The 281,944-nt window shown below is 47.2% G+C and overlaps 4 protein-coding genes, 2 long non-coding RNA genes and 3 other non-coding genes across 14 annotated transcripts; 6 read left to right on the top strand and 3 right to left on the bottom strand.

Moving 5' to 3' along the window:
- The first annotated feature begins 6,488 nt into the window (after nucleotides 1–6,488).
- Nucleotides 6,489–37,276, top strand: STAU1 (staufen double-stranded RNA binding protein 1). 5 transcript variants are annotated; one of them, XM_065645627.1, is made up of 16 exons: nucleotides 6,489–6,643; nucleotides 12,103–12,169; nucleotides 16,713–16,989; nucleotides 17,784–17,908; nucleotides 19,930–20,086; nucleotides 21,708–21,846; nucleotides 22,580–22,745; nucleotides 28,262–28,360; nucleotides 29,699–29,911; nucleotides 30,456–30,599; nucleotides 31,446–31,592; nucleotides 32,403–32,475; nucleotides 32,853–33,172; nucleotides 33,903–34,025; nucleotides 35,550–35,635; nucleotides 36,290–37,276. In XM_065645627.1, exons 3-16 carry the CDS (start codon nucleotides 16,797–16,799, stop codon nucleotides 36,375–36,377), a joined length of 2,073 nt encoding a protein of 690 aa, XP_065501699.1. In that variant the 5' UTR covers nucleotides 6,489–6,643; nucleotides 12,103–12,169; nucleotides 16,713–16,796; the 3' UTR covers nucleotides 36,378–37,276. The 5 variants fall into 5 exon arrangements, with proteins under 5 accessions (XP_065501699.1, XP_065501700.1, XP_065501697.1 ...); XM_065645628.1 differs by having other exon boundaries at nucleotides 29,681–29,911; nucleotides 36,304–37,276; XM_065645625.1 differs by having other exon boundaries at nucleotides 29,681–29,911.
- Nucleotides 37,277–43,973: 6,697 nt separating this feature from the next.
- Nucleotides 43,974–48,612, top strand: LOC135994898 (uncharacterized). Of its 2 annotated transcripts, none has more exons than XR_010607052.1 (4): nucleotides 43,974–44,011; nucleotides 45,442–45,571; nucleotides 46,435–46,562; nucleotides 48,033–48,612. It is a non-coding gene; the product is annotated as an uncharacterized LOC135994898 (long non-coding RNA). The 2 variants fall into 2 exon arrangements; XR_010607051.1 differs by lacking the exon at nucleotides 43,974–44,011 and adding an exon at nucleotides 44,416–44,504.
- LOC135995044 (small nucleolar SNORD12/SNORD106) lies at nucleotides 45,280–45,370 on the top strand. The gene has a single exon (XR_010607065.1). It is a non-coding gene; the product is annotated as a small nucleolar SNORD12/SNORD106 (small nucleolar RNA).
- LOC135995043 (small nucleolar SNORD12/SNORD106) lies at nucleotides 46,273–46,363 on the top strand. The gene has a single exon (XR_010607064.1). It is a non-coding gene; the product is annotated as a small nucleolar SNORD12/SNORD106 (small nucleolar RNA).
- On the top strand, nucleotides 46,884–46,975 carry LOC135995045 (small nucleolar SNORD12/SNORD106). Its single transcript, XR_010607066.1, has one exon. It is a non-coding gene; the product is annotated as a small nucleolar SNORD12/SNORD106 (small nucleolar RNA).
- Nucleotides 48,613–63,760: 15,148 nt separating the features above from the next.
- On the top strand, nucleotides 63,761–74,192 carry LOC135994670 (somatomedin-B and thrombospondin type-1 domain-containing protein-like). The gene is made up of 5 exons (XM_065645424.1): nucleotides 63,761–64,061; nucleotides 66,858–67,052; nucleotides 67,884–67,962; nucleotides 69,722–69,898; nucleotides 73,249–74,192. The coding sequence occupies exons 1-5, from the start codon at nucleotides 63,761–63,763 to the stop codon at nucleotides 73,364–73,366; spliced, it is 870 nt and encodes a 289-aa protein (XP_065501496.1). The 3' UTR covers nucleotides 73,367–74,192.
- Nucleotides 74,193–101,636: 27,444 nt separating this feature from the next.
- Nucleotides 101,637–215,519, bottom strand: KCNB1 (potassium voltage-gated channel subfamily B member 1). Its single transcript, XM_065645529.1, has 3 exons — nucleotides 215,230–215,519; nucleotides 213,440–214,104; nucleotides 101,637–104,442 (listed from the first exon to the last, which is right to left on the bottom strand). Exons 2-3 carry the CDS (start codon nucleotides 214,004–214,006, stop codon nucleotides 102,421–102,423), a joined length of 2,589 nt encoding a protein of 862 aa, XP_065501601.1. The 5' UTR covers nucleotides 214,007–214,104; nucleotides 215,230–215,519; the 3' UTR covers nucleotides 101,637–102,420.
- A 7,698-nt stretch (nucleotides 215,520–223,217) lies between these two features.
- Nucleotides 223,218–237,721, bottom strand: LOC135994989 (uncharacterized). The gene is made up of 3 exons (XR_010607061.1): nucleotides 237,564–237,721; nucleotides 225,661–225,793; nucleotides 223,218–223,544 (listed from the first exon to the last, which is right to left on the bottom strand). It is a non-coding gene; the product is annotated as an uncharacterized LOC135994989 (long non-coding RNA).
- A 634-nt stretch (nucleotides 237,722–238,355) lies between these two features.
- B4GALT5 (beta-1,4-galactosyltransferase 5) lies at nucleotides 238,356–250,161 on the bottom strand. The gene is made up of 8 exons (XM_065645574.1): nucleotides 250,032–250,161; nucleotides 247,381–247,494; nucleotides 246,494–246,618; nucleotides 245,745–245,861; nucleotides 244,735–244,922; nucleotides 243,773–243,895; nucleotides 243,184–243,285; nucleotides 238,356–241,287 (listed from the first exon to the last, which is right to left on the bottom strand). Exons 1-8 carry the CDS (start codon nucleotides 250,147–250,149, stop codon nucleotides 241,140–241,142), a joined length of 1,035 nt encoding a protein of 344 aa, XP_065501646.1. The 5' UTR covers nucleotides 250,150–250,161; the 3' UTR covers nucleotides 238,356–241,139.
- Nucleotides 250,162–281,944: the final 31,783 nt, after the last annotated feature.

The following is a 281,944-nucleotide window of genomic DNA, read 5'->3' as shown; positions in this document are numbered from 1 at the left end:
TTAAATGCCGGAGCCGTCCTGCGTTCAGACTGCTGGGCTGAAACCCAGAGCACTGGTGCTGCGGGCATAGAAATACGTCTGATTATAGAGACTGACACACTCCTGAATAAGAGTGAAGTCTCAGACTAATGCGATACTAAGCAATGTAATAGATGACTGATTTTTTTTTTTGTTACTTGTTGACAGAATTTCTGCAGATCACTTGAATCAGGACTGTTTGTTGTATAATAGTTAGAATGCCTCAGGAAGCTGGGCCTTGTACCAGGAAAGTTACAGAATTTACTGAGGGGGAAACATGGGGCAGAATCAGCTCCCTCTTGGTTCTTCAGTATCTGGGGCTGCCATGTGAGAGTGCATGCTGGCCATATCTTTGAATACAATAACAAAAGAGTTGCTGGTTAGACAATGGATTTAAACTACTAAGTGCCTAAAAATGTATTAAATGAGTCAGCATCAAGAGGTTTTCTTGCATCTGGTCTGCCATCCAGTGTCAGACCCTCTTTGTTCACAGGTATGAAGTGAAAGCAGTTCTCAAGAGTGAAATAATACAGTGGTGATCATGAAAAGCATCTGCCTTAATGCTGATGAGAGAGACCGTGATGTGTGTTATGAGTTTGCCAAAGCGCCTTGCGGAAGGAATTTCAATAGACAGGCTGAAGCCACATGGGAGATGTGTGACGTTTGCAAGGAACCGAATGCCTACCTCGAATGTCAATGTTAATTGAGCTGTGGTCATTCAAAACCTGCAAGCCAAAAGGATACTCCGAGCTCTGTCTGCTCTGCAGCTTTGTCTTTTTCCTTGGATAATTAGGAGAACAATTCTACAGAGAACTTGCAGACTCTTTTTTTTTTTCCTGTCAGCCTCAAATGAAAATTAAATTGGCACTGGTGGTCGTGTAGCAGTAGCTCGCCGTGCTGCCTTCGCATCTCTCCAGGCAGACAGCCTGTGCACGTACACTAGAAAACCTTGTGCTGAGGTGGGTTCTTCAGCACTGGGCAATATTAATGGGCTCGTTGTGTTAGACCATCTTAGTTCTGCACTTCTAAGCAAGATTTCTTTAGCGAACAGGTTGCTGTGATATATGTCAGTGAACAGGTGTTTCCATCTTACCAGTACCAACCATAGATGGAACTGGTCAGAATTTACAGCAACAAGCCAGAACTTTTTTGAGAGGGAGCCAAAGAAAAATTGGCTCTTCTGAATGGAAAATTATTGGTGAATCTTAATGTTCACTATCTTGCACTTCCTGCAACGTGTGACTTCTTGTTGGACAGACAGTCCGTGTGAGTAAGTGCCTAAGTGACTTCAACAAATGCGCGTGGCGTACTTGTCCTTGAGTTCACTCAGAGTTGAGTAACTCCGTCTTCGTAGACACGGCTGCGGCACCGTTAGTGACGTGGTGCTGAGTCCTGCCGTTCTGTGCAGATTTCATGCGGCATGCAAGCGGTTATGTAGAGCACTTAATCCTTTCAGGGAAACGAACGTTTCGCGTGCGGTGCAGGCAGCAGACGCGTCTGCGGAGCACGGGCAGCGTCCTGGCGCCCTCGCCTTCCTGCAGTGGAGACCTCGCTGCCGCTGCCCCCCCGCTCAAGGCTCGAGAGGCAACACAATGTTCCAACTGAATTTAGCTGTTATTTTTAGTGGAAACTGATGCAAGCAATGTCATAACCGTTTTTGCAAGATTGTTTAACTTCTGCAGGCTGACCTCTGGTGTATTCCTTGTTAAACAGTGAGGCAAATACCGGTTTCTTTAGAGAGCTCAGGCTGGCAATGCCGGTATCAATGCATCTCCTGGGGACTTGGGAGCATCTAATTCTGTTAGACAACTAACTCCTGCCCATCACCTGGGATCGTCTTCTAAAACACTTCTGAAAAGAAGTAGCCCATTTCCCCTGCAACTGATCATGGTAGCAGATTATTCAAATTCTCTCACACTCCTTTTTGAGTATGAAATGGGCAAAGGGACACCTGTTTTGGGATGTGTTGACACCATAGAGCTCTAGTCTGCTGGTTTCTGGAGCCCACTGACTGACTTGTGGTTGTCATCTTCTAAATAATGTTCTAAGGCTTTTGTAGCAGAAGAAATAATACCTTATTGTTGGTTTAAGAAAACAAAACAGAAACACCAAAAAAAAAACCCCACCACGACCAAAAATAAGTACATGTACTTGTTTTCTGGGGCTGTGAATGGGCCACAATACTAACAGCGTTCCTGCGCTGTTGGCAGCACATAGTAAAGCAAAGTTCTGTTTCTCTATTTCTTCCTGTAAATACGGGCTAAGATAAGAGTCATCCTCTCAGTGAGCCAGACATTTCATTCTAAAAATTCTCTGAGGCCAGAGCACATTTTTTCTCTCAGCTGACTTCTGCTTTCAGAAAACTGGGTTTTCTTTAGGCTCTCAGTAGCTCGCTTGAACGTGCCTTCCATCAGGCTGCATTTCTTTGATTATTGCACGTACTTGTGTACTCGTTTCAGACCTTTCTGTGAGAACAGGCTTCCCGAGAGCCAGAATACTGTCAAGAAGGGGCAGGACGGATGAAAGCTGTCAGAGCGCGTCTTTGTGCTGTCCCCAGCACGAGCTGACGTAGGGCATGGGGAGTCCAGCTCAAAGCTGGGCACAATGCTTGCTTACACTTCTTCACCCTTCCCTGGAGTTCACTCATTCTCGTACAGAAAAGGTTTATCATTCAGTGAGCTTCCCTGTGTCAGTTCCAAGGCTGAATGCTTCAAGCTGTCAAAAACACTAAAACGCTGGCGAATCACTTGGAAAACATTTTGACAAAGCTTTGGAAGAAATTTGCAGCGCAGCGTTTGCACACCTGCACTAGCTTGGCCGTGGCGTGTGGAGGCTGAGGCATCGTGCTGTGTTTGGAGTAAGCTGTCTGCCCCGACAAGCAGAACTGCCTCTGCCCAGGCGCCCGCCGGGGCTCTGGATACAGCGACGCCCCCGGGCTCCAGCCTGGCTTGGCCCTTTCCTTCTCCCAAAGCTCACGTCAAACCTCAATTTTTGTCTTAAAACAGCCTAATCCTTTCTTCATAGAAAGAACAGTATTTCTCAACACCTGTTACCTGTTTTGTGGATTCTGAGATGGAGTCGTGCACGTTCAGCAGAAGTATTACAAAAGTATTTTCTCCTGTCTTAGGCATTTGCTTTTAAAATCGTGCAGTTGTTACGTGACAAAGACATGTTCCAGGCGTGACTTCTTGGTGGAAATTTACATCTATCTGTAAGTCTGCCCAGCTATCAGAAATTAGGATAAATGCTGTATTTTCCCCTTAGCTTTCTACCCTTACTTATAGAAATGAAGTTATTATTGCCTTTAATGTAATCTAGAGGAAGTTTGAGGGGGAATGTGGGCTGGAATAGTAGGTACCAGCTGGTACGTGCAGAGCCAGGGACTCCTGACAGCCGGGGGCAAAGTGACCACAGGCTTAAAGATGTTCCCTCAAAGTAATAATCTTGTAATTCATGTGAGGTCAAAGCTTATGCTGGATTTACGGTATTGTATTCAAGATGAGAATAGAAGAAAATAATAAAGTAATAAGTCTTAATAGAAAGTAAAAGATATTTTGTTACAAATTAGTAATGTGCCAGGAAAGCAGGATAAAGGGGTTTTAGCACAGCTAGTTCATATATTTAGCTTCATAGTAAAAAGTTTTCATTTGCAAAAGCTGTGGTGAGAAATTCACACTCCGTTTTTGTGACTGATATAAGGGGTATTTTGAAGTATTTAACACAGAAGATATATTAATAACAAATATCAGATTTCTCTGTGAACATCTGAAAATACAGTAACGACAGTGCTGTTTCCTTCAGGGAAGAAAATGAAAGTTTCAAATATTTTACAAGTTATTAGCTAGAAATAAATCTCTGTCCGTGTTTAAGCTGCTGCATAAAGAAGAGTGGAAAAGTCTTTTGTAACATTTTTGAATAATTAATAATAGACATACTAGAGGAGTAAATATCCTTCAAACAAGAGCACAAACGTGCTGGATATTTGAGGTGGTGAACAAAGCATTCTTCAGACTTCTGAATTACATATATATTTAATTCAATTACATTCAACTTCATAATCTGGCTGCAGGTACTTTTTGTCCCAGTCATGCAGATTTTACACTTATCCAGACATTCACAGTTTTCTGGAAAAAGAGAACATAATACTGAAGATTTAATGTAACTCAATGTGGAGAAAAAACCAAACCAAACCAAACAGCTTTGTAATTCCCTGTCTCCACCGAACAAAAAACCAGCACAAATGTTGTTTCTGTTACAGACAACTCTAAGCCTTGCAGTAACCATTACACAACCGCTGAAATTTCATTTCCTTCTGAAATACAACTGTTGCTGGCTTGGAATAATTAAAGCGTCTAACAGCACATATTATTATGCAACAGACCACAACAACATATGAATAGGTGTTTAAATGTGATATACATATATATATATATCTATAAACTCATATACTGGAGAATGTCTTTTGAATGCTATATTGTCCATTGATTTTAAGTGTATGATGTATTTTCTTTATGGTATCTTTGGAATCTGTATCAGTATGTAATATAGAAACAGACATGAAGCTTTAGGTATTTTGGGTTTTATTTCTAATTTGTTTTTGCTGAAATGTTGTAGTTGTGATTTTCCCAAATAAATATGAAGGCTTTTGCGTTTCCTGTAGAATTAAGTTACATGTATTCGGTTAGTAAATGCTGTGGGCTGGATGCCACTTTTTTTTTTTTTTGAACAATGGCAGAAATTACTGACTTGCAATTTAATGATGCCATAGGGTTTAAATGCAACCTTGTAACTTAAAATGTATTTTTACCTATTAAGAAAGATAAAATATTTCTAAAACAAAAAGTTCTCTTAGTATCTTTTTCTAACAGGATGGATTGGCCTATTCTAGCTCTAGCACAACTGGGGGCTGCTTAATGTCATATTGTAATTTTTGCCAGCTGCTTTGCTAGTGCAGATTTGTTGTAAAAAGCGGTTGTATTGCTTGAAGAAATCATACAGGTTAGGAAAAGTGTTGTCTTTAGAATATTTAATGATACTTAAATAAATGCTACCATTAATTTTTTTTAAGTTAAATTTTGATTACTACAGGGACCACCGAGGAAGGGGAAACTGCTACTGCGTCAGACATTCAGTGGACAGTGTGCTACTGTTAATGGAGTTTCACTCTTCTTTCAAGATCTACGGTATCCAAAGCGATACAACAGTATTTAAAGGCTTAATTACGAGAAATTCTAGGCGTCAGTAGTGGTGTGCTGGAATTTGTCTTAATGCAAAATAGATAGATTCCTATCTTGGACTGGGTTTAACTGACGTACACGGATTCACTCCAGGTTGCAATTTCAAGAGGCAGCAGAAACAACCAAGTACCCGAAAGCCACAGCAAAGGTCGGGCAGGGAATTATTGACTGTCGGAGGCGGGGGAGCTTTGGTAAATGCGAGTTTGATGCAAAGAAAGCAAATTCCAGCTGCGCGTGGGTTCAGCTCACGCGACTCACGCCCGCTCCTCAGGCGCGCTGGCAGAGCTCGAGCCCCGTGTCCGTTGCACGCGCCGTGTCCGTGTCCGTTACACGCGCCATGTCCGTTACATGCGCCATGTCTGTGTCCGTTACATGCGCCGTGTCTGTGTCCGTTACACGCGCCGTGTCCATTACACGCGCCGTGTCCGTTACGCGCGGGCTGGTCCCGCTCTGTGCCTCCTCACCCTCACCGGGATTCTCCTTCCCACCTGCGTGTGTTTTGAAATCTGAGAAGTTTGTAACAGCTTTCCTAGGAGCGCTGGCTGACGTTCGCTATTTACTCGTTATTCACAAACCACTGACCCGCGCCCAGCCCCGTTTCTTTCGTGTCGGATTTTTCTTTCCCCAGAAGCGCCGCGGCGGGCGCTAACGCGGCAGGCCTGCGGCGGCCCCTTTGCTCGTCCCTCAGCAGGGCCGCAGCAGCCGGCCCGCACCCGCGGCCCCGGCCTCCCGCCTCGGACGTGCCCGCGCTCGCCTCGGCGGCCCGGCCCCGGCCCCGGCCCCGGCTCCGCTCCGGCCGTGCGTGCGGGCGGTGACGCCCCCCGCGCCGGGCCCTGCGATCGCCCCGGCTCCGCTCCGCTCCGGCCGTGCGTGCGGGCGGTGACGCCCCCCGCGCCGGGCCCTGCGATCGCCCCCGCCCGCTGAGCGACCGCGGCGGCCGGGCCCGGGGCGGGAGGGGGCGGGCGGCCCGGCCCCGCCGCCATCTTGGCCGGGCACCACGGCCGCGGCGCGGGGCATGCCGGGAGCTGTAGTCCCGGCGCAGGCGCGCTGCGGCGCTCCCGCGGGGCACGCTGGGACTTGTAGTCCTGGCGCAGGAGGCGGTGCTCCCAGCCGGCCCTCTCGCCCATTAGCTGAGAGCGCGGAGGAGGGCGGGGCACGGCTGGGCTCGGCCGCTCTCGATTGGCTTCCTGGCTGCCCCGCCTCCCGGCGCGCTGCCGTCACTTCCTCCCCGGCCGGAGCTGGCCCCGCTCATTCTCTTTAGTGTTTGCCCTGTGCCCGCCGCCTCCCTCCGCTGCCGCCCCCCGGCCCCCCGGGACCCGGCCCATGGACTGAGCCGCCCGCTGGCCCGCACCACCAGCCGGCCCGGGAGCCGCAGCCCAGGCAGCCAGGTGAGGGGGGAGGCGGCCCGGGCTCCCCCCGGCGCCGAGGCAGCGGGGCGGGGGGTGGCGGCGGGGCCTAGCGGGAGGGGACAGCCCCGCGGCGGGAGGGCCCGGCCCCCCGCCTCCCACTGCTGCTCCCCCCGTATCGCTTCACCCCCGCACGGGCTGCGCCGGCCCCGGGGGCGGCGGGCGGGTGTGCAGCCCCCGGCCCGGTCCCCATGGCCCGGCGCGGGGGAGCGGGGCCGGGCGCGGCGGGGGAGCCGGGGGCCGTGCCCGCTGAGCCGCGATGGGGCCGCTGGCGGGGCCAGCGCGGGCCCTGCCCGCCCTCCCGGGCCGCGGGGAGAGCGGCGGGGGCGGCAGGTGAGCTGTCCCCGGCAGGGCAGCGACAGCGGCGGGGGCTGCGCGCCCGGGCCGCGGGGCCGGCGGCAGCCCCGGGCACCGCGGGGCTCCAGGTGACGCTGGCGGTCCTGCCCGCGGCCCCGGCTCAGCTCCGAGGGTGACAGCGCTGGCTCTGGGCCCCCGCAGCCGCTTCAGGCTCTCTGACCCCCCCGGGGAAGTGGCCGCAGCCACCCGGCTCCTCCCGGTTGCCCAGAGCGGCGACAACAGTCCCCGACTCCTGCAAAGTCTCGGGCACACGATCTCGGTAGCAAAACTCCAGAGCCTGAACCGGGCACGTCTGGCTGTTGTGATTAAAGGTGTAGATGTGGCGCCAACAGCAGCAGACGCCCCCAGCCCTCCCGTGGTCCAAACACCGACACAGCCGGTGCTGGCGGCACCCGCTCGCTCCGAACACCCGCACCAGTGCTTGCTCCTCGGTGCCCACTGGGTCTGGCAGCCATCGCTGCACCAGCCTCACTTTTCACAGGTTTTAGATCACGACACTTCAGTTTTTCAGGATATGTAACAGCAACAAGTTCCTTTTAAATCTTAGTGCTGCCGCTGCCTGTCCTAGAGGTGGCACAGGGTTTGATTCCTTTTGGTTGTCCATCGGGCTGATACTACGGCTGATAATGCTGACAGCCATTTTTCTGGTTTATTCTTCTGTTGGGTATTTTTGTCCTCGTTTTTCTGGCAGGTTTAAGGCAGACCTGGGAGGAACATTATTTGGATTGTAAATGAAGGCTAGGTGTATATATAGCAATGAAATAAAATATCTCAATGAAGCCCTTTGTCTACTTTTGGAATAGTATATTTACAAAATCTTCTTTTAACCAGGAACAAACAAGTGTGCTACATAGTTTCCTTGCTCAAACTGGCAGGGATGTATTTCTTCTTAAATACTAACGAACATCAAAATTTGAGTTTTAATGATGCAGCTATAGCTATGGTGCAATACAGTGATCTCTGATTTGTCTGTTGATCATCTCAATTGTGCAACAAATTGCTACATTCAAACTTTTACAGAGATATTCTCTGGATGTCTGTCACATCTTGATGAATGTTTAAAGAGAAGATGGGTTGGATTTTGTACTATATTTTCTGTTTTCTGATGTTGGATCAGAATCTCATTTCAAAAGTCTCCTTAAAGGACGTATGCAAGACACAATTCTTTTAACGATTATTATTTTAAGCAGCTACTATTTCTTTGTTTGAAATTTTTCTATAACATTTATCATTAATAATTTGTTCACTATCAGTACCAGTCAGTCAAAGTATTAGGTATTTTGCAGCCAAACTAAAGTATTCATTGGTTGAAATAAATTTGGGGTGATGCAACTGTACAAAGTCAGAGCAAAATTGAAAGCTGCTCTGTTCCTTTCAGATCTTACTGAAAAACAGTAGCTTTATTCCAAGAACATACAAACTTTCAAAAAAAATTTTTCATTGCTTTGTCTGGGATCGTTGCTGAGGGGTTGATTATTTTATTATTTTAATAGAGTTCTTGAAGGTGCACTGGAACAGCAGGAGATCTGTGCACTGGTTACCAGGTTAACTGTAATCGGTATCAGTGGGCTGCTTTGCCCTGTTCTACTGCAGGAAAAATATCATTACATATTTGTCACAATACTAATTCAGCTAGAAGTTAGCATTTAAGCATTTATCTTTATTAATGATTGCCTTATCACTTTCTGGTTTATTATTTTGTGTTATGTTTGGAACTGTCTGCTTTATGTGTACATCTGCTAGTTCCCTCATTTCCTTCAGATTTCACTTTCAAATTTTAGCTTTTCATCACCTGTTCTCTTATTAATAACCCATGTCTTAGCTTCTGAGTTAATTTGCTTAATATTTGGTGTATCCGCCCCTGAAAATTCATCTTGACAGTTCTCACAAAGAGCATTATCCTTTTCTACAGTGGATGCTGCCTTTGAGGTATTCCTTGTCTTGCCCAAACAATAGAAAGATTTCTCTAAGAAGAAAACATTGTTCAGCTAGTGTTTTACAGTTGTGTAAATAGTCTTAAGTCTGTACGAAGTCTGCAAATGTGTAAGGTTTTTTTAATATTGATTGGTAGTGAATATTTATTTAGAGTTTTCAAGTGTAAATATCTAGATGTTGTTCTTAAACACTGTTGCAACAGTCAGACACTCTAGAATTTTATGCTATATATTACAAACCTACCACTGTTGGTGGGTTTTCAAAAGTATAGTAAGAAATGAAGCATCTCAACAAACCTCCTAGAATTTGTTGAAATTTGTTCTTCACACTCCAAAATGGTTGAGAATGGGACAAAAGAGACTCGGCCACCATGTTTGAGTTATTTAAAAAAACCCACCTTTTAAAAAAGGGAGGAGAGAGGGAATCTTTCTAATCAATATTTTGTCGGGGTAATGAATGCCCTGTAATACTCCCCGGGCGTTGCTGGCAGCGGGGCTGCGGCCGTCAGCGCTGCGGCCGGGCCCAGGTCGGCAGTGCCGGGCGGGTTGACTTGGAGTGACACCCGCAGAGACTGTGCGGGAGAGCTCGGCCGGTAAATGCTGTGCATCCACAGCTGCTGTAGTTGTTTCAGTTCTGCCACCCCCGCCTCGGGTACCACGTCCTTTGGCAGGGGCGGGACTTGGGGTTTGTGTTCTTGTTGCTCATCTGTGAAATAGGGGTGAATGAACTTTCCTGCTTCGAGAACGGAGTTTGTTGTTGATAAGGAACAATTAATCTTCCTTCCTAAGTGACTGACGGGTCGGTAACTGTTCAGGTGCACTGTGTAATGACGCATCTGCTTTTCAGGAAGAAATTAATGCTTGATTTAAAACCTCATTTCCTGTAGCTAAAACTTTTTCTGGGATATTGTTTATGACATGGTTTTTAGTTGGTGATGTCAGGAAGTCCTCGTAAGTTGAATCTTGACAGATTTGTCTGGTGTCGGTTCTGCTTCTCATTCTGCTCTGTCCTTGTTCCATACCAGCCCTGCCTGCCCGGTGCTGCTGGGTTGGGGTGGAGGCACAGAGTTGCCATGGGGTGCACATGCGAGTTCCTAACAAGTAGGATAATGAGAATGTCGTAACTTCTGGCCCTCTGATTGTTCACATCCTAAGGAACAGGACACTTTTCCATATTCTGGTCCTGACAATGAATAAATTTTTTTTTTTTTTTTGAGGGTTTAGTCTCTCCTGTATTTTCAAGTGGTTCATCAGAGCTCAGAGCAAGTCTATGGTAGGACTCGCATAAGATCCCCCTTTTTGCCCAACCTGTTGTTTACCAACAAGGCCATTGTCTTCCCCTGATAAGAGATGGAAATGTGCTGTTATGGCCAGGGGGACAACGGTGTGTTTGCAGTCCTGGAGATCCCGGCTGGGACGGAGGGCGATCGTCAGTCCCTCTGCGGTGGCAGGTATGCCGGCCTCTCTATAAATGGGATATTTATCAATTGCTTTCCTAAAGTCACCCAAACCAGTATAGTTCACTGCAATCATTACTATCAGAAAGCATTTTCTTGATGCACTTTTAAGCCTCTTTCCTCTAGTTCTATCACTTTAGGCATGAAGAACGGATTATTCGTTTTCACTCCAAAAACCTTTTATGTGCTCGAAACTTGCTGGTTGTCAGGCCCCAGCCAGCCTTCTGCTTTTCAGCATATACAAGCCCAAATCCTTTAGTGTTTTTCTTATAGGTTATATTTTTCTAAAGGTGAGTGTTTCGTGCTTTTCCTACTCTGTTTTTGCTGCCTGGGTCTGCATGTGTCCCAAAGCCCGGTACCCTGCGTGGAGCTGGGCTCCAGCTGAGGGCTCAGTAACCCTGGGTGCAGAGTGGAACGGCTGCTCCAGGTCTCTCTCAGGCTGTCTTTCCATTTCTGCATCTCAATATGATGACTGTTTTTTCTAAAAGAGCCTGTCAGTCTGGGCTTGTGCTCGGTAATGATGTTCTGTTGGCTGTAACTCTGCTCCCACTCTGCTGGTGTCAGCTGGTGGGTTTTCTGCCCCGTGTTTGATCAACAGACAGGCCCTGCCCAGGACCTTGCACTTGTTCCTCCTGAGACCAAGTGATTCGTTTTTGAGCCTGGTTCGACCCCCAGAGATGGCTGGAGAAAATGCCCTTGTCTTTACACAACTTAGTTTTGGTCCTGGCTGGGAGCATTATCCATTTCCTTGTTTTCCAGGTGCTTAATTAAGCCTTCAGAAAAACTTCTGGAGGCAAAGTTGAACTGATAGGACGGTAATCCTCTCGTCTTCCTTCTTCACTCTCCAGTTAAAAAAATAGGCACGATGTCTGCCTTTTTCAGGCTTTGTGTCCTCCTCTGTTCTGCAGGACTCCAAGACAGCTGGTTGCAGCGCTGAGGTTCATTGCAGGATGTTGAAATGGCCGTCTGAAGTAAATGCAAGAGCTTGTTTATCTATGTCCTCTTCTAACCTTAATCAAGTTTGAGATCTTGCCCATTTTGTTGCTGGTACTGACGTTGCTTGTGTCTGCGCACAGTTGGCTTTAGTCATGGAAGAGAAGGATTAAACCCTTTGTGCTATATCTGTAAGCAGAATAAAATATGTTTTGATTTCCATTTAGTGACAGGTTTCATATTCAGTATTGAAACTATTTTATTCTAAAATGGTTTTAGTTAGGTTGATTTTTATATGCCTATTTATGAGTGAAATCATTAGACTGGATATGTAGCCAAAAGGTTTTGGCTCTCAGGTTAGTGGCTTGCTTCTGGTTTGGCTTTGTGAATTAAGGACTCGGTCTAATTTCAGTAGCTGAAGCAGGTTAATTTCTACGGAACTGAAAGCTGTACTACAGAAAGAAAACTTGCAAGTGACTCTTAATCCTGCAAAGAGCACTTTTGTGAAATTCCACTGTATAAGAAAAATCACTTGGTTTGGGGAAGGAGCAAGGAAAGAAGATTCTTAGATTGGGTTGGAATTTCTGCTTCGAAGAACACAGCTCCATTCAGCAGTCTGTCCGTGAGAATTTAGTGGTAATGCACATTCTTGTCGTCCAAACAGCTGAGGCGAACTCCATGTAGTGGTGAGACACTTCCTACAGAAGATCCTTTTGTAGCTTTAGGAAGCAAAATGCTAACTCTCTATTTTCCCTTTTAGGCATTCTCCATCATAAATATCCTATTCAGAACTAAATCCAAATCTCCACTCTCTGGATCTCCTAAAGGTACAGGAAACTTACTTAAAACTTTAAAGTTTCTTACCTTTTCTTTGCATGATATTAAAGAAACCACAAGTTGTGGTAAAACGTCATTATCCACGGGAAGTGTCTGTTTTTTGTTTGATCCTCTGGCTCCTGTCTGCAACACCTTTGACAATTATCACACAAAAAAGGCCCCAAGAGAACTTTTATATGAAAATGCTACATTCTTTCTTTTATATAGGAAGATTTTAATTTATCTTTGGCTGAGTAGACTATGTTCACATCTTTGTGCAGTTCTTTGTTTGCATTTTGGTTACCTTAGTGACTTCTGAACTTTGCATTTTGATGTATTCAGGATTTCTGGGAATATTCCAGTTGTTAGTGTGCCAAAAAACCCACAAAACTCTAAAATCTGGAGTGGGCGACAGTGCTCTGTCATCTGGAAATCCATCTCTAAGTTTATTATTGTCCATAGGTCATTGTGTTGTTTGATGACAGCCTTTACCATCGTGAGGATAATATTCTAGTGCAACGCTGTCTCAATAAAATTTAAAATGCGAACGTCCAAGTTAGCGAAAAGTAAGCATGGAGGAGTGGGAAAGGAGCAAGTTATGTGATTAGCTGCTGAGATGGTATGAGTAAAACATTTGTTCATTCACGTATCTTCCAATGTTACGTTCTAGCAATGCCTCGAGTATCGTATTGGGCTCAGTTATCTGTACTGGTATTTGTCTTGAGAAGTTTGAAGTAGTTCACCCCTGCTTACGGGGAGAAATCACCTGAAATACTGGCATCTTTGTTTCTCTATCCACTGAAACAGCCTTTATAAGTTGTCAGCCTCAACTTTCTAGATCATGGTGCTTTTTCTTGGGTAGCTGGGATTCTATAAGCCTGTTATAGGGTAGAGGGCATATTTGTGAAAGCACTATAAACCCTTTAATAATCCCCAAATAACCTATAATTAAATGCGCGGTGATGAACAGTAAGTTCTTATACCCTAGTGAAATAGTTCACACAAATCAACTACACTATCGTAAGCTTCACAGCTAGCTGAAAAAATACAAAATTCCAGTTTTCTTGTTATACTGTTCTTTGAAGTTGCTTGCCAACGTATGAGCTAAATGTTTTTAAAAAGAAAACATAATATATGTTTGTATATATGAACTTGTAAGGTATAATCTTGCAAGTCGCTACCTGGTGTCTAGAATTGTTGGAAATTTGTAAAGTGGAATTTTAACAGTTCACAAGATGTTTTTAATGCCTACTTTGCTTTGGTTCTGCCTGAATTCAGTCTAATGAACTCTGAAATAGTTCTGAATTGGTGATAACTTGCAGGATGTGGATGCAACTTTTGATCTGGTCTGTTGGTGAAGAAGAGAGAAACATGATTATGATGTAGCAATTTATGTAGAAATGATATAGCAATTTATGTAGAAACAAGCATTATATTCACTTAGATGAAAAATGATGCATTCATTGGAAAAGTGTTATTTTCATTGCAATTCAGATCTCTCCTTGATAATGAATTTCTGTTCAGCTGTGGCAAAAGACTGGCAAGCTCAGCTACTTGAGTGTCCTGGGGACAAACCCTGAAGAACAGCGCATTCCGCAGGTTTCACATTTTTCTTTTAAGTAAGGATTTAGCTTATTGATTCCTTAACATTTCTTTTCTATCAGGCATTGCAGCTTTTCCTTCTTCCACCTTTAGAAACAGTCACGGAAAGGCGCACTCACTTGAGTCTGTTAAATACATCTTTTCTTTCTTGCTAAATTAATGTCTCCAGAGGCCAGGTATTTTTATGGTAATTCTCATCATCAAATTATGGCTATGCTTGTCATTGCAAAGGGTTTTGCAAAGGAGGGTGGGTGGGTTTATTACCATCTTACTGATGCAGAAAGTGAGCTGTGCTCTAACTCTGCACTTGGTTTGTTGCGAGTTTGAAAGTCGTTTGGATTGTACACAAAGGCTGAACTCTCCCAGGTTGTTGAAAGGCTGGGGAGGGTGGGTGGCCAACTCCAGCAAGATGTGCCTCAAACACCATCCTAGGTCCTTACCAGCCCGGTTAGATGTGTCTGAGCAGCCAGGATTGGTCTCCGTGCTGGGAAAAAGCAGGTTATGAGCCACGGACGTGTCCGCAGCAGGTTTTTTTGTCTGGTCATGGAACGTGGCCAGCTGAAATCTATTCGAAATTGGATCAGTTTCCAAAACCTTATTGTTTCAAGCACTAGGATGTGACCTCAAGTCTCCACGGATTTGTGCGAGTAACAGCTGAATTGTCTGTCCTGAATATTCTTCTATCCAAAGGTGTTGGAAGAAGAGCTTTTTCAAGCTGAACACTGGTGGCTGTAACTGGGCAGAGCGGTCTGAGCTCCCCGCTCTGAGGTTCTGCGGTGCTCTGCAGTAAATATAGAAAGTGAACTAATAATATCCTTGTCAGGGACTTCCCTTCTTGGGAAGAAAAATTACTAGGGTTCGGTATACTGTTCTTCTCTGCATTGTGTGGTAGTTGACTAGAAAACCACTTTAATGTACGTATTTCGGAGCTGAAATTCCATGTTCCCTAAACCAGGTGATGGCAAATAAATGGTGGGTAGTGCCTTGCTTTAAAAGCAAAGAGCTTGTAGGCAGTTTTGTGAGAAGAATTTCAGACTTCCTTTCCAGCAGGATCTGAAAGATCCTGATGGTTTTTGACTTCAAAATGAAACATTTTGGTGCTGTCTTCTCAAAATGTGTGGATTAGAAACTGTTTAACTTAGATTACTTTGAAGGGCATTGCACTTCAGCAGGAAAGGGGAATTAGATTTTTTTTATTATACTGCTTTTTCCAGGCAATTATTATTGTTGAAAGTTTTGAAAGTTTTCAGCGTTTCTATTGATACTCCTGGGAATGAAACTTGGTGATTATAAAATTATTACCATGGAGTCTTATTCTACATCTCGTCCTTGTCTTACAACTTCTTGGAGTTCCTTTAGATAGGCTCCCTAATACCATCTTCGCAGTTACGATGCACCCAATGTGTAACTTCTGCAAAGGCACTAATCAAATATAGGATTTGATTTGAGTATAATCTACATGTGGGTCTTGTGAAGTAATGAGATCTGAGCTAATTTCACTCTCTAGTAAAAAACAAAGTTATCCAACTGGTAGTATGATAAGCCTGACATGTTTTTGATGTTTTTTCAAAGTAAAAATATTCCAGATGATAGATTTGTTGGTGTATCTGTTGTTTCCCAGTAGCTTCTTCCCTCTTAATAAATAAATAAATATTTGTATCCATTAATGTATTAACGTAGGTTCTCCTTTTAGACTTGTTTTGTCAGTAACTGGCTAAAAACCTCCCTCTGACTCATTGCTGCCCCTCACGCACTTGGAAGTCCATTCACAGGTTCAGAAATGGAAGCTCACAGAGCACTAGTGGGGTTGTATTGCTACTAATAGCTCCCTGGTGGTATCTGGAGCACCGGTTTCTCTTCTCCTTTTTGTCTAAAAATAATGAAAGAATAAACCTTTGTTTGCTGCCCTAACAGAAGCTATGGGTGACCAACGTATGTGTGCATATGTGTGTGTAAAATGTATTTACTTGGCTGTAAAGTTGATTTTTAATAAATAAATGGATACGTGGATCGTAAGTGGATATGGGCAGCTGAGCTCTGGCAGCAGCGATAGCCTTCGAACGGCAACCCGCTCGTGTATATTTAGGTTTAACTGAAAATAGTGTTGCATCCATGTGTAAGAGAAATCCAATACTAATTTGTCGGCGGAGGAAAGACCTGTCACACACTTCAGGGTGACCGGTGCATGTTCATCACCTGGAGGTGTCTTTTCTGAAATGAACAGAGATGCCTGTGAGCGCTTTCAACACTTGTTTACAGTGTGGCAAGGCCAAGTAGCTCTGAAGCTGATGCTTGAACTGTGACTGAGACACATTCTGTCTTAAATAGAAGTAACCTTTAAAGCACACGTAGCTTATGGAGTTTATGAACTTACACCTTCCCTTTTCCCAGTCGTTGCTACTTTGGCATTTTCTGCTGGACACCAGTTGTGTTCTCCTCGGAAGAGCTCAGGCATTCTTAGTGATCCTGGGGGAAAAAGTATATGATTATAATAAAGGGTGCATGCTCTAAATAGTTGTTGTATAAAGACCGCATTTATTGCTTGCCCTTCCAAGTTAAAAACTTTAAATGGCAGAATGCATGAACTGTAATCTGGTGATGAAAGTTGCTCTTTGTTTAGGATAGAAGCATGGCTATTGGTTTGAGTAACTGGATTTGCATTGTAAGCAGATTCATTGATGGGGAAAACAGATGGGTAGTTGATCTTAAATGAGCAAGCGTAAACAAAGCTTCTATACCACTTCTCTTTTGTAAATGAAATAAACGTGAAACTTAAATGGTAGGGCATATAGATTGAAATACGCTGGGTGGCTTATTGCGTACAAAATGGAAACAATGGGTGTTTCATTGAATGCTTTTTCCACTTTCCTTCTTTTTGCTAATGGAGAAATGATTTCAATAGACAGAGAATGCTAAATATTTAGTATAATCTTTTTTATCTTTGCATTTTAGGTTAGCAATTTGGCTTCATCGCACTGAGTTTGCCTGCCTTCAAAGCTGTTTACCTACAGTAATTTGCTCTGGTTGGAAGTGAACATGTCTCAAGTTCAAATTCAGAATCCTTCTGCTGCCCTTGCAGGGAGCCAAATATTGAATAAAAGCCCGTCTCTCTCACAGCCTTTGAGTATTCCTTCTACCACGAGTTCTTTGCCCTCTGAAAACGCAGGCAGACCCATCCAAAACTCTGCCTTACCCTCCGCGTCAGTGACATCCACCAATGCAGCCGCAGGTCAGACTCAGTGTCTGCTCATGAGTGTGTATATTCTTAGTGTTTATGGTTGGCATGATGCATTCCTGATGTCTCACACCTACAAATACTTTAAAAGTAATATTTCTCCAACTACAGTAGCTTGTAATGCCTTCTCCCTGTTGAATGAATCTGTTTGAGACAGACAGAAGCGTACTTTTTCACAACGTTCTAGTAATTAGTTGAAATGTTCATAATAGTAAAGAATACAAGTATACAACATTGAATTTTTAAAACAGTGCTATTCATCTTTTCTACAAGTAGCGTGTTTTAAATATAAAAATGTTTGAAATAGTTTTAGTTCTATTATCTTTAGTTCTTTTATGACCATTTAATGATAAATATATTGTGCTAATAAAATATGATAGACTGAATAAAAGGTAATAAATAAAAATAGATAATAGGGAAAATAGGAGAAGGAAAAACACATTAACTGACTTTTTTGAAATGATGAATACTTAGAAGATTTGCTCCTTAAAATGTATTACATAAGATGCAAGCTAAATGCGGGAGTCTCCTAACCGCATAGTTCTGGCTTGCGTTAAAACATGAAAAGTGACGATGCTCTCTTTTGGGCATTTATTGCTTGGAAATCCCAAAATTTGGTCGATCGTCACCGCTTTGGCTACTGAGCAGCCGTTTATTCCAGCCAAACTTCTCTGAGAAGTGGTGTATTGCAGACAAATAAATGCTAAGCCAATTAGGTTTTTTTTTTATTAAGGATTGTAGTAGAGTTCATTGGTACTTGTTCATTTGGATTTTCTGTAATATTTCAGCTCCTTCAAACATGGCAAACCCCAAAGAGAAAACCCCAATGTGTCTTGTGAATGAGTTAGCCCGTTTCAACAAGATTCAGCCTGAGTATAAACTTCTGAGCGAGCAAGGTCCAGCTCATTCGAAGGTAAGTATTCATAAAAGTGTTTTACTGCTCTTGTTCGTGCTGTTTCATAAGTGGAAAGGCAAAGTATATGCTTTTGGTGTGAGATAATACAGAATCATAGAGGGGAACGGGAAGCTCAGCAAAGTACCAGTGGCAGGGAAGTGTGAAGCTGTTAGATGTGTGCTAAAAAGTTATTTTCCCAAAATATGTAAAGTTTGAACTAACCTGTTACCTAAAACTACTTAGTTTATTTTGAGGATTATTTATGTGAGCTCCAGTATGAGATATTTGGCTTTGACTTCCATGTAATAAAGCAAAGTTTGTCCCTTGCAGTCTTTGCTAAAAATTTGTGTATTAAATGCGGATGATCTTTATACAATCACTTTCTAGTATGATACTAAACTTTTGTTATGCAAATTTTCAGTGTTCTTCATGTGGTGCACTTTAATATTTTGAGATAAATCCCACCAACCTGAAAATATGAAAATAGTTTCTCAGTCCAAATTATCCTGTGAGATGCAGGAGGATTTATGGCAATTATGTTTCTTTAGGAAAAATACTACATAAGGAGTTGCAGTGCTTTTGCGTTTATGTAGTTGGTGAGGTACAAATCTGTATTTGTTGATGTGCTCAGAATAAGTTTTACTACTTAATTTTAAGAGTTATTTTCCCTTGCACACATCATTACTGAATGTTGCTTTGCTGTTGCTCTCTTTTAGTTGTAAAAAAGTGAACCTTTCTGTCCTAATTGCCCGATACTTGGAAAAAAAGGATCTTGGTGTATATTCTTTAACGCCTGACGTGCAGTGTGGTGGAACAGCACTGAACAATCTTGTGTTCTGCAACAGTTACTTTAGCAAAAGGATCTTTAGTTCTTCACAGGGGGAATATAGGAATGCCTGGGGTAGCCCAGCATGTGCTGTGCTTCCCAGGTTGTGGCATGTCTCTTATATTATGTCAAAATCTCAGTTATATACAATTCCTTTGGTGGTGTTTCTTTGCAGAGAGATAGTTTTTCAGGAATATGGCCAATATACAAGAAGTTTGTGTTACTTCAAAGAACACTGAAGAAGGGTGTTTAATATTAAACTTTTAAACCCTCTTTGAAGATCTCTATTGTATGAGAACTGAGGTCAAGGCACACAAAGAAAATTAGTCTGGGATGTGTCTATTTAATTGGACATCTTCTGAAGGTGTTTCCTGGAACAGTGTTTGTTGTATGTTAGAGGAATTGCCTTGGAATTGAATAATATTAAGAACTAAAATCTGTTGTCCAAAATATGTGTAATGTCAGTTTCAATGTGCAAAGGAGGCAAGGTTTGCATTTACAAAAAGTATTGGAATAACATTCAGGGCATCTGTTCACTTGTGTTTTCATTCTGATTGAAATTAAAAATCATTTAATTACCAGGGAAACCTTGGCTTGCTGTTGTCTGATTAATTTGTGAAAATTGAGGGCAGTATATATCCTTCCTTATCCCACGTATTTAAAAAGAAGTGCCACAGAGCTTTGCTCTATAATCGAATAGGCTCGTGCGTACCTGTGGGTGTGTAGAAGCTTTTATGGTGTAACATGAACTTATCTTTCTTCAAAGTGCTGAAAAATACTGATTTAAAAAAAAAAGACAAAAAAAAAAGACAAAAGAAAACCAAAACCACGAACAGTATAAAACCAAGATTGAGTTATGTAGAAATCTGTATTTCAGGGCTGCTGTTGAGGGTGATGTTGGCACAGCAGCCGTCCATGCAGCTGTCACCTCCATACACGTTGTGTCTTGGTTTTTAGCCTCCGTGGTCATGCAGGATGCAGGACCATCGCGAGCTACAACTCTTGTGAAATTCTTAGTTCAGTAATCAGGGAAATCCCGTTGATGTTCAAAGTGTTTAAAATCTGGAGATGACATGGTAGTTGAGAAAAGCTTCGGTTGCTGTATTCTCAACTTTTGCATCACTAAAAGACTCATTGTTTTTGTAAGAGGGTCTAATAAATTACGTGAATTCTGAAGCAGCTTGTAACAAACGTCACGTTTTCTGGGTTTGAGGTGTTTACAGTGCAGCTGACTCTCGGGGACCAGCACTGGGAAGCTGAAGGAACTAGTATTAAAAAAGCGCAACACGCGGCAGCTGCCAAAGCTTTGGAAGGGACAAAATTCCCTAAGCCTACGGCTCGTCCATCTCGCAGTGAAGGCAAGAATCCAGGTATATGCCACAACAAACTGATTTTTAAAAATTATATATATGTATATATAATACAACTTTCTGGTTTTGGTATGTATTTTAAAGTTGCATAAGGATGAATAAAAACAGTGATTCTGCATATTTAACAGCGGCAATTGTCAGGTTTTGTGAGAACATCATCTTGATTTAATCTTTGATCGTTGTAGGCAATGTGGTAAAAGTCATCATATTAACAAGTTACAAGTATAGGGTTTTTCCATCAAATCATTCAAGCTTGAAGGACCCGCTGCTTAACTTACTGCTTTGTGTTGTAACACTTGGTGGAATCCTGGAAAAGATGTTTATCCTAATCCTAAAGAAAAAGAAAACTAAGTAAAAAAATCCAAACAAAAAAGAAAAAAAGAAAAGAAAAAGAAAAAAAGTTGGGTTGCAGCAAAGAATAATCTTTTGTGGGGGCCAATTAATGTGTTTGGTAATTCTGATAGGATAACTCAGACGCTTGACAATAAAGATTTCTTTGGAAATGTAAGTAAAAAAAAAACCCACAACCAAACTAAAACTGTTGGATTAGATCAAAACTTTGGAATTAGCATCATTTATAATTTAAAGAGAAATAGATGTTGATCTGTATCAAAGCATTAAGTTGGAGCTAGCTATGGTTAGGGAACTTCTTAACTAAGATTGCTTTTTAAGATGTATTTAAAATTAAATTAAAATGTAAAATTAAGTATGAGCTAGCTTCACATCTCTGCATGTGTGATTTGTTTTGCATGTACTCTCTGCATGTGAATTCAAAATTATTAGGATAGCATTAGTATGTTCAGCACAGCTTTAAACCTACCTTTTGTGCCAGCTGTATTCTGACATCACCTAAATTCATTCTTTTTTTGTACAGTCAACAGTGAAAATATTAGAAGCTAGCAATTATATTGTCTGTGAGTCTGTTCCATAATTTCATTTCCTTTTGGCAATTGCCTTATAACAAAACACTGTTTTACTAGCGTATACACTGATTTTTGAGCCAGTGAGGCCTGTGTTAAAATATTGACCATTTATATGACTGTTCTTTCTCAGATGAGAATAGTCAGTGAGTCAATTCTTCATCCACACAATCTATTGAGAGAAATGTTTATAGCCCTTAGTAGCAATATACCTTCCTTCCGAAAAAGGCCAGTTGCAATTGGAAAGTGAAGAGTCATAAAAACCCATCTTAAGTCATTAAATACAAAGAGAAATGTTTGCTCACTCTCAGCAAACAGCTGTCGAAGGTATGCAGCGTGTCTGTTAATTTAATTTAAAAGTATTTTTTTGGGAAGAGAAACTTCTGTTCTGCAGATCACATTGTTAGATACGCTGTAAAAATAAATAAATTGGTAGCTTCACAAGTTTAAAGCAACATTTTTTTAAAAAGCCCTCAGTAAATCACTTTTTTGTAACAGGATTTGTCACAACTGTACTAGGCTGCTAATTTAGACCTGTGTTCTTTGTGTTCATTAGCACTCCTGTTCAGAATTCATTCAAGATACTGCATACGGCGAAACTCGAGCTCATTTTTTCCCTGCTTTGAGGCAGCAAAAGAGCTGAGATTGTTTCAGCCCTGTGTGGTGGTTGGACAGCTGACTTTATATTCCTTTTTATTTAGACAGTGTAACCCCCACAGTGGAGTTAAATGCACTTTGCATGAAGTTGGGAAAGAAACCTATGTACAAACCTATTGATCCTTATACGGGGATGAGATCCACTTACAACTATACTATGAGAGGTGGTACTTATCCTCCACGGTACGTATCGTTTAATTTTTTGGTTTTACAGTCTCATAGCTTTGAACTTCCGCTCTCTTCATCCCAGTGCTTTGATGCTCTCTTCTGAAAACCAGCTAAAAATACAATGTCCCTTAAAGGGATATTCAGCTGGAAACATAGCCAGCCTGTGATGCAAAAGGTTTTGATAAGTACATCCCATCAATATCTGTAATTTGTCTTATTTAAGTTTTGTTTTTTCTTTGCGGGGTGTGGAAGGGGAAGAAAAAAGGAACTGAACCAGATGATGAAGTGTTTTTGAGGGCATTCGGATATAGCCAGCTTCATGAATTGAATAGCTAAATATTTCTTTCATTTCCTCTCTGTGTAAAGCCAAAGTGAAGAAAAGTTTGGTGCTTTTTCTACAACAATTTAAATTACACCTTCAGTTTAAAGAATATTATATGAGCATAGGAACTGAGAGTTCAAAACTGACTGGCCTGCCAAGTGTATAAAAGCATAGTTACATTGTCTTTCTCTGTTCTAGTTGGTCAGAACCCTGTTTGTACTGTAAAACATGAAATGTTGATACTCAGTTTCAAAGGGCTCTCCCTAAAATCTTTTAGACTTTAAATCAAGATTTGGCTTTTTAGTAGTAGTGCCTCAGTGCTGACTTGTGGTTACTGATATCCAAGAGATTCATCCATGTGTAACTTACACTGCTGTTCACTTTGTAGGCCAAACTATTTGCTTATTTAAATCTCTCTCTCTGCAGGTACTTTTACCCATTTCCTGTTGGGCCCTTACTTTACCAAGTTGAGCTTTCAATTGGAGGGCAGCAGTTTCATGGGAAAGGAAGAACAAGACAAGCTGCTAAGCACGATGCCGCTGCTAAAGCACTGAAAGTTCTGCAGAACGAGCCCTTGCCTGAGAAACCAGAGGTGGGAATCAGTCTTGGTGCTGTAAGCATAAATTGCTAAGATAAACTGAGATATTGTTATAGAATTTTTTTCTCCTTGAGAGGAAGATGCGAGTTGCAAAATTTAATTCTGTGTAGTAGTGTTGACCTACTCGTATCAGTAGAAACACTTATTTAAAAGCATAGATTTCTATGGAACTAGAGTTTTCCCAAATGAAGTTATATTAATTCTTTTGCTGTCATATTTTTCCACAGCAATGCTATAGACCTCTGTCAGATATGAGCACTGGAAGCATAGATAGGAACTAATATCTTATCAGGTACAGATCATATACAAACTTCTGAAGAAGCGTGTAAATGGGGTACTTGATTCTACTATGGGCAATGTAGAAACCAGACATGGGTTTGCTTCCTGGGTAAAATTCCTACATGATTTTGGAAAGAACCTTGGAAGCTCTAGAAGAGGAGGAAGTGCATGGAAGTAGTAAACTCACACACATTATGATATGAATCTAAGAAGCAAATTTTTATCTTTCCATATATTTATGGCCGCCCAGCGCTTTCCATTCCAAGACCCTATTATTGCTTTTTTTTTTTTTCATGCTTTTTTGTTGCCTGGGCAGAAGGTCTCGTTGTGTGCACACGAGTTACTCATAGCTCCTGGGGCTGGCTGACTGCGTGCTCGCTCTCAGTGTGTGCTGGCTGGCTGCTTTGGCCAAAGGCTGCTACGAAGAGTGCATTTAGTCTTTCCTGTATGGGCTCATTATACTTGTCTGAGTTATGAGAGCTTGATGTTAGAACTAAGAGCAAGAGATCTGTTGCTGTACTCCATGCTGGCATCTGTATCGCCTGTAGGAGGAAGCCATGCAATACAAACCCTGAAGCAAGAGAGACAAGGATGTTGCCAGAGAGGTGGGGAACAGAAAGTGGAGCTTAGACTGATAATTTACAACCTGAGGAGCATGAGAACTTGCTGGATGCTGAGTCTGGCTATGTCCTGAGAAAGAAGGAAAATGAAGGATTGGGCGAGAAGGTAACAAAGGGTCTCAGACCGGGGAACAAAAATAGTTGGGAACTACCAGGAATGGCAGAGCAAGAGGACTGAGGAAATGTGGTGTGAAGCCAAGGGACGTTGAGTTACAACTTGTGAGTGTGTTTGTAGGGGAGAGCATTGCCCAGATGATTGGGCAAAAACACTGGATCTGATGGTTCAGGGAAGAGGCCTCGGAGGCACTGATGGTAGTGGTTTGGGTAACAGAAAGCCCTCCTGGAGGAATGCAGATTATGGAGGGATGGAGGCTGCTGAGAGTCAAGGGGTTACAAGTGCTGTTGGGGAGAAGAGAGCGGTGCTGGGAAAAGAAGCTGAAGGACTGGAGATGAGTTCTGCACTGAAATCTGCAACTGGTGACAGGCACAGTGTGGTCGGGGACAAGCTGGAGAGGTCAAGTCTGAGGGGGACGTTCCCCTTCAGTGCAGGGGACCCCCAAATCCCTGGGGGTTGTCGTTCTGTGTCACTAATGCATAACATCCTCTTTGCACTCCCCCTCCTACAAGGTGACCTACTGTCATCAGCTGTTTTTCCACTTCAGGTAGCAAAGTTCTGTGCACTGGACCCAGGGAGTCCAGCTCTGCAGAAAACAATAGGATCACGTGTAACTGAATTGTTTTATGTTCACTGTTTTAGAAATGCTTTTGTACAAGTGACTTGCTGAATATTTGTAGAGTTCTGTTTAAAGCTGAGTAATGTGAGGTCTTCAGAACAAACACTGCAATAATCTTTATGTGACCATGTGTCCCTTTCTATAGGATGTCTCATTCAGTGCAGGGGTGTAAATGGGAGGAAAAGGAAGTAAACAAGTAAACCTACAGAGTGTGGTTTGTTGTTTTTTTTTTTTTAAGGGCATGATAAGGGAAATACTACTGTGAATGATGCAAGAGATTGCAAGAAGGGAGGATTACTTTATGACTAAAACAGTTGCAGTCTCACTGGGAGCTAGCTGAATGCTGTCTTGACCCTGCTATACATACGCAGGGGAAGTCACTCAAACTTTCACGAGATGCATTTGTCATTTTATTTTTCTACTTATGTTTAACTTATCTACAAAACAAACAGTAAGAAATGCAGCTATGCTTAAGGAGAGCAATTCTTCCAGCAGAGAGTACTGTTTTATAATAAGCACTCAGATAAATCAGATCTTAATTTAAAGTTTAGTACTTAAATGCTAAGCTCATTAATATTTGTTGCTTTCGAATATTGTAGTTTTAGGAATGTCTGAGGGAATTGCTCGTTTTGTAACAGCATTTTGCACTAGACAAGACGAAGATAAAATGAGGAGGATTTTACCACACAGTGAGCACTGTTCGTTCTCGCATTCAGTGAGGCAAGGCCCTTGAAGGGTACGGTAGCGTAAGATCATAAGAGATGCTGTTACAGTGCGTGTGTGTGCAATGGAGGCAAACTAAGATTTTGCAGGCAGACATAATCCTGATACTTCCTACCTGTCATTTGATGTTGCCAGTAATTTTCCTTTTAAATGTAGTTACTTTTGTGTATCCCATTTGCGTGTGTGTGTATAAACAGAATATGCTTAAGTTTGAACTCTTGTATTTCTGGTTGGTGGGGTTTTTTTATTATTTTGTATATTTTAAAATTATTTATTTCACACATTTTTGTATTTTCAAGATTTTAATCTTGTATTTTTAAATTAGAAAATATTCAGTGCTTAAGAAGAAATAATTGAATAAAATCATTAGACTTTTAAGGGTAAGAATGACCATTTCCCACACCTTCTCAGCCTGCAAATCTAGAAGAAAGTGGCAGGAGAAAAAGTAAATGACATTAGCTCTCAAGTGGACAAAGGCCTGTGTGAACAACCCCAGTGCATTTGAAAGTCTGCTCTGCTTTGAGTGAGAGGCTGTAATAGGAGACCTCCAAAGGACCCTTCCAACCCAAATTCGTCTGATTGGAGTTGAGTCATACTGACAAAGTTGCAGTACAGGGTTACTTTGCATATTCAAATCCAGAGACGATAAAGCATCGATTCAAAGCTTACAAAACCCAGAAAGCTGTGCTTTCCAGCACAACCATTAGACAGAAGTTCTAACTTTTGCCCGAACATACTAAAACCAGAATTGCTCCTGTTTTTTGCCACTTAGTTGGTAAATATCAGCTGCTCTTTATACCCTTATCAGGGAAGACAACAGCCAGACTGGTAACTGTGCTGAAATCAGTATCCTCCTAACCAGCAGCTCCGCTGGTTTTCATCGCTTGCTTACGAGCAGCTTTGAGGAAGCACGTGTTGAAGGAGTTCCTAAGAGACAGATTCCCTCTAAAGGAGTGTAGTACTTTTGCAATTTGCTTGGCAGTTTTTTAATCTATTGCCATTTTTCCTTTTGTGACTGTTTTTCTCACTTGTTAGAGATGGATTTGAACAATTTGATGAAACCTAAGAGTAGCAAATGCTTATGTTAGTGGTTTCATTCTGATTTAGAGGCATAGATTCCTTGGAGAGCTTAGTCTACGCATACATGTAAACTACTTTAAAAGCAGCCTTTATAAATCATCTGCCTTGGGGTGTGCAGGGAAAGAGGGAGAACATATTTATTACTATTTTTGGTTTATAAAATAAACTGATTCAGAACTCAAGACAAAGTAATCAGTAAAACAGCTATAGTCTGTTAATTATTCTTTTTCTATTAATTTACTCTTTTTAGATAAAGATACTGAGGAAAGGTACCTGTGTTTTACACCGTGTGACCAGACTTGGAATATGTCAAGGATGTACACTGTAGTATAGCAAATTTATATTTATTATATACTATTTGTGTGTATTCTCTTGAAAGGATATTAAATGGGAAAAATCTAATCCAATAAAGAGAAGTCCTGGTCATTTTCACAAGGAAAAATGTCAGAATTTGAAAAATAAGACTATATCTGAAATTACAAGGAAGGGAAAATATTTGTAATTAAAGTGATCATGCTGATGTTTTGACAGTAAAGGTAGTGACAGATCATTCCTGGAGATGCTGGCATTAAACTTGCTTCAACACCTAGACCGTAATAAAATAAGACTTCAGTAGAACACATGTTTGTTCTGGGTGTATGATGCTATTCCTTTTAAACTTAGCAATTGCATTTGAAATAGGCTTTAGAATACGATGATCGAGACTTTTGGCTCGTGTATTCAGTCTGGGTTTCGCGGATTTGGAGCCGCGCTGTGCCTCCCGCCGAGGCCCGGTGGGCTCCTCCGTGCGGCTGCAGCGCGTGGGCTGGCTCGGGGCCGCGGCTCCAGCCCGCGCGCCGCTCCGCGCTCCTCCGGCTGAGCCTGGAGACGGGCTGCAGCGGTGGGGTCAGAAGTATCAGTGTTACCACTGCAAAAGGATGTCGGGCCGTATGTGCTCCTCGGAAATATTTGCAGCTGAAACCTGAACTACAGGGTCGGCCCATGAGAACAGTGTGAAATCTGATGGGACAGTGGGAGGAGTGAAAACCACAGATTAATTTTACTCATGTTTTGTTCTGGGATGGGAAGAAGCTGCTTTAAGTGGTAGGAAAAAAATCCTCATATTTTAATCTACCTTGTTAGTAACAGACATTTGGGATACTTGCTACTGTCAAAACTAGTTCGAATCAATGAGAGCTCTCTGGCATATTTCTGCTGCTCCAATAAAATATTTAAATCATTTTTGTTACCTGGTTGCATAACTAGTATTGTGGCATGATATAATTGGTGAAATTGTTGCTATTCATCTTTATTGTAATCTTTCCAATATCACTGCTGGGCACTTAGTCTTAAAATTTCTCTGTTGCTGTTACCATGCCTCTTAGTTCATGTTGGTCTCAACATCAGTGAAGACATTTTTGGAATCACAATGAAAATTTTACCTGGAGATACGTAGAAGTGCCTGTAGGTAAGCTTCACCTGGCACTGCTGTCCTGCTAGCAGGTGTAAGTTCTCAGACCTGTACACTGCTTGATTTAAGGCAAGTTCCTGATAGTATGTTCTTCAGATGAGGAAAAAAATCTGTAGATGGCGCACGTGCAAGGAAGCATGTTGAAAGACAGGACTAGGCCAGGGACTCATTAGCCGTCCTTTTTCACATTGGTCCCATTCTCAGAATCTTTGTTTTTCCTGCCCTTTCTCTTATCTGATACTGTCTTAGTGCTTTTGGTATGAATGTCCAATCAGCAGATGAAAACTGTATTTCATAAAGGTACTTCCATTTGGAAACCAGTTAATTTAACACTTCAGCTTGTTTTTCTATAAATAGATTTTTAAACTTATTGGCCCTTATTCCATTTGTTTTTACTTATGATGAGCACATGAAAATATGAAGGTTTGCTAGCTTTTACACATACACCTTAAATGAGCTTCTTAAATTTCAGTTCTGTAGTAATTGTGCTGCATTTCTACACATTCACGTACAATGCCAGTAAAGGTTAGACTACTTAAAATATTGAGAGTTCAGTAGACTGGTTGGATGGATACAATTCAATTTAATAGGATCTTTATTTTAAATAGAGTATGCTTCTTTTAGGTTAACGGAAAAGAACCAGATGATGAAAATCTCAATAAATCTGAAATAAGCCAAGTTTTTGAGATTGCACTTAAAAGGAACTTGCCTGTGAATTTTGAGGTATGTTTATTTTACAAGCTCAAGATTTGTTTTTATTAGAACATTAAGGGTACACATTAAGTCGAGTCTTTTCTAGATAACCCAGACAACTGACTTTTAACGTATCTTGTTAGTTGTGAATACACTTTTACCTTTGACAGTCACCCTGATTGTCTTGGAGTTTATATGGTAAAGTGAAGGAAAAAAGCAAAATCTACCTGTTCACAAATTCATGCACTAAAATCATAACATGAGTGAACAGGCACGCTATGGTTGTCTGTGCAATCTTTTTTACAAGCTTTTTGAAAAATCAGTATTGCAGTGAAGAAACAAAACACAACCCCACATTAACAGTTAGAACATTCACGTGCAGAGTCGAGGCAAAAGAGTAGAGCTCACTCTGAAAGACTTTTATGGAAGTATTTGCTTAACTAAGCACTGATGTGGACTCCCCGCAAGTTGCAGAATCTCACCAGTAGGTTTCTTTTCTTGCCGTGAGCTGACCTCATGTGCATCTTACTTTCCTTTCCCTTTGGCCTGGCTGCTCGCTGCCTCTTCGCCCCTCCTCGATCAGTTAGTTGCCTTCGATCAATGGCTTCCGTAGGAGCATCTCTGTTTCACTAAAATATTAATTTGTCATGCTGCTTTCCTGAGCTGGCAGAGTAACGTTTAGGTCAACTATCTGAGTGATTATAGTAAGAAAACGCAATTGTGTGTAACTAAATTGCTTCTAAAACTGTTTTAAGAAATTTTACATGAAGCTTTTGATTATTGCAGATTAGCCTGAGCATCACTGGTAAAAATATACACAAAGCCAGCTGTGGGTGGAAGTTTTTAATTCATACTTACTTTTTAACTTTGTAGGTATTTTGAAGTGTGATGTGTTATGAATGGAGTTAAAAGACTAAATCTGTAGCAGGCAGCTATCTCTCAGATGTCTACAGAATTCTTGATTTGTGAACTAAAATACTGGATCCTAAAGAATTGCTTTCTCTGTAATGTTCTACTACCGTAACATGATGTATTTAATGAGGGGATGTTAACTGTGTGGAAGTACACACTGACGAAGTAGAACAGTCATATTTTAATATTGAAGGAGTAAATCAGTAAATTAAGTAAGATGGGTTAATGACTTACATGTAAATACTGTTTACTGCATCTGATATTTTTAGAGTATGTATTTATTTGGGTGGGATTTATGTGTTTAGAGTATGTTTTACATCTCTACTTTCTGGATTGTATGAGAATCTAAAATCTCCTTATCCGTAGTTTTTGAGAGAAGTTTATTATAAACAATGTGCTCTACCATTTTTAATAAGTGTTTATCACGCTTTCACTCAGTTTTTCCCTCTGAAACAGGTGACCAAGGAAAGTGGTCCTCCCCATATGAAGAGCTTTGTAACCAAGGTGTCCGTTGGAGAATTCATGGGTGAAGGTGAAGGAAAGAGCAAGAAGATCTCAAAGAAAAATGCTGCGATAGCAGTCCTAGAAGAACTGAAAAAATTGCCACCCCTTCCTACAGTTGAGAAAATGAAGCCACGAATCAAAAAGAAAACGAAATCAATAGTGAAGGTAAGAGACAAACAGATTGGAAATCTGACTGTTACAAATAATCATCAGATGAGAGACATTTCTGAGTTAAACACTCTTCAACTGCTCGGCATTTATCAGCAGCCTGGTGCTACACAGGAAATGATATTTTGCTCCCACTCTACATGGGGTTCTGACACCACTTTTACAACAGTTATCAGTAAATTCAAAATGAAAGAGAAACCTTATAAAAGAATTACTGGCACATAAAAATCAAGCTCTGACTTTCAAGCCTTAGACTTTACGGCTTTGGGTTTTGCATGATTTTGCTTGTGCAAAATCTCCTCTAAGCCTGTCCTGCCTAATATAGCAGGATTAGAACTCGTAAAACTGTTACCAGTAGTAGGTTAAATGTGGTCAACTGTGAGAGCCGGCGGAATAAATTGAGTGTTTCTCTTTGGTTGTGACAGTGTTTCATTAAGAGACTTTTATTTCGGTGTTTTTAACTCAGTTGCAGGCTGCATTTTGTCAAATAAACCAAATATTCACAAATTTTGGCTTATTTCCTAAACATTGTTCTACATAGCTGCAAACAAGTCCCGAGTATGGTCAAGGAATGAATCCCATTAGCAGACTTGCCCAGATCCAGCAGGCCAAGAAAGAGAAGGAGCCAGAGTACATGCTCATCACAGAACGGGGCCTTCCCAGGCGCAGGGAGTTCGTTATGCAGGTTTGTGTGTTAATTTGAGAAATGTAGTTGCATGACTCTGATTTTTTTTTTTTTTCCACTTACTGTAATCAGGTTGTCATGATGAGTCAAACAGAAAGTCAACAGGATTGCAGCCAAATTTCCATGAAATTTAGGAAGAAAATATCTAGTGGGCTATGTTCAAGGAAGAAAAAGGTTCAAGAAAAGTGATCTGAATCATGGTTAAAAAAAATTGCATAGGGCACCAGAAGTCTATGTTGTAACTGCTTAATATTTCCATTAACAGGAATATTAATATTCTGTTAAGAGATACTGAGCTTCCTGTATTTTGTAATGTAGGATTCATTAACATGAACATGGGTATCCTTCATTTCCTGCTTCCCCTGAATATTTTTGTGTTGCCTCAGAGTGCAGCCCTTTCTGCACTCTGCATTGCAAATCCCAATAGCATCATTGTATTTTTAATACTGAGTATCTACTAGCCTCTCATAATTAAGTGTAATCTCCAGACCTCTCTCCTCTTCTGGCCAAGACAGAGAAGTTAGTTGTTTTCTTTCCGTTACATTAGTAAATCTGCCAAACCTGTGACTTCAGCTTGGAAAATTTATGTCTGCTGTGATACCAGTTTTGAGCATTTAGGCTGTTGCCAAGGTGAGATGATGAAATATAGTCGCTTGCGTGACTTCTGTTTGGAATTTTTGTGCTTGGAGGCCAATGATCATTGATAATCAATGACAACTTGCTTAGAATAATGATCACTTGAACTATTTTGTGACTCACAGCATGCTTAAGACACAGATCACTAATAAGGGAATCCTCATACTACTGTTTAAGAATGTACTTGTTTTTTCTTCCTCTTTTGTCCAGGTGAAAGTTGGTGTACACACAGCTGAAGGAATGGGCACGAACAAAAAAGTTGCTAAACGCAATGCAGCTGAAAACATGTTGGAAATTTTAGGTTTCAAAATCCCTCAACCTCAACCTCCAAAGCCAGCATTAAAGACGGAAGAGAAGGTAAGAGCCTGTAAGAATCAACTGCTGCTTGATACTACAGCAAAAGCAGAGTTGAAACAATCGCAGCTTTGCAAGGCAGAAACAGTGTGGTAAATTCAAGCTTTCTGCTCTGGCTGGGAAGCCGTTGTACTGAGGTGACTGTTCTCTAAATGACTGCATTTTGGATACATTAAGGCTTCAGTTTTGCAAGTAAATCCAAGTATCATCAGAAGGCTAAATGAATGTATTTCTTCTTTATGGAATGGCTCAGAACTGGTGAAAAATGATGTATGGGGTCTTAGGAGCTTGCAGACATGTAGGTTATAGGGCTCTGTGGTAGGAATAGTTTTACACAGCCTTACCGCCAACTGCAGTCGAAAGTTCGTAACAGTTCTTTGGTGGGTCCCTTAGCAGGGAACGAGCCTCGCATTCTCCTCTTGATACAGCAGATGTTACCAGGGAGTTAAAATGGCAAGTTGGTTTTAAGTTTCTCCTTTTTCATGCATATGCCCATATGTGTGCAGCACATTGTCCTCAGCAATGCTAAGTAATGTTGGTTTAACTGGCTTTATTATGGTATCTAGCTCTCAATAGCTGTGTTGTTAATACCCCTCTACTACTCTGTAGATAGTTTTAGTCATTCAGTGAATAAAAATCACTGAACTTGCCTTTTCTTTATAGCTATTTAATAATTGAGGTTTTTGAATAATAAATTCTTCAGTAAAGTTTGAGTAGTCAGATCGCCTACATCCTGAAAACTTTAAAACTTGGGGGAAAAGAAATTTTTAAAGGAATATTGTGGGTTTGGCTTCTTTTCCTTGTATTTTTAAGACACCAGTGAAGAAACCAGGTGATGGCAGAAAAGTAACCTTCTTTGAGCCGGGCTCTGAGGAGACTTCAACTAGTAAGTAACTACTGAAAGAAGCATGGCCCTCTTGGCATGTGTGTGCATGTGAGAGACGTTTCTCAGTCGCTTTGATAGTGTCACGACACCGCAAAGAGCAGAGCTGTGCAGCTGCTGGCCTGCAGAATAAATCTACCCCTTGGGAGGGTTTTGGTCACTGAATCTTTTACTCAACAAGCAAACTCAGTCTTGATGGTGCTGGATCTCTGACCCAGCAAAAGCAAATCAAGCTCACTAAGTTTGTTAGTGTTTCAGAAGTCATTTGAAACAAATGACCTTTTTCAAAAGTGGCTTTTGATGCCTGTAGATGCCTTCATGTGGCTGCAGGAGGCCTCACAGAAGTAGCGTCTGTTCAGCATGTGCCTCTCTCTTCTCAGGTAATAAAGAAGATGAGTTTAGGATGCCTTATCTTAGCCATCAGCAGCTTCCTGCTGGAATTCTTCCCATGGTCCCTGAGGTTGCACAAGCTGTAGGAGCCAATCAAGGACACCACACCAAAGAGTTCAGTAGGGCGGCCCCAAACCCTGCCAAGGCGACAGTAACAGCCATGATTGCCAGAGAGCTGCTGTATGGTGGCACTTCTCCTACCGCTGAGACCATTTTAAAGAGCAACAACTCATCAGGCCACGTACCCCACGGACCACTTACTAGGCCCTCTGAGCAGCTGGACTATCTTTCCAATGTTCAAGGAATCCAGGTAAATGTTCAGCTTTGCAAGGTTTCTTCCAAAGCCGTCCAAACTGGTCCAACCTGTTGGTTGTTCTAAAGCTTTTTAGTTCTGCTGGCAGCCGATGTCTTCTGAGGCTGCTCATTAAGCTGAAATTTGTGTAAATGTTTCTACTGTACCTACAAAATGTACTGAATTTTACAGCTTTTTTATTTAGTTTTCAAATGCGGATTTCTGTACTGCATTGTCAGCCTAAATTCAGTGCTACTCTGGAGTCCTGGAAGAATAAAATTGAAAGGAGCATTTTCTGAAAATTGTCGTGATGTAGGAACATAGTATGAACTTGAACTTGGCTGATCTGAAATCAGGTTCTTTGAATAATCTTTCATACGTTAACATTGGCTGTAAGCTGTACATTTTCTTGTGTTTGGTCCCTTTAATCAGAATTGCATGCAAGTTCCTATATTAATATATTAAAGGAGCTCAGTGGATTAAAAAGTATAATAGGGAAAGTTTTAAATGTAGATAGCAATGATCAGGATAAAGGTCTCAGCAACGATCATTATTAAATAGCCACTTTTATTCAGAAGGCTTGCAGAGCTCTCACGATTACTAAAAAAATATTACAAGTGAAGTCAGACTTCAAAGTAAATGGTTCTACTGGCTGACAGAATGATTTAAAGACAGGATAATTTTAAATTGTGATATATTTCCTGTACTCGGTTAACTAAAAAGAACTAAATCCTTCTCTTTTCTTCAGGTTGAATATAAAGACTTTCCAAAAAATAACAAGAACGAGTTTGTATCTCTTATAAACTGTTCCTCTCAGCCACCACTGATCAGCCATGGAATTGGAAAGGATGTAGAATCTTGCCACGATATGGTACGATGAATGTTGCTGAAGTGCTTTCTGTCTGGCCTGCAGTGAGCCAAGGGACGCAGCAGATAGAACAAGGTTTCATATTGCTGCTGGATAGCAACGAATTAAATGCTGTACAATTCCCTGGCCATTTTTTGTCTAATATTTCACAGGTTGCTGAAATAATTGATTAATAATATCACAATCTAATGTAAATAACCTTTAAAATGCTTAATATATGCTCACAATTTTGGTCTACAAAAAATGCGTTTGCTTTATCTTGATACGATTTGCATGAGCCCATATTAAATAAAATGTATGAAAAGGAACTTTTAAAACATAAGAGCATATCAGCTTATTTTCTGTAACAGAATGGGCTGATATTTCATTGGGAGCTGTAATACTTGGCTGCACGTTACCAGACTTTCTGCTGGAACGGAATCCAAAATGGAAGAAATGCAAATTCACCATTAGAGAGCAGGAGGCACTCTAAATCTGTTAAGCTCCCTTTATAAGCAAGATCTTTGAAATATTTCTTTGTGAAAGAATCAGTCTTCTAGGTTGTAAACTGTGAGGGACTAGAGAAGACATTATATATTGCTAACAATATGTTCACAGTTTGCTATAATTTGAAAAGAGTTTTGTTCTGTTGGTGTCCAGTGGTGACCTGGGTACTGACCGCAGACTAAAGGAATAGTTTGCACTATGTAAATACACTTAGGAAAACTTGATTGTGCTGATTTTTATACTAAAAATTCTTGCAGTAATTTTCTAATGGCTCTAATTTGATACAGATGTCTTTGATCTTTGTCACTTAGTTTTGACATTTTCACACCCATCTTCCATCCTGCTGTAAAGGGCTCCTGTAACACTAAGCACACAAGTCAGGGCAGTAGGTAAAAGGGAGAAGGAACAGCCAGTTCGGAGCTTAAACATCATGATGGGGCCAACATGAGAACCTTCCTCCGTTCAGACTTTCATCTTTATCTAACGCATGTGCCATAACCCATCAGGGACGTTCTGAAAAGGTGCCCCTGAAATTGATCTGAATAAAGTTGAAAAAAATGTTCAGCTCTCCACGAAGGTGACTGACTTCTGCATCAGCCATGCCTCACTGACTCTTCCTTTAAACACTCACACATGCCCTATCTGTGTTGTGGGTTTGATTCTTGTGTAACTTTTCTTTTTCTGCAAAGGACTTTTTGGTTCTCTGTATATTAGTGTCCTTTATCTTAAGCTCTGTACAGTTTGAGCCACTACTAATCTAGTGTCTTTTCCCTTGATATTAATAGTACTGCTGAATTAATTTTCCCCTATTGCTAAAGCAAATGCAATGGGAATCCCCTAGCCACAGCACCGTTCTATTGTGTAATGTAGCAGGATTAAATTCTGCATCATTGCATTTTTTCCACCGTAATTATGCACCTTAAAAAATATATTACCAAGATTAGAACATGTACTCTGTTTCAAGTGAGCCCCGGTCCTGCTTTCACTGAATTAATGAAATGGACTCCGGTTGAATTGCTGAATGTTCTCTCTTTTCTTTAGGCTGCATTGAATATTTTAAAGTTGCTGTCTGAGTTGGACCAACAAACCACAGAGATGCCAAGAACGGGAAATGGACCAATGTCTGTGTGAGTGTGACCATTGACTTTCCCTTGCATTAATGGAACCTCTAACCCGATGATGTACTATAAACAAATAAAATGTGAGGGTTTTTTTCTTTGCCAGAAAAGTTAAAATGCCAAGGGCTGTTGTCTTCTTCAGGAGGATGAGAGGGTAGGTTTTATCATCAAGCTTGTAACTTTGATTTGTCAAATGCAAAATACTAAGCAGGAGCAAGTGGATAAAATGTAATGGCTGTGATACATAGCAATTCTGACTGTGATCGCTCTGCTTAAACTATTTGTTTACATGTATTCGTAAACACTGTGACTTTTCAGTGTGTTTTAAGTGGTACAGCTGCTCCTCTTTCTAGAAATCTGCTGTCTGTAAAATGTAAACAAATACAGGTTTCACAGCTTGCTTTTGGCAGAAACATGGAGGGGTTGCACATTACTCCCTTTGAGCCACAGGGGAGGGAACACAACAAAAACACCTACTTTAGCCTCTCATTTAGATAATAAGCTGCCAAAATGGTGGAATTAACAAAGTGCTAATTGATTAAAAATTGAGGCCAGTTACATGGAAACAAATTGTTTGTATGCACCTTACATTCTTTGTATCAGATGCAGAAGCTCACGGCAATCGTGTTTTATCCTAAGTAACAGGTGTTTTCTCATTTGTAGATGTGTGAAACAAGAAATGGAAAGTGACCCTCTTCTCAAACCGGCTAACTCAAACACTTTGGGACAAACACTGGACAGCACTGCCTGAAAAAAGGCTTTTGACTGGACCCAAACCTGAAAGCACCAGAGAAAATCAAATGCTTCCTATTAATGTAACCTAACTGTTTTAGAGTGCTACAGTCTTTACAACCTACTGTAGTGTCTAAATCATAACCGTTGCTTTTTCTTCAAACAGTGATAAATTTTTAGTTTCATTATGTTGTTTTGATTGAAATGACACTATAAATTTTTCATTTAAAAGTTTCTTAATTGTATCTAGAACAATAGCACAGTTTAGAAACTTTGTCTTCTGAGACTGACATGTTGTCTGTGAACTAACTTGGGAAGATCATATCCATGTATGTGGTTATTTTGTTTTTATTGAAATAGTAAAGTTTCACTGGAAACAAATTGTGTGCCCACCATTTTAAGAAGTCCAGTATTTTCGCAAACCTAGCTTAATTATCCAACGGTTGAATGAATTAAAATACTTTAGGAATTTTAAACTTTGATCATTTTTCGTTAACTTCTAGTTTTCTTGAGCGGGGGGTAGGGGAACTCGAATGCAACGTGACTTTAAATGATCTCTGATCTATGTTTTAAGGATTGTGTGTATAGATGGCACACAGCTCACTACAGGATATGATCTCAATGTAGTGCATATAAAACCGCAGATTGATTTTCCTTGAGTGCTTTATACTGTTTAATTACATCTCCATGTAGGGCTGAAAAAAATTACCTATGTTTATATATAAACTGTGTTGCTTTTGATGTTGTGTTATTGCGCACTGAACTGTGCGCAATAAAGTTTTTGCATATGGTCCAGGTAAAGCACGATAGCCTTGCAAGTTAAGTACTGCTTCAGTTCATTGTTTACGCTGGAATTTTTTCTCCCCATGGAATGTAAGTAAAACGTAGTGTTTGTCACCAATAAATGGTAATACTAAATTTTTTTGGTTAATTTATTCTTGTATGCCACTACAGGGGCTGCTTTTTTATAGGATTTGTAATGCTTGTGATATAGTACGGGCAGTATTGTAAAGCTATGGAGTAACTGTACAATGGTTATCAATTACATATAAATAACTACTATTTAGTAATGTGGAGGATGTGAAAAACTGGCAAGGTCAAGGAAATTCAAAAGTAATGTGGGTACATTTTGTTATTTGTGCCACAGTGTGTTAGTGCAACTGTATTAATGGAGCTTAAACTAAAGTTATGATTATGACAAGAAACCTGGCACAACAGGTTGGTATGATTTCAAAGTTTAAGTCTCTACTTTTAAGTTTCCTTGTTTGCTTGTAATTTGAGTCATAACCTTGCCTTGCACTTAGTGATTTTTGGGGGGTAGTACATTGAAAACAAAACTTTCCCTCCAGCAACAAGAACTGGCACCGTAGACTGACACATGACAGCGTATCATTTGGATGTGACCTACGTTCAGTGTGTGCTTTCCCGGTGATCTGTAGCAGCACTTCCTAAACACCTATGTGCAGTGCGTGCGGTAACGCAGAAAGCAGGTACTGCATACGCCGTGTCTCCAAGCTAAGTGTCTTGGCCGTTTTATTTGCATTATCAAAAGCAATTGGGCCACATTAACTGCATACCAAATTTTATTGAATCAAGTTGGTTTTGATCATTATAAACGCAAAAAAAATTGTAAAGTTTTTTGGGTTTTTTTAAATTATTTTGGTTTTTTGTTTGTTTGGTTTTTGGGGTGTTTTTTTTGTTTTTTTACATTTGTAGAACTAAAATGCTGTACATTTAAAAATTAAAAGAAACTTGCTAGGCTGAGGCTTTGTATTGCAAATTCTTACAACTTAGACACTGCTTACCAAGCAATTTATATTGCAAAACAGATACCACATTGATAGTGGTGTAAATCGTCTCCCTATGGTTATTGGCTGCTACTTAGGAGTTTTCTCTTTGGATGGGACTAGAGCTTATTCCAACTATTTTGCAGCATTCATTTGTTGATAATCCTATGTTTCCTATGAACCTTAATCTAGGTACTTTGCCATAGATACCTCTGTTTCAATACTCTTAAACGCATCTGTCATCTCGGAGGTGCTATGTCAGAGAAGGTGCTTTTGTCAAAGTGGCAGCCTCATGATGGAAGACTTCGGGTCACTGTGTGGGTTCTAGGTAAGCCAAAGTGAGTTCCAGAAAGAAGAGTGTTTTTCTAGAGCACTACAATCACTTGCTCTTTGTGTTGTCTCCTCTTTATATGACACAGATACTAAAATGTTCTACAAAGTTTTGGGAGAGACATGGGAGAGAACATGGGAGAGAACTGAGGTGAGGGTGAAATTCTCTGACTGCAGTAGCCTGGCAGGCTAGGCCTGGAATAAATAATACATTTGTGAGTATGAGCAAAGTGCTGTCTGCAAGACACCACCTTTTTGGATTCTTTCTTTGAACTTTTTACTTTGTTTTTGATCTTAAGAAACCTTTTGACTGCAAGTGAATGAGCTGGAGCTTCTGTATATGAGCGTCAGTGTACATTAGCTTGGGTTTCATGCCACATATTATAGAAAATTTATGTATAGGGTCTATTCCAAAATTACTTTCTCATATTCAGATCTTAATCGATTAGAGTTTTTCTCCCACAAGCAGATTTTACCAAGCATCTTTCTCCCCATTATCTTATTTGACTCTGCTTAAATTACCACAAACATTTTAGTAAATTAATGCATTTTTTCCTATGTTTCTACAAAAGTATTTAGCAATATGGCAGTACTAATCTGAGCGTTCCAGAATCTGCTCTACATTTAGTAAACTGTGGAATTTTGTACTTGAAATATTCAGTTCAACTAGAGAACTTCCCATTAATCATTTTCAAATGGGAGTAAGGAAATCAAAGTATTTAGTCTGATCTATTAGGCTTAAAACTACCATGCTAACACAACTGAGACAGTGACCTTGCGTCTTTTCCGAGTTCACCACAGTGTTATCCCAGCCTCCGAAATCACACAGCCAGTGTTCTGCAAGTAGGGCTGCCCTGAGGAAGGAGGTCTGATCGCCAGGGGCTTCCACCCTGATGGAGTAACTTGTAACCAAGGGTGATTCCCGAGGAGGCAGCTCACTGGGGGACGAGATGTGAGGTGGCAGAACAAGTCACTGAATTTCAGTGCATTTCAGTCTTGCTTATTTGGACCTTTTTCAGTGCCTGCCCATCCTACTTCTAAATGCAGAACATGCAGGCTCAAAGGAAGTAGCTGAAGAGTTTGGAAACGAGATTCTGGAAATATTTATGTTCATTTTCTAGTAGTTCAGCTTGTAAATAAGATCAGCTGCCTATCTCGACACCTCCTGATTGCCAAGAAGCCATGAGCAAGGCTTGTGGTGCCTTCCTGACTGGACCCAATAATACACTGTTCAGATGAACTAAACTACTGCTGATCTGTTGAAAGCATTTGCATCTGAGTTAAACTGAAAAGTCTTGTAATGCATTTGAGTTCCTGCACATCGTCTTACAACATTGCAGTTGAAAAGCTTGTCCCATGTAAATGGCCTAAACCCACTTATTTTCACAAGATGAGGAAGGATATAAACATTTCTAAAGTCATTTCTAAGTTAACGCCATTTTGGTCTACAATTTCCTTTGTCTTTTTGCTCCATCACTTTCTGACAGAGCAGTGTCTTTCATCAATGCCTATGTAAAATTCATTTGCTAATAATCAGAGACAGTAATTTGTAAGCCATCAAAGCTCCCTTCTCCCTCCAAAATGTTTTCTGTCGAGCCTAGCAAATATTTTTGCAAAACTTCACTGATGTCATGCAGCATCAGAAATTGCTGTATCCTCAGTGCAAAGCTGTTAACAAGGCAGTTGCTCATCTAACAGGCATTTACTGTTTCTGCTTTTTAAATGGCTATCTAAGCTTGAAAAAACTGTTAAAATGCTTTGATCAATTTTAAGGCTAAACCTGAACAGATGCATAAAATGCGAAGGACCCAGTCCAGCAAGGTGGAATGCGCTGGCTCACCCTAGGGCTTGCTGCAGTGGTCATACCCTAAAGAACAGGGTCTTGAGGGAAGCAGCATCTCAAAGGAAGATCTGCGTTCGCCAGAAAATAAATGCTGGGATCTCTCTGTAATGAGAGTGCTTTGTGTCCCTGGTGTTCTGCAGCTACTGACCTCTAAACCTGCTGCTGCAATCAGGCCTGAAGTTCCTGCTAATGTCACAATGTAGCTGTGATCCAGTTCTATCATTTTTGGAAGAAAACCCTTGACTGTCTGTAGGAAGAAAAAAAAAAAAACCAAACCCCACACTATTTCATTTATGTGCAAATAAATAGGCCTATTAAACTGGTAAATCTGAATACATCTCCCTGGTGGGTCTCTTTTGCTGAAACTCAGCTGGGTCATTCACAGTCTTCGTTTCTAGTTTTAGCTGCAGGCTAGAAAAAATCTGGCTCCACAACTAACTATAGCAGTTTCTTTCTTAGTGCCCTTCAATCCATTCTGTGAATTTCATCTTTGGAATTTTTCATATTCCAAAAGACCAGTGTGTATGATTTGGCAGATGCCTACAAAGATATTTTTCAATACCCTGTCAGTGTGCTGTTTATCATAGTGCTCCACAGTGAAGTTGCTGACCCAACTGTTCAGAGAGATCTTTTCATTGCTTTCTTAATGAACACCTTTCTTTTTTTTAAATTCTATTACAAAATCTTATGCTGGAAAATTACAATCTGTATTAGAAATTTCCTGAATATTGGAGGCATCTGGTGCTGGGTTTTTCATTTAGGTTATTATGTTGGGAGATCAGAGATTGCATCCCAATTAAAGTCTGGGTTTCTTCATATTCAGTTCTAATTTAAAAAAAAAAAAAAAACAACCTGAACATAACAATGTAGCAGTTGGATGCTGGCATGTGAAATATTTAATCATCCCATGACATTAACAAGGTCTTGTTTAGCAATTCAGAAGCATTTCTTCTTTCATCAAGTTTCCTTGGGCAGTAAAGAATTATTCTGTGCTAGCACTCAGTGTTGGCATTTGGAAGAAGCTAAAAACCTGTCCCTGTGGAGACTGGCATATAATACAAAAAGCATTCTTCAGAAGTTGTGGTACTGTTAAAAAATTGCATGTGACTAACTCCCTTTTAACCTTTAGCCACCCTTGCAAGGTCACACAGAGTAACTGCTCCTGCATGGCTCACAGCAGAGCAAACACGGACTAAGATGGGCGAGCCCAGCCCAGCGAACTGCTGCCACCAGCCGCCACCCTGTGCCACCGAGGTGCGCAGCTGTCCTGTGTGAGATGCCGAAGTCCTGCTCAGCAGCTGGGAAGCGAAGCTTGCACAGGCTGGCTGCTCTGGACAGCAGTGCCCCATGGAAGAGGTTCCCCCTACAAGTGAGAAACAAGGAGAACTTGGACTTGAGTATGTTCTGACTTTTGCTGCCTCCTGAGGAACTTCCCGAGGTCAATGAGTCTTGCTACAGTGAGCCCTGACTGAGTTGAAGAACTCGTCTAGCTAAAGAGATTTTCAACATCGTTCTGCCAAGGAGAATAAACCCCAGTGAAATAAATTTGATACTAAGCTGCACTGCAGCTGTTTTAACATCCCAGACCTTCACATTTTTCCTTCCCTGCCAAGCCTGGCAACACAAATGACATTTACAGTTCCTGTAGCACTTGTACATGTGACATGGGTTTGCAGTGTAACAAGATTAGTTTTCCCTGTAATCCTCTTAAAATATCCTTCCTTTGATTTTTCATCTTTTGGTGTTCTGGACCTTGGATTAATGGGATAGAGATTTATTCCACAAGTCCTGTTCGATAAGCTGCTTTCATCAAGAATCAGTCACCTACAAACACATTTAATTTGGAAAACACATTTTAATGGTAGCTGAATTATGCAGTGTTACAACAAACATGCTATAAGGCCTATATATGTACTTGCAGTATGTATGTCTGTAGATACTACTATACAAGGAGGTGAATAAAACAAGATGGGCTCATGCATTTCAGAGTGCCTAAAATATCTCATGTGGCTTCTCTAGATTTGCAGAGTGTTGGCTGTATGTTTGCAAACTAATCAACAAATGGACTATGTGCCTTTTCTTGTTCTCATGACATTTCACGCACCATCGTTGAACTGCCCCTTCCACTGGTCCCACGGGATGTTTTCACCTTGCAATGAGCTCGATCTGGTTCCCTTGTCACTGGATCCCTGTTTAGTTAGTAGATGCTTGATACCAAAGTAACCGTGGTTTGCTGCAGCGCTGGTATGACACGCTAACACTCCACACGACTCAGCGAGCCACTCAACAGCTGTGCCTCGTGCCTTGGTACAACCAGCGTGTATTTTACAAGCAGATAATCCCAAAACGTGGAGCAATTACATAATTTTGAGCTAGTCTAGACCAGAGCTGCCTACTGCAGAACCTGGGGTTGTTCAGCTCCTGTATTTGGCCCACAGGACCACCCTGCCGATGCAGAACTAGCTTACGGCTTTGTGCCTTCCCCACCTGTCCCCCGACCTCTTACACTTCGACTGCATTTCAACCCCATCTCTGTAGTCGGTCTTGCTCTAGCCACCAAAGTTCCTGCCATCCCCAGGAGGTGCTGGGAGGGGGTCGCGGCTGCATAACATCCTGAATCATGCGGCGGCACCTCCTGCTACACAGCGACCACCGGGAAGGGATGAAACGCTGTGCCTGGCTGACCCTCCTGAGAACGAGCAGATGCACGCACTCCGTGCTGGAAATACCTTAAACATGTACTGCAGGGTGCCCTGTAGCGGGTCTCCACTATCTATGGCTGAGTGGGCTGCAGCCGCGGGGCCCGTCTCGGCGTGGGGGCGAACTGTCTGCACCGCCCGCGGGGCTGGAGCACCCGGGCTCACCGGGGAGCCCGGCACGGCCGCCATGAGCCGAGCGGGCCCGCGAGCGCGCCGAGCGCCCGGCCCGGCCTGCTCTGCTCTGCCCAGCCTGCCCTGCCCTGCCCGGCCTGCTGTGCTCTGCCCGGCCCGGCCTGCTCTGCTCTGCCCAGCCTGCCCTGCCCTGCCCGGCCTGCTCTGCTCTGCCCGGCCTGCTGTGCTCTGCCCGGCCCGGCCTGCTCTGCTCTGCCCAGCCTGCCCTGCCCTGCCCGGCCTGCTCTGCCCTGCCCGGCCTGCTCTGCTCTGCCCGGCCTGCTGTGCTCTGCCCGGCCTGCCCTGCCCGGCCTGCTGTGCTCTGCCCGGCCTGCCCTGCCCGGCCTGCTGTGCCCTGCCCGGCCTGCTGTGCTCTGCCCGGCCTGCCCGGCCCGGCCTGCTCTGCCCAGCCTGCCCTGCTCTGCCCTGCCCAGCCTGCTGTGCTCTGCCCGGCCCGGCCTGCTCTGCTCTGCCCGCTCTGCCCGGCCCTGCCTGCTGTGCTCTGCCCGGCCCTGCCTGCCCTGCCGGCCCCGCGCCGCGAAATGGCGGCCGCGGCCGCGCCTCACGCCAGCCGCGCCTTCACAGGCCCCGAGCCCGCTGGAGCGGACACTCGACCCCCCGCCTCCCCGGGAGCGAGGGCCCGTCTGCGCGGAACGGAAGGACAAGGCGGGGCGCAGGGCGGCTCCCGCGGGCAGCCCGCGGCACCGCCCGGCATGGCGCCCGGGCCCGCCCTCCGCTCAGCGCGGGCGGGACGGGGCGGGCCCGCGGCCCCTATAAAGTGCCGCGCCGGGGCCATCTCGCCCTCTTGCTGCGGCGTGGTGAGGTGCGCGGGGGCCGGGGGCTGGGCTCGGGAGGCGGGGGGGCCCGGGCGTTACCTCCCTGCGGGCGCTGCCAGCGCGGCCTCCCCTGCTCGGCCTCGGGGCCGCGGCCCCAGATGCCCTTCCCGGGCTCCTGCCGTGTTCTCCCAGCGGGCGGCCGCCCTTGCGGAGGGTCTCACTCGAGCCCCGGGCCCGCCGCGGGGGTGGCGGCCGCGCAGCCGCGGGGCGCCCGGCGCTCGCTGGTGGAGGCGATGGCAGATTTTTGCCCGCCAGAGCGGCGCGGCCGGTTTCTCGCCGTTCAAGCCAGGCCGTGTCTGGCGCCGCCGCGGGAGGCGCTGCCCCCGCTCTCCGGTTCGCCGCAGGGCGGCTGCGCGGCCGGTGCGGAGCGGGCGGGGCGGTGAGCGCTTACAGCCACCCGGTGTGCCACCGGGTTAGAAATCCATGTGTGTTTCTTTACTTCGAAAGAGTTCTGGAGTTGCTGCTGCGGCGCTTTGCCAGGTTGGTGTCCCTGGAGGCTGGGGTCTGACCACGAGTCTGGGTGCCGCGGAGCCGGTAGCCGGGCGGTTTCCTCCTGCAGGAGCCGCGCAGGCAGGCCCGCGGTGCCCCGTCTGCTGTGCACGACGGCAGGCCAGCGGCGTCAGGGCTCCGCAGCGGGGGGGCAGAGCCTTCACAGCTCGGGGGCCGGGCAGAGCGGAGCCGGGCCGGGCAGAGCGGAGCCGGGCTGGGCCGGGCAGAGCCGGGCCGGGCCGGGCAGAGCCGGGCTGGGCCGGGCAGAGCTGGGCCGGGCAGAGCAGAGCCGGGCTGGGCCGGGCAGAGCCGGGCCGGGCAGAGCCGGGCCGGGCAGAGCCGGGCAAGCCGCGGCCGGTGCCTTCGTGCCCTGCCCGTTGCTGGCGGGCGTGCGGCGGTGTTCGCGGGGCGGTCCGCACGCTGCTCACGGCTGAGCCGTTCCATCTGGGGTCTGACATCTGTGTGGCGTTTACTGCTGCGCGTGTTACCTGCTGACTTAACACTGAGAAGGTGGAAGTATTGCTAGGCCTGGAAAAACAAAACAAAATCAAACAAAAAGCCCTCTTCTGTCTCCTCCTTCTGTTATATCTGGCTTAGCCGTGCCGCATACATAGGTGTTTCCCCTGTGCCTGCTGAGTATGCCAACCAGGCAGCTCTTTTTGGGGAAGGGTTTGCATTAATTCACTCGTAGCCCATGGGTCTGCGGGGGGAGTGGAAATGTGGCACGGCTGCTGCGGGCGTGCAACCACGTAACTCCTGGGGACTTGCTGGTGTAAGTGATGACTGAATTTTTTCCCCATCAGAGCGACAGTGTTGATTTCTTGCTGTTCAAGCCAGACCATGTCTGATGCACCAGCAGGGAAGTGCTGCTGCATCCTGCACCCTGGCAGGGCCTGGTGCTGACTGTTCCCTTTGGTTTTACTTGTAGGGTGCTGCAAAAGCAGAGGAGATGTTGGGCCTCTGGGAGACCTGATGTGATGGCTGTAGCTGACAGATAAAGTATGTGATAAGGGTGGCTAATGGTTTGCTCCACCATGCCTGAACCTCAAGTAAGAATGGTAAGTCCTTAAAGTAACTGTTCACCACTGGTTTAAAATAAATTAAAAAAGTGGGGGGACACACAACACCTTTCTGCAAGGGTGTTGCTTCCAAGAGTATTTGTCGTTTGAGATTTGACTGACTTGTAGATTTGAGCATTAGCCTAGATATTGTAAAGGTAAAAACATGGAGGCTTCCCTCATGTGGAAGCATTGCAACAAGGCCCTTTGTGCCTCTTGTTTCTCCTGTTCCAGCATGTCCTAAGTGGCTAGTGTGGCAAGGGAACAGGAACCAACAGGGTAAGGAATCTGCAGGCTGTGCCAATGAGGCCTGAGCTGGAGCAGGATGGTGGTTTACAGCTGTGCCCTGTTCGTTTCCCTGATGCGTTGTGTTCAGAGATCTGTTTTAAGGACACCCTGTATGGAGACATGTGGGTGATAGTTGCTCAGAGCAGCTGCTCCAGTAAGGGACAGAAACCATCCTGGCTGCAGTGTGTTCCTTTGGAAGAAAGATTTGGTTGAATCTTATCTGCCCTGCCCCTTGCTGGCCAACTTGAGGAAGTGTAGAGGGATTGAGGTCCTACGAGTGTTCAGTGGTGGCTGCTGCGCGTGGCTTTGCTGTTTCCTCTGCTGTCAGTTCACTTGGTCCCTGGGGATCTGCGGGGAGGTGGAAATGTGGCACGGCTGCTGCGGGCGTGCAACCACGTAACTCCTGGGGACTTGCTGGTGTAAGTGATGACTGAATTTTTTCCCCATCAGAGCGACAGTGTTGATTTCTTGCTGTTCAAGCCAGACCATGTCTGATGCACCAGCAGGGAAGTGCTGCTGCGTCCTGCACCCCGGCAGGGCCTGGTGCTGACTGTTCCCTTTGGTTTTACTTGTAGGGTGCTGCAAAAGCAGAGGAGATGTTGGGCCTCTGGGAGACCTGATGTGATGGCTCTGACCAGTTGTGTGATGAGAGCAGTTGCCTGGTTTGCTCCACAATAATTTGCCCCTCTGGCAAGGGAGAACGGTAAGTCTTGATCCCGCTATATTCACTGGTTTACATCAAAAAAAAAAAAGAGGGGAGTAGGAGGGAAGAATCAGACTCCTTTCTGCAAGGCAGTTGCTTCTGCAATGCTTTAAAAGGTTACTGTCCTTGGAGACTTGACAGGCAAATAGGTTTGAGCATTGAAGCAGGGACCCTTTCAAGTGTTGGACCTGCGTATCAACACCTGTTGAAGTACTCCAGCTTGCTTTTACCATCTTTCCTGCAGGGAAACACCTTGTCAGTTGTTATGGACATGGAGATTTTTCAAATGTAATTGATTGCCTTTTAATGTTCAGCTGAAGAGCATCTGTCATGATGATTTCAGACTTTTTTCCCCAACAGACTGGCAATGCTGATGCAAACTTCTGTTTTAGCCAGACTGATTCCACAGATGCAAAATACTTCCATTCCTTATGTGGCTGTAGACTGAGGGTACCTGCCCTTGCACCGCCATTGCAGGGAAACCACATTGCTGCTGCCACTTTGAGGGCGGGCAGAACTGGAGAGCGTTTGCGCATACAGTAACACTGTATAACACTATCTGACATGAGTGAAAGACTTGAGGATCAAAAGTGAAAGAATTTTTGCTTTCAAAAGATCTCAAGTAAATTGCAGAGAGCTCTGATGGGTTTCCATTTAAGGGCATGAACATAGCTTTTTTTGTTTTAGCCACATAAACAGCATTAAAATGGGGTACTTCTTACAGTCAGGGAGCTTTTGTTCTTGATTTTTTTTTTTGTGTGTGGTGGTGGGTTTTGTTTTGGTTTTGTGTTGGGGGTTCCCACCCGTTACCCCTCTGAATGGGAAGTTCTCAATGCCTTTGGAGAAACGTTGATCAAAGCTTCCAGCAATGTGTCTGTTTGCAAGAGAGGGATTGCTTTTGGTGTTCTTTTTCTTTGTTTTTCTACAAAAGATTAATGATGTGCTGTCTTCTGAGAACTTGGCTGTTTGATTTCACTAGTGCTCTAGAAAATGTGTTTAACAGAACTTCATTAGATAAACAGCTATTGTCCCTGGCTGTGTTCAGTTACAGCCTTGTGTTGCTGTTCAGGTGCCTGTTGTGCAGCTCTTGTATCTCCAAGGAGGCTGAAGTCTCCTTGGTAGCCTGTATGGATGAAGAGCATCAGTGTGACCTTTCTGTATGGCATTCCTGACTTCAAAAGGAATATGAGTTGTCTCTGTCAGACGGTAGAGCTGACCAAATGTGTTACCCTGGCACTCGCTGCTCAGTCAGCTCCCCCAGGTTTTTATCAAGTACTACTCTAAAAGCTCCCACAATGCAGTTTTAAGAGTCCATCCTATTTGGAGTGTCTGGCAGTGAAGAAGTTTTTGCTGTTTGCAGAGCAACCCTTGCTGTTTGAAAGGTTTTTTGGGGGGGTGATTTTAAAGCTGTATATTTGCTATTTGCAGTAGGGTGGACTGACAAAATGTTGGCTGTTGTTTTCTTGACAGGTTGAGATTTGTCAGAAGTTGTCCTGGGACCTGCTGTGATTTCAGTGTACTAGCAGAAAGCTGTCTTCTGTTAATGATGTCCCTCTCCATGCTGCTACCTGTGATCCCTTGTCCAAGCTACAGCACTTACATCACCCTGCAACAGCTCTGGTCTTTTCTCAGAGCTAGCAGGAGTGATGAACTGGTGTCCTGCCAACTTAGAGATGGAGGGTGTTATTTTTCTTTCCCTTGGTATGAGGATTGTAATGGATTCTGGAACTTGCTGCATGTTGAATGTAATTGGATGCTTTTGTCTGCAAGGGCTGTGTCCACTGCCTGACAGCTAATGTTATCGTCCCACAAGCCTTAAAAGTGAGGCAGCCTCTCCTTTGAGAGCAATTGTCAAGTATGGGAGGATGGCCTTATGTGTAAGGTGGAGGAGGATTCCAGTCTGGGCTCCCCTTTGTCATCTAGAAATCTTTAGTAATGTATCATTGGCAGCCTGTGAAGTGGGGACGGCCCATCTTGGATGCTGCAGCACAATGTGTGTTTCTGTACTGTTTGGGACCTATTTTTAATAAAATCTTGAGTACTGGGTGAATTCGGTTGGTGACTGAAATTCTCTTTAAATGTGTTTAACAGCCAATTTCCGAATCTTCTGCTGGTTTTTGGGAGTTGGATGGCAACGGTGTTTCTGTGTAGTGATTGTTTACATGGGGCTGCCTGCTGCCTTCAAGCTGGGAGAAATGGGTGTGATCTCATGGCGATACAGCTTCACATACCCTGGTCTGAAATGCTTTGCTGAGACTTCTGGCTACTGCTGTGCTGCAGCAAGTATCACTAGGACACAGTTCTCTGTACGTAACAGCTGAGTGCCGAGGGTCCGAGGGTCGACAACAGGTCTGTCTTCTGGACCGAAGGCAGAGGCGTGGTCTGCACTTTGCCTCTGGACAAGGGTTCTCCCTCAGCTTCTCTCTTAGATCCTGCATGGGGAGCAGCTGGTGTAAAACATGATTCAGTGGGGATTTTAGCTGGCCTGGAAAAGGTGTAGGTCAGCATGTTCTGAGGAAAGTCACTGGCTTTGCAAATTCTTCCATACATGAGTTTTGCAGAGAAGTGACAGCAGTCTAGGAAGGAAGGGAAGCTGATGTCAGCCTTTGAGGATTTGGACATTTCCCCTGTGCAGTGTGTTCAGATAGCAGGAATGACTGTGCTTCTGGCTAGAGAGACTTAGTGACAGGTGTTTGTTCAGATCCTGCATCCTTCCCCTGGATGCTGTTGAGCAAACTTCCAGGTTTGCAGTGCAGGAGAATGAAATACAAATGGTACATACGTGCTGAAGTATGGAACCACTAAACAAGAGGAAGCTAGAGGCTTTTCCAATACTCAATTTCCCAATACCAGAGAGGCAGTAAAGAGCCCTAAGATGGATTGCTTCCTGTACCTCGGACTTCCATATCCCAGATCGATTGACTGCACGCTTGGCCTCAGCAGGGGTGGAAAAAAAATCTGTCAAAGTGCCTGTGCTGAGTGATGTCTGCACACATTGGAGGGGCTGAAGGGTGGTGAGTCTGCTCTGCAGGGAGGGAGAAGGCATTCTCTATCTGCCATGGCCATTAGCCTGGCGGTCAGGAGTGGTGTCTGCATGATGTGCAAACAGGCTGTGGCAGATGTCTTATGCAGGTCCTGGTCTGGTAGCACTTGGACACCCCGCTGGCAATGCAAATGAAGTAAATAGCCCCTTAAGACCAAGCTGATGTGAAGAACTGCAATACGTATTAATCTGCAAGTGTCTCAGACAGCAGGTTCTAATTCAAACCCCAGGCTTAATGACGGAAGTAGCTGTTCCCCACGTGCTGCTATTGGGAAGTCACGCATCAGGTATGTGCGTTAGGGATGGGGTTGAAAACCTGTCCCCCTGCAGCCTCCTTACCTTCCTGGAGGAGCAGGGCCACCTGGCAGCTGTTAAAGGTTCCTGTGTTGCTAGTTCTGGGCCTGTGAAAGCTGCTGATGGGTTATACATGCCAAATACCAGCTGAGAGGCTACTGCCTGAGAGCAGCTGGGCGCACATGCGGGGCTGCAGTGAGCTGGCTGACCCAACAGTGACAATTCAGCTTGAAGTAGCTGAAGGGCAAAAGGGAGGCATGGATAACAGCCTGAGGAAATGTTTAAGGAATTATTTCCTGTGGCATTTGAAGTATTGCTTTGTTATTTTTGCTGCCTAATAGCAACAGCCTAATTAATACTCTAATGAATTGGAAGTTATTTGCAGCAGCTGCAAGTTCAGAGGTTATTTCTGCTACTTGAAAGCATAAATAACGGTTTCAGTGATTATGGGAGGGGATTTGGTATCTGAGCTGATAGCGGCCTTGATGTGTATGTTTAGCTGGAAACAGCAATGGTGGTGAATCAGCTGTTAATCAGCGTTCAAAGCAGTCTTCCATTAAACTGGGTAGAGATTTTTTTTTTCCTCAATGTAAGCAGCATAATCTCTTGAAACAACATATTGGCAGCAGTTTTGATCCCTCATCAATATGATTACTTCCATAATATAATGAGCACACCTACCAGCAAGCAGACTTCAGGGAGTTGAGAGTGCTGGTTGTGGGAACTGTTAAGGGCAGACATAGCTGGAACATGTTCTTAGTGTTTTATTACCTCCAAGAAAAGTTGTTCAGGTCAGGATTCAAGCACTGCTGCTAGTGCACAAAGGAGTAGCGATGGATGACGAAACTGAAAATAACTCATCTACGGCAGGCAACCCTTGAATGGTCTCTGGTCTGTATGCGGGGGCTCATTAGATGGAGGAGCCGAACTGCACGCCCTGAGCTGAGCCTGGAGATCTCTGGCTTGGCAGCTGCAGAGGGTGCTGTGTGCATTCATTGCCCAAAGCTTAGTAAGGGCCAGATGGGGTTTCTGCACCAAGCTGTCCATTTATTGGGGTTGTTTGGTGTGCATATAGCCAGGATGCTTTCACTCGGTCCTTATTGCAGTGTGCTGTAATAAATAAACCTCTAGACCAGTGGTCATTAGTTTATCTATAAGAACAAGAAGTATGATGAAGTGGAGATGAACCCGAAAAGTAATATGCAAGTAAACTAGTGAACTAGTCAGAGGCTGTTATTTAGAGGGGTAGATGTAGAGGAGGTCTTCTGTACTGGTACACTTTTGCCTCACAGCTTTCCTCTGCTGGAGTTTCTCACAAACAGCTGGGCACCCAGTTGCCCACATACACCCACAAACAGCTGGGCACCATAGGGATGACTTCATTTTACATCTGCCTCTTGTTTTTTTCTGGAACTAGTTTGTGTCTAGGGAGCATCCCCTGATACTCCTTCCACACCTTTCCTCCAAATTCCCATGCACCAGCTCAAAAATGTGAGCATTTACCAAAAGTCTGTCTGGGTAGAGTTTCAGGAAAATGTGGATATGCAGTAGGCCCAGCTGTTAAACACTGGCTGGGGATCGTGTTCTCCAGTACCATAACTTTTTTTTTTTCCTCCTGTTAACGTGGGATATTCTACCTTCTGCTGCTTCTCAAAACACCTTTGATAATGGAGAGCTGGCTGAACTGGCCAGCTATGGGCTCTCAGCAATGTGATATGCTACCAGCTTAGGTAATATTCCTGTGTGTAACTATAAGCTATTCAAAAATGTGAACTGCAATGGACTTGCTAGTACAACCACGTTACAGCCAAGTAATGAGGTAAGCCTCCCAGTTAATGAGAAACCATCAAACTATTGTCTTTACCAACCATGAGGTAAGATCCCATTTGTGAAAAATCTCTTAATATAGCCCTTTGATAAAAGATGGGGGGGGCAGGGATTAACGCTGAATTTAAAGCACTTTGCAGCTCTCCTCCTCAGAGCTGTCCTTGGCATTTGTTGGCCCATTACCTGCCTGACTTCTGCAGGCACTGGTCAATTCCTGAGCGTGTCTGCTGGGCATTTTGAATGAGGTTACGAAGGCAGGGAGGTATGTTCTGGACAAAGGCTTACAGCTTTTCCTCTGCACAGAGAGCTCCTTGTTAGGGCTCAGGGGGCGGCAAAGGATAATCACAGCGTGTCCAGAGCTTGTATTCTGCTGCTGTGAAGTGGCTGAACAGGGCAATGAGGACGAGGACAGAATTGTCAGTTCCATTAGTCACAGCAGGAACAGCGAATGCTGTATGTATTTCTGTAACTTTGTAAAACTGAAATCTGGAGTCACTCACTACGCTGGCATGTTTAAGCAAATGTTTACTTTTCTCAAACAGCTCTGTTTCTTGGTGCCATGAACATTTGAGGGGAAAATAGCATATTTTATTTCGCTGTCTGATGTTGCTTTTAATAGACATGTTTTCATACACAGTGAGAGGTTTAACATTTATATTCCCAAAGTCACAGGCATCTTTTTGACTGCATGGTGATTATTATATTCTTTTTAGACCCTTCTGTTTGTGGCTGCACTAGCTTATGAGATGGCAACAGTCCATTTACTCATTGCTGCTTCTACTCTTTGCATTGTTTCCTCTGCTTCCATCTCCGCTCAGTGGTAGATTAAGTTATCTAACACATCAGCTGTGTTGACAGGCTAGATGTTATCACAGACAGCAATGAAGCAAAACTTCGTATTGTGATTACTCTAGGAAGATCCAGATTTGAGGGAACTTGGGCGGTAAGGAGAAGACTCTTTTTTGTTTTTTTTTCCCAGCAGTTTCTTTCTCCTACAGCATCCAGTGTTTTTAAATAGATGTTCTGCAGCTATAGGCTCTTCTGTCCTTGTTGCCAGACCTGTTGCAGCGGTGGGATGGCACCCAGTGTCTTGGTTCAGCCCGTTTCTTGGCACTGTGGGAACTGCTGGTTTGTGTCCTAGCACCGAGGGTTCCCAGGCCTTTTCCCATCCAAGCATTGGGCACAGGGTGCAGATAGGGCTGAGCCCCTTTGGCACTGCTCTAGTTGTCTTCTGGCAGCCTTCACCTTGCAGAAAACTGCAGTTTACGTCCCTCTGCTCCCTTCTGTGATTTTCTTGCTTGTTCCACCCGTCTGATGCTCAGGTTCAGCTCGCTGTGTCAAGGGAGGGCTGGTGCTCTCTCACCAGAGTGAACAGAGGGGATGGTGAGAGCTCTGGCTTTCTGCACAGGTTCCCAGCACACACCACCAAAATCTCCCCTTTGCCCTGTGATACCTACCAGAGACTGGTGCTAAAGCATTCTAGATTGTTGCACAAGAAATTAAACTCTGGAGAAAAATTCTGGAGATGGTTCTCTTCATGTTTACAGAAACAGGTACTCTGGGGTCCGAAGAAATTTTCTACATATGTTTCTCTCCTCAGCGCCAATGTGGGGCTAGCAGGGACTAGATGGAGCCCCTGCCACAGGCCTTCTGGTGATGGAAATGGGCTCAAGTTTTTTATAAGGTGGGTGTGAAACATCTGGCAGTTTGCAGGTCATAACAGAATTGTCTTTGTGATGGGTAAAAATGGTCTTTTTGCCAGACCATATTCATAGTGTAAATTGAAGTAATTCCGTTATATTCCATAGGATCATTTTGGGTTCATGGAAACAGGTTCAGGACCATTTCTGTCTGTGTTACCTGACAATCTGCCTGATCTCTTTAGTGTTATATTTAGAAAAAATGTCTACTGGATAGTCTGCACTTCACTGTTCTCTGTTCAGTTTTGAATGTTGTGGCTGGGTCACCTTCGAGTCTTCCCTCTAGTGCTGAGAATAGGCTTGACTTCCTTAGTCTTTTCTCCAAGCAAACATTAAAGCCAGCGGCTGTCCTCATTTCCGTACTTGGCACTGACTCCCTCGGGTTCATGTGACCGTCCTCAGCAAGGACGTCCAGGCCCAGAGAGACGCGGTCTCACCACTGGCTGCATGAAGGAGCAAGGCAGACTTTCTGTCCCCGGCAGGGTGGCCGATGTCCCTCCGGTGGGCTGGGGGCTCAGCTGCTGCAGGAGGGTGGGAGGTGAGCAGATGCAGCCCCACGCTGTGCTGCTTGCCGAGGTGGATTCCCCGAAGCCCGTTCTTGAAAGCCGCTCTCTGAGGGTGAGGTGGTAGGTCAGCGCCCAGAGCAGCACACACGCTTTCAGCTCCACACATGCTCATTTTTCCTGCTGTGGGTGGCCCTGATGTCTTCAACAACCTTCTGGTTCACCGCTGCTCTGCAACTGGAAGGGTGAGGCTTGTGCTTTTGATCCTCCCACAGACGCTGGGATGCTTGCACATCAGTCCAGGGCCTGGCCTGTAGGCAGCAGCTACCTTCTGGATGCCATTTCTCAGTGGGAGGAAATACTAAGCTCTACCTCTGCCCTTGTTCAGCAGATTGGAGTATGAGCACTTTGTGTTGCACACCTGCAGCAACTGTAGACATTGCCTTACCCACCCAGTTTTCCCAAATCCAGCTGGAGAATTTAATGGCCTGCTGATGAAGAAAGGTGGCTGCGATCTCATGCAAATGGTTGTAAAACACTCACGAGAATGTTGCCATAATTGTTACGTGTTACACTGGCTTAGTTTCCATTCATATTTGCAAGAATTTTGTCTAGGAAAAAGAGATAAAAACTTATTTTTCCTCTGAGATAAAGCACTCACAGGGGAAGATCTGTCCTGAGAGTGAATCCATTTTTCAGTGGTGTGGATCAGGCCCTTGACACCAGCAGTTCAAAGCAGACTTTTCCTCTGAGTATTTGCTGTCACTTTTTTACAGCAGGATATTTATAGGTGCAATTTTCTTAGAAATCTACAGAGGGAGGACTGGAAGTGCCTTGAAAAGTTTTGTTAGTCAGCAATTTATGTCGCCGTGGAGACACCTCAGTAGGGCTTGGGAAAACTGCCTGGCGAAAAAGGTGCTTGCCAAAGGTGCAAACAGCAACGTGCATGTGGTGGTGGTTCTTAGCTTACCTCAACCTGTATGCCAGGCACATGCTTCACAGCAGCTGCTCTTGTGTCCTGAGGGTGCCACGTTCTGTGCCGCTGCTCACGGTTTCCCTCTGTAAACCCGCCCTGTCACTCGTCTGGACTATGGCACGAGCTCCCTGCCAGTCTCCCTCTGATCCTGGATGATATGCTGGCTGCCGAAGTGGTGCTGAAGTTCTTGTGCGGAGGTTGCTACCTGCAGCAAGTAGTGACATCATGATTAATCTCACTTGTCAAAAATTGCTAGTGATCTCCACACCATAGAAAATACGTAGGGACTCATGGCCCAGATCCTACAGGCAATAGACTAAAGATCCTAGAGAAGACCTGGAGAGATGGACCTGGTATTCTGCCTGTGTAAATTTGTGACGTCCCAGAATACAAGCAGTTCAGAAAAAACAGGTGAAGGTGCAGTTAACCCTTTCTCCTCAAATCTTAGCATCCTCTGCTTCTATCACTGTTAAAACTTCCATGGTGACTTACTATGATTTTCGTCAACAAAGGAATGCTCCTTCCAATATAAGAATAATGGGAAACGCCTGTTTTCATGCAATTATCCTTATGGATAAGAAATAAAGGATTCCTGCACTGCAGTCATGCTATCTGGAAACCTCGCCATCTGCTGAATTGTTTCAGATCAAACTTTTTCCATCCCGTATCTTTCCACAAGCCACTACAGGGTCTTTAATATGCCACTTCCTACAGTTACTGTAGGAAAAACACAGCAAGTTTCTTAGCAATGAAAACTGAATTCTGTTCTAAATGCCTTGGTGGAGTTTTACAGCTTGTTTATATACACCAACACTTTAATAGTGAAGAGAAAAAAAAATGTTTTCCTAACACTGAATTTCTTTATCTTCTGTTTACAATATTTTTATCCATGTTGTAGTTTGTGGCATAATTTTTCATGGATCTGGGTGTTGAAAGGAAGAATGTGCTTTCAGGAAGAAAAGTAAGTTTCTCCCAGGGTTCTATAATTCAAACCTGGCTATTGCTGAAATAGTGTTGAAATAGTAAAAAAGTTAATTTCTAGAGGAAATGAAAAAAATCAGTGCATCCTGAGTAAAATAAAGCAAAATTCTTTTTTCTCTGCATTTACTAAATTGCAAAGTGCAGAGTCTCCTATACCTTGGTTTTGCCCAAGGAACATGAATTCTTGACTGGTGAGTGCCTTCCCATGCCCGCAACAGCTGCTGCTCTCCTTTTAGAAAATAAATGTGATTGTTTCTGTCACATAATTTGTATCAATTGGCTAAAACTGTTAAATAGGTGAGCTAGAGTTACAGGTTCTGTTTATTTTCATCCCTGCTATTACTGCCTGCTGCTTCCCAGTTGCTCTCAAAAACGCCGGTCGCAAAAGGGACCCTTTGTGCTGAGAGTTGACTTCTGCGAGTTCGGGTCACTGCCTGGGTTTTCAGCTCTGTTTAGCATCATAATTTTGTGCTGCTTCTTAATGTTCTGTGAAGTGTTTAGCTATTGTCTGCAGAAAGTGAACTTGTGCAGACGGGTGTTTTTGACTGTCCTGGAAACTTGTTCATTTTAGATAAGGCCTCTGGTTTCATCACCTAAGTGGTACCTTATTGCAAATAAACATCTGCCTCTTTGTAGATTAGCTGTAACTTTATTAATTTACAAGGGTTGTTTTACTACCTTTTCCGTGTTACAACCAGGGGAAATGAGGACATTTCAAGAGGCAATGTAGGTCCAAGGCTGAGGAAAGGCCCAGAAACTAGGACTCATTTGTTCTGGGTCTAGTCCTACAAATGCTTAGAATCAGAGAATGTCCTGAGCTGGAAGGGACCCACAAGGATCATTGAGTCCAACTCCTGTCCCTGCACGTGGCCACCCCACAGTTCACACCATACGTCTTGGTCAAATGAAAAGACCCAGTGGTGACAGATTTGGTAAATAGGACCCCACAGGATCAGGCTTTGCGTACACTGCAGGAACAGGACTTTCCATGCCACTTGGTAGGCAGATCGCACCAGATGTGTCTGACCCATTGCATCCAGGAGTTGCCATGCACTTGGATTATCTCTGTCAGGCAGAGGTGTGGATCAGAGCACGAGTCTTTCCTTCTGTGGACTCTAGGAACTCTGCAGAGCAGAGGTTAAACTAGGGTCTGTTCTCTGACCTCTTTGGCTTCTCAACAATTTGACATGCATAAAATGAAGTTGGTGTGACCGTGCGATCCAGGCAGCACCCGGGCCGCAGAGATCCCAACAGTGTAATCAGAAATCAGTTGCTCCACTGGAATGCAAGCCTGTTCAAGACTTTTCTTCTGCTTAGGGGAAGGAATATGGCTTACCTTGTTCATAGGGCCACCTCTCATGACTCAGACTCTCACAAATTGTTCCTTTATTTTCTCTTAGGAAACAAAGAAGAAAACTGGTCCAAACACCAGGTCCAGAAAAGTTGGCTGGTTTTCTTTCTTTTTCCTTTGGGAAAGCAAAAGACCCAGAGAGAAAACCACTAAAAGCTTTTTATTAAAGTATTTATCTTTCCTATTTTCTAAATAAGACTTCTGGCCACTTTGAACCTTCTCCAGCTTTCATTAAAGATAATAGCGTTTTAATGACAGCGAGTTTGTTTCCTTTCTGCCCTGGGCTGAGTCATAGCCCTGGTCTCTATGGAGAGGCAGCCTGTGATGGGGTTGTGTAGTGGCTTTTTGGCAGAAGAGAGGAGAGGGCTGACACCGGTGTCCTCTGTGCCCATGGCCGCACCTGAATGAGATGAGTGAGACTTCCCTGCTTCTCTTCTAGCCTGACTTTGCCCCGTGGTCTTATAAAGCAGCATTATAGATGAGAGGAGAAGGCAGAATAAGCAGATCATACTTCCTATGAGTTGGCGTCTGCTGGAGACACTGGCTTTGCTATGTTGAGATGAAGCCTTTATCAAGGGTGAATGCTTTTGGGGTTTAAATCCAAGAAGGTGTTTTCTCAGCCATAACTGCTCTGCCATGGTGTGGATTCTCCCTGCAGTACCACAAGAATCTGCATTTTGGAGACAAAACCGAAAACCAGCAGATGCTTTGGACCTAGCTGGCCATACTGTTGGGCTCTGGAGAAGACTCTTGGTCTCGATGCACTCCATCTGGGAAGATGATTTTTCTTCAGGAAGATTTCTGAATCTTGCTTGGTATCAACACTCTCTCATGTCTCTGTGTGCTAAAAACTAGCAGATGTGTATAGAAGGGGAGTGCTGTTTAAAGGTCTTTTCACTTCTATTCTAAGATCTCAAAGGACACCGCAAAGGAGAGAATCAGGGTGCTGAGACTGAAACTCTTCCAAGTTAAGCTGTGTTAGGATCCCTGCAGATGTATTCTTTGCTTACTGGTCTTGATAAAAGAAATTTGCACCCGAATCTTTTCTCAAATAAGCCTTTTTTTAAAGACTTAATGCTCAGCCCTCTTCCCTTTCCTGACTCCCCAACACTTTTTTAGTTACGGCTTTCTGCACAGGGTGCCTGTGGTAAGCAGGCACAGACATTTTAAGAAAGCAGGAGCAGGTGTGAAAGTGAAACAGCCAGCTGCTCTAGTTCTTGCTATTGTTATGTTGAGTTTGTCAAAAGAAAGAAAAAAAAAAATTATTGCATAAGGATATTTTCACACATGAGACTCTTCCCTTTCTCTCAGCACTAAGAGCTTGTTATCTGCCTGTGTGAATTTGTCTTCATCTTGGCCTTAAGTGCATGAATTCATACTGTGAGTGGGGTGTGTGGAAAAGGAAAACCACATTCCCAGCAGCGATTTTGCTTGTTGTCAAAGGTCAGCTAACCTAAAGAAGGACTCAAGAGAGGCAGGACCTGTGAGGTGAGTGAGGAATTGGATGTTAGAAATGCAGCTGTGGCAGAGAAATCAACAGAGGAGCTGCTGAGACAGAGTCGGGGATGGTGGCACCTCTCCCTGAGTCCAGCCGCTGGCCAGGCAGCCCCTCCTGGCAGGGTGTTCTTCAGCCTGCAAGAGACATGGGTTAAGGGACAATTCAGTGGAGACCTACAAAATCCTGAGTGGCCTTGAGAAAGTAAATGAGAATTGATTGTTCCATGTCTCTTCCAATACAAGAACTAGGGATTCAAATTAAATTAGCTGGTAGTATGTTCAAAACAACTTTGTACACTGTGTAGCACGGCGTACTGCTATGAGAGACTCTGGCTGCTGCAACTTTACATGGACTTAAAATGAGATGGGAGAGAATCTGTGTAAGACACGGACTGAGGCATAGGCACCGCCTATTAGGAGATCCTGGAGGTGAAATTAGCAGAAGTGTGAGAGCACTCTGGGGAAATACTATACATTCAACCTATCATATTCTCTGCTGGGCATTCTGCTGTTAGCCACTGCTGAAGATGGATGCTAGGGGAGATAGGTCTTTGTTTTGATCCAATGCAGCTTTTCTAGTGGATGAATAAATATTTAGCTGCTTATCAGCAGCAGTTTGAGCTCAAATCCCAGTCCCTGCTCTCTGGTATGGTTAGGTCAGCTCTGAGAAGGGGTAAGAGGACACTTTGCACCAGCCTGTGGAAAGGAGGTCTTTGACCTGTCCTAGGAAGGAGCTGTGTGCACTGAGCTCATTTGTTGAGAGCTGGGGCTGGCAGAACTGGGACAGCAGCATCCTCGGGGCCTAGGATGGGATGAAGGGCTGAAATGCTTCAACGATTTCCTGCCACCAGGGCACGGGGAAGGGAGTTAATGAAATGAATGAATGAAACACACTTGAATGAAATAAACAATAAAACCTCAGGTGAATGGCTTCAACAGAATAGCTAGGCAGGGTAAATCCTTAGAGACAGCCAGGTGTTTCTTGCATGTGTTCCCTGCTTTTCCTGAGCTGGAGGCTTTTTTTCCTGTCTGCTGCACAGCAGGAAGGATCTGGGACAGGAAAACATTCAGCAAATTACAGAGTCAGAGAAGTGCTGTGAGCATAAAACCACAGCAGTGGCTTTGGCCTTGACGTCAGGCCAGCTTGCCCCTATTCTGCCTGATCACTCAGGCACAAGCATAATGGACAGTTTGAAAGGGAGAGTCAGTTAAGAATAGCGTGGGGCAGTTTGAATTCGTGTTGGTGGTCCTCTCCTCTGCTGCACTTTGTCTCCAGTTCAGGCAGGCAGGGTGCGAGAGCAAATGCTGCCAGAGCAGCAGCCTCAGAGGAGCAAGTGGAAATCTATGGCTTGTGTCTGACTATAAATACGGTTAAAAATTAAACAGCCTGTTTCAGACGGTGCTGAAGCATCATTTAATGAAGGTCGATATCCCCAGACATGTGATGATGGGATAGGAAGAAAAGGGTTGGAAGGTTTTTACATAATTGCAAGTTGGGAGCTCAGCTTCCAAAGGCTGGAGGGCTGATGAGAGCTGAGATTCAGTTTTGATTTGTACAAGTGCTGCCTGTGGTTAGAGCAAAGTCCCTGGTTATCAGCTATCCCAAAAAGTCTCAGCCTCTTGCTATATTTCCTGGTTTTGGAGTTTTGCTGCTTCTGTTGGAATAGTTAGTTGTAGGAAGCTTGATCATTTGTCCCAGCTTTTCTTTGAAATAAATGTTTCTGAGGGTTTCTCTGTTTCCCTGCTGATACTTAAAAGCTGAGAATGAAGTTGCTGTGTGCAACTGGAATTCCTCCTGGGCTCCTCTATGCCCAGCAGGACATAGCCTGTTTAGGACCACGTGTGCTAAAATTCTCACCAGCAAAGCCTGGAAAAGTGTGCCCTTGGATGCTCTGGGCATGAGATAGGAAAGGCAGGAGACCACGGGACAGACTCTGCTGCAGAAATTAATTTACGAGTTGGTACCTGTTCCCAGCAGCAAAATTGTAGGGGGAAATACTGATCTTTGCCTTCTTTTGGACAAGCATTGTTGCCATTGCTGTTTATTTGCATCATGTTCTGGAAAGCTTGTGTGGACTCATGGTGCTTCTTGCTGAAATACAATGAACAAGCAGAGCATCCTTTGTGACAGCCTTGAAGAAGGGTTTGAATGAGCTGGCAGCCAGCAGTCCTGTGGCCTTCACATAGCTCTAGAAATCAGCTCCAAGAAATCAGATCACTTGGTTAGCTACTTTCCTTCTGTGCTTTTACAGACTTGGTTGTGACAATGGAATGTAAAATCAGACACTCTAGCCAGATTTTTTTTTTTTTTTTTGGTCCTGCATATTGATGGCTCTGCTACTTTCCTTATTGCAGAAAGCACAGGAATCCAAGTTCTGCACAAGGGACACAAAGTGCAAGGGGCTGTATAAAGGCAGAACAAAGAAAATAGTGCTGTCTTAATGCATTTGCAATGATATATAAATTAGCAGGTGATGGATGGCTAGAGGCAAAGGGGCAAACACTTTGGAATAAGGTAAATCCTATTTAAAAGCCTGGTAAATCCTATACAGGCTACTTCTTTTGCAGGGATGTGGGGAAAGTTATGGCAAAATAAAATTTAAGAAGGGGCTGGTAAGCTGGTATTGGACAGTGTTCCCCATTGCACAGATGGGTGGATCAGCCTGTGGGCCAAGCAGGGACACTGATTAACTACCCGGAGTGAAAGTGAGAGTAAGCTTCCCTTTGTCCCTTTGAAGGGACTTTCCATCTGTGACATCCTCCCACCCCTCAGAGTTAATGAAGGGGTCAGGAGGGCCTCTGGGAACTGGGTCAGTGGCCGCTCCAGCACAGTGCCGCTTAATCAAGTAAAGGAAAATGAGCGCGAGAGCAAGAACGCAGCGTGGCCAGCCAGGGAAGCAGCTGGGTTTGAACAAGCAGATAAAGCTGCGTTTCCACCTGCCCTAGTGAGCTGCCTTTTGATGTTCCCCGTAGGTTGGAATACACGATCTCCACTGCCAAGGACAGCCCTGCAAACTGTTCTGCTGCTGAACCTCTCCTTGTAAGAGGGACCAGCCACATTTCCTTTCTGTAAAGCACACCTGCTTGTCTCCAATATTCCTTATAGGGCCAGAAGTCCCACTTTTAGACTCGGCAGTTGTCTTGCAAGAAATCTGTTGCTGGGCTGATGTGGTCCAGCATGGCTTGGTCAATGTTTTCCTTGGCTTCCTTGACATTACCATCTTTGGAGCCTGTCAGGGGAAAAAAACCCAAACTCTAAAAAAATCCCTTAGGATTATGTCGAACTAGAACAAGGGAGAACAACTGCTTTCGGACTGGGCATGGGAGATGAGCAACAAAGTTTGCTCCCGAGAACTTTAGGTGGGGGTGGCTTGAATATAAACCCTACTGAGATCTCTGGACCAAAGTCCAGCTTTCCTAACAGCACAGAGTCATTCAAAATTGCAGTCTTTATGTGGATGCATTGCTTTCTAAAACTGACTTTCATTCAGTCAGTTTTCTGTGTCTCAGAATAATAAGTCTCATAATGAATGTGTTCCTCCTACCCCAACAATGGTTGGCAGGAGGACTTGGAGCATCTGTGCTGGAAACAGAAACACCTGGGAAGCGTTCTCTGTTACCGCCCCTCGGTTAGTTGCGCAAGAGTTGCATGGGCCTCTGGTTTGCGTTGACTAATTAGCTGAGTAATGCAATCTCCTTTTGAATGTTCTTCCTGTTCTAGATCAAGAATGAGACATACGTTGAGTAAATGACTTACCCGTGGTGGTCACAGTGAGTGACTCATTGGCAGAGGCTGAAATTAACACCTGGTATCGTTAAATTTCTGCTTCCTAGAGCCCATGGCCTCCTAGTGCTCTTTGCTTTCCTCTCCTGGCCTTTTTGCCTCTTGCCCGCTGCAGGATTTGTTACTTGTGTGATTTCCAATGTGACAGTATCTGACCACTGCCAAGAAAATGAGACCTCTGTCTTTTGCTACAGACATCTATGGACCTACAAAGAAGCTAAAGTTCTTATTTCTTATCTTTTTAGAACGTGTTACCATGCTATGCCTGAGCTGGTGTGGTACCGGGTCCACTCTGCTCCCATGCCTCCAACATTGCACACAATGGTGTCAGCCTGTCCTCTAACATCATTTTCTGTTTTTCTAGAGGCATCCTTGCTGCAGTCTCCCTGAAGTAGGAATGCTCTGCCCATAGCCACTGTTAGTACAATGGCATAATCAGTCGCAAAAAATCAGTGGGTGGGTTTTATAAATCCCACTTTGGTATTCAGCAAGGTATAACATCTGTTGTGATCAATATTTTAGAGCAAGTCTGTTTGATAAAAAGTTACAGTAAAGCCTTTAGCTTCCTACTGAATAGCTCAATAATTCACAGGAGCGGCTCTAATCACTTAAAGCTTTCTTGCATTTGGAAGTAAGAAAACTCAGAGTAATTCTGTAGAGAGGCAGTACAGCCAGCTGGATCCCGTTCCTTACAAGCTGCTGTACTGGGAATGAAGTACTTGCAGGATTTTAATGGTTCCTGAGGTATGCTGGGGTCCAATCTGGCAAAACCCCAGTCTCTTTTACCATTCGTTTTTGATAATAATCTTTATGCTAATTTGGCTGGCAAGTGCTAGCAGGAATTATACCCTTTAGTTTTAAAAGTCTGCAGAAATACAACTGTCGGATGCACGGGCATCGTGAGGTGCCACGAGAGTTAAGGCAAAAAGCCCGTTATGGTAGGGTGAGGAGAAGAGGGTATTTGTGTGAAGAACAGCCTGCTGTTGGTCCGCTGCGGGGCAGCGGCCGTGGCTGCCAGCCCGGGGCGAGCAGCGGCTGCCGCGCACCGCCCTGTGCGGGAGCGGGGTCCCGCCGGCCGCCCTGCGGCTCACCCCGCCGGGCTGGCGGCTCCGCCCGGCCCGCCCCGTGCAGCGGCGGGGCCCGGGGGAGGCGGGCCGGCTCCTTCCCGCTTATCGCCCGCTCCCGGCGCCGTGCAGCCGGGCCGGGCTGCGGGGAGCGCAGCGGGGCAGGCGCTGTGCCGCCATGGCGGGCTGTGCCGCCGTGCTGGCGCTGCCGGTGCTGCCGGTGCTGCCGGTGCTGCCGGTGCTGCCGGTGCTGCTGGCGCTGCCCGCGCTGCCGGTGCTGCTGGCGCTGCCCGCGCCGCCCGCGCTGCCCCGCCGCGCTGCCGCCGGCTGTGCCGCCCGCGGGCTGTGCTGCCCGGGCCGCGACCCGGCCTGTCTGAGCCACGGCCGGCGGCCCGACGGCTCCCGCGGGCCCTGCTACTGCGACCAGGCGTGTGCCCGCACCCTCGACTGCTGCCACGACTACGCCGAGACCTGCCCAGGTGAGTGGCCGGCGGGGCTGCGGCCGCTCCCCGGGCTTGTCCCTGCTGCCCCCCGAGCTGAGCGGCACCTGCCTGCCCTCGGGGCTCCGGCTGCCTGACCGCGCCGCCGCGCTCTGCTTGGTGGGAAAGGCGAGAGGCTGCAGGCGGGGAGGAGCGTGGCCGAAGGAGGGATGCTGCACACACTTGGCTGCACACCTGGGTTGTGGTTCTCAAAGGTGCTGAGGTCTCCCGCGCCACCCTGGGGCAGGTGGCGTCAGGATGCTGCGTGTTTGTACAAGACGGAAATGTGAAACGGGTTGTTTCCTGACTGAGAATCCCTCGATCCCTTTGGCTCTTGCGGATTGAATTACTGTGGGTGAGATCAAATCTGTTGCTCACGTTAATCTGCACATCTGTGCAAAAGGCATCGAGAGCTGCAGCGTGTGACTGCAGCTCCAGCATTCGGTCTGGCGAGAGCCTTGACCACAGTGCTTGTGCTGCCGAGCGGCAGATGTGAATTAAGGAGATAAGTCATTTTAGAGTAGCGCAGTCTTATATTCCCCTCCCTCAAACAGCATCCTCAAGGTGTCTTATTCTCTCACATAATGCCTTTTTTTTTTTTTTTTAAGCCTGTATAGCTGCGCCTTAGCAGAGTTTTGCTCTAGGCAGATGGGCAGACCTACCCGTGATTTAATTGTGCTTTTCCTTTCAAGAGAGAGCTGGAAAATGGGCAGGAAATAAATGCATTCCAAAGTGATTTAAACAAGCTTGTGTCTGTGAATGAGAACAGGCTGATTGGTCTGGAGACCAACAGCTCCCGAGTGCAGCAGAGAGCAGCAGGCATCAAAGTGCCATCCACGGGATCCCATAAACCTGCCTCCCATAAACCATCCACCCAGGTCTGCAGGGGGGTGCAGCTTGGCTGTCCTGGTGTCGGGGTGTCAGGACAAGGTGTTGGTGCTGGGTGCCGCAGCGCCTTTGATGTCTGACCAGGGTTGGGCTGTTGGGTGTTCCTCAGCACCACTGCCCCAGAATCCTGCTCGTCTGGGACGACTGGGATAGACAGGAAATCCTCGTGTCTATTCTTCATAGTACAGAAGAATAATAATAAATGTGTTTGCAGGCTCTTGTTCCGCAGGGTGAGGGGAGGCAGGGGGCAGTCACTGCTCCCCGTCCGAGCTGGGTGCCTTGCAGCGGTACCACTGCCACCGCTGTCACCGCAGCTGCCAGCCCAGCCGGGAGCTCTCCCAGCCCGCTGTGGCTCACCGGGGCACTGACAGCGTCCTGCTTACGGAGGTCTGCTGAGAAAGCTGGTTTTCTGCAGGATGAGAGATTTCTGCATTATTGCTTGTGATTAATTTGTGCTGGATGTAAGGGACTCATTTCTACTTTGATTTGCATTGCCTTTGTCACTTGGCCTTTTTTTTCAGTAGTTTTCTTTCTCCCACCACTAAAGAGCTAATTTATCAAACTGACTCGTAAAACAAAATATTAAGGCAAAGGCATTCATGTCTGATGCTAAATGAAACTGAAAAGAGCAGAAGATTCCAAATAAATGAGATGCACAAAAGGATTATACTGTTGGGTAGCCTGCAACCCAACGCAGAGTCTTTTTTGTGTGTTGCATTACTGCATATATGAAATGTCTCAATTACTTAGGTAATTGATTTACTTCCTAATCTTTGAATAGGTTTAAAAAGCTGTTTGTGGTGACTCTAGACAAAGAAGAAAAGCAATAGCTTTTGAAAGCTCTTCCTAAAGTTTCTAAAGACGGGCATTTTCAAAGGAAATTAATGCAGTAATTAGGGGTTATCTGTGTTGCATGGGAGAACAAATTGAGGTATCGAGCTCGAGCTGCTCAGGAAGGCTGGGATTCACAACAGCGTTTAGCAGCTTAACCCCCAATCAAATCAGTGGGACTCAGGCTTTTGGATGCCTTTGTAAATTGGAGCGCGAATATCTGTTACTGCAAGATACTGAGCATAGTGGCTCTTAGCGGATTTGAATGGGCTCATTTGCATGTTTAAATTGAGCAGTAGATTACTAGTGGGGCTGAATTCAGAACGCTGAGGAATTCCTCGTGTCTGAGCTCAGTCATGGGCCAAATTTCTCCATCCTTGTGTAGTTTGCCTCTTGCATACTCGCAGGGACTTTGGTGGAAGCTAGCGCAGTGGATACTGTGTGAGAGCAGGAAGGGATGCTCAATGATGTGAAGATTTTTGAAGCATTACTTAGTGCAGGTTCTCTAAATTTAAAGTGATGAGTCACATCCACAAAACATTTTGGGATTGGTTCCAACACGTACAGAGTGGAAGTCATTACATTGTATTTTGCTTCTTGAACTCAGCTCCAGCCTGCCATGCGAGGGTCCAAACTCCATGGCTGGTTATCATTTGCCATGTGACATCTGGCAAGAGAAGTCACTAATATTTTAGGCTTTATCTGCATGAAGGATCTACAACACACTCTCTTTCCTCCTGCTCCTTATCTTCCTCTTCTCTTACTGCTCGGTTTGACTCTGTCTAATTTTAAATCTTTTCTTAGTTACCCGGTGTGAATCCCAGTTTGCGCGCGAGGCTTGCAGCGGTGTAGCTAAAGGGAGGTGACTGGCCCCGTGTAGACAGTCCTAGATGGCCGGAGCTTCTGGCCAGGTGGTGTGGGAGCAGAGCTACTGGGAGCTGCCCGACCCACTGGGCGAAGGTGTGAAATAAGGAAGGTTGTATTGTACCGTGTCAGAAAGCGTCTTTTCTGGAAAAGGCACATCACTTTTGTCTTTTCTGTAAGCTTCCACATCCCCCTTTGTTAATCTTCTTCCAGTTGTCCCCTGTGTGGTATCTCAGTGGAGTGTCTGGAGTGGCTGCGCAGAGCCTTGCAAGACAACGTACCGTGTTCGCAGGAGGCACGTCCTCCAGGAGCCCAGGAACGGGGGAGAGGCATGTCCTGCGCTGGAGGAGAGGGCTGGCTGCGTGGAGTACCGCACCCTGCAAGGAACAGAGTGCAAACAGTCCCTGAGTAAGTCCCCTGGAAAAGTAAGTGTCTGGGTGATCGGGAGGACTCTTTCCTGGGCCAGCAGAGCTGATCTTCCTTTACTGTATTTGAAGACAGTTGTTTTCAGACACCAGCATGTTTGCCCTGGGCCTGTCTGGTGTAATTGAGAACTGAGCTTTTCACACAGGGATAGAGAGAGAGGAAAAAAAAATCCTTCCTGGGGCATATTTAAAAGTAGTACCTGCCATTTGCTGTGATCTGGTGTGTTTAGAAAGTGAAATATTACAGGCTTGTTGTGATCTCACTTATGCAAGTGTAAATCCCTGGCAATAGAGTTGGTAGATTCATGCCTGTTTAAAACTTCTGTAAGTAGGTGTTGAGCACACTTTTTTCTTCTTTTTTTATATATGTATATATATTTTTTTAATGAGTCATCTGCAAAAAGTAATGAAGGAGCAATGTCCATCAAAAGCAAGGTATGACTTCTCTGTACTGGAGCAGGGTACAGGCAGCGGAGACCTCCAGCTGGTTTCTGCAGAAAAAGCCTGATTTCGTTTCGTTCAAATCTGTTGGAAGTTGGTATTGAGTATTGCCTCTCCCTCTGTCTTTTGGGTGTGCCTGATAAGTAGGCTCACTCTGCTCAGGCAAAAATCTGGCAAAAATACAGATTCTTTTTTAGTGAAATGGTTGATGGTCACCAGTAATATGAAAATACAAAGTTAGAATTTTTTCATCCCCTGCTGAAGATAAAGCTGTATGACATTAAAGGCCCGTCTTTACAGTTTTGCAGATGTAAACAGCCTTAATACAGTATTGCCACTTACGCTATGTACTCTTTCTCTTTGATATACGCAGTCCCAGCATTAATAACGACAGGAGGGTTTGGAAAAGCGAGGAAAAAAAGAGCTGCAGCTGATGGCAATGAAAGAACAGGGTAAGTTGGAGGCTCAGTCATACTCTGCCTTTGATGATTCTCTGGTTGCAGTTTTGGGTCCAGCTTTTTGCTGATCGGAGTTGACATTTCCCAGCAGACGGGTGGCACTTCACTAGAGCAGGGTGCTGCTCTGCCCGCAGCGACAGCCGTATCTGCAGTGCATCGGAAGGTTGTGGGTCTGCCTTGATGTAAGGCCAGTACAAGACGGAAATTCAGGTCTTCATTCATGGCATTGCTGCTCTTTAAGGTTGTGTGATCAAAAAGCCAACCACCATTCACTTCAGCTCTTCCCAATGTGGAATCTGGTGCAGTTTCCACTTTTTTTCATAAATGGGGTAAATTCTCAGGGGGCAGAGTTTGCTATCTTGTTGTAAGGGAAGAACGTTCCCCTCCCATTTCAGCCTCTCTTGGCTATAATGCTGCCTGTTTTCCACCGTTGCACAGCTCAGGTACACACAGGGTTGTGCAGAAAGCTCTGTTGTGTTTTACCTTCTGAGACACAGCCGCTCCTGTGTGTGCTGCTCTGCCGCCGGGCTGGTGCCTCAAACACAGAGGAGCTGGCATCAGCCTTCCCAGTCCTCTTCTTTCCCAGGCGCGGTCATCGCTAGCAGCAGCAGCGCCGATGGGAAGAGTTTTCTTTCACCTTGTAGTCCCTTGTACACAGCTTTGCAAGCTAGTTTTTCTCCAGGGGATCTTGTTGCAGTCCCTGGTGGTTTCCCTGTTTCTTGTTGAGAGCTGCCGTTCCAGTAAATGCTGTGTGGATTTTCCCAGAGCTGCTCTTGCAGCATTAAGTGTCCATGCACCTGTTGATTTATTTCCCCACATGCTGTTGTGTGTATAAGTATTTCCATAGTGTATGGGTGCATCCATCGCCCTCACTTAAGTTTCTGAAGGAAAGAGTGTCTCTTCGCTCTGAGCCTCCCTTGAACTGCTCATTAGTTGAGCCTTCTCCCTTTTAAATTCAAAAACGTGAGCATAGCTCCATTGCACACATATTTATCCTTGCTCTTTCCCTCAGATAAGACAAGGAAGCAAACTGCTCACATGGTTCGGCGAGCTGCTTGAAGGTGTTTGGAAATCTCCATGACTGATATACAACTAGTCTAGATTAGAACCCGATTCTCTGTGTTTATAGACGATTACTGAACTTCCTTGGTTTTCCTCTCCAAACAAGACCAGTTCTTTGGGGCTTTCCTCTCAGGTTTGGTTAAAAGCAGAAGTGCGGAGGACAGAAGTGCTGTGTCAATCTGGTGGTTCTCCCACCAACATGTGACAACCTCATTTAGGAGGGAGATCGTCACCAGGAAAACCTTTACAGACCGAATCTTAGCTCCTGTTGCAAGTTTAGCTGCAAAACCTATTATAAGTAACTGAGAGCAGGCGATGGAGAAAGTGTGGTTCAGAAAATGGTTACCAGACCTGGAACCAGGAGACCTGTCTGTTGGTTGTTTTTTTGGCTTTAGTCAAATGCTTGACCAATCTGTGTCTCTATTTGAAAAACAGATGCCAGTAATAACTGCTATTATTTGATATGTGAGTTGAAAACACCAGCAGAGTAGCTTTATTTCCCATTTAGCCTTGTCAAAATCCAGGTATACCACATGCTCTCGTTTTTATGACCTTGAATGTGTGTGTGGGTTTTGTGTTTTTTTTGTCTTAATGAGTGATGTATGTTCACCCAGTTTAGTCTGGCTCTTCCAGTCCCGTGGCGGGCTCTGTCTGGTTATTGGGCTAAGCTACTCGGTTATTTTGGTTGCAGGTACTGTGTTGAATTCCAGCTCGTGGCCATCACGCCGGGCTGCCTGCACAGCCACCACTCGTACACCCACTGGATGCAGTACCTCAGGGAGGGCCACACGGTCTGCGTGGAGTGTCAGCACCCGGCTTTAGACTCCACAAGTCTGCATTGTTACGGGGATGGCAGTGGAAGCAAAAAGTAAGAGTTTTTGCTTTTGTTTTCATGTTGAATTTTTCATTCTTCTCCCTTGATCTGCTGGTGCCAGTTTCATAGTGCGCTACACACAGCTCTCTGGAGCACTGTACATACATTAATTAGTCTTTGTTGCATACCATGAGTTTCTTGCAGAAATGAAATGATCTGGTGAAGCTCATGTATTAAACCAGTGGCAGAGCCAGGACTGAAGTGTGGGAGTCCTCGCGCCTAGTCTGCTAAATCTCACTGGCTTTTAAGTGGCACAGGTGTGGAGGTTTTTTGTTTTAAAGACACCCCAGTCATGCTTCTAAGGTTAACATCCTGACAGATGTCAAGTAAAACCAAAACTGTTTCCGATTTTTGAGCACTGGGGATTTTATTTGTACAAGTGACCCTTCTGGTGAGTGACATCTGGCTTAGGGACTTGGGGTGTGTGCTGGCACCTGAGGCTGGATAGAAGTCCTGTTAGATCTTTGCACTCTCAGCATCCTTTCCCTGGAAAGCTGAAGAAGCTTTGGGGTGATTGATGGGGACCACCCAGATTGTATGAATTGGGCAGACTCCAGCAAAGATGAAGGGAATGGCTTGAAGCTGCAAAACACATCTGTGGCAGAGCCAGCAGCAGAGGAGTCCTGGCTCACGAGGCTCTGATGTGGTCACTGGAGGAGCAGTTCCTGCATTGCTTTTATCCTGATACTTTTAACCCCATTGTTAGTTTATTGAAGGCATCCTATGAAACTGGCAAATCATTGCCTGTCAGTGCTGGGCAGGGGTATTTTTGCAATTTCTATAAATGTTGAAATAAGCATGTTCATCTGAATTAGCAACTCTAAACTAAGATTATCAGGCCTCCAGCACACACTGTGTTGCACTACCAGAACTACAAATAACGACATTTTGAGTCAGGGTTTATCTCAGGCTTTTAGTAAGAGGAAGTCATGTTACAGCCTTTTCCTTCCCTGCCTCAGCTTGTTATGTACAGAGGTTCCAAAAGCTTTTAGATATAGAAGAAAAAAAAATCTTAACTGGTGTGGCCAGGAGTAGCTCTTACCTGCATTCGACACGTAAATGATTATAAAAGCTTACAATAATGTTATTTTACTGAAACCCTGGAGCCAGACAGTAACATCAGATTAAGTGAAATAAAAAATATATTCAGGAATTCATTTCCTCATTTGGCTGCAAAAAGAGGGGGACATTTTCATTCACCTGATCTGGTGAACAGCACTGTGTGTGGAATGGAAGCACAAAGAAAATGGGACTATGTCCCTTAGGAATGATGATCTGATCATCAGGTGTTGGCAGCTCGAAGGCTGGAGAGGGGCAGCGGTAATGGATTCGAGGTCAATGGTGATTAACTCGGTTTTGAATTTTTGCTTGCATAACTCTGCTGGTTGCCCTGCCAGGGAGATGTGGACAGTTTGTGGGCAACCTCAGAGCGGTGGTGATGCCGCGGACCTGTGGTCCTGCCGGCCCGTGGCCCTGGGGGTGCTGGCTGAGGCTGTGCATCCACAGCTGCTGTCGTCCCACCCACGCTGTGCCTGCGCTTTGCTGCTCACCCTGTCAGTTCGGCAGCTTGTGCCAGTGTTTAGTTCCCCGAGATATTGTTCCAAGAGTGACTCTCAGGAAGGAAAACATCTGACAGAGTTTAAAATAAACTCAGCAATGCTGGTATATTTTGATGAGTATTTCCTAATTATCTTCTTGTGTCTAAGTGGAGTCTGGCTTATAAATGCTTCAAGTTAAAGAGAGATGCTTGTTAATCTGTGCCTTCCACCTGTCTCCCACTCTGTAGAAGGTGCTAGTTCGTTTTAACCCCTTTTATGCAAGCTCAGGAGTTTTCCCCAAAGTCGCTGATTTAAGACCAGATCTGTGGCCATCAGGTGAGGATAGCTGGGATAATTCAAGAGCTTGCACTGGCTTCTTTTTTCAAGAAGGTTGTGAGATGAACAAGGCAGAGCATCGAGCTGTGAAACTGATCTGTTAATTTTGGATCATCTTCTGAAAGATCTACAAATAAAGCACAGACTTGACACTTGTGAAATTGTTACTCAGCCTGTGTCTAGGAGGATCAGCTGCTCTTCATCACCTGGAGCAAGATGTGGCCTTTGTAGTACATAAATGTCCAGACTGCAGCACTTTATGCCCATGCTTGTGGGGCAGAGGGAGGGAGAGGATTGATGGACTTGATTTATAGCAAAGTCAGCCTTTCCCACCAGCAAGATGAGAGTAAGCAAGTTTATCTTCTGTATTTAAGGAGTAAAGCCTTTTAAAGGTAAGGCTGCAGCCCAGAATTTTGAAGTGAATGGGACTGCTCTGTGCGCAGCCTGCTTTATCTGAGATCTTAATCCTCCCTGTGCAGATTCTGGTATTTTGAAATGACCTCAAGCCAAAAGAGAAATACAGTGAGCCTTTTCCAACCATGCATGATGCATAAAACCCTGCTCTGGAGCATGACATCTCATTAAACCAAGGGCAGGGTTATTTTTGTGGAGCTGGAGCAATAATTCCAGTTTCCACAGAACTATAAACCAAGCAGAAGTTAAGGGTCTGTTGGGCTATTCTGCGGGCAGCTCTCTACATAGGGCAAGAGCTGATCCAGTTGTGGTGTTTGCGCTTCTCCAAAGGTCAGGGCTGGGACGCACGGATGTGAAGAATTCCCTTAAACCACTCCATGTTAAGTCTGGAAAGGGGCCCAGTGCTATAGCAAAATTTCAGTTTCTGTGGCTGTTAGGCCAGCATTGCTTGTGCAGCCACTGCTTGTGAAAAACGGCCTGTGGATCTGCTTGGTTGTTTAAATAGGAGATTTCTCTGTTCGGTTCTGGTCAATGTACTGATGGACTGCCCGAGACAAAAGATGGGGGTTTTTTTGTCTTCTACTTAACACACCTGTGAGCACCCTCACAGGGGAGCATGATGTTATAAACAAAAATGGAGAAAGAGGTGTTTTGCCCACTTTGCAACCAGTCAGGCGTTTCAGTACAGGAGTCGGGGGATGCCTGTGTGCTTTGTGAGTCATTGCAGGCAATGATGGGCACCTCGAGGGGATGTTTCTGTCAATCCTTTCGGACTTAACACCTACAGTATGTGCTGCTCTGGGTTCTTCCAGTCCTGTGTTCCTACGAGGACTGATTGTGGCTTTACTTCACACTATTATAATCCTATGGGGATCACTGTGGTTGCTTTTTCTTTACAGCGGTAGAAAGGCAGAATTGGGTTCGTGGAGTGAAAATCGATATTTTTTGCAAACTAAATGGTATTTACTGGGTGATTTAAGCCCTCATTGTACAAGTGACTGCCCTGCAGCAGAGGTGCAGCACATTAACTTTCTCCCTCTTCTGACTGTGTTTCAGGAATCAGCTATTGCACTGGCAGGCGGTAGGGAACCCTCGATGCAAGGGAACCTGGAGGAGAATTCGCCAGCTGGACACTTGCTCCTGTCCTTCTGTTCACAGCTTCTTGTTCATCTAACTTCTCCTGACAGTCCCAGCAAGTGAGTGCCGTGATGGCTTGTCTGGCACCAACGTGTGGCAGCGGTAGGAACCACAACAAAAACAATGACTTCTCCATGTCGGAAGCTGTACCACTTACTTTCAGGTGGTTGCTGTCTGTACTGGGGCATCCTGAATCCTCTCTGTCCCTGTGTATTCCTTGATTTCCAAAGAAATCAGACTGGCTGTGAGGTGCTGATCTCTTTCTGCCCATCCATCCCTCAGAGACGCCTATGTGACCCTGGTGACTTCTTGCAAATTCCCCCTTTCTTGAGAGGAACGAGAATTCACCAAATAAGAAATCGGACAAAAAAGGCCATATGAACCAAGGTTTAATTATTATTTTTGTAAAGTCTCAGTGAAAAATCAACAATGCAAAATAAATTAAGTGCCTTCTTTTCATGGCAATGACACTTCTTCGTGGATACTTCCTGCTCGTGCTTATGCATCTCTTCCTTTTGTTTTTGCCTTCCCTGGTCTCATCATTTCATATTGATCCTCAGTCTTACAGAGGGTTGATCTCGTGCTGCTGAGATAATGGCAAAACTTAGAGATGAGCCTGTTCAAATCTGTGAGAATAGAAGGTACCAGGGCTAAATGGGCCCTTGGACTTCAGGTTACAAGTTGTATTTCCGAGTTGCCCCAAAATGCAGTGCAGTCCTGGGGCTCTAAATAGGAAGACATCCCAGCTATACCAGGAGGGCTAGCTATAGCCTTGTGTTTTCGACTGGAAAATATTTGAAATATTTTCTTTATATTCTGCTGATTTATATTCATACTTTTCTATAAATGATAATAAAGGAGACTGGAGACATTCTCCCAGTGTTTATCTGTTTGATTAATCTGTGCAGTGCCATCTCTTTAGTGCCTGAACCTGCCTAATTTGTTCCAGCCAATCTTGTCGCTGACTCTTCTGCTCCAGCAGGTAAGACGGGAGGAAAAGTCACTGCTGTCCAGTTCCAGAACTACTCAGGATTTACAGGTCAAAATCCAGCACCATGACCTACCACTATGCAGGAGGGGATGTGATGTTTCTTTTAACATACACATATTTCTGAATCTGCTTAAACAAAATTACAGAAAGGACTTGTGCTTTGTGGCAGAGCGCTGCACTGGTGGGCATCTAGGTAATTAAATTTGTCAAAACCCAGGTGAGTGGCTGGGAGTGGTTCCAAAAGAGAGTTTTAGTGCTCAAATTTGCCTCTAGATTTGGATCATGAAACATATCTGGTGACCATGTGGAGGGTCTTTCATGGAAATATTAAAGGGCCCTGCGGATACATTCTTGAGATGCTTAGAGGCACATGTAGTACGTGATGAGAGGTCTGAAAGTACCTTGGCCTGGTCAGTAGGGATTTGAGAGCCAGGCTCTGCTTTTCATTTTATGTTACAAGGGGATTAATGACTCACGGTGGGGTGATCTCATCCCAGAGGAGCAAGATTTTAAGAAAAACCAAAAAGGCTCATGCTTTACTATCTGACGTAATCTGTACCTAACTTGTGGCCTGCTCAGGAATACTCGCTGGCTTGTGAGCAGAGGGATGTGATCCTCTGAGAGATGGCTTGGGAATAAGTAACTAGAGCACAACATTTCGGTTTTTGCCATGAGGAATTTCTATCAAGCTGGATTTTCTTGGTGGAGATATGTAATCATAGTAGCATTTAGTCCTTAGAAGGTTTTCTTTGTCTGGCAAAAGCCCCATATTGGGCCAAAGGACCATAAAGAGGTGACCGGTCATTTCAGGAGCAGAATGGAGCCAGCTATTGGAAACATATTTCGTTTTCAAAATCTACCCAAACTTTTGAGAACATGAAGTCCCGCTCTTACCAGGTGTTTTCGGAATTGAATACTGAAGCTATAACAGTTGCAATTTTTGCTTAATAATGCTTAAAACCTGAGTTTCCCACAAGTTGTATTCACCCCCGTGCCCTTCTCCTACAACATCAGAGCCAGTTGGGTAGGAAGAGGCTGTATTGCAAAGGTATAAATGCTAGCGGCAAGTGGGAAAAGCCTGAATTGTCATCAGTGAAACACTGTGGCATCTTAAAGCACCTTAATTGCAATCCCTTCAATTTACTGAGTTCTTATGTGTTAGCTGTACTGTATTTGTGCGTAAGGCTTTTATTAAATTGTCATAGTACTCGTTGTAAAATATTTAGTCCTGACATTAATCCTGTTTGTGAACCTTTCAGGGTAGAAGACTGCCCTCCAGCTTCAGCGTCTTGAGAATAAGTGAGCCTTAAGAGCGGTTCTTTTGACAGTACTTTGTCCTATTCTGGCAGAAACTGCAGGAAACTCCGGCCAGTTTCAATATAAATTTGGTGTGTAAGAAGTTTGCAGAATTGGTCTCTTAAGTGAGTGAAGGTAGCTGTGGAGAGTTGGGAAGTTTGAGAATAGTCTGCTCAGAAATAGTATTCTGGGTCAGATCACTACAGAATCTGAGTTTGATTATATTTTTTTGAAGGCTCACAGTAAGTTTGCTAAAATGCATTTTAGGTTGACCAAAACTGCTGGTGAATTCATGCCATGTTTGATGATTCGTTCTCATAGATGGACACAGAGGAAAGAGGGGGATATAGAGGTGGTGAATGTTTTCATACCTCCTAAGTGAAGTGTTTTTATCTTTGATTTTGGAATTTTATTTCACAATTGAAACAATCTGAGTCAAACAAAATATTCAATGCCCTCATTGTTTTCAAGTTTCAGTTTCAGGGGAAAAAGTGGAGAAAAAACCCCTAATTTTGAATTGACCAAAATGAGTTATTTAGCAATAGTGTTCTCTTATGGGATCTGCTTGTGAGACAGCAGTGGTACTATATTAGGAAGCACAAACCAGGCTGTTCCTATGGCAAACAACTTGTTGGTCAGGGTTTTCTTTGCTGCTGCCTCAGCCCGGAGAGCTGATAACATGAGGTCCTAACAGGAGCTGCTGCTGGTGGCAATAGTAGGACTTTGAGTCGTTTGTTCTGTCACCGTAGACTGGGGATGCAGGAATATGAAAGAATCAGCCCCCGAGGGCCCCTCACAGCAGCTGTATTTCTGCACAGGCTGTGTCACTCGACAAAACAAGACATTGCAAATGTCTCCGCACATCAGCACGCCCTGGAAAGCGCTGTGCAGTGCTCTGGCTTCACCTTCACACCTTGGGTCACTGTCCGAACAAATCCTGTTGGTAAATTCCTGGAGGAAAAAATGAGAGATGCAAGTGTGTGTGAGAGAGAGAGAAAAAGAGCAAGAGGGAGCCTTTTAAGCAGAAGATAATGAAGCTGTCAGATCACTTTCCCTGCAAATGAAGATTAACTCATGTTGCAGACACTTACTGCATCCTGCCTCTTTCCCTCTAGGGGCTTTATCGCTGTCCATCTTCATAACCTACATAATTTCTACAGCCTGGATTTGGGGAAAGATAACACTGTTGGAAATCCAAGGCAAAATGCTGCTGAAAAAAGTGGCTTTGTACAGTAAACAAGCACGGCAGCCTCACATTGAGGAGAGGCTGTTCCCTGAAGATGACAGCCGTTCCCATGACAACGCTAAAAACCTTTCACCATTGGGTATCAACAGGAGAGCATCTCCCACGGCAAGTACATGAAGCCAGGAGCTTAGTCCTCATCTCCCATAAATCATCCTGTTGAGCATGATGACGAGGAGCTGCTGGTTGTGCCCGCGCAGCTCCACCTTCTGGGCACCAGCCTGGCTCCAGATGGAAAGAAGAGCAAATAAAGCCAAAGCACCAGCGAGCTGGATTTATGTAAAAGGAAAATTAAGCTCGAGTGATGTTCCTACATTTCCCTCTGGTCTCCAGCTGGGGATCACGTTTTTTGATGATGGAAAGCCAAGCAAAACTGCGGGCCACTTTACAAACCACTGAAAACAAGTGCTGAGGGAAGCATGTGATTTCCCCTGTTGTAGAGAAATCTTTCCTCGTCATGGGATGGAGAGAGAGGGAGGCTCTGAGAGAATTCTGCATTTCTTCACCCTAACCCTGTAGTGTCCAGCCTGCTATTCAACCAGTTTTCCTCTGCATTCAAAACAGAAGCTGGTAAAAGACCATTTTTCGCCATGGAATCTTCTTTGGGCCCATCAGCTCCCTGAGCGTCAGGATATGTGGGTCTCGGCTTCTGCAGCCACCTGAATGTACGAGGCACTGCTGCCTTTTTCAGGGAAAAAGCCCTTATGCATTTGGAAAAAAGACATGTGCCCTGACAGCTCAGAAGCCAAAGGTAAAGACAAAGAACAAGAAAACCCCCATAATTTTCTTAAAATAGCCTCGTTGCTCTAAAGACAAACTTTTTTCTTTTGCTCCGTGGCCAGAGGAGTTGAGCACAGTCTGTTTGAATAGTAGGATTTAGCAATACTTCTCCACATATAAGACTGCTCTGTTATCTTTAGCTTTTCAAACCTATTTTTTTTTAATCCTTCATTTTAGGTATTTTAACTATTTAAATATAAAGATCACTGCCTTTTTTTTTTTAACTGAAGTTTTTTCTGAAGTCCTTTCCAGTTATAAAATTAGTTGCTTGGTGATAGTCATGATACTGCGTGTGGAGGTGTAGAGGTGAGAAAGGAAAGGAGAGTCTGAACCAGCAGAGATTATTCTGTTCTCTAAATATGTCTCTTGCAGCTTAAAACCACAAAAGAAAGCATTATCCAGAGATTTTTTTTTTGGTCTTTTTTTGAACACTGTGGTTCTCCCATTCTCAAGCTGGGCGGAATACATTCCTTTGTAAAGGCTGTTCTATGTGTTCTATGTTTGCATGCAGGGGCTCTGCAGGGTCTCCAGGCTGCTGCTCTGTGGTCCCCAGTGCAGTTGCTCTCATCCCGTGACACGTGCAGCCAACTCGCTGTGACACCAGCGAGACCCAGACACGCATTCAGGGCAGGATGTGCTTGGCTGCATCTTGTAGACATCTTAAATTGGTCCTGGAGAGGAAGAAAGTTGGAACCATGGTGCAGTTTATATCGCAATATTACCCTTTTTTCATGAGTTCAGGCGCAGCCATGAGTTCCACAGCCTGGTCCATGCTGGACAACAGGTGCAAGGTTTCCTTGTATCACCCTTCCCTGATGCAGAGGTCAGCATCGCTCTGGTTGTGTGCACTGGTTTTTTGCTGTTACTCGCTGTGCTCATGCGTGTTTTACTGGACTTCTGTTGTGACCGTTCCATACTACTGATTGTGTGCTTCTGAATTACTGGAAGGGTGTTGTAGGGTGATGCCAGCACTAATGGGCTTTCGCCTTCCGCCACTTTCATAACAGCCCTCAGACCAATTAACCAGTTCTTGATTTATTCCTCGCACTGTATTTCAGTCATTAACAGGTGGAGCAGAGGGTGTCTGAAAAGTGGGAGTTGCTTGGCCCGTTCTGCTGGCGGTGTAAGCCGATGCTGCTGTGGCTTGCCTAGTCCTGTGCCTTTCTGTTGTTAAGCCTGATCTGTGAATGCTCGGGGCTCCTGTCTGAGAGCACAGAGTGCAGCTGGACAGTTTCCCCTTCTGAATGCAAGTGCATCTACATCTGTGGTGGGATCCCCTGAAGCCGCACCCGTGACCCAATTCTGCATCCTGGGACAAATGATGGGACGTAGGAGAGCCTCTCCAGAAAACAGTCGATGCTTGTGTGAGGATAGTAGCTGGAGAAACCAGGTTTCTTCGATGCGACCACGGGATACTGTTATTTTTCCTCTCTTTGTTTTAACTCTGTCTAGCAGCTGGAGGCGATATGGAAGCAGATGCCTGAAATGCTTGAAGAGAGAGGGTGGCTTAAAGTCCAATTGTGACACAAGGGGATAAACGAGCGCGTCAGCTCACCCCGCTCTCCGCTCAGCTCCCTGCTGGGCATCGGCCGTGCTGGCGCGGGCACAGCGGAGCGAGAGCAGCCCGTGCTCGCCGCTGGAAAGAGCCCGTCACGTGCAGTCGTGAAATCCCACGGCGGCGGAGCTTGCGTTCTGCCTGGCTTTTCCTCCTCCGTTTGTCTGTGAATCCTGACAGGTCCATGGGTTCGTGTGCTCGAGCTCCTCTGCGTGCTGCACTCTGAATGTTAATGTCATCCACCCAACTTAGGAACAAAGTCATAAGTCACTCGTTTTTCTAAGGCAGGAAAAAAATATTTCCAAGAAAAGAACCACTGTTTATTATGCTGGCTAGGCTGGCAAATGCTCCCCTGGGTTGATGCTGTTCCTTGTTAGACATGGTCCTAGCTGTGTAAAATCATGAACACCTCCCCATTAAACCTTGAACGCAGGGTTATAGGGTGTGTGGTGATTTCTGTAGCATACTAGCGGTGTGGCTTAATTTCTGTGTTAAAACTCAAAGAGACTGATGGCAGATGGGAGCTTTGGGTTTGAGCATTCATTCATTTCCATTAAGTGGTGTTTTGGTGTGTTGTTTTTTTCTTTTTCTTTTTATTTTTTTCCCCACTTAGAATTGCAATATTAATGGTGAGTAACAGAGGTTTCCTGGAGATGACAACTGAAAAACAAATGGATGTGGTTGTGGTTGTCAGAGAGAGGGGAGTGTTTACCATAACTGAAACCAGTAATTGGTGTTACCAGTGTAAAGATGATGGCACGTTGACATTGCGCGATGCATTACAGCTGCCCTGAGTTTGGTGCCATCGCAGCAGAACTGTGTGTCACCTGCAGCCTCGGAGGAGATGAGAGGAGAGGAGGGGAAAGGAGAGGAGAGAGAGGAGAGGAGAGAGAGAGAGGTGGAACAGGGCAGCGCATCTGCTGACTGCCTGGAACAACCTGGAGCAACAGGTATATTTAAGGGTTCCTCACCACACAACTGCCGTGTGAGCCCTGAGCCTCACTGAGCAGCACCGAGTCATAAGTAGTCATGGGAATAAGTTCATTCAGTAAGTGCTAAGTGTCACAGGAGCAATGGGCCGTGTCCCCTGCCTGCTGGGCACGGCGGAGGAGGGACCCGGGCTGGAGCGGGCAGCGGGGAAAGGGCAGGAGCAGGAGGAACTGCTCTGCTAACAGAAGTGCTCTGTAATGTTATATATCCCCAAATGTGCTCCTGTCTGGCATTTCAAGCACCCAGAAACGGCTTCCAAAGCAACAATACAGGAGTGGCTGCTCCATTTACGTATTTGGAATGGTTTATTAAACAGCTGTAATTGTGCAAATGCAATGGCAAATATGTTTGCTTTATGGTAGTACATTTCAGTCAAAATGGCTTAATGACTGTATTGAAGTAATTTATTGGGAAATGTGGAAGCTGTGCAATTAAGCAAACGCATTTTCCAGGATTATGATCATCCAGTGTTCTATATATCCCCTATGCCTGCAATGGATTTGTTCAGTCCTATGCACCTTTGGTAGGAAGTGGGTAGATGTAGCATAAATACAGAGTTTTCATTCTAGCTCATGGATATGCAAAAGCAGTTTTCTCCCTTTTTGGTCTAGAAAGTAACCTCAATTTCATGGAAGAGTGTGTGGCAGGCTGAGGTGTCTTTAAAACCAGCCAGTTCCTTTAAACCTCTCCACAAAGGCACGGCCTTGGGCCAAACTTGGATCAGATACATGGGAAAATGTCCCTCCTTCCTCCGTCTCTCAGGCTGTCTTCTCACTTGCTGTGTGCAGGATTTGATTAAAAACCCTGTCACTTCGGTGTGTTTGGGGTCTCGGAGAGGAGCTTGAGACGATTAGGAGCAGCAGTCCTCTTTAACGATCTGTATTCTGCTCGGTGTTCCCGTCTTACGCCAAACCCACCATTCTCAGAAGAATCTCAGGTGTTAGGTCAGAGGCGTTCCACGGAACGTGGTGGGAGGGGGTTTTCCGAAGGCGCTGCGGCAAGGCAGGTCAGGCTGGGCGCGTGGCTGCCGTCCGTGCCGTGGGCGCCGGCGGAACGCGGTGCGGGTCGGCGGTGTCCCAGGCGCCGCGGGGGGGCACGTGGTGGGGCCAGTAGCGTCCAGCCTGCACTCACAAGGGGTCTGGAAGGGTGTAGATCCACAAAAGGCTTCAGGTGCATAGAATAAGAGAGAAATGGCAATTATGGAAGGTTTTTGTCAGTGTGACTCCATCACCTGTTGATCAAAGGTGAGAGAGGAGGGAGGTCAGAGGTGATTTAAGATCCCAAACTACAGTTGCACCTGGTGCTCTCAGATCTCTGTCCTTCGAGCATAAACAGAGGGAAATCGAAGCCGGTCCTCAAACCAGCTCATGTTCAGTCCCTTCTCGACCTCTGTCACAGGGCGGAGATGGTAAAGCTTAATAAGGAAATTCATTTTACACAAGATCCTGGGCCTGTAGATAGCTATGTTATAATTGACCGTGTTAATTTGTGTGCCTATTTTGCTCCTTCTTTTTAATCTTTGCATCTATTAATTATTGCAGAACAGTTCTTACTGATAACTCCCCAGCATTTTGCGCTGCTGTTCTGAAATTATGAAATGATATAGTTGGCAGAATGGGTACAGGCATGTACAGTTAATTGGGTTTTTGCAGAAGGAAATTACATCGTATAATAATATGCCCAGGGTGCCAGGGGAAGTGCAATTTCTTATTGCTTTAGTAAATAGGATGGGGAGAATCTGAGCTCTGGATTATGAATTGCCTCAGAATTTATCCCAAAGCTGCGGAGGTTTCAAATCCCTGTCACTGAGCTCTGGCATCAGAAACTCGTTGCTGTGGGGGCCCCTGTTGTGGTTCCGTTTGTTTTGGTTCGCTTGGTTTGGGGTTTTTTGTGTTGTTTTCGTTTTTTTCCCCAGCTCCTTCATTTAGGTAACAGGTTTAGCTGCAGCCCCAGGCACCGATCCAGTTGGGTGCTCTCTGCCTAAAGTCACAGGAATCCCAGAGCTGTAAAACAAGTGGTGGGTCACAGTGGCTAACGAGAGGTGAGCTGTGGAAACTGGGAGCTTTGCTGGGACTGAACAGAGCATTCATGCTTCCCACCTCATTTTTTAGGAAGCAGGATTGGATAGAAGCCACTGAGGATGTTTTTCTAAGTGAGAAATTAGTGTTCTTAATTTCCTGCTAAATGCAAGTCTCAAAACCAAGACAACTTTTTATTTATTTATTTATTTATTTATTTTTCAAACTGTTTTTCCTCAGCCTGAATGCTCAGTCTTGGGTCAACTTGAAAGTTGTTACAAACTGGGTAGCTTTGGTGTCTGTGAAGACTTAAACAAAAGCATGTACAACTTGAAGGAGATTTGAGGGATAAATGGAGATTGAAAGGTTTTTTCCTAGTAAGAAGCCATTTCATTTGAAAAAAACAACTCCTTTCCCAAAAAGTTTGAGTAGCAAATCTTGGTTATTCCTGCCTGCTGCCTTAGCTGGGAATGTCGATAATTGAGATCAGCCTCAGCGCTTTGATGCCTCTCTAGTGCTGCCAGACCTGGACCCTGATTCCTGGCTCATCTCCCGGGACCGGAGCTCTTCTCCGCTTCATCTCCTCAGCTGGCAGAGCGGGGTGTGAACTTCACCGTTTTTGTGAAGGGCTCGGAGTCCCTCGGCGGTGCTCTGGATGCAGGCAGCCTGCTCGTTTCTTCCTGCGGATGGTGTGCAATCTCCTCCAGCCGTATCCACTAAGCTCATTAAAACTCTGTTTTTACGAGTTGGGGATTTGTAATTTTTTTTTTGGTGGTTGTTGCTGCTACTGCTGGTTTTCTGCATCACCGCTCATTCTTATAATTAAAGTGACAGCTCTTGAACTAGTATGTCAAAACACCACAGTTGAGGCAGAAAAGTACTGGGAAGATCATCTTTAATCAGACAACAGTGATTCATGTTTAACTGGGTGGATGGTAAGGCCTGGGTCTAGCTGGCTCGCAGTGCAGTTTCCCCAAGGACGGGGGGTGTTGAGAGTTTTGCACAACTGTCTGGGCCCCGCCACTCGGGGGTTTTGGCGGGAACTATTTAATATGCAGTTTCTGTCATTGTGTCAGAGCTGCAGCTGGGGAGCTCTGAACCCTAGTGAATCTTTTCAGACTTATTTTCTAGAAACTGTGCAAAAAAAGCAATACAAAGGGAGATGGTTTTTGTTTGAGGATCAGCTGGGCCCTCCAGTTTGGCTGGAAATTCTTAGTTTTCAGGAGTCCCAGCTCTTTGTTCCCCAGTCTCTCCGCATCCCACAGCCAGGCACGCTGATCCTGGGGTGTCTCGGTGGAGAAACCCCCAGCGCAGGTGAGGTTTGCGGTAACGCGAGCTGCGCGCCTCCGCTGCGGTGCGTGGGCGGGGCCGGAGGGACGCGGGGCCAGAGGGACGCGGGGCCGGAGGGACGCGGGGCCGGAGGGTCGCGGGGCCGGAGGGATGGCCGGAGGGACGGCCGGAGGGACGCGGGGCCGGAGGGATGGCTGGAGGGACGGCCGGAGGGACGCGGGGCCGTGCGAGCGTCCCGGGAGCTCCCGCGTCCCCGATGGCTCCTGCTCCCCACCTTAGTGCTCGATCTCATTCTCACTCTTCCTCCCGCTTTCCCTGCTCTGTGCTCATCTAGCATTGGCCCACAATGGCTGTAGGTATCACAGTGTACATATATATGTGTATTTATGTGGACCATGTATAAACCAGTCTTGCATTCCTTTGAAGGCCCTACTGCCGGGTGTAGCTGCTTTCCTAGAAGGGTTTGTTTGTCCTCCACGTGCCCGTTGCAGGGCTATTCAACCTGCTGTAACCAGGCAGCTGCAGTCCTTGATATTTCAATATATTCCACCTCCAAACCAGCTGGCATCAACCAGCCAACAAGGAGTTATTTTGCCTGTTGTACACGTAGGCTGCTGTCCCCATGGTCAGGGAGGTGCTGCCGGAGCCGGGGTGGCTGGGGACACCAGGGTTATGCAAAGCTGTCTCGAGGGCTCGTACGGCCTTTGGGAACGCTGGGGCTGAGGAAAGGGGCTCAGCCTTTGGGCTGACGCAGGGAAGACCCTGATCAGCTCTTGCCCTTTAGGGTTATTATGTCTCTCCAGGTTAATAATGCTTCATTGTTAGAGATTTGCACCTGCAACTCTCCTCCTCCTTTGAATTTCTCAGTCTTTCTGCAAAGGCTTCATGAATACATATGGAAAACAACCTCCTGCCCTGTGTTCAGCTGGGCCTGATTAACTGGGGTCTTTGAGGTAGATCCATGGGAATTAGGAGTATGTTCATTGCTCATTTAAGATGCCCAGCGACTCTGCAAAGACTATCATGGCAGCCTGCATGTGGGGAGGCCTTTAAATTTATCCTGCTTACAATGGCTGCTCTCCAGCATCCCGTGTTTTGTAGGGCACAAGAACCCTGGATTAATAGCAATATTTTTATATTGCCTTAAATAAACTTTCATTCTTGACCAGAGATTTGTACGTCACTACATTGGTATGTTAAATGCAGTACTTATTTGCAGTGCCATGCAGTCTTACAATAATAACGTTTGATGGTGCTTAAGATTGAAAGGCTCGGGTTTCAAGAACAGGAAGGGTTTCTAGCTGGAAGGCATCAGCCCTCCAGTGCTCAGCTATCATATAACACTAACAGTTCGTTTTCCAATAACATTTTTAGCACTGAAGCTACAGGCCTTTGTGAGAAGACAACCGGAGCTGCTGTTCCTCTGGTGTGGCAGCTTTTGTGTTCCTGCAGTACTTTATTTCTCAGGCAAGATCCTCTCTGTCTCCATACATATGAAATCTTTGATTTCAACTCTAGTGATTGGTAAATACATATACTTTTAGTGAAAAAGAAGGGTGAGTAGGTGGGATGCTGCTGTTCTTTACACATGTGCTGCCTTCTGAAGGTGACTGGAACTGGAGTTTGGTCCTCAAGTGCAACCGCTGCAGTAGTGCAGTGGCTACAGGAGGATGCTTTGGGCAATGCAAGTGCTGTGAGGATCTCTGCCAGAATGGAGATGAATATACCTGACACACTTGTGAATTGCTCAGAGAAATTGGTGTGTGGGAGGGGAAAGAGAAGGGGGGCGGTGGGGCAGGCTTTTTCTCCTGCTACAGTGGAAGGCTGGTGACTGGGAGCTATTGAGATGCTTATAATTGTATCATTATGGACAGAAAATGTAATTAAAAGGGACAGCAATTCAAAACACTGCAGTCTGTCTTTGAAAGCAATTTTGACTATTAGCACAGGTGGTAATGTGCCAGCAATTGAACCCAATCTAATTTCAGTGTCGAAGCGCTAAGGAGAAAAAATGAGTTCCCTTTGGGATGCCACCTGACACAGCTGCTGCATCCGAAGGGAGAAACGGGAGCAGGGAACAGTGCGCAGAGCTGGGGTGGGAGCAGGGGGGACAGGCAGCCCGAATGAGGGGGCGCTTGAGCGGGTGGGTGGGCGCCCACCAAAGAAGAGCATCTGCCCTGGGGTGGAGATGGGCACACAAAGCAGCACGCAATGCCATCCGCTGGCAGCGTCGAGTGTGTTGTGTTTGCTGGAGATGAGCGGTTCAGCCAAGTGTTCTCCAGGACAATAAGCGAGTCACTCACATCTTCGTCTTGTTTCGCTCAGGTGTTAAAGCAACTCTGTGTCCTGTGAGAAAGGATGCTCCCTGAATTCATCAGCAAAGCTGAGATGTGTATGAGAGGCAGGCGGGTGAAAATGTGCTGTCTTTGTTGGACTCCGTGCGGCTGTTTCTCTCTCTTGCTCGGGCTGGGATGGCTTCAGCCGGCTGCGTCCCTCTGTGCAGAACGAGGGATGTTCGTGCAGACTTGCAGCCGGCAGCCCGGGGAGGTGCCGAGTTAGCCCAGCACGGAGCTCTCTGGTGCTCTTCAGGACTTTCAGAAAGACCTCCAGTTCTTCAGAGCCCTGAAACTGCAAGAAATTTCATTTTGCATTCCTCAGGCGTTATGAGGTTGAACAGAACATCTTCAGTGGGGTAACCAGTAGGACTTGACTTCAACCCTCAATGTGTTTTCTTTGAAAGAAAATCTACAAACTCCCCTCGCTCCCTCTATCGTTCATTCACCTCTGTTTCTTTTCTCCTGGGATCAAAAGCAGAGGAGCTGAAGTGCAGAGGGGAAATAATCTTCCTTGGTCTTCCTCACCCAAGAAAAATGGAGTTGTTAGAGTTACTGCAGGTAAGAGAAGTCCCTCTGCCTCGGTCCCCAGTGGGTTAGTGCTAGGCTATGTGCTAGGGGGCTCTGGTTTGGCTTTAGCAGAATAGCCTGGCTGACCCAACCAGCCTTTTTGTATTCAGACACTGAGATGTGGTGGGGCCACCACTGAAAGCTGCCGACTGCTCCCCTGTTAGGTGTGGACTGACAGGCTGACCCTGCTCAGAAAAGCCTTTGCACTGCGGGAACTAGTGGAAGGTACCACTTATGGTACCTGGGCAAGGGCCATCTGAAATGTGTCTCTGTGGTCTTTGTCTTCAAGATTTCTGATCCCAACTTTGCAGCCTGGAAAGGAGAGGGTGCTGGAGAAGAAGGAAATCGAAAGGAAGGAATCAAGAAGAAAAGTAAAATAGCTATTTTTTTGTTTCATCTCCTGAGATAGGAAAGAAGATTTTTGCAGCTAATGAATTATTTCTGAAAACAGTAGTATTAGCTGCAGGCAACATTAACTTCAAGTTTCCCAATGAGCAAGCATCACTTATGTACTGATTTGAAATTATAATGTATTTTCATTTGCAGTAGCTCAACTCTAACATGACTGGGGGTCTGGAAAGAGGCCAGAAGAAAGAGCCGTGTTTCCGACAGCTTAGTAATCTCCTTAGATGCAGCAGTGGAAAACAGTGGCCGGATCCTACTGAAGCCTGGGGCAACCAATTATCTCAGCAGAGAGGCTCCAGAACCCTTCATTAGCACTGGGCAAGTGGGGGGTTTCTGCTCGCTGCAAGAGCAGCAGAGATTTCAAGCTAAGAATAAAAATCACTCGTGTCAGAGGTTAAACAGCTCTGCTGCTATTTAAAAACGCAGGGTGGGACCCTGGCCCTGCTGAGAGCAATGGGAATTCTGCTCTGGACTTCAGCATCACTGAGGTTTCTGCATCCTTTTCAAAGAAACCCTACCACCAAGCTGGAGCTAAAACCCAGCCAGGAACGCGGGCTGGAGACCATCAGTCCAGCGGTGTCGGATCCCCTCGCTGTCCCCAGGCGGGCACGTGGTGACCTGGAATCCCACCTCACCTGCAGCTGAGGCTGGTGGACATGGGGCAGGGGGAGGCGCTGGCCGAGGCCCCAGGGCTGGGCTGGCATCCCAGTGTCACTGCTGAGTGACTGGGGGATGTGTCATCCGAGACAAAAAGAGAAGCAGATGGTAGAGGGAGTTACAGTGGGAGGAAAACCCAATTAGAAGTCCCGGCATGGTTTGTGATAGGGATATGGATCTTATACCTTGAGTAACAGCCAGGAAAGGAGAGGCACCCAGCTTTTTCACCCGTGGTGGATAGAATTCTGGTTTCAGGGAGAGAATGACCTTGAAAAAAAGTTTTGCAAAGCTTTTGAGATTCTCTTCTCTGAAGGGAGAGAAAATAGGGGTTATACAGTAGAGAGGTAGACTTAATGCATCCAGAATGCACGCTCACTATTCCAGTATAGGGTTTTTTAGGTTTCTGCTCCTGCAAGGATGCTTAATATTTAAGACAGCAGCCTGGGAGTTGGAAGTCTGTAATCGCATCCCTGGGAATGCCCCCAGCCCCTCCTGGCACGAGCACCCCGTGTCTTTGGGGTCACTCACAGCCCAGCTTTGGCTGTTCAGAAGTTAGTTTTCAGAAGCAGTGAGCATTAGCATGAGCTGAAGTGAGACATTATTTGCTGTAAAACCCCTCATCTGTGAACCAGTTTGTAACTTTTCAGCATGCACAGGGCTGGGCAGCAGCTGGGAGGGGCGGGATGCCGAGAGTTGTGGTGTGACCCGGGGGAGCAGCGCACCCGGTGCGGCAGAGCTGAGCTCCGCTCGCTCCCCGTGGGAACGCCAGACCGTGTTGCTGCTGCGCAGGGTAACGCTCCTCCCTGCCGAGGTGGCAAAGCAAATGCACAGTCTCTCAGAGTCCAGAGACCGTGAAAAGGCTGAAGAAAGCACATTGCCTGCTCTCAGCAAGTGCTGGGGGATGCCGGACGCAAAACCAGCCGGGCCAGTGACTGTGGAAGGGAATCTGTTCTTGAACAGGTGCTCATGGGCACCAACGTGTGACCAGAGTGGGGGACAACCTCCCATCCCATCCCATCCCATCCCTAATTTGTGCATCTGGGTGTTATTTAACCTGCCAAGTACAAACCTTGAGTCTCAGAAAATATCTCACCTGTGTTTTTCTGTGCAATTCTTGCAGCGTCACCCCTCTGCTCACGCACCGTGCTGCAGCACGGCGGCCGCTGGAAGAGCAGACAAAGGCACCGCTGCTGTGCTGGTGCTTTCTGGCTTCCACACGCTTGATCTGCTGTCAGAGCAATCTTTCCTTCCCATGCAGCTCCGCGGTCGGCAGCGGCGTTGCTTTGCAGGTGAACTGCACAGTGTGTACTGAAGCATACTATTTATAGGAGGGCAAGGTGTCTGTTTAAGGAATGGGGTACATGTTCTGGGAGCAGCATGAGAAAGAGTGATTGAGCAAGGAAAAGAGAGAGATTTCTGATTTTATTCCCTGACAAAAGGGCTTGGGAATAAAATCAGAAAAATAATGCCTGAATAACATAAGATATAGCAAAATTAACCTATTTATGTTTACTCTTTCTCACTGTAAGCATTTTTTTTTTTCCATGAGCCTATATTACCACCTGGTGCTGCACTCTTAATTATGTTGCTGAATATAGTATATAGTTCTTAGATCACCAACTAATGTTAATAAATGACTCTCATGAAATAAACGTGTTTCCTCCCCATTGAGGGGTGCTCAGGAAAAAAAGCTTGGAGTTAAATATAGGACAAGAGCTCAAGCATTCTCGGGCCTCACCATTATGCTAAGGCCATCAAGGCATCCTAGAAGCTCATAATAGCGACACCAGTGGAAATGACTGGCCAACCTTAAGGCTTTTTGCTTTACATTAAAAAGTCAAAAAAAATGCTGTTCTGCAAGTTTCTTCTGGAATTCTATGAGAGTATCAATTGCACAAACTATTCATGGTGTAGGCAGATGTTAAGAAAACCGCAACACAGTATGTGATGCTTGGTGTCCTGGCTCTTTACATACCCCAGTATGTCTATAAAATCTTCCTGCAGCTCTGGGTATGGTCTAGTCAGCAGAGTATCCAGTCTCAGCTTCCATTAATCCAAGAGCATTTAGTCAGGAAATAGGCATTTGCAAACCCCTTCCTTCACTTTCTCTTAATTTTTGTTATATAAATTCTATATTTCCTGGAATAGGGGCTCTGAACTGCTGAACTCGGTCTGAAGTCAACCCAGCTAACAAGCTCATTAATAGGAAATCAGCTGTTCCTTTTTGCTGGATTCCCAGTGGAGCAGCTGCTGGTCTGCTTTTTCCATGCAGCCATCCTATTCCATACTGAAATGCCTCAAAAATATTTGTTTGCTAGAAAATGTTAGCGAAAATCAATATTGATGTGAAAAACAAACAAATACAGAAAACCATGATTCTTCCAGTCAATTAAACCTTCAGAAAGTGGTCAAATTTTTGTATATTGTTAGATAGCACTTAATAGCTTCCAACAACCTCATGGCTTTTAAAGACTAATCATTAAAAAAACCCCTTCCAAACAGAACAAAACAGAGTTGGAACTATGGTCACGTTATTTGCCTTGAGCTTGTGTTTAGGAGATTGGCTGTAGTCACTCTAACATATCAGACTAAGATTTCCTTTCCTGACCTAACCCAGCCGGTCAGCACCAGCTCTTTGGGGAAGATGTATAAGAACAGCTACACAGGACAAATTATGGGCTAATCTGTGGAGGAGAATTAATAATTTTTGCCTTGTACCAATAGCCGAAGTGTTTATATACTTTCTAATCTATTGATTCTTTGTCCTTTACTGCGATTTGCTTTTCCGTTTAGTCACCATTTAGAGCGTGACGGGGTCCAGCAGTGAAAGGCGGCAGTTTTGGCACAGCCACCCAAGCGCTAAGAGGTACCAGAGGCTTGGAAGGTAAGTGCACACTTGTGCAGCATTGTAGGTATTTGACAAGCTCGGCCTCAGACACCTGCACTTTGGGGATCTAATTTTTAAAGCTTTTTCGGCTTTGCCAGTCTCTCATGATTCAGAAAATAATGTCTCCAATTTATTGTGCCATCTGGCTATTAAATCTGCCTGTAAAGAGGAGTAAAACTAGACCATGAACATCTATGGGAATTCATTTTTGTTAAATAATTTAAATTTACACATTCTCATGTCTGGATCAATCTTCGTCTGAAGGTTGCGTAGTGTTCGCCTCTCCACCGTTCAGGAGAGTACTAGAAGCTGCATCACTGTGCAGTTCATTTTAAGACTAGTTATCATCAAGACGTGAAAACAGCATTTTCTATTATGTATTATTTTCTGTTCGGCACGTAGACCAATTCTTTTTAGCTTCAATTATTGTTAACAACATGTCTGCCAACATCATAAAAATGGCACTGAGTATAGCAGAACATAAGCCTACCTTCAGATTAGAGATATGGACTCAAAGTTTAATTATATAGGGCTTAAATTGCATGATGCAATGTTGTGCAAGTTTGCTCTTATTTTCCAAAGCTCAGGTTAATGCTCAGGACTTGTGTGTCTAACCAGAAACCACAAACTTTCATTGCTGTGACACATTAGTCTCATCTTCTGCTTGGGTGGTTGCAGATGATACTCCAGGGCAAAGTTACCTCTAATTGCTCTTGCCAGCTGAATAATAATGATGTCACATCTCTTAGTAGCTCAACTTCCTTACAGAAAGGGGGAAGGAAGGTAAGCAAGTAGAAAGAGACAGTATGGAAGAATCTAATCCATATTTTATAAGCAGAGATTTTCCTAAAAAAAAAAAAAGTTGTAAATTATTAAAATTTGTACTGACTCTTCTGAACTGAACAAAATATATTGAAAAGCTGAACCTTTCACCTGTGCTGAAATGACTAAATATCCCCCTTGGTTTTGGTGCAACAATAGGATGTTACATAGGAGCAGAAACACCCCGGAGGAGGCAGGGGTGTCTCTAGGAGCGAGGGCCTTCCGGCCCCGCAGACCAAGGTACACTCTGCAAAAACTCCACTGGGTTTAGAATCACAGAATCACAGAATGTCCTGAGCTGGCAGGACCCACAGGACCACGGAGCCCAGCTCCTGTCCCTGCCCAGCACACCCCACGGGTCACCCGCGTGTCTGAGGACGGTGTCCGGTCTCTCCTTGAACACGGTCAGCTTGGGCCGCGACACCTCCCTGGGGAGCCTGTCCAGGGTCCAGCACCTCTGGGGGAAGAACCTTTTCCTCATGTCCAACCGACCCTCCCTGGCACATCTTCTGCCGATCCCTCGGTTTCTGTTGTTGATGGCCAGAGACTTATTAAAGAGAGAAGTAAACATAGTACAATGAGGTGCCTGTGGGCAAACGGAGCACAGTACTTGCTTGACAGATCGTTCCCTAGTGCGTATTTAACATTTGTGTTTAATTGTGTGACGTGAAGTGCCGCGGAGGCAGCTGGTGCAGACACAGCAAGGGGCACCCGTCACCGGCCAGGGCTGTCCCCGCGCCGCGCGCTGTGTCCCGTCCTGCCCTTCTTGGTCCCCCTGCCCCGCGGGGCGATGGGGAAGAGCTCACCGAGCCCCACCAGTGCTGGGGGGCCACTGGGGCCCTCGTGCCCTGACTCGGGGTGTGCGCTCCCTCGCCAGATGGTTTTGTTTGATTAACCTTTGGGATTATTGGCTGTTGCCTGGTTCGGTGAGGGATGGACATTGGCTTGCTCTGGGTGTTTGGAAAACAGATACGGTGATTTCGTAGGAGGTTTAGAGGATAACAAAGAAAGAAACAAAGAGGTGCCTACTTTAGCCTGAATAAGACAAATCAGAGGAAAATCCATCCAGGTGGGAGGGAAGACATAGTGAGGTTATTGCTGAGGACGTGGGCTGGAGGAGACGGAGGAGACCAGAAATGTGAAAAAGCTGCTGCGTTTCATTAGTTCGTGTAAAGTCTGGAAAATGCTTTATGGTGTTGGTAGAACAGTAAGTCTACTGATGTTGGCCCTGGTACTGTTTGGCAGCTGATTCAGTGCCTGAAGTTGAGCTGGGGCTGGTGCTGAACTGGTAGCGACTGTTCTGCAGCCACCGGCACCTGGGCTGGGACGGACCCTGCGTCTGCTTCTGCCTCCGCGGTTGGTTTAACCTGCCAGTGCCTGGGCTTGGCTTAAAGCACACGCAAGTAACAGGGCTGAGGGCATGTGGGGATGGAGGGTCTAGGCAAAGCCAAGCAAAGTTTCTGTAGTATATTTTAACTAGGAGAAAAAATATTTAATGTCTGTAGATTCAGCACACAGTAATGAATCACAGTGCCTCAGGAGACAGGCATTATTTTAATTGACTTGATAAAGGAAATCAATTCATAGAGAAAACCTCCTCGGACGGTATCATTACAGATGCTGGGTTATAACTCAGGAGCTTGCGTGCTCAGGCTGGCAGGCAAACAACAAGAAAAATCATTAGCAGAAAGTGGAAGAGGAAGACATATGTTATAGGAATTCATCCGCTTTCCAGTGCGTTTGTAAACTTCCCTTCAAGTTCAGTGCTTTAATCTTATTAGATGTCATTGTCACTGCTTGTTATGAAACACTCAGCTGATCATTTAGATTTTTCTTAAAAAGATCTTACTAAAATGGAAATGAACACAAGTAAATGCAGAAACATGCCATTAAAATGCTATGCAGAACTTCTGTGATATTTGTCTGCTTGTGCATTTAAATCGCTAGGTTCCCTTTGCAAATGTTGTGGCTGTATAAAATAAAATGTAGAACTGTCCATTTAATCTTTTTCATTTGATTTGTATGTGCAGGAACCTGTAAGGGTGTGTGGGGTGCAGAACCACATAAACGGTTGCTCTGCATAGAAACGTGTGCTTATTTGTTCTTTTTACACTTTTAAATGGCCATAAATTAACATCTCCATAAATCAGGGGGTTCAGATTAAAGCTTTGAAGACTCTTACAGAAACTGCATGCCAGTATAAAAAAAAAAAAATGATGTAATCAACTAAAAGAAGATATTCCTGAGTAGTTCAAATTACCTTTGCTCTGATAACTTGCATAATTTAACCAACCCACTGCTAAATCTAATGGGGAAGAAAACCACAGTGGCTCTAGCAGAAAGTCCAAGTTTTTGCCTCAAGTAGCAGCAAAACCAGCCTGTTTGTCTAGTTTTTACACCCAAAGCTCTTTGTCTCCAAACCTCAGCTGTTGTCCTGTCTGCATCTGGTTCTGTATCTGCACAATCGCGTGACCGAGATGTGGATTTCCAGGCGTGTGTGACGGGGACGTCCCCGTGTGCCGGGCGTCCCTCAGCCCGGTCGTGGCTCTGGGAGACGCGGGTGGATTTTCTCCATGGAGGGTGAGGACTGAAGCCCCAAGGTTTGTGCAGACTTAACCCAGGGGGTGTGAAGCTCAGCACTGCTTTCCTGAGTCATGGCCTTATCTGCGAGCAAATAACATATGTCTAAATCTGCTGTCAACTGCGATGAGCTAAAGCAGAACTTACTGCCGGCCGACGGTAATTATGTTTTTGGCCAGTATATATGACCATGAAACAGAGCAAATAAAGGCTTTGGTTTTATCCATACCTTTTTATTTATTTCTGTAGTCTGTAGTAAGGGACCATTGCTTTAAAATCCTTAGACATTTGGACATATTTTACAAGACAGTACAGTTTCTGAATGTCACACATTGATCACAGTTTCATAGTACTACATGCATATAAAGACACTGATTTTTTTTTTTTTTAATCATTTGTTTACGGAAACAACTGGAGAGGTCAATAAACTTCAACAAAGAATGACTAAATCAAAGTTACAAAAAAATGTAAGACTCTAAGTACACTAGTTTATGGCTAATGTTGCTGTAATCACCCCCAAGTGCCAGGGTATTGAAACATTGCTTAAATGGGGAGAAGACACCTGCTGACACGTTGCACCTTGGATCGGTCCAAAAGAACCCAAAGAAGAGCTTGTGCAGGATCTGCTGCGCTGTCGGGCAGAGGCTGAAGCGCTGCCCTTCGTTACAGACACGCTGGACCGGATTCTCCGTTACTTCCCCATTGCACAGCTTAAAAACTGACTGACGTGCCAGGCAACGGAGAAACCTGTCACGTTCTGCCTTTCTCGAGCTGGGGCACAGTTGGCTTCTGTTTCCAGATACAAAAGAAGTCTGACCCACATGTGCTAGCAGAGCCACAGGAAGCATACTTTTCCAGTTTTTATTTGTTATCAAATATAACATTTTTCTTTTAAAGGGAGCCCCACAGCTTGCTTATCCTTCAATGACTATGGACACCCATCGATGCCGTTTGGAGATGTCTCTGGGAAGCCCTTGCGTGGGGCTCACAGGCCACTCTGGAGGTCCAGCAGCCGTCTGTGCTTCTGGAGAAGGAAGACTGGGGCTGTTCCCCAGCCCTGCGAAACACTGAGCAGCCGCGACGTTCAGCACAGCGCCCGCCCCGGTGTCCTCCCGTGGGCATGGGCTCATTCAACAGCACACACAACGGCGCCTCATTAAGAGTTTTCTCCCCATTCAGGAACTGCTTCACTGGCCTGATTAAAAAGCAGGAATCTGCTGCAGTAAGTTGGGTTTGTTTTTTTTTTTTTAATGTCAATCTAGTTTGAAAGCGGGTTTGGTTGGTAGCTGTGGCTGGCCTTTCTGATCGCAGTATCATGGCTTCAGAGTTCAAAGTAACATGGAGATGCCGCCCCTCTACCCCTCCAAACACACCAGTGGGCAATGTTTCAATGCAAAAGCAATTTTCTGCACCCACCACCAAAAAGCCAGAAAGAACGGGGGGAAAAAAATGTTTTCCATCTTTGTCACAAGCCAACAAAACTGATATAAACAAATTAAATCCCAGTAGTCACATGAGCTAATGTGTGGCTAACGGTGCTTAGGGGCAGTGAAATATAAAAGGAAGAAAAAACGTAACGGGCAGAGCTCCTAAATGGAATACAGAGAGTAGAAAAGAATTGATAAATCCTAGAATGGTCGTAAATGTAGACAGCCAATAAGACCAGAGGCTGTGACACAATCAAGGTGACCATCTGCCGGTACAGTCCCCCCAGCATTAGTAAGTCCCTGGACTGAGGGCTGAGAGTGTTGAACCACGTGGCCGAGCTTGTGGTCCTTCTGTAGGGACAGTCATTGCGCCTTTGGAAGGCCAGTTGTGGCGTCAAGCCCACGAAGGGTGAGCTGACACGGAGGGATGCTCAGTCAAGATTGGAATGACGTGATTATCGTCTTCTTGCCTGAAGGATTCCCTCCTTTCCCTGGATTTCACGAACCTGTCTCTGCTTCCCCTTCCCTCACCCCGCTGGTTTCTTCGTAGGTGCTGTGCACAGACACCTCCATCCCTGAGGTCATACAGAGCCTTTCGTTTTCCTTTATCTTCTAGAGATATGGTTCCAAATTCTTTACTGGATTAAATGGGGCACAGCTCCATTGACATCAATGGGCTTTTACTTACAGCAGCAAAGAATTTGACATTTCATGCAAATTTGGCTGCCTGGCTCCCACAAAGCTCTAGTTTGGGTGGGTCTTCGCACTGAGCCCAGCCTGATCATTGTTATTTTAAAGGTATTGTGACTACAGTCTTGAAAAGACCCCTTTAAAAAAATGTCAAAGGTTAATCCTTGTTCAGTCCTACAGAATATCAGTATTATTTCTAACTGAAAAAAAAAATGAAGCTTTCTCTTCTAAGCCTCTACTGAAGACTTCTTGTGCGATGAAGCCAGAATCAAGCAAAGCAAAATTCTGAGTAGTATTTACAGATAGGAACACTTGTGGCACCCTACCATTGGTGTCAAAGGACACTTAGTTGTGGCTTAGCTAACACCAGCAACAAAGGGGATACGCACCCTGAACGCAGACTTTCAGTTTTCCTAAGGATTGCTTTGTCCAGCCAAGACAAAGTTTCAGTGCAAGAGCCTAAATCTGATCAGCACAGGGTGAAAAACACATGCTGGAATAGAAACACCTCTTCTTTGAAGGGCTGGTTGGTATTTGGGACGTTTCTGTCGTGGTGTGGGAGGGGGCTACCTATGGGGCTGAATTAAAGACTAATCCCATTGGAAGCTTTCTGTGGTTTGTTGACCAGGCTCAAGCAAACTTATTGGTATGGAAGGTGCCTTTTGAAGGGATTTATGTGATCTTTGATGTTAGATATGGTGGGCTATTGATTGCTTCCATAAAAAAGAAAAATCCCACCCGGTTTTGCTAACCTCATGTGGAAATGGTCTTGCTGATATATAATCACACACATAACAGAGTCTGCTGGTTATTCCGTTCATTTGGGTGGTATCTGGACTTTCTGAAACACATATGTTCCCAAATTAATTCTGTTTCCAGTTTATTGACTAGTGTGGTGGGCATATAAGAAAATCACACAAGCAGACAAAAGGAAATGGGGCCAAAATTCCATCTTTGGAAAAATCGTGGTCACTGAACAGCCTGCTGTGCAGACTCAAGAGGAAATGTTTATGCAGAGCTCCAGAACTAGCCCAAAGCTCTTTGTCGTGCCAAGCTTCAATGGGCCATGAGATAGCTTCAGGATGCACATTTATCTCATGGACTTTTTACTCAATTTGTGTGACAGTACAGCTATAAAGGAGTGAGGAAGATTTTTTTTTTTCTTAATTCCCCCATAATTTTTTCTCATTTCCTGATTTTGTCTGGGACTGAAAGTAGAAATTCCAAAACCCTGTGGGAGATGAAATTCTCGACCCTTCTCTTTTAACCCAGGAAAAACTCCCTTGAAAATGGGAGCTTTGCCTGAGCATCGTCAGGTCACTGCCTTAAAATAAGAGCCTGAATTGTGATGCTTGTCCCAACTTCATCATAATTATTAGGGCAGTCAGATTCAAATCCTGTCTCTTCTTTATACTCTCAGCTTAATCAGTGAAAATCTGGAAAAGCTCCACTGAAGTCCAGGCTGTGGCTTACGCTGGAGCCAGCGGCGTTCGCGGACATTTATGCTGCCATGACCGAGGGCAGGGTCTGGCCCCCTTTTGTGTTTCTCAGAAGGAATTTCTTTGTTTCTATAACCAGTCCCTTGTTATTTTTAAGTACCACAAACAGGAAAATACAAAAACATGACAACATCAGACAAACTCAGTGACCTTTCGCAGACGCACTTCCAGGAGGGATGCTGCAGGTGGTTTGGTTTTGTTTTTGTTTTTCAGAACGAAAGAAAATAACGACAACGAAACAGGGGAATCAGCTATGTAAATGAACACCAAGAAAGCTTCTAATATATTATTCTGTAATACAAAAAGAAGAAATCTGACTTGATTGCCCTATTAGAAATTTGCTAAAAATACAGATATATATTTATATTTTTATATATATATATATAATTTCTTTTAATCTGAACAGAAAAATAGACTACTCTGGAATGCATGAAAGTCACATGACTTTTCCATACATCAGGTACTTATAAAGCCAACACAATGGCAAACAGAAGGTACAGAGGTAACTAGAACATCTGTACTTTATTCAAGAACTATTTAAAGCCATATTCTCCCCAGGTGGGTGGTCCTAAAGCAACCTAAGGTAACACTTGTTCAGCCTGATTGCCGTAAGCCGAAGTGACTGACCAAACGAGAAGCTGGAGCTAATCAGGAGCGGCGGGGAAGCGACGTCCCCACCCCGCGCCGCGCGGGAGGGCAGCGCTGCCGCGCGGCTCCATCGCTTGGCTGCTTTATTCAGTAATTCTATTATTTGCTTTAAAATGAGGCGTTAAAAACTATTGGAGATCATGTTAGGTGGAGCTTACTGACAGAGAGAGAACTTGGCTTTAGAAACCTTGTCTTTGCGATGAGTTTTAAATACCCTTGTTATTTACTGTAAACTGTACCAGTCATAATTCTGTCAAGACATAAATATACAATAGGTACAAATATTAACAATACATTACAATTTTACAGAAGAGAGTACTGTTTTCCTTAGAAATGTGTATCATATTAGCTGCAAGGGAAGAAAAGGCTACAGTTTATCACAGCCATAGTTGCCAAAGAAACCGCTCTCCTCGGATGTGTTTCTGCGTGACTTGCACAGACAGATATTCAGATATTCCCCGGCATTTGACACACGGCGTGCTCAGGAAGGGAATGTGCGTTCCGCGGGTTTTCTTTTCCTCTCTCTTTTTTTTTTTTTTTGTTTCCCTTCTTCTACCTTTATTGATTCTCGAACCTTTCAGAAAAATGTGGATTTCACAGGAGACTTTGTTTCGTTTTTTTTTTTTTCTTTCCATAAGTGTGCTTAGGTGAAGTTTCTAAGAAAAGGCACTGAGAAATCTACTGCAATGTGACTGCTGTTTTCCTCTTTTCGAGGCTAAAACTCAAAGGATATTTGCCTCCTGGTTAAGAAAGCTGCACCCATTCCTTCCGCATATATATTATATATATATATTTTTAATATATATGTATTAAAAATGATGTTGATGGCGTAAGATACAAGCAAGCGCAGACATCACACGCACATACTCCTTTCAGATCTGATGTCTTCTGCAGCAGCAGGTGAAATTCTGTCAGCTTGCTTGATACATGATGCACAGTAAATTCACAGACCTGAATGCCAAATACCAGTGATTAAACTGCATGCTTTAGCTCGATGCACGAGATATTGCATATATTCCCCGACTTTAACGACCTTTGGGAAACATGTATCAAACAAACTATAAAATGAAATTGTCTTTCTAGTGTCTACAGGATTTGGTGAGCACTATGTTTTCAAAGCACTGCCTTTCCTTTTGTAATGAGTACAGAGTTAGTCTACCGTAGCTTTATGTTAGAGTAGATTTCCCAGTGCTTACATTATATATATGTGTATTACGTACACACACACATATATAGATACATACTTCATATTCAGACTTTATTTCATTAAAATAAATTAAACATACTTTCTTTTTAACTGGGCACAAAATGAGAGCTACATCTTCGTACACAAACAAGAAAGAAATGCTCTTCAAGCATATTATATGCTTAATTTTAAATTATTTGCTTTCTATAAGAAATCTATCGGACTTTGGCTATTCAGACTTAAAAGGTAGATTTTTAATGATACTTTTGAATTTGGCTTTCAAAAGTGACTCAATAAAATGCTACTTTAAAGGTAGGACTAAATAGATGAGATAAGGTGTGTGTCGTGAGTGATCACACAAGGCAGACAGAGGGCCTTTGGTTACAAGGAGAGTTGCACCAGTTGATTATCAGTTAAAAAATGATAGAATCGTTGATCTATACATTTTTGTCAGTGCCATCTATAAACCAAATACATCAATTTGGATGAGAGTGTGGTAAATACTACACTATATGGCTATATTTAAATATGTTCACTTTTGTGATATGTAAAATATGACTTCTTTTCCACATGAAAGCATCAGCTCTAAAAATATTTAACTTGGAAATCACTATTACTTACTTTATCAAAAAAATTTTCCCTGATTTTTCTTCTTTTTACAGTTGTGCTGATGGCAGACATGAATGATCACTGAAACATAGAGATCGTGTTAAGACTGTTCTCTTTAAAATTTCTCGTTGCCACTCTACGGCCTCAGAAAGCCACAGAACAAATCAGTATTTAAAGCTTATCTGCTGGAAAGTCACTTTACCTTTTTGTGACGGCTCAATCTTAACTAGTATCTCAGCAATACATCGGTTCCTCTAAGTACACTTGTATTTACTATGGCCAAATCCTAAAGTCCTTCACCAGGCAAAGGGCCGGCTCAGAGGAGCGGTGGTTTTGGCTGAGTGAAGGCAGAGCAAAAGCAAACGAGCCCCAGGAACTGGCCCTGCCTAAATACTCCGCAGAGTATCCTGTGCACGTGCGGACGCCTTGAACTTGTTTTGAGGATCTCCTGTGCCACTCTTTGCACGGCACGAGGTCTGTCCCGCTGCCGGCGGGCTGATTCGTGCGGCGGCAGCTCAGCCCTTCCTCGTGCCTTGCCCAGGGTCTCGCCTTGCTGGGGCACGAGGGTGACACCTGGGCGGGTGCCTGGGCCCCCCACCCCGGGATGGGAGCGGCTGAGCAGAGCAGAGTTCACTCCAACGCGTGTACAGTTTTGTGCCAAGGAGAGAGCTAACAAAGCTATCACCGTAACCCATAATAGTTCCTAAAACATATATGTGCTTATTGCTTTTGTCCGTACATGCTGCACTCACTATTACGGCTTACAGACAGAAGTACTGTACAGCTTGGACGGACAGACGTTTACATTCAGGACTAACCAACGGCTTTTTTTTTTTTTTTTAACAACAGGAAGGAACGAAAGCAGCGGACTCAGGGTCCCCTCCCGCCCGGCGCCCCGTGTCCCAGCACGACCCCGGACCTGCGCCGTGCAGACCCTCACACGCCCCGGCAGGTACTCAGAAATGGGTCAGGAAACGCTCATCGACAGAGTTATTTACAATTGTGGCTTACAGTAGAAACAGAGAACAACATAAAAGATTACCATCACAGTTATCACAGGACAGGTTGTGACTTGCTACAGGCGTGTAACAAATCACGGTCACGACAGGAGGCACAAATTAAAATAGTGCTTGGTTAAAGTGCTTGATTGTTACACTCTGCTATCCTACTCCAGCATCGCAACAACAACAACAACAAAAAGTCAACGTAAAGTGCTTTTCCCCCCCCCGAGATTAAAAACCAAAGACAAATTATTTCCTACACAATTTGACATAACTTTATTGAAACAATGATATTTTAAAAACCTAGGCTGGTGGCTGCTAGTTCTGTTCGTTTAAAATGGTCAGATCATTTTTTTTTTCTTTTTTCTTTTTTTTTTCGTTTAAAAATGACTGGATGTTACTAAAACATCAGGCCTGATTCTCCTGTCTCTCGCCGCTGCTCCGTGCCGCAGCCCCGCGGGAGCTGCTCCTGCCCGACCTCCTCGCGAGAGAGAGCACAGCCAGGCCGGGGCGGGTCGCTAACGAATCCCTCTTTTTGCATATTTATGTAACGCTTGCATATCTTTCACTGCACCGCTCGGGTGCAAAAAGCTTCAGACCGACCGGGTTCCTCTCCTGCGCCAAGGGCGAGACTTTGGCTGGCGCCTCGGCTGGGCGGGACGGGGCGGCCCGGGGAGCCGTCCCGGTACCCCCGGCACGTCCCGGCGGCAGGGCAGCCGGCGCCCGCCTTCCGCGGAGGGCCGGGCGGGAGCCGAGCTCTCCGTCCGGCCCTACGCTCCCCGGCGCGGGGAAGGGGGTCTGGCTGCGATGCCTCCGGCGATTCCTGCTTCTGCATGGCTCCTTCGGCCTCCCCAGCTGTGGGTCCCCCGAGGGCCGCGCGCTGGCCCGGGGGCAGGTGCCGGTTTTTAGCGGAGGGTAAGTGCGAGTTTCACTATGTCCTAGGGGATGTTTGGAATTAAGATACAAGTGGTGCAACTCACCCTGCTGATATTTCAAAAGAAAGCATCAGGTCCTACAGGATATCGTATTATTAAACACATACAGAGCATTTTAATAATTGGTTTCTCTAGACGGTTATTTGTTTTAAATGGTTTTTTTCACTTGGATTTTCTAATAATGCAAGTGTTCCCTGTTACCTTTAGACATATTATCCATCAGAGAAAGCTGTAGACCGGGAACAGCTGCCCTGAAGCAGTGAGCATTGTGGTTTTGATAGCTTTATACCAACCCCAGCAATTTATTCCAGAGTTCAAATCTGGCTGCCTTGGCATCCTTTATGGAACTAACGCAAATCAGATATTAATATTTCCAAAAGGAGCTCTAGCGTTCAAGGGGAATGGATGGATATTTGGTCACATTGGCTTCACTGGACAACATGAAAGGAGATCAATGTGTGATCATGATTTGCAATCCTTATTTTTGACTGATGTGGGCAATGTCTTTAGAGTTGTTTCAGAGAAGGACATTTTCACAAACCCACACTGGACCTCCCCCAGACTTTTAGAAACAGGTGGCTTGTTTCAGCCAAGTTCATGCCATGCAGAAGCTCTTTTTTTTTGTGTTGACTGTAAGGACATTCCTTTAAACTTTCAGTAAGTTCTTTTGGAGCCCACCTCAGATGCTTTGATCATGTGTGTTAGCATGTCCTCCGCTGCCTGGTAACACATGGACTTCTGGGGAAATGTGATTTTCTAGTCTGACAGTCTCCTGATTGCCCTGGGTTCTTCCAGTGATACCTTCCATGGAGTAAATGCAGTTTTGCCCTATTAGCTTAGGGGAGGTGGGTAAAGCAGCAGCTTCTAGATGGTTCTTCTCTGTTCTATAAACATTGTCCTTTTGCTTTAGATAGCCACTGTTTGTAACATTGTACTTGGGACTCACATTTCCAGGCGGGCTCGAATCGTAGAGCAGCTGACCTTCATCGTCAGTGTCAGCATCTATGTATTTGTGTATACCAGCATCATGGAAGTTGAAAGCTATGGCTGTCTGCGTCTCTGGTGACTTTGGCGGTGTTCTTGCACTCGCAGTTGTGTAGATGGAGGTTTCTGGGCTCATGAGAGATCTGTCAGAGAGTAAGGAAGTATCTGTGCCAGCAGAGGCAGCTCCCCTGCCCTTGAGAGGCTCTGGATATATTCTCAGTACATTTGATGCTGGTACTAATGTGCTGGTGTCCTCTTCCATGAAGTTGACTTTCAGAGATCTTAGTTTTAAAGGGTTACTGGCCTTTATGGAGCTTTTAGGACTTTCTATGAAAAAAGCAGAACGGTGGCTGCCTTCAGAACTTGGGTTCATCTCCACAAATCTGGCACCGCTCCCCTCTGGCCTGCTCTGCTCCTGGATCACGTTGATGCCACCTTTGCAGGGAAGGGTAGCGAGTGGGCTGTGGGAAAACCTCCCGGAGTCGGGGAACTCCGCTGCACAACTGATGAAGCTGTCGATGCTGGACATGCTCCTCATGTCAATGATCCCATCAGCACGAGTCGTCAGCAAGGGCACCATAGGGCCAGGGAGGGTTTCCATTTCTAGCTCTTCCTTTTGCTTTCCAGGCTGACTTGACTCTTTAGTATTAAGGTTTGGCTGGGACTGAGTCTTTGCCATTTTGTTGTACATGTCCTCCAGCTGTTGGACGTTCAGGTGCTGGGGACTTGAAGATGACCTGGCTTTTTCTGGAGAGCCTTGTTCCTTAGTTTCAAAGGATTTACTAGAGCTAGTTTCAGAGAGAGTTCTCTTGGTCCATTTCCATTTGCTGGGAGATAAGTGATTGTCCTGAACTTTATCCTTCTTAGCTATGCTTTCTCCGTTCTTTTCAACCACAATGTCCATGAGTTCTATACTACGGGCAAATGCATCCTTCATGTTCATGGAAACAATACTGCCATTCCGTTTCGCTCTTTCAAGAGCTTCCCTGCGCTTAATGGCTTTCTCCTGCCTCTTCTGCTCTTTGTAGAACTCAGAGAAGTTATTGACAATAATTGGGATGGGAAGAGCAATCACCAGCACTCCAGCAATGCAGCACAGTCCTCCTACTATTTTACCTAAAAGTGTCTTGGGGTAGATGTCTCCATAGCCTACTGTTGTCATGGTGATTGTTGCCCACCAGAAAGAAGCTGGGATGCTCTTGAATTTCGTATCATCCTCATCTTTTTCTGCAAAGAACACTAAACTGGAAAAGATCATAATGCCCATGGCCAAAAACAAGATGAGTAATCCAAGCTCATTGTAACTCCTCCTCAGTGTAAACCCCAAGGACTGTAAACCTGTTGAGTGCCGGGCGAGCTTTAGAATCCGGAGTATCCTCATAATCCGAAATATTTGGACCACTCGTCGTACATTTTGGAACTGAAGTACACTTTTATTGGATTCTGTGAGGAAGATAGTGACATAGTACGGTAAGATAGCTAGCAAATCAATAGCATTCAGCGGGCCTTTGAAAAACTTCCATTTCTTAGGCGAGGATAGGAACCGCAAGAGGTATTCCATTGTAAACCATGCAATGCACACTGCTTCCACGTGGGCAAGTTGGGGATTATCTGTGGTCTGCCCAAATTCATCCACGCCTTGTAGTTCAGGAAGTGTGTTAAGGGACAAGGCAATTGTAGATAGTACAATAAACATGATGGAAATGATTGCCAAAATCTGGAAAGGAAAGAGAAAACAGTGAGTTCATCTCAGAACATATTACTCTATCATTGCCGTTAATGCGTGGCTGTGTTTCCACTTACGCATTTCAAGACTAATTTTGCCCTAAGTACACAGAAGTCAGGTAACCAATGGATCATGAGGTGATTTTATTTTGGAAGCTGCTTTAGCTATGTCAGATGTATAAAGGAGATGAAGCATCTACTTCAACTCCTGTGCCTTCATCTCTGTGTAGTCAAGGAACACGTACCAAGCAGCTAGGATGCCAGGAGGGCTGCGAAGCAGTGCACAGCAGGAGCTTTTGATTAACTACTAATTAGGTGCCCAACAAAGCCCATCTGGACAGCAGGCTCTGAAATCTAAGTGAGAAGGAATGCAATTGTGAATGCAAGATTCGATCAGAGTGATGTCCTCCATTTAATGCACGATTACAACTGTAATTTTGGGTGCCTATGGCTAATTACAGAGACGTGTGTACAATTCTACTACATATAAGCATACAAGTAATACACTGTATTTTAATGACTCATCTCTAATTTGAAACTTGACGGTTGTGAAATACATGAAAACTTTACCAAGCTTTCTAAAACATTTTGAGCTCTGAACTTCTCTGCACATGACGGACTGGCCATCCTGGCTCCTCATCGCAACCAGGGGAAGGAGGGAACTCGTCCAGGCAAACCAAACCGCACAACACTGAGACAGTCGAGGCAGGGTAGGTCCGACCACTGGAGAGCTCGTCCGTTATCAGAAACCAGCTCTGGGGCTGAAGAGTGCAATGAGAAGAGAAGGGTCTACAGTGAGCAGCCTCTCTAAAAATCCACATAAATCTGATAAGATCATCTGTGCAGAGCCGGAAAGCGTGACGTGCTCGATTAGTGTATTTGCAGCTTTCAGCTGCCATAGACGGTCTGTCCTTCCATACCTGTTTTATATAGGCATTAATACTATACTTTCCACTTTCCCTAATTACATTTTCTTTCAAAGTCATTTTAGGGAGGTTTTAGAGCTGACAGATAATTTCAGGAGTGGCTTTTTTTTTCTGCTGGTGAATTCTTTCTCTAGTTTGTTAATTGGGTAGGAACATATCTAGTTTCTTAGGTTACTGCCAAAATACAGCAATGATTTCCAAACACACGTATATGTGACTAATGTTTTATGTATTCATTTCGGTGTAAGCTGGTCCCTTATGCTCGCTTTTCTCCTGCTTGATAGAAAAGCAGCATGAAATCAGTTGCAACGTATGTGCACAATGACTAGATACACAATATTAAGCCATGAATTATAGAATGTGTGACAATAGTTTTGCATCATGAATTGCAAATCTGACACACTCCTCTCTTGCCCATATAACTAGATTTTAGGTTTCCTCACAGTGACCTTTCTCAGCCAGCCTCACCGTACCAGAATAGCCACAGTTACCACCCGGGGCACTGGCGAAAGAAATTCTTGCAGGATTTCTCCTCAGGCAAGCCCAGCAAGACACCTTACAGTCAGATTTCTGAACATTTATCCCGAAACTGACCGTCACTAGAGTGGAACAAGTCTTGCTGCTGTAGGAGGACCATGCAGATCCAACATAGTTCAGAAGCACTGTGGTCTTCTCTAGAAGAGCCTCACCTCTTCTCCAGAGATGAAAGGTAGGAATGGTCTACAAAGGTTGGAAGCTTCACGTGAATTAAACTCGTACAGCAAGCTAAGCTATGGCTTTTAGAGAAAAGCCCATATACCTTAAAAAAATACAAATTTAAGGCAAGACTTTCCATTTTGAAGTTTTGATTTCAACAAGCGTTTTAAAATCCACTTGCTATTAAGCAAATCCCTTCCAAATCAATGTAATTACATCATTTACCTTTTAACTCACTAAAAGGTACTATATACCTTTGATTTGTACATGACACTGCAGACCTAGCAATTTAATCTGAAGAATGAGATTTGACTAGAAACAAAAATTAGCTCCATTAAACACTCTGGTTTTATTGTCTAAATTGGATTAAATGGAAGAAGTGAATGGAGTAAATGGCCTCCTATGCAATGCTCTAGTACTGGGAATTTTAGAATAGCTTCGTTTTCAGTTACTAAATTGCTACCAGGAAAAACGCTGGAAAGATTCCTTCCCCTTTTTAAACAAGTTGCCTAAACGAGTGTTTGTTGTTAGCTGTGCTGTGCACCCTCACGGTGCTAGTGAACATCTCGCCTCTTTCTCGCCACCTTCCTCTTCCACAAATTTGCTGCTCAAATACAAACAACCCCCAAAAGCTTGTGAAATAGGGGGTTTGCTCTGTCAAGAGATTTCTCAGGTCAGTGAGCCAAAGGAGCTGTAGGAAAGACTTGGGGGGTGCAAAAAAATAGGAAGAACCATGGGATGAAGAGAAGCAGGGAGGGATGCAGGGAAGAGTGCTTGAACTGATGGATTTAAACTCAAGAGAATAAAATGTAAGTTGAGTGTCTCAGGGTGAAGTGGGGAGAAATTTAGATGATAACTACTTCTGCATGGTTGGTTCTTTCACAAGACCATCTTCTCCTGAAGCCCAGATAATACCCCCAAGAAGCAGGGAGCCAGATCAGCTTTCCTAGAAGGTTCTTTTAGCGGTTTTGCTGTCATTTCTTTGTTTACAACGCAACATTTCTGAAGGTGTTTGGGATGTTTTCAATGGCAATTTTGATTTTTTTCTTGGTTTTATCTCGGGCCACTATACACAGAAGGGCTTATTTGTCGACTTAGCTGTGCCTAGTGTGTTTTATCTCCCTCACTTTCAGTGTAAATATTAACAATCCATCTTTATTCAGTGGATGGCATCCCGCAGCAGTAATTGGTGTCAAACCTTCTGTTTTCTTTGATATACCTTCCTGCTTTGAAGATCAAGGAAATACCAGATAAACATAAATTTGAAAACTAGGAGATCTGAGGGTAAAATTTGTTTTTGGTTTAGCCGATTTAGCCATGGAGCTAAGACATAAACAGAGAGAAGCATTCATCACTTCTCCTGCAAGTTGCAGCAAGATGGTACCTGCACACTTACGATACAGATTTTCCTCCTAATTGATCTGCTGCAATCATACATCTTTGTGAATCATGTCAGGCTAAGAAAAACTTCTAAATGCGAGTTCACTGTCCTCAGGTATCCAAAGCACTTTTCAGTTGGAAAGTACAAACAATTGAGAGGTGAAGTATCTCCGGTGGGGTTTAGAGGATCCTTCTCTAAAGCATGCCTCGTCCTGGTAGCACCCAGCAGCCAACAAAAACCACCCAAGGAGCGGTTACCACAGAAAACTGGATCCAGCTGCTGCTGCCGCTGCTCTATCCCAACGTATTTACAGTCCGGGATTTCAGATTTTAGAAATCACAGTCTAATGAGGTGTCCTATCTTGCGCATACTGAACCTCTAACTTGGCAGCTCTTATTTTCCACTGTCAGTAATGAGAGACAGAAAGCTGAAGGAAAGACGTTTACAGCCCCAAGAACGCCTCCAGAGATGCTTTGTGTAGCAGGCAGCCTTTCCATTCGATTGCTGGCCTTTCCGCCTTCCCTTCCTCTTCCAGGTTCGCTTCTCTTTCACAAGAAAAGCCGATGGGACAGATTCACGCTTGAGCAGGAACGATTCCTCTGGAGCCAATGAGGCTCCAGCTGGTCACTGGAAAAAAGTGCCCGTTGGCTCTGTACCACAGCACTGACCCAAAGCCTGGCTGCCGCACCAGCTGCTAACTGCTGCAAAAATGAAACAAGCACGGGGAGAGGGCCTCCTGCTGCAGCACTAGTTTTCATGAGTCCTTAAACAGCACGCAACATGGCCTTGTGCTGGTGAAAACTGTTGGACTGGCAACCAAAGAGCTGAGGTTTAACAGGCTCGTGTGCAGAAAGGTCCTTAGAGTGCAGGCTTGGACCTGCAGAAGGAACAGGGGCAGGAAAGTTCAGACATTGCCTCCGATAGGTTGCATGAGAAAAGCTGTGTATTTCCCTTCTTCGTTTCTGTATTTACTCTTGCATTTCACCTGTAGCAACACACCATAAATTGTGAAATACCCCATCAGGTACTTTTCTGGTTGTCTTGCAGAGGACATTGGATGGGCTCCTAATGACAACACTGGCTTGCAGTGCAAGTCTCAGTAGGCAGGGGCAGGGTTCCAGAAAAAACTTCTCCTCTGCTAAATTGACTGCTTTGCAAAGATTTTTATTGAGCGAATCTCTGGGTTGCTGCTATTATTCCTTTGTGGAAGCTAAACAACCCAAGGACTGGCAGGGCAAGGTTTTGAATTAATTTAAAGCAGTTGCCTCTAAGTGATTAACACGGTTGTACATGCGTGCCGGCTATTACCCACGCAAATGAGACAAGCGAGCTGATTATGTAAGTGTAGCCAGTTCATGTGCAACTGTTGCTTCCCGAGGCAGGGCGGATGTGCCGCGCTGCCAGCTGTTAGCCCCCCAAACCCGGGCAGGCAGCCCCGGCGCCCACCTTTAGGAGACAGCCCTGCGCTGGGCCTGATCCCGCCGGCCCCAGGGGGTCGCGCTCTGTGTTGGCAAGGTCTGCGCTCACCCCCCGCGGGAAAAGGGCTCCCACGAAGAAGCCGGTCTGTTCAGAAATTTCCCATCTCTCTCCCTCAGGCTCGTGGTAGCAGAAGTTTGTGGGCAGCGAAGTTGTGCATGCCACCCCCAGACGGCGCAGAGCGGGTTTTAGGCAGCAGGGACTAACCCAGCGTTCAGGTTTGGGGTTATTTATTGCTTGATGATCTGTTCTTTGCACTGCTAAAGGCGCTAACTAAGGGCAAGGCATAAGATCACAGACTTTCAAGGCCATTAAAATGAAAGAGAATTGGCCGTCCAAATCCCATAGAGGGCTCTAAAATCTCAGTGTAAGCATCGGAGATCTATCCGCTCATGGCAACATGCCCTATGCTTTTTCTGTCTTCATACTCAGTGATGAAGCTGATATAGCAAAGAGAAGGGGTGGTGTGTGGGAGAGAGTAGGAGGGTATTTGAATATAGATTCAATATTCTTGGAAATACGATGAGGAAATTGTTATGTAATCAAGAAGTTCAATAATGGTTTTGTCTAATGCGCTTTTTTAGCTCCATCAAGGCCTGCAGAATAAACTTGGCATCAGGACCAGGTTTCATTCATATGCTCCGTTTACTGAGGGATTTTTCCTGCAGCCCCCCTAGTTGCCCAAGGAAACAGCATCCTTCGAGTCGGAGGGCCCAGCTCCATCCTGCCGTGTCTATGCCAGCCCGTCTCCCCAGGCTCTGAGAAGCAGGGAGCACGGTGTATTTTGAGCATTATCCCACGTGCTGCAGGGTGCGGAAACAGATGGAGAGTTCCTTAATCTCCTCCTCGCTTCATTCTGCATGGGAATAACGTCTCCTGCTCATGTCTGTGGTATTTCTTGACAGGGACTTGTTTTAGGAAACATCTCTTCACTAGAAAATGCCTGTTTATTCATTAACTGAAAGAGTTTGCAGAACATGGTCACTTCTGACGTCATGATTCTGACCACTGGGCTTGCAGGAAGCTTTTTTCTAGAAAACACTGAGGCCATAGATAAAGGTAACACTTTCTTCTTGGGTCAGGACAAGGAGTTGATGCCAAACTTAGGGATAGGGTCACAAGGGAAACAGAGATAACCTTTAATCTACTTTTTCATGTGGAAAGATGTTAAGATGTAATGTGAGACCTTGAATCTCCAAAACCCTTAGGTCCCACTGATTTCTGTGGGAAACTCACGTTTAAGAGTTTTGCTTGCTCTGGCCCTTTCCATACAAGTTCTGCACACTTTCCATGGGGTCCTTGAGACCCCTTTGCACCAGGAGGTCTGCCCTCTGCAGGGACAGGACCCTGAATGTCCCCGCGGGTCCCCAGTGACTGTGTCCGCAGGCTGTGAGGGTGCAAACTCCTCTGCTCTTCTGTAACCATTACTGAGTAGCAAAAATCCATAAAAACAAAACCAAGAAAAAACTATTTATATTTTGCTTTGGAAATAGCTGAGATCTTAATTTTGACATTGCCCGGAAGAGCCCGGATTGAATAATGGTTAATTACTTGATTTCAGTTATAGTTGTAATAATTTTATCTGTTGAGAGAGTAAGTATTTGGTTTAAAAGGGGATACAGTACTTCTGCTGATTACTTATCAATGCTCCATTCGCCTACAGGCACCCAGGGAGCTGCATCTACAACTGCTGCTGACTAAGCTGAAGTGGGCAGAAAAGCAGCCTTCAGGCATGGCTGCCTGCGAATTCCTTAACACTGTTAAGAACGTGTTTAGTTGTCAGTCCCATTAAATGATAAATGGCGTCAGTCTTCCTTCTGAGCAAAGCCCAGATGCAAATGGCGTGCTGGAGGAGAAAATAATAAACGAATGAAACTACTGAAAAGACAACCTTCAAAGGCATACGCTGCCTTTCGACAGTGCAGTGATAGTGCCCAAGAGAGGATGAGAGGGGAGCATCTCTCCTGTATCTGCTGCTGCCGGCATGGGGAAAATCAACAAAGAAAACAAACACCGACCATCCTACCATTGCCCTTCCCAGCCCTCTTGCCCGACCCACTACATCTTCATCTTACTCGTGTGTTCCCACCCTTTGTGCCACGCAAAATGCTGCTCCTGGAGCAGAGAAGTGGGGGCTGTCCGTGCGGTGCTGCACAGCATGGTCTTTCCCTGAAAGGCAACTGCAGAGGCAGACCCTACTGGTGAAACCCCCACCACAACGCACGGACCATCTCACCTGCTCTTCAGCTCCACAGCAAGTCGTCAGCTGTCAGGACCACCCGCCCAGACAAAACCATCCCTCCAGCTTGGTGCTCCCCTTTGACATACAGCTCCCATTCACGCTATCAGTCTTGCATTCAAGTAGACAATGGTTTGCATTCAGAAAAATTTAAAAAAAATAATAAATTAATGCCTTAACCCTCAGCAGCCTGGGAACTGCTCTTCAAAACGCTTTTGTGATTTTACCCTGCACCAGGGATGCTGGTGCATCATAGTGCTTGTGACCAATTTCCACCGTCCCAAGCAGCCTGCTCAGCCTCAGACACCATTTACAGGGGTTACTGAGCTTAAAGTGTTGGTATTTGCTGGAGTAGTGGGAGGGTTTTTTTTTTTAATGGTTAAATTCGGTCAGGAATGTGCCAAGATAGTATAAAATCAACTAAATGTAATTAAGCAAAAACTATTAGCTTGATTGCTGAACCAGTCTTCCTCTCATGAATATGCATGAGAATAATAGATATTAATTCTTTACAAATCTGAGGCGCATTAGTCCTGCACATTATAGTGTGGAATTTTTTGGAAGTCTAAACCAGTTCCACTGCTGCTTTCTTACCAAAAAGTAGAATTAGTTTTGCTGCAGGGAGACTTACCTAGTCACTGATAACATACTGGGTTGCCACACAGCGAGGAAATTAGAACAGAGCTCAAGTGATGTTGTGTCTGCAAAAACGGTGACCTGTTTAACATTTTCTTTTCCAGAAATGTGTTAGAAGTGGCAAATCCGGTTACCAGCATCAGCCACACTAATGATATTATGAATAGGCAGGGGAGCCTGTAGGAGCAGTAAATCCCTATAGACAGAAAGGCCGTGGCAACATCCTCTACCTGTTAAATGTGTTTGATGCCAGCATGGCCCTGTTACCCGAGTGCCTGAGCATCTCAGGTGCCTGCTCCTGAGGGCTGACTTCAGCTTATCGGTACTGATGCACCTGGGCTCCTTCTGGCTTTTTGGTTTTGGTTTTGGTTTTTTTTCATTCATGCTTGGAACAAGAGCACAAAGAATTACAGCTGTTAATTGTTTACTCCTTGCAAGTAGCCTGCAAAGAAATTGAATATCAGCACCCCTCTTTTTGCAAAAGAGACACACGAAGCCCAGAGGTGGTGGAAAACATCTCTGCAGGATCCCTCCAAGGTCTCAGCACCTTCCTACTTCTTAGTTATTTATTCTGATAAAATCTCTTGTTTTCCTGGTCAGCTTCTCTGCTCTCCATCATGCCCACGCTTATCTTCATGTCCGGCACTCAGACCTCGTATCAGACAGAAGGGCTTTGGTGCAGGGACACATCCCAAGTCTGGGTTCCCAAGGGCTTTTTCTAACTACAGCAGAGCGTGGAGCCCTTGGTGAGGGCTTTGGCACAAAGTGGATGAAGTGTTTTAATCTCAAACACAGATGGTTCTTCCCTTCGTAAGCACTAAACACTGGATTAGATATCACATATTTAATAAATAGCAACAACTGTATACAAACTGTGTACAAAAGCAGCTAAAAGCTAATCCTTGGCAATTAATCATGTTAGTATGAGGCCTTTTCAAGTGGTAAGTAGAGATAGTAGATACAGAATCTGTTGGAACACAAAAGGCAGCTATACATCAGCATTTCAACAGGAGAGTTTGATCTCAGCTGAGTAAGGCAATTTTGATGCATTCTAGCTGTAAATATAGAAAATGAAACTGAAGTGTGGAGGTGTATATTTGGTTCTTTGGGGGTTTTTTTGGTATTGGGAGTTTTTTGTTTGTTTTGTTTTTTAAGTCTCTCTTGAGCTCAGAAAAAGCTCAAACTCTTTGAAGTATCGGCTGGCAACCTGGGAAAACTCATTTCCCGTGCTCACTGCCTGCTGGACATTGATACAACAGCACGCCTTTCCAAAGCACAAGGAATAAACACCTCCTCCAGACAGCCCTTGGCTTCCCGGCAGTGTTGAAATCCCTTCTGGTAGCCTCTCCTGTGTTGCTGCATCCCAGCGCGCTCCCGACAGACGCTGCCCGGGCGGCCAGCAGCGAGACACGCCGCCTCCCGCAGCGCAGCCCTTGCTGCTCTCCCCCCTCCCAGCACAGACCTGCGAGGTCCCCCCGCGGCCACCCCCCTCTGCGCAGGCTGCTCACCAGCAGCAGAGACTCGTTTGTGCCACTGTGCTACCTGAGAAGCACATTTACAGCAAGGACTTCTCCTTTGCCGTGCCTTTTGCAACGCCCAGGGGACCGCACAAAACCAGAGCTGAACAGAAAAAACCAAACAGACGAAAAGCAAAACAAAAAAACCCAAACCAAGCAAAACCAGACACATACACAACCCCCCCCCCAAAACAACAACAAAACCCAAAAAACAAAACAAACCGAAAAAAGAAAAAAGAAAAAAAAAGGAAAAAAATGCACACACAAACCTGAAAAAAACAATAAAACCCCAAAACAACCACAAAAGCAAAAATAGTCACTCTATTTGGATAGGGAGCAGATCAGGTTTTTACACTGTTTCTTGGGGTTTCTTGGTGGTTTGGCTTTTCTAGTGGCTGTTTTACTGATCTTTTTTTGCTCTTTACCCTAATAAAAGTCACCTGAAACAGTTCAAAAAAATGCAGGAGTGCTGCGATTTAGTAAATGCTTATTGAAGAGAGGGGAGGGGAGGAGGCAAGGCTTCCTGTAAATGGCAGCTGAACGGTGCCAGGTGGTACATCATATTTTAATCCATGTGCGAAGACCAGCATTGAAGATTAAGGGAAATGATACACTTCACTGGGTTTTAGTGCATTTTTCGGTTGCCTTTATTTTTGGTTTGGGGTTTCTGTGTTAATGTAGGATGATACCACACTATATACTGGCTGGCAGAAATTAATCTTGTCACAAATGTACTTCTTTGAAAGGCTGAGCCTTCCTGAGCTCTTAATTTGAGCTGATTTGACTGTCTCATTATCATGCTGCAGATTTTGGAACAGCAAAGTTGAACCTTACTTGAACTTGCTGGCTACATTAGCACTGTTTTTCTTTCTCCTCCCCACCTCCATCCATGAATAATAATACCCAGTATCACTATTTTTTAAAATCCTGTGGAGGCCTCCTAGTAACTGTTTGCTAAACAAACACGCGCTAACGTGGCACGTTGGGGGAGAAGCATATTAAAGAGCCTGAGTTTTGTTTGCCAAAGATAGAGCTTGTCATTCCAGGGAAACGCGCAGCTTGATGTTCTGGGAAACTGGGGATTTTCTGTCAGGCACATGGTCCCGTTATCTGGCACATCGAGCAGACTGCGAGCATGACAACTTCGGGGTTTGCAAAACACATACCGCACGTGGAGTGGGGCCAGGTCACTTATTTTTTGTGTTTATGTTCTGAAATGTCATTGCAGATCAGCTGAGCAGCCCTCGCCCGGGCCCACTGTTTTCCTCGCAGAGCCCGGCTCCGCTTGACTCACCCGCCGCGGCTCCCGAGTCACCGCGGGGACGCAGCTCCGCGCGGTTTGGACGTTTCTGCTTGGCCAGCAGAACGGGACCCGTCCCTCTGAACGCACACGGGCGGTGACAGCGTGACTGCCGCGCGCCACGGTCCCCACGGCACAGCCGTCCGTCCCTTCCCTTCCCTCCGCAATAACTTTCTTCAGACGGGGAGAGCGGGGCCGCGCTGCAGGGAGACGTGCAATCCAGTGCAAGGTCAGACGAAAGCCACCCCGCGGGTTCCGTGAGCCGCTGGGTAAAGCTCTGTCTCCGATCAGGTTGCATTATCCCTAATGAACTCTGGCAGACGCTTCAGCTCTCTGCTCTTCCATCAAGACAAACTGGTAAGACCCACCTTCCCGAGGGCAGCGCTTAACCCTTTCCACGTTCGCGCACTCGCCCGCGGGGAAGCCCAGATGTTCACTGGGTCCTGAAGGAGGCACCCAAATCGCTCACGCTGCTGCAAAATGCTGATTGCTAAACTGGGGGACCTGAGCCGCTGCCTCCCTGCCAGGAGAGGCGACGCCGGGGTCTCCTGGCGCTCTGCATGTCCGCACGTGTGTGCACCTATTTCTGTGCTGCCGTCTGGCCTCAGTGTGAGCCGAAAATCCCTAATAGGGCAAGATTTGCAAAAGACCCCAGCTCCTCTCTAGGTATTCAAATGAAGCAACTGGCTTTTTAGCACATGCAATATCCAGCATCTCTCATTGACAACACTTGTGACAGTTGCCTGCTGCCTGATGCTGAGACCTGGTCTGGTGAGCAGTTCCTCAGCACATTTGGAAAGGAGACACAGAGGAAGCCCCGGCACAGGGAGAAACCCACTGCTGAGTGGGAAGAACAAATCCAGTCTAGCCTGGGAGTGTTTAAAGAGGGCAGAATACAAAGAAAAAAACCAAACAATCACCACCACCACAAAGCCAAAACAAAACCACAAATAAACCGAAAGCGAAAAACCCCTCACAAAACACAAACAAAACCAAACCAACAACAAACAACAAAACCCTCAGCATGCTGGGGAAATAAGTTTATAGGAATTACCAAGGGATCTAGGAATAACCTTTCAATGGTTGAAATCTGGCACAGACAGATGTGAATGAGAGTCCCCGGTAGCTGAGGGCTCTCTGTGCATTATGTGGAATGAGCCGGCAATTCCCAAGGCCGTCCCGGACGGCCAGGCTCATCCGATAAGCTAATATTGGCTTATTGTTTTCCTTTATTTCTTAGAGAAGAAATATAATAGCATTGTAAGGGTAGCAGTACTGGAGCTGTGTGTCTCAATTAACCTGCTGCAGGAAGGTTTAATCTGCTCTCTCCTGCATCCCCTTCAGAGGGCACAAAGCATGTCTGTTCCCATGGCCACTCTCCCCTGGGAAAGAGAGGAAGGAAAAAAGGTGCTGCTCTATTTGTGAGATAGTTCTGCTCTATGGCGCTGCCCTTCCTGCAGCCTGGCTGAACTGTCTTTTTTCCCTTCTCTCTCATTTCTCTGTCAATTGATTGCTCCCTGCCAGAGGGTATTATTGGCTTCAAAAGCTTAATTTTCTGGTTCCTGAACTGCTCATCTTCTCCTGGCTCATTCCTGCTACTGGAGGCCAGATCCAAGTCCCAGAGTCATTAGACTGTTTGGGCTCGACCTTGAGAGCTTCCTTTGCTCACCCCATCACATGAAAAACCCCTTTGATCATTTCAGACACGCTCTTCAAAAAAAAAAAAAAATCCAATGGCAAGAGATGATTTGATTATTTCAGTGGTAGGTAGAAATAAGCTGGAACCAAAACATTCCCAGACAGGTGTAAAGAATCCCGGTGCTGGAGGCGTTCCTGCTTGTGGCAGAGCTGGGGCTGTGCTGACAGCCCAGCATCCCTGCACACCAAAAACTTGCTTCAGTTCTGTACACCAGCAACAACTGTGGTCTAGTCCCAACTTTTGTTGCAAATGAATACAGGGGTTGCACGATGCAGTTGCATAATTTACATGAGAACTGCAGCCTGTTCCCGAAGGGTTTCCACCTGAATTGGAAATTCCCAAATTGCAGCATTCAGTGAGCAGCCACTAAAGCATAAGGCAAAAAAATAAAGTGTATCCTGAGCTTCTGTACTGCGCTGTTCAACTTCACCTTGCTCAGTTGGATAACCACGGAGAGGAAGGTGCAGTGGTAAAAATTCCTTACAGAAAACAATTATTTTCTTAATTTAACACCTTATATATTGCTCCCTGCAACACTCCAGAGAATTAGCTTGTTCTCTGCAGAGTTTTGCTAGCAAGCTCTTATGAGGTTCAAATCTTTGATGTGACATTTCTACTGTCTTCTAGGCAGAAATATCTTTATCAGATTATTGAGTAGTTGGTGGACTTACTTAAGAAATAGTTACTTAGAGAATAAGATCAGCAGGGCAAGGAGCAGTGACTGTCCCCGGGCAGGTGGGGAGCTGGGCACCGGCTCTCCCTGTTTCTGGGGTGAATAAACTGGACACGGGGCTGCTCCTACCGCAGCTAAGCTTGACTGAAGATGTGTGGCTTGGGTCTGCCGGTGGGTTAACTCATTTCCTCCAAGGCTTTGTACCTTTGCAGACGGAATGAATAATGCTCTGTTCTGGATGGTCTCATCCTGCGGATGTGGCAGCGCGGGCTCCCAGCCAGCCGCTGTGGACAGGAGCCCCGGACAAGCCCGGCTGGTGCCGACCCATCTCTGGGCCATGGAAGATGTAGGTGAGATAGGCACATCTGTGGGCAGCTGGACTTAAACCTCAGCCTGCCTGGTTTAGGGCCAGAGATTACAGGTGCCAACTCAGGAAAAACACTGAGCAGGAACTAAAGCAAGGAGAGAGGCTGTTCACACGGCCAGGGACAGGTGGTGTGAGACGGTGTTTTGAGGAAGGGCTGACTCCTTCAGAATTATTCTTGTTTATGAACTTTTCTGTGAGGCTTTTGAAACTCTTCACTTACTAAACATCCAGTTTAAGGCAAAAAATAATAACAGCTCAGGGTTAAAGAGGTCAAAAGGAAAAGTCTTGATAAAAATAATTAAAATTTAAAATATAACGGAAGCACGAAAACAGTGAAAAAGTAGCTTTACTTCACACCCTTCTATAATGCAGACAGCTTCTGTGTGTTTTGCAACGTTGATGTGGTGAGTCCCCACTCATCATCTATTTACGTACAGACAAATGTCTGGAGGAGAGATGCGGTTACAGGATCCTACTCCTGACCTGGCTGAGGTCAGCGACAGAAATCCCTCGCTTCAGTAGGGCGCTGCTTCACCGAGGGGCTTTCCTTCCATGCTATTTGCCAAAATACGATACGGGCTGAAGGAATTAAGTCTTTTTCTTACCGAAAAGCATGCAAACACAGGGTTCTGCTCTTGCCGCCGCAGCGGGGAGGTCGCTGCCTGCCCAGCCGTGCCCTGCTGCCTTGCTCTTGCCACCAGCCCTGTGAAGGGAGGCTTGAAAAATTCCCATTTAAATTCTGGCTTTGGGCAAGCTGGATGCCAAACCAGATAAAAATGCGGCAGTCCTGCTGAAACGCCACTCTTGGAAGTGTGAATGCTGTGTTAAACCTGCGTGTAAGAGGTGACACTATTGGAAACCAAATAAAAAGTCGTGAATACTTTGTCAGCAGCGGCCACCTGGTTTTATCCAGGACTATTTGGGAGGGGAAGGAACAGCTCCTATTTAAAGATGTCTTAATCAAATCCAGCCCCTTCTACACCTCTGAATTTTGCTCCAAAGTCCAGTTAAACTATTAAGCTACCAAAGACCCCAGTTACCAACAGCACAGATAATGAAGATGCAAAGCAAGAAAACTATCTGGCAAACCCGTGCTCCTGGATTATTTCACTGCTCCATGGGGGAGCACTGAAGTGCTGACAGTTTACCTCTCAAACCTCTCAAATAAAACAGCTCTTGAAAATCGCTAAAATATTACTAACACGAACAGAAACACAGCAGCAGGGTCACTTTGTCAAAGTGACAGCAAAGGCCGCGTGTCCCCACACTGCCGGCAGCAGCGTCTGACGGCCGCGCCGGGGGTTTTGCTCTGTGCACACGCGGGGGCAGGACACGGGACCCCCCTCCCTGCACTCCCGTGCTCGTACACCGACTCTGCTATTACACTATTGCAGCCTGAGCAAAACTTGCTTAAACAGATGATTTTCAAAGATTGTGATGCGTGATGTAATGGATCTCCACCTCTTAGTTCAGTCTTTTGCAAACCTCCTCTCTCTGCACCATAAAATAATTCCCAAAGAAGTTATCTGGAAACTAGTGCGGGAGCATGCACAGTTCCTATGAAAGACAGCCTGAAAGGAGGGGTCTGGAGTGCCTTTTGTGGGGCTCATCCCTCTCTTCCAAGGCTTCTCCCTGCAGGTATGGATGCTCCGGGGAATCCAGGTTGGACCTTGTATCCCGCCCCGGCAAGTTGCTGTTCGCAGAAAACAATCACAGCCAATCTCCCCCTACGTGAAGACGGTGGAAAAAGTAGAAGAAATGGGAAATTTGGAGGGAACTATACAGTTACTCAAAGAAAACTGTCAAGTATTACGGTTTGAAAAAAATCTGTTGAAGAAAAAAATAACAATCACCAGCTCCCTGTGTTCACAGCACAGTGTCTGCTGCTTTGAAATCAGGCTCTAGCTGATGTTATTTTGGGGGATTTAAGCCAGACTCTTGCTGTCACCATCTCAATGTTCTTGGCTTTGTTGCTGCTTCCCTGTTTTATTATTCTGAAGAAAATAAGTCTATTAGTGTTCTGGTTTTGGCAGATGAACGGCTGCGTGAGCGCCGGGTGGACGGACTCCAGGTGGCACAGTGGCTCAACGCACGAGTCCCTTCCTCCGGGGCAGTCAGGTGCGATGTCACAGGGATCTCCCTCCCACAGCACAGGGGGTTCTATGGCCTCTCAGGGTGTATCCCTGCATTAAGCACCTGAGCTGAGCTCCAGGCCCATGGCCAAACCCTGACAAATGGATCGTGCAGAAGGGATGTGATGCTGGGGAAAGGGGTGCACACGAGCGAGCACCTGTGTGCACATCCCAGCTGGCCCTGGTCTACCCCACCCCTGCCTTCATGAGGGTCTGTGGCCAAAGACCTGGACTTCACGAAAATGTAAACCTCTTGTTATACTGCCAAAGCTAAAATCCTCCATAAGCATCACTCTGTGCGTGTTCACGGTGTTACTGAGCCCTTCCCCTGCCACTGTGGGGGGACGGGTGCTCTCAGTGCACAGATGTGCTCGGTGTAAAGAGATCCCAGCAGCAGATGTGACTATCCCGAGTACAGGCTAGGAACCAACCTGGCTTCAACAAGCTCTTCTTAAGATCACCTGGCAAAAGCCCGACAAGGAGCCAGGCAGATCCCTTCCCTCCCGATCGCTTTCTTTTAAGAGTTTATTAGTTGCCTGCTGTTACAGTAAAGACTGATGGTGTTACAGGCTCTTGCCTCTGAGTGCTCCTTAATTGCCCCCTGAAAGCCCCACACCCAACAGGTACCCAGATAATTTACCAGTCAAGTTTCGATGCCTATATTTAAAAGGGTCACCTTAGTTTGAGAAAGCATTTTTTGGGGGGCCAATCTGTAATTTTAAATGGTTTAAACATATTTTTAAGTAAGCCTGTAAAATAACGTGCTGCCAAGCAAGAGCTTTGGGTTAAATTATACCCCCATGAAAATCACAGCGTGTAAAGGCGGCCGCTGGAAGTTGACAGAGCTTTAATTATGGCAGGCCCAGTGGGCGATATGGCAGCAGTACAATCAAGCCTCGGAAAACCTGTTCTTTAAGGCCAGCGGTTAATCCTGCCTTGCGCACGTCCTGCTTTGGAGCTGTGCTGCTGGTGCAGGTCACGAGCCCTGAGCCGCCTTTTCAAGGGATACAGCTTCAGAACAGCCAAGCGTGTCCGCTGGCTGGGGGAGGTTTCTGGGCTTTTTCTTCTGCTGGTTCAGGCTGCTCCAAAAAATAAACACAGAAACTGCTCTGCACAGTGTTTCTTGACACAAAGCCACTGCTCTGCCGAGTTGCTTTGCGACAGCGGCACCGTAAAATATACGTTCCTTGTGCTGTTTTATTCTCACATCCCCAGCTTGTGACTTAAAAGTCAACGTATTCCCCCTCCTCAGCCCCCTCCCACATCATCTCCTACGGAGCCAGGAGTATAAAAACACTAAGCCTTGTTGCTAATGGCCTAAGCAAATGATTTAATCACAGTGATGTAAAAGGAGTGAGGAGCCTGTAGGATGGAAAAAATGCTGGATAGACAGTAAGACTAATGAGGTAACGTATAAACCCAGGCATTTTCTAACAGACGGGATGTGGCAGAGCTGACATGTATATTGAAAGGGACATAAAAACATAGACAAAACAATAGCCTGGGTTGGCCATAGCTTGATTTACGCAGTGGAAACATTTTTTCCTCTGAAGGCAAAGACGAGAAGCGTAGAAGGCTCTATGCTTGGTAGTACAGTCACAGCATCGTGACTGGAGACGCAAAATGCCTGTCCCCAAGCACAGCTGGCTCTGCGGTCACAGCGAGAGGCTGTCTCACGAGCACTCGTGCAACAAGTTTCCCAGGGCTCTGCAGGAAAAGCCAGCATCACTGTCCCCACAGGGGACGGGGACCCCAGACGACTCGTTGGACATCTCGGTGCGGGAGACTGTGGCTGCTGTCACCCAAGCAGCAGGTCTGGTGTGCAAGAGCTGGTCTGCGTTGCTCCTGCTGGCCACCCCGTGGGGGCAAAGGGCAGGAGAAAAGGAGGCTGAGGGGAGACCTTATCAGTGTCTACAGCTACCTGAAAGGACGTTGTGGCATGGAGGGTGTTGGTCTCTTCTCCCAAGTAGCAAGTGGCAGCACGAGAGGAAATGTCCTCAAGTTGCACCATGGAAGGTTTAGATTGGATAGTAGGAAAAATTTCTTCATGGCAAGGGTTGTGAAACACCGGAACAGGCTGCCCAGGGCAGTGGTGGAGTCGCCATCCCTGGAGGGGTTTAAAAGATGTGTAGATAAGGCTCTTAGGGCCATGGCTTAGTGTCAGAGTTAGGTTATGGTTGGACTTGATGATCTCAAGGGTCTCTTCCAACCAAAATGATTCTTTGATTCTGTTCTATGATTCTGTGATTCTGCTTGCAAGGCAGCTCTGGAAGAAAACTCATCTACTCTGCAAATGGAAAGTCCATGCAAAGCAGAGAGTGTCCCTAATTCACACCTTTGGCTGCCGCAGGGTAATGTTGCTGTGCAGACAAGCTCCGGGTTCACACTGGTGCAGCCCGGGTAGCACGAAGCAGCAGGTGCTCGGTGATGCCTCCGGGCACGGTGGTTCCACACCAGTCCCGAGGCTGGGGTGGGGTGAGACGTCTGCTTCCCGAGCCAGGATGGGCGCCGCTCGGCGAGAGAGCCAAGTGACACAGATCCTGGGGCTGCCAAACATAGGGCATGTTCCATGTGTGAGCACTGTACGTGCTGCTTGAAGCACCGGCTGCCGCAGGTGCGAGCAGGAGAGCTGGGAGGAGAGGACAGCCGGGGGACACGGGCATGCGTGCTTGGGTTCACTATGGGATGGCTAATGAGGAAACTCTGTAGTTTTGCCTGACTGCTCTTACTGGAAAAACCTCTTGGAAATTCCTGGGGGATACATGCAGAAAACCACGAAGCAAAAAAACTGAGTCATCCATTTCAAACTGTCATAACAGCTTCCCCTGTCAATCTGCATGACCCACTCAATTCTCATCCATTTTCTCCATTTTGGGGGAGTTGTGAAAAATAACTACAATCGTTCCAGCTGATTGGTTATAACATATGCTCAAACTGCAGTTATTTGGCCAAATTCTCCTATGGCTGTACCACAACTTGGGCTTTATATAATCCAGGCAATAACACCAGACACAGTCAGAGAACTTGGTCTGACTGCATTGCTGCTCTGCCCTAGACAGATTTACCACAGTTCAGTGCTCTGCGGTAGCTTAGCCAGGGCTAAAAAAAAATGAAGAATTTAGTTATTAATGTCATTTTCCATTCAGATAATGCATGAAATAAATCTATCATGCTAAATCTACAAGTTCCAAACTGTATACATAAGGTATATTAAGGGATTTGGAAAGATTAAGAATAGCTCCTAAGCGTCTGTGTGTGTATAAGCACTGATTGTTTTATCTATGAATTACCTGCTGCTGTGCAGAAAAGGCAAAGATAAGGAAACCTTCCTGAATCGGCCTTGTTAGGAACAGCATTAGCCGGATTATTTGCTCGCAGCTGAGCTCTGCCTCTGCTTGTCGGGGTGACGTGGCAGTATCAGAGCGTGGTGCTGCTCTCCAGAGACAGGGGAGCCCAAGAAATACCTGCTGCCCCTACCCCAGCTGGCATTTCCCTGCGTGCCCAGTGCCCACGGGACGTGTCCCGGCGCCGCTGTGCCATCCCCGCAGACCTGCCACCACCCAGGGCAATCGCCCCCTGCCCTGCCGCCCCGCCTGTCACCCAGCCCACGTAACCGAGGCGTCCCCAACATTTCTACCAAATACCTTCTCCTCTATAAACTCGTTGAAGGGCTGACCACCTCTACATTAAAAAAATGCATTAAAAACGTAGAGTGTTAAAACGCATTAGTGACTAGAGCGAGTGGGAAGAGGCCTCTTGCTCACAGCAGGAGCTAAGGATGCTGCTGGCACGCCTCCTTAGGTTTGGTGCTGCCGGGGTGTTGCAGCGCAGGGAAACAGCCCTGTCTGTGTGCAGCAGCTCCACGGGCACGGCGGCTCCTGAGCAGGATGGGCGGCTGGACCGTGGCGTGGGGCTGAGGGCCGTGGGAGGCTCTTGGTGAGCAGAGCCCACCTTGTATGTGTGCTCGGCTGCGGTCACCGAGCCCGCGTGGCCGACAAGGTGGGTTTCCCCAGGTGGAGGTTCTTTTAAGAGCAATCGGGACAGCCTGGGTGAGAGGTCACGACTGTTTGCTTTGAAAAATCCATCTTGTTTTCAGTGCAGCTTGCTCCTCCATGTGCCAGGGATAACTAGCAGGGCTCGTAGCTGTTCCTGATTAGTGACAAAGCGTCAAACTCAGCCTGGCTCGGCTCCCGAAGGACCAGCGGGGCGCTGGCTCTTGTAGGCAGTAGCCCCGGAGCCTTGTCTCTGCTCTAATAAGACACGCTGATGAATTAGCCGTTCACACACGAACACAGCCCTGCTGTTGCCTTGTGACTTGCTGAATCTCATGATTCCTGCAGGAAGGCAGACATCCACGTGAGTCCAGGCAGGCGAGGTTCACAAAGGCTTACCTGGCTAAAGGCACCTGGACTTTAGTCCCAGGATTAGTATTAGGGGAAGTGCTTACAAGGAAAGACCATTCCATGGGACAGTAAGTACATGACTCGTACCGTCAGTGGCAAACCTCAGTGCTCCTGGCACAGCGAAACGTGCTGTTTCCAAGTGGTTACCTTGGCTGGTTCGGGCACACCTGCGTGAGGAAGGATACCCTTCCCCAAACGCTCACAGCCTTCCTAACTGTGCAGTTTATAAAAAGCATCCTCTGAAAAGATTTTCCTACTGAGTAAAGGCCCATTATGAGGACTTCCTGGCTTACGCAGCTGTATATAGCAGCAGTAATCCTATTATGCTTATCCTAAACTGTCCTCCACCGAACAGTGAAATGAACTTTACAGAACACTAGAAGCTTAATTAAGCCTCCAAGCCTGCTGCGAGCAGCACAATTCAGCCTCTCTGCAGCCGCACACTCATGTTATCACAGAAAACACAAACCACACACCTGTACCTGCCTCCCTGTCTTCATTCAGTTTGCTCTCAGTAAATTCATGGCAAGCTCTTTATAGGAAGAGTTGTCCTACTAATTCTTTATCATTGAGAACCCAAATCCATGCACATGTACGTATGGCAATAACTCTGCTCTTGCAAATAGCTGTGCTGAGGCTGGCGACTATTTGCTCAGTGCACTTCTGTGTTTTCATTGCAGAGCTATGAGAATAAATAGAAATGGTGCTGCTCAGCCAAGCCCTGAGCCTGGCCTTTCTGGGGGGGCTCTGCAAGCCTTTAAAGCAGCAATATTACACCGACAGCTAGCGAAAGCCAGCTGGGTTCCAGCAGCTCCAGTGCCTCTACGGACCGTTTTTGCTGGACGTCAGCGTGACCCTTCCGAGCACCCACACAGACCGGAGAGCTGAACGGTGGTGTCAGGCTGTGCCACGCGTGTCAGGGCACATTTGAGTGGTCTAGACATTTTGATTCAGCTGCATACAGACAACACTTGTGTTTCTCCCCAAATACTTTTTCACACTATTCACACTTGACAGTCTGTGTATTGTGCTGGAAAAAGCTGAGTGTCACTGCAGCCCCTGGGCAGAAACCGAATGGATGTGCAGGAGCGTACAACCTGCAGCCAGAAAGGGCTACAAGGGTGATCATCCTGAAATGTTAGAAGAGCCTCAACATTGATAACTAACATCTTAAATGTTCATTTAAAAACCACAACATACCTCACAAGGCTCGATCGTGCAAACAGCACCGCTCTGACTGCCGTGGCAGCCAGTCTGTGCAACGTATGTCCAGTCCCAGGCAGGACGAGATGACCCGAGCATGTCGCAGCACATTCACGGCAAGAGGTGCTGCTGTCACCCCATGCCCGGCCAGTACGGCTTAACTGCTAACCGCCACTAAACACGGATTTCTGTGATCTTTTCAGACCTTCTTCACACCTTTTGCTAATGGAGGGCCCCTCTGAGGTTTAGCTCTGGAAATTAATCTCTTCAGATGGTGTCTTTTCGGTGTAACAGACTGAGACAGGCTAAGTATTTTGTGTTCTTGTCTTGCCTGGCTGGTAACCCAGATACTATTACTGAAGCACAACTGGGTCATGCGAATTAATATCAGCATCTGCGTTAGCTGCTTTATTTACATCACTGTAGCTGTCAAAAGTTGTAGGTATCTTGAAAGGAATATGGTTTATTCATTTTGACACTAGCAGCAAAAAAAGAACGAGATGAAGGAAAGTTCATTCCTCGGGACCAAGAGGCCGGGGAGGGCCCACGGCGAGCACAGGGCCGAGGGGGGCAAACGCCCAGGGAATGGGCAAGGGGGGCAGCTCGTCCCAGTTCACATGGGCCAGCAAAAGACTTGGCTAGCAACACAGCCTAAGAGTGTCCACTGGTTTTCTGTACTGCTCAAAACCAGAGTAAGTGTTGTTGAAATAACAGAGGATGGAAGGAACCTGTTTTTCCAAAGCTCCCTGCTCCAGGCGAGCCCCATCAGCACCATTCCGGCTGCTGCTGGATGCAAACACGTGAAATGCTCATGTCCTCGTGGCTAAGCAACAGGGATAGAGGTCCATACTGGTTGTTAAAAAGGAAACTCATGCTTCCTGAGCTAACTTCATGTATTCTGGGTGCTAGAGATCTGTGTTGCTTCAAGATATGGACCTAGCAAGTCTTCATCAAGGTTCAAGCTGAAGCTTTCCCTGATGGCTCTTCCATGGCTCTGCTTGCTGCAAACCTCCCCACACGGTGCTGCTGGTGTCACACCAAGGCCAGGCAACCCAGGCCCTGCTATTCACAGCTCCTGCTGTGCTGTGTGCCCGTACTGGGATGGGGGCAACTGCCCTGCAGCCCCCAAGGCGACCACCACCACCCACGTCCTGCTCTGTGAGCTCCGGTCCTCCCCTGGCACCTCCCTGGGCTTCAGCAGGACCACGCCAGGTCTGGGGCTGGATGCGAGCTATCAGGCAGAAGAGGTTAGTTTTTAAAAACTCTGATCACTGTTTCAATATAATTGAAGAATTAATTAACTTTCCAGCTCAGCAACTATGGAAGCTTCAGCCATATGAAGTCATGCGACCAGGGCAGGCCAACATTGCAACAAATACGCCCCTGGATTCCCTTAACCAGGGAAGGGTTTATCATTTCAACACATGGATCAGACAGATCACAGTCTGTTCCAGCAGCCCGTACCAGGATTGCAATTTCTTGCCTGCTGAAGAGTCCAGTTATCAGTGAACTAACAAAACCAGAAATGGCATCCTCCCACATGGGCCAGAGAAAATGTTGTTATAATCCTCTTATGCTCCTGTCTCAGTTGTTGTATGGATAAATTCTTTAGCCACTATATCATAATAGAGGCAACATCTACTTTTTAAAGCGAGCTAGTAAAAGTATGCCTCCAGGAATGAGGTGGTCCTGAAACCAGAGGCGCTGGTCTCTGTTGGATTTCAGTACTACTGCCTGCTGAGCTTCTCCTTGCCTTCAGGAAACACAAGTAGCCATCTGGAAGCTTCATCAACACATCAAAACCGTAGCTATAATTGTGCTTATTAAACAAGAGTCTAAATCTGTCTCAGAGAAAGCAAGGCTCTGCCTTGGACCAAGCACACGAATGCTACCCTGGACCCATGGCAAGTCTGACCTCCCAGTAACAAGAGGCATACGGGTGAGGAGAGAAATTGTAGCTGAAGCACCCGCTTTAGAATAAGAGGGACAAGCCCTCCTGCACTCTGCTCTGCTGGCTGTTGTCTGGCCCGTGCACTGACCTTATTCCTCAAGCAGCCAGCTTCAGTATAAATACTCCCAGACTACGAAAACCAGCAGAAGACAGCAGTTTTCTCTGAGTGTATTTAACACGGCAAGGTGCTGCCAGTCCTTGGGACTACACGGGTCTACTTATGTTGAGGATAAGCAGAGAAGAGACAGAAGCAGTCAAATCTTCCCTTCTATGTGTTCCAACGTGATTTTGTTTTCAGGAGCGGTATCTGCCCAGCGCACTCCCCATCTGTCTTTGGAAACCACCCAGATGGTGCCTCAGACAAGCCCCAAACCCAGATCCAGAAGAGCCCGGTGTGCACATGCAGCAGTGGGACTTTGTCCCTAGGGGCTCTGAGCACCAACGCGCATGGTACAGGGGAATAGCTATTTGATTACAATCAAATGTGATTAACCTTGAGAATACATTATGCCCTTAAACCTGTGTGATTTTCCGCCCAGAGTTACACAGTAGTGTGTTTTCAGTTCAGCCTTTAGCTACAGTCTAATTTTTCAAGTCTCCGCTTCTCGCTGTCCCCCCCCGGCGTACAAAACTCAGCTCCTGTTGCCTGATCCATCAGTGCGATTGTTCTGAACTTGACCAGGTCAGAAATATCACAGTAACGTTTGTCACAATATGCTCATTTATCAAACCAGAAACATTCTGGAAACAAGAGTTGGCTTCCTGTTGTCTGTTTAAAAAATATATGCATATTTTTGTGTGTTCAGAACGTTCCCTTTCAAAAACATTTAATGAAAAGCTCTCTTTAGAACTCAAAAGGCCTTCTTTCCCTAGTTGGATCAATTTGAAATAAATCCAGTATGTTTTTGAAATACCTTGGTCTGAAATTACTGGAGTAAAACATCTTGGATACTTAGACCCAAAATGTAAGATTATGGGGGAAAATGGTTGCATAATTTGGGGAGGAAAAATTTTCAGAGTATTGAAAATTACCTCAGACAAGAAAACTATTTCCTGCAGCTCCCCACTCTACCACCTGTGCCTTAAGGAGATCTGGCCCATTCCCTGCTTGGACCTCCTCTGCCTTCGGGTGCTTTGATATCCTTCCCAAAGGGACAAGACAAAAACATGAACCCATCTAGAGATGCAGCTCCTGGGATGACACTGTGTGCATATTTGCAGACGAAAAGTTACGTTTTTACAAGCAGGTTTCAGAGAGATGCAGGTATTTCACTGAAATTTTAACATTTCACCCAAACTAGCATCTCCCCTATCGAACCCATCAGCCTCACACGCCGACGCGTGGCGCCGCTCTGGGACAGACCTGCGGGGTTTGTGCAGAGCTCCGCACTCATCCCTGCTGTTGCGATCCCATCAAAGCTGCTCTGGCCAGCCAGTGTCTCCTTTTTACTTCACTAATAGGAAGAGGCAAGGCTTTTTTTCCCTTAATCAGCTCCCGGCTCCATAGGTGTTCCCCCATCAGTCATTTCCAGCAGTAATCACAGCGTTAGCCTCTTCTTGCCTTGCACTAAATCTAGACAGTTCCCCACCAGGCCTGTATCAGCTTTGCTCTTTGATCTCCATGGGAAGCCTAAAATAATTATGAAATTGTGGCGGTTTTTTTTTCTGTCAGGTTTAACAGCACTCAGACCAGCTCTTTGAATGCTGTCCTGCCAACTGTCATGCATACTTTGTAGAGACAAATCTGTAAATATAAACTCACCTTGTCTAAAAACCCCACAGAGGACTTTTTCGGGGATGATTTGTTGGTGTTGGCTGCACAGCCCTTGCCAGCAAAGCTCTTTGAGCTGACTCTTTACCAGGGAACTACAAAGACAGCTTTTGAGTTACCACGTTCATCTCTTATGGTAGTACCAATCCCAGCAGCTCTGGAGTTAATATAACTGGTGTTCTTTATACAAATACGCCAGTGTAAGACACCTTGTATATGGCTTGCTTCTTGTCATCTTTCCAGAAATCCCACCCTATGCCCCCCCGACTCACTTCACAGCAAGATGAATTTAATTGAACGGGAAAGGCTTCCAGAGTCCGAGAGGTGGTGTTTCTCTGCATCGCCTCTCACAGGCACTTGCAAATACCACCTAAAGATTACACAGACACTTCTCCCAGCATTAAAAACTCCCAGGAGTACAAAGCAAATGAATTTGAAAGACTCGGGAATGTCAGCAAATGCTGCTCCTGATTTGAGGAATGAGTTGGAGCTGTTTTTCTGTTCTTTGCATTGCTATTGCGGGACCAAGAGGTTGGTCCAGGGGCTGATCTCCTTGTCCTGAGATCCATGGGAAGGAAAGTGCAGGGAAAACGGAAAATACATGAAGAGCTGGTGGAAAAAAAAGAGTTGCTCTGGCTGGTTATTTTTGACCAAGAGCTCTGAGCATCTGCTGGCTTTACTTTTGCTAACTGTACTTTTTAATTTTGGCAAGGATGCCTGGAGCCCAGGAGAGGAATGCACTGTGTATATAATTATAAATCAAAATACAATATAATAAGTAAAATGAGCACTGAAAAATACCACTCACTAACCGCATAGGCCATCTACCTAATAGTGCCAGGTTGTGAGTCACCGCTTGAATTAAAGAGGTGCAGCGAAGCGGCTGAGGGCCAGCTCTGCAAAGGTAGTCGGGCTCTAACGCCTGCCTAGGCACCCACCTCTTGCTGAAGTCAACAGCTCCCAAATCCCACACAAATCCCCCCAGGGTCCCTGCGCTCAGCAGTGTCGTACCTGGCTGCTCTCTCAGAAACCTCAGCGCTGGGCTGTCCCGCATTATATAGGCAAAGAGTTAAATGCCTGAGAAATGGGATCACAGACCCAACCAGAGATCAGCCTAAAGAAGTAAAAGAAATCCTGGGCTGGGGCAGAGCTAAACATCGCCATAAAAGGCAGACGGGAACTTTCAGGAGATGGATACCTACACCAGTGCAGCCCTTTCCAATAGGAAACAAGGGAGAAAGAGGACGTGTTGCTATACCCCAAGGGCTGGAGTACGTGTTTGGGACCAGAGGAGCCAGCTCAAGCTCTAACCCCTGCTCTGCTGGGCTGGAGCAAGCCTTGCAGCGAGGGAAACAATCTGACAGTGCTGCTGAGTTTTAGTCCTGGGGCACGGGAGGCTGCGAGGAGCAGGGTGGCTCTTCAGAAAAAGCTTGTGTAACTGAGGTTTTCTAAGTGTCCACTTAAGGCACTAGAGAATGGAAATGTGAGGGTGAGAGGGACAAGGATGTAGATACAAGAGGTTTCTACTGCTAACCTTAACGCCCTGAACACGAGATTTAATTTGCATGAAGATAATGAGCAGCAGAGCGGGTGCAAGGGTCTTTTACATATAAAGAAGCAAATGTTACTGTGTCTGTAATAAAGCACTTCCTAACACATTCACATGCACACGCTGAGCTGCAATGCCCAAGCAAAGCCACCAGCCAAGGGCTAGACCTTCCCCAAGCCCCCCATGTCCCTGGCGCTCGTGTGATAGGCACTTCTGAGCTTACAAAGAACAGCAGCGCAAAATAATACAGTGCTGTTTCGCTACGAGGTGTCAGGATCTCATCATAATACCTCATGATGATTTCACAGCAACTTTAAGCCAGACAGTTTCCGTCCTGCCGTCAAGGCCGTGTGTCCTTGGCTCTGAACTGCCTTCTCTCCACTGGAATTCAGCCACTTGTCCACTGGGGCACAGCGGGATTTTAATCCTGTAAATGACAGCACTGATCCTGGCCTCAGGTGCTTCCCTGGGAGCGAGGGACTTGCTGCAGGGTCCTTCGAATTTGTTTCCAGACAAGTAAATATTCCCAGCAAGATGTTAATCTTTGAGAAATGAGCTGGGCTTTGGCCATCATTACTTAAATGGAGTGGATCGCAGAAGGTAGGCACCTGAAACCTTCATAAAAACCCCGGCCAAAAGGTGTGAATGTTTCATTCCTCTACTAGAGCAGCAGCTACAGTGTATGACAGTGCTCTGATGCACACTCTCTTGCTGCTCTGACTGCCCAGAAACACACAAAAAAGGCCATTTCATAACATATTTTTCTTTACAAGATCCCAGAAAAGCTCTAGTCTTTTTGAAACATTAGCAACAACCTGAGAAGGTTTAAAGTATTTCCTTCATAGTGGTTTTTAAGTGCTTTACATTTCTTATGTTTGGGAATGGCAAAAACAACGATTAAAGTCCATGAATCTAGGATCAAATCTCCTGAACACCTTGTGTGTGGTTTAAATGAAGCAGATTTGTTTACGGTATATTAAGGGCACTGGGAGGTTTGAGCATTTTTTACCAGCTGTTCCTTGTGATTTTCTGGCAGCTCTCGGGATGTCATTGTCATTCCCAACATATCTCTCAGAAGCCCAAGGAAAGGCAGCCAGGCAGTTCTGCGCCCTCCCGGCAGGGTTAGCGTGCCTTGCACGCTCCAGCGTGTTTGCTGGAGGAGAATCCCCCACTTTGCTGTGCCTCGGAGTGTGAGAGGGCTGCCGGCCAAGCAGCTCCTCTCATTGGATGGGAACTGCAAAGATAGGGAGAAATAACTCTCATCATAAAAAAAAAAACCAAAACAAACCAGCATTTTAAAGCTTCTCACTGAAAGTTTCTGAATTGCTGAGAAAAAAAAAAGATATTAACTGTGATGCTGGAAAGCTGGAGATACAGCCCCTTGCCCTCAGGCTGAACCTGGACAGGGATTTTCCAGGAGGTCTCAGCGCATATCTGGTTCATGGTGATTGCCCCTTACAGTTACTCTTTCTGATATTTTTATCCACATTTGTTTTCCTCTGCAGGAAATTAACTGCCAAGCTTGGCGGTTGCTCCTTTTATCTGATGGGGAATGGACCTTTATGGTTCTCATAAGACCTTCAAGATATTCAGGTTGTAATTTGCACATTAATTAAATTGTAATTCTTACACATTAAATTCACTTCTGACATGCTTCTGAAAAAAAAAAAAAAGCTAGAGAGTTTTTTGTGGATTGTTAATGTATTTTCTTTCTTGATTGATAATGCTTCATGGGAATGTGATACATTTACCCATGAACTCTGGCAAAATACCATACATTTTGTCCTGTGACAAGCCTCACGCAGTTAATGCACCAAGGAGTTAATTTTAAACTCACATACAGCTGATGATCATGTTGATGCAGTACCTGCTCCTGACGCTTTCAAACTCGATTGTGGGCAAAAGGACCCTTTGCAAGACCACCAGAATAATCAAAGTTATCCCCACATTGACCAGGAGACTGGAAGTGCGTCAGATTAAAAGCATTTGGCATGTCCATAGACTGAACTTATCTCAGCCACAATTTAGGTTGATGAAACAATCAGTTCCACTACTTTACAGAACAAGCTTTTAAAACCTTGTCATTACTAACAGTTAAAAAAAGCTGTAGTCTCTCAGGTAGCTCTTACCAAAGCAAACCAGCACAAATTAGTATAAATCAGTGCCTCAACACAACCTTGTGATTTGCATTTAGACTGCTAAAGAGTCAAAAGCAAATCTTACTTAGCCAGACACGATGCTACATTCAGGCTGACTGGTTCGGTGTGTACCATGACACTGCTGAGCCAGAGATGAAGGAGCAGGATAGGTACCAAACGAGAAAAGCATCGGGAGGGCAGGGCGTGGATGAGGGAGAGCCCAAGGGAGAGTAAGGCACAGCAAGGAGGAAAAAGAACTGTTGCTGTCAAAGCACAAGAAGGCGAATTAGGCGATCTGGGCCCTTTTCCTAATTATGGCATCTTGGAGATCTTCTGTGACCTTGGGTAAATAATTTTTTCTCTTTATGCACAGATTCTCCATCTGTAAAAGAAGGTTAATAGCTACTGCTCAAAAAGGTTGGGTTTTCTTGGCTTGGATGAAGGTATGAGTCAGGGCAGATTTTGGCACACAGCAAGTCTGTGACGTGCTAAGGGACACTACTGAGGTAAAAAATGCAGATAATTACTCTTTCTTTTACCTGAGGGAGGTGTTAACCACAGCTGTATCAACGGTGCAAAGCTGCCCAGAGGACGTGTTCACACCAGGAGCAGGACGAGCTGCCTGGGCTCTCCAGGTCCCGGAGTCAGTCTGGACCAGATTTGGCCACCTCTGCTGTGGGGTTTGCATTTTTATTTACTAGAAAGTGGGGCAAAGCAAGTTCTGACTGCTTGAAAGCCCATACTGCTATTTTGGAAGCCAGGAATGAAGGATAACACAATATTGTACTTCCTTTAGGGTTTTTTCCAACCTAGCTATAAAGTACGGTAGATGTATTTGCCTTGGAAACTTGCTACCTGGCTGGTGGCAATGCAAAAACCTGTCACATACAGCAGCTGGGGTCAATCCCTTTTCTACAGAAACTGCCATTCCCAACATGCAGCACCTCTCCCCAGTCCAAGTGACACAGCTCCTTGCAGAGCCTTCCTGTCTCGTTTTTAGAGCCTTGGAAAACCAGTAACTAAAATGGATTTGCAGGATCTATGAACAATCGTTATTACTGCACTCCAGCCCAGAGTAACTGCTCTTCTCGGTTACATGAGCATCATGCTGCGGGATGCGGAATACTCATATAAAATTCAGTGACTTGATCAATGTAACACAGTTGATGAAGTTGATAGTATGGTTTAACCAAGTTACTGAATTTCTATGAATACTCACATTTGCACCAATATGCTTGTGAAGAGAATTTGTCTCCCAATAAAAAGAAACCCTCTTACAACAAACTGTAAGTGTTGATGGTCTGTGTAACTCTATATTCACTTCTTGCCTCCCATAATATTGGTAATGTACAGATTCTCTTTCATGGTAAGTCCCAGCAGAGCACTAACAACAAATTCACTGTACTATTTACCCTTCTATTTCTTAGTGATGTGAAAATGCAGAGCCCAACTCATTCATGGTATATCAGTGCTGCCCTGGATCCCTGTGAAGTCGTTATTTTAATTTCAGTGCACAATCAAAAGAAAATCCAAGCACCGTAACCCTGCTGTGGCAAAGAGGCATTAGCCTTGGGCGCCCTTTGTCTCACCAAACGGAGAAATGGGAACTGCATGCAGGGGAGCAGAGCTGGGGTTCTCACAGCAGCAAGGGACACGTCTCCAGGGACAGGGCACAGTGTTGCTCTGCATTCTGGTTGCGAAGGGTGATAAAATAACTGCTCTATGCCTCGGCAGGCTGTAGTTTTATGCACTGCTGAGGTGAATAATAAACCAGCCTAGACAGCAGATGGGTTCTCCTGGACATATAACACTGAACAGCACCCATATATTTATAGTGGATTGCTTAGATTTCTATATATTTTATAAAAAAGAAGCTATGTGCATTTATAAGGCAACTCACATTTTAGGAGTCTTGTATTATAGATACCATTCCCAATGGTAAACAACTCATCCAAGCGTGACTTGAGTAGCCCACATCATCAATATTAAATGTGACACTTACTATGAAGAGCAAAGTTTTGGGGCTGTTGCCAGCCCCACTCACTGAGCTGTACATATTTTGATCATCGAACAGGAAGAAGGAGCTGATCAGCCTGTGCTCACACCCGGTACCAGCGGCGGGTAAATGGGTGTTTTCTGATCACCCTGAGTGGCTCCGCAGTTGCAGCCTTGGGAGAAGCATCTTTGGGCTGACAGGGCCAGGGCGGAGAGAAACGCGCCTGTGACCCTTTGCCTGGGCTGGTACCCTGCGCTGTGGGACTGTGCTGCTGCTCAACATGCCAATGGGCACGCGGGGGAGAGATGGAGACCTCCCTCCTGGTTCAACTGTGTTGCCACTGCGAGCACTCTGGAGCAGCACTTCGATCAGTCCTGCAAATGTTTGCACTAAGCTGAGCACTCGGCACAGCCTGGGAACGGAGGAGCCCCATGGGGAAGGCCACCCGGCCCACCACAGCATCCCATTTCCAACAGGTCCCCTAAATGGGATCAGCAACATGTCACCTTCCCTCCTAGAGACCGGCCAAAGTCTGGCAAGTACAATAATTTGACCCTCTTATGGTCTTTTACATATATAGTTTGCCCAGGGCTGTATCCAGCCTGCAGCTGCAGTTGTCTGGGACGTCTGAAAATCAGTTAAATCATGTGCATTCTTTTGTGTCCATAAATTTGTTGGTGCCTACATCTATTTACTATGCAATATTGTTGCTATAGCTACTTTACAGTTGGAGCTGTTTGTTGCAGTGTGATCACTGATAAATGGTACACAAAAGGTACAAACCCAAGAAGCTGCTTTTGTTAAGAAGTATGTTTTCACACTGTGATTGTGTGATTGTACTGATCCCACAGCAATGACACAGCAGAGCTTATGGGAAGAAAAGTCCTTGTGAGGGACTTCCACATGAGACCTTCCTCCTTGTATTTCACCCTTCACCCTTCCCATTGCAAATATGCTTCTCTTTTCCTGAGCAGCTGGGTAAATAGGGGTGGAAAGCTCTCCTGCCGCAGGGAATCATAAATCACAGGTGCTTACCCAGCCCAGGAGTGCTGCTGCATTCCAGCCCCGGCTTTCCACCATTCCATAATTTATTTTTTTTTAAAAAAACCCAGTTATTTATACTCTTTTAGGTCAGAGCAAGGGCTGTGTCTCCTGTTTTCTGCCTGTGTTGTCCCACTCTAGCAAACTTTAAGGGAGGGCAGAGAAGCCCTTGCCCTGGCAGGGAGGCGGGGATAAAACAAGAAGCACTGCTGAACAATGGATCGTTCAGCTGAGAGACTGAGCTGAAAAACTGAAAACCAAAATTTTTACTTGACCCTAAATATTTTTTCTGCTCAAAAGAAAAAAAAGTTTGGTTTGCTCTTTTTTTTTTTTTTTTAACCAGAAAATTTGTCTTAGCACTCTTTCGAAAAAAGAGAGGGGAACCATTTCCCTTAGAAAACATTGGAACAAACCACTTCCTTTCACAACAGCCCAAAGAAAATGTTTAGCCATCCCTGAATCCCACTTCTCATTGCTGCAGACTGAACTGTCCCCCATGGCTGCAAGCTGCGCAATGCCCCCTCTGCTCCTGAAAAGGAATATTTTGTCAACTACACGATTTGCTAAAAAATGTATCACTCAGCTATGGCAGCAAAGAAATGTCAAGGAAATACTGGTAAATAGTTATTCTGTTTGTTGGTTTGTTGTTGTGGTTTTTTTTTTAATCTGAGTCCATTACTTTAAAGGGAAGAATTTTTGGAAGAGTACCAAGCATGTTTTCATGAATGTGCCCCTGTAACTAGACATGATAAATAAGTCTGGAAGGTCTCATTACTACAGAATGGCACTGTGTCATGAAGACTGCAAATACCAAATAGCTTCATTACTCCTATTATCATATTTTATCATTGTTTAATTGTGTGTATCAATTTTTAATAAAGAAACTTCATGTGCCTTTGGAGTAGCTCATACTGAGAGGGGCTTTCACTGATTGCAGAAGAATAGCCAGGCTTGCTGGGTCTTCCAGATACAGAGGGAAGGTGGAGCAGGGTTGAGCATCTTAGTTATTCTGGTCCGCATGCTGAACAGAAACACTTGTTAAACTTTACTCAGTGTCACAATGTTATTAGCCCTCCTGGACCAGAGAGACTTTACTGCTCCTCCAAATAATGACAAATGGTGCAGCTGGGCAGAGCTGAGCTATTCACGCCAGTGATAATGGCTGCACAATGATATTAAAGAAGCATTCACCAAAAACTTCCCTAGTTAATGATGTTTAATTCATTATTAAATGCAGCTCATTACTGTTGGAAAGAAGGCCATTTAGCAGCCATCAGCTTTGCTAATATTGCTGAATGTCTTGCAGTGGCCAGACAGCAGGGGGGAAGGCATGTTTTAAAAACAGTTTTTTCACTTCAGAATAAAAATGGAAAAATTTCTGGCAGTGTTTTGAAAAGAAATAATGTCTAATGCCATCTGAATCTCTTGTTTCCCTATAAAATCAGAGCAGTCAGTTGTTTGCTCCTGGAACAAACATCTCCTTTACATGAGATTTTGAAGGTGTAATTTCATTGAAAGAAAATCTTATTCGGCGCTTGCTCGCCCTGTTTCCCGCCGGCGTTGCTGCGACACAGGTGCAGCTGCTGCAGCCTCCGTGTCCCTGCTCTCCTTGCTGCCACCGAGGCACCAGGTTTCCCCCAGCAGGTATCGATGCTCTGCTCTTGCGGTTGCCCTCAGCAAAGCAGCAGCAGCCCCGAGGACGGCGCAGCCCCCGCCCCGTGGGAGGTTTAAGCCTCTTACACACGGCGGCCCCCCCGGTGCTCCCCAACACGCGGTCGGAGGATGTTCGTTCTAATCGAGGTGCTGAAGGTGAGGCCAGATGGTGCTCCACTTTCGAAGCTCGTTAGGGAAAGGTGTTTGGTGACTCACGTCTAATACCACGTTAATGTTTCTCCGAGCCCTTGGGTACAGTTCCCAATGCCTCTCCCGGGCTGAAGTTCCCTTGGAGACTGTGCTTTCCGTCTACAGACCCTGCATTGTCCAGAGCCAGAGCTGTGCGGACGGGTCAGCGGACAGCTGCAATGTAAGACCTGAAACGGAGGCACTAAACACACCAACACGGGGAGAGCAAAGCTGTAATCTCTCTGAGTCACCTGTTACCTCAATGCTCAGGTGCTCCCTTGCCCATCCTGATACCACAAAACCTCAGTGTTCATTATGCAAATAAATGACCCAGGGGCTGAGATGGCAGGAGACACAAGCCGCTTTCCTGGCGTGGCCTCTGTGGGCTCTGTGGGGCTGGGTAAATCCAAAGGTTTTTCTGAAAAACAGGTGTGCTGACAGTACCACCTCCCTTCTTCCACAGCTCATCTCAAGAGGTGCACAAGTGAAGCAGAGTCCGCGATCAGTTCCTGCTGCACGAAGCAAACAGCAGCTTCCCCACTGATGCACTCCGAGCTGTGAGCCGTATGTTTACATCAGAGCCTTTCTAGATATTGTACAAACATTGCTTAATTAAACAGCAGATAATTCTCCTGAAAGAACTGAATAGCACTAATATCATCAACATTTGCACACGCAGCACTGAGATGTAACGACCGGCCCACGTTTGCCGTGGGTTGCGCGTGCCCATAGGGGTGCCCATCCCGGGGACGGTGGGGCTGGCGCCTGGCTCCAGCACCCGCTCCTGGCCGCGTGCGCCCCTACGCCCTCTGCATTTCATTCCCCCACTCTGAAATTGGAAGCGTTACTCAAGGGCTTCCAGCATGAGAAGATGAGACACCCGAGTAGGGGAACGCAAATGCTCTTATTCCTGGTGGTATAAAAGAACAGGAGGGCCATGGGCCCTAAACCGCATTAAAAAAATGTTGCTTTAAAATATTTTCTCCCCCTTTTTTCCTTCTGATCCTCCCAGAACCTAGACTCTGGAGAGGACTAGTGTGAGGAAACATCTGGCTCCAGTACAGAAAAGCTAAACCACCTTTATCCAGATAATAACGTTATTAGGTCAGCACCAAATTTGCATTGTGTCTCATGAAAACATGAGACTGTGTGGACCAGGAACACACCGGTCCTGTTCCCTGTAACAGCCCCCAGATGCCACATCACACAAAACAGTCTTTTGCTCACAGAGGAGCCAGGAGAAAGATTAATCAGTTCAAGAGACATTGTTTGGGACATGCAGCAGAACCGAGAAGCCTCCTGTGCTGCGGCTCAGCAGCTTGTACCTCCCTGTGCCCGTGGCTTGGAGCAGGGCACGAGCCGTGCCAGCGCTGCGCTTACAGAAGCTGGGGTGAAAACCACCACAAACCATCCCAGCAGCCTGCACCATCCACCATGTCCCATCGCTCGCTGGGGTGGCTCTCAGCTTCCTCACCCAACTCCCGGGTGCTGCGGTAGCCTTGGCAGATACAGCTTGGGATGCAGAAATGCGGTTAACTCCAACCAAACCACCATCAGCCAGTATAGCAAGCAGCGAGTGGATCGGGAGGTAGATCTAGCAGTTTGCAACACAATTACCCAAAGCAGCCATACAGGAGCACCAGAGACAGTGGGAAAGAACCGGGCTGCTATGGAGAAGATTGGTTTTACTGGGTGTGATGGGACACAGCAGAGCGCTCAGCTCAGTTTGCTACTCAGCCTTCCTCAGCCAACCACAGAACTAAGAGCAAGGAACCGAAGTGCCAATTTCCTCTGAGGAGATATCTCAGCACTAATTCACATCTTTTGAGCTAAAAAGTTGTACAGGGTAATGTCAGGTTAGAAAACGGGCCTTTGATTTGCCCTGGTTTAATTAAGATAATGAAAAGTGTAGGATGATGAGCTATGGTTCCAGACAGCAGGAAAAGAAGAAAAAAAAATAAGGATAAAGAGCAATTACATTTGGAACAGAGAAGAGCCTACGGAGTTAGGGGCTGGGGAACAGGCTGTGACAGAGGGGCTGTCTGCAGGAGATTTATTGGAACTGAAAATAGAGCAGGGCAGGACTGGGTGACTGGAGAAGTCTGGTGAAGCAGAGTGGGAACGCAGGTGCTGATCCAGCCCATCGGTCCTCTCCAACGGTGTCTGATGGGTGGAGGAAAACCGAGCTGGCAGATGTCAGCACGGCTCCTCACAGACACCATCACCAGCTCGTCTGAGCCGGTAGCCAGGGAGGTCTCTGCAGAAGGGCTGCTCCCCGGTTTGCCAGCACCACAACGCTAACTGCTCAGAAACCTTCCCCAGTTTTAATGTATAGTTTCCAGCAGTGAGTTTGCCAGCTGAAGGAAACCCCGGCACCCATGCTCCATGTTGAGCAGTCCCGTCAATGTCGAACAAACAGCTCAAGTGTGTGTTTAAGTCTCACAGATTTCGGTGGGACTGGTGCGGACCCAAGCTGCAGCATCTGTCCAAGTGCTTTGCTGAACTGGGTTTAGCCACTCCCAGTACCCAGACACACATGAGAACGTTTCTTCCTTAATGCAAAATGCTGGGAAATCCTGGATAAAAGTCGGTCTTATTGTGGAGCACTATTAGCTCTGCTAGCTCTTGATCAAACCCAGAAGAGGTTCAGTACTTTCTAGTTTAAATACAGTCTTCCCTTCCCTGAGTCTATCACTGTGTCTTATTTCTGTCCCAGCTAGGAACCCACCATGGTATAACTTGGGTGAATGTGCCTGTTAGAGAGAGCACCGAGTTTATTATTGATGCTTCCTTAGTAACAATAATGATAATTATGATAGTAACAATAAGACCACCACCACCCTGGCACCAGAACCGTTATGCCTGAATTTACCTTTGGAGCAAGAGACCCCTAACCTGCAGACCTTCCTGTCCCTGCAGCATCGTTTTGACAGCAGTTGAAAATGTATTCTAGGAAATTCAGATCCCACACGGCCCTGGGAAAGAGGCAAAACTCCAAACGGGTCTTTATGTATATGCTACATAATTAACCAGCACCATCATTAATTCAGATCACTTAGTTTTACAAGAAGCCTGTCAGCAGTTTAATTAAGCTTATCAGTGATCAAATTTGGTCCGACTTCAGCATTAGAAGAGCAGCCATAGTAATGAGGAGTGAAGAGGAGAGTTTATGCTAAAGACAGTTGGTCAATATTTGGGTGACATAAGACTCATTATATATCCCCTTAATAAATATGCATTTAATTTTTGTTCCACTGTGTCTAACCCACTTGTTTGATGTTGTATTATATTGCGTTTCTATGCAGTTTTTATAGGTTGAGTCCCAAGAGCCATAATTTATTGACATTACTTCATAAATCTTTAAAAGGGCAAGAGAGACTGACTTAATCAGAACGAATCATTTCCCCTTTGTTTGGACTTGTTTAAAATCAGTTGCTTGCTACTTGATACAATTTAAGTGACTAATTATGACTTGATTTTCTCCCCTCCCTGTTCTTTTGATTCATAATCTGTGCTTTCAGCTAATGAATTTACGATTCTCAGAGCACCATTAAAGACTTGGTCTTCTCTGTGAATAGTCTTATTTATGCAAGTACCCCATCGACTTCTGAGAGCATCAGAATGATTAATTCACAAATAATTTTTCTGACAAATGTTGCTTCCTCTCTCCCTGCTCCCCATCCTTCCAAACTGCCTGTGGGTGAATTAGAAATTTCTCAATTATTCATTATTCAGAATTACTTGGGATTTTTTCCTCAGTAAAGAATTTTTGCCCTGCACATTGAGTAGATGCAATATACGTGAGCACGCTTTGTGCTCTCCTGGTCAGCTTCCGAAGCCCCATGGCCTCTTTTCAGCCCACAGGGTGATTTCAATACCTAACCAGCACAGAAGCGATGGAGAATTCTACTTTCTGACATACAAAATGACAGCTAATTCTGCATTATCTTCAATTATTTATCTATGAGCCCACTTTGAAGTATTTTAGGCAAGAGTTACATAAGAGGAGAGTATTGTTATTGCTTCACGTGCCCTCCTTTTCCCCAGGACGGGGCTCCTCGCTCCCGCTTGCTCAGCGACTGCAGGTGTAGGCAGCTATTTTAACTTCTTCTGTTTGGCAGGGCTCGGGGAGGGGATCTGAGCTGCGGGAACGGGCTCCGATGCTGACGGGGTAGGAGGATTCGCTCCGTTTCAGAGCACTGCTCTCCCTCTGTGTTTGCCCGCTCTCGCCAGGATGCCCAGGACAGGGAAATTCCTGGTGCTCCCCTGCTCCAGCGCCCCAACACGCCGCGCTCTGGGCAGCGCCCAGCCGCTCTGTACGCTGATTTTAAGTGAATGGTGCTCGCGGAGGTGTGTGACTCCAGCCCCGGGCAGCGGCGGCAGCCAAGTGTCGCGATGCTCAGCCGCGCACCGAGGACACGGTGCTGCAGATGGGCTGCAAACAGCACCCAGAGCTGGCAAAGGCACCCAGCATCCGTGGGTGCCGGGGATCCCCCAGACCCGCGCCCAGCGCCAGAGCTCCCAGCAAACGTGCATGGTGCTGGGGCCAGGGGGACCCACGCATGGGCGATGGGGCCACTGCTGTCACCACTGCCCAGCACCACCCTCAGCATCACACCCGGGGTGTCTGAACCCCAGCAAGACGAGGGTTTTATCGCAGGCTGGCGGCTGTAGGCGCCTGTGAGGCCAAGTGAAGCAGAGAGCGTGAGCTGTGAGGAGAAGCTTTTTATTTGTCTGGAGATTGGATTATTATCTGACAATGAATTCTGGGCAGCCACTTACTCTCCTCTTTCTGTGGAGGGTTTTTCCACTCTTTAGACTCAATATTATATGTAAATAGAATTGATTTATGTCCTGAGAAGAAGGTCCTCAGTGAAGGAAAACAACAAAGCTCTGCAGAAGGACTTTCGCCAGAACAAACGCTACCTCTCTCCTCAAGCAAGGGGCCCTTTTCATAGAAAATCCTTTACATGCGAAGCGCTCCAGTGGCTAACCGAACTTCATCTAATTTAAATGAAATTACTCCCTCTCCTTCCCTCTGTGACCTCTGGTCCTTCCTGGTTGCCATGGAAAATGGACAGATGAAACCCAGAAAGAATTTAAAGGAGAACTTAACTAAATTGAAATTGTAGCCCTAGAACCTTGTTCATCAGCCTGGGTCTGACAATAGGGATGTTGATGTTTCCCTGGTGGCCTGGCTATTAAATAATTGAACAGCAGTATTGATAAAGCATACATTACAAATCGAGTTAAGTAAAGGGTCAGGTGAATGAAAGCAGCCTGGTAAACGGCACTTGGATTCATGACAGGGCTGCTCTGCGTGGAGACCAGCACGTCCCAGCCTGCGCTGAAAGGGACGTTGGCATCTTCTAGTTTTATCTCCACATTCCTTCCTGCTGTCGCTGCCAGGTGAAGGGCTGGACTGAGGGCAGTCACAGAGACTTGAACCAGGTCAGGCAGGTGCCAGAGAAGAGGAAGGAGGTCTGGAGGGCTTATTAACATGCGTATGGGGCTGGGAGTTTCCCACTCCCTTTTATGGTCCCTCTGACCCTATCTCCACTTAGCAACACTGGAAAAAAAAAAAGAAAAGTAGGTATCTATTATGTATAAATAACCTTGTTGCCATGACAGCAGCAGTATCTGCAAGCACTAAGAGTATCGGGAGCTTTTAGGTAAATGAGAACTGATGCCCTGCTCACAAAATAAATACCCTGGGTTAACCAGGTGAAGAAGAGCTCAAGTCATCTGTCAAAGAGCCAAGGGCTGGACAGGTGTGTTCTCCTTTTTGAAGAGATTTCTGAACACAATAGATATTTCACCACCATGCGTTTGGAAAGAGTCCAGCCTCGGAGGCGCAGGCTCCGCTGCAGAGCGCGCACACACCAGCGACAGAGCAGATGCGGCACCAGCTCATCCATCACAGCTCCCGGCTGTCTGCAGCTCACCGCAGTGTGTGTCGTATGGCCGTCCTGTCCCCAAATCTGCTGTAAAACTGGTCAGTAATCGAGGAGCTAATATTCCTAAAATATGTGGCACATTTCCCAAGTGCCACTTTTGACTCTCATGAATGAACAGTGACTCACCCACTGCAGGCAGAGCCAAACTGTAAGCACGAACATGGGGAGGGTCAGGTTTGGCACATGCCAACAGAAATGGGCCACGCAATGGATCATCCCAGCGATCCCATTCATCATTATCTCTCAGAGCAACCAAGAAAAGATGGGAACATATGAGGCCTCTCAATTTCTCCCTTGTGTTTGCAGTTGGCTGCATTTTGCTTTTCAAGATCCCATGGAAAGAGAGAAAGGGAGTGCTGTCAGAGGACAGGAGCTCACCAACATTTTGTGGTGGGGAACTGGCCTTTTGCATCGTATTCCGCTTTAAGAGATACAAGGATTTCAAGGTGGAAGCTGTGGCTAGGTTTTGTGTGTACGTGTGTGTCTTTATCAAACCCTACACCTCCAAAAATCAAACCAGACCAGCAGAGCTCAGAAATACTGCTCTGCGTGGTCCACAGCCTTGCTGAATCCCAAGCTCTGGATGCTTTCTTTGCCTTGGTGATCCTGTGTTTTTAAAGTCTAATGAGCAACAATTTAGGATTAGGTGTTTCCAGCAAGCAGAGGTCCTCTGCAGTCTCAGGTGACAATTCAGCAACCCAGCCTCTCTGGGGTCAGGTTTCCCTTGCCTCCTTCACACAGCCCCTGCCTCCAGACACACGCCTAATAAGCTTAACGTCCCAGGTGATTACCTCAGGAGAGCTGATCCGCTATTCCACGCCAGCAGCAATAGGTCTGGTATCAGCCAAAACCTGGGAAAAATCTCTCACACATAATACGCAAGCGAGCAAGGACAAAAGCACACCAGAAGCTCCCCCTCATCTTTTAAGCCTTGTTTCAGGGACTTTTTCTCCAAAGCATTTTTTTGAATAGGACTCCAAGTACTCAGTACAAGTAAGATTAATGGCTTTGGTTTTATCCCAAGAATGTATTGCACAATCTCAGGTTTGTGCTTCTGGAGAAGGATTTCTGTATCAACGGGATCTCTGTGACATGCCTTCCCCGCGCCCCTGCTCTCTATTCCCGTGACTGTTTCCATGACCATCATGTCCAGCACTGGTGAACTGGGCCAGTGCCTGCTTCCAAATTTATTTTTAAAAAACGTTTTGCACTGCATGATCACCGGTGCCAATGCAAACCTTTGCAGTTGCCAGATGGAGGAGAGAGGCCAACAGGTCATTCCTGCCCCTGGTCTGCCCCAACCCCTTCCTGCGCTCCTTTCGCCGGCCCTGCTGTGCCCCAAAAAAGCCTTTGCTGGAGAGGAGCCTACACGTAAGCTGAGCCCCGACAGTGACCTCTCTTATGTGAACTAATGACTCCAATATTTCTGTGCAGTGTGCTGTAAGAGAAAATTTCCCTTGCTTCTGACCTTCAAGGAACAACTCCAAAAATTTTCCATACACACTCCGTAGATCTGCCTTTGGGAATTACTAGTATAACTAGGATATATTTTCCCCAGGGAAAAAATAGGCTTTTTACTAAAATATTTTTTCTCCTTCTAGAAAAATGCCTTACTACGTAAGTTTCAAGCACAAGGTGTAAATCTTTCTTTTAAACTGTTAATTCTTCCTTGACTCTTCTTATTTTTTTCAACTGCCTCTTAAAAACCCAGATGCTGGAAGAAAGTTACCCCTTGGCTAAAAACCATCTGGATTCAGAACTGCAGTTACCACCTTCATGGAGAGCTGTGCCGTGGCTGTGCCTCCCACCTCCCGCCTGCGGAGGTGCACCTGAGGTGCCAGAGGGAGCCTGGAGAGAGAGCAGGAGCATCCTGGGACCTCTGGTGGGCCTTTTGGCCATTTTTGGCATGGAAAGAGGATCCAGATGTAATGTCAGTCTGTGATTCCCAGCCTGTACCTTTGTGTTTAATTTTACTGAAAATCAGCATTTACTATTACTTCAACACCACTGAGACATACTCCACACACACGTCTTTGCCAGACAGCAATGGGTTCTACAAGACTTGTTTAGGGAAGACAGAGTGAACTGTACAAGGAACTCTAACTTACATCTCCCGTGAGCATGTCCTACTCATTCCTTTTCCTTTCTTGGGGGTGGATGCTCGCTCACGAACTACTACTAAGGAAACCTTCTACGTTCACCTATTTAAGACCGAAATAATTACACTGACTTAAACGTGAAATCTCCAGCATGCTTCTTCCAACATTAATATCTCCTTGTATAGTAACCTTATTATAGCCACAGATAAGTGACCCCACCACAGTACTGGCCTTGTTTAGGTTTCTCAGTAAGTATAAGAAGATTACTATATACATCTTATTTCTGTTGCGATAAGCAGCTTAGACAATATGACTAAGGGTCATTCCATACAATAGTTCTATGTAATTATATATAATTTTCTGGTGTGCAATGAAGTGAGATGAAGGTTTCCAGTATGCGGCTTCAGGGCTTTGCCATTAACCAAGCAAATCCACACTAAGACTAGAGCTTCTTAAGAGGCAGATTTTTTTGTTTCCCATAGGAAATAAGGATATTTTGACACTTACTGCGCAACAACATTTCTGAAAATGTAATATGTTTCAGATAAACATTTTGAGAATACTGAAAAATCTTGTTCCAACCATGACCTTAAGAAACACTGTGTTACCATGCGTGACGGAAAATACGATGCATCTTGGAAAGAAAAGTAATTCCAAAACTGAATCAAAGTTGTGCCATCCCAACTTCATCACAGTATTTCCCTTCCTGTTCCACAACACACATCTCTGCTGAAATCCCCACTCTAGAAAAGGCAGGTTAAACATCTCACCGTGGAGGCAGCTCGGTGCTGGTGCAGGCCCCGGTGCGGGTGGCCTCTCTTGCAAGCCCCTGTTTCCCAGCAGAGCTCGCCAGACTCAATTTGAGCTAGCCCACAGCTCTGCGACTGCAGAGCCAAAATGCCATGGAAAAGCTTCCGGAGGCAAAGCGCTTCACTGGAAACTACCTGGGCAGCTCTGAGATGTTGAACATCAACAGAGAAGGGTGTATTCCCTGGCGGGTAGGAGTCAGTGTGGCCAAACCCGCCTTGTCCCCAGTAATGCCACCTGAGGGGACCCCGGGAGCTGCCGTGCTGGCTGCGGTGCACAGAGAGGCACCGGGTGCAGAGCCACATCTCTGTGGACTCACACTCAGCTCCATCCGTGCACAGACCTGACACCTGCTTCTTTGTGAGCTACATCAGCCCAGACTAATTCCCAAACCACGAGACTGCAAGATTTCAGAAAAACAGTGCAAACCCTGCTTTTAACATGAGCACTGCAGGACTGGGCAGAGGCTGACATTAGTTCTCCAGCCTCTGGTTCTCCTTAGTTCTCCTTCTCTCTGGTTTCTGAAGTTGTTTAACTCCTTCACTCAAAACAGGTGGAGCCACTGCTGCTTTTCACCTCCGCTCCTCAAGTGGCTATTATGCTGCCAGTTTAACAGTACTGCAAAGCTAATGCATACACCACCCAGTAACATCTCCAGTCTGCAGCAAAATGCATTAGCAAACAGGTCAAAATGCCATTTACTGAATTCACCAAGGAAAAACTGTACAACGTTAAGGAATTCAATACATAAAACACCTCAGGCTCAAGCAAAGCTAACTAATCCATGGTCTGGTTTTGTAAACACTTGCAGATGTCAAGTTGCAGATTGCAAAAGGAGAACCTGAGGTATTATAACTGTATCGGCAATTGTCCTAATCAAGGAATTCCCTCAGGTCCATTTACTGAGGTAGAAGAACCACAGATTCTGTTTTGGTTGTAACGAATGTTTACCACACACCCGTTCTGACCCCTGAGATCTGCTGCTCACCCACACCCAGACCAGTGCCGGTGTAAAGAACAATACAGCTACTCAGTGAACAGCCTAATTTACAAGCCAGGTGATACCTACTCAATACGTAACCAGTTAAAAATGCACCCCGGATCGTGGTGTGGGCAAAGCTGCACCTCCTGTTCAGGAACCCGAAATGTCTCCCATCTGGAAATCCCTCCTTTACGGAGTGGAGCATGATGGAGCATTTCAGGGCCCCGTGTTTGTGCTTCTCACTTGCCATGCTCTGAGCAGTGAACAAGCTATCCGTCCACAGGAGGAGACGAAAATCCAGAGAAAGAAATGCAGAAACATATTAAGAGACAAAGTGATGTCAGAGGAGGCCACTTCAGCACTACCACTGTAAGAAGCTTTCCCCCTGCCCATGCTAACCTGATGTCTTTGACAAAGGGCTTGACCTGCCCCTGGGAAGAACTTGTGCAACCCTGTAGAGCTGTTGGCTCTGGAATTTGCTCCATTCCCTAGGGTAGATGAGCTTGCAAGGCACAGAAAGTCCCGGCCAGGGAAAACGCTTTTGGGCAAGCTGGCGGGATACTCAGAATGGTTCTGCTGTTTGTCATGGGAGGGACGGCTCTCTCTTGACTCCCAGAAGAACAATCTGACACAGTGCTGCCCTTCCAAAAGTGTTTCATTTTCCTGACAAACAGGAGACAAAACACCCCTTGAGACATGAGCTGCAGATGGCCAAAGATCTACTACGGTCCTAAGGGAAGACTTTAGGTCAAGTCCAGGTCTTATTTGGCCATTAAGATGTTGATTTCCTATTGACTTTGCCTGCTGCGCTCCCCATGGAGAAAAGCCCTCCTTAGCTCGGTTCACCAGCATGTTCTGCACCTACGACACGGATTAGGTGATTCTCCAAAATGGTGATGGCCTGCAGGAATTTTTGCCTCCAAGAAAATGTCATGGGATTTTCTGCGAGATGAAGGGGAGGTCTCCATGTGATTTCTTTGCAACCTGTTTCACACAAACCCTTATTACTGATTGCTCTAACTGGTTCCCATTAGCCTGCGGTTTTTGCAGGGAGCAGATGTTGCCAAACAACAAGGACTGAGTGGATCAGACAGTCTGACCTCCCTGCTCAGCCCCTGCCAGCAGGATCTGGAAGTGCTGCTGCAGAAGGGGCGAGGGAAGATGCCCCGGGGCGCTGGGCGCGAGCTGCAGATCCAGCCTGCGCAAAGCACGTCAGACCCTCTGCGTCTTTCCCAATGAATAGCTCTGCAGCTCAGTCAATCTCTGGTATAATTACACACATCAGGTATCATTCCAAGCAGATTCCTTTTGAAACCAAGAGCTTAATTGTGACCTACTTTTTCTGTTACCATCTTATGGAAGTTTTTGAAAGGCCTTTGAAATCCAGGATGCTAAATGGCACCGCACAGGAGGAGGAAACCCTTTTTTTTTTCCTATCTTGTTCCACCCTGCCCCAAGGATGACTTCATTCTAAGCATAGTGTATGTCAACATCGCCTTCCATAAAACAACTATTAATACATGGCTGATTAGACCTGACACACACCGGCCCTTTGCAATCTCACTGAGTTGAGGCGGGAATTAGAGGTGGGAGCATTAATAATACAGATATATGTCAAGTGGAGATCCACCTAAAATCACATGGCTTTGGTTCTTAATGAGAAGAAACTGAGGGAGGTGAAGGTGCCGCAGCTCTCCCTTACTGTCCATCTCCCAGCCACATGTTTCTTTCTTACAACACCATCATTTGCCTCAGATTCTTCTGACCCATTTCTTCCTTGGCAGGACATCCATGTGCTGAGAAACAGGGGCCAAGCTCCCTTCTGTATTGAGCAGCTCTGACAGGAGCCGCAGCTCCTCCAGCCTTCACCCCATAGCAGCATGCAAGCACCACCAGCTGGCCCTACCTCTCGTCTCCCCAGGCTGGCTCCTGGGGTACCTGTTTGAGCCCCAGCCCTGTGTGAAGTCAAGGGTACCTGGCTTCATCTGGCTTGGAAGAAACCCGTGTATTTATGGAGCAGCTCCCCTTTCCCCTCTCTGCATTGCCCCCCTGAAAGCCCCACTGTGCCTGGCTCCATGAGGCGTCACCCCACCTCACTGCACCCCGGGGTGCTGGGGGTGCTGGAGGTCTGGGGGGGTGAGCAGTCTGTGCCACAGCTGCAGGGCAGAGAGGATTAGGCAGGGAGGAAGGAGAGGTGGCATGGGGTCAGCACCACACCTGGGTGTGGGGACCGAGAGCCCAGCACAGGCAGAGTATTTGGATTTACAGGCAGCCCGTTCTGGCCAGGAAGGGGACGGTGTCATTGAGAGGAAGCAAGAAAGGGGAAAGGAGATCATGTTTTCTCAATGCTCTTATCCGAAACAAACCCTTAATCGGGATTGGGATGAGCCTGGTTAGAAAGGAGGGTTACCTGTGATACAGTGAAAAGCCGGTGGCAGGCGGTGGGCTGGTGAGGAAGGGGGTGAGCACGGAGTGGGGGCTCAGCTGGCCCCCAGCAGTGCCGACACATGGGCCATTGCGCTCTGGTTCAGAGGACCACGCACATGCGCACGCTGCTACTGCCAGTGGGCATCCATCTGGACAGAAAGCACTAATCACTATCTCTTAGCCGTGTAGAAAAGTTTGGATAATTTACTTGGCTAATAATGACAAATATTACCATGGGCAAATGGGTTTGGGGATTCAAACGAACCCAAGCCCCAAAGACAAGGATATGATGTAGAAGCACTTGTCTGACACCTTCCTTCTCTCCTCACTAGGACCCTCAGTTCCCCCCAGTGCTGGTCCTCCTATATTTGAGTTCTTGTGCTTTTCTAAGGTTTTTGGGGAAAAGGCACAAATTCTTTTTTCTTTTTTTTTTTTTTTTAATCAAATGAAGTCCTGTCTCCAGTATCTCTGTCTATTCTCCAAAGGCAGCAAAGCCAGAAGACGCTTTGGTGTACTCTACTTTGCCGGAGAGCCCATGAAATACGGGCGTTCTGGAAGACACCTCCACTCGCAAAGGGTTTCCTTTACAAACTGCACGGATGGGAGCAGGGACATAGGACGTTCGGAGGAGACCCCCCAGGGTATCAGCCACACTGACCAAACACATCCCTGAGCCCTGGATGCATCCTACCAGGGGTGTCAGGAGAAGACACTGGGATGAGGTTTGTGCCCAGCACAACTGAGTCAGTTTTCTGCCTACCGCCACATACAAGTAACTATTATTAATCTCGGTGAGAGCAGAGCTAGGCCTTTCAAAGTCTCCCAGGAAGAGCCATGCCATGTCTGACCCAAGGAAGGGAGGTTTAAAAGCAGTGCTAGCGGGGCAGAATTGGGAACCGTCATCCTCGTCCCTCACCCATGAGTGGATGCTCTCAAAGAAGCATAGAAATGGGGATTAAAGGATTGAAAACTCACTGGGTATTAGAGCTACAAAAATACTCATGGTGCGTGTTGGCTTGCCACAGGCGAGGTGAGAGCGGTCGGGGAGGGCAATGGCAGAGCCAGCAGCCGCGGCAGCACGGCGTGTCCCGGGGTTTAACAGCAATTTCTGTCCCCCCTAGTGTTTCCATCCATCCAGGGGAAGCTGCTGTACTGACTGGATCCGTAATATACTGGGAGCTATCAGTTGTGGCAGAAATTCCTCTCTGAGGGCTTGAAGAACTCAGAAGTGCCATTATTTCCTGCACTTAAAATGACTGGTAATCAAAAGCCTTGTTTGGAAAGCCCCATTTGTGCCTCACACAACCCTAGGCTCTGATGTATGCTAAAATCTCATTTTAATTATGCATGAAAAGTACGGCTTTGGCTTTTAGGGACAGAGAAAACAGTTTTGTCTTGGGAATAACTGAGAATTATTTTGGCCTGAAGTCAAGAACACACAGCCCAGTTTTTGTTCATTTGAGTTGGTTTTGAGTTACTTTCTAAGTGCAGGCAGCTGTTTGACAAGGGCCCATTTCCTACAGAAAATAAAGTTATTGTGTTCTTGGCAAATTTTCTCAATGCACCATTTCAAAACCGGAGCAGGCAGCGCAACGCCTGTTTCCCCAGCTCCAAGGCTGCTGCCTCACAGGTCTCGGATGACTCCAGAGGACGTGTAACCCAATTCTGGGCTGTGTTCCACCCCTGTACACCTGAAAACCCAACTGTGAATCCTCCAACACTCCTGGGCACCTAAGTAATTTTTAAACAGTGGGCTAAGTAGCCTGAAAAAGGCTACTCATCCCGGCTCTGTTCCTGACGGATGGCACTCTGGTTCCCCAGCTGGCACCAAGCGGAAAGGAGGATTGACTGCAGCACAGCACCCAGGGGAGAGGCATGGGCCCCTCGCAGACACCTACGTCTACAGCAGATTTTGCTTTTCCCCTCACTCTACAGAACAGTCTTTCAAGAGGTGAATGTGAAAAATCATAGCGGTTGTTATAGAGCAGGGTCCTCGCAGCCGTGTGATGGTACTGTGATCCCCCCATCCATCCCAGCCGGCGTCCAGGTGATTCCCATGGGTTTCAGTGGGACGCGATGCAGAGTGAGGTGTTTTTCCCTCTAAAACATGTCCCCGAGTGAGCGGACAGCCATGCCGTGCCAGACCCTCTCCTGCTCTCAGCACAGGCTGGATGGATCCAAGTGCCACTGTGCTCTGCCGCAGACATCTCGCTCACGATCTCGCTCTCGACTTCAGGAGCATCCCAAGAGCTGCCTATTTCCAAATTCTGCTTCCAAGGAAGAGCAAACAATGCAGAGCTGTCATGATATATTTAACGATGAATCATTCTCTTAAAAATTATCAGCTGTGAAAGGCTTTCACCACTCTGGGGATAATGCAATGATGTATTTCATGTGAATCAGTGTGGAGCGTATCCATGGCAACCCCATCCTCACAGTTTGCCAACAGTTGGAGTAACCGGCCTGGAAGAGTTGCAGAAAATAAACCTGCACATTATGGGTTTTTAGAGGAAAAATCAGGCTTGTTTTGAATTACAAGTGGCTTGTCTGTATGCTCAACTTAGGCTTGTTTTGTTGGCTTATTGCAAGACCTTCAGCGGGTGTCACTGCCTGGGGAGGTAATTCATCTCCATGCAGCATCCATCCCCATGGGCGGGAGCAGACGCCCGAGGGCTCCGTTGTCTGTGGTGCCCACTTCATCACGCACATGGCCAAGAGCCACGGGCTGGACCCAGGGACCTGCAGCCACCACTGGCTGTGGAGGCACACGGGCACAGGGATGTAAAACAGGGGTGCAACGCTCAGAAGTGAGCGCTTGATTTAGCAGCCTGCCTCCCACTCTCAAAAGAAGCGTAAGCACTGCGGGCAGGTCGTCACAAGGCTATAGGCAGCCGAGCAGGCAAACGGATCCTAAACCCACCCCAAGGCAAGGAATGAAGGCAATGCAGATCCTACCATAGGTGCAGAATTTCTGCCTGTCGTTAAAGCAGCTGAGATGCTTGTGATGTTCTCAGAGCCCTGTTTCCAGGGAGTGCTCCAGAGCCTGCAGTATTTGGGAAGAGAACTTGCATCACCACAGGGGCTTGATCCCCAGGATGTATTTTTTGGCAGGCTTGGAGAATGTCCTGTCGTGTTCCCAGGCTGGTGTGAGCTCCAGGAAGGTGGGTGGCACAAAACCGCTGCCCTTGCTGCCCAGAAACATCAGGGCAAGACAGAAATTCCCTGTGCAATGTGAAGTTGTACCAGCAGCCTGAGGAGTTGAGTTTTGAAGACCATAAAGCATTCCAGAAAGTCTCAAAGGGAAAACATATTCCAGTTTGCTCTTTGGCTCTAGCACAGGTGTTAGACTCTCCCTAGTTTGAGTGCTATATGAGTGCTATAGAAAGGGGAAAAAATGTAATTGTTCTATACGATAGCAGAGTTTTCATGAAGCTGCCTAAAAAGAGCATCCTGCCAAGGAGTGCCATGGCTTGTTTAACATTCATCGGGTCAGCCTAGAGTCTGTGTCTGCCTCAAGGAAAGAAAAACTGAAGGACAAGTTCCCTTAGGGAAAAAAAATGGCTGTTTCCACGCAGATCACAGGCTGAGTTGGAGGTGCCTCTCTGTGAATTCAGATCAGGAACGCTCAGGAACGTGGAGAGCAGCAGAGCCAGACCGTCCCTCCCGAGCGCTCAGCCCAGCTTCTGAGCCTCAGCCATTCCCGGTGCCCCGGAGCCCTGGGGACACGTGAGCTCTGCTGAGCTTTGTTCCATGCGGATACATGATGGGTTTTATTCCTGGTGTTTGGAGCTTGAAAACCCAGCCTGAGGCAGCTTAAAACGTGATTTTCCCCTCAGTATTATGTGGTGAGTGACTCCAGCCCATCTTTATTTTCTCTAAAGCATTATGAAAGACAACACTCCAAGAAAATGGCATCCATTAACAGCACGCCAAGGGCCACCACCAGTGCTAATAAAAATTCTAATTGCGAGAGGATAACTATCAATCTCTCTGACTCATGCTATGGAAGATGCTGAAATGACACTCTTGTTTTCATCTCTCCAGCACTCTGTCACAACAACAATGTCTTTATGATAACATCCAATTATATGCAGCTCTCAATACATTTTCTAATTTCACTGAACAAATCCCTTATATTTCCTCACAAAAACTAAGGAGAAAACAAAGGGGAAAGGATGAATAGAGAAGAAAAGAGAGGGAGAAAATTGACTAAGGAAGGGGTAGGAAGAGAAACAGTTTCAATTCTGCCAACCTAAGATTTTTCAGTCTTCTAAACAATTAGAACCAAGTGTTTATCCACTTCTCCATGTTTCACCTCTCTAGAACTTCACCATCCCACGTGCTGCTAGGTCAGCCTGGCTGCCGTGCCCAGCCCCTGTCCTGGAGGCCACCTCCTCTCCCACCCAGTGGACACGAGCCAGTTGGCTACAAGCAGTGCTCAGGAGAACCAGTCCTTCTGCCACTTGGAGAATTTCCAAGATGCTGGGGTATATCCCAAACAAAGCACCAAACCCAGTTTGGGGAAGTAAATTTAAGGATGTATCCACTATCATATTAACCCTCCTACTAACTTCCAGCCAAAAGGATCGTGTCTTGACACTGCCCCAAAGCTCGTGAGCCCATCCACGTTGTCAGCAGCACTGCCTCGGTCTTGGCCAGGACCAGACAGTACAGCCTCAGGGAACAAATGTGAGTAAAACCTCATTTTCTGCTGGATCAACCTTAATTGTGAATCAATAGTTTTTTATTGTTTTGCAGCGTGCGTTGGCACTGACTAGGATGCAAGTTACGTACAAGTCCTGGTGCTGAGACAGAACCTGCTGGGTGAGGAAGGCTGACTGGGAACAAGTACTCAGAATTATAAAACTCTTCACAAGGGCAGTCGCTAGCACTTCTGCTGCACCACGAGTACGGAGATGACTACCCCGTGGTACCGCAGAGAGGCTGGTTGTAACTGAAGTATGTGAAATGACAGAAACTGGTATTCCGAGGTTTACTGGGAGGTGCAGATCCATCTACCCCCGTGACCGCCTGCCTGCCCACGGCAGCTCATACCCTGAATGGCTCCTGGTTAGTTTTCAGCAGCGCCTGGACTAGCGGTGTCTGCCTAGAGAAGGGAGAGAATGTAAATATCCAGGCTAACCTGGATGACGCTTGCTTGGTTGTTAATATCTAAAACCTGGGGCTGGACTCTGCCAGCTGACTGCGATATTTCATATTACTGTATTATATGAGTGGCTGCAAAAGCTCACGTTTGAGGAAGGCTAAAAGCCATTTATATACATGAATGCAGGTATATTCTGGTTTCGGAAGAATGGAAACTCAACCCCTTAGGCCATAAGGGAGCTATGGGGTGCTCTATCCATGCTCTCAGCTTGGATAATGGCAGATCCAGGATTTCTGCCTTTTCAGCAGTGCTCCCCTGCTATATATGACATAGTCTAGATGTGGTTCAAGTGAAGTGGCAATGCCAGGGTCAGGACCCTGGTATGCCGACTCTCAACATCCTGCCTTCAGACAAGACCGTCCTGGTCCAAATTGTCTATTCATTGTAGCCTAAGCTGGGCTTTGCCTGCCAGCTGGGCTTGGTTATGCTAATGACCAACAGATACACTGAAATCACTCTAATTAGCAGGCTCTGCAAAGCACTGCCTGTAGTTAGCACCCTGTGAATGTGCAATGCCAGTCATGTCCAAAAGGACACATTTTCTTAACCCACATCTTCCAAGAGCCATTTCACAGACTTATTTGAAGGAAAAATAAATCTTGCTGGATAAAGCAGGACTGGACACATAAACTGATACGGAGAAATAAAACTTCACTGTCCTCCCCCCAAAGCAGCAGTTCTTTTTTGCAGAGGTAGCATCCTGCTGCTGGCAACACTCATGTCCATAACAGGAATAAGATCAATGAATCTCTACCACATACAGTAGAATGAACAGAGACAAGTTCTTGAGATGAAGACAAATTTATATTTTCTGAGGCCTCAGTTTCCCATGAGATTGGCTAGTACAGTTGATATCAACAATAAGATAAGATCTGACTGACTTTAAGGAGATTCAGCAAAGCCCATCACAGTGCAGGATTGAGACCTGCAATGCTATTTTCAGTGTTGTGTTCTTTTCATATTCATGCCACTGGTGAATTGAACAGCATGTATGCAGGCAAGCCACAGAGGGGAGATTAAAAATACTTTTTCTAAATACATAGCCCTAAAGAGTGGAGACTGATAAGCAAACTGAATATGCCATTCTGATAACACTTTTCAAGAGGTGAGTTTTCCTCTGGAAGCTGTCACCCTACTAATACCCTATGTCCAGGTCTCACTTTTCAGCACTTGCATTTTGCATCATCAAAGCGAATCTGTGGCAGAGATAAATTGATCATTTCCCCGGTTCTATTGATGACACTGCACCTTCCAGAGGTTAAATGACTTTATCAATGCTCTATTAATAAAGAAGCCATTACTCCCAATTGCCTGCTTCCCTCTGGGTACCCTGAAATCTGTATTTCCACCTTGGCTAAGAGCAGAGTCCTCATACTCTCAACTCTCAGCTGCCTGGTCAAGCCCCGAGGACCCCTGCCCTCCCATTAGAGTGTGTGTAACATAATTCAACAGAAAAGCTCAACAATATCCTTGTACTGTGTTGCCTTAGTGGTTTGCATTGATGGCTGCAAAAGACAGTCATGGCTAAATCCCAAATACTCACTTGTTTGTTTGTTTGGGTTTTTTTAATCCCTCTGATTTTGTTTGTTTCCTGGACTGTGTATGCAGGAGCATGCACTTATGTGGGTTTTAAGACGTTTTTTGCAACCGTTCTTTGCAAACAGTTTCTCCTGTGGACCAGATGGGAACGACTGACCAGAGCCTGAGGATGCTCTGGAGAAATACAACCTGGGCAACCTCTCCCTGGTCCTCCCTGTCACCAAAAGTAAAAACTCTCACAACTTTTCTAAACTCTTCTACCACTCGAGGCCTGGCAGCTAGAGAATTATCCATTTCCTCGACAACAAACCTATGAAATGAATCATTTTGATAGGTGGTAGGATAGCATTGTCCTATTCTGCAGGAATTTATGTTCTGAAGCGATACGAATTGAGTTACAAAGTAAGTAGAAAATCAGAAAGATACACAAACACAAATTTATGACAACAGGGATGTTTTCTTTAGATAAGACAGAAAGGCCTTGAGAGGAGAATGAAAGAATATGTACACTCTAAAAAAAATGCAGATCCAGAATGGCTTCCCCAAGATAGACAAGAATTTATTAATAATTTCCTTCAGAGAGAAGATAAGGTTGGCACACTGGAGAATTAACCTGAGAACTGTCAGTTAGCACTGAGCTGAAATCAAGTAGTAAACACACATGCATTACAGCTGCAACTGGGAGGAATATTTAATTATTAATTGTTAATCATATGAACAAGTAAATTTACTCTGCCTTCGTTAACAATGCTCTGCATGTTTGAGAGATGAAGATCTACAGCCCTGCAGCACTATTTACACTCAGCCTTGAATGTTCCCCCAGGTCCAGCTTCAAGTTTGTATGTGCCAGGAACCTCCAGGAACCCCCATTTTCAGGGGTGAAGCCCTGGAGATCTCTGGTCTCTCACGGAGAGGCACAAACTGGTGAAAACTCACTGAAGCTGGAGTCCTACCCTGGTAGTGCGAGACAAAAATTGGCCACTGGTTTTATTACTTATGGTGATTCTCATTTGAAAGCTCCTACAGCGTGACTGAGAAAACTCTATTTCCTCCCCAGGATACGCGTGACAGACCCTGCGAGAAAGGCAGGCGGTGGAGAAAGCTGTGAGAGCAAAGTCATCCCGGCACGGCAGGTGCTGTGCCATCCCCAGCTGCAATAAGACAGACATGGAAACAAATACTCCCTTTTCTTCCCCAATTGCAGCACTTTCCGTCTTGTTTTTGTCTCGAATAGCCAACATGGTTATAAGGTCGCTGCACACTCATCCTCTTAATGTGTTTTATGGACTGCTTTGAGGCAGTGCAGGGTTTGTTATGCTCTCTTTTCACTGCAGACATAAAGTCAGATGGAGCAGCCACGGTGTGAGCAGCCCTTCATCCCGCCAGGCGGGCTGTCCCCGAGCACCCAGCTGCGAGCTGGGAGCCCGCACAACGGCAGCGGAGCTGGGCAGAGGTGGAGCAGCTGGCCAAAGTTATCAGAGACAACTGAGAGGCGTGTGACATGGAAATAATAGCACATAGCAGTACAACTTCAACCAAGAGCCAGCCCATGGCAGAATTTAAAATACATTTCCAAGATCATTCAGGTTTTCTAAGCACAGTAAAAGGGAAAAAAACAACAACAAAACAAAACCCACAAAAAACCAAAAAAAACCCAACGCCAACACCACCACCAAAAAACCAGGTACACGCTGATAAGCCCTACCAGTATTCCTCCCGAATGCACGCGGGGACAAACAGCAATGGAGAATTTCTGTACATTTCTCATCCTGGTATTCCTTGATTTTATGCACAACAAAGAGCTTTCAATTCTCCAAACTCAATGGGTACAATGCTGTACTTATCTTTACTTTAGCAAAGCTAGTCAGAAAACTCTATTTTGTGGAAACTTGTGAGAGTTTGGAGAGCCATCTTCTTTATGAGATAATGTGCTTTGATAATGTTGAATTGTTAGGTGAGTTGTGATGTTTTCTGCTAAAACTGCAAAGTCATAATCCACAATAAGAGACTAAACAGCATATGCACCTTATACTCTTCTACATTCACATTTTAAAGCTTGTATTTTCATCTAACTCAGAAGCCGAAATGACACAAATTGAAATGATCAAATCAAAGGGAAACATTTTTACCTTAGCAAAATGAAACGCCTTTGATGTTATTGAAACTAAACAAGAAAGTCAAAATGATTTGACATTTCCCAAGAAACACAGCTGATACTGACACCCTTCTGTGAAACGTTTCTAATTTGAGGAGGATTTGGGGAGCCTCCTGCTCCCTCCCCAGGTGCCATCTCTGCACCGGCCCTTGGAAAACCATTACACAGGAGCACGAGCCTCAGTGCTTTCCCATTTCACCTGAACCAGTTCCTCTGATGCTCTGCCCCATCTCCGCCTCTACAAAAGTCTCTCAGAAACTCATAGGGACCAAACAGTTCTACTGATGCAGGCATTATCTTAATAACCTGCAGGCATTAATAAGAAGTTTATGCAGAAATTTATGCAGCGAGTTATATGATTCAACGGAGAATTATACTTCATCTATGTCACCTTATACTCTGGTTTAAGAAATAACATTATCCTTTGTAAAATCCTACAGGAGTTTTTATGAGACTTAAGAACTTCATATTCTATCTGATTCATTTAGTACCCAAGGAATGTCCTAATAAAATTAGAAAACAAGATAATGTAGCCCAAAGTGGAATATACTAGAAGACTTTCAGCACATAGCTTTTCCAGTACAGATGGTATAAAAAGAGGAATTACTTGTAACAGTCAATTAGTATGTGATTTTATTCCAAAACACTTGGTATTTCTAGGTCTGCCCTTCTGTATTCTATGGAAGAGAAGTCTTAAACCCTGATTTTTGTGTTTTGACTTCAAAGAATGTGTGTTTACCACCTAGTCACAGGGCAGTATCTGCGCCAGCCAACTATTTAAATACCAAAACAGAGACATAATCCGTGACTCAATTAAGCTGTTTCTCTACCTTTGCAACCCAAGACAGTTCCCCTCTTGCTCTGGGGCTCTTTCTCTACCTGGCTGCTACAGAAACAGCCTAACCAAAAGTAATTTGCCATGTCCCTTCCAGCCGGTTCACTTACAGGAGAGGAGAATTCGTTTTTTCGTGTCCATACGACGTGTGGATAGCCATCCTCTCTGAGAGCCTGATGGGATTCCCTGGGGGCCACATGTGCAGAACTAACAGCCCCGACTGATGCAGCTGTGGGGTCCTCAGTCTCCTCCTCAAAATGTATCCATCAGAATCAAAGCACAAGCTGCAGTAGTGCGCCTAGCTCGACAATGACTAATGACTTATTTAGCAGTTTTCATTTCTAATCCCAAGCCACTGAAGAAAGAAAGAGGACTAGCAAAATCCCAGCTTGACAGAAAGAGAATTTTATCCTCATATAGCACAGGAATTACGCAGTAACAGGGACAGAGAGGAAAAAAAACCCCAAATTTCACAACTTGAATCCTAGGGCCTTTGGCAGTGTCTCATATTACTTGTCTATGGATCAAGTTATTTGGCAATAAATTGGTCCCTTCTAACTAAATCAAAAGCATGCTGATGTTTGGAAAAAGTTCAGGGGGGAGGGAGTGGGACAACGATGACAAATGTTATTTTTTAAATCTCTTTGTCCTGAGAACTGCTTGATCTGAGCTGAATCACCATAGTTAATACATTTGTTCTCAAAGCTTTTCAGAACCAGTTTTGAAAAACATGGAACACTGGAAACCTTGTGGGAAAAATCACGTTCCCCATCTGAAGAGATTGTTTTGGACAAGTTCACCAAAAATGTGGTGATCTATTAGACAGCTTTCTAAAAGTAACTGTTAGTGCTGGAACCAGCTAAGGGCTTGGGTCCAAGCCATCAAGGTAGCTGAAAGCAAATTCATTGCCCAGGTTGGAATAAGGTCTGAAGTGATTCTCTTACAATTCCTGTGAGACGGATTGGAACCAACTGTACGGCAGTCAACAGAACAAGGGTAGAGCAAAGTGGGTGTAAGAGTGAGGTCAGAGTCAGGCCTTAAACCATCATTAGGTAACAAGCCATGCTGGCTTCATTGTTTCATTTAAAGACACATGAACTATGGAGGTGTGGGTGTAGAAAATTAATATCTGAAAAAGCCAAGATTCAAATGAAAACATTTTGCACAGATAAAGATTCTTTTCCTTTCTTTGCGAAAGCTAAAAAAAGAAGAGGGAAATATCCAGAATAATTAGCCCAAATAACACCATTAATCCTAAGCAGAAAAAAAGACACTTATTCTGCTTGGATCCCTGGAGCGGGATGAGGACATTTTAGCCTATGCAGTACAGTGGTTTTCCTTGTTTACTCGTTGCACGTGTATGCCCCTCTCCTAACAAGCAGCAGTCACTGCCAGTCCTTCAGCAGAGCCTCGCCTAAGTGTTCATATTATATTCATCACTGTTTCAGAGCCAAAATGCTGTAAATAATCTACCACTCAAACATTATTATTCAGACTGCCAAAGCCAGCTGCTCTTGCTGCTTAGCACCCCTTTTCAAAGGAAACAAATTGTTTCTTCCAGCTTTGGGTCACCTCCCGTATATTGGTGGAAGCAGGAACAGCTCTTCTGAAGCTGGTGGAGCTCTAGAGGTGTAAGCTTGGGGCATGTGAAAAAGAATTTATTGCTGTCATGTTGTCTCTGTTTCCATAACTCCCCTAGCCCCTCAACCACATATGTGCTCCAGTTGTGCTGGGAGCTGTACAACATGTAATCCTTGCAGCATCCTTACTCAAAACAAGTGTTTTGTTTTCTATCTGGTTTATTCTGCTACGTGGATGCTCCTGTGAAGCCAGGGGCATGAATACATTGCATGGTGCTACTCAGACCTTGAGGAATGAGCTGATCTTGGAAAAGATGATGAATAGCCAGGCTGTCTGAAATAGGATGCTTTTTATTATCTTGTTAGCTGTTGGCATGATCAACTCACCCTCAAGACAGAAGGTGAGACAATGAGATTTACCTCTTTAGAAGACTTGGGTTGTATCCAAAGGTCTTCAGTGCAATATACATTGTCTACAACAGCTAAATATTTTGTGCACCTTGCAAAAGCGATGTGGAAATAAGATGTAGAGAACACATGACTTCTACGATGCAAACTCCGTTCCACAGATTTTTTTTCATTTGCCAAGTTTTGCATGCTCTTCACACATGGCAACCGTTCACAAAACAACAGGGTCCTGGATAACAGGATTAGAAACTGGAAGCCATGAGCTGAGCTAAGCTTCAGTCTTGCTGCATGAAAACTGCCTCTGAGCTCAGAAGAAGACAGGCTGGAGCGGGAGAAAGAAACAGCTTTGGAGGAATGCTGGGGAAGTCCTGGAGTGCCTCCACCCTGAGGAGACATGAGACAGGGCTTTGTTTCTTGAAGGATTTGGAGACCTATTGAATGGCACTATATCTCTTTGTCGAAATTTTCATTTTTATTGAGGGACCTCACTGAACACGCTGCTGCGTGACAGGACTCAGTCAGGCTGGTTGTCGCTGACAGCAACACTGCCTGTCTCTCTGAGAAGCGACCACGGTATCTGTTCATGTCCCAGGCGACATGGCCAGTGCGGACGCTCAGTTGTGACTGTTGTGAAGAGCGGACCTGCTGAAGTGGCATGAGAAGCCCTGCTGGGACAGGGATGGAGAGCGAGCGTGGTGCCTGAGCAAACCCTGGGAGGTGTGCCAGGCTGGCCAGGCAGTCGCTTGCCCACGCTGTGTGACTGGTCAGCACGCAACACTGCCCACTGCTACATCCAGAGCATGTTTAGTATAGGAGGCTCGCAGAGCTCCAGCAGCTTTTGCACTGAGTGATGAGATACTACATTCATCAAAAGAAGGAAAGGAACATGCTGGCATCCTTTGAGTTCACTGCCTCTTTCTCTACTGCAGTGATGCTCCCTTGCAGAACCTCAGCAGCCGCTCACAACTACTGCTTACTGCACTTCCCACATGTGTTCATCATGCAGATCACCACTTATGTGCTTGAAATGCAAGAATTTTTGCTTTCTCAACTATTTGTCTCACTTCAAAATGCCCGGAGGTAGTCCCCCAGGCACATACACAACATTGTTAATGTGCTACATCAGCTGGACATTCAGAAGATCATGGGGCAGAAAGATCAGTCAGACTAGGAAAGGAATTTTTTTTCTGCAACATCAGTTCATCTTTTCAAGCAGGGAACGGAACCAGGGGATTAATGCTTCAGTATCTCAGGTCAGCTGTGTTCTGACTAGAAGATGTACTGTAAGATCATAAAACAGACACGACACCATACATTGTTCCTAGAAATGAATGGGAGTTAACATATAGATGGTAGAAAACAGAATTTTTCATTCCATGTACAAAGCCACACCTGGAATACACAGGTCTAACACCAGGACCAAGAGTGTCTGTAGCAATGGCTGTTAATTGTGCTCATCTCTTCTCCATTCAAAAGTAATTCTCATCATTTGATGGCTTTTCAACTATACCAGAGCTCTTCATCTGAGAACACAATTTCAAGCAGTAAGTAGGGTCTTAGCAGAGATTTAAGCAAGACTTCCTGAATATCTTCCTGTTTTTCTAAATTTTTGTTGCGAGCTGGCTAACCACGCCGGCCCTGACACACCTAGGCTGGTGCATCTGGAGTGCTAAGACAGAGCCTGGAGCCTCTTGGTTCAGATTAGCTGTGAAAACTATCACAGCACAGCATCAGCAGATGAAACTTTTGTTCATCAGCAGATGAAACAGTGAACTTTTGTCATCACTGCCTATTCATCACATCCTTCAAATGAGGACCCTTCCATCATTTGTGACTGTGCTGGCCCTGCCGTAGCTTTGGAAATGCAGCCTCAGAACGTGCTGCCAGGGATCCCTCTCCGGCTCCAGACTTGCCTTTCGCATTAGCAACAGCAGCAGGGAGGGGGAACAGCCCCGAGAGGGTGCACCCACCCACGCAGACACAGGTTGGGAGTCTGCTCTGCAGTATCTTCATTGCTTTTATTATCTCCACTAACTACATTGAAGATAAGCCTAAACCATGCTGCGGTCCCCATGGAAACAGGTCCAAAGAGCTTTGGTTGATTATTAATCAAGGTATATGAACACCCTTTCTCCTCCAAAGGTCCTGAGGAAATGGTCCCCATTAGGAGCCCCAGGAGCAGAGGACAGGTACATGTACAGAGGCAGGACATTTACCCAGGAGGGTGTAGCCTGGGGCTGGTATGGGATTTTACACCCTTTTCCCAAAAGGGATGGAAAGGAGGAAACTTGCCTGAGTCTTCAGCAAGTCCCTACCCTGCTTATCCCACAACGTGCCACAAGGAGATCGTTCAGAGACGTGAAGTCACACTTTGTCTCCTCGGTCTCGGCACTTGGAGGCCAGTGGTGGCATTTCCAGGGCTGGCATTTGGGATGACAAAGTGTTTGCAAGCAGGAGTGAATCATTTCCCTGAGGACACCCTCAGACTTGCTGCGATGTATTCAGGAGAAGAAAATGTTCTGCCTTTGGCCTTGACAGTCTTTTGGTGTCTCTGAAGTCCACCCATCAGACATGCAGACACACAAGGTGGTTGTACCCACATCCTCAGCTGAAGCAATTACTGAAACTCCCAGCACAAAACAAACACAAATCTCAGTGCCAAACTGTCTACATATCAAGAGTTATGGGGCACATGTGAGAGACTACAAGAAGCACAGTGAGGCTTTAGAAAATTCAGATCCTTTTTTCTTTGGAGCAGATGAAAGCCACCAATGAATTGCAGAGTGCTGCTGGTAGGAAGTGGAGGCCGCCCCCGTATCCCCCCACCCAGATCCTAGACTAAATTTGCACTGGAGAGTGGTAGAAAATTAAAATTTATGTCCAAATTAGAACACTTTTAAAAAATGTCATGTAAGAAGAATAATCTAAATTATCTATGTCTATAATTTCAAAATATTTTTTTAAATTTAAAAATGTGTTCATTTCTAAAGGCTAATTTTAGCATAAATTACTTGAATTTTCATTATAAAAGCTGTTTTGAATTAAACATCAGAAAATTCAATTTCAAAGCTTGTCTTAAACTCTTGGGTTAAACCTGTTTCAAAGAAGAGAGTCCTGAAAACTGACACTTTCTTGTAGGCAGTTTCAGCTTCAATAGTCATCTTCTAACAGACACATTTCACCAGGAAGTTCCCAAACGGCGTTTCTACAGCATCAGATTGTTCACAGACCTCAAAATAGGACACTTCGGGTTAACAATCCCAAAGTCTTTCTTGGTCATAAGGTCTTTTTTTTTTTAAAGGAAAAACGAGACTGGCATTTCCATGAGGACTTGCAGCCCTACCCATGCCATGAGAGCTTCCCTCCCGCTGTGACCCAGCCCTGAGCTTGCTTCCAGCACTGAGAGTCCTTCTCCCTTTCCAGTGTTTTGGTGCTGGGCTCTGTTTCACGGGAACAGAGAAAAGCAGCTCAGGGATCCACCCAGGATCCACCAGCCACTGCAGAGCGAGATCCTGCAGCCAGGAGGTCACAGCCACCTCCAGGACAACCAGACACGTCGCCACATGGTCATACTGCTCCTGCATAGGGTCGTTACGGCAGCTCAGCGCCCACAGGACTCTCCAGCACAGTTTTGTAGGAAGCCACTTCTAGACTCCCCAGGAAGATGCTTTCCCCCTTGGGAAGCCCCAGCCTTCACCAATGGACAGGACCAGCAAGTGTGCAGCAGCCTTGGAGCTGCTGGGAAACCTGCTGCTTCCCAGCTGGCCCCGTTGGCCACTTACGGGAGGTTCTCCAGGATGGGAACTGGAAACAGCAGGGACCAACACTGGTAGAGCTGGAACTGGAAGGTCTTTGCTATTTCCGCCCATGTAAAAATGACGTCTTGGCAGAGCTGAGCTTCATCTCCAGGCATTGCATTGTCTGTGTCTGGAACCTCTGGTTCCCCAAGGACAGTGGTCTTAATTTCTGCCACGCTCGTGAGCCAGAGATCTATATGGTCACTTGAACCTGCTCTTCTGAAAATGAAAGTAGCAGATTTTCCTTCTCCATTGCCCCATAGTCTTTCTCCCTCAACACAAAGGTGCCCTGAGCAGTGATAAGATAAATCCTTCCTTCCCTCTGCCACATCCATGGCTAGCTACAATCCGTTTTGTTCCTGAGATGCCATGAACCATATATACAAGCTGCCACAGAAATATACAGTTAGAGTAGATCTATACCATACATGGTTACGAGCCCTGGGAGTCCTAGGACAGGGAAGCTTTCCTGCTCAGACCCAGGCCATGGGCAGAGGAACACAGCAGCTTGCTGTTCCCAAAGCTCTGTGCTCTCTGCTGTGGCAGCAGAAGGGGACATTGCATCGCCTGGAAGCTCAGTGGGATCTCATTGTTAGCTTGCAGTTCAGTGCTTTTGTGGCTCTTGGGACAGCCAGAACATTGCAAGATGGCAAAGCCGCTGATCGCATTCCTCTCCTGGGAGTTTAACAAGCTTTAAACGTCTAAAGCAAACAATACAAATAGAGCAGCAATTATGGACTAGAAGTTTCCTTCTCTGTCTTGCATTAAACAAAGCGTTTTTTCTTTCCGTTTGTTCTGGAAGATTCAGGATCTCCAGACTGCACCGGAGAGAGCTGCATCCCTGCACGCACAGCCGCAGCGCAGCCGCCAAGCGGTGTCAGCGCGATGTCGCTGGGCCCCCACAAGCCCCTGCCGCGAGGTTGCACTAAGAACAACAGGAATGGGACTTAATCCCTAAAACTTTTCTCCAAAGTCTTCCCAGCTATAAGAACGTCTTCTCTGAGCCATCACATCCTCTTTAAGCAATGACACTGGAAATAAGACTATGAGACAACACTCAAAGGGAAAATATCATTAAAATTCCAAGGAGTTACATGTTCCCTGATCTTGCATTCAGAAGCATCTGCTCAGAAGACACACTCAGTTCCTCGATCTATCCTCCAGCCAAACTCAAACCGAAATTTCTTGACCTCTGGAAAGCGACTTTGTTTTGCAGAGTTTCTAGATAAAGTCTGACTTAGAGGCATTTTTACAAAGAAAAGAAAAGGCCCATCGTCTTCTTCTGGGCCACAAAAGGAAACCTGAGTGATTCTGTGTGTAAGCTAAGATCAGGGTCAGAAAAGGTCTATCCGAGTTTTCTATTTCTAGTCAAAAGCTTTACAAAATAACTCTGTGCCAGCAACTCCCATAACCTTCTTTGCATGGAAAGGGCAATGAACTCTCAGCCTTCTAAAAAATGAAAATATCCAGGGTCCTGCTGACCTCATTCCTTCCTTGCAGAAGAAAAAAGGCTGGGGAGAGGAGATGGAAACCACAGAGACAGAGGGGCGTTCAGATGCCTTATTTCAGCAGCACCATCCTCTTTCTAAACGGCTCCTGACTTCAGTAGGCTCCAGCTTTTCACAGCAGCTTCAGCACAAAGTGAAGTGCAGGGGTTAATCCTCACAGGCAGCAGCTGAAAGAACCGGAGGTCAGACAGCCAGATCCTGCCTGATATGTTTTAGTCTTTCTGAGCATTATGAAGTTTTCCACAGAAAGAAAAGGTTATTTGTGATCTTCTGTCTGCCCAGAATTAAGGTACCCTGGTCCCTCCTCACCATCCTCTGCTCTACCCTGTAGGGAGCCACCGTCAAATATGTATGACAAGAAACAGCAAATATTTAGATAGTTAATTCCTAGTTTGAATGATACATATGGGTTGTTAGGCATTTGCACAGGAGTTAGAAGCCTTAGAGCTTTTTGAAACTGGACTTAAATTTTGTTTTATCCTTAATGAACCAGAAAGCCCACGGCATCATCACGGGAATAAAATCACATGGGGGCTGGCTGTTTTCCACATCACTGCCTTATCCCCTGGGCACCAACAACTTTGAAAATTCATGGGAAAACACACACATGAGACTACTTTGGGCAAAAATGGCTGGCCTTAAAGAAAATAAAGTGGTGAATCACGATCTCAGCACTAAATTAATGACCTGAGAATATTTTTTATTTTTCTTGCCATGATGATGAATTTGTAGAACTAATAAAGATAGTGGACAAATGGTTAATGTTCCCTTGCAGATGGTCACAGTTTATTACTATTATTACTATGTTATTATCATAATGATTCAGAGACTGGCAGAGAGAACCTGCTTAGCAGCCCAAAATCTCTTGGAGGTGAACGTCACTTTTACGTTCCTCCAGAATTGCCTCTTTTTCAGAGTCTTCTAACAGTAACTGCTGCCCAAGAGACTTTCCAAAAAATTACCCCAGCCATTTGCCTGTGTCACCCTGAGGAAACAAAACCAGGAATTTCAGTGGGCAACTTCTCTTTGGAGCAGGCACAGTCCCACAGGCTCTTGCCAGGGCACAATGGAAAGGTGTGGCAGAGTTCTTCCGTGCTACACAACTGGGAGAAAGAGCCTATTCACACCTCTCAGGTTTTTACATGGGAAGAACTAAAGTATTCCATAGCAGTAAAGTTTCCTGAACTTGACTGGTAGCTCAGCAGCCTTCCTGAGCACAGCTCAGCTGTCCTTCCCAAAATACAGCACGTACCAAGCACACTTGGCTCTGTCTGAGCAGCTTTACTGCTCTATTTTTCCTTTTTAAAACATGCACATTTAAGGTTGTTTTTCTTTAAATACCTTGGTCTGGTCTAGGAGGAATGAAAGGGAAACATGAGGAACAGGCCAGTCCTCTGCTCGTCCTTTTGCTGTGCATAATGTACGGATGTGTTCCAATCTCTGACTGAGTGGAAATCTTTCAGGTTAGGCAAAAACAGTGCCAGTATCTGAGTTCTACAAAGGCAAACTGACATAGAGGCCAATTAAATTTTTGTGTTGAATTACATAAGAAGTTTCTTGAATCAAGCCTTGATCTCAAGTCTCTTAGATCAGTGCCCTGGCTGACAACATCTCCTTCCCTGACTTTTCTGCTGCTTGCACAGTATCTCCACCAGTATTGCTTACGCAACTTTGAGCAAGGCGAAAAACTAATTCAACCAAGTGAAATGCATCAGGAAGCCTCTATATATTCACACAGGTAATCTAACAACCAGCGCAGACAGGAGTTGTTTCCATTGCTGCCAACAGCCAGAAGAGCACCAGGGAACCAAGAGCTGCCGACAGCCGAAAGCAGCAGGGTCTGAGAGGGGACACAAGCACCCTCTGACTTTCCGTCTGCCAGTGTTGGATGGGATAGACCACCATGCGCAAACCAACAGACATGAAGCACATCAAAGTAAAGGCTCTTTGACGCTGCAGCCTTAATTTCTCCTGCTCCATTACCCTCCCATTAAACCCAAACGGTGTCTGATACATCCTCCTCTAGCAATGGGCAGCCTGCGTCCCCAGACAGCTGGGCAGCCTGTCTTACGTGAGGGAGCAGATGGACTATTGGCTTGTACTGCACGACCTATTCAATGACAGCGGGTATATTTGCTATATTGTCTTCAGGACCCCATTCGTTATATTAAGAATAAGTAATAAATAACATTCAAAACAACAAGTAAAACAAAGCTGATTTTTAGTGCTCCAGAGATTTTAACTCGGTGGGACTGTCTACTACAACTGCCCATAAAACGTTACATTAAAATCAGATGATATTACAAGAGTGTATGTTACAAGATAAGAGCATGAGATAAAAAGCCAGCTGTAATTTTAGCAATATTGTCCATAACAATAAAGTACACACCAGTACTCCTCAGACTCTGGGTGAGCATGATGCATATTTCACAGCCACATTTTTATTGACCATAATTTACACCCTGAAGCATTATTGCCTCTGTATGAAAAGAGCAATTTTGTTTTCCAGCGAGCAAACAGCTATCCAGAAGGCATCCAAGTCCTCCAGAGACAGGAACAGGCAACAAAATGTTTAAGGCAGAATAAAGAATTTACTGCTGGACCACCACAGACTGTAACCTCTTTTGCCGATGACCTTTGCTGAGCAATGTAAATGAGAGATTCCAGCCTGACAACGAGACATAACAATCTGGCAATCTGCTGCTTGAACATATAGTGTCTGAGGAGAGAGAAAACTCACTTTCCATGTAAAAAGGGACGCGTTCTCTGCAAAACACCAGCTCTGCACTGCTGCTGGCTGCGGGTAGGACGGCAGAGCTGCGGACAGCTGCGCTCGCTGTCCTTACCCAGCTGAGAACGCCCTGGTGCACAGGAGTGCTGCTCCCTCCTCTTCCTCCTCCCACCCAGGACATCCTCCAATCCCTCATGTATGCAATGGCCATGGGGTGACAGAACAGCCATTAGGGGATCCTCACCATGTTACTAAATTCTAACATTGATCGGCAGCACTGAAAGACAACAGAATTTTCCAGAACCAAAACAAATCATTTTTCCACTCCCCCCAGAGCCTCCAGTAAAAATGCATTTGTCTCACATCTGTTGTCCAACCCTAGTAAGTAATCTGAGCTTTTACTAATAAAGAGATGAAAAACTTTCATTTCAAATACTCCTGTTTCACAAAAATGTATCTAATTTATGTGCATTTAATTACTGCACTAACAAAATAGCCTTTGCCTGTGCATTCCCAGTAATTGCACATGAGCATTAGCATAGTCTATGCACTAAAAAAGATCTTAATATTTAGTGGTAAAAATAGTGTCAGCTCTGTGGATGGTATAAATGAATAGCTATAAAGCTCTCACAGTTTACTTCCAGTAAGGTTTGGTCTGTAATTTTTAACCAATCCACATCTTTTCAGTTGACAAAAGTGAGCGAATATGTATCATGTTGCCTTGTGAGGCTGAAAATAGATTTTGCAAATATGTTTCTGGTTGCGGAGGTGGTTCATACAAGTGAAGCAAAAGATGAGAAGAGAAAAGATGGACAGATTTTGGTTTCCGGGGCTGGATTTGAGTCTCTCTCATCTGCTTATGCTCATTAATCAGTCCAGAAAGGAAACTCTGATCCTATTCACAGAGTGCACGACTTGTACTCAGAACAGAGAATGGAGCCTGGGAGTGACAGTGCTCCAACTTCATACGGAGGGATACAGCAGAAACACCACCTAACGTGTCCCACCGTGTCACGCCATCGGATAAAAGAACAAGCACTTTCACTCAGATTCTTATTTCTAATGGAACCTGTGGGACTTTCCAAGTTGCATCGACTGTTAGTTGTTGGGTTTTGTTTGTTTGGTTTTGTGGTTTTGTTGTTGTTGTTGCTTGTTTGTTTGGGTTTTTTTGTTTTGGGGTGGGTTTTTTTTGGTTTTTTGGTGGGGTTTTTTTTGTTGTTATTGTTTTTTGTTTAATTCAGAGGCTAATAGGGAGAAATAGAAAAAAATCTGACGGCAGTTTTGTTTGCACTTGCTTTCTGTCCAGGGGATAAAGGTGGAGAGGAGCACTGCCTAGGTTTCCCACAGGCTCAAAAACTAGGCTTAGTCAGACTTCTTGCAGTCTGGGTAACCACAATCCTTTACCCTTTGGCCTGGCTCAGGCTGCTGGGTCCTGGACAGCCAGAGGCTGTGATGTCCGTCCACGGGGAGGGGAGGAGGCTTTACCTCCTGGGGCATCTGATCCCCAAACCAGCACCAAGCAGAGGCTGTCACTGCAGGACCAATGTCCTTGGCTGGAGGAGCGAGGGAGGCTGAGGATGGAGACCCCAAGTGAAGGCCACAGGCAAGACACCATTCAGTGTCCAGCTGTACGCCTCAGTGCTCAGAAAATCTGGTATTTAAGGCATACATATATCTATCTATTTATCTGTCTCAAACCTGCTGCTCTTAAAACACAAGATTTGAGGTAGCCCTGATGTTCACCTAACTCAAATGGAAGTTTGAGGTTTGATTTGTTTTTAGTTGGAAGACAGTTTTAGGTTGCAAATCGCTACTACCACTTAATATTTTTGTCATACTCAGTCTTTTCATTTCTTCTAAAGAAAAAGAGATACTTCATTGACTTGCTCATTCATTACAGGAAGAACAATATTTGAAATCTCTGAAAAATGTTCAAGACCATCTTGTATGAAGAGCTGTAACAGCTGGAGTAGAACCATTACTTGTCCAAAACTAGAATTTGTTACAACCGTATGATTTTTATGTCTGGCAAAATATAGTAAATCATCGCATGATAAATTACTTACAACTGACCTATTTTTATTTAGTGCATGCAGAAAAAAATATCTGCAGATGAGCTGGAGGAGGGGCTTGGAAAATGTCTACTAGAGCTAGAGGAAGCTGAGTGTGTAGAAGAAGAGACAGAAGGAAAAGGATGGTCAGCTTGTCTCTCAGGGATGGAGCCAGCCTTCACTCTCAGAAGAAAGAAGGTGGGTACCCGAGGATCTAATTTAACAAACGTGAGCCACTTGGTAGGAAACGTGATGAAAACCATTGGCTGAACAAGGCAGGAAGCTGTTGGTGAAGCAAACACACAACTTGATGCTGGTGACCCGTGCTGGTCCCCAGACTCCCCAGGGATGGTTTACGTGCAGCATGCAGGAGAGTGCCTGTGGCAGTGACCCAGCGCACCTCCCCACTTCAGGTTTTAAAGAGAGCACGAGCAAGAGACCAGACAACTTGCACTGAAGTCCTTAGTCCAGTCGTACACAGCCACTACAGTGTAATGTGTTTGTTTTGCTATAGTTTGATAGATTATTCCTTAGCTGTAAAGTACCCACCTACTTGCTGCTGAAATTATGCAGAGAGATGCGAGCTGAAATAGGTTCTGCAGTTATCTGCCAGGGACATCCATGCATGTTTCTAAGTTTTATGATCTTAAACAACTACATACTGTTCTGTCCCTAAAGGACATCTACGCAGTGATTCACAGTATATGTTCTCAAAGAAAGCAGTAATTTCCTGCCTTTCTCCTGTTACTCAAGCAGATATAGAATCTAAATTAACTTCCATCAAATACCTTAAAATTGTCCTGTTATGCATCAGCATCCACTGCTGCCTTTTAGCTTGGCTTTCCTCAAAATTCAAGTTGTAGTCTTAATCCCATTAAAGTCAAAGTCTGGTATTATATCCTTTGTACTCTACCAATGTAATTGAAGCAGATAAAATAGGAGAGGAAACATTTCTGCCAAGAAACATACCCTGATGGGAAATACCTATTTGCAAGTACTGAAATTCTCCAAGCAGTTAAAATTTTATCCAAACATTGCCCACTGAAAAAAACCCCAATCTCTCTGTTTTATGGTTCCAACTGGTTATCTCCCATGCCTACAATTTTATTCGATTTTTTTTCATAATAAAAGCTTTCTAGAAAACCCTTTTCTCACTAAAGCAATGGAGTTTTGCATTTTTTTTCTGAGTGACAATGCAAATGCATAAAGGGGAAGGAGGGAGAGTAGAGAAATGCATTTCCATTTCCACAGAGCCACGGGCTCCCATGCACTAGGGCTGCTGCACCAAGTCAGGCCCTGTTACAGCAAGGGATACACTCACACAACAAGCAGTAGCAAGACAGCACGAGCTGTTGTATCTGACATAAGATGACACAGGTTGTCACCAGAGTGCTATATCAAGCAGCTGGGGAAAGAAAATAACAAGAGACACTTTACAGATGTCTGGACTGAGGTTTGGAGGCACAGCCGTCTGTGCATCACAGGGGCAAAACCTCTTCATCAGATCTTATGTAGAGCGTGTGTCCTTCTATTAATGGCAATAACGCACCAGAATTAGACGTGTTCTTCTCTGGAGCTTCTTTCTGCCCCTGTGTATTTATAGCCTCTTTCAATCCAGATAACGTGGCTGACAAAGCTGGCTTGATTTGATTAGCATGTAAATAAAGCCTCATTGCTGCTCCTGGCTTGTCTGTCACCGTTATGTTTTGATGGGAATTCTGTCTGCCTTTCCAGTTTACATCTGCGTCTCGTTTGCTGAGTCTCTGAGCCCCGGTGTCGGGAAGGGCTCAGGTCTCGCGGAGCCGCTGGATGGAGCCTCCTCAGGCCACGGCACCACAAGGCACGCGTGGAGCCGCCGGAGCGGAGACCTGGGACCACTTTCCATTGGGCCATGAGCAGTACCAAGAGCATGGTGGTGCTCAGCATTCCCCCGTCTTGGTCTTCGCTGATGTGGTGGGGAATGAGCAGGGAAGTGCACAGGAAAATAACCTCCTAGAAGGATGCTAAACCCCTTGGTTTGTTTTAGCCAGGTGTCTGTGGACACCTGGGCACCACAGAGGCAGAAGACATGGGCAGACGTATCTAAGCAAGGACCAATTGAGGAAGTCTCTCACTGACACCAAGGAATCCCTCGGCCTTCAAATCACAAGACCACAAAAGACCAAGAATTATTTCTTGCCTGCCAGCCATGTGGCTGATTTGATAGTATCTCTGTGCTACAGCTGATGTGGAAACAGCCTGAAAACCAGCTGTGCCCCAGCTCAGCCAGTCCTGTCTGCCTGGGATCCCAGCAAAAGGCTGGTGAACGGCTCCAGCTGGTCGTGCCCAGCTCATGCTGGGGACATGCAGGGACTTGGCCATGCCTCCCCTTTGCAGTGCCAGCCTTGGTTCTGAGCAGAAGTCCCCATCAAAACGCAAAAGGCCCCATCCTGAGCATGTGGCACTTGCTCCTGACCCGGCTGCAGGAGCGGGATCCCATCAAAGCCATTCCGCGCCTTCCTCCTCACCAGGGAGCAGCAAATACTGGTATATTCATATCTCATTTTTCAAGTAAAAGCGTTCTGAACAGCTTACAGGAGAAAGAAAGAATTCAAGCACGTTCCACTGCATGCTGGCCATGTAACTGCATGCATCTCTGGGAACAGAGCAAAAGGAGCCACAGATGGAGAGGTTCCAGATTGAACAGTTCAAGTAATGTTTAAATACGTGCTCTCTGGAGTTAAACAAACAAATCCCCTTTCCAAATAAATTCTACCCCTCCGCTGTCACTTACAGAGATGGGGTTGTTTTCAGTCACTCTGGCAAGGAAGGATAAATCTGCAGAATTTTGTTCTAAAGGTAATAGCTACAGCATTGAGTCTGACAGTGAAAGATGGTTTGCAATAACATGTTAACAGAAGACATAATCCCAATAAATGAAAGTGGCAGAAATCCACAATACAAAGTAACAGACTGCAAGCTAAAATTGATCATCAGATAAATCGCTACTATTAAAATAGAATATCAAAAATAAACACAGAAATTGCCTTGCAAAAGAGTTGCTAAGTGAAGGATCGGGTTTGTATATGTTGGCATGTATACCTACAGTCACACATGTACAAATGTCTGTGTGCAGACACGTTCACAGGTGCAAGAGCATGGGTTTACATACATGTTTTTATGGATTAGAGATCTTTTGCTTTCTTCAGAGCAACCATATTGCTGAGGATCTGCCAGGGATGCTCGCACACACCTCCAGCAGCAAAGAGCCTCCAAGGGAGCCCAATGGGCAGCCCTTGACCGAAGGGAAGGCGTCACGTCGTGTCCCCAGGACGAGGGACAGCACCTCCCAGATTGGACCGTGGAGGCGCAGCGGGAGTTGCTCTACTTCCCTCTACCCAGAGCAGAGCAGATTTTTGCCTTGCCACGAGGCTGCTCATCGGATGTTCCCTTTGCTTCTGGAGATTAAAATCTCCCCGTTCCACATCTCAAAAGCAGAGGGAACGCAGACGGCTGCTTTGAGGCCGGAGCCGCCGCTCAGATCTCGCGCACGGAAGGCTGAGCCCCAGCAAAGCGGCCGTGTCCTGCTCATCTCCCCGGCTGCCTTCAGGTGGGAACGGCTTTACTGATGTTCGGATTTTGATCTTGCAATAGTACTGAAGCACTGCAAGTACATTCGGTCATTCGTGTCAGTCAAGAATAATTACAACTGTGCACTGTTATCTAAGACAGGCCTCCGTCTCAGGCCCAGATGTCACGCTGATGGGCTCCCTGGAATTAGATGTGTAATCCGCCATTAGAGCAACAAAGCCAATTGGGAAAAATAGAACTTCTGATGCAAATTGAAAGCAGGAAACAACATTTCTGAAGTTTACCATGGAACAGAAACACAGAGGTTTTGTTAGAGCAATGCCCAAATAGTTTGTTTTACTGTGCTGAAGCAGTCGGGGGAATAAGCACCCTACACCTTCACACCACTCACCTCTGAAAATGCAGCAAAAAGGGCTCATCCTTACATAAAGGAGAAAGAGAAGTGCAAAAAACCATGTTTAACTGACGTCTCAGTAAAACAAATCCAACAAGCCATTCTGTCAGATGGAAAACTATCCTATAAACATTTTTGATCTGCATTTAAAAATTACTCCTTTACCATCCCTGAGGAAGCGCGGGGGAGGGCCCAAGTGGGATAACGGCATTTCTGCAGATAAGCCAGTTCCATCACGGGCAGCGGGCAATAACCACGCTGATGGCCAGGGGCCAGGCATGGAGGAACCAGCTCCTCGCCCTGCCTGCCCCTGCTGCAGGTCTCCTGGGGCCACGCTTGCTTTTTAACCCCCTTGGATGACTTTATTATTATTATTTATTATTATTATTGTCAACTTGGCAAATATGACACCTCAGAAGCATTCGCTTTTGCCCACACTCTGGAGTTGTGGAAATTAATGGAATTTTTATCTTTGAACAGAAGCAGAGCAAAGCCAGCCAGCATCCCCGGCAGGACTGTGCCCTGCCCGGTGCAGGATCAGTGCTGCACTCTGCACCCTCCTGAGGCTTTATGGTCCTTTAATGGTCCTGCAACGGCAGGTTTCAGCACGGACTCACTGCAGCATGAGCCCTTACCATCTCTGGATGTGGATAAATTTTATTATGAGAGAAATGCCAATACAGTCGATGAATCTCTCTGCTTGTGGCGGTAGGGTCAGACTGCAGGCTGACAGCCTGCACGCTTGGATTATATTATCAAAGGAAGCACCAGCCAAAGACTGCCTAATGTCATTTTCCCTCATTAGGAGGTTATTAGTAATTCCACTGGTAGGTCTGTACCTTGCGCTGCATCCTGACGCTCAGCAGTATTTCAGGGGATGGCATTTCTGCTCTCATTTACAGCAAAAGGGAAAAGGTAAAGTTCACAATCAGAAACGTAACCTGTGGTTTGGGCAGGGAAACATTCTTCCAAGCATTTTTCATGTGTTCCTTGAACCAAAGTTTCACAGGCATCTGATGACGTGATTTTATCGACAGGTATGTCCCTAATTCAGGAATGGATGCACAGAGGTGAGGGACTGAACCATGCACGTACCTATATCTGGCAATAAATACCCTTTATGCAGCACGCTGGCACACAGCTCGGTGTGATTAGACACAAACCCCCCAAGCCACAAGTGACAAAACCTCTGACCGCTCCGAGGGTTGTGTGTCCGTCTGTGTCCCTCTGCAGCAGAGCCCGCGTCCCCCAGCACAGTAGGACTGGTCCTGCCCACCCCAATTAGCAGCACCAGCACAGCACCGCGGGCACCGAAACAGCCCCGGCAAAGCCACAGGGACACAGCTGGGGACCCATGGAGCCATGTGGGCTGGAACTAGAATTGCCAGCTGCAGGAAACTCTGATTATTATAGGTTTAGATAATAAAACCTTTCTGCCTTGGAGGAAAAAAAAAAAAAAAGCCCCGAATCTTGAAATTTCCTACAGAATGAAATTCAAGAAAAAGTTGACTCACTGAAATGCTGCTTTTTAACAAGACTGATGTACATGATATGAATATTAACCGTAATAAGGAAATTATAGTTAAATATAATATCTGTATTCAACATAACAAAATTAAACGAAACAAGACCATCAGTTCCTTTAGGCTGTTCCAGTGGGGAATTTAGACAAAATTCCCACAAAGCGTCTTAATCTGAACATAACTGAAATATTGTGGTTCTGCTAGCAGATTCTTGAGCAAAACCAAAGTTTTTAGCTACGTTACGTGTCTTCAATGGTAAAACCATTTTTCCTGGGGCAGAGCCTTACCCTAACAAAACCCCGGACAAGGTTTGAACATCTCCAGGGCTGTTCCCAGCTGATGGGAGCACAGCCCCTGCTCCTGTTTTGCTGCCCTGGAGCCTCCTGCTTGCTTGAAAACATGTGGCAAACCACCATTTTTAAGTAAACATAATCAAATTTCTTTCCGGAATCTTTTCTGCTCTTTTCCCAAGGGACCGTCGTTGCTAATCGCTTCGGTGTTTTGAAACCCTCCTTTCAACAGCCAGCTCTTCCTCCCCTCAGCAGACATCTGACAGAGCTGTTGCAATCAAACATCGCGGGACACAAACCAGGACAGCGATTCTTCGGGCAGGCACGCCTCTGTCTCTCTTATAACATATTAGCTATTTTTATCCATTACAGAAAGCTAAAAAAAGCCTTTTTTTTTTTTTTTTTTTTTTAAGAAGTACTTCAGGGAGTGAAAGACTCTGCACTGAATTCTTCAGTAATTTCTGAGCTGCTTGAACACCCCCCAGCCCCTTCCCCTCACTCCCCCTCCCACCATCAGCAGGGACTCGATGGGCGGGAGGGCTGGTGGGTGTCTGTTTGTCTGTCCCCAATCGGGGCTGCTCCTCCGCACTATCAGTGTGCCCCAGTGCTGCTTGCCATTTTTGGCAGTCAAGCCCAGAAATATGCAGGAGACATAAATAATTCCTTTTTCGAATTTGGTCAAGAGGACAGAGCGCTGGCTCCTGGCAGCAGCGCGGTGCTCGGCGGGCAGGGACACGAACGGGCAGCCCCGGGCTGGGGGGCACGCAGAGCACCCCTCTGCCCTCGCCCCCGGGCGCAGGGGGTTTTCCCTAAGCTGTCAACTATTCACCCAAGGGCGAAGCAAAGGAGTCGAGACCAGACATCTGGTGGCAGCCCTGAGACAGGACATGTTTTTAATAGTAAATATTGCAAGGAGCTCCTCAGAGAGCCCCAGGTGAAGACCAGGAGTGGGTGGTCCAGAGCAGAGCAGCATCCCCCGGGGCAGGACCGGAGCCGCTGCCCGGCTCGCGCATCTCCTGCACTCTGCCCAGGCTGCCACCTCTCACCACGGCTGCTCAAAGGGGATTTGTGCTGGAAAGGTGCCCTTAGAGAGCGAATTCCACTTGCTCCAGTCAGCATGTGTTATGTACCTGGATGCTGCCATCCATTTGATCTTTGGCTTATCCACGGCTGCTGCCCACCAAGAGGTCAAAGATCACAGGTAGAGACCCACTTATTAGGGAAATAGCCATTTCTCATATGCATTGCTACAGGGACAAGTCTCAAAGTGGCATTCAAAAGTGCTGTCATGCTCTGAGCTTACACAAGACATATTCTCCCCTTCCAAAGTTTCTGACAGCCTCCCCAGAACAGCTTCAAAACCTCTAAGTTTGGCCCTTCTTGGCCCCTTACACCTCCCAGTGCCCATCAGAAAACGCCAACAGATGATGAAGACCCCATGTCCCAGGGCTCTCCGTCCAGAGCATCCTGACCACACAGCAGCAACACAAGATGGTAACAAGGTGCTAGCACTGCATTTCATCACTTGTAACAGTGTTGGGGTGACAGCTTATTGCGATACGTCTGACTCTGCCTTCCTTCAGCGCGTCTCAGTGGGACTGACTTTGTTCTGACCAGGACCTACACGGCCTTCTCCAACAGCGCGAACCCCAAACCAATTCATGCTCTGAAAAATTCCCGATGTGTGGCCAGTATCAAAATGCACAGTGACATCTCTACTCTTGCGAGCTAGACTGACTTGGTATGAGAGCAGCTGCTTGCAGAGACAGAACGCAACAGCATCTGACATAGCACTGATTCTTAACCCGGGACCTGTCACATCCAGGCTGAACAGAGGAACCACAAGAACAGGAAGAAAAGCAAGCAGGAGACATGCTTTCAGGTGGAGATGCCTGTTCTCGTCTTTGGTGGACACAGCCCCACTCGGTGACAGGAACAGCCATTATCGGATAAGGAAAAGGACCAGCGCTGGTCCTTGCTCAGTCAAGGACCACACTTAAATTTGTTCAGGTCCTCCCTCTCTGCTCACTAACTCCTCTAGGCTCCTGCAGACAGTCATCTCCCCAGGTCTGACAGCCCCCTGCACTTTCTCCCCACCCCATTACAAACCCACTGGGAACAGCTGCATGTCCAAACTGTGACCAGCCACCCATCCCAAATATGCATCTCCTGTGGTAGAGGAGAAGGACGGAAAAGAACTCCCCAGTTAGACAGATCCCTGGGGCAAGTCAGAGTAGATTCATTGCCCACATCTACCTCTCTATGCCTGTAAAGCAAAACCATGCACAGGGCAATCCATTAACAGGGAAGAAAACTGCAGGCTGGGCAAAACTGCTGATGTACGAGCAGGGTTCAGGAAAGTATTTACAACAGGGGAGGCACTCTGTCCCCCCGGCTAGCAGGATGGGGGGACCTGGCAGCCTTGGCGGAGGGCGGTTTTGGCAGAAATCCACCTCCCCACTGCTGGGGTTCCTCAGTCCTGAGGGCTGTGCCCACTGTTAGACACCCTCCAGGAGCCTGCAGTGGTATCAGGCCTGGTCTTGCATCAGAAAGGTCTTAATCTGAATATATGAAAAGGGGCTTTAAACTGGCCTGCAACTATATCTCATATTGAGAAATAACCTGACCCTCTGAAACACCCCAGGATTTCCTTAGCTGACAAAAAGCCTGTCCAGCAGAGTCCTTAGCCCTGAGAGACCTGCTTTATGCCAGTATTTACTTCAGCTCTCCAACTGCAAGAAAAAAAAAAAAAAAAGCTGAAATATTCTCCTGGTGCCCTGAAAACAAAACACTCCAGAGTTTTGGCACCACAGGCTGATCCTTAGTAGGTGGAGATTTGCATTGACTCCAGCTGAGCTTTGCTCTTTGACATCAGCGCAAGAACTCGCCTGCGTCTGCAAATACCATGCTTATGCAATGCTACTAAATACATTCCCTTGCTGCTACTCACACCAGCTTGTAAATACAACCCGGTCCAGCCGCCAGCCCTGCACACCACGGGGCTCGCACAAGCGCTCGGTGCTGCAGCTCGCTGCGAGGGACTCACCCTGCCTGGTCCGGGGCACGGGGGGCATGAACAGGTGGGATCTGCCGGAAAGGTTGCTCCAGTAATTACCATCTGGCCCAGTCTCTGTAAAAGCCTCAAAAGGGATTTTCACCTCCCCCCCAGCACATGGTGAGCTGTGGGTCTCCTCTCCCCGCCGAGGTGCTGAGCTTCCCCTGAACCAGCCGTCAAGGGCCCGTCAAACTGCAAAGAGGGAAAAATCTAAAGTTTACTCACTGTGGGTGGAAAAATATTTGCTGCAGGGCCCAGTTCAATGAATAATGAGGGGATAAAAAGGCTCCAGCAACCCCAGTAAATCTGTTTCATGCTCGGCGCTTCCTTTTTCACCGCAACCCCTGCTCACGCTGGATGCCAGCGGCACTGACAAACTGCTTCGCCTTCCAGCAAAGCGCACATGATGTGTGCTGCCCGTGCAATAAATAGTGGATAATTCAGTGACACTGGAGGGAAGGGATGCTCACAGCTCCCTTCCACCTCCCTGCAAACTGGGTTTTCCCCAGCCATGGGATCCAGCCCATCCTCTCTCCAAGGGGAGCGATGGCCCTGCATCGCTGGTGTCACACCTGTGTCCCCAGCCCTTCCCAGCCAGCAGCTCTGAAAGATGAACCGGCAGATAGCCATGGATAAAATAGGGTCCAGTGGCTGCCCTGCGGGCTCCAAATGAGCAGGGTGTCTGGATTTTCCTTTTCGTGCTTTTAAAGTCTCCCCAGTCGCAGCTTGCAGCTCCAGCAGTGGGAATCAGCTGCCATGGAAACCTTGCAAATGCCCTTTTCTAGCAGTGGCTGCCTAACACACAGCTGAGGAGCATTCCCTCCCCAAGACACGCAGCTCTGAAATTACCCCTGCTATCCCTTGTGGGATCCTCTGGGCACCTGCAACGTTAAGATAAATGGTTTGGAAAACTGTTGTGAAGGAAATTTACTGCCAATGAGGCTGGGCACAAAAGGATCGTAAGCCAGAAATTCAAAGAAATCCAGATATACGCCACTGTATTTCAGTCTTGTCCTCGGCTAACGAGTTTCTTTCAATGACATTTGCTGCCACAAAGGTATTCCCTGGCGCTATCAGACTTGCAAGGAAGAAAGAAATATTTCCATCTCTTGCAGGTAGACCATGATTCAAATGATCTCCCGCCCACATCTCTCTCTCTCATTAGGGCATCACGAGCACTGTCAATAAGCCATAGGTTGTTCAGCTAAATGAGGCTGATGGGCAAATAGAGGCATGAGATTGCACTGAGAAAATGCTGAGCTGCACCAAGGCAGTGGGAGGCAGGAACCCTCAAAGCCTCAAGCTTCTTTGGTGCTGGTGACAGCGTGGGCTTGAAAGAGTTTGGTGAGCATCCTGAAACACGAATGCAACAGAAACCCCACATGCTTACCCAGGCTTGCTGAAAATTTAGGTCTTAATGATACAGCTTGAAATCTTCTGGCTCATAAATGTTATTTAAGAAAAACTAACAGATATTTGACCCAGGTCCTAAGCAAAGCCACCATTAAATGCATATTTTTTGGTACCCAGAAACCTTTCAGGATTTGGCCCAGGGCTGACAGCAGAGATGCCACCCTGGCTCTCCACCTCCTGGTTCTAGGCACCAAAAATTGCTCCTTGGAGTGTGTGGGAATAGAAGTCAGAAATGTAAACACTCCAACCATCCCTGAGTCCTGGAAGAGCGTCCTGATGGAATCCCTGCTGTCAGAGCCATGTTCTCACACCAGCCACCCTGACATGTCAGCTGAATTTCACAGCTTATTCGTTGTTTTAATAAGTTTTGAAGGGGCATGAAGGAAGAACAGCAGATTAGATCTGTGCAAGTTAACTGAAACAGCCATCAAGGGAAATTTTGACACACTGATAAGCAACTAAATGCATTTCTTGTGATAAGAGTCATCAGACAGCTTAAAGATTAAGCAACAGTACCAGCCCCTGGGAACAAGGTCTCCAGAGCAGTGGGTCTCACCTAGAAGGGAGTCTGCCACGTCCAAGACATGCCCAGACAGAAAAAGGGACAGAGGTGGGGAAGGAGTAATGGCTACAAAACCACTCTATAAGTTGTTCACCGCATGGCTTAGCTCTAAGTTTCTTCTGCTTGGTATTTGGGTCGTCTGACTTGCCCACTTCCTTGATGAGAGGAGGGAGGATTTCACAAGCCAGCTAGAAATTATTTTGACCAAACACCACACGTGTTGCCAGAGCATTTTGCAGGCAAAGCTGAGAGGGCTGGGAGAGGAGAGGGACAGATTTCATTTGCTTGAGGAGAGATGATCAATCTCGATTTTATTATTTAACTATGGGGCCACAGACTCTCTCAGTCTTCTCCATTTACCTTCATCTCATCACGTCAGGAGGGCTAAAGCCTGGTGTTCAAACACCGGTTCACCCCTGACCATCAAGAGTCCTGCAACAGCAGTGCAGCAACTCAGGGTACACCCTTGTCATCCATTGCTTTGTTCACTTGCTGTTCTTGGCTAATCTGTCTTTAATCACTTCAAATTACCTAGCATTCAAGGGAGATGCCATTTATGGGCTTCAATTACCAAACTCCTACCAGTTTTTGTTGCTGCAAACCTCTTGTGCTGTCAATCAGAGATGGTCCCTTGTTGCAAGACAACATGAAATTTCACTATACTGAAAGACCTTCTGGTATAAGATTAGCATCTAATTACCAGAAAGATAAATTGCTAATAACTCTATCAAAACACATTATAATATATTTGATGTACAGAATAACCAAGACTTAGTGCCCAGGTTTGGCCCAACAATCCCTGGATTTCACTTCATTATTATAACACAGTCTGAGTTTACACATCCTGGAAATCAGCTACGAGGAAACATTTCCCATGCTGTACCTGAGAGAAGCAATTAGCAGCATCTTCCCTCCCACAGCCAGCACTCAGCCCAAGAGCTCCTGACGGTCCCTCAGAGCAGAGCATGTTCGTGCATTTCTGCAGCTTTCTGTCCTTTCCCATGCAGGTTTTTCTGAGCAGGACTAAAGCAAAGCCGAGCTCAGGCAGCAGTGTCGTCCCTCCCATCTCCGGGGCTGCGGGCAGGTCCTGGCTGTCACCAGAGGGATGTCCCTCCTCGGCTGCAGGTCCCACCTGCTCTTGGGTCCCTCTGGCCTTGTTACTTGCAGCCCAAACCAGGCAAACACCCTCTGGGCTGATCGAGTACCAAGTCATTTGGGAAGGCCCTCTGAGCACCTGGAAAAGTCAGGAATTGAGGTGGGCTCGCTTTTCTCCCTCTTTCTAACCTTCAAACCTTCATGTCAAGTTGGACGTCAGTCCAGCTGTGCAGCACCAGCAGAGCTGGGTCACCGCGGCTCGCGGCTGGAAACAGCCTCGCTGTTCACCTTCCAGCCAGCTCTGTGCTCCATGATCGTGAACTAAGCAAATAAGTCACCTCAGGATTTTTTTTTCTCTCAAAGACCACTTGAATGGAGATAGTTTGACCTCTCCTCATGGCCTCTGTGGATTGGCAGTAAAGAAAATGGCAACAAATTCCTGGCCTGGAGTTAGACCTCTTCTGGGCTCAGTTTCAGCCAGGGATTAATTTCTGTTTGCCTATTTTCTTTCTCTTCTGTAGGTGCTTTTTCAGCTCCTTCACTTCTTACTGTATCTCCTCTTGGTTACCAAGCTCCACAATGGCCAAAGGTCTCCTGACTCCTCTCTTGCACACAAAACGTTCCAGTTCCCCAGGTGGCACAATCACATCCGTGCTCGGCCGCCTGCCGGGATGCTTTGTGCTCCCCTCCCCAGCACAAGCTTCATCTCTGCCAGCAAGACATCTCTCAGCCTCTCTGGGAAACTTCCAGATGCTCCTTTAACTCCATTTTTTGAAGCCTATGGCGCTATATTAGAATCTGCTCTAATCTTAATTCCTTTTGCAAACTCAATTCCTTTAGCAAACCCTTTAGCTGCTTTAGATCAACTAATTCCTTTTGCAAGACCTCCACCTCTTGTTTAAAGCATTAATTTAAAGTCTTTTGTCCTAAGATCCTGGGTTCTGTGCGTGGCTGGGTTATTTGCTCCATCAGATTCAGCAGTGATACCAGCTCACACCTTGTTCCTTTGAAACTGGCTCATGCTTCTGATAGCCAGACTTATCCCTGTCTAAGCTGGATCAAAGTTTGGGGCCCCATTAATAGGAAAAATTGACAAAACACTTAGACATTTCGCTGGTGAAACCCTACTTATTTATGTAGAATGAACAGCCCTGGTTCCCTGAAAAGAAACAGCATTGAAGTTTCCATCCGCATAGCTCCAGGCATGCATCAGCCAAGATTTAATCCCCTTAACTGCTCCTTTTAAACTTTTCTGGGATAACCCCCCTAGGATCCTCCTCTTGATTTCTTCCCTTTCCTCACTCTGTTTCTCCAGCTTTTATTCTCTTTTTGCCCAAATTGACAGAAATTCAAACTGCTGCATGGAGGGCCTTTCCCCAAGCCATACCAGACACAGTGAGCAGATGTGTACAGGAGAAGAGGAGCATATTTTCGAGGCAGAAGACCAAAGGGTCAGCTCCTCCTGACCCCACAGCTCCCACGAGCGCAGTCTGGGGTGAGTCACTTCTTCACTTTGAATTGCATTCTCCCATTTTGAAAATGAGGGCATGACAAAGCCTTCAAGAAAATTTGGCTTTGTTTCGGATGGAAATCACAGACTTTGTAAAGAAACGACCCACTTTCATGCCCAGCCAGCCGCACCAGGGCAGGGATGGTCCAGGCGGGCAGCATGCGCTGCCTTGCACACACACGGATCGTTCCCAGCTCCTCTGAGGATCTTGGTGTCTCTAAAATCAGTATTTCCAATAATATTCCATGTTGCCTCTGCTCCCCTCACGCTGGAAGCAGCTGCAGGGGGAATTCAGCCATCCTGCAACCGCCTGAACCGATGGAGGGGAAAGAGTAGGGAGGGAGAAGGGCGGTTGTTTTTCTGCTTGTCGACCTTTGGAAGTGAAACCAGCAGTAATAAGAATTGCGTTGGCAGACAGAAAGATAAGTTTTCACTGTTGATAAGACCTTAAAAGACCGTTGTTTATTTAAACTAACTCAAGGTCACAGAGATGTCCAGCTTGAGCAAACTAATTTTTTTTCCCCCTCAAAATTCTGTGTCTGAAGTTGCTCAAAAGATGAATCAGGATGGTATGTACATGTGGCTCCCGCTGATAGTGGGAGGGCAAAGGAGGACTGGGGAAGATGCTGGAGTCTGAAGAAAAGCAGAAGCTCTCTGTGAAAGAGTACAGATCTGGGCAGCGTGGGAAGGTCAGCCCTCCCTCCCAGCAAGAGCAAACCTTGGAGACAGCCGGAGAATTTCATGGTCACTTCTTCTAGCTTTGGAAAAACCCAGCCCAGCGCTGCCTCCCTGCACAGCTCAATGCTACAAAAACTGAGTCTCAGCTACAACCGTCCGCTTTGGTGCATGAATGGGAATCTGGAAATCTTGCAGAGGGCATGGATGTGGCTTGCATCCCCCCCGCTCTGTCCTATCCAGTGCTGCCTAGAGACATTAAAAACTTGTACATGTCACGTCCTAGCCTAGAAACCACAACTGCTTCATTTTCCAGCTCTAGCAGCCTTGACCTCTCCCAGCCTCTCGTGCACTCCCGAGACTCATACTTTTCTTGAGATCACAGTGGGCTTGCGTTTTCCATCCTCATGTGATTAATAAATTATGCTCTGCAGACATTTAAGAAGCACATGTTTATTTTTCCATCAAGAGAAAGAGAATGTTTATTTGATCTGGGAGCCCTATTTTCCATTGTCTGCATTTAAAGTTCAAACCAAAAACTTTAGATATTAGGTGATTTATGAGACTCTGCTAAAAATAGCTCAGCCTATTCTCATCAGTGAATCTCCCATTTTGCTCTTAGCAGCATCCCAGCAAAGCAGTGGATGAAAGAGGAATCAAAGTCAATGGCTACTGGTAAACACTTGCAAATACTTAGGTACCTTGACATTACATCCAGCTCTGCTCTGGCAGGGCACTGCAAACACCGCGGGACCTTCCATGCACCATACAAGGCTCTACCACAGACCACCTCCAGAAACATGAATGATTTTTTGTTCAAGTTATAATAACTTACAGCCTTAGCTCTTGGATTGTTGTTCTCCCAGGCTGTGGCATCTAACCCCAGCTCCTGCTGAGTTTGGTGCAAATACCTCTTAATTTAACCTTCATTTCTGGACCACAGAACAAACTTCACTTACTGCATGTTTTCCTCCCTTCATAAACCTATGTGGTGCATCATAGAAAGTGTATTCTGTCCTCAGAGGCCAGAGGAGAGGGAAGAACTGGGATATGAGGCACTGGACTGCAACTCCTATGAATCCCTGCAAAAGCATTTCCAAATCATTTCAGTTTTTTGATGAAAACATCTAAATAGTCTATAGGGGGAAAACACCCAAACCAACCCACTCCCAGCAAAAAACCCCTACATCTTGACGAAATGCAGTTTTCAGTTAGAAAACAGCTTTGCTGTAAATTTTTTCCAGCAGCTGTAGCTGTAACAGTGATGCTTCCAGGGCCCTGGGAAAGGACAGTGCTGGAAGGGAGGAGGAGCTGATCTGCTGCCAGCGGGAGGGAGCTGCAGGCAAAAGGCCCCTTCGGCATGGTGAGAAGCTCCCGTACGCGGGTCCTGCTCGCCTTTGGGCTCAGGGAAGCAGCCCTGCCAAGGGGGCATATGGCCGGGCTCTCTGTGAGCCCGAGCAAGGAGCCCGGCATTCCTCCTCCTCCTCCTCCTCCCTCGGAAGGTGCTGCGAGCACATGCGAGGCAACCCCTCCGCGCCGGGGGGGCTCGGGAGTGTGGTTCCCACCTCTATATAAAGCCTCCGGTTTCCTGCGATGCCGAGCGTGTGGGCGTCAGAGAAATGGATGTTTTCAGTCGGGGATGGCAGTACCGGGGTGAGCGTCTGCTTCCCGCAGCGTGGCAGCGCCGGCAAGGCACGAGCCGCCCGTGCGGACAGGGGCATCTTTGGGGAGAGGATTTGCTTTCCACTGTCCTTTCACTGCTCTAATCCCCTCCTTCCCCCAGAGATGCCAAAGCTGTGTTCACAGCTCAGTGAAATGCCCAAATTCACGCTGTGCCCTGCAAGGCTCTTTGGCAGGGCCAGAGCAATAGCTGTGTACACAGCCCGCAGCTCCCCGGCCCCGGGTGTAAATAGCAATATCTCACCAGCACCCACCTGGGCCCACCCCATATCCCTGTACCATTTCTCTGGATAAAGAGCAAAAGACAACTGGTATTTACAGGGCAAGGAAGGTCTCTAAGGTTACAGCTTAAGGGATAAATCTCGAAAAGCAAATAAGCCAGTCTGTTGGTAGAGTGGGCAGAGCCAAAAGCAGGGAGAACAAACCTCAGCTGCACTGCAAAATAGGCTCAAATTCCACAGGAAGTTCCTAAAAAAAAAAATCAATCAGTTTGATGAGGCGCCTAGTTGGGGGAAACAGGCCACCATTCCCTCCTGCAGGGATGCTCATCCCTATTAACCTGTCTGGGGAGGGCAGTTAATGGCTCCAACCTGCTCCCTCCGTAAATCCAGCCTCCGCTGACGCCGGCTCCATTTGTCTGTTCAATGCCACTGTACCAGTGTCAGGGGTTCCTTCCCACGGCAGATGGGGCAAGACCCACTCCTACCCCATCAGGTTGCGGCACGGCATGCCAGACCCTGTGTGGAGGGGGGACAACAGGCCAGGGCTGGTCAGGTCAGCCCCCACAAGTGACCCACTGGGGTGGCAACCTGAGCTCATGGGCTCCCTCAATCCCTAATTTCCGGAACACGTCAGAAAAGTATAATTAAGGAGCCCTCCCCTTCTGCTGGAAGTCTGCTTGTGTCAACAGAGAGACGGGAGTATTTAGCAGACTTCTTTTTCCATCCTGCTAATTTTAGCCCCTTATATAACATTTCTTTTCAATACAACCCAGTTTCTGGAGCCCCCTGAAGGAACGGCACTTCTCATTTATCTTACACCAGTGCCTAAAATACTCCCCAGAGCCCGAGGGCTGGCTCTGGGCTGCCCACCGCACGTGGGGCCGGCGCTGCCCACAGCAGCCCGAGGTTTAAATAGCCCAGTGTGCAGTGGGGGACGGAGCAAAAGGAGCGATGCCCTAATGCAGCGGGGGAGGAATAAAACCCAGTTCCCCCCGGAGGACCCCAGCTCCAGCTACCCCCACGCAAACAGCAGCAGAGAAGGGGGTTGCTGGTGTGACCCCTCCCCAGCCTCCGCACTCTAACGCCTGAACCCCCTCGGCGAGCCCCGAAGCTCCATGTGCAGACGCTTCAGCTTTCAGCCCTTACAGCAAATTCTCTCAGCCCCTCTCCTGCTCTGCCTCTGGCTGTCATCTTTGACGGGGAGCGGTTCTTACCTTCCTAAATAAACCTCAAAGTCTGATTGTGAAGCTCCAGAACGCATCAAAAATACATCAAAATAACTCAAAACTCCCTTTGACAGACCACATAAAGTTTGCAATTAGCATTTCAAAGCCATGATCCCGCACGGAAGGCAAAAACAAACAAGGCAGCGGCAGACACCCAAACCTGTCAATTATCCAGCTGATTTTTTTTGCACAAGACGGGGGGAGCTGCAGAGGTAACTGCCTGAGGCCCAGCTCATCCCTGCCATGGCGCTGCTGAACTCAGCAGCTTTATACGTGTGACGAGTTTGGGCTTCTCTGCATGGTTTTGCATGTAAAAAGCTTGGCTATCCAGCACCGCTGGACAGCCTTGGAGTGTGTTGGTGTAGCACAGCTGCCAGGTCACTGGTGATCTGGCCAGCTAGCTGGTTTAAAAGTAAATTTTTGCTGCTACTAAGGTGAAAAACGGGACCAGCCTGCAAGCAGAGAGAACTCTGTGGAGATGCCAGTGAAATGACGTGTGAAAAACGGTGTCAGTAGAGGAAAGCACGGTGATTCCCTGTGAGAATGGGCTCTTCCCACACTGTGGGTGCGGATCCATCCCGCGGCCAACCTGCTCTCCGTGCGGGGAAGCCGCTCGGTTCCCTCTCCCTCCAGCTCCTCACTAGCGCAGAGGCAAGTGTGAGTGTTTGCACGCCACCTTCATACAGAGGAAATGACAGAGTCATCAAGCCAGGCCTCCGAGCTCAGTATCCACCAAGGATTTCTAGTGAAGCTTTGAATAAATAATGAGCACCTTATTTCACTTTACAGTAATTAATCTAAGGGATAATGCATTAATTTGCCAATGATGAGAACATTTATCTTTTCCTCAAAAAGAAGTTTTGCTATGAAAACTTCACTCTAAGCCAATAAAAAACAAACTTTTGTGCCCATCCTATAGTAATAAATGGTTTTAGCGCTGGCCTAGAAAATACTTTTTTTCTCCACAGCAGACTGGTGCAGTTTCCTCCTCTATCTAAGAAAGTAAAATCTTTCATTCCCAGCATCTCCTGTGCAGACCTGGCAAGAAGACAAGCAGTGTTCTCCAGTCTTCATGGGGTGGCCCCTGCCTTCCCTTCTCTTTTCTCTTAAAAGCAAGAGCGAAGCCTTTGGGCCAGGGTGCCTGCACAGCACCCAGTGCAGAGGGCTCCCGGCCCAGGACCAGACCTCCCAAACGCTACTGCAATATAAATAAATATGATTCATGAAGTCTAACGTTGAATTTGGCAACTGATCCTCTGAACAAAGCCCTGAAGAGGTGGAACCAGCCACAGTCTTCATGATTGTATTAGTCAGCATGAAGGAAATCATCACAGTTGCTCTGATGTGTGAATTCAGTACAGCTGATCTAAGTGTTGGCAGAAAAATTATTTTCATCATAATCTTGAACTGTTTGACCTTCTCATTGAAAATTACACCAAAGAACATTTTTTTTCTAGCTACCTAAGTGTCGGCAGGCAGTGCCAGGTCCTGAGCTGGCATCGATCAGCATAAATCCATTGCACGCAACAGGGCTGGAATCACTTACACAAGCTGAGAAGCTGCACGACAGGTAAATAACGAAAAGTGGGTTTAAATGTTAATATCTCTAGCACCTCACAGACCAGAATTAGAATAAATGATGAAGTAGTAATCTTCCTTTGCATTAGCCTATCGTTTTAGATTAAAGTTGTGGATAGCATGTTACATACTGCTGTTAACAGCTGTAACGTGAACACATGAAGACAGCGATCTCCAGGCCACCAGCTGTGATGGCTGGTGCAGGGTCACAGCACAGGAGCTGAGGTTCTGCCACCATGTGTACAAGCGGAGTCTCCTCACCCACTCCCCCTGCCCATCTTGGCAGTACCGGGGTGATTCGGGGTGCAGAGGGTAACGATGGGGCTGAGCTCTGCCCGTACAGCTGCCTGCCTAACGACCTGCTGCAGCCCTGCCTGCAATCCCTCTCTCGAAGCCTGTCCCTAAGGCAATGGAAATATTAATTACAAGTGTATCATGCCAATGTTTGTGAATTTGTCAGCAAGGCCCATTAGTGAGGCTGTTGAAAACCATAAAATATTTGTAAGGCAAGAACCTACAGAAAGGGAAAATTAAACCTAGAGAGAGTAGCTCTGCTGATGTGAGCCCATCCTCCCGACCTGCGGGGCAGTGTGGGGTTGTTGCGCTGGGGACCGGTCCCTGGGCCGTGGGCGCTGCACAGAGAGAAGATGCTGTGACAGCCTGAGGTGTGCTGAGGGGGCTGGAGCGACAGCCTGGGTGGACACCACATCTGTCCACGTAAGCCTCTTGCTGCTGCAAAAGTACCATCTCTCACCAGTTTTTCCTGCTGCATCGCCCTGGGGCAGGTCTGTGCTGCACTTTTATACTAAAGCCTCGGTGGAGGTGGAGGGCTGGGGAAAGGTTTGCCCGGGCTCTTTGGGCCAGGGCCCCTCAAATTTTAAAAATCAGCTCCCCTGATTCCCTGTCAGTGACCACACTGCTCTGCTTTCTCCAGATCTCTTCCCCAGCTGCATTTGCCCGTATCATCACCTCTGGCCAGGCTGGGTCTGTCTGTCCCAGGAACACCAGCCCCAGGGCAGCAGCTGCCCCATAGGCATATGAGCCAGCTCGGCTGCACATCCCTCTCCAAAACCCTTCATCCATCAAAGCCTAGGCCGGCCATCACGACCTTGGCAGCTACCTGAACTCGGTTAAAGAAAAAGTAAGGAAGGGTCTTGCCTCTTCACAAACCCTGCCAGCCCTCCCTCCTGCTACCATGTTTAGACAGCAGATGTTTAGGATGGTGTAGGTGTTTGCAGGGCAGCTTTCTTCAAAACATCTGCTCCTAGCCAATATCAGAAATATCTCTTGGTCTCTAGTACAACAGTCTTTATATTTCTTAACATGTATCTCCTTATTGCCTTAAGTCAAAAGTATTGAAGTCTCACTGGGTTCTTTGCTCTTGTAAAACCAAAGGAAGATGTATCCTTAGTGACACAGGGAAAACCACCCCTGCATGAGGGACGTTCAGGTTCTGTTATTCCTGGAGGCTACTTCAGCCCAGGGTTCCCCATGGATGGGCAGTGTCGGGGGCCAGCACTGCTGGTGATGGGGCATCTCAGCCTTTGAGGAGAGAGGAGCAGCTATGGCGAGAAATTAAAACCAGGACAAAAAGCTCAACTCGCAGCAAGAAACAGAAACAACTCTTGCCTTGCAGCCTAAGCAGTACGAAGGATTTTGTTCAGACATTTCTCACCTTACATTGATCCACCTCAACCTTGAACACAATCCAGCTATATTTATGTCCTGAAAAGAATATCCCCAAACCCCCAAGCAGGTCAGCACAAGGCAGTAGGACTCCCCCTTACCAGGACTCACAACTGGAAAAGGGGAGGAAACCTCTATGAACATTTGCATTACCTACATTTTACACAGCAACAAAGAAAGGAAAGAAATATAATAACAGAAAATTTGTATATAAATAGGAAAGGAAGATGGGGTTCTACGAGTATGTATAGGGGAAACACAGCACAATTGTAGCAACACCTTTTTGAAGAGCCCCATGAGGGCAGTACTGAAAGCAGATGGGACCAAACGGGTTAATGTGGTCAAGTGAGAGGATCCAAGGTGTGAGCAGGGAGTGAGCAGCCCTGCTCAGCACAAACCCCTCACCGTGGGGATGGGGGAGTGACCTGGGCTTGGCCAGGCTGAAATAAAGGAGATGCAGGTGTGGGAGGATGGAGACAAAAGGAAAAATAAACACGAGAGAGCACAGACAGAGGAGCTGTCAGTGCAAATACAAGAGAAATACCGTAACTGTAATCACACGCTATCACATAATTTAATGCCTTAAACCCTCTGGGTTTTGGGTAACTGACACTTCAATCTTCTACTTGTGTCAGGCCAAAGCAGCTGTTGCTGCACAGAGAGCCCCTCTGCTCCAAGTCAACTACCCCTGGCTGCCGTCAGCAGCCACGCACTGGATCAGGCGTTGGAGGGGACGGAAAACAGCGTCAGGCTGAGCGTTCTCACTGCTCGCTGCACAGCTGCAACCAGGTGTGCGCACACAGCGATCCGCAGCGGGTCACCTTCACGGCGAGGAGTCCGGGGGGCTGCGGGTGGCAGGGGCACCCGCCCCGCACGCGTCCCGGGAGCGTTTGCCCGGGTTACGCTGGAGGTTGCAGCCGCCAGCACAAACTTCTGCTGTAGAGCCGGGAGCGGCCGAGGAGCCACAGCAGTTTGTTTCTCGGCTGAGGTTCTTATTGTGACAAGTGAAGCATCAGGAATGACTCCAACAAAGATAGCGTCATAAACTTAACAGAAAAATTATACCCCTCTGGTTATGTGTTACATTTTGAGACTAAACTGAAGAACAAGGCATTCCTCAGTTAAAACCATCTCCTGTGTTTGCCTGGGGAAAAATACGATCCCTACAAGCCCTGTTTTCTTATTTCCATGTAATCTGCCTTTGTGGAAGTTGAGACTAAAGACAGCCCTTGTTAACTTTGCTCCCTTAGAAATTTTCAGAAGTACAGACTGTGTGGGTTTTTTTTTTTTTATTCTCTCCCTCTTCAAAGAGCTCTTTTGGGAGGGATGAAAGGTCCAGACAGTTGCCAGCAAGCTGGCAGTGCCACAAGTCCCCCTCACCTGAGGTTCACTTAGCATGCAGTGACCAACGCACTTGGGTTGCAGATCCTGAATTTCTTAATGAGGATAATACAAGGTTGGCCCCAACTCTAATACTCTTGCTGAAGGCCAGAGTTAAGGTACCCCTTCCAGCTTTATCTCTTTCCCACTGAGCTATGAAATCCAAGGCTTTGCATGCTGCTATCCCACAAGTTCCCGGTGGGAAAACAGCCCATTGACTGACAAAAGACCGAAGAGCAGGGTTGCAGGCGAGCAGAACAGAAAGAGGCCAATTTCACAGCGAAAGCTTCAGATTTGCACTGTCCAGCGTGTGTGTGTGCCTGTGCACGCTGTGCCAGACATCCCTTGCACTTCCCTTGGCTAAGGGAGACAAGTGCAGCCCCAGCTTTACGGGAGCTGACTTCCAGCCTCACAGTTCCTTCAGTTAACATTTATAAAGCTTGATACCTTGTGCAGTGCTGTGCAAGGGGAGAAGTATTAAGCAGAAGTCCAGAAGGGGGTCCACAAGAGCAGATCTGACTCCCAGCCAGGCACTGGCCAACTCCCCAGCTGCAATAGGGCACCCGATATAACACAGAAGCCACAAGAATCGGAGGCAAAGTTTTAACCCTGGCATTTAATTCAGGTTCCATGTGCAAGTGTGTCTGCAGAGAAAAAGGGCAGCCAGGATAAATTCCTGGGCACTGTGGCTGAGCTGCCAAAATAGAGTTAAACACCACCACGTTCCTAGTACTGACATTCTTGGAAATCAAGCCAAGAAATTAGACTTTAGGGAAAGATCAAAGGATAAGCAAGTCTCGCTGACCTTTTTTTTTTTTTTTTTTTTTTTTTTAACTCTAATCAGATTTGCAGGAGGTGAAATGTGTTTTAAAGAGAAAAGAACAGGCTGCCCCTCCAGAGCACTCTCCCCTGCTCTGCCCAGAGCCATATTAATTCTGTTCAAAAGAAGTAGCCACGTCGTGACTCATACTTTCCACTCCCTATAATCCCTCTCAGTAGGGTGCAGACTTAAGAGTTTTCCTCTGACTTCAGTTTTGTTACAATTTACACACCTGCTTTGAAAGAGCCCTTGAGAAACCTGACAGTGGAGAAAAAAGGAGCCTGTTTTATCTGTCTGGTGAACAGGATGAAAAAAATAACCCACCACTGTGGAATTTAGCATTACCAGGGGAATAATATCTGTGTCCATAACTTTCTACCAGGCTGTGAGTAATCAAAAATAAACTACTAGAAATACTTTGTCAGAACACAGGCAGAGCTTAAGCAAAAGAGTAAGCAGTTCAGCAGTCAGAAGTGTGCAGCTGACATAAGACAGAGCAAACGTCATTTTAAAAAGCACGCCAGTTAATTACATACGAGAGCACACTCGGCGGCCCAGATCTCATGCCTGGCTCCCAGTGACACCAGCAGCGGCCGTGCTGGGTCCCACACGCTTCCCAAGCCTCCACAGCCAAGCGTGAGGCAGCAGGTACTTCTGCAAAAGGCTTTTTATGGAGTTTTGGAAAAGTCAATAAATAAAATCTAAGTTTTGACATGCCCATTATTTTAGGAAAAGTGACTTTTTTCCATTGTCCCTGGATCTGAACCAGCAAATACTACTTCAAGTCCGCTTTGTAGTTGCAGTTTTGTACATCATGACAGACCATGTCACTCTTGTACCTAAATTCTGCAGGTGACAACCCATGAGACCTTCCCCATCCAGCTCCCCAGTCAATATGGTTTATGCCTCCCATCCTCTCTGCAGCCTGCCCTGAACACAACTCATTCCACCTGATTGCCCCACCAGTCACTCGCTTTCAGCCCAGTGCTTCCTCTGTCTTTTGATGGCATTGGCCACCAACACCATCCCAAGGTAAAGAGTTTTTCCTGCGCTCAAACATCTCTTTCTCTTTATTTCAAGCTCTCTGTTCTGCACTGCACATTAGTGCAGAAGGGAAAATCCAAACTGAATTTCCCCACTGGTTCCCTTGAAAGCTGAGTTCATCTCAAAGGACAGATTTCATTGCCCCCAACCTGCAAAGAGCTTCCATGAGGAGCTCAGCATCCTCCCACCTGGCCTGCAAACTGGAGTCCCCTCTGCTGGGAGAAGCACCCAGCTGCCTGTGCGACCCTGCCCCACGCACCCCTGCAGGAAGGTCCTGCCCTGCAACCTTTGCTGCCTCACACAAGATACAGCTACAAACTAGGAGGATTTCCTTGCGTTACTGTTTATTTAGCATCATTTGAAAGCCCTGTTGGCCTAAGGTGTTTATTTTCCCGTCTTATAAATTGTTCCCTCCACCTAGAGAAATATCAGTGAGTGTACGACATATGCTGGAAAAACAAACAGTTTTACAGCTGGGCTTCTGGAAGCTTTTGGTAAATAGCTGCACCTGGTTCTAAGTGTACTTTGTTCTAAAGTGGTGATAGTGTCTACCTGCCTGATGTGGTGCTTTCTGAGACTGTTAATTAAGAAAATGTTGAGTTTTACTGGTGTTTGCATTTGGGGCTGTGTTTCGAACATATGAAGGAATCATCCCCCTGGAGAAAATTATTATTTCTGCTGGAATGGAAAGCTAAGAAATATATGAATAATAGAGACAGGCTCTCTTAAAAACAGCTCGATTTATCCAATTCATTTCTAGAAAGTCATATTACCCAGCTGGGAGTATATAAATGATGCAAAATGGCCAGGGTGTTGAGCTATTTTGGGATATTTCAAATCCAAGTGATAATATCTTTGTACTCCTGTGATGGATTTATCAAGTGCTAATCCTTCTGAACTCCCTCTCATTCTGCAGTCAATGAGTAGCTCTTCTCAGAAAAGCTCTGGAGCCTTTACCATCCGTCATCTCAATGACTGCAAATATCTCTTTAATGGTGCGAGCCCCAGGAATGATTTGCACCTATATAAAAGCAGGAAATTTTAAGAATGCTCCTTTCCATGGAGCTTCCCTGGATGTTAATAATGGGAAATGGACACAAGGGCAGTGGGAAGAGATTTTGAAGTTTGCTGGTCTACATTAAAGAGGGATCCCGTAGGTAACACCTCCAGGTTACCTGTGACCTTCGCCCTTCTTGTGCAGGCACCTCGCTCTATACAAATCTTTTTGTATCATTAAACAAATCTAAAAGGAGAAAACTGGATGCTTTATGCACTTTCACACCCTTCCCCCAGCAGTGGGGGAAGCATTCACTTGGAAATCTCAATCATAACACAGCTGTCAGCTCCATAATTAGACCAGTTCGGTCATTTTGAATGTAGTGTCTGTTGTTCACCTCAAATAACAAATAACCTGCCATTCCACCCACACTTTATGCACCTTCCCAAGGACATAAAAACACACATACAGTCTGGTTGCCTCTGTGGTACCACAAAATGAATCTCTACTGCTTTGAAAAGCCTGGTGCGGACACCCAGCTGTGGGCTCAGCTCGGACAGCAGCAGCTCGTGCCTTCTGCCGGAGGTCGCTCTCGTTGCTTCTCCTTTAACAGAGCTTGAATTAAAAGACTTTGATCAAATGCTGCCAGAAACACTGTCAGTGCTGTATGTCGGGCTCTGTGGGGATGACGATATGAAAGCGGCCATCAGCCCAGAGTTTCCTCAGGCCTTTGCCAGCACATAAAATGCGACTCATCAGCCCAGCACTCTGGAGAATCCCAATGCACACTTGCCTCTTACTGTCTCATATGAAATCTCATAAACCACCAGAGAGCTCTGTAAATGGCAGGGGAAATATAAATAAGACCAAATCACACACAGCCCAGCCTTAATGGTGGTATACCATCAACTTCTGAACCCAGAGAAACTCTTTATTTTGGAGGTATCAGACAATCCCATGGCAACCAGCCTTCCAGACATTGTCAGTAGATCAATACAGCTCAAGTCATTAATCAGAAAAACAGGTCTTTTTACCTAATCTACTTTTTTTAAAAAAAAAAAAAAAAAAGTCATTTGCCCCATACATATGCTGTAAAACTGCCACGTGATTGAGTTATTTTGGGATAATGTGTGGTAGGGTCACAGAGCACCTGTGATGGAATCATTTGTTGCAGAACGCTTTTATCCACCCCTCAGTGACCAACTCCATCATAAACACAAGGTAGCCTTTGCTGTCCACAGTCTCCATGGCTTCAAATACACAATTGAGGAGTAAACTGTCTTACATGTAGCGTACACAAAAACCTCCCCGTGGGGAGTTAGTGCCAAGCTGGTGTACGGTAAACCCAAGCCCTGGCTTCCAGCAGCCCAGCGCGCAGAGCCAGGCAGGGCTCAGCAAGCTGCCGGCTAAGCCCTTCTCCCTGCCCGAGCTCATACAGCAACTCGCTGTTGAGAAAATAACATAATTGCACATCAAGCACTAAGTCTAATGAAACCATATTGATTTTGTTGTTAAGGCCTATGTTTCTAGGATTGCTGGCTTACCAAGATGTGTTTTCCAAACCGTACAGAGACAGAAAAGCGCAGAGAAATCCCATTAACAATAAAACAAATAACCCAGCAAAGCAACAGTGCTGGTTTCCTATTGAAATCCTAAAGGTAACAGATTTTAATGTGCTTGGCATCTTTCCTCCTACTTGATGATGGACAGTTTCAAATGGCACTAGGTCACTGGTCATTAATTGGATACATCTTTTATACTGTACCCTGACCAAGAGAAATTATATTATTGTGAGCAGTTTCTGGCTACAGAGCTGGATGATGCTGAGCAGGGATTTCATATGTGGGGGACTGTCCGAGTTTAAAATCTATGCCCAAATCCAGTGGTGGGATCATGACCCCTGGAGTAATATGGGATAAGTTCTTCTCCCCTCCCTCCCTTTTTATTTAATTCCTTCATTATTAATCACAAATAGTTTTTGAAGTGCAGAGTTGCAGGGGAATGCCTAAGAGATAACCTAAGTGTGAATGATGAAAACGGACAAGTCTGAGGAGCTCGAAGGGGTGATAACTCCTGCAGTCACCTGTGGGTGTGAACACCCGGAAGAGGAGGGCAAAGGACACTGTCATCACTCCAAGAAAACGATCGAGCGGAGAAAATAAAATGGTGGTTTCACCCAGCATTTGAGGACAGGAGGTAAATATTGAGGCAACATGCTCTGTCCTCATCTGGTCCCCTGCCTCTTCAGAGGCCAAAAGGGACCCTGCTGCCACCCCTGTTGCTAAGAGGTTTTGCTGGTGATAAATCTCTCCTTGCCATCCTTGCCTCCCTGTGTGACCAGAGCACTCCAGGTTGCCTGAATAGACATCTGACTCCTCCATGGCACTGATCCACTCCAGGAGAACACGAGCACACCCTTGGTCAGCTCTAGTGGGACACATGCACATTATGAAAGCATACGTGGAAGTGGAGCCTGTGTGTACATGCTTTGCTGAATTAAACTGGAATAAATGAATGGCAGAGAAATTGCATTCAAATATTGGATGTAGGTACTTGAACCTAGACACTACTCTTGTTTCCCATAAATATCCCACAGACAGGGCAGAGAGTTGGAGGCCACTTTCCAATACCAACAGAGAAAATATCACTTATCCAGCAACCTCTTCGTCTCAGTGTAGGCAGAAACTATTGCAAACATCAGATCTCCCTATGATAATCACTGCACAGACTCAGTGCCAGCTGCCCGGAGGCCTTAATTGTGCTGTGGAAGTGCTGCTCTCCCAGGTCTGGCCATTCCCTTTCACTTCCACGTAATCTGCAGGGCGACAGCGTCCCAGCACAGCCTCCCCAGGAGAGTCTCTTCCTCAGAAGAGAGCAGACTTACACGCTTACAGTCTAAAACACAAGCATGCAAAAGTACACTGTCCAGAAGGAAAACAGAGCCCAGGATGCATATTAATTACCTGTGGCATAAAGCCCAGGCAAGTTTGCTGTTCCATAGTTGAGCTATAAATCTGTCCAAATAGGATTCTGACCACATCTGCCTTGTTTATATTACAAGATTTTACGGCCATGTGATTCTTCACCTGGAGAGGAATAGTATCCCTGCACAGCCAGTTAAGGACCGAGATGTATTATCTGGCAAAAAAGACTTCGATATTCTCTGCAGGCCAGAGAGCATCTGCCTGTACTGCTGTCGCGTTCCTGGGGCCGGGGGAACCGCTCGGCTGCTGAAGAACCCCTGCTCAGGAGCTGCTTAAGTGTCTATAAAAATTTCATCCCTTTGTTTTCCCCAGCAAAAAGCTTCAGAATAACAGAAACGTTTAACCCTCCCATGCAATGGGAGAGAGATGGCTGAATTAGGGAAAAAGTCAGATTCCCTTCCATGTTTCAGCCATACTTCACATCTCCTGGGTCCAGCACTGCCATAATTATAGCTACAAAAAGCAGACGAGACTTTAATGGCCACACAGGATGCTAGGGCTCAGGTCCATGAGTTGCTTCACTGTGGTTTACCAGCCCAGTGTTCCAGCTGCAGAGGTTACTGTTGGTGTTCTTGCAGCAAGCCCTGTGCAACAGGACACTAGGCACCAGCTCAGCTGGGTGGTTTGGCAATGCCTGCATGGCTGACTTGGTGTGGGAAACACTTGTCTGTGGCTCAAACCTGACCTGGGAGCTGGGAAAGCTCTAGTGTTTCAGTGTGCCTCAGTTTCCCTGCCTGCAAAATGGGCTTAGGCAGACTCCTGCAGAGCACTCCGTGATCCCCCCAGCAGGAACACTGCACAGACCGAGCAGAGAGCAGCCTGCTGTGTCGATCCAGAGGATGTGACTTCTGCAAGTAGAAGCAAGAAAGTATCCAAACTGACCAAAAAACCAATGCAGATTGTTGAACATCTGTTCCACAGAAACAATCTCTCCAGGCCTCTTGGATGCTGCAGATGACACATTAACCGTATGCACTGTAGAATTTTAATTCAAGAAAGGGAATGTCCCTGTTTTCATAGAAGCTTAACCAGCACACACTCCTGGCTTCCTCAGTGAGATGGGTCCTTTAATTGCATCATAATTCGCTCCCCCTTTCCTACATGCTTCATGTTAAACAAATGCTTAAGACTTGTTGACTTCAAGGAGACTACTCACATGCAGAAAGTTATGCACGTACTGAAGTTCTCTGTTCTTCGCAAGGCTTTCTTTTCACCTCTAGTAAGATCCAGCCAGAGGATCAGCTGGATCTGAGCATCATTTACACCCTAGGCAGAGCGGGAGGGTCAGCTGTCTGTTTTGATACTCAGTCTTAAGACATAACTTTTTAAAAGGGCGGGGGAAGGCATATTCCATTCCTTGTTATTGTATGAACATAGAGCTCCAAAAATCTGCACTCTACTGGATCCCAGAGGAAAATATATGAAATAATTCATATTCATTAGAGTTCTTAATCCCTCACACACCAGAATTCAGCAGGCTGCTAATGAAGACAATTATAAAGCACTTCACACAAAAAGCAAACCAGAACAGGTGCAAAGGCTGAAGCTTTGCCATATTTTGCTCTCTGTTCTTTGGCACAGGGTGTCATTACTTTAAGTGTACTGAAACATCCCAGCAGTTTAAGGAGTCAGTCTGAAAGGAAAAGAGGTGACATTTAAGATTAATCATTAGGTATTGACCACCTATGACACTAAATCAAAAAGGTGACAGCTGGCCAAACTAAGCTTTATCTGTATTCCTTCTGAAGAACACAAGCAGAGATGATGCTGTACCAGCAGGGCAGTAAAAAGGCAGACTGTGTTTGTTTTTCCCCTTGAATTAGGGCTCGGATGTGCAAGTACCGGACAAAGAAGTAGCACCCAAAGGATTTACATTCTACCAAAACAAGCATGGGAAAAGCAAAGACAGACTTTCTGTCTTTCGCAGATGTTGGTCAGAGGAGCAGGAGAGGAAAAAAAGTCACCTTTTTGAGTTAGTGCAGAAAACTCACAGCAAAGCCATGACCCCTGATCTGCCACTATCAGCCACATCTCTGCCCAACAGACCATTGACCTCTCTCAGTTGGGGGTTTCATCCCTCCTGCATGGAGGGAGGACATATCAGAGCAGCAAAATGCCAGGAGGTTGAACTCAAAAACATCGAGCTAAATTTTGACTCTTCAGAAACACTTTGGGAAAGACCACAGCAAGGAGGTCAATGGTGAAGAACTTCTACTGAAAGAAATAGGCTTTTAAAGAGGGAGTTGCAGTGTAATTTTGATGCAAAAGATCATTCTGTGGGCAGGAAAAGGGAGCCCATTACCAGTGCTATGGCTTATTCTCCCCCCAAAAATGCTAAGTAAAATAAATACTCCAGCAGGTAGGTGATAATGTAGGGAACAAGGGATGAAATGACAGCTGAGATTTGAACTGTTTAAAGACTTGGTAGAAAAGGAAAAAAGAATTAGGAAGAGACTCAGTAGTTAGTCTTCCTTAGGATATAAAGTGTTTAATTACTGATAGAAAGAATCTCATTTGCTGACCGTTTAAACACACAACTGTACTGTACGCAATGATACCTTTTATTTTGCACACAATTATCCTGTTTTTCCACACACAGATTAAATAATAGCTTGTATAAACTGCAAGATACACTTGCATATTCCAACTACTTGATTTGCATGCTAAATCACAGCAACTGTGTGTACAACCCAGCTCTCCACCCTTCCTCTGCATGCAGGCCTGCTTAGATCTGCTCAAATCAAGACCCCAGATTATGTCCATGTGGAAAGTATCAGTAATGCACTCATGTGCCAAAATCAGCATGGAGTGTGTGGTGGAATGCTTCCCAGTTGCTTTAGGATTAGTTTATAGCAGCAAAACCTGTGATGCAACCAGCTTCGGTGAATTAAGCAGGCCCAGCCAAAGCAATAACTTTCTCTCCATCTCTGCCCCACACACTGGTTTGGAGATCACTGCCTCTGTGCGAGAGGACGACCAAACAGGTCCTTTAATCCCTCAGTGCTTTGCACAGCTCAGAGCCCTGTGGCAAACTGGGATCCCAGTTTAAGCGAGCAAGTGGGTGAGGCGAGCAGCACAGATGAGGAGCAGACACAGACCATTCTTCTGCCACTCCTCCAGAAACAGGACAGTTTGGTTATGGGATTAATAGTTATGGAAACTAAAGCCCCTACCTTTCTACAGCAGTTTTTGTTTACTCTGTAAAACATATTTATGACTTGTTTTGGGGTAGCATACACAAGCTGTGAGTCAGGACAGTGTTGCACTTAGTAGTATATAAACACGGAACAAAAAGATAGAACTTCATACAAAGAGTTTATAAATTAAGTTACATCTATTACTCCTGGAAACGACATCACCATGCCCAGGTTTCCTGCACCATGAAGCAAGTTTTCCAGAAGACAGTGCAAACTAAGAAGCATTTTACAGCCACTTTACAAGAAGCTCTTAACAGCATCTTTTAAAATAACTACTAAGTCAAGTGGGTTTCATTCATGGCCATTCATTCATAGCCAGAAACTTTATCAAATTTGTTCTTTAGCTTAACGGACATGCAAAAATAGTGGAATTATACCCACACAGGTATTCAGCAGAGAAAAAAGAGAGGCCATACATCACCTTAGTGGAACCCGACGAATTTACCTGACATGAGGTCTCATATTTCAGCAGGTAGATTGCATGTGCTAAAGCTGGCTTTGGCCAAGGCTACAGGTGTTAAATGAGACCGTTCCCTGGGATTGCTGCAAGTCTAAAGTGACTCCTATAGGATAACATTGTGTGTAAACACAGACAGAGAGAACATGAACACGTCAATTAGCAAAACAAACCCTGATATCTGATGCGATCACGTTTGATGGAAATATCTCCTTACAGGACAGCATGTCCCATCATGCTGAGCCACATAGAGGAACTGGGAGTCAGGAAGGGGTCGAACACACACAGCGAGTGTTGGGTCTGTCGGTACCTGGGGTGACATAAAGGGACTGCGAGGTTCTTATTCCTGGAAAGCTGCCTTCGATAACATCTGCAGGGCTAGTAGGCCCTGAATCAGTGAGAATTAATCAGAATTCACACACTACATCTCATCTGCTTCAAATTTACCTTGAAGGATCAAAATAACAACAAGTAGGACCCAATGTACCCAGAGTCAGCTACAAAGCCCACAACATTGTCCAGAAAAAAAAAAAGTAAACGCCAGTCATGCCATTTAGCATCTCCTCCAGAAGACAAAACTAGGGTTGACGTATCTGAGAGCTCTCCTAGTACCAGGTCTTCAGCTCTCCTGGGAAACTGGATCCACACAACCTCCTTGTAGTCCCTCCCAACACTGACACAATCTATCTCAATACTTTGCAAAAACTGGCAGGTACGTTACACTGAAAACCAAACCTGCCGCTGTGTGAGCCTGCCTTCCTTGTAGTAACAGGTATCGCACTTAAAAGACATGGCTCTTCTCAGCTAAATGCTGCAAACCTGCTAAGATCAGACTCTTACCTGGGGAAGACTAGAAGCTAAGAATAATTGTGTGTTGACTAACCTGAGCTTATTTCAGCTCACTGGCAACAAGCGTGTAGTACAACTGTAAAGTGAGGGGGCATTTGCTGCCAGAATATCGGTATTTGTTCATTTTTCACCTCTATCCCAACAAAAGCTATTCTTTCTGAGAACGAGCCTGTTCCTAAGTGACAGCAGTCAAGATAATCAGGCACAGATGCTCACACAACTCTTAGTCCAAGGGCTGAGAGGAAAGCACTAGAGTGAGCTCTGCAGCCCAGCCTGGCAGGATAATGCTGTGTAGGTCCAGAAAAAGCTCCTAACTGCTGTCTTCAGCCTCTGTCCTACACCAGTCAACTTCAGATGTAACAGCTCCCATACACTGACAGGCAGAGTGGTGGATTTGCCTACACAAAACACAGCTACAAAAAGCTGATATCTGCTCCAGTTTGCTCTACCTTTATAGACCAGCTTTTCTTCTTGCCTGTATCTGGGAGATTTTCCTATTTACTATTTCTTCTGCATTGTCATATTGAAGTGTAGATTGATAATAGTCACTGCACCAGGCAGTCATGAGAATTAATTAATGTTTGTGAAGCACTTTAAGATCCTCAGATGAAAGGAGCTAAGAAATGCAATGTATAATTATTATGTATTATTAATAAACTTCTGGCACATTGACAAGAAAGCAGACAACACTTTCTTTTTTCACTTTTCTAAAAAGGTTTAACTTCTATGCTATGAAGTACCAATTTACCAAAAATTCACAAATAAGTAAACAAGGAACAAAAGGTCCCTATTCCAAGTCAGAGTCTGGGTTCTTCTGATAGCAGACAGCAAACATTGCCTCAGAAAGTGAGTTATACTCCTTTTCTATCCAGACACTTGATGAACACAGTTTTTGAGAATGGCCAGATATGGAGAAGTAGAAGGATGTTACAGTAATTACTAATAGTCAAAGTGGTCAAATGCACCAATTATGAGAAGTAAAGAGAGTTTGTCGAATGTGTGATCACTACAGTTAAAAGCAGGTGATGCAAAAGAAAATTAAGTGTGCGGAGCAACAGATGGACATTTTGAAGCCAACAGAAAAATTACAGCCCTGTGAATGAAGTTTTTCAGATCTGAGAATGTACCAGATACAAACAAGACTCCCAGAAATATGAAAAAATTAAATCTGCGATTCATTCCTAGGCAGTTTCATGGAAGCTTTAAACACTTTGGTATTATGGCTGCCTCTTGAATGCTTATGGCTGCAATCCAGCTGCACCAGAGAAAAAAGTGGTCCAGGGATTAAGGGTGGATTATGATGCTGTTCTTTGGTCCATCACAGACCCCAAGCAGCCAGGTAGTCCCTCTGCCCCCTCTTCAAATACACCAGGATAACCATGCTGCCCTCCTTCACAAGAGAACTGTGAGAACAAACACTTTACAATGCACTCAGATGCCAAGGTAGAGAAATTTAAGGACTGACAGATGCTGAATCACTCCAGAGTAGGATACGACCGGACATAGTCATATAAAGGGCTCCTCAGGGAGCCAAGGAGCTGCTCCTGGTGCTTTGTGCCACAACACATTTCTATTCCCGGTTTATGCTACCATCAGATGCCATTGAAACCAGCCAAGAAAAGCATACCTGGCACATGGAAGAGATTTTTCATGTCATGGAAGTGTGTTTACTAGAGTTCCTGACTCTACAAAAGATTTTAAGTAGCAAAACTGAGACAGACCTCTTTGCTCGCATCTTCAACTTACTGTTTTAGCAAAATGCTTTTGGGTCTCTCTTAAAAAATACTCAATCTTAAGTCTAAAATAAAATTTGCTAAGTATAATCATGTTTTAGAAACATTTTGTTCATCAGTACCAATCAGAAAATTTCTGGTGTTTATGTTGTTTATGCACTGCAAATGAGGTTTACAGGTCCATTTTGTTCAAAATTGAGCAAGAGAAAAGGGAGTGGGTAAAGGACACCAGAAGCTCACCTATACCATAAGAGTGTACTGGTGAGTTGGGACAGGGGAAGCCAGGATCTCCCCAGCTCTGCCCTGGCTTTCCTCACTGACCTTGGGCAATGATCACCTCTTCCCTTTAAGATGGGGATAATACATATATCACAGGTTTGTCCTGGCCTTGAGTAATCCATCTTTTCAAAGCACTTTGAGAGCTTTGCTTGATGAGTACAGACATTATAATACTCATCTGCTCCTATTACATTCAATGGGAGTTTTACCATCCACAGAAGCAGGGCTGGGGCTGCTGGTGTTATTGAGCGACCTAGAAAATGAATGTGTTTGGGATATTTAAATGCCAGCATTTTGGGAGGGGCTATAGCAAGTACACAAATACAGTGCTTGTGTAGGGATGTTCAGCACTCTTTCAGACTTGCTCTAGAATAGAGAGAAGAATTTTTTCATTAAAAACCAGAAAGAGACCTCACTAAGCCCTGCTGGTAAACATGTGCAGCTAGTGTCAGACTCTAAAAGAGACAGGGGAAGCCAAAAAAAAGCTAGGACATTGGAGAAAAACTAAAGACCAGCTGAACTCAGGGGACAAAGCTTACTACAAGGTTTACTTTTGCTGTACTGAGTAACTGAGAAAGCCGGAAGGAGAATGTGTGGCTATTGCCCCAGGGACCAAACTTAGGGCAAGGTCATCTTAAGGATAAAGAGCGCCAAAGCTAAAGCAGCTCAGGCATGAGAGTTAAACAGCAGGGCATGGAGCAGGGATCCCTGAGCTGTTGCCAGCTCCTAGGTCTGTGGCACAGAGCACCACAGAACTGATTTACCCACTCAGCCCTTGAAGCAGTTTGGTCCCATAAGGACAGTGACCTCCAAGCCGAGCTTGGCTATCACCGCAGTGCCAGTGCTCCCAGTCTTCGCCCATGATGGAGCTGAGGCTCCATATCTAGGAAACAAACTGGGCAGCTCTCGTAACAGTAAGGGTCTGATTCTTATCTGCCTTAACATACTAGAAGCAGTAACAACATATAGCTTCTATGTATAGCTTCTTTAGAGAAGGCCAATATTCATGTTTTGCTGACGTTCACAGACCCCATTGTGCCTCTTCCATCGCTGCCAGATATCTCCATGGACTAAATCATATTGACTGTGTTTATTACAAGAACTAAGTGATCAGCTGTGAACTTTCTTTGACATAAATATTTTGCCATCAGCAATGACAAATAGCAACACTCGCATTGTAAAAGTAACATTGGATTATTCCTCTCCATGGGGGCACTCACATCAAGGGAAATCAGAAGGAAACTGATCTTCAGGATCAAGAGGAACAGGTAAAAGGAAGGACACAAGGGAAATGATATTTATTCCACTGTGTAAGAACAGTTAAGTGAATAAATTGTTTTAAAAAATGAAAAGAATTGATTTTTCCACACAGCTCTGGTGTGCTCTGAACAGGGCTGCCATCAGCGCACACATCAGGGACGGCTGCTCGACTCGGCTGGGCTGCAAGAGCTTTGCATGGGTACTGGCCAAAGTGGCACCTGCACATGTCACACCACACTGGCGTTTCCTGAGGGGAACAGGCCCAGCACTTTTCTTCTGAGTCCCATTATTACTAAGTGTCTGCAGTTACAGCTGAATAAAACAGGGACTTTCCATTCCTGCAATATTTCCTACATTCAACAGATGATGTTGGCATCTAAAACCACATCTGCTCATAGGCTGAGCAGGATGGAAGAATGATAAGAAGCAAGGGGATTTAATTTCTTAGAGATTTTTCAAAGGTACAAATGAGAGCTTGTGCTTTAAAAATAGCATCGACTATACTTCTATAGCACACATCCTCCAAGGAATTCAACCCGAGCAATAAGCTTGTCACTTCTCTCCCGAGGCAGGCAGTCTCACACAGATGTGGATGCTTAGACTCAGGGATGACCACAAACCTGCTCCAGGCTCTCCTAGCAGAAAGTTACAGATAGGTTAAAAATCTAGGAGAATGCCTACATATGTTTATGCATACTATACTTCATGGACTCTACGGCAAGTACATCAAAAGAACTACTGGGCATAATAAGTTTAAGCTTTCCTTTTATAAAATTCTTTAGAGACTGCAGATCTGCAGGTTTGTATTATAAACTGTGGAACCCAAACCATTTCCAGGCAGAAAATGCCAGGCAGCTGCCTGCCTGGAGCCAAGGGCTGCAGTAACAGTTTTGGAGAACAGATCACCTTGGAAGGGCAAGGATCCCCTTGGAGAGCTTAGAACAAGCTTCTTGTTCGCAGACGCATCCCATGCAGGAAACAACATGGGATGTTGCATTAGGGATGTGGGAGGCTAACAAGCCAATGGTCAGTGCATCTCCTATGTTACAAGGACTCCCAGCAAGATTATCTGGAACCAGGAAAAGAATTGCAGAACATAATTACCAGGCTAGCAATAATACTAGTTGTTGGGGTGGGTTTTGGTGGATTTGTTTGGTTTTTGTTTCGCTTTACCTTAAACTGCAAGTTTAGGAAGGCTGGAATGCAGAGGAGTTCTGGGAACTGGCAGCACAGCGATACATTGTGGGAAGGTCACTGATGAGACTGAAGCAGAGGACACCTTGCAGGGAACTGAACAGAGGAATTAGGGCTCCCCAGACAAAAGATATAAGAAGTTAAGTGGAAGGACAAGGACCCAGAAAGGAGCTGCAGGATGAAAAGAGATTGGTGCAGAACAGCAATCATTTGTGTGTTTCCACAGGATAGGGCTGTGTTAGAAAGCCAGTGATAAGCTATAGATCAAAGGGGCAAATCCCTGAACCCAGGGGGAAAGGCTTTGGAATGAGGCTCTGCTTTTGAGAATCTCTGAAGAGTTTACTCTGGATGAAGGGAAAAGCTCTCCTATTTATAGCAGAAGAGGCAAGCTAGTAGCTGCATCAGAAAAATTAAAGTCACAGATGCAAGCAAAATATGGGCAACCTGGCTTTAACAAAGTCAACATCTGCCTTGTGATGGGAGGCTCAGAGACACATGACATGGCTAAGATGTGGCCCCTGCAATTAGAGAGAGGGGTTTCCTCTGCTGAATGCTAAATTCAGACAGGTTTAGAGATGAATGAAAACTGCATGCCATAAGGGAGGGCCAGGAATAGAAAGCCCATGTGGGGGAAGAATGCCTTAAATGTAGCAAATGTATCTCCAAGAGGCTTTATCATTCTTATTTTGTCACTACTATCAACAATAATAAGAAAAGAGCTTACAGAGCAACCTCCCCAATCCCTGAACACCACATCCAGAGATTAGCAGCAGAGAGCAGTGGGCAGCTCGAGAAAAGCTGTTCAACAAATGTAGAGGCACACATAATAAGATTACAGAATTGGACTTGCATGTTTTCAAGGATAAACGTGATATTATTGCATTGGCAAAGACACAGTAGGAACAGAGGAAAGGGTAAGAAATAACCTGCCAGAACGGAGGGATTGCCACAGCTGAGCTCCCAACAGGGCAGGGACAAGTGGGAAGCAAAGGCAGCGAGGAGAGGAAGTGCACATCCTACTTGACATGCAGATATGCAGAGAAGGTTTTTGCAAAATGGATGATGTCATCCTGTTTTTCTCAGCCTTCAGGACAGCAAAGGAAAAATAGATGAAACCAGCACATGCAGAGGAGTCTGTAAGACAAGCAGACTTTTGCCCGCACCCCCTCCCCCACTTTGTGCAACACTAATTGCTTGAATATTGATTGGGGAAATAATTTGTAAGGTCTAAAAGGAAGGATTTCTTTTCCTCCTAAGAGTCAAAAAGGGCAATGTTCTTGCAGAGTTGCTGCAAAGGTCCAGGTGATGAGAGAATTTCCAAGACCATATAAGTTAGCTAATTAAGGTGTTGAGTTCATCTAATGTGTTATTTGTTTATAATAGAAATCATGGGACAACTGCAGTCTGATTTTTCAGGATGCCATGAAGCCTAGTCAGAACTACAGCTGAGCTGGCTCTGCCAAGGGGCACAAATGTCTCACCAGGCAGGTAGACCCGCAGATCCCAACTAGCTTGGTTAGTACAAAACCTCCAACAGCTACAGGAGAAACTTCTGCTTTAGAAACCCAGGGCTGCTAGCTGGGTTGCAGGTGACAGAAACCAGCTGCCCAGGCTTAGCCTTGGCCAGGGAAAGAGTACTTATGATTAAAAGCCCAAACCAGAGTGCTGGAGAACTGGTAGCCACTACTACACTGACACGGACACTAAGTCCCAATAAAAAGCAGGAGTTCAGTTTGGCTCCTGGAGAACTGCTTTTCTTTCCTGAGGAAAGGAAAACTACCTACAACAAACTGTAATAGCTACTTCAGAAAAATAGCTGCACCTCGTCTTAATCTATGGTAAATCCAGACAGAAGCAAGCACCAGAAAGACCTCTATAGTTAAAAATCATGTCATGAGTATACCAAAGTACAGGAAAAATGCTATTTAAAATGCAACAAAAATGCACCAAACTATTATGGGAGACTAGGAGAATGATAAAAATAAGTAGGAACATGCAAAAACAGTGATTGCAGGAAGAAGACAAAGCATCCACAAAGACTGCAGTGAGTATTTTGCAGGGATATAGAGGCAAATAGAGCCACAGAAAGCAGGAGAAACTGCTCATTTAAACCATCTTGTAAGACTAGATAGAAATGAAGAGTTTTATTAATTAAATGCCTGCTGAAAATATTTTATTTGGTAAGAGAGTCCCTCAGTGCTCAATTTTTGTGCGCAGGAATTTTCCCGTTGGGGAAGGTGAGCACAGGGGAGACGAGTGCAGCAAGTGCCTCCCAGTTAAAGAGACTGGTGGGTGAAACGCTCCAGGGGCCTGTTGCACAGTCTGACCCTGGGGAAGGGCTGGAGTTCTGCCCCACAACACCTTACACAAGGACAGAGTTGCTTCAGTTACTGCAGCATCATAGGAAAGGAGCAAACCCCCCTCTGCCAGCACTGGGTGGTAATGAGGCAGCAAGCCTGGGGCTTCAACAGCTGTCTGATGTCTCAGCATAGAAATCTGGAGGCTCTCAAAGAGTTAAAATCTAGAAGAGTGTTCTTTCCAGTCACAGGGTGAAGCATCCAATGTAAATAAGACATTGCTTGCTGTGAGGTGGTTAGTTTAAAAGCCAGACAGATTAGTCAAAAGATATGGTTGAATGCCCAGTGGATAAACGAGCAACAAAAATAAAGGTCTGGGGGGATGCTTCTCTTATTTGAGTGTCTTCCACCCTGATATACATCACATACAATTCTTTAAAAAAAAAAAAAAAAAGAAAAACAAAACCAACCAAAAAAAAACCCAAAACAACAAAACACACACAAATAGAAAACAACTCACTCTCAGTATTTAACTGGTCCCAGTACAACCATGAGAAATTCTGCAGTAAGCTGTTATGGAGGAGTCAGGTTAGGTGCTGTGCAGAAAGTGTTAACACACAAACAAGACTGATAGCCAGCAAGAAAACCCACCTTGCTGGAGCAGGGGTTAGACAACAGGGCATGGCTTAAAGAGGGATTGTGTTTGGTTTGGGGGAGAACCTGCATTTGTAGTCATTTTCTAGACTTACAGGTTCTGCTCATGTTCTCTTTATTTGTTATATTTAAATGGAAAAAAGCTTTGCATTGAGTGTCACAAATCTAAAGAAAAAGAGTAAGCAAGAGAAGTACAGATCTTCCCAACAGTGATTTTAGGTCCTTCAGTGATGGTCGTTAAACCTCAGAATCATTTGCTTTGCTCCTGTTCTATAGGAAGAGTTTGAGCTCTCAGACCTGGCAAAGCAGCTGGAGTCTGGCTCTAGGAAGGAAAGGTGACCGAAGTTCCTGGAGGCCTGTGGCCTCGGGAAAAGTGCTTCACCCAGCAGACAGCTGAGGAAAGCTGGCCAGGAGCTATCAGGCAGAGGCTCAGATTTAGAAATTGCAGCCTGAAACAGAGCCTGAGCACAGCTGGCTGGGTCAGACAACGGGTCAGGCTGCCAAGTCTCTCTCCCCACATCCTTCCATCAGAAGTTGAAGACTGGGTCCAGCCTATTCAATATGTGGAATGAATTCTCATGAAGGTGATCAAAGCAAAGGGCATACTCTGGCATGAGAGAAAAGCTATCCACCAGCAGGGAGCAAATCGGATAAAGAAGAGGCTTAGCAGCTCTTCTGTCCCTGCCTGGTAAGCTAATTGTTCATCATGCCCATTTTCCTTGCTGCACTCCAAATGAGTAGAAATCTGCATTTGGGAATTGCTGGAATATCTGAGTTCTGAGAACATGCAGCACCATTTTCATTACAGTAACAAAGTTAAAGAACAGTAGCTTTAAATGGGAAGGATAATAATGCATTACCATTCACTCTCAATTAATCCAGTGCCTGCAATGCCGAATGCACTTACTCTGAGAAGTTTCTCAGAAAATGAAGCTAGAGTGTATTTCATTTATAAATCACAAAAGACACTTATTTGGCAAGAATGACCCCTGCTCATATACAATAAATCATGAGCATCAACAATCTCTAATGGATCTTGAGTCAGTGCCACAGACAGCAAAGCCCAGGGCCCGTGTTTCAGGATTCCAGGACTGTGCCAAAGGAACCTTATAAATGATTAATGCATTCAGCACAGTGTCATCTATGCCATTGGAGAGAAAGAGACATTCTGGGGCTCTGTTTGTCTTAAAAAAAAAAAAGCGATAATCTGTTCAGCAACTGATCGTGCATCTCCATTCCCATGCCAGAATGAGCCATTTAGCTCCACACTTAATAAAATCTCTTCCCAAGCTTTTGTACCTGTCCTTGGTTCATAATGTGCAACATTTTGATAAGAGAGAAGAGGTAAATAAGCCATGTGTTTTCATAAGCAGCCCAAAGCCAGACTTCCTATGGGATAGAGCCAAGCTTTGCACTCGCAAATGTACATACAGCAGAGAGGTGACATTAAAGAGGTAGCTCAGGCCTCTTTCTACTTCTCTGCCATACTGTGAGAACACTGATACACAGAAAATTCAAGTTTAGGTCCCTACTGCTCAGTCTCTCATGCTTTTCAATTATTCATCCCACAGTTTTCAACCTCTCCCCCTTCACTTTTGTCCCCATGGTTACTGAATCATTGTGTTCGCAGATATTTTCCTCACTAAAGAATGTGACTAACATGAGACAGCTAAATTATCAGAGCCAACTCTGATATTGGTTTCTCGTAACATGGATCTTATCTTCTAAAGACCTTCAAACAGATCGTTGCACTGGCACCAACTTCAAAGTAAGCAGCACTTCAACTATTGACAGAGACAGAGCTGCAGCAGTATTGCAAAGGAGACTTAAAATAGGCTGGAGTCAGGTAAAGAATGAAATCCAAATGCTGGTTTTAGTAGACTCACAGCCTAGGAGTGCATGATACAAGTAACTAGAAGATTTTACCATAGAATTTTAAATCAAGGCCTAGAAAGGAAGGCATTACTTCTTGACTGGACCCAGGTCTAAGAGTTCAAGTATATTTCCACTTCTTAAAAGCCAGTTTGGTTAAGCAGTAGGAGACCCACATGTTTGAGGCCCAAATAAATCACTTATTACAAAATGCACCAAGACAGGCCACTGTATAACAAGTCTACTAACCTCCAATCACAGCAATGAGTGTATGCTGACCCAGGGGTCAGTGGAGCTTCTCCCACACTGAGCAGCCCAGACTGCCCCAGGGAAGCTCAAACCAGATCCCTTCCAAGCTACTCAAAAACGAAACATTAAATCTTGTTTGCATCTGGGAGGCCTTTCTCCCCTTCATTCACAGAATCCACCCAGCCACAAGTGCCCAGATGCTAAAGCAAGCATCAGAGGCATGAGTCAATACACACAAGGCTTGAGAAGAAATGAGTAGATCTTACCTTGGCCGCTACAGAGGAGTTGGGCTTCTCCAGGAGGTCCCAGAGCTTTTTCCTTTTCTCAGCACAGCAAGTGTTATCAAATTCCTCCCCTTCCCTTTCCCTCAGTGTCTCAGCTTCTCTCTTCAGCTCCTCATTCATCTGCTCCTTCTTCTGGTGGTAGCGGGCCTGGCAGCAGGACTCCAGGTAGATCTCATCCACCCCCCAGTAGTCCAGCTCCTGACTGAAGGACAAGGCGCACATTTCCTCCATCATGTGCAGTTTGCCAGTACGGTAGAAGTTCAAGATTGAGGTGAATGCCCCGGGATGCCTGTCAAAGAAGTACTCGTTCTCCTCCAGGTTGTAGTCATCACAGATCTCCATGAGGGAGTCGTGCGTGTTGCAGTCTCTGAGCTTACCCAGTCTGGTCCGCGGCAACCTGTCCAAGGTCCGCCAAAGAACCTCGTGGGCCAGCCCCCCCACGTTAAGCTTGACCCTTCGGGAGCAGGCCTTGCTCCTGACAATCTCCGTGGGGTCCGGAGGCAAAGAGGTAGTAGAGCGAGATCCATGCTTATTCATCCCCAGAGGCATCGCTGGTCCCCCTCAGGCTGGACGCTCCAAGGTGCGGCGTGGGGCAGGGCGCTGGGGGCCGGCTCTCCTCACCTCTCCTTCCCCTCCATGCCCCAGAGCTGCAAGACACAACAACCACGGGTCGCGCCCGCCGCCTCGGCGCGGCCTGAGCCGCTAATCCGCTCAGCGGCGGCGCTGTCCGCGCCCGCGGTGCTGAACCGCGCTCCGCGGCGGGCGCTGTCCGCGGTGCTGGAGGCCGCCCGCTCCCACGTGTCGGCCCGGGCGCTGCCGCCGAGCTCCCCCGGGCGGCGGCCGGCTGTCCCCCCCGCCTCCCCGCCTCTGTCCGGGAGGGTCGCCTGCACAGCCCGTCCGGGGAAGCTGTGGAGGCTGAGTACGGCCCCGGGAGCCTCTGCTAGCAAAAGGCTGGGAGCTGCCGACTGATAGGGGAGGGCCCAGAGCTTCCCCGAGCACCGCTCAGCAATGCGCCCCCAAAGCCGCCGGGCGGCTAGCCAGGGGTGCGCTGGCACGTTGTCCCCCATCCCGCACTGGCCGACCCGGAGCGGACCGGCTCCGCCACCGCCGTCTCCCTAGTACTCGGGCCCCGCTGCTGCCGCCCGGCCCCGCCGCCGCTCCCGCCCGCACAAGGGCCCTGCCGGACCGCGGACTCCAAATCCCGGGTACCCCCCACGACCCACCCGGGGCAGTCCTTCTCCTCGGACCCGGCGATGCCCCCAGCCCTGCCCAGCCATAGAGACGGAAGGGAGATGCGGAGGCTTTTTATAACTCCAGCCTTGCAAATTTCCCCGAGGAAAGAGCTGGGGTTGGGAAAAGGGGGTATTTCCAGCCACTCTAACGACGCACTCTACCTCTCCGGGCTGCCCAGGGACGCCTCCCCACACACCCCACGCCGACCTCTGCATCACAGGGAAATCAGGGAAAAATCGGAATAAGGTAAAACCCTGAGCCTTCCTTGCAAAACCGAGTGGCTATGACAGCCCTGAGCACTGTTGCTTACACAAGATGGCACGAAGAGAAACCCTGCCGCAGAAAGAAACGGCTCCTCCATGCCCAGCCGGCACAGCTCTGGGGTCTCGGCCCCTCTCCCCGCCGATCCAGGTCCCCCCCAGTCCCCAAAACGAAATACACCGCTGCCTCCAGACCGCCGCCGGGGCTGCTCCCCGGCCGCCGCCGCCACACACGGGGAACGGCTCCTCTCCCTTGGCCCGAACCCGACCCGCACCTACCTCCTCCTGCGCGCTCCCAGCGAGGGGGTGCGGGGCTGTGCGGGGCCGAGGGCAGCTACATCCTGCGGCGGGGCGGGCAGCAGGGGCGGCCCCGCTCGCATCCCCCCGCGGGCAGCCTCAAGGCGGAGGGATGGCGGCCGCGCTCCCGGCTGTCCACGGAGCTCGGGGGGAGGGGGAAGGGAAACGAGGTAAATCGGATCCCTCGGCAGGAAGCTTTCCAAGGCCTTCCCTCGGCTGCGGCTCTTCACTCCTGCCTACTGTCAACGCTGAAGCCGCATCTTCCCCCGCCCCCTCCCCAGCTCTCTCTCCGTGCAGGCACAAAGGAAAGCTCCGGTACTTCCTTCTGCTGCCTGGGAACGGAGATCAACAAGTCTAGTCTGAACCTTCAGCTTTTCCCTGCAATTCTGTCCCGGAGTTGTTTGGAGTGAATTGGAAGTTGGGGGTTGAAGAGAGGAAGGCAGCTCCACCGTGAGCTGGGATTCAGCATTGCAGGGAAGGTTAACACTTTCCTGGCCGGGCCCCACCGCCCCAGGGCTGCTTTACAGTGGGGGCGGCGCATGGAACAGACGTGCACTGGGTGGAGGGCCGCAGCACCCCTCCTCAGGAAGATAGGTCTATTTCCACCGTCCTCCAGCTCCCGGTAGTTTCACCCATGAAAACAGGAGCAAGAATTTGTGCCAGAAGGAAAACGATGAGCAGAGAGCACTGATAAGCCCAGCAGGGCCCTACTGCTTTCCAGGGCCTGCTTGCTGAGCCAGAACCCGCGGAGCTCAGTAAGGCTGCACATCACCTTGTCTGCAAGGAGTGAACAAGACCCTTGTTCTCACTCCAACAGCCCCTCATCAAATAAAAGAGCCTGTTCCCAGGATGGTTGTGCATATTTGCAGATACAGATAGGAAGAATAGCAGCGGATTTCCACTGCTAGTTAAGACTATAAATATAATTAAGGGAACATTTACTAACCTAAAAACACAGCAAAAATGTAGAAAAGGGTGACTTTCCAGGCAACAGCACAGCATTCCAATGATCATTCTGCCATTCTGTCCTTCTTGCCTTCCTCCTTCACCCCCAGCAGGGCAAATGGACCTCGCCAGGAGCTCCATTAGCACCATTTAATGGCTAAATTATCATCACTCAATGCAGTTCACCTGCTTAGGCTGATGTACCAGAGGCACACAGCAGTGCTCGTTAGCCTTTTCTCCTCTCGCATTGATTGGCCATGGCTCTTGAACTATAATGACAGTTCCTACTACTAGGTTTCTAAAATATGAGCCCAGTGTCTGATTTTATGTGATTAACTACAGAAAAAGACTCTTAGTCTTGCTTTTTCACATTTCCTATGCTTCTCTCTCCAGCCCCAACCTGGCTCCCATTGCCCAGTGTACACAATGTCAATGTTATGCTATTATATCTGGTGTTTGAATGTCCACATCTTTGTTAGAAACAGCTTTCTGAAATCCTAAACAGTGTTTGGTTGGTTGGTTTTTTTTTTCTCCAGTACCTCCTACAATTATATATCATTTGTATATTTCAAAATTTCTTAGAAGGAGAAGTGGGTCACTACCTTCCTTTTGTAGATGAGGAAATTAAGATATAGAAAAGCAAGATCACCCAGGAGGGAGGTGGAGGGAAGGATTACAAATAAAACCTGCTGACCAGCTTGATCCCAGCCCAGTGCCCCTGCACTGAAGTAGCTCCCCCTACCGCGTGAAAACCTACAAACAGCATCCAGAACACTTCAGTTCTCCTCATACTTTCTTATCGTTTCACCTCCCGACCCTATTTCACTCCTCTTACAGCAGAGGTGAAAACCCCTGACCAGGGCTAGGAAGCTAAATCTGTTAATGATTACAAAGTGCTTTGAAACTTCCAGCTGGCAGGTGCTGTAGGAGAGCAAGTTATTTGTTAGCACTGGCATCCAGAGCATATTATCTCCCCCTGTGACAAATGCAGGCTGCTCTGCTGCGGGAAGAGGATGCTGGGAGGGAGAATGACAAGTAGCCTAATGCAGGAGATGCATCAGATTCAGTGCAGTTAAATCACTGGGAGAAAGGCAGCTCAGGTTTATTAGCAGGACATTTATATCTTCCTGCATCACTCTTCCTACCCTGCCGATGTAATTCATGTGTACTGCTGAGAGGCCAGAGAACCAGCTGTGGAGGGGGGCACCCAAAGGGTCAGTGTGGAAGCACAGACTCCTCCACTGCTGTGTGCTCACCCTTTCACACACATCTTCTTGCCAATGCTGAAAAATCATACTGGACTCTCAGGTAGAAGATGAGAGAGGGAGCCCTGTCCAGGGCAGACCCTCCAGCTGGCCGTGCCTGAGGTGATGCAAGAGTCTGGGGAGAGGAGAGGACGATTCCAACCCCAGGGTGTCTGTTGCCTGCAGCATTTATTGTCCCATGGTGGAGAGTTTGTCAGCAAGGGGCAGTGCAGGCCTAAGGATGCAGAAATGTGCAGCCTGCTTGCTCTTCTCCAAGGTTATCTAACCCACTCTTGTTTTGGATATTCCTTTCAGCTGATATTTTTGTATGCTGAGCTTCTGCAAACTTAATATATGGTTTGTTATTTCCACAGCCTATGGAAGCAGGCAAATGCTTGAATGAAGTCCATGGCAAACCGTGTTCCTTTCCAGGTGTTACAGCAGTTGTTGACAAGAAAACACCTTAAACCACAAGTACTTTAAAGGAAATGTGCAGAGCAGGGAAAATATGTGTTCTCCTGGGCTTACAGTCAGTGGTATATACGTTGGATCTCACCTGCCAGGCAGAAAAGGTCTGGAAGACCATGTTTGCTGTGCAACAACACAACAGGGAAATAGGCTGAATCTAAACGTGGAAATATCCCTCTGCTGATCTGCAGTGACTCCTCTGCCTGCATATGGAAAAGTATCACATCTTCACAAACACCCACGCCTATACAACAGTCTGGCATCTTCCTGTCCATCCTGCGAAGCAAGAACAGAGGCTGATTTATATCATTTTATTGGTCACAGAAAAAACAAAGGACTGTGAGAAAAGGCTCTTCATCCGTAAACAAGTGCTCAGCCCCATCACAGCAATGGTATGTGGAACAATGGGTTTCCAGCAGAGATGGACGCAGCAGCTTTGGTGGTCCAGGGAGTTTTGGCTGGTTCCTGATGCTGAGGGGATGCTGGGTTTCATATTCTAAAATGAGTTATAGATGTAACAATAACTTGTATTGTTCTTGCAGCCCAAGGGCCTTGTACTTGTGAGTAGGAAATCTGGTCACACACAATAAACTGTCTCTGTTACAGAGTGTTTCGTATTATGTCCCTTTAAGGATTCCCTGAGTTTCCAGGGATTTTCTTCCCAGCCTAGAAACACTTTAGGTACAATGGAGATTTTCTTTTATACTCCAAAATTCTTTCCCTTAAATGGGAAAAAAAAATCAGATTTCTTGGCAGAGGTCTGTAACAAGTGTCGGAAAGTGCAAAAAGGACTGAGATCCATAGTGTGGAGTGGTTTCAGCTACCAAGAGCCCAGAAGCATGGAAATACTGGAACACCAGGGAAAAATGCTGGGCACAGACAGTGAAATACAGTCCAAAAATGAACCTTAAAGAGACAAGGCTTTCCTTGAAAAACACAGGCAGAGCTCGGATGGCAGCGTCAGCAGCAGCTGGGCTCCATCATCACATTCTCCCTCACTGAAAGCCCCTTTTGGAGGAGTTCAGCTGTAGCTGCCAACCTGCGGTGCCGCAGGGGAGCAGGTTCTGCAGGCAGGGGGGAAGCCTTGGTGGCCACGAACTTCCTGGCCCCTGGCCTGTCCCCCCAGCATGCTCCACCATTCACTTTTGCCCTCTACCAGCTCCTCCTCTCACCATGGTAAAAGAAAGCCTTCCCCAGACTGTTTATGTGAATTTATAAGTCCACAACAGCTCGGTCCAGAAAGCAGGCCCTGACCCCTGCTGTGCTCTCTGGGTCCTCAGAGAAGCACCAAAGGATCTGGGAGGGCTGAGTTGCTGGACTGGATATCTGCAAAAGCAGGAGATGGAGGGAGGAAGAGCGGAGAGGTCTCAGCAGGGACCAGAGAGCCCCTTGGCAGGCAGCAAGGTCTCTGAATACTCTCTCAGCTATGGAAGAGAAAAGACAGGTGAGGGCAGCCCTCTCTCATGTTTGGGAGGACAGTAGCCGCATGGGGACCCCGTGCTGTAAAAAGTTGAATTTTTCATCTTACCTAAACTTTTAAGATGCATTTTGAAGTCCCAGGAGTGCCCAAAGTGCCCCCGTTGCAGGATGCTTCCCTTCCTCCTGCTTCCTCGAGGAAGGGCAGACCAGAGCTGCATCCCACTGGCCTGGCACCGCTCTGCAAGCTCTTGGAGCTTAGTCGGCTTTTGGGCTCCTTTGACCTTCAGGAAGAGGGCAGGAAACACGCCAGTGCAAATTGGTTATCAGAGAAGCTTCTGGTTCAGGTTCCCACAAGGCGCATTCGGAACCATCGCTCTTGGCTCCAGCTTTCTGCCTTTCCCAGGATGTGCATTTCCTCCCTCGCATCTACTAAGTTTCCTCTCTGCGCTCACTGACCACAAACGCACGCTCCACAGCTTCTCTTCCCATGACTGGCTCCATCAGACTCACCTTCCCTCTTATCTTGATGAGGGTGAGTCTGGGGGACCGACTTAAAGCTGCAGAAGCACCAGCCTATTCCCTAAGGTATCCAGGTGTGTAAAACATCACCTCCTGGCCATGTCTGTCTTATTCTCATCAAGTTTGAGGCCAATTACTTCAGCAAGGAAAAATACAAAATTTTCTGATGGTTGAGGAATAAAAAGCCCCCAATGTGCCAATTTGTCCCTGTCACCCCCCTGCTAGGGAATTTGCAAGATGACCTGACAAACTAATTTTCTCCTACCTATCAACACTATAGGCCAAATCCTTGTGGCCCCAGGTCCCTGTCCCACCCAGGAGGGACCAGTGGCAGCAGGATCCCACCAGCCCCTGCACCCTATGAACGGTCCAGGGAGACATTTCATCCTCCCAGCTTGTGTCGTTCAGGCAGGGCTGGCACCTGTCAAAACATCCACTTACAATACGTTATCTAACATTTTGCTTTAAGCACCAAGCTTTGTAAAGCAATTGGCCTTGCTGTGTTATTCAGCAACTGCAGATTTAGCAGCCCCTGAAGGGCTGGAGGCTCGTGTTAGCCACCTCGGCATCGGTCAGGAGGGCAGCAGAGCTGGTGGGGCCAGCCAGCCTTTGCAGCAGTGGAGATGTGACCTCTGTCTCACAGGGCTGACCAAGTGCCCATCCATGCAGGCTGCTTTCCACCCAGCTGCTGAGAACTGCAAATGGCCATTCACAGCCTCCAGGGTCTGCGGCACACCAGCCAAATGCTGACTGCAGGTAGACTGGGCAGACTTTGGGGAGAGCCAGGGTCCACAGAATCACAGAGTGGTTGGGGTTAGAAGGGGCCTCTGGAGATCAGATTCACCAGAGCAGACTGCACAGGAAGGTGTCCAGGTGAGTTTGAATGTCTCCAGAGAAGGAGACTCCACAACCTCTCTGGGCAGCCAGTTCCAGGGCTCTGCCACCCTCAAAGAAGTTTCTCCTCATATGCAGATGGAACCTCCTGTGCTTCAGTCTGTGCCTGTTGCCCCTCATCCTGTCATTGGGCACCACTGAAGAGTCTGGTCGTTTCCTCCTGACACCCACCCTTGAGATATTTATCAGCATAAATAACATCCCCTCTCAGCTTACCTTCTCCAGGCTAACCAGACCCAGCTCTCTCAGCCTTTCCTCATAAAAAACATGCTGCAGACCCCTCATCATCTTTGTGTCCCTCCACTGGACTCTCTCCAGCAATCCCTTGTGATCTTGCAGAGGAGCTGGGTCTCTAAAGGGCACTCCAGGATGCGGCTCCTCACAGCACCCTTGGAGCAGGAGATGAAAAGTCAGGTTCCCTCCCTAAACAACTTCCACTTGAGCTTGGAGACATGGTTCCTTAATGTGGGGAGGTGACAACAGGTAGCTGACCTGAACCGCGCTCCTGCTAGGATTTGCTCCTGCCCCATAACCACTCGATTTCCATCCCTGGTTTCTCTTGCCCAGCTCCTCTTTAATAAACACAGGCTGAGAGCTCAGCCGTAGAGGCAAAGCAAACACATATCTCAGCCAACAGATAAAATCTACTTCGAGGTCTAATCCTGGAAAAATGCCATCACTTGAATGGCCTGAATCTTGGCGAGTTTTCTCAGAATAATAAGAGTAAGAATCGCTCTGTTCTTGCATATGTGAATCCTAAAAGGACTCTGCAGTCAGAGAACAATTTCAGGTGGTTGCTGGGAGGAAAGTACCACAATATCCCCTTTCAGATAGAGGGAAACAGAGGCTGAGAAGGATTAAAGTGACCTGCCAAAAGCTGCGTGTGGTGAGGGATGAATGAGCAGCTAAATGTACTTTAAATCTTAGGAGATATCCTTCAGTGATTCCAACCAAGATTGTTTGCCTTGTCCCCACTATTGCAGTTAGTGGCGGACACGTTTCTCAGAGGCTCCTGCCATCCCTGGCAGAAGCTTTTACAGGAGTTGCATGTCTCAGTGAGAATAAGGCTGACAGGGGTACCCAACAGCTTCAGCTTTTTGTTGCTCATCTTTTATGAGGAACTGGCAGAAAACAGTCAGGATCTGAAAAACTGGCATGAATCCACCCCTTCTGGGCCATTCCCTGATCTCAGTTGCCCTAAGCCTTGAGTAAACGCGTTCTTCCTTCTCTCCTCCTTTGTGCCATTCAACAACAGCTGGAACTGCTTTGGGGTCAGAAAGCCTCATGCCAATGGCTGCAAAGTGACACGAGGAGGGATAAAATGTAATTTCAAGCAACTATTTAATGTTATCTCTAGTACCAAGGTGTCTGGCTCCCCTGGGGGCAGCTCCTGCAGGAAAGGCTGGGTGGCTTGTGCCACCAATGGGGCAGGCTCCTTGGAGAGGGGAGAGCTTTGATTTCAGTGACATCCAGTCACAGCTGCAGGAATAGCATCAATTACCTCTCAGAAGGGTCACTTCCAGCCTTTCTTGGTTATTCTCCATGTGTAACTTGCCTTTAATAAAATACATTTAAATTTGCAGGATTATGAAGACCGTTTTAAAGCAGCTTTTCTAACACTCTGTTCTCCTTCTCTGTTTTTCCCCAAAGTGTTTGTGAATGATGCAGAAGGCTGCAATAAGCCATTCTTGAAGGCCGTCTCGGATTAAACTTCTTCACATGGGACAGCACCACTCTCCATGAATTTTAGTACGCTCTTCTAAACATGCCCTTTTTGCTGTATATATGAGTTCTGCAGGGGAGTAATACCCAGCACTAGCTAACCAAAAAGAACAAATTGGATGTAATAGTACAAAATGAAAACACTGCAATAACCTACTGAAAGTGCAGCTCTGCTTCCTTCATCTCGGCAGGAGCGGAGGATGCTGAGAGCAGAGCAGCAATTGCTGCAATACCCGGGTCAGAGGGTGCTGCAGGTCCAGATTTCGACACCAGGTTACTGCACAGTGCCCATGGGGAACACGGGGCAGCAGAGCAGGATTGGGAAGAACCAGCAATGGAGCAAAGAGTAATCTGGAGCTTACCAGGAGGAAAATCTGAGGATGAAGCCATCTTAAGATCCCATTTTTGGATGCTTGGATGGCCCCTCTCTGAGTATGCCAGGGACATTTCTCCTTCCTCCAGGAATTTTCAGTCTGACGACCCTCCTAAAAACAATTTTGTGTGCTGCATCTTTCAGTGCATTGCTTACTGGTCACTTTGTCAAAGATGCAGCTGGAAAAGGTGGGTGAAAAGCAGATTTTTTTTTTTTTTTAATACCCCAGCACCAAGCACTTGTCCAGAGGGCAGAAACCCTTGCCTAAGTCCTTCAGCACAAAGAGGCTCAAACCCACCCCATCCCCAACCACTTTAGATTCAGGCACCAAAATTCCCAACAGCCTTGCAGCAAAACTTTCACTTCAGTGTCTGACCCAACCATCCCTGTCCTGTTGAGACTCAATTTCCAGAGTGACTAAACATCCAAAAAGGGCTTTACTTTTTTTTGAAGTAAATTTGCTATCATCACTGAACTCCTAGCATTGGAGTGCCCTAAAAGGCATTTTGCTGTCCAAACTCTTCATGAGAACACAGAATTAAGAATTCTGGTGAATGCTTTGTTTTCTGCAAAACCAGTTGCAATGCAGGTTTTCTGTAAAGTACATCAGGCTGCTTCTGCGGAAAGGGCAGAGAATCTGGAGGGAAGCCTTTGAAATCTCCTGTCTGCGCTCCTGCCAGCTCCGGAGGGGGATTCCGCAGAACTCAGGCGCGCTGTGGAAGACAGAAATGATTGTCACCTGTTTTCAAGCAGACGAAAAGACACGATCTGGCTAAGCTCCTGTGGCTCTGCAGGTGGCAAGTCCTGGGGGCTGGGAAGAACAGGGGTCTGAAGGGACAGGGAGAAAAGGCCCCAGGTTGAAAAGCAGCAGCATGGCCCCAGACTGGGGAAGTTTTCCTGCCCTGTGCAGAGGAGGGGGTGTCACAGGTGCCCTGTAGAGATGTCACACCCATGGGCAGCACCCAGCCCAGGGCTCCAAGTCCTCAGCCCAGCGAGTCCCAGCACATAGGGCTGGTTTAAGTGCAGTGATGAGACGCAAGGACTTGACATAGTCACAGGCTTCACTAACTGGGGGCCAGCTCCTGTCCTTATGTCCTCCCCATCTTTCAGATTGCAAGCTTCTGACCCTCCCCTTTCACATGGTCCCTGATACAATGAGGTTTCCCCCCCTGCTCCTAGCGTTTGTGTTCTGCCTTTCCAGTAACTGAAGTAAAAAAAAAAATAATAAAAAAAAAGAGCAAAGATTCCTCAGGATCATAATAGAGACTTTTAAGAGTGTTGTCAGCTACCTACCTTTGTATTTTTCCATACATTAAATGTTAACTACCCAGCCAACGTAATGCAAAATTTAAAAGGCCCTCAATACAAGCAGTTACGTCCCAGTAAATCAGGAAATCCCAGCAAACTCCAAAATTTCTCACCCACTGTCATGTTTGAAGAGCAAGCAGCCATTTCAATATTTCACAATTGTTCTCTAAAACCCTTTGATGGCCTTTCAAGTTCACATTAGCCCATATACCACAGATGGAAACACTGGCATCCTCTGCCCTGGGCGCTGATGCTAAGGGATATCCGCCTTCCCTTCTATCCCAGTGCAGAGCAGGTCCTCCCCATGGGCTGTCTCTGCCTGGACATTCTTGCTCCCTTGCTGGAAGGAGAGGGGAGTTTCTCCACACCTCCTGTACCACCCTGCGTGCTGGGGGGACATAAGGCATATGGAGATGTTCTCTCCAGTGTTACTCAACTCCCTCACCCTGTCTCTATTTTCTGGCACGTTCACAAAGGTCAGCCACAGCCTTGCACTGGAAAACCAGAGGTGAGTGAACCGAGCCCATCCCAGCACTCATTTGGCTGTCTTACAGATGGCTGCTCTTCAGACAGGTTCTTTTTCTCTTGCACATAAAAAGTGAAGGTGATTCTCCATCAAAATCAATAGAGGAGGTTAATTAAATACCTCTGCTCAGCAACACATTAAAACCTCCTCCTCAAGCTCAGTGTGTGTGCGAGTGATCTTTGCCTGCCTTGCCCAGACCAGTCCCTTTGATTCACAGAGGGGGCTCAGGGACACCAAGCGGCAATTCAACTTTTCTGATTACAAAGGGCTACACAAGTATCATTTCAATAGATCTTAAGCTCCATAAAGCAGCTACAATTTGTTCCTAGCCCAAAGCTATTTGTCCTGCACGGGTTTTTTTTTCTCCTCTCATCAGAAAATGTCCTGGTAAAATGTGATTTGACTTTTGAGGTGCCACGTGTGGCTCCACGATCCCTTCCTGCCCTGGTCTTTGCTCTCCTGAGCCCGGCTCACACAGGAAAGGAGGCAAGGAGATGGGGAGCAGCGGTTTGGAGGCTGATGTGGGCTGAGTGAATCCCAGGGGCTGGAGGCTGCAGGGAACATGACGCCTCTGAGAGCAAATACCCAGGGTCCCAGCAGCTACTTTTCCAGTTAAAGCAGCTAATAGCCCCCAGGAACACTGCAGATGAGGGAATTCAATGAAGATGCATTGTAAAAAGCACAATTTTTGAGCTTGTGTAGTTCCTTCTGGGTAACAAATGTAAGTATTTTATTCTGTAATAAAAACTAGATTTGCTTGAAGCTTCTGTAACAATAACTTGAGGATAGCTCAGCTGTTCAGCTTCCCCAGTGCTGGGTCCTGGCAGCTTTTGACCTCTTCTCCACGGCTGCTGAGATGACATTGGCCACCAGCAGGTCCTTCTAGAAGAATTCAGTGTGTCCATTAAGTTAAGGAGCGTGTCCTTTAAGTTAAGGAGCGTGTCCTACTGCAGCCATGCAAAGCGCTGAAGTAATGTTGCACAGGTACAACTCACCCTGGAAGTTCCAGACCACTGAGCGTGGGACATTGGAAACACTGTCCCTCGGTGTCTCTTTCTCGCCTGCTGAAGAGCCTGCCTTTGTCTTGTACTGATGGGTGCGCGGAGAGGACGTGCTCCTGTCTTCTTGCTGTAAAGTCAGAATCAACAATGTGAACTGCAGGTCTCAAAGCGTCTATTCTTAAAACATCCATCCTTACAGATTTTAATTTAGTAAACCAAGAAAGACCAATTCAATTTTGCAAGAAATTGACTAAAACAAGGGTTTCCCTGTGGAAAAGGATTAATTAGGATAGGAACAAGCACAAACAAGCAGCAATGTCTGGGGAACCATCCCAGGAACTTCAGTGGTTTGCTTTACAAGTCTTTGCAGTGCAATCTGAGACCAAATCTCCCAACCATTTGCTTGATCAGGAGAAATGTGATGCTCCAGCCCTAACATGGACTAAAGCACATTTTGAGGAGGAATGACTTTGTAGATACAAGCAAATCCACTGGCCTGCTCACAGTGTTCAGGTTTACACACAGTCTTTCCAGACACTGAAGGAGCACCTCCAAAAAAGAGCAGGGGCTGTTTCTGCACTGAGCAGCTGCAAAGCTGCAGCCTGGGAGGAGATGCACTCTCCAGCCAGTGCCCTGCAGGAGGGCACATATAAATGTCAGCAATCACAAGCAAAGCAAGCCCTAGTCATTCAGTTCCTTCATGCCAGGTACCACCAGGCTTACCAAAGGCACTGGAAAGTCCTGCTTAGCTCTCAGAGAGAAACAGGTCTGCCCAGGTCTGGAATAAAGGGTCATCAAAGCAGCTGCCATCACCTCTTCCCTGCTTCAAATGTGACTGGTCCGTCAGGGAAAAAGCTGCACAGGGTAGCAGCTCTTGGTGCTGTGAGAGGACACCAGGGCTGCTCTGAGCCAGGCAGGTTGTGCAGAGCAGCTCTGGCCCTTGGGGAACACCAGTACAAACACAGCATCCCCTAAACGCCCACCTGAGCATCTCCTGCCCAGCTGGGCGGTGTGCAGGTCTACTGGGCCACCACTGTTTGGGTTGGGACCCTAAACTCCAACAAGACTTTTTTTTTTCCACCAGCTAAATATTGCACCAATGCACTTTATAGTTACAGTCGTGATGCTGAGTCACTCCAGAGCATCTTCCCTCTAGTTCTCACTCGTTATGTTGCCATCAAGAACCATCAACCCTCTGCCCAGACCCTGAGGTTCATTCTGTAGAAATAAAAGCACAGCGTTGTGTGTACTTGAGCTCATGAGTCCATTAGCTATATTTAGTTCCCATCTACCCAAGGATTTGCAAGAAAACGGATGAATGTGCAAACTTAATTGCAAGTTACATCCTATAGATTCTGACAGTTATGTTTTCCCCTTGAAATATGCCTTCAGGATGCAGTTGTCTTTGAGTGTATCTAGTGTTTAGTTACTTGAAAGGACTTTCACAGGATGCTGGAGCCCCCCCAAGCACCCTCAGACACTCAGCAGCAAAGCTGCAGTCTCACAGCTACAAAGCTGATGTACAGCAATGGTATTTTCTGAGTGCAATTTTTTCTACCAGTTCCTCATCCCAAGAGACTAGTCAATACATTAGTTGGGTTAAAAAGCAGCACAGTAACAATTCTCAACAAACATTCAGAGAAGTGGAAGAAGATCACCAGCTGATGGAAGGCAAGCCCTTGCTCTTTTACTCAATTTTCAGTTTATATTGAACCCTGACATTCTTTTCTGGTTGTAACATCCCAAGGCAGCATCTTTCCTTGTTAAACCCTGGGATTTGTGGGTCTTTCAACTCTAATTCAGAAGAGGTCCACAGGAAGAAAATAAATCTAAAATGATGAAACAGTCAATTCAGAAGAGCTGCCTTCTATTGCTGCATTTGAAAGATACCTGCTTGACCCAACCAAGTTATTCTGTATTCATTTACTTGTAACTTGGCCAAAATTAAAACTGCTCAGGTTGGAATTTTCTACATCAGGTATTGGTCTCTAGTAGGAATCAAAGACTGCTTCAGGAAAATTAGCTATTTTCAATGACCAGATCAGGGGAAAAGTATACAACATTAACTGGAATGAGTTTGTTACTAGAGAATAACAAAAAAGGGCTTCAGCTGACATTTGCAGGTTGCACCTCTCTGAAGATTAACAAGGGAGAGGAATTAGGATTTCATGAGAAAACCTTAATGTTAGCATTTCATATAAGTCGGTTGCTTGATTTTGCAATCCAAGTATCCTTCTAATATAACAAAGAGTGAAATTACACCAACTACACTAACAGAACAAAACCAACACCACAGTGGAGTCAGGAGCCTGGGAGCTCTCCCACTATATTGCACCAGTAAATAATTTCCACAGCGTGGGACTCTTCCTGTTCTATGGTATAAAACCCAATATTTAAATAAAAGGTGAGCATGAATTTCTGAAAACATCTATGCAGTTCACTGAAGAATAAACATAAATTTAACAGATGGTTTTGCTGTGTAATCATACACTGGAGATACCAAAGCATGCAGTGAATTTTCTATGTGATGACCTTTTTCCACAAGGTGAGGGACTTCAGCTGGGTTTGTTAGCATCCCCATCCCCAGGAGTGTGCGGGAAGGAGAACTGCGCTCCACAGCCTCGCTGCACCCTGGTACCAACCGTACGTGGCTGCCCAACACACTCCTGCTCCCCACGGCACCCTGCAGTGCTCAGCCTTTCTCCTCCCTTCTAGAAATCTTTCCTGGAGGTGTCTGCTTTGAGGAATCTGCTGTGTTTAAGTTGCTGGAAGATAACGATGCCCCATCGCTGCTATTTGGTCTGTGCCTGGTGCAGCAGGCTCCTGCCTGGCACACAGTGCATGGCCACTGAGCCTTTGCTGTCTCCTGATGCTCTTTGGAACGGGACAGCAGCAGGGGTCACCCCGCAGGGGACAGCCCTTTGGAAGGAAAAAAAAAACCAAACAGGGTAGATCACAGAAACAGTGAAGCTTTCCTTTGGAAAACAAGCAGCAGTCCCTGTGCAGAGTAAGCTTGATGCGATGCTCTACCTCGGTTTGTCCCCATCACTGTCCCAGCTCTGCCCCTTTTCCAGCCCCAAGCTGCGATAGTTCCCTCCCACCACGGCCAAAGCTGCAGCAGGGAAGCGGCTGTGTCAGCAGTTAAATATTTTCCACTCTCGATAGGGGATTTTTTCTTTCAGTCCAGCCTGTCCGAGGATTTTCATTGAGCTAAACAAGTATGCAGAGCGCACACACTGAAGCTCTGAATGGAGCAGGACCAGCAAACCTGTTACTAGTGGGTCTCTTGACCTCACACACTGCACACACCAGGGTTTACGTTGCTGTAGAACTGGACCCATTTCTGACCTTTTGGACTCCAACAGGTTGCAGTGAGGAGGAAGCAAAGCCTGATTGCTTTAGTGTTACAGGAGAAAGGACAGAGAGGGGCTATAGGATAAAACTGGTTCTATATTTAAGGCCTGCATTGGGTTGTTATGGCAACAGGAATTCCAGCCACCACCGCGGGCTCCTCCGAACGCCTCCCCGCCATCCTCTGCAGAGCCCAACTCTGCAGCACTTGCCAACCTCCTGCCTAACACTTGGGCCGAAGGGGAGGGGGAAAAAATGCAACTCATCTTTTCATTTTTCCCCAAAAAGTGAAAATCAAACGAGAAGAACAGCTTAGATAAATATGCCTACAGATACAAGCACCGAAAGCAGAGTCTCAGGGCAAAAAGGCTCAGACCCTCTCAGGTCAGGGAGCCCACCAGCATGACAAAACCCACCTGGTGTGTCCCCAGTGGGGACAACCACATGGCTCCTGATGCAGGCCAGGGGTCCACAAGGTGCATCCTGGTGGGGTGGGAATGAGCCCGTCCTTCCACACCCACCGCTGGGCCTCACCGGGGCAGACCCGAGGCTCACACATTCGCAGCCTGTCCCTCGCTGTGCCACTTCTCAAACTCAGTTTCTTTTTTCCAACTGGTGGAAGTCTGCATTTCATCCATGCATCCATCCATCCATGTACTTATATGGTCCTCATCTCCACTGTGCCCAAATCTCAAGGGCCACCGGACATTGTTTGCTTTTTTTTGCAGCTATCATGCTGGAATTCATAAACAGAGAAGCTGTATGTGAGACACATGAAGTAAACCTTCCCTTCCCCATTACTAAAGCCTCAGCTGGAGTCCTGCATCCAAGTTTGGTCACTGTTCATCAAGAAGAAGAGGCCCCAACTGGCAAAAGCCCAGAGGACAGCAATAGGAGTGACCAGAGATGTAGAAAACAGCCTCTAAGGAGAGATGGAGGGAAATGGGCCCATTAAGTCATGAAAACGGAAGGCAGAGCGGAGATGGGGTAAGAGTTTTCCGTTCACAAAAGGTTCCTGTAGAAGAAAGCAATTATTTGCTTTCCGTATCTGCTGAGAATCAGATAAAAAATACTAGGATGTGAGAATTAGATGCCTGTTGGGAAAAACTTTCAAAGCAGAAATACAGTAAAGCCCTGGGGTAGACTGAACAGGGAGACTGGAGGGTGGAGGCATGATGAAGACTTCCAAGAAAAAGGTGCTTAAGCATCTGTCAGGGATGGTCTAGACACATTGATCTTGGGTTGGTACAGGAGGATGGACTAAGGTATGTCTTCATGTCCCTTCCTACCAAATACAGCTGTGATTTTTCTATGAAAACCTCACATATGCATTACAGTTACACACTGACCTTACACACGCCTCAGCAGCCATTTACAACAATTGGAGTCTTCTTGATCGCAATGGCTGGAATTAGGTCTGGTATTTCAGAAGGCAGATAAGGTTTTCAGTGTCACCCCTGGAACCACCTCGCTTTGCACAGTCAGTGACTTTAGTCTCACCCTTTCATGGCCAGACCAGCCTGGAAGCTCCTTGTCCCCAGCAGCAGCATTCACAGGTCCCTCTGCTCCATTTCCTCCCAGCTGATGTCCTTTTACCTTAAATTATTATAGCAAAACCTGTTATTAATCTGTCAAACACAACCCAGCACTTCAAAATGGCTGTAATGCAATAAGACTTTCCCTGTAGTCTGTCAATGCCTGGTTTTCTAAGCTGCTTCTGCTAAAGAGTCTTGCCTGTTCTAGAATTAACAGCAGCTCATTGCATCTTACCAAGAGTCAAAACTCCTTTGCTTACCAAGAGACTGTGGAAAAGAAGGCAGGAGTTTGCACACAGCATCCCTGCATGTCTGAACAGAGTGCAATTACTAACGGGGTGTGGTACCACATTAACACTGACACAGCAAAACCAGTGGGGAGGCTGCTGAGCAGCAGGGCAGCTTGAGTCTCAATTGATTTGTGTTGCAAATATAAAACCCGCAACAATCAATAGTTGAAACAGAGAAAAAGTGAAGGAGGGGATCAAAATTGTTATGAAACATTTTTAAATTATCACAAGAAAGTAGTGACTGACCTTATCTGGAATAACTTTGGTAACTTTGCAGTCTAATTCCAAATGGGAAGGCAGATAGCTGTGTACCAAAAAGGTCAATTTATGGGTTAGATAAGCCAGGAACGAGGCAAGCTGCACCAGAGGGAGACCTCTGCAACCACTGAGAGGGAAACAGAGCTGATGCTCCAACGGTTGTCTCTTACCTTGAAATTTTTTCCTTGAAAGCTCTTGTACAAACCTCTTTACCTTTGCACCCCACATCAGCTCCATGTGCCGCGACACAACTGCGCACTGTGCAATGGCTGCAAACAACGGGCACAGGGCAGCACCGAGCCCCCTTGAACACAGTCTCCTAAGTTGTCCAAAAGTTTTCTTTTCTGGTAAATTCAACTCTAGGAAAGTAAAGCTCAGAGTTATTGGTAACCAAAATATGCAGAAGAGGCGCACCAGCCCAGAACAGCCGTGTCATCCAGTTGCCCCTGGCTACATCCACGTATCAGCTTTGCAGCTTGTCCTCTGCTTTTAGCGACTTTTTCTAATTCACCTTGAACTGCTGCCACAGCTGCAGAATACTTCAGGAGAAACAGGAGAAGCCAAAAAAACCACAGGGCCCACATTGCCCTAAAAATAAACACCCGAGAGGAGTCAGAGTTATTAAAACAGTGAGTAGAAGAACTGGAACCAACAGAGTCCCCATAAAGCACAGAGAGCAAAACACAGATCAGTGTCAGCACCACCGTGGTGACAAGTGCCACCATGGTGAAAAACGCCACCGTCCTGGTTTACGCACAGCACCACATATTATGGCGGGCTGTGAAACAGTCTCTTTACAGCAAAACCACAATTATTGTGACATAAGACTGAGAGGAAATGCAGCCCATCAGCAGCACAGCGAAGTATCAGATCGGTCAGTGTTAGCTATTTTTGTTCTTATTAATAAATAAATAAATAAAATCGTGATGATTAAGTGCAAGCAAAATAGCACTGTTATCAATACAGAGTGTCTATGCAGTACATTAAACCCAAGTAATTTAAAGAGCAGCGTATATCAAATAAATAATTCATTCTCTTTTGGTAAGCACAATGCCACTTTAGCTGCCTAAATTTTCAAGGAGAGTGTTGCTTTTTAATTAAAATGGAGGCATTTACAAATGCACGTGGGCCTTTAATTATTCGTGTTTGAAGCAAGCTGACTTGGTTGTGCATTAGAAAGGAAAAAGCCGCTTTCATTTTTCTGTAGATTACACCCAGCAAACTGCCAGAGCTGTGAATAAGCTCAGCAAGTGTGTCTTGTGATGAGAGTGAGTTTTTGTCCCCCGTGCAGCACAGAGTCATCGGGGAAGATGCGTTTGCTGAGGTCAAACTGGAAAAAACAAGAAAGTGCTGGAGAGGCAATGCAAGGCAGAATCAATCTGCCTCAGTGCCCGTCTTAAAGCAGGTTCTCCCAGGGCAATTAGGGATATTATGAAGGCGGATGACCAGAGTGCAGAGGATTTCAAAGGGTTTAATTGCTTTCTTCCTAACAGCACTGCAGACAACAGCCCTCTGCCTCCTTCCCAGATCTCTGGCTCAACAGGAGCTTCTCAGCTGCTTTGTGGGGTCTGGACCTGGGGAGGGCAGCACAGCGGGAACATCAGCCCCGGTGTGAGCACTAACTTCCACAAAACACATTTCAGCCCAAAATAAAACTCTACTGCTAGCCACCCTCAGGAAGTAAATCAAAAGCACCCAACACATTATTTTGAATTCCCTGGATTTTTACCCTAAGCTGCTGAGTCTTGAGAGCCCAACTGAGAACTGTGAAACCGTCATTGACACGCACAGGCTGCTGCGAGGCACCGGTCTGGATGCTGGGCTGTTCTGCCCCAACCTGCTTCTCCAGCTCACAGCAGCTGCGGGTCTCTTCCATGTGTTTTGTGTGTCTCAAAGCACAGAAATTACAGTATTTCAATGAAAATTAAAGGAATGTTTGGGTTTAAACAGCCTGCTGGCCGTAACCCAGCAAGGTGAAAGCATAGGAGAGTTCTGCAGTAGAGATGCTGTGCTGACGACCAGCGGCTGCTCAGAGAGGCTGCACCTGAACCTGGTGTACTGAGCGTCAAGAGAGGACTCACATCCACCACTGGCCAGCTGAGCAGATCTACCTGCGTGGAGCAGAGTTGTGGCATCACCGCTTTGCCCCAGAATCCTCTGGGAAGCTCCCGGCTGCTTTGCTGCTCTGGCTTTTCACAGACAGAACTTTCCAGAGATGCTCTTTGATGCTGGCAGCCTCTTTCTCCACTGCATGGAAACAGAAGCAGAAATTCAGCTCCTAACACACAAGTCTTGCTGCAGCAGAAATTTGGCTAGGAACACAAAGCCTTGCTGCAGCCACTTTGCACCAGATTTGCCCAATTTATGTACCTACAGCTCAGACACCAAACCTGGGCCAATGTGGCCATGCACACCGGGAGCAGACGCAGCCCTCGGCCCTGCAGAGCTGTGTCCTTGGGGCCACAGTACGGAGGGCAGGGGCTCCAGCCCGTCCTAGCTGTGCCATCTATTGCCACCCGTGGCTCCTTCACAGAGGGCCAGCTCTGGGCAGAGAGGGAGACGAGGCAGCAGGCAAATTCCCACCAGCAGGAAGAAGGAAGACTTCCCAGTTCACCCGCACACCACTCTGCCTTAGAAAAGCTGCTAATGTTTAAAATATCTGCATGTGTTCAACCACAGCGGTCCCACAGACAGTGGTCTCTGAGAGCCATGTCCCCATCAGAGCCTGGGGTGAGAGGTTCCCTCGTCCTCCCCGGGCCACAGCTCGGCTCTGGCCGTGCTGCACAGCACGTCCCACCTGGGAAGGGGCAGGACGGTTTGATCCCAGTCACTTCCAGCACACTGCAGAAACCCCTCCGAAGCGGCAGAGGCAGCGGTGACGAGCAGGGTGTCCCGGGGCCGGGCTGGCTCCTGCCACCAGATGGGGCTTGGGGACCGCGTTCCGGAGCATCCCCGGCCCCCGCGGCACGGCCGCCGCCGCTCGGAGCGGAGGGGCCGCGCTCCTCCCCTCCCCCCGGGCCCGACGTGCTCGCCCCGCTCCTGGCAATTCGGCCGTGGGCTCCGGACACCCCCGGAGGGGCCTGGTGGGCTCAGCGGTGGGCAGAACATCTCCCGAGCCCACCTCGGAGCAGCTCCGGGCCTCCCTGGTCCCCCTCCTGCATCCCCGCGATGGCCTCAGCCCCATCCGCATCCTGCCCCAGAGCACTGGCCCGAGGCAAGGGGGCAAGGTCGGGCTTTTGCAGGGCTCTGCCCCAACGCCCACTTCCCCTCCGGGCAGGATGGGACCCATGGGGCACAGCTCCTCGTCAAGGTGGAAGCACTAATTGCTCTCCACTGCTCAGCACTTATTTTGGGTTGCACTGAAGCACCTGCTTTATTTACAACCTGTTGAAATACATGTTGCAGTTGGGGGTGGTGGCTGCTTTGCTCCCCTTCACTGCAGGTTGGTTTGGGGCTGAGCTGTATCTCTGCAGTTTCTCCTTTTTATCAATACCTCCTCCCAGGGTCTGACTAACAGAGGTTTGGCCAGGAGACCGGGGGCAGCAGATCCAGCCACCACATGCACACACGGTAGCTGGGGGTGCAGCCCCCTTCTGCAGAGCATGTGGTTGCTTTCCTTGGGATTAAACGCCTCCAGCAGTGAAGCAGAGAGCAGCTCTCAGTGAGGCAGAAAGCCTGACCTGTGTTCAAGTAACCCTCTCGCTCCTGCAAGGCAAATAGCTCCGAGATCCACCCACGCCTAGTGCCAGACAGAATTACTGGTCATTGAGCTGCTGTAAACCCCAGTCCTGGCTTGTTTCACCCCCCTCTGCATGGGCTGTAAACCCCAACAGAAATAAGCTCTGTTAAAGACAGCGTATTCCGTGTCCCCTCTGCCCTGGGGGGGCTGGCTGCCTGACGCTGTGCCATCCTCAGGCCGTTCAGTCACCTGTGAAAAGTTTCCAGCTACAGAAGCAGCTCTGAATTATGAATGAATTTGCTTTATCAAGTGAAGGTCGCGGCTCAGGCTCAGGGATTAGGTCTCAGCCATGGGCTAAAGACACTGTTGTTGATAACAAAGGCCCCAGCATGCACGTACCCTGTGATGGATCCCAGGCCATCAGCCCGATAACACAATTAGCTGCTTTAATGCAATCAAAGAGGGAGCAGCACTTGGATGAGAGTGGGGCGGCAGGAGCTGGGGTGCCTGGGCGCGATTCCTGGCAGCACAAGAGTGGCTGCATCACCCCCATCCCTGATCCTCCGCCTGTCTCACAGGCTAATGCAAATCGCAGCAGCGCTGAGATGTGGCCGCACGGACCGTGCGGAGGCTGTTGGATTTACGCCGATGCTCCTGGGAAGGCGCTGCCCATCCCTGGCACCTCCCCAGGCAGAGCAGGGAAAGCAGAATTTGCTTGGTCCCACCGACAGGTCACAGGGCACCGCCACGGCTCACATTGGCCCGGCAGCAAGGCACTTATCGCGAGGTTTTATGGCTGAGGAAGCATTCCTGTTCACCGGGAACCCGCTGCACCAGTGAACAGGTAGTCCCGGTGTTGTGGGTGGTTGTGCAACAGAGTGCCGAACGTGTCACCACATACGTGGCCTTCAGAAACTGCCCTGCTGTCCCTGGGGCTCGAGACGGTGCTTGAGCTGATTTCTCAACTGGGTGTCCAGGCATCCTGTAGCTCTCCCCAGCTGACCAGCCCTGCCTGTTTGGCCCAGCTGCATACTTGCGAGAGTCTTTCGGAGGAAACGGGTTCCTTGGGAAGTCCTCTCCAGCAGGATTTACTAAGGGCAGCTGCCTGAGAACCAGAGTTAACTCTCCGTGACCCCGCTGTTCCTGTTCATTCTCCTCTCGCCTCTTCACTACCAAGAGCCCTTCTTAAATAACAGTCAATATTGTCCTATCGCTCACGCAGGGGAAGAATAAATATCCGGGGACACCCTGTCCTTCCCGTAGGGGTTGTGCCCAGAGCAGCAAACCTGGGGGCTCCAGGGGCCAGCAGGACCCTCTTGCTGCGCCTGGTGGGGGAGCAACACCTTTCCGTCTGGGGGAGAAAAAGGCCAACCCAAAAACCGCGGGCTGGACGGTGACTCACAGTGCTACCTCCCAACCCACCCGCTCCCGGGAGGAAATCAGTGATTCAAAAAGGGAAGAAAAATGCTGCAACTAGAAACTTTGGCTAAGAAAAATGGCTGCAACTAGAAACTTTGGCTAAGAAAAATGGCTGCAACTAGAAACTTTGGCTAAGAAAAATGGCTAACTAGCACTGGAGGAGCCTCTGAAGCCGTACTGAGATTTCACCAGGGCTATAACTTCGTGAAGGAGCCCGGCTAAAACCGTGGGACGTGCCAATGCCACATGCCAGCAGCAGGGCTGTGCCGCCAGCCACTGGACAGACAGCTTGGCCTTGTCACGCCAGGACAGACACTCTCAGCACTCCCCAGCCCTGTTCACATTCATGACTAACTCATCTCCATCTGCCCAGCCAGCAGGCCACATCATCTTCGCAGCCTTGTCTTTAGTTACATGGGGGAAGCCACTCCTGGTCTGGTGCTTATAGAGAGCTGTCTCTGGCAGGAAAAGGTTACACTGCACAAACCTTCGGTGGGGAAAAAGTCATTATGTTTTCTGTGGTATTTATCAGACGTTCAGAAAAAACCTGACTTCTAGAGCAGGTGCTCCGAAGGGGAAGGAGTAGATGCAAAGCATCTTTAGCCTCACACTTCCACCTCGTGGTCACGGCAGCACAGGGATCCGTGGCCCTGCCTCTCCCCAGCCCGTGTTGGTGCCCACGCTCACAGATCCCAGCCCGCAGGGGCTGGGGGCTGCCATAAAAATGCATGTGAAACCCCTGCCCCAAGCTCCTGCTCAGCCTTCCCAGCCGCTCCCGAGCCAGCCCTGGCCATCCTAGGCAGATTTATTGCGCTACACAGAGATGAAGTGGGGAAAGAATCAGGAGGAAACATCCTGCTTTGGTGGCATTTTTTTGGTTTTGGGGTTGTGGTTTTAAGTGGATTTTTTGTGTGTTTGTTTGCCTGGGATTTTTTTTTTTTTTTTAATTTTTAAAAATTTTTTTCTTTTTAATGTACTCCGCATGAAAGCTGGAGGGTTCTGCAGCAGAAGGCTGAGCTATTTCCTCGCCTGAGCAGGCAGCGCGCTCCGGCAGGCGTGGGCTGCTCGGGAGGAAAGCCGGGCGGAAAGCCGGGCGCCGCGGCTGCTGGCGGTGGCCGTGCCGAGCTGTGCTGCCACGCCGTCCCTTGCAGGGCTCCTTCTCTTCGGTGCCCTCCCAGCACAGCCCATGCAAAAGGGGGTTTGTTGCCAGCTCTTCATTTTACAGCTGGCCCTGGCGGCGAGAACCACACATACCCCTGGAGGCTTCCCCACCCTTCGTGCTATAGGGGCAACCCCCGATTTCTACGTGTGCATGCAGCCCCTGCCCAGCTGCGCAGGCAGGACGCAATGAAACCCCTGCAGTACCTGTGAAGGGACACACCTTGGGGATCCCCCGAACCGCAGCCAGGGACTCGCACCAGCACGGGGCCAGGAGCCAGGCGGGCTCTTGCCCCCGCGGGGGGAGCCCAGGCCACCGTCCCCGGGCGGGTGGCAGCGGCTGGGAGGACCCTGCCACCCTGCAGGCTCCAGCCGAGCGCCGTGGGTGGGAGGAAGCTTCCCAGAAGACAGGGAGCTAAATAAAGGCAAGGCCTGGAATAACCCAGGGCTGCCAGCTATTTATTCTAGCGTGCCTGTACACTGCAGAGCAGAGGAGAGATTTTTAAAGCTGCTGCAAGGAAGCTCGTCTGTCTGTCTGGGTTTGTTGATGAAAAATCTAATTATCAACTTTCCCCACCAGCACCTCTGAGTGCTGCATCACCTTCAGTCAAATCTCTTCCTAAACCTACCTCCCTCAAGGCAGCCAGCCCCTCCGGCAGTACTGCAATGGAACAGATGCTTGGAAGAAAGGTTTTAGGATATTCGGAGCCTGGGGAGCATCCCCATCCTGCACTCAGCTCACTTCAGGCAGCAAGTCCAGCTCAAATGAGAAATTTCTAACCAGGTTTCAGCACCCAGGGCTCACTCTTCTCCACGCATCAGCTCTCATAAGCACTTACCCCACTGAGCTTACAGATCCCACCTCCTGTGAAAAAAGCGCACCCTGGCCTCCTATAAAAAAGAACAACCACTGCAATCTTTGTTCTTGAATATGTATTTTTTTACTGAAAAAAATCATTCATAAATTAACAAATACAAAAATGTACAAACACATGGGTAAATAAATGTAATGACACAAAGGATTGCTTTTGCTGAGAAGTGTGTGTGTGTGTTTTAAAACACTAGTCTTCAGTGCAAAAATGTCCCCCTGGCACCTCTTAAAAACATAACAGTAAGCTCAAAAGCCATGACGATGGAAAGCTACTTTAGAGTTTAAAGTCACTCCTGACGGTGAGCGACTCGAAGCACGTGGCTGTTGCTCAGGTGGTACCTTCCTTAGAGAAGCAGAACTTCACAAGTAATGAACTGTCAATAAATAGTTTTGCAAATAAAATCCACATGGCTCATTTGAAAGGAAAAAAAAAAAAAAAATCAGCATCGAGCAGGACCTGCCCTCCAGCAGGGCTGACCAACTGTGTTGACATAGAAGGGGCGAACGAGTGGCCTTGTTGAATTTCAGCTGCCAGAATATGTACAAGTTCTCCTTAATACGAGAATTTTTACACCATAACAGCACATGCGTTTGACAGTATGTTTAACAGTTACATTTACTATACAGTATTTGACATAGCAGGTAAGATTAACAGTGCACATTTTCAGATATTCCACATTTTAGAAAGGGAAAAAAAAAAATAAATCGATGTGATTAGAACAAAGGAACTATGAAGAGGGATGCTGCTGGGGGGGATGGACCCTTTTGTGCCAACCATAGAGTGCATTTCTGAGCAAAGGTAACGGCTTTTTGTTCAACACAAGGTGCGATGGGTGTCAGGTACACATCAAAGGCTGAGGATCCCGACTAAGGTAGTTTAACACCTACTCACACACACATGCATGATTCCTGGGGTAGTGAACTTGGACTCTGTGAAATACATTCCTTGTTTGAAGCACCATTAAACAAAGACAGATTTCTAGCAAGGTCTCAAGATGAACGAAAAGAGGGGCAGGGAAATGCGGGTTCAGCATCTGAAAAGGGTCCACGTGAATTAGAGATCCGAGATTCAGAAGCAAAAGTCTTTATTGCTATATGCGCCGTAAAAAGCAAATCCTCACTTCTGTCTATAAATAACCAGGTTGAATCCCCTCGGGAAGTGAGTTTAAAGCACATGTAAGTTCCAAGACTTTAAACCTAAGTTACAAACTTATCAGCGTTTCTCAAGGGCAGGCTCGCTGTCCTCTCATACCAGCCGATAAGATCTACACAACAAGAACGCGTGTTTTCTAAACTAACGTCTTCTGGATACAGGTTAGGAATGCCCTGGGCGGTCACACCCACAACAGATGCGTATGGGGATCATACGTCCACGGAACCGAGAAAACAATGTAAACTATGATAAGGAAACCGAAGGCAAACAACGCAATAAAAAGAAAGTTAAAGCACTTTGGAGGTTAAGTACCCACCATTATGTATAAATACAAATTAAAAAGCAACCCCCAATGTATTTAGTTTTAAGTCAGAGAGGTCCAGTAGCAGCGAAGGTGCGGGCGCGGGGCGGACTGGGTGTCCGCGGGGAGCGCTGGGACCCAGCCTGCCCCAGCACCACATGGGAGAAGGGAGGGGGCACTCCAGTTCGGATGGGGCATCGGCCCAAGCTCTCCGGTTCCCAGTCCTCATATTTTCATGAGCTTGATTCATGTGTCCTTCATTTCCCTCACTCACCTGCGACAACCTCCCCACCAGCTGGGCTTGTGCAAGTGCCACCAGGCGCCCGTGGCCAGAGCCAAGTGCACGACCTGGCTCCGACTGACAGCACCTCAGCGTGCTGCTAGATTCGCACAATAAATACAACGTAAAATCACCTCCCGAACCGTACTGTCACATTGCAGGAGTGACCGCAGGGTGCTGCTGGTCCGGGGCAACTGGCCCGGGGGCTGTGCTTCCCGCTGCAGCGTGGATGAGAGCTCTGGAGCATCTGCCAAGCTCACACTTGCCATCAGTAAGACAGAGAGCAACAGGCAAGCTTTTGGATTCATGTGCACACCATGTTGCAAAAAATGACAGAAAGGGGAGTTTTTCCATAAATATTCCCATCTCCTCACTCTCCCTGGAAAAGTCCACCTCTGCGGTTTCTGGAACGAGTGATGACAGGGCTGTATTTCTCATCCGCTACATCGGGAGGCTTAGGGCCCCGTCCCACAAACATCTCTGCCTATGCACAACTTAAATCACACCAGCAGTCTCACTGGCTTAAAAGGGAACACCTTGCACAAGTACAGTGATGCACACACAAGTGTTTACAGAATTCAGGACTAAAATGAGTGACTGTATGTAAACCTCTAGCTTGGATTTGAGCCATAAGAGAAAAATAAAAAGGGGCAATTTACACGGGATATTTACACTTACACTTCTTTAAGAAGCGATTCTGTTATATATACTTCAAGCAGGTCATTTAAAAAACTGCACAGACATAGAAGAATGGTATCAGAAGTCATTCGATCTCCCACCAGGGCAGTTGCTGAGCGAATTGCTCCCAACGTTTGCTGTCGAGAAGCCAGAGTCCCTCAGCTGAGCCGGTTCCTGGAGGAGAAAGCACATCTGAGACAAGTCCCGGCGTTGGAGATTGCTGGAGGAGGAATGTGGAGACGAGAGCAGCAGGTCGAATCGTTGTCCTGAAACCCAGAAAGCAGGTGGCAGAAAAAAAAGAAAGAGGCTGCTGAGCTCGCTGCACGAGTATCGGGCTGGATTGGTACAGCTAGGGCAATTTGTGCGTGCACTTTCAGCCTTATTCTCCAAAATACTGTGATCCTTCATTAGCCAAAGTGTTGCTTGTCCTTGATAACCCTTATAAAAGAAAGTCTAGTGTGGTGCTTTCTTGGTGAAGGGCAGAGCGTTATTTTCTTCTCTTAATATTCGGTCACCAGAGCCAGCTCTGGTGTCAGGTTAACAGTGATGTTCTTATACAAGGCGTCATACGTGACGTTTGGAAAGTAGTTCAAGTTATTGAGGCCATCCAGGGCTTGCCTTTCTTTTGACTTCCTCAGCAAGGCGTACCTGCGCAACGAGAACCAGAGGCCAGTGTCACTTCCACGTATCCCTCAGAGCCCTACAATGTCCTCCCAGTGCGACTCCAACACCCTTAAAACAGTCGGTCCCAGCAACAGCTACTAAACAACAAATTTCTGAGCCCTTAAATAAAGATAACCGTCACATTTTCTATATTCTATATCAGGAAATATCCCAAACTTTAGAAAATTACAGACCATCACTTGAAGAAGTGCAAAATGCTCTCTGTGCCACCAGCAAGCACCCATCTGTCAAAACAACCTGTAGCTCCTGCCCCAAACCTACAGGTCCCATTCCCAGGAGGGGACCGAGCTCAGGGGGTCCTGCCAAGCCCTCACCAGCCAAAACATCCTGGAGAAAAGCAGCTGATGGGTGATGTGGTTTTTTCCATTTTTAAGAAACTGGACCACAAACAAGAGCAGAACTAAATGGCTTTAGTCCAAGGGATGGCGTTGAGGAAGTAAAACTAGAATAATGATGGTTTAGGGAAGGAAACTGCAGCTGGTGCACAAAAATAGCCTCGATCAATTATGAGATATAAGGGCTAAAGGTGGGAGGGAAAAAATAAAATGAGCAGAAACATCTCAGCAGCAGAGGATACTGAGTTTCTGCAGCACAGTGCTGGGGGCCTGGCAGCACCAGGGTGAGCAGGAGCTGCGGCTGAGCCCTGGGGACAGAACAGACACCAGGGGAGGGATGTGCCAGGAGGAAGATGCTGCGTAGAGAGTGAAGAAGGAAGTGCCACAACTGGCTTCAGTCACAGCATCAGGACATGGGCAAGACACTTAACATCCTGATTAACGCTCTCCTCCTCCACGGTGAAACTGTTGGGTCCCCCTGCACCCTGCTCAGGTGGGAGAAGCCCCAGTGGCTTTCGGATGGCAGCAGTTAGTCCTTGCCTGCAGGTCAGTGCAGAGCAGAGGGAAGCAGAGATTTTGGAGGCGGGACACTGAAGATATCTATCGCTAAGCCTGGCCTAGGCTGGGGCTTCAGACACAGCCGTGCTCAGCAGCTGGGTATCAGCCTCGCCTGGGCAAAGCTCTGCCTTGCCCATCCTCACCACAGATCCCCCCTCCTGCAGCACCGACCCCCAGCTCCTGCGGACCCTGAACTGGGGCCAGGAGACGACCATGGAAGCACTAGAAACAACAGCTCAATCCCACAGCACTCCCGACCCTTCACGCTTCAAGGGTTTGACTAAATATGGCTTTTTAAGCTGAAACAGACTTCTCTTTTTCAAGAGTGAAAGAAGAGAAGTATCTCTTACTGCCTGCATTCTGTCCGACACAGAAATGAAAAGTAGGGCTAAAGATGACATAGCCTCAAATGGAAACATCTCCAAAAATGAATCTTCTGTAAAAAGAAACCAGTAGATAGCTCAAGTGGTGTCTGCAACATAAACCCTCCTTACTGCCCCTTCCGCCAGCAGCCATCATAGGATGAAAACAGTGTGAGTGCCACCTCCTGACTCAAAACCCTGAACCCTGCTCTCTGCCTTCTGCAGGCTGAGCACTGCCTCCTTCAACACTTCTCTGCCAGAAACACAGCAGCTCTGATTTTTGGCAGCCGCCACCCCTTTAGGAACATCCCCTTCAAGGCACAGGACAAGCCTTCAGCCTGCCATGATGACAACTCCCCTTTTCAATGGCATCCAAAGCAGCTACAGCCACAAAGTGAGGACCCCTCATTGTGGGGGTGCAGGGTACAAAACATACCGGGGGAATCTGGGCAATGCTCTGCCTCCTTCATCTCCCGCAGTTAGTAGCCTTCATGAGTTAAGGCTGTTACTGCCCTCAAACAGCTGCAAGGAGCCTTGTACCTGGTACAGACACTTTGCGGAGGGCTTTGGAATCATTAAAAACAAAATTTAAAAAAATAACTTGCCTTCCTAAGAACTGCACTTCTCCCCGATGATGGTGAGGAATTGACTTGTATTTTCCTGTGTCTCCTTCTGGCCGAGTCACCGAGTAGCCTGCGTACTGTACTCTGCATTTAGAGAGGGAAGAAATAAAATAAATTTTAAAACAAAACAAAACAAAAAATCAACTGTTGCCTTTGCTGTGCTTGCCAGGGCTGCACAGTGAGCGCGCTTGGGGCTCTCAGAGCAGCTCTTGCCTTCCCACCCTGCAGATAAGCTATGCAAACCTCTCCACTCCAGCCTGGGCTCTGGGCAAGTCACAAGGCGTTCAGCACCTCAAGGCTTCAGCTCAGCCAAGAGCAGTCTGACCTCAGCAGCGTGGGATATCGCACACAGAGCCAGTCGTTTCCCAACCGGCGCTTCGCTGTTTGCTTCCAACCTACCGCCCGTTCCCAGCGAGCCACCGCAGCCGGGCTGGATCTTCCCCAGGCTGGGAGAAGCGAGGCCAGCGCTGGCTGGAGGTGACCACGCGTCCTGCCCAGCATGTGCAAAGCTCGGCTTGCAGAGCCACCGTCAGAGCAGACATCAGGGATGCTGGCTGAGCCAAGCCTGTACCTGTTCCAGAGGTCGTCATCTTCACCGCCCCAGCCCCAGAAGGCATTAGGGAAACCGTTGATCTTCTGAAACTGCTCGACAGTCAGGCCACTCACCCCACCAAAGAACTCGTTGTAAGGGAGCCTGAGCAGGAGAGAGAGGGTGAGGGCAGAGCCTGCCAGCGCCGCAGCTCCCCCCCACGTGCCACAGGGAAAGCCCGAGCTGCGAGGATGCTATTTCTTCTCATGTTTACTTAGAATCATAGAATAATTTTGGCTGGAAGAGACCCTCAAGATCAGGAAGTCCAACTGTTAACCCAACACTGGCACTAACCCATGTCCCTAAGAACCTCATCTGTAGGTCTTCACAACCCCTCCAGGGATGGTGACTCCACCGCTGCCCTGGGCAGCCTGTTCCAATGCCCGACAACCCCTTTCATTACGAAATTTTTCCTAATATCCAATCTGAACCTCCCCTGGCGCAACTTGAGGCCGTTTCCTCTGGTCCTGGCGCTTGTTCCTGGGGAGCAGAGCCCGACCCCCCCTGGCTCCAAGCTCCTTTCAGGCAGGTCAGAGATCAGAAGGTCTCCCCTCAGCTCCTGTTCTCCAGCTGAACCCCCAGCTCCCTCAGCCGCTCCCGTCACACTTGTGCTCCAGCCCCTCACCAGCTCCGTTCCCTTCTCTCAACTCGCTCCAGCACCTCAAGGTCTTTCCCATCACGAGAGGCCCAAAACTGATCACAGGATCGAGGTGGGGCCTCACCAGTGCCCAGCACAGGGGGACAATCACTGCCCTGGTCCAGCTGGCCACACTAGTTCTGACACGAGCCAGGATGCTGGTGGTCTTTTTGGCCACCTGTGCAAGCGCACACTTCGTACAACGCATGGGAAGCAAACAGAGATTTACCTTTTGCCTTTTAAAAAAACCTAACTTAACAGTGGTTCCTTATCTATCATGATAGCGCAGAGGAAGAGCAGTGCTTACAGATACATGTACTTATCCAGCTTGGCTGCAAAGTGCCTCGGCATCTGTCCACACCCATAGTAGTTACGGTCATTTTCTGGTATGTGGTCCACATCGTGAAAGATGAGACAGTCCCAGTCCAAATCCTTCATTGCTTCCCGAAAGCCAACGTTGAAGAGCATGGCGCGGTTAAAGGGTTGGTTTCCAGCCTAGGGGAGGGAGAATTCCTTCTCAAGGGGAGCCCCATGCGGTTCGTGCTCCGCATGTGCATTCTCAGTCTTATCTAGAAAACCACAGAGGGCAACCAGCTCCCACATCGGTTGTGCAAAACAAAGTGATGTACTGGAACAGACAGACTGGTAAGATGAACCAAGACTTAAATATTTAATCTACCATACAGGAGTTAAAATAAAGATGTTAAAGCTATTAGATACTTGGGGGGATGGTGGAAATTGAACAAATTATTTTGATCCATCTTTTTAAGATAAAGGAAGGAGAGCAAAGTATGAGGTATATTTACTGGGTGGAGGAAGCCAAGTACCTTAAGTGACAGGTTCACACACACAAATTACAGTCTTATGTTTTACAGTCATGAAAGTCTCTCAGATTAGTGCCCACATAAGAAATGCATAACTCTGGTCAGGCCATTCCCGTGCCTAGGGAACACTCCCTAGAACTACTACAGAGATACAAAAAAAATAACACAGCATTATTCAAACAGCAAATACCTGGTTCAAAGTTGTCTTTTAAAATCTCCCCTCCAATATAGTATTTTTTAAAATTGAATCTCTATTGTTTTTTCGTAAAAGCAGTAATTTTTGGGCATGCCTCTCAGCGGTGCCACTTCTATGTAGAATGAGACAACTTAAACATTGCAACGTGAACCCCAAACCTTTAAATGATGTGATCTGACAGGTAAATGCCTCGGGACAGGGGGCAGAGCTACGCTTGCAGCTCTTGCTGACGCATTTCTAGTGCGGCGCGTCCACACCCCAGCAGCTGCTGCCCCGACCACCCTGGGGCTCACTCACTTGTTCCACAACGTAAAACGCGAACTGTAAACGTTGCCGCTGCAGCATGGGAATAAGGTGTCTGAAGAGGACGGGCAGATGCTCGTATCGATTGCGGAATGGGATGAGGATCGCCACCTGACGGGGAGAGGACACGGCTCTTACTCCACCGCACCAGCAGCTCCCGCCACCAACTGGCCCCCGGCCGGGGAGCAGGACTGGCTGGTGCCACAGGGAGGAAGCAGCACCAAACACGGCATCTCAGCTGTTCCATGTAGGGCTCAACGGCCCGAAACCCTTCCGACCCCCACGACATGGACTGCTTGTCCACTTTTTGTTGAATTGCTGCTTTGGGGAAATTCAACATAACCTTGAATAGGAGACCAGCAGCCCCCCGCTCACTGCCTCTGCCCAGCGCTGGGGACAGCAGGAAAGGGGACGGGTCCTGCTACGCTGCCCTGGGCCAGCCCAGTCTCCGTAGATGGGAGTCCCCAGTGATGCCACCACCTTGCCTCGCCAGGTCAAGTGCCACCCCAGACAGGGCGAGCTCCCTGTCCCACTCCTTAGCAGTCCCTGCAGAAACTCAGAGCTGACTTCTGCGTCACTAAAACAGCCCCTGAGCTCAGCAGTTCTCCCCCAAGCGCTGCAGCCCCACATTTCCAAGATCCTTATACTCATTACTCTGGAGCTGCAGCACATCAGAGATGTTCCTGTTAACACCATCCCACCGCGCCCAGCAGGGACACAGGGCTCCCCAGCTCCCCGGTTACCTTCCAGTGAGGCAAACAGTCGCTCGGCTTCCAGTGGCCTCCCAGCTTGATGGAAGGGTCCTTTGCGAAGAACTGGTGGATATCCTCCATCGTGATCTCGCTCATATTTACATCGATGGGGCCCTCTGTGGAGACAAGCAGAGGAGGGGGTCAGGAACCGCTGGTCCTGGATGGGGGGGTTCTGCTGCATCCCTGCCTGCTGTCCCCAGCACTGAATGCAGGCAGCCTCCTCTTGTCCTCAAATGCCAACAAAACTGATTAGGAAATGCTGCTGGCGTGACTGGTAACACCTCCATCCCTTCAGCGGCTGGGCTCTGTTCAGCCTCCATGGCTGCTGGTGGGTGCAGCTCTCCAGAGACCCAGAAGCATCAGGGCATCCCCTGCGGCTTCATACAGGTTTCCAGCAGGCACCAAACCCCACACCTCAGCAGAGAGCAGTTCCCCCTCTTAGGAAACATTTACCCCCAAAAGCTCAATTTTCCACTGCAATATCGCTTTGGGGGAAGCATTTTTTCCAGCTGCAGCTCCCTTGGGGGCTCCAGCGTTCCTCCCACACCAGTCCCTGCCCGGCTCAGGGCTGGGACCAGCAGCGCAGCCAAGAAGCAAGGAAGCCACCGCTGTCCCTGGAAAAGGGCTGCCTGAGCCCTTCCGCCAGCTCCCAGCACACAATCCCTCCTTTGTTTGTGTTTGCCAAGCGATGGGCTCCTGCTTCGGAAGGGATACATGCCTCCGACATAGCAGGGATTAATTTGTGTGAATGGTAAACAATGATTTCCCAGGAGGTGATGGGACTCCAAACAGCACTCCATTCCAGGGAACACCACGATGTGCCCTCCAAAGCCACAGGGAGCAGGATTGGGGCATGGAGCTGTCAGGATGCTACTCACTCATAGAAGGGAGCCTCTCAGGACAGGTGTGGTTGGGGAAGTAGGTAAAGTCTTCAGGAAGAAACGTTGTGGCTTGTAGAAAGGTGTCATTGTGATTCAGATCAAGAGGATAATCTGGGGAAGGAAAATACAAAAAGAAAAGCTTGAGTTGCAGGTCTTTGTATTTTCCGGCCACTTCCCTGTGCCCCTGCAAGCAGACTCCAAAGCCACCCGCAGCTGGGGATGTCCCCAGTGGCACTGGGGATGAGTCTTCAACTCGCAACACGGCTGGATGCTTGTCCCCATCCTGGGGCGGGTGGCTCCGAGATGGCTGGAGCAGCTTCAGCTACTTTCAACAAGGCTGTGCCAAAGAAAACAGTGTTTTCTGGTCAGAGTAGGATTCACGAACACCACCTTCAGGTATCACAAACAGCTCAAAATGAAGGAGCACATGGCCCTTGGACGGAAAAGCTACTCAGCACCTTGTCCCTGAAGGGCCATGGCACAGCAAGAGGGGTCGCAGTCCTCCAGTGGGTCCCTTCGTACCGCGGGCTCAGAGAGGGAAGCCCCCAGTGCCAGCAAGGACTGTCAGCATAGCAGCCTGCACAGGGAAATCCTGCCTCCTGTCCTCAAAGGATCAATAAAAAACTATCAAATTACACACAGCCCTTCCTTCAGCTTGCATCATGCAAGAGTAGAGGAGCCCCCATACCCCAGCAGGTCACGGCAGTGCCCAGCGTGGCACATTTCTGCAGCCCCCACACTCCCCTGTGTCCTTTTACCTCCTGGGTAAGACCCTCCAGCCTGCTACGCCTGCAGGTGTTTTAAGGAGGTTTTTACATTACCACCAACTTCTGCTTTCCACAGTGAAGTCACCAGCTTTGCATAAGGCAACTTTAGCCAAGCACGACCTTTGTTTTAGGCACCAGAAAAAGTTCCCTGCCCGTAGCAAGGCACCAGGTGCTACAGGAGGATGCTGCTCTCCCGGCCCTCACGCTGCCCGCAGTGCTGCGGCGAGGACGCACTAACCAGGCAGCGCCACCCACCCGGGCACCCGAGAGCAGAGCCAGGGAGGGAAGACACTGATCCCCGTGTTAATATAATCCTTGTGGCCACAGCACCACGTGCCTTCCAGATGTCACCACCATCCGTCATGCATCTGCTTTGACCTGCCTGCGAGGGAAGGTCACCCAAGGACTGTGTATAGCACTTGTATACATTAAAACCGTCCTCGCAGCCGGTGCTCTCCGGGCAGGAGGGGTATCAGCCCACTCCTGCAGAGCTGGGATGGACCTGAGGCCCAAGCAATGCCAGTGATTTCAGAAGCAGTGGTACTGGCATTGCTGCTGCTAATCTAGGAGCCATTTCCCCGTCTGCAGCAGATGGCAGGAGCACAGGCTTTTGGAGGGCTCGGAGCCCCCAGGGCTGCAGCGAGCACGGCAGCCGGGACCGCAGCGGGACGAAGGCTCCCATCGCCGCAAGCCGCAGCGGCGCAGCGTCTAACCCTCCTCCTCCCGAGGATCAGCTACTTCCTCACCCTGTGTCTGCTTTACTTGATATTTCCAGCCTTAAAAATAGCCCAGGCTGGCAGCCCTGGCTGGCTTCGGCAGGGAGAGGAGGTGACCCAAGGTGTCGATCTCTTGTGCAAGTTGATAATTCCCCTCCCGTGCCCATCCCCAGTCAGAGTACAGCTGAGCCAGCAGCCACACCACCCACTCCTTGCAGGGCTGGGAGGCAGGGACACAGCTTTTATATATATATATATAAAATAAGGAAATAATCTTGCCTTTTAAAACTCTGTCAGCCCCTGCTGACGAACCCCTGCAGCAGAGGAGCTGAGCCGAACTCCGCGTGACGGCTGCAGCCTGATGCCAGCCGCACCTGGGAACCGAGACCAGCGGGAGGCACCGGGGACACGTCACCAGGGAAGGTACACGCTCAATGTCACACCAGCCTGAAGGCAATGCCTCACCATGGCTTACACCCGGCCATGTGCATTTGTGCTTCTGCTGTACCGTGTTTACACCAAAACTTGTAACCCTGTTATCAGCTCTGTATTACAGACTATAAGCAGCCTGGGAGTGGGAGCCTGCAACTCCGCTCCGGCATTCTGCCCAAAGTACAATATATTATTTGTGGCAGATCTCCAGCCAAGTCATCTCAGTTCATCCTTGCATGGGAAGAGTGAAGCTTATGAGCACAGGCTCCTCCACGTGCAGGGAGCCAGGGCTCTGTGCACGCATGCATCTAAGAAGTTTTTTTTTTTAAATATGAAACCTGATCCTCCAACTGAAATTTGAAAGTGTTTACCCTCAGAACAGTTGAAGCTAACAAGTTGAATTCCTGGAAAGCAAAGAGATTTTCGGCTCAATATCCCATCTTTTGAGGTCTTTCAAGATTTTCAGCCCTTATACAAGTTAGAAGCATTGGAATAGTTTTTGTATACATATCAATACAATTTTTATATATATACAGTAATTCTATATATAATATGTATTTTTATTTTATATAATGCAGATGTTTTTACATATAAAAATAAAATAAGCCAGTTAGAGTTCCTACCCTGCATTTACCAGCATAAATTAATACCTTCGAGAGAGAGTGGTTCAGTTCAACTCAATTTCCAATGGAAATGGAATCTTTGATCAAAATGACGATTATTCAAGAAATACCTGAGTCATTCACGCTGCTGTTCCTCTTGGCATAGGCACTGCGGACCACCTGCTCGTACACCTGAGCTCCTATTGTTCGCATGTTTTCACGAATCATGATGCCTTGGGCTTGCATCATGAAGAGGTAGGTGTTCACTGCCAGGGAGGAAAAAAATTAAAAAAATTTCTATGAGCATCACCTTTTGTAGGAAAGGGAAATAAGTGTCTTTTGGAACCATTCCCAGCCTTCTGCTTGGTTTCAGCTCCCTCCTGCCCAGAGGATCCCCAGGTCGCACGTGCCCCGGTTGCCCGATGGGAGCTGGGAAGGGCACGCAGTTGGGAAGCGGAGGCGTAAGGCATGTCTGGAAACCCGGCTGGTTAATGAGGGGAGCACACCCAGCTAGACCTGACAATGCAGACTGTCATGCAGCATTGCAGCTCAAACAACAGTACCTTTTGCTGCCTAGGTAGGGAGGTTTCATTAGGAAATATCATTATAACAGGAAACTAAGATGCACACCTGGAGAAGGGCATTCGTTCCCAGACTGTGCAGCACCAAGGGTTGACACTTGGCAAAGGTTCCTCAATGGGCACCACAAAAAACATCCCACTGCCAGTCTCTGAGCCCACCAGCAATCCATATGTCCCAGAGCAGGCAGCATTTTGCAACACAAGTCCCCTGTGTCCCCAGGGCCAGCCCCCCCAGCCAGGTTTCTTCCCCCCACCCTTCCTTTCCCACTGACCCCGTGCCCTGGCACGGCTCAGGCTGAGCCTGCTTGGGTTTCAGTTTAAGCTGACACCTGGTGCTGGCAGGGACGGGCCCCAAAGCAAACAGCAGCAAGCACAGCCCTGCGTCACCAGCAGTGCCGTGGGGACAGCAGGACAGCCACCCGTGGGGACAGCACCGCTCTGCACCGCAGTGCCAGCCACAGCCCTGCTGCAGGGAAGTTTTAGGCTTAAGAACGAAGGGGGGAAAAAAAAAAAAATCTTGATTCAAATATAGAGAGACAGGGAGATCTAGAAGGCAAATTCTGCACTAGTAATTAAAAAAAAAGAAATAAAAAAACAAAACAGGCCAAAAGACACTCCAGGAAGGATGAAGAGGGCAGCAGGCCAAGTAAACGACACAGACCCTGCATAGAGGGCAGCGACTGACAACATGTCACCGGGAGACACCCCTAACAGACACGTTGTTTTCTACAGCAGGCACATCACAAGTTGTAATAGCCCGAAACAGTCGGCTGCCAGTGCCAGGAAGGTACAGTCATCGCTGCAGTCACCGGGAGCACAGGTTAGATAGGGCATCCCAGAGGGGGTACTGCTATGGGAGAGCAAGGGTCCCCCCAAACACCTCCCACCCGTACACACCCCGGTCTGCCTGCCCCGCTTTCCCCATTTACACCCACACACTGAGTCAGCCTCCAGAAAGGCTGCCCAGATGCATTTCCCAATCCCAACGGTATTTTGTTTTTGTGCATCTAAGTAAATATTTGAAAGGCCACTGGAGCCCCAGCCCATGCCCAGAGCCCCCACACCATGCCCGGGTGCTGCCTGTGCCCAGCCGATCTCCCAGCCAGATTTTCAGCAAGATGGGGGTTGGCTGCGGTAAGTGCTTGGCAACCAAATGGCTTGAAATGCAATTTAAAAGGCCCATTTCCAGCCTCTTGCCTTTCCATACAGGCACCCTTTGCGGTGGAGCCAGCGATGGCACCTTAAGCCAGCAACAAGCAGGAGCTGCCTCAGCCAAAGCTGCACCCAAACCCCCTCTTTGCTCACTCGCCTCTTCCAGGACCAGCTCTGCAACCCAGAGTAACCACCAGGCTGGTTAGTGACAGCTACAAAATAAACGTGCTTTGGTGCAGTTTCTTGGCAAGATATTCCTATGGCAATTATAGTGAGAGGCAGCAAGAGCTGCTCCTGCGCAAAAAGACAAGGAATTCACTCTAGCAGATCCTCGGGGAATAAGGCTCAAGGAAAAGCTGGCATTTTGATGTGGCACCACAGGCTAGAAACAAATGTAGCTGCAATTCCTCACACCCAGCCCCAAAACCTTCATACGCTCACACCGGGATTCATCTACTGCTCAGAAATCAGCATGAAACCACATTGCAGCTGCACCAGTGGTCCAGCCCCAGCATCTCCAGCATCCCACCCCACTGCATCCCCAGCTTTGCCAGGCAGCTGCCAACCTGGAATTGCAGAAATGGGAGTCCCTGGGGAAGAAGAAGGAAAAAAAAAAAAAAAAAGTTGGTTGAAGTGGGCTATCTAGAGGTTAGCAGTGAATAAGTGAGCAAAGCAGTCAGGCTGGCATGGCCTCGGGTCTAGGGCAGGACGCACAGGGCAGCTCCGGCCCGACCTGCCCGTGCGGTCCAGGCAGAGGGCAGGTCTCCCAGATGACCACGACGAGACACAGAAGTTGGGCAGCTTCTCCTTCAGCTCACCAGCCCACGATCACAGCTCTGCCTCGGTTGCAAAGGCAACATATTAAGGGCTGATGCTTGGGGCACACGGTTCCTAAGGACACGTTTATAACATCTTGCCCAAACGACAGCATCCAGCGCAAGCTGCAGCGCGGAGCACTGCGAGGCTCTACCAGGAGGCAGCACGAACCAACGCATCCAGTGATGGGAACAGCATCCTCCAAAGCCGAGGAAGCACAGCAGGGCATGGGCTCATACAGGAGAGCAGCACCACAGCCTCACCTCAGCTGTCAGCAAACAGCGAGGGTTAGAGACTGCCCAGCTCCCTCTCCAAAAACCTAAAGGCTAATGAGGAGCAGGGACGCAGCTCCTCTCCTCTTCGCAGGGGGCAGCCAAAGGGTAGCTGAAGGCACTGTGGTTGCAATGTTTGTCAGAACCAGGCTGTTGATAAGGGAAGGGGGGCACAAGCTTGTACTCCCCAGCTCGCACAGAGTTGAGTCCATGGCAAGGCATAACTCGCTGAGGCTGAACACGTAATTCAGCTTTCTACTTCATTATGCCTTCTACTCGCTGGATAAAGCAGAACCAGGTTTGGTGAAGCATGAAAGAACGAGACGCATGTATCAGCATCCAGCCCCTGGTTAATTTGAGGAAGAGGGAGGTTTGTCGGGCGCAGTGAAAGCGCCGTTTGTTGCCGCTCCCGCGGCGCGCAGACGGAGCCGGGCCCCGCCGCAGCCACATGACACGCTTTGCTGGGTCGGACTCGCACGGAGCTGCCGCGGGAATCCTGACAGACTGCCGCAGCAGCCACCGTCCCAGGGGAGCACCGGCGCAAACAACACCGGCTTTGTTTAAGACAGCAGTCGCCTTTTCACATATTAAGCCCTTTACTCAGATGACCAAGGAGATACCTGGCCACGGATGAGCTGCGCTGTGAAGGTGCCACGCACCCAACACCAAGACCCCCCCACGACCATATTGACCCCGGCCCAGTGACAAGAGCCCCTTCTGCCCCCAAGACAACCTGCCATCATGACACAAGCTTCACAAACCCCATGCTTATCCAGAACATGCAATTCATTTGGGTCAGAAAATTGGATTTAAAAGCTATTATTGAAAACATTTCACTCCCCACACCCACATGGTGCTTAAATTGGCTCCATGGGACTGCCATGGCCAGGGCTGGGTCTGGACCGACATTTGAGAATCACTGTACTGAACTCAAACCTCACCCCTCGGTTTCCTTTGCTTTTCATGAGCAAATTGGCCACATTTTAAATTTATTAAGCCTGACCTGGCTGACCCTAGGGAGCCCAGGGCCCCTGTATCCAAGCAGCAGCATCTCCCAGAGCCATAGTGCCAGAGCCAGCACCAGCGGAGGAAGGAGATACCGGGCTGAGCATCCCCCGCTGCCAGGGGACGAACACACACGCACACGCTTGGCCTGGACCGGGGTTCAGCCAGAAAGCAATTCTCTGTGTTGTGAGACACTGCTAATCTAATCACATAGGATGATCTTGAAAATTACATTGGCCTTCTGCCTTTATTCCATTTGGGCACGCAGCACTTCAGACCACATACGCACAGTGATAACAGCTCGGCTACGCCCGCTGAGCAACAGGACAAGGACAGGAGAGAGATTTTAGCTGCTGCCAATAGCGGGGGTGGGGGAAGACGCCCCTTTTCCTATCAATTTCCAGTAGATCCTCACTAACCACTCAGAAAACAAGCAAAATTTAAGAAACCGTTTGCCCAAATGACTGCCTTAACAATCTAACAAGAATAATCTTAACAGACAAGTCAACCCCGCTGCGACTTAAATACGTGGAAACCATGACATCGTATCTACAGCTTGCCACCAGTGGGAGCACACGGCTGCCCGTCGGGGCCGGTGCCCCCCTTGGGATGCCGCACCCCAACCTCCCTGCTCAGAAGCAACAAAGAGGGCAAGTGCTTGTCCAAGCCAGGAGTGGATGGAACAACTTCAACCAGGGAGGTCAAGTCCAATTTTATAAATGAGCACTGAAGGCTTCCTGCAATCATTTTTCTGTTGGTATTTTCGGAGCACTTCTAATCAAGAAACAGCTGACTCTCTCATGGAAAATTAATTTCTCCATGATGATATGTACTAGAAGAGGCAGCAGGGTAATTTGCAGCTCAGCAGTTGATTTGAAAGAGGTCTGAGTGCGATTCGCACCAGCTACCAACACAGGAAGGGGACAGACCTGACACGTCCTGCTCCTGACCCCAACACTTTTCCGCTGCCTGCGGAAAGGACCGTCCTCCAGCATCCCCTGGCACGGGGGGCAGCGCAGTACCCCACAGGACAGACAGCCGCCGGGCTGGGGTCAGGAAGAGGGGCCAGGCGGTTCACAGCAGCCCTGCGCACCCCCAGCAGTATCAGCACCCAGCACAGCGGCCAGGCTTTCCTGAGGAAGGAGCAGCTCTTCCTCTGCTTTGAGATTTAGGGCTTTGTGTCACATTCAGCATTTTTCCCCGGTTCATTAGTCCATCGGCGCTGCAGAAGCACGGAAGGGCTGTTTGTGAGTTTATCGGGGTCTCACTGCAACGTGCTGCTTTCTCCTGCCAGCACCCAGGGCTCCGGAGCAGCGGGACCCCATCCTGGCCAGGGCCGCCCCCACCACCTCTGCCCCGGCAGCACACAGCTCAACCAACACAGCCATAAATCAACGTACAACCAGGGAAACTGCTGCTGAACAAACCACTTCGCCAGGGAGCAGGTCCGAAGCAGCAGCAGAGCTTGCGGGATGCCAGCCCGTGGGAGAGGCGAGGGGTCCCGCGGGCGGCAGGGATGGGTGCTCAGCTCACCCCAGCACCCTGCCAGGGCTGGGAGATCCTGCCCGCTGCAAACACCTCCCACGGGGCCCAGGGACAGCAAAACCCATAGAGTCATGTCTACGTTAAGCCTTTTGTTAAGCTCCCCCAGCAGATCCCCAGCATCAGTTCAGCTCCATTAGCAATACATAGGGGTTTAATCAAACTAAGCCTCCAAGGAACAGACAGACAGTTATGATAGTCCTAACTCATAAACAAGCTATAATAACTAAGAAATTTAGCAGCATCCCATCACTAATACACCATGAGACCTCTGTCTCTATTAGCCGTTGAGTAGCACTGTATTCCCCAGACATACAGAGTGCCAGAACAATTAAATAAGAGGTTTCTATTAGTTTTACAGAATTTAATATTAATGTCATCACTGTTACTTAGCCCTTCACCTATAAATAGCAAAGGAAGGAATAATTTGATACATTAAGTGGTCTAAGAATTAACAGTGCAGCAGCAGCACTGAGCTGGTAATTACAAATGAACCATCCCCAAAATTGGCAAGTTCGCAGCCTGCACGTGCACAAAGCAAGTGGGGAGGATGGGAGACTGCAGTGATGCTTGACCAAAATCTGACTACTGAGAATTTGTATCTGAACTGTCTTAGACAAAAATTACCCTGGGGAGGCTTCAGCAAGGGAGAAGAAAATTCAGATTATTCTAAAAGTCCCTAAGTTTTTAATCTACACATTAAGAGAACAACTTTCGGGAGCAATTCTCCAGCTGGCTGAGCTAAGCTGTTTGTGCAAATGACTTGGAAGAGCACTGCACCAATTTTAGGACACCCAGCAAGAGATGCATGACATGCTCTGCATGCATGGGAAAACTCAAAAGGCCAAGGGAACTCACGGACCACTTCCAGCATCAAAGCACCCATGGCAGGAGCCCTGCGCTAGCCAGGGCTGGTGGTGGGACTGAGCCCAGGTCACCGGGGCACAGTGTCACCCACTGGGGCAGGGAGCAGCCCCACGCTAGCACACGGTACCCAGCTCCACACAGGCGATGCTGCGGGTGGGGAAACCTGAGGACACAGTTTACCTGTGCAGCAGGGTAGTTAATGCTGAGGACGGCTGGAAGATCACACAGGGCTTTGCAAATCCCAAGACCAGCTCAACTCCCAGGCTCTGCTGCAACTCCTCTTTGTGAGGAAGGGCATAGTGACATGTGCAGGCCGGAGCACAGAGCATAACAAGCATTTGCCCAAGTTAAATATTACCCTTCCTAGCGAGATTCGGACTCTCCTACTTTAATTGCAGTTCAGGAGATGCAATTGCATATGACTAGATCTCCTGTTTTATTTTCCGTCCCTCCTTCGTGACAATGGGCAGCTCTCCCCTATCTCCAGCCAGCTCGTCCTCCCCCACTTGCCTCCCTTCGCCAGGGTCAGTGCAGCCGCTTCCAAGGAGAAAAAGAGCATCAGCTGCCAGCAGATTTCTCCACACACAGGGCACAAAAGCACAGCGCTCGCTGGGCACTTGTGGGCACCGCACAGTTAAATGTGCAATAAAAGGCCCTTCAGCAGGCGGAGTGAAATGGTTGCTAACCTCTCCGGCTGGCAGCACTCGCAGGCTGCTGCTGGCTACCGAGAGCAAACATTTACAGCTCAGCATTTGTTCCTTTGGTTCATTAGGAGACAAAGTGGTGCAAATTCCTGCATCCCAGACACCATCTCGAAGCAGCAGGAATCCTGATGCCTGAGCCCAATGCTCATGTAGGATAAGGACGAGGAAACAGAGGGAGAGCTTCAGTTAAAAAAAAATCATAATAAATAAGAATTAAGTGAATGCTTGGGCAAGCAAGGGAGAGGAAGAACGGGCAAATACTCCCCAGCACTGCCACTGAAGCAGCAGGGCAGGGAAGGATGTGGCTGCCCAGGACAGCTCCTCACCTCCAGGTCGTGGGAATCTGAGAGGAAGGAAATCCTCTGCTGCAGGCAACCCCCCCACCAACCTGGACATCCCACTCACCAAACAAGCACTCTCAGGACATGCAGGAAGAAGGGGACGTGGGAGTGCTGCTGCCCAGGAACTGCATTCAATGGGGAGTTTTTAATCAGGGCTCTCTTTGCCAGTTGAAGCAAACTAGACTACAGCCAGTTGGATTTGGATTTAAAATTTCTATATACCTCACACACCATTTAAATAGATATTGAAATCACCAGTTTGTTAGTTTTACAAATTAGGAGATCAACTATACCCATTGGAAAGTATAAAATGTGAAGACAAAAACAACTTAACGGAGTCATGGATTTACTGACTCAGTTCACACAGTACAAACTGCACTATCAGAAGCTTTAACACCCTGACTTTGATGGAAGAAAACAGGACTGTTGCTTAGTATATGCCCTCCAAAAAACCACAAAGACCTGATTTTTGAAGCATATTTTACAAGTTCAGCGTGGCTGAACAGAAAGGGTTATCACATGTACAGCCTCATGTCTGCTGCAACTGAGCTGTTCCAAAGGGGGATCCAAGACATTGTTTCTGGTCAGTGGTTTGCCTCTTACACCAGGCTGGACCATCCCAGTTAACACACGTGAAACAATACACCCTCCCAGTTGTCAGGCTTAAACGCAGGCACAGGATTTGTGGTTACAGCATCCAGGACAGCATTCATTCTTCTCTTAATTCAGCAAGACCCATGGCACATCTTCCACTGCCATTTATGGCTAAAGCATGGTCCAGCTCCTATTTATATCTTCTTTGCCTCCGGGAAAAAATAAGTTACCACAGGGAAAGTCCTGCTCCCTGCCTGGTTTGCCCACGATGCACTCATCCCAGGGGACCGCCTCTTGCTATCGGAATGGCGAGACCCAAAGCAGAGATTTTCATCCCTGCGGTGCGTTTGCCTACGCCAAGCCGCCGGCTGCTTCACGTGCCTGAGCTCAGCAGGGCCAGACATGCCAGGGGGACACACCGGCCACCCCACAAGAGGTGCAAGGCAGGTCGCAGAGTGCAACCCTCAGCCTGTACTAGGGTGTTTATCCTGGAAATACCCAAGTGTCATGGTCACTGCTCCTATCAGCAGAGTAACATCCACCACCAGAAGCCACAGGCTGTCATTCGCCCTGACGTTGGGTGTTTTGACTCCTCGCAGGGGCTAAAAAGCCCAGAGTTAAGAGCAGGCACTGCAATATTGCATCGGTACATGCTGGTGAAAATAAAATATCCTGCAGCTGCTTCAGCCTTGAGAGTATAGAGGCTGCTTTGCAGCACTCATGATTCGCACCATGGAGACTGCATCCAAGGAGAGATCCCTCTGTAGCAATGTCCCAAGACTGTCCCTGTTGTGGCTTCTTTTCCACAGGTTGCCAGGTCCTGGGAAGCCAGCCGTTTCGGCAGCCAGGGAAGGAGCAGTGCCACAGCCCCACCTCCACGCTGCCCCTCAGCCTGGCTGGCTGCTGGAGAAACCTCAGCCCTTTCAACTCCTAAAAAATTCTCCAAGCTGAAATTCTTCAATCACGTGGGATTATTGTTGTCCAAGATTTTAAAAGGCAGCAGCTTGGAGCTCCCTGCCAAGGGTGCTTTCACCATACAGTGCCATTAAGATCCACAGCAGCTTGGCCTCCGCAGTAAGATTACAGAGCTGCTCTTGTCTGCGATAATTAAAGACTGCACTGCAAACGGTCAGTACAGCTGTTGCGTTTTTATAGAACAAAAAAAACCTATCAGAGAGAGGATGCAACTTTGAACTTCTAACATACAGACTACTACCTATGGGACTTTGTAAGAATTCTGTCCTAAGACATTTATTAGCTTTGTTGTGAGCTATGTAGCCTTGGAATACCTAACATTTTTATATAGTTTTCTTCCGCTTGACAAGCAAACTGGTAATACAGCTGCTGTAAATGAATTAACCAATTCCACTATCAGAGTAGGGAATGACTTCACTGGAAAGAATTCATCCCTCACCTATGAACTTATTTAGTGCCTAACTAAGAGACTACACATCAAATCACAGCCTGCGCAACACCTCCCTGCGTGTGAGCAGAAAAGCAATGGTATGAGAGTCTGTCTGGGATACCTGGAGCAGGGGATAATGGAAAACCCCTTCTCTCCATCACCCCACGCCGCAGACCTCTGCCATGCGCTTTGGGCCTGGACTCTGGGGCTCAGCACACGCCAGAGCCCTCTCCGGGGACAGCAGGGCAGGGACACGCCGTGCCCCATGGCCTTCCCCAGGATCGCCCTCCTCTCCCTCCCTCTGGCCTCGTCCCTTGTGCCCAGCCATGGCAAACATTTACCAACAGCGCTGCTGCCCTGGCGCCAGGCGTAAGAAAACCCTAAACCTTATCACGGGAAGGGGGAAAATAAAGTGCCCCACCATCAGAAACCAGATTCACACCACCCTTTACACAAGCACCACACTTGAAGAATTGTGCCTTACATGCTACCATTGAGTTACATATTAATCCCAGATAAGCAGAAACAAGGCTCAGCAAGGGATAAGAACGTCTGCAGCCCCAAGCTGTAACCAGGATTCAGGATTGCTTGGGGGCTTCCAAGCTGAAGTTCTTCCATACCACCCCCCAGCCCTGGAGAAGGACGAGCACATGCAGGGAACGGAACAAACCCTCTCCCTCCATCCCCCCCTCCAGAAACACCTTTAAGCTCCTCACACGCAGCAGCTGAAGTTTCTCAGAGTTGTGTGTTTACCAAGGGATCTGACCACTCGCTCATCCACATGAGCAACAGGGCACAGGGTAGAAAAAAAAAATAAATAAACTAATCAATTTCAGCCTGACTGCATCCAGAAGTCAGGCTCTGCAAACAGGAGTCAGACATTTGCCTACCCTGGAAAAGATAAAGACACTGGGAACGGGAGGCCAGCACTGCCCGGGTCGAGCAGCCCTCCCCAGCCCTGCGTGGGACGTGCGTCCCCCCGCCTGCCCAGCTCGGCCGTGCTGCCCCAGCCTGCCCGCTGCATAAACCCTTGGGATAAAGTGGCATCACTTGGCAAATGAGGAGGGGAATTAATTTCTAACAGGTGGGTGCATCCCTCAGTTTGGGTTCAGGAGCAGGGTTTAGACACGGCGGCTCAGGGAGCCCACCCGTGGGAGCCCACCCCAGCACCCAGAGGCTGCCCCAGCCCGGCCACAGTGCGCGCAGGGCCCGGGGGGGCAGGCGCGAGGCACAGCAGGAGCAGCTCGGTGCTTTGCCACCGCAGCAGAAGATCAAGCTCTGGGAAAGCCAGGAGCATGCTGGCATCCTCCTGCACAACCAGATCCTGAGCAGAGGCAGGACAATGCACTGAATCCCAAAGGGACACCCGGTGTGCAAACAGGCAGGGTGGGATGGTCGGAAACACCACCCCGAAAGCAAACACTTGGCACCTCCTGCAGCAAGGCAGCGCCAGTCCCTGTGGCATTTCCCTGCCCTGGGCTTGCAGTCTCAGATGCAGAGAGGAAAGCTGCTGTGCTCACTCGGAGCCGCGGTGATCCCAGCGTGGGCTTCCCTGCCCTGCCCCAAGCAACTCCCTGGGACCATACACAGAGCTCAGAGGTGTCAGCTTCCAGTTTCTGACCCCTCTCTATCCATTTAAGAGTGTCCTCAGCCAGATCCCCAGATCACTAGCGGGAAGTTAACACAAGTGCATCAAGTTTGCGATGAGGTCTTGCGGACAGTATTTCTTTTGCATCCTAAAGAAACACACCAAAACACCACACTTCTCAACGTGCATCTCATGAAGCCGCACCAGAGCGGCCCCCCAGCAGTCCTGGGGCCGGGGTGGGCACTGCGCAGCACGGCATCGCCTTGCCAGGTGCTGGGAGAGCCCCGCACAGGACAGCTGGAAGCAAAGCCAGCTTCATCAGGGGCTTAACAACCTCCTCCTCTCCCTCTGCAAACACCCCCCTCACTTCAAACAGGCAGGGCTGGCTATTGCAGACACCCCCAGGTTTGGGAGCGCTGCAGGGAAGGAGCGGGGCAGGTGGCGAGGGCAGGACTGCTGCGGGCCAGGGGGAAGGAGCTGATCAGGGCTGGTGTCCCAAGCGCCCTGCCCGCAGCAGCCCCTCCAACCCACCAAGCACAGCAATGCAGCCGCCCATCCTCCTCCTCCCAGCTGAGGAACCAGCCCTTCCCCATGGTGGATAACGAGATTTTAGATTACACCAATTTATCCACTCAAGTTACTCGATTTGTCCAGGTTGTGTTTGCTTCTCCAAGGTATTACAGCTAAACACCGTCCTGCTCCGCTCCCCCATCCGCCACACAGCCAAGCCCTTGGCAGCGCTTTGCAAACACAGCCCTATAAATGCCAGGTTGCTCTTCAGCAGCATCCTGCAATTTGGGGGATTTTTGACCCACTCCCAAGGCAGATGCACACGCAGAGAGGGGGAGGCAGCTGGGGGAGGGCAGCACAGGGGAGAAAGGGTTGGTGTCAGCACCCGCTGTGAGCCCTGCTTTGCTATCAGCTTTCTGCAGTGCAGCAGCAAACGAGACAATTACTATGTTGACTGGCACTTTTTTCTTTTTTAATTAGGTGACAGCAGAGTTATCATAGAGCACCCTGAGGCTGGGAAGCCCCTCCCGGCACAGCTCCCTCCATCTGCTCTTGCCCCAAGGCCCTTACCAACCCAGTGCACAGAACAAGACACTCCACAGCTGCAGCCCAGAAACTGTAAGACCACTTGATACAACCCAAGACACCAGAAAGTCGGTGCTGACAGGATGATTGCTAGCTAGCAAGCCTGCTGAGGCCTCTGAAACACAAAAGGATGCTTGACCGATCCTCGCCTGTAATTAGAAATGCAAGTTAGGGCAGGAGGACGGACAACGGGTTTGGGCTGGAGGAGAATAGAGGCAAAGCCTCATTTGCAGGTTTGATTAGCAATAAATTAAACACAGGAACACTTTACACTCAGCTGTCACACACTAGCTCGGCCAGCCCTGCACGAGGGCTTGGGACATGGCCCTCCAGACAAGCCATTTGGCTGGGTGTTATTTTCTGTTCTCAGGCAGCGCCGACAGTCACGTCCACAGAGCAGGAGAGCCGTGAGCTGCGGCTGCCCTCCTTACGTCAAACGGCAGCAAGACAGAAGGTGGTTACTGGAATCAACTTCTCTTTTTAAGAAAGAGGAAAGGTGATTTGAATAGCCAGTGTATTTTCAGCAGCTTGCTCAACTAAGTCAGGACAGCTCGCTGTGTGCGTGCGGGGAGTGTGGACACGGGCAAAGGGCACCTGCGAGCACCAACACACCTTTCACAGCAAAAACCCTCATCTTGCAAGAAAGAGACAGCCGTGCACCTTGGACAGCCTTGCCTTACCATGCCAGGCAGGCACAACAGCTGTTCACTAGAAAAATAATTTTAAACTTGTCTCAATATCTGCTTACAGCAACGCTTGGGTCCACCTTGGCGCACACGCAGAAATAAGCCCTGCGCAGCAGGTCTGCTGCCGCGTCCACCACCCGTGCGCTCCTGGGGCCTAAGGTGACAGCCTGACTGCCAAAAGCCAGAGCATCTCCCTTACCTGCCAGCATGGAACTTTATGTATTAACATCTGGTTTCAAACTGAAAGCTAGGAAAAAAAAAGCCTTTGTCCCCCGAAATCCTCCAGGACGCCCAATGACTAACAACATACCTCCCCATCGCTTCAAACTTTTCCCATCCGGTTTTGCATTTTGGTCAATGCTGCAGCCCCAAACCTGCCTGATGATCTACCTGGCTTCTTTGAAAGCAAGCCTCACCACACGGAAACACGGCTCAACAATATTCTCACTCAATAGCTGGTCTCCAGGCTGGCATTTTCGAGGGCTTTGATCCATTTCAAATAAGGCAATGAGCTTAGCCCTTGATTAAATACATAGCATAATCCACCTAAATCTCGTTAGCCGAGAAGCAAGTCGCTCTTCTCACTAGTTGCGGGTGGCGTTGTGTTTCACTGCCAGGCTGGCAGAAGCGCCGGGGCAGCCGGCGCCGGCCGCGAGAAGGCACGCTGCTGGCCGCCGCCGCTCGGCAAGCCCATCGGATCCAAGGCACAGAATTCCACGGGATCTTTCTGCAAAGTTTCCCCCCGTAACGGGCAAAAGCCACCCATGGGTAGAGCTTGCCCTCTCCCTGTTGGAGGACACAGGTAGGGTGCCTATGGGCTTGGCCCTGTAGCCAGGGCAGTGGGCAACCGATAGTCAAAGTGCTAAAATAAAAAAAAAAAAATCCATGGTGAGAGAAATCACTAGTGTCAAGGAAGCCACGCTGCAGCACAGCAGGAGGATGTGCTGCATCTTTGGAGGAATTTCACACCGTATTGGTTGTGCTTCCCCTTCCCGGGCAGGAAGGAATCGGGAGCACAGCGTTTGCAGAGCCTCAGCAGACAGAACCGGGTGCCGAGCGGGAAGCATCCCATGACGAGGATGACTATGCCCACTGCAAACGTGCTGGTGCCATCCCCAACAGTGGGTCACGGGACAACGAAGCAGTTTAAGAAGTCTGGCAAAAATAAACCCTCCTTCCACAGGCAAGCCACACTCCTCTCCTGCTCGGCTCTGGTATAACTGCATCTATTTACAGGTGAGTCTTTCAAAGCACACAGAGGCAGAACACTGGCTCGGGAAGACTATGAGGATACTGTTCGCAGCCCTGAGGATGCTCTTTCCCAGCCTGGGGTAGGAGGTAGCACAGCCCTGCCCCCCACCAGCGATTCCCCCTCCAGCCGCTTCCACCCAAACAGAAAATCACACTAGGACGTGGGACGGGAGAGGTTTGCTCCCAAGATTATAATGTATTTATTACCTGAGTCATTAGAAGACAAATTCACTGAAAAGTGTTCTTGCTCCCTGTCTCTTTCCAGGTTTCAGACCCAGCAGGCAGGGAGATGAGCCGCCAGGAGCTGATCCGCACCCAGAGGCAGGAGCCCTGCAAATCCCCCCTCCATGCTGCATTAGCAGCTCCAAGGCCTCCTGCAGCAGCCAGGCACGTTTCAACAGCCACTGGAAGGCTTTTGAGTTAATTTAACCACGTTAACACATTATGTGGCTTCTGTCATTTCAATTACCTTAAAAAGCCCAGGCACAGATCTCAGGGGGAGTGCAAGGGAGGAAGAAAAAAAAAAAAAAAACACAAACTGATTTAAGGAGGGGATATTTAAAAAAAAAAAAAGGTCATGGGCACAATCAGGCAAATCAGGAATAAAACACTTCACAGAATTTCAAAACTAAAAAACAAAGCAGCCAACAGAGGCGATACCTGCTTTAATGAAATACTAGCTAGGAAGGCTCAGTGGAGCAGATCTCGCCAGTCACCAGCTGGCATAGCCGGAATCAGCCTTTTGGCATCAGTATCCTCACCCAGAGCTGGGCAAGGGAAAGGGCTGCCCGCAGAGGAGCCGGCATGATAAATGACAGCAGTTGAGCATTGCAGGGGCATTTCACCGCTTCAGAGGTTGCTGCTGTAACAATCTTCTCTGACTCAGCAGCTGAAAGGGACGCCGGGAAGGGAGCACCATAAAAAAAAAAAAAAGTCATGCATTATTAATATAGACTCTGGCAGCAAGACATGAGTTGGAAAAACACTGAGGGGAAAAAAAAATAAATATGACTGCAGAATAAGAGCGAGCTGCGTGTGTGGAAGCATTTCACGCTGCTGTGCTCGCAGGGCTGCTGTGGCTGGGGCCACCCTGAGCACCCCCGCAGGGACCCAGCTCCAAGGGAACCCTGCGTTCGCTACAGGAACTTCACATCCACTGTTTTCTCCCTGGAAGCAGGTTGCTGCAGCCCTAGTACAGAAAACGCCGCACACCTCAGGCACGGCCCACACTAGCTTCAAGCTACAACAGCTCTGGGCTTTCCTGCTGTGGAATAGAGCAGTTTTATTCACCTGTGGTCTGTGCATCACTTGCCAAGTGCCAGCAGCTCCCCTGCTGCCGCAGCCCCCAGCGCTGCCCGGCAGAGCCCCGGTGCTGTGGCAAGAGCCCGTTGCACAACACGGCCAAGGCTCCTGCGCCAGAGCCTGCCGCCTCCTGCCAGCGCGCCCACTGACGCAGAGGGCACGAGAGGCAGGAACAGGACTGAAATGCTTTCCTTTTCCTGTTGGGTAGGTGAGGGAAAGAAAAAAATTTAAAAAAAAAAAATCAGTTGGTACTTGACTACGTGGTGCACTGCAGTGTTTGCTTTCCTCTTTTATTCTGTATGCTTTGTACATTTTTTTTTTTTTTTAGAGGCACTTTATAAACATTAGCATTCACATAGCTGTATTCACTCTCCATCCAAAATCCTTGCTCCAGACACAGCTTCTCCCAACCTGCTGCTGAGGGGAGACACCACAAATTCAGTGCATGTGCTCTCCTGTTGCAGGCATCACATGGACCTTGGCCAGCTTCTCCTCCTCCTTGCAGGGTAAAGCCCTCCGATCCCTGTGCAGGAGCCTTTTGGCAGCGTATCAGCACATTTAAAGTTTCAGCACAGCTTGGTCCCCAGCCTCCCCAAGGCAAAGGAGGTGGCTAATGCAGTGCCAGGATTCAAGAGGTTCCTGTGCTCATTTGTATGGCAATAGCATTCAAGTAAAACCAATCAATTATTTTTGCCATAAAATTCCCTAGGTATGCAAACAAACACTTGCTGAAGCTTGCTTATACTGTAGTCCAACCTGCAGCTGTGCAACAGGCATTTCTGCCTGTATTCACTTTCTTCCATTCTACGTGCAGTGACATCCTCCATACGGAAATATTTGCCAACCTTTACCTTTCCGATGAGAAAGCAACAGGGAAGGAACAGCTTTGCAGGCGCCTCCTGCAGCGGGCTGGCAGCATGCAGCCCAAGCATCACACAGGCATGCACCGGCTCACAGGGGAAGGAAAACAGCAGTTTTCTAAGGCAGCAGACTCCCGCAGAACAGGGAAACTGAGGCACAACCCGAAGCAAAACCCCATGGCACTATTTGAACCCACATGCCCTGGAAGCAGCCTCTCCCCAGCAGCAAGAGCTGGTGGGATGGGGACAGGCACCCCAGCCAGGGTCCCCCCTGCTGCAAGGGGGACTGGCCAGCACCCCAACAGCACCTTCAGAGAGGCCCAAGGATGAGACCCACACAGGGCAAGGGTTCTGGAGGGGTCTGTGCCAGCCTGGGGATCCCACACAAAACCAGACTTGCAAAGGGAAGTGCCCATTGGCTTTGCACCTCAAAACCAAAAACCTAGAAAAAATGACCTTTAGGAAGCGACACACAACGTGGCAGCTAAAGCCCAGCCCAAGCAAGCACTAATCCCCCTTGTCTCCCCCGCATAGCCAGGAGTGAGGCAGGAGCTCAAACTGAGCTTCTTGCACCCCTGAAGTAATATCTACATGCCTTGGAAACACAAAGCACCAAAGCAGGTGCACTAAAGCTTGTGGCCTTATACAAAATACCCGCAGGCACTACAGGGCACAAGGGATCCCGCAAACCCACCTGCTCTCCTGGCACAACACGACACTCATTCACTTTTGAACAAAACCAGGATGCCCCAGACAATTCCTTTTGTAATGGAAAAAGGGCACCACCATCCTGCCCATCACCCTCCACACCTTGGCTGCACCCACAAGGATGCTGCCCACCAGGATGGGGGTTCCATGTGCTGTCCCCCCATCACCCCTGGAATCCTTCCAAGGAACAGATGAGGATGGCCGAGGGTGGTTCTCCTGCCGGGCACTGACATCACCCGTCAGCTTTTCAGTCTCTTTCCTTTCAAAATAATAGCGGCTCCGAAGTAACGCTAAAAGCCATGGTGTTTTTTAATATCCTCAATTTCATGTTATCCAAAAAACACACCACAAACATCTCAAAGATTTCTGATTTGGTTTTGTTTGGGTTTTTTTTTTTTGCATTGTAATAGCACAGTCCACTGTGCATTTGCTGCTCCATCTCTCAAAACAGGACCAATACCCACAGTATTTAGAGCAGGTGCTAGAAAGCCTTCAAACACACATTAAACATCCTAACGCACCAGTGTTCAAAATGTTGTCAGACAAAACCACGGTCAGAACAACAGTCCACATGCAAAGGAGAAGGAAATGCCAGTATGAAAATAAACTTTACTAAAATAACCCAGCAGAGGTTTTGTCAAAGTAAACACACATTTTATTGTAACAACGATGCTTTAAAAATAAAGCTGTTCAGGGAGAGACTCTCTCGCTCTGTGTGGCTCTGTATCAGTTTCTCTTCCAGCCCCATTCATCCCTCGGTGCTGCCACAGGGTGAGCAGAGGGCTCTGCAGAGCCTGACCCAGCCCTCAGCACATTGGCCCCAGCCAGTGCCACCAGTTTGTGTCACCAGTGCCACCCTAGTGAGCTTCCCCAGAAGTTTCAATAAAATTAAACCTTTGAAGACTCCATGCACTGCTTGGGTGTTAAAGTCCACCAACAGTAACGGCATTCAAATAGGAATAGGTGCAAACACACAGCTCCATGTTGCCTGCCTCCATTCCCTGCAGCAGTCCCCAGGGTGTTCATTGTACCCTGCAGAGCAGATGCTGCCCAAGTTAATGCAATTAACCAGTCCACCTAGAAAAGAGGCAGACGATCAGCTCAGGAAACAAGGCAGCAGTGTCAGAGCCCTCATCTCCACCTAAAGTGACCAAGCACCTGCCAAAGCGCTGGCCTTCCATGGTCCCCCAAGCCCATGAGGATCAGGTCTCATGGAAGTCTAGGTTGACAGCACTAATGGTTCTACTGTAAGGTTTGGTCTGTTGCAAATCAGCAACATTTTGGTGCACTTAATTTGCAGTAATTAACTGGTACCTGGAAGCTTTTGTGAGTGTTGATCAGCTCCCACAGGCCAGGCCTTCCAGAAACAGACACATGAAACCTGAACTCTTCACATGCTCCCTGAAGTCGCAACACCCAGCAAGCCACCAGCAAAATAACCCAGACCAGACACGCCTGACAGACAACACAGGTGCTTCCAGGCAAAAAGACCCTAGTAATTCACCTGCCCTCAAAAACCCCTTGCAATTCGCTAGCCTGCTCTGCACCACCAGCACATCAGATGCATTGGCACAGGAGCAGTTCTGTGCAAACAGAAACAAAAAGCCGCTCTCCTGTCTGCATGTGCCTTTCCAGAGACTCGGTGCTTGAAGAAAGCAGTGCTACCAAAGCAGCTGCTTCCCACAGCTGCCGCCAGTCTCCTTCCACGTGTAGGACAGGAGATCCCGAGCTCAAGTTCTCCTACCAAGGAGCACTCGAGGATTTCTTAATACCCCCAGTCGCTGTTGGATCCGATGACTGCAAAAACCTCAGCGGGACACACTGAGAAACTGGGCTGTTCCTTCAGTTGTGAAGGGCTGCTCGGCAGATCTTTCAGGGAGAGGAGGGTGAAGGAGGGCAGCGCTGCCCGTGTTTCATAGTAAGACCCTACTCCATAGTAAGACCCTTACACTGCAGAGGGAAGGCCCAGAAGATGAAAGCCAGGGCTACAATAGCACAAACCACGGTTCGTTATTCCGAGCAGCACCTTCACCGTCTGCCCCTGCTCAGGCAGTGCCCAGGCACCCAGCAAGCTGCCAGCAACCCCAAAAGGGCACCCGCACCTCTGCCTGGCCAGGCCAAGGCCACCACAGCCACCGGCGTGCTTCTCGGACGATTTGGGGCCAGCACCCTGCCGCGGCCAGCGTCCCTGCCCCCTCGGCACCGCCACCGCTCACCGCGCCTGACCCGGCTGCTCCTGCTGGCACCCCCAGCGGCGCACGGAGGCCGAAAGCAGCAGCCACCCACTCCCACACACGACCTCCCCTCGCCAGCCCCACGTCCCCACAGTGCCATTCCCCTCCACAGGGCCACGGCCACCGCTCTCCTCCTGCTCCTCGCCACCAAGGGCAACTCAGCCGCTGCCTGCAGCACCACGCTCCTCTCAACCTTGGCCAAGCCAGAGGTAGCAAAAAAATCTCTTGCCATTTTCCACCCTGGAACTCCTCCGTGCTAAGATGTGCCAGGCTGATTTGTTAAATAACGAAACCAAATCAGCCGTATTCGGCCGTATACTCCCAAGGGGCCAAAGCAGCAAAGCAGCTGTACGAAGGAAGCGGTGGGTTTCCGCAGTGCTGCCCACCGAAATGCAGGGTGAAGGAACAGTGTCTCAAAGCACTCCTGCCTATCAAAATCGAGCTCTTGAGATATAACTGTAACCCAGGGCTAACACTGCTACTTTGTGTCCTGTACAACCGGGAACAACTCCTGATAAGTTTTGGGGAAGTAAAACCAGAATGAATTACAACCCTCTCACAAAGGTAACTATCTGTTGCCCAGTAACTTAAATTCTCTGCATCATTTTCCTACATCAGATCCATACAAGTAAGACTCCTGTGCAAGCTGAAGTTTAAAAAAAAACAAACCAAAACAAAAAGGCTCCAACATCTGGAGAGACAAGGGGAAGGCCACGAGCAGCCGCCCGAGCCCCCGACCTCCCTCCTCCCAGCCACGCAGCAACCACCCTGTCCACGAGGACCAAGTCCAAGGTCTGAAAAACTCCTACTGTCGCAGCGAGAGTTACCAAGACGAAACAGCAACTTGCAGTGCAAGCAGCTTGTAAAAGCATTACTGTTTTCAGCTGCATGAAAGAATTCCCTTGATTTCCCAGGCCCTGTTAAAAGAGCATAAAACCAGACATTTTTAGGAAAGCCATATGAGCCACCACAACATGAAAACATAGGACAGCAAGGACTGTGGCCCAGCTCCTCGGAGGACCTGAATTCAGGAGTAGAGGCTGAGACTAAACAGCTTCTCAAGGTGTTGCACCTTGAGTCGGCGCACCCTTTGCACCCCGGTCATCTTTGCTCCAGCACTAGGATCCAGGTACAGGCAGAATAACTCTGGGAAGCCCATTTCCGCACATTCCTTCTGGAGAAGCGAGAGGCACACAGGGCGGCTGCCCCAGGAGGATGAGAGCCTCAGTGCCAAGTACGAGCCTTGGAAAAAAAACCCACTGAGGTGCCCACCAGATTCCAGAGGGGGACAAAACAGTTCACCCAGTGCCAAGCTCTGCTTATTGCAAAGACAAGGCCAGTGCAACTTCTTGTAATTAAAACGCAGTCTGCCTTGCAGCCCTTCACCCCGCTGCTGCCACTTGCTCCGAGCAAGAGCGATCTCCCCACCTGTACAAGCGTCGCCTCATAACTGCTGCCTTGGATTCTCTGGCAGGCAGTGGGGACCCAAGCAGATATGCGAGCACGTCCTGGAACCTCCAGCCGCTGCATCTCCACCAGCCTCGCTGTGCCCCGGCCCCAGCTCACCGCGGAGCAGAACAATCGGCCGCCTCATCCAGTGCACAATGGCCACGATGAGACAGACCCACATAATCATCCCAGCCACGGCCGGGACAAAAGCGAGCAGGCGCCGAGGAACAGCGTAGGATAAAAACGGAGCGTGCTGTATTTGTGCCATCAGCTTGGTCCCTGGTAATTTACTTTCCAAGGTGGCTGCGGGAGCCCAGGGATGTAAATTGTTAGGGTGGTGTGCGGGGAGGACACACGGGTATTGGATGTAAGCACTGGGAAGGAGGCGGCACTGACTATTTACCTTGGATTGCTCTGCACAAACTTGAGGCCACAAGAAAATTTCAGTTCTGCAGGAGTAAACCTTGGTGAAGGAGAGAAGCAAGGAGCTACCCCAGGCATCGCATAAATCCAGGCTCAACGCAAACATAAGCCCCTGCGCTGGACTCCCTGTGGGCACCAAGCATGGAAATTTGCTGACAGTAAACATTAATTTCTTCCTGCATTTCCGTCTTGAGCAGACCGTGGGCACACTGGCGTTATCTGGTTTGCAAGGAGTCACACACAATGGTCGGCTGGGCGACAGGCCAGAACCGGCAACCCAGAGTCCAGGCTGGGCTCCCCTTCCCCGTCCCCGAAGGGCACCAGGAGCAGTTTTCCAGCTTTTCCAGCCAGCAAGGGAGCCAGCAAGCATGTCAGCTCCACGCCAATGCGCTGAGACAGCACCCAGAAGTGCAACTGTCCCAGTTTTCTCCTGCCACTGGCACACAACAAGCCTCAGCAACACCAATGAATTTTTCCCCCCCCACTCAAACCAGGGGCCTCGGAGACAGGCTCAGTCCTGCTCTGCCCCCCGCCACAGTGACAGCACACCTTGCCAGAGCGCTGCCCGTATCCTCGCTGCCATCCCAACCCAGAGGAGCTGAAGCTGGCTCCAGCCCCAGCACCGCTGGCCGCTGACCCCCACAAGCGGAGGTTTGCTGTAGAGGACCCTCACCCAGCAGCATGGAGCAGATGAAAGCTCTTCCAGGTCCAACCTCCAGCTGGTTCAAGCTCACCAGCAGCTTCGGGCCCTGTTTATTTGGATTTTTTAATTAAGGTATGATCAAGGAATGGATTAATCACTCCTCTGCCCGTGGTTTAGCCGATGAGTTGCAAGCCCTTCAACAGCTTCTCCAACATGTCCTGCAAGGGATGGTTTTTGGGCAGAGGCTTCTCCAGGCCCTTCAGTGGCCAAAGAAAATCAGCCTAGCCCTGCCCCATCGCACGAGGCGGCGGTGGGCAGGCCAAAGGCCCTGGAACACCCTACTGACAGCATTTCTCCATCACACACCACATGGGAGATTTATTAAAATCCCCAGCTCTACTTGTGTCCTATCTCACTTTTCTTCCAAGCTTCTCCTTACAACTCTGGCCTGAAAACAAACTCCCTTCGAGGGCTGGGAGGATGAGCCCAGCCGTGCTGGGAATACCGGGCTGGGTTTTCATGACGGAACATTTTTGGCTGAAAGAGAGAACAGGGGAAAAAAAAAAAAAAAAAAAGGAAGCAGATCTTCTGTCACCTGATGGGGAGATGACTCAGAAGATCTCCGACATCCACGGGTGGGTGGGGACAGGGACCACCTTCACTCCTCTGTCTTCTCTTCCAGCATAGCAGATAGCAAAAACATGGGGTGGTATGTGATCGTGTCATCTGAGGTCCACGGAGGGAAAGGGCTCTGCGTACAGAGCTGGTTTTAAACAGCATTTTATACCCTTCAGCATCTCCAGCACCTCTAGGACTGGTGACTGTGCAGAAGCAGCACAAAATGAATTAGACAACTCTAAAAAAGGAACAAAGTCAACCTTATAAGAGAGGTTTCCTTCTGAAACTGTACAGCTATTCTCTCTGGGCCTGGGGAAGCCCGTCCACAGCCATGCCACAGCTCTTGGAGGAGACATCCCCTGTGCCTGCCCTGCAAAGGGCTACAGGATCCATCTGATCAAACAACTGCCAGTCCCATGGCAGCACGTGAACGGGACGAGGCAGGCTGTCTTCAAAGAGAGAGCAGGCAGAGGCTGCACCACCAGTTAGCACCAGTATGAAGCGTCCAAGAGATGCAAGAGAGCAGCTTAGTGGCCCTGAGGCCAGCCTGCAGGACAGCCACCAGCCTATCAGGCCAGCAAAGCCCTGGGCCACCAAGCCAGGGAGGAGCGTGGTGGGGAGGCCCAGGACGCGTGTCCTCGCTCAGGCTGCACCCGGGACACGATCAGGAGCAGGGTTTCACACGCCAGCCAGCCTCCGCTTCGCCCCACAAAAGGCCTCCAAAGCCCAGCAGCAGCCACAGGACATCATCTGTAAATAAAGTCACCTTGAAAAGCACATAAAGGTCTCCTTGGGATGTCCAGGCTAGGGATGGCATGAGAAATACCAATGACATTTCAAGGAGAAACTCCCATCCACAAGATCTCTTTTGAAAGGATTGTTTTCATAAAAATTAATTGTTGTCAAAGTTCAATTGAAGGCCAAACTGCGAGCCTTGGCTCCTTGCAGAAATGAGATACACCGTATGAGGACAACAGCTGCTTTCCGAGGCACAAGTCTTCCCGTATTTCACAGGAAGGGGGCACACAGCCCCACCAGCCCTGGGTGCTGGTCATTTTGGCACATAGCTACTCCAGTCCCTCGTGAAGCACACTATAGAAAAGAAGACAGGAACGAGCACACTCTCCTTCTCAGATACACACTTCTAATCTTCCCGCTTGACAAAAAAAAGAGTAGGATTTCAGCCAGAGCGCGAGTTTAGACCACAAACACTTGGACAACACTCCACTTCTTCAAAACAAACTCCGGGGCAGGCAGCGGGCTCGCTGCCCCTGCTCGGCTCCAGCAGCGGCCGCGCGGCAGCCGCGCCAGCCCGGGGCACCGCGCGGGGAGCGCGGCCGGCACCTCCCGGCAGCGGGGACCGGCGCCCCCGCGTGCGCCCGCCGCGAGGGGCACGAGCGGGCACCGCGCACCCCCCGACGAGCCCTCCCCCGGCTGCGGGCGCTCCCCAGGGCCGGCGGGAGGCGGAGACGCGCTGCCCAGCGCCGAGCCCCGGGGCACCGCGGAGCCGCCGGGCCCGGCCCGCACCGCTCGGGCAGCGGCCGCCGGGGATGCCGCGGCCCCCGGGCCGGCGCGGCGCGGATTACTCAGCGTTTCTAGCCGGAGATGGCGTGCCCCCAACCCCGCGCCCCGGGCCTCGGCCCGCCGCTTACCGATGCCCGGCGCCACATAGACGAAGTAGAGGAATGAGGAGGAGAGCGAGAAGAGGAAGAGCGCGGCCAGCAGCGAGCGCCGGGGCAGCAGCCGCCAGGCGCCGCAGGGGCCGCGGGGCCACCGCATGGCCGATGCGCCGCCGCCGCCCTGCTGCTGCCGCCGCTGCCGCCGCTCACATGCGCCGAGGCCCGGCGGAAGGCGCCGCGCCGGGGCCGCTCCGAGCCACCGCCCGCGCCCAGCGCCGCCGCATGAATGAGCCGCGGCGGGGCGGGGCGGGGCGGGGCGGGCGGGGCGGGGACCGGCTGCGAGCTCCCGCCGCTGCAGTACCCGGGGATCCTCGGCAGGGACCGCCCGGCCCCGCCCGCCCCGCTCCCGGGGCCGCCCGGCGGCACCGCTGGTGGTCCTGGGGCAGCCGGCCAGGGATCAGGGTCACCGGGCAGTGGCCTCGGGACACCTGGACATGGACCTGGGCACCACTGATGACACCGCGCGATGGCCTTAGAACACCTAGCCAGGGACCTGAGACACCCGCCAATGGTCCGGGGACACCCTGCAGTGATCCTGGGACACCCAGCAGTGCATTAGGACACCGGGCTATGGTCCTGGGGTACCACCGATGGTCCTGGGACACCCAGCAGTGCATTAGGACACCGGGCTATGGTCCTGGGGTACCACCGATGGTCCTGGGACACCCAGCAGTAGTCCCAGGACACTCAGCAATGGCCCAGGGACACTGGGTCATGTTTCTGAACACCCAGCAATGGCCCCAAGACACCCAGCAGTTGATCCAGCCATGGTCCTGGATCACGCAGCCACGGCCCAGGGCACCCAGTAATGGCTCGGGGCACTCAGCAACGGCCGTGGGACATGCGGCCATGGTCCTGGGATACCCAGTAATGGACCTGGGACACCCAGCACCAGGAGAGCGAGGGCTGACCCTCCCAACCCCCAGGCCACCAGGCAGCAGGGTCTGTTTGGAGGAGCGCTGGCTGCCCCACAGCCGCCGCGCAGGACGAGGCACAGCCTGGGAGGAGGTGACGGGCGCAGATGGGTGGAAGTGAAGAGGGGGCGAAGTGGTCACAGTCGATGCAATAATCAGCGCTAGCAGCAATCAGCAGCCCAGTCGGCTAAAGAGTAATTAAGTAGTTTTGCACATGTTTGTGGGAAGTTCCTCTGCTGTGTGTAGGAGGAGTTGGAAGGAGAGATGGAGATGCCTGAAAATGAAAAAATAGGAGAACAAACTCTGTCCCTGTCCAGGGAGCCAGGAGAAGTAGCTGCAGAGCAGATGGGGCGCAGCCCAGCCCATAGAGCCGCCAGCCTTTGCTGCATTCCTTGCCTCATTTATGATTGCAGGATCTATGCAACTCACACTTTGTTTGGGGGAGGCCAGAAGGAAAGGTAATTCCTGATCTTACCAACAAAGCTGAGAAAACCAAGCCTGGGCTCCACGCCCAGGGTGGGAAGTGGGGCTGTGGACCAGGATGGGCAGCGAAGGCAGTGGCACCTCCAGGAACGATGGGCCGTGGGGCGGGAGATGGGGAGAGAACACATGCCAGGATGTGCCTGCTGTGTCCCCGACTGCCTCTGCAGCCCGGGGGTGAGCCCCTCCCTGGCAGGGAACCACGCATCGCTCAATCTGAACTTCCGACCCAGCCAGACGGCAACAGCCTGGGCTGCGGGCTGGGGGGTGCCCAGCACCAGCCCCATGTCAACCTGGGGCCAGACGCTGGGATAAAGGGTTCTCCAGGTACAGCTGTGTATCGCAGTAATGTCGTGAAGGATTAGCCCCCCTTCCAGCCTGGATGCAGGAAGGGCAAATAAAAACAAGAGCTCCCACATTTGACAAATGGGAGAGAAATACACTCCTGTTAGATACATTCCCAAAGTAGAGGGGTTATAAAAATGAAGATAAAGTAAAAAAGAGCAGGGATTAGCAGAAAAGTGGAAATCTCTTTTTAAAAGGTAAGACATTAATTTTCTTAATGTGCTGAGGCACAGAAAGATCTCGAGGACAGGGGCTCCCCAAAAGCCAGGAGGCTGAGGAGGTGAGCAGGGATTTCCCTGGAGAGGCTGCATGAGCTGTGTTAACTTCAGGAACAAGAAAACTGGTACTCGTTCTTGTTCTCCGGGATTGCCGCTCCACCACCACCTTCATTGAAATAAATTAAATCCTGAGCCCTATTAATTTCTGGGAGCCCACAATACTCCAGCAGAACTGCATGGCCAAGTGGTGGCAAGATTTGCTGTTTGCAAAATAGCTTTTATCCAAACCTAAAAGAATGCCTTGGGCAAGGAAACCCAAGAAGATTTCTTGCTTGGTTTATTATTTGTTTGATGCAGCCATGGTCAAAGGTAAGACATCGTTGCAACCAATAATCTAACCTTTTGAACATATTTAATTAGCAATGACATTGCTGGAGGAGCCACCCAGAAACTGGCTGCCAGGCCAGGGCTGCCGGAATGGGGACTGTCACGGAGGAGTGAGGCCAGGGCAGCCCTGGAGCCACGCCGTGCATGCCCGCCCCGTGCCCCGCTCTGACTCACCTCCCCTCTATCCCAGGGCTTAGCTCAGCCCCAGTCAACCCACTTCACTTTCGCCCTTTTCTTTTTTTTTTACTTACTCTCTCTTCCCCTCTTCTCTCCACCCTGCCTCTCTGCTGCATCCCAGCTAAGGGATCAGAAACACCAGCCAAAGCCATTTGCCCTCCCTTTGCCCTCTTCCAATACAATAAAATGAAATTAAACAGGAAGGGAGGTTTGAAAATCTTGGATTATTCCACAGGGCCAGGTTAGGACTTCAGGGTGGGAGCATGTCCAAGCAGGGCTGTTGCAGGGAGCGTGCGGGTGGCTCATGTCCAGGAGTCCTGGCTCTGTCCAACCACCTTCCCCAGGCTCCAGCCTGCACCAGCTCCTCCAGCCCTCCCAGCCTGGGGTGGGTAAGCAAAGCCCCATTTTCTGCAGAGGTTAATGTACCAATGGTGCCTGAGACACTCTGAAGAGGGCTTCTGTGCACAGCTTCGCCAGCAGCCTGAAGGGGAAGGTAAGGTCGGTTGGTGCATGGCCACAAGCAGGAATGGAGGGACAGGTCCTGCCAGCGCACCTACACTCACAAGAAGATGCAGCTGCACGCTTAGAGTATGTCTCCACATAAAAGGTATTCTGCATCACTGGAGAGAGAGCTCTGTTTTGATGGCTCAGGTGTGCCCCGGTGCAAGCACGGCGCTCAGAGGGAAGGTACAGACACTATTGCACCAGACACAGTCTGGAGAGGTTGGAGCTGTATATGCACAGTGGCACCAACACAGTTGTTCAAGTGCTGTGTGTGGGAGAACAACCTGGCAGCTCTCATTGCTCACGCTGGCCGGGCCAGATCCTGCACCAGCCACGAGCATGGCAGAGTCACCGCAGGAGAGGGCGGCCGGGGTCTGCCCAGCGCCCTGCAAGGACCAAACCCGCCTGCCCAGGAGGTGTCCCGAGGTCTCGGACCATGGATGGGCAGTGCCACGTGCTCCCAAGGGCCAGGTAAAAGGGCTGCTGTGGGGAACATAATCCTCAATTTGGGGATTTGTAACAGTCATTAAAGGGCTGCTCCACTCTGACTGCACATCTCTTATTGTCACTTTATGCCGAGGCTCAATGTGGACTGTCTAATCTGGACGATAATCTTTGTTCTGCCACTTGGGCGAAGGACAGATGGTAGCAAGGATGTCACAGCCCTCACTAGTGTTTTGCAGTCTTTGTCATAATCTCTCGAGCTTCTGGCACCTTCAGCCCCAATGGTAGAGACTATCCAGAATAGACTCCGTCCTGTGATTAGGAAAATGCCTCCATTTATAAAGGTGAGGACAGTTAGCATCACACCATGTCAGCCCTCCAGCTGCTTGGCACTGCTGTTTGCTTTGGATCTTCCCTGGAGTTTCTGCTGCCAGGTGGTTTGTGAGCGAAGTGGGAACCTGAGCTGTGTCACTCAGAGAGAGAGACGGAGACCCGGGGTGGGCTGGATGCTGACCAGCTCTCGGCTTTGCAAAAGTGATGTGCTCCCTCTGTTTTTTAATAAAAATCTCTTTGCAACATGGGGCTTGCTCCAGCTCCATTTAAAGCCAACACTGTGTCATCACCAGCTTTGAGCATGAGCAGGACACAGAGGATACATATATAGTAGGAATGTAAATATTTTCTACGTGTACACCCACAGACACAATGTATGCAATAAATACTCAGCCTATCGTTTGCTGTGTGCCAGATCATAGACATAATTATTGATGCAGCAGGTTTTCAGAAAGACACAACAGGGCGTGTATTTAATTTGGCAATAAGAGCACACCTAAGCGGCCCCAGCATTTTCGGCTGGGTATTAGACCACTGCCACCCACGGGCGCTGCTATTTTATCTCACATCGATGTGTCGGCAGTAGCAGAAAGGAAACCAAAGGCAGAAATTTTCTTATTAAGATGGAAAAACTCCACCAAACACTGCAAGGTGCTCCCTGCAAGCAGGATTGCTGTAGACTAGTTCTCAGATTATGCCACCCACTACACTTTCTAACAAGGTTATTAGGGCTCTGATCTCAATAGCACCTGTACACGTGCCTAACTGTAGGCATGGCTCACTCTGCCAGTCAACAGATGTGTCAGAGCTCCCAAAACGAGGCAATATCGACAGAAATGATTTTGCAGAGCTCCACGTTCACTTGGAAGGTGGCTGTCATCAAAAAATAGGCTAAAATCTTAAGCTTGTCACGGCACTTTTCAGAGATTCACTTGGTTTAGTTCCCTCTGTGTCAGCTCAACTCTGGAGGCTGATGATCCATCCCAGTCAAAATGGACTTGCGCAAGGACTCATAAAAAGCCTTTGAGATCTAAATATTCTGTCGAGGGAATACATCAGGCTGTACTTTCCAAAATTTCGCAAGGAAGGAAACTTCAGCAGACAAGAGATAAAATTATTGTGTAATTTAGTGTAAGTAATTTATCCAGATTTTAAAATACCACTTACCAAAGTTCTTCTTAAAAAGCTACAGTGATGGCTGGGCTACAATACTGCTAAGCAGTCCAAACTGTCTGAGAGGCAGAAAATAAACAGACAACTTCCAGCACACCAGGAGGTCAAGATGGAAATGCCAGGAAATTCTCCGTTGGGCCCTGCCTTGTTTGTGGATGATGTGGAAGAGTGCTGCTCTTCCCTGACCTGCAAGGGATTGCAAGGATGTCAGGCAAACCAGATGGAAGGGCAGCGCAGGCAGAGGTGAAACCCTGCCTAACTCCTGCCAGGTGACAGAGATGGAGAATAAACATCTGGACCATTCAGACACACAGCCGGATTTCAAAACTAACAGCGGAGGCAAAAAAGTGAGATGAAATTCTGCCTCTATTGAAGCCACCTGTAAAAAAGACTTTGAGACTTCACACCATGTTGAAATGTGTCTGCCTTCCAGAAATCTGGGGACAAGGACAACCAGGAACAAAAGAATATTTCAGAGGAGATTGCTTTCTATTAACTACTCATAATTACATAATGCAAAATTAACTCGCAAAGGCCAACAGCATAATTGGATTTCCAAGCGGGGAAGACAGTTGCGTGGTGAATAAGAACCTTCCACAGCTGCATTAGATACGGTGTTTCAAATAGAGAATATAAATTCTTCTACTATGCAGCAAAAAATGCTCATTACCTTCAATAGGTACAACCAAGGGGATTTTAACCATTTCCTCTCGACTGGTGCCAAACTACCCAGGTGACCCTATGGAACGGCTCCACTCCAGATACCTCCTTGTACTTCCAGCCACACAGCTGAATCCCGATTAATTCTGTGAATATATTCGGATTTTTTGCTGGAGTAAAGTATAAAGGCTTCCCACCATCTTAACATTCTTCCCAGCTTGTATTCTGATTAACTGGAATAAATATTTAATTAGAAAGGCAGAGCTAAACCTCTTGACCACCCAGGCATTGCTTCTGTATTCATTGCCCTTTGATGTACAAGGAAAAGACTTGTAGAACTTTCTTAAAACATGTGGAGCCTTTCATTTCTCTAAAACTCATACCAAGGCGGCTCTGTTTTGGGGTTTGCCGCTCAGAAACAGCACAGTTAATATTGCACAAAGTGATTCCTGCTCATCTTGGCCTGATGAGGGGAGGGAGCTGCCGGCTGCGGCACGGTGGGCACCGGACAGGACCGTGCTCTGGCTGTTCTCCTGCACAGAGCACTGATGTGGTGACAGCAACAAGTGACAGGGGTTCTCGTTTCAGCCACGCTCCCTTTTCCCTTCCTGTAACCTGCAATTCACCAGATACCTTCCTAAAAGTCACCAAATACCTTCTTAAAAGTCACCGACTTCAGCGGGGCTTAGACATGTGCTGAATCAAGGCTTAGGAAGCAGCTCAGCCTGTGAGAGTGATCTGCTAGAACCATCAACACTGCCCTTTCGGGTTCCCTCTCCTCTAGGCTTAATTACCTCCTGCTTTTGGCACTAGCACCATTTGTGCCATATGCTTTTATTTTTCCCCAAAGGAGCGTTTGCACCTTTATTGTATTTATTTTAGTCTGAAGAAATCCTAATGATTTCCTTTCATCCTAGATTTTTGTTCCTGCTGGCAGTGGGACTCCTGTCGCTCTATAAATATCCGACTCTGAAGTCTTTGCAGGAGCAAGCACCACTTGAGAGCAGGAAAGGTGAAGTCAAGCTAAAGACCTTTACCAGCTCTAAAACCAGCTGCTGCTCTTGCTGCTGCAACTGATTTTTACCTCGTCTGGAGAACAACAGTTCAGAGCCCAGAACTGTTGCCTCCAATGATTTATTTGGCTGTGTTCAAGTTTGGCAACACGCTGTATAATGTTTTTTGCATGGAAGTGTCACTCTGAGGGAGGTTTAATTGCTTTCAACACGGATGGTGATGAGAACGCCTTGGAAAAGCTATTTGCATACATTTTCTTGAACGCCAAATGTGTAACTTACTGCACGCTCAGGCAGTCTGAGGCTGCTTCCCCAAATTACTCAGCTTCGCTGGGTGCCTCTGAAAAATTAACCACCAGAAATTTCCCAGCATGGAGCAGAAAATGAAACTCAGAGCCAGTTGGTTTGAATGCAGGATTATTTGTGACAGCTAAACCAGCAGGACTCTGAATATGGAGTTGCAAACTCTAAACACAGACTGCCCCAGGCCCTTGGCATTCAGGACTCTACGGCCAACGCTGCTTGTACAAGTCCAGGGCAAAGCAAGGGCAAGGGCTTGGCACCGCCTGGTCCCAGCGTATCGGCTTGACTTGCCGAGCAGAAGAAGGTAAATGAGCGATTTCAACAGTGCGGGACTGGTGGCAAAGAGCTGAGCTGCCACCAAGGGCAGGACACGCACCTGCGCATCGCAGCACCCGCACCGCTGCTCGCCCGCTGCGTCCTCTGTACGGATCCTGGAAAACGCTCGCCGGAGTCATCCCTCTGACGACCTTCATGCAAGGCCAGGAGGTGCCACACACAAATCCCTCCTCCGTTCTCCACAGAATTCAAGGGCAAAGTATCTCTCGAGTGGCCTCAGAGGTTTACACAGCATCAGTCACCACAATCTGGTCTAAATAGATCTTTACTCTCACTACGGGGCAGTCCATTTTTTGTAATTACTTAAAGCTTTGGAGCATCAGCTGTTGATGTAAGCAGGTCCCTGCCTATAGGAGTGAAATAGGTATTGATTTAATGTCCTCAGTGCAAGGGATCCTAAGGCACCTGGAAGCGAGTTATTTCAGAACTGCGGCCATCCCTAGGCGAGCTTGCTGCCTGCCTGCATTTCCCCAGACACTTGCTCTTTTTCAGCCTAGACATTGTACCTGGAGACAAGAGTTATTTACAGCGTTCAGGGATTTGCAGGCTGGTCGGCAGCGCTGTACGGCAGCCCCAGCTGTGCTGCCGCACACAGCAAAAATCAGAAAGAAGTAGCACAGCATTTTTCTGTTCGTCACACGGTGAGCGTGCTGCAAGACCAACACCTTCTGGAAGCATCAGATTTGTTGTGGAGGTGCTGTGCAGCTGCGTACGTACGTGTGATGGATCAGCACCTTTCAAGCGCGATGGATTTGCTGAGCATGTACAAACCATCTGCCCAGGAAAGCCACAAAGAAAGACACCAGCGATTGTGTTCATCCACAGGCAAAGACAGCAGTCATGCCAGAGTGGACCTTGGAAGAGGCAGAGCATTCCCTGACGGACATCACATTTCTGGTGTGATGGGGTTGGTTTGTTCCAGCCTGGATACTGTGACATGGC

The sequence above is a fragment of the Caloenas nicobarica genome, chromosome 15 (assembly GCF_036013445.1).
Source record: "Caloenas nicobarica isolate bCalNic1 chromosome 15, bCalNic1.hap1, whole genome shotgun sequence".
Taxonomy (NCBI): Eukaryota; Metazoa; Chordata; class Aves; order Columbiformes; family Columbidae; genus Caloenas; species Caloenas nicobarica.
The sequence above is the reverse complement of the archived record's forward strand: the minus strand, read 5'-3'. Positions and strand labels throughout refer to the sequence as shown.

What these genes read in the sequence shown, in the direction of transcription:
- STAU1 (XM_065645626.1), top strand. Translation starts at nt 16,797, where the DNA reads ATGTCTCAAGTTCAAATTCAGAATCCTTCTGCTGCCCTTGCAGGGAGC. An exon ending in CAGTGAAGGCAAGAATCCAG is followed by an intron (nt 20,087 to 21,707) that starts GTATATGCCACA and finishes CTTTTTATTTAG; the next exon opens with ACAGTGTAACCCCCACAGTG. An exon ending in CTCTGAGGAGACTTCAACTA is followed by an intron (nt 32,476 to 32,852) that starts GTAAGTAACTAC and finishes CTCTCTTCTCAG; the next exon opens with GTAATAAAGAAGATGAGTTT.
- LOC135994670 (XM_065645424.1), top strand. Translation starts at nt 63,761, where the DNA reads ATGGCGGGCTGTGCCGCCGTGCTGGCGCTGCCGGTGCTGCCGGTGCTG. An exon ending in CTACGCCGAGACCTGCCCAG is followed by an intron (nt 64,062 to 66,857) that starts GTGAGTGGCCGG and finishes ATCTTCTTCCAG; the next exon opens with TTGTCCCCTGTGTGGTATCT. An exon ending in GATGGCAATGAAAGAACAGG is followed by an intron (nt 67,963 to 69,721) that starts GTAAGTTGGAGG and finishes TTTTGGTTGCAG; the next exon opens with GTACTGTGTTGAATTCCAGC.
- B4GALT5 (XM_065645574.1), bottom strand. Translation starts at nt 250,149, where the DNA reads ATGATGCAAGCCCAAGGCATCATGATTCGTGAAAACATGCGAACAATA. An exon ending in CGTTTTACGTTGTGGAACAA is followed by an intron (nt 244,923 to 245,744) that starts GTGAGTGAGCCC and finishes TCCCTCCCCTAG; the next exon opens with GCTGGAAACCAACCCTTTAA. An exon ending in GATGACGACCTCTGGAACAG is followed by an intron (nt 243,286 to 243,772) that starts GTACAGGCTTGG and finishes CTCTAAATGCAG; the next exon opens with AGTACAGTACGCAGGCTACT.
- KCNB1 (XM_065645529.1), bottom strand. Translation starts at nt 214,006, where the DNA reads ATGCCTCTGGGGATGAATAAGCATGGATCTCGCTCTACTACCTCTTTG. An exon ending in ACTCCTCTGTAGCGGCCAAG is followed by an intron (nt 104,443 to 213,439) that starts GTAAGATCTACT and finishes TTTCCTTTCCAG; the next exon opens with ATTTTGGCAATCATTTCCAT.